This window comes from Carassius gibelio, chromosome B13 (assembly GCF_023724105.1).
Source record: "Carassius gibelio isolate Cgi1373 ecotype wild population from Czech Republic chromosome B13, carGib1.2-hapl.c, whole genome shotgun sequence".
NCBI lineage: Eukaryota > Metazoa > Chordata > Actinopteri > Cypriniformes > Cyprinidae > Carassius > Carassius gibelio.
The window spans coordinates 27,434,878-27,723,235 of NC_068408.1; the positions used below are offsets into that span (position 1 = coordinate 27,434,878).

General features: G+C 39.6%; 6 protein-coding genes and 2 long non-coding RNA genes across 10 annotated transcripts in view; 5 read left to right on the plus strand and 3 right to left on the minus strand.

The window, feature by feature from the left end:
• The first annotated feature begins 4,970 nt into the window (after nt 1–4,970).
• Nucleotides 4,971–26,683, plus strand: zmp:0000000760 (collagen alpha-1(XXII) chain). The gene is made up of 27 exons (XM_052571696.1): nt 4,971–5,108; nt 5,732–5,844; nt 6,482–6,605; nt 7,556–7,949; nt 10,398–10,475; nt 10,555–10,656; nt 10,736–10,789; nt 17,604–17,657; nt 17,735–17,788; nt 17,877–17,930; nt 18,401–18,454; nt 18,554–18,607; nt 18,703–18,756; nt 19,409–19,462; nt 19,556–19,600; nt 19,689–19,742; nt 19,821–19,874; nt 20,232–20,285; nt 20,430–20,501; nt 20,577–20,612; nt 22,086–22,130; nt 22,225–22,257; nt 22,554–22,700; nt 23,768–23,944; nt 24,733–24,823; nt 25,695–25,772; nt 25,853–26,683. The coding sequence occupies exons 2-27, from the start codon at nt 5,784–5,786 to the stop codon at nt 26,104–26,106; spliced, it is 2,331 nt and encodes a 776-aa protein (XP_052427656.1). The 5' UTR covers nt 4,971–5,108; nt 5,732–5,783; the 3' UTR covers nt 26,107–26,683.
• A 3,900-nt stretch (nt 26,684–30,583) lies between these two features.
• col21a1 (collagen, type XXI, alpha 1) lies at nt 30,584–137,693 on the plus strand. The gene is made up of 29 exons (XM_052571693.1): nt 30,584–30,759; nt 35,490–35,620; nt 35,885–36,445; nt 37,633–37,798; nt 37,887–38,115; nt 40,505–40,678; nt 46,963–47,040; nt 48,577–48,660; nt 49,689–49,751; nt 64,789–64,842; nt 64,930–64,983; nt 65,281–65,334; nt 77,447–77,500; nt 78,178–78,231; nt 78,323–78,376; nt 79,254–79,307; nt 106,122–106,166; nt 106,354–106,407; nt 108,185–108,238; nt 109,435–109,488; nt 109,701–109,772; nt 111,801–111,836; nt 112,857–112,901; nt 113,516–113,548; nt 113,630–113,776; nt 113,914–113,968; nt 122,813–123,013; nt 133,824–133,901; nt 136,779–137,693. Exons 2-29 carry the CDS (start codon nt 35,521–35,523, stop codon nt 136,964–136,966), a joined length of 2,895 nt encoding a protein of 964 aa, XP_052427653.1. The 5' UTR covers nt 30,584–30,759; nt 35,490–35,520; the 3' UTR covers nt 136,967–137,693.
• On the minus strand, nt 92,617–96,246 carry LOC127969705 (uncharacterized). The gene is made up of 3 exons (XR_008156335.1): nt 96,149–96,246; nt 95,960–96,070; nt 92,617–93,583 (listed from the first exon to the last, which is right to left on the minus strand). It is a non-coding gene; the product is annotated as an uncharacterized LOC127969705 (long non-coding RNA).
• Nucleotides 137,694–137,795: 102 nt separating the features above from the next.
• bmp5 (bone morphogenetic protein 5) lies at nt 137,796–152,947 on the plus strand. The gene is made up of 7 exons (XM_052571701.1): nt 137,796–140,020; nt 143,552–143,744; nt 148,291–148,439; nt 150,430–150,627; nt 151,360–151,436; nt 151,542–151,652; nt 151,787–152,947. The coding sequence occupies exons 1-7, from the start codon at nt 139,567–139,569 to the stop codon at nt 151,934–151,936; spliced, it is 1,332 nt and encodes a 443-aa protein (XP_052427661.1). The 5' UTR covers nt 137,796–139,566; the 3' UTR covers nt 151,937–152,947.
• A 30,727-nt stretch (nt 152,948–183,674) lies between these two features.
• Nucleotides 183,675–201,570, plus strand: hmgcll1 (3-hydroxymethyl-3-methylglutaryl-CoA lyase-like 1). Of its 3 annotated transcripts, XM_052571707.1 has the most exons (9): nt 183,680–183,906; nt 185,074–185,151; nt 185,662–185,769; nt 185,942–186,037; nt 186,339–186,487; nt 188,643–188,706; nt 189,014–189,202; nt 199,260–199,385; nt 200,401–201,570. In XM_052571707.1, exons 1-9 carry the CDS (start codon nt 183,811–183,813, stop codon nt 200,518–200,520), a joined length of 1,026 nt encoding a protein of 341 aa, XP_052427667.1. In that variant the 5' UTR covers nt 183,680–183,810; the 3' UTR covers nt 200,521–201,570. The 3 variants fall into 3 exon arrangements, with proteins under 3 accessions (XP_052427668.1, XP_052427667.1, XP_052427669.1); XM_052571708.1 differs by lacking the exons at nt 199,260–199,385; nt 200,401–201,570 and adding an exon at nt 190,975–191,427 and having other exon boundaries at nt 183,675–183,906; XM_052571709.1 differs by lacking the exons at nt 183,680–183,906; nt 185,074–185,151 and having other exon boundaries at nt 185,662–185,776.
• Nucleotides 201,571–203,552: 1,982 nt separating this feature from the next.
• gfral (GDNF family receptor alpha like) lies at nt 203,553–210,979 on the minus strand. The gene is made up of 8 exons (XM_052573110.1): nt 210,839–210,979; nt 210,017–210,154; nt 208,768–208,920; nt 207,577–207,633; nt 207,147–207,474; nt 204,401–204,648; nt 204,098–204,292; nt 203,553–203,611 (listed from the first exon to the last, which is right to left on the minus strand). The coding sequence occupies exons 1-8, from the start codon at nt 210,858–210,860 to the stop codon at nt 203,553–203,555; spliced, it is 1,200 nt and encodes a 399-aa protein (XP_052429070.1). The 5' UTR covers nt 210,861–210,979.
• A 2,087-nt stretch (nt 210,980–213,066) lies between these two features.
• Nucleotides 213,067–288,358, minus strand: part of hcrtr2 (hypocretin (orexin) receptor 2) — a 99,975-nt gene continuing 24,683 nt past the window's right edge. Inside the window, exons 4-7 of the mRNA XM_052571702.1 lie at nt 251,852–251,967; nt 251,365–251,585; nt 215,689–215,810; nt 213,067–214,708 (exon numbers count right to left, since the gene is read on the minus strand). Coding sequence (XP_052427662.1) covers nt 214,539–214,708; nt 215,689–215,810; nt 251,365–251,585; nt 251,852–251,967 — 629 coding nt within the window. The 3' untranslated portion in view covers nt 213,067–214,538. The remainder of the gene's footprint in view (nt 214,709–215,688; nt 215,811–251,364; nt 251,586–251,851; nt 251,968–288,358) is intronic.
• Nucleotides 244,931–249,113, plus strand: LOC127969702 (uncharacterized). The gene is made up of 4 exons (XR_008156332.1): nt 244,931–245,724; nt 247,088–247,122; nt 247,873–247,907; nt 248,329–249,113. It is a non-coding gene; the product is annotated as an uncharacterized LOC127969702 (long non-coding RNA).

A 288,358-nucleotide genomic window follows, 5' to 3' on the forward strand; every position in this document is an offset into this window, starting at 1 on the left:
GGATCAAATCTCTTCTATTATGAACTAATTTCATGATTGGCTGGTTTCTACACAATTTCCTAAAGCTGAAATGCAAGGTACGTTGATATAATAAGCACTTTTGAGGAGGAACAAACAGCGGATTTGGTAAAGTTGGCCAGGTTAGTGACATCAGTGCGACTCTGAACGCCTGTAGCTGTAGGCTGGTACTAATCCACTGCGTCCTCACTGACACCGATGTCAGGTGAAAATGAAGATTTTTTCATTCACTTTTACTTTCAACAACAAAACACCTGCATTGCATACGAGCACAGAGAAAATGGTGGACAACGTACAACTGGCTGAGGGAGGCAATATGTTAATATGGGACAGTCCGTCAGTGGTTGTAGAAACGTAATTTTCTGTAAAGTTGCTTTGTAGTGATTTGTATCGCTATACAAATAAAGTTGAATTGAAGGCACACAGTGGACAGGTAAAGCCAGGTGTTCACTAATCACTCAAAAAATTAACAAAGATTGCATGTCTGCAGTATGGTCATGTTGGATTAAGTACTCATATAACAAATAACTTTACCATCCAGACAGATCATAAACTTGCTGATGTGGAGCCCTTCTCAATGCATACTGCCGAGGGAGAAGATGACCTGGAGAGCTTTTGATGGTTCCTGACTCTCATTCCCATCATCTGTCACCAAATTTACAGATGTGTTAGCAAATGACAAAAAGGCCAGTAATGAATCAACACGTGTCAAGGCCTGTGTCCCATTTCAAATGATCCATGTTTAAAAGAAGATGCAGTGCTACAAATGGTGATTCATTATGTGGATACAGGCTGGCCTAATTATGTCACCGATTTTCCAGAAAGCATTAACGGCTGTTTCTCATCTACATTAAAGATGTTCCCACCACATCCGATGGTTTATGACTTTATGTTGATTACACAAGTCCTAAGGGATGAACTGATAGGATCCGTGATGATTGCTGACAGCCTGTGTAAGGCCATGTGAAGGAGGTCAAATCTGTAAAGACTGTCAAGTGATAAATCCATCACAAATATAAAACAATAAAAAAAATACTGACATAGCTTTACAGACTGTGCTCGAGAAGCAAAAAAAGTGGTATGAATTTTGTGGCCAACTTTTTCAAAAGGCAGACAGCTTTTGAGAAATGACAACAGTTGATGAAAAGTAAAAGAGAATTAAATAAAAATTAAATAAAATTATTCATATCACGTTGCTAAAAATAACAAACTTTGTGTATTTGGTGTAATGCAATGTGTTTATGTGGTTTAAAGTTAAAAAAACATTATTTTCCACATAATGCACATTATTGTTGCTCCTTCTGAAATGAATTGATTTTTACAAAAACTCATCATTCTGAAAAGTAAGGTGTGCCAATTGGCCAGCTATCCAGTGTGGTGTGATTGGCCAAATTCCTCAAGCGTGTGACAGAAATGTTATGCTTCTTATCATACTGGGATAAAAGAGGTGCTTCCAGAAGTCATAGATCCTCTTCTGACTATTATTATAACTAATTGACATTAGGATTTGTCCCCAAAACCTTCAAACTGGCTGTTATTAAGCCTCTCATCAAAAAACACAACTTGACCCCAAAGAACTAGTTAATTATAGACCAATCTCGAACGTCCATTTTCTGTCCTAGATAATAGAAAATGTTGTATCCTCACAATTATATTCCTTCTTAGTGAAAAATGGTATATGTGAGGATTTCCAGTCAGGATTTAGACCATATCACAGTAGGCTACTGAGACTGCTCTCCTTAGAGTTACAAATGACCTGCTCTTATCATCTGATTGTGGTTGTATGTCTCTATTAGTTTTATTGGATCTTAGTGCTGCGTTTGACACAATTGACCACAACATTCTTTTGCATAGACTAGAAAACTTTGTTGGCATTAATGGAAGTGCATTAACATGGTTTCAATCGTACTTATATGACCGCCATCAGTTCGTAGCAGTGAATGAAGATGTATCATATCGATCACAAGTGCAGTATGGAGTACCTCAAGGCTCAGTACTAGGGCCGTTACGCTTAACTTGTTGCCCTTGGGATATATCATCAGGAAACACAGTGTAGCTTTCACTGTTATGCTGATGATATTCAGCTTTATATTTCTTCGCAGCCCAGCTAAACGTACCAATTTGAAAAACTAGCAAAATGCATAGTTGATTTAAAAAAAATGGATGATGAATAATGTCTTACTACTAAATTCTGAAAAAAACAGAGGTGTTAATTATAGGACCTTAAAACTCTGCATGTAATAACCTAGAACACTGTAAGACTTGATGGCTGCTCTGTCAATTCTTCAGTTAGGAACCTATGTGTGCTATTTGATCGCAATCTTTCCTTAGAAAGCCACGTTTCTAGCAATTGTAAAAAAAAAATCTAAATCTAAATTATGACCTATGCTCTCAATGTCAAATGCAGAAATTTTAATCCATGTGTTTATGACCTGAATGGATGCAGTTTAAATCTAGATTAAAGACTCATCTCTTTAACCTGGCTTACACATAACACACTAATACGCTTCTAATATCCAAAGCCGTTAGGCTGCATTAATTAGGTAAACCGGAACTGGCAACACTTCCAATAACCCCCAATGTACTTGCTACATCTTTAAAAGAATGGCATCTACGCTAATATTAGTCTGTTTCTCTCTTATTCCGAGGTCACTTTAGCCACCAGATCCAGTTTGTATCCAGATCAGAGGGTCACTGCAGTCACCCAGATCCAGTATGTATCCAGACCAGATGGTGGATCAGTACCTAGGACCTCTACTGCCCTGAAAGACAGCGGAGACCAGGACAACTAGAGCCACAGATACAGATCCCCTGTAAAGACCTTGTCTCAGAGGACCACCAGGACAAGACCACGGGAACCAGTTGAGTCCTGTGCACAAACTGACTTTGCTGCAGCCTGGAATTGAATTACTGCTTTTGTCTGGTCAGAGGAGAACTGGCCCCCCAACTGAGCCTGGTTTCTCCCAAGGTTTTTTTTCTCCATTCTGTCCGCAAAGATACTATTTAAACTGAACTGAGCTGGATGATGACATCACTGAATTCAATGATGAACTGCCTTTAACTGTCATTTTGCAGTATTGACACACTGTTTTCCAAATGAATGTTGTTCAGTTGCTTTGACACAATCTGTTTTGTTTAAAGCACTATATAAATAAAGGTGACTTGACTTGACTTGACACAGAACACATATTTGTCACATTATCTAGAGGGACATCTTTTAGTGTTGGGCTCTAGCACAAGAGAGCAGCATGTTTAGAACCCATGTAAAATGAATGCAAGTTCAACTTTTAAAAAAACATGTCTCAAGACTTCATGGTGATTTTCCTCCATCCCACTGTATCTCATGTTTTTAAATGAAGAAGGTAGCCTACTCTTTGTGATTGGTTTTTGGTCCTTTGTATTAAACTATACATACATGCATGGGGCTGTTTTTTTCTCTAATTGTTTACGCAACTTCATTAATTATATATGGTTTATCAACATTATTTTAAACATTCACTTTTTTTCAAAAATAGTTATGCTTTTTTTACGCTTTGAAGAAACGTGCATTATATTTTGCGTGATGTGCTCTCTTATGGCCTCAGAAGAGAAGCCAAAAGCTTTTTTTCTGCCTAACTGAAATTATGCCTTTGAATAGAATAGAATTTGAATAGAATTCCAATTTTGATAATATTTAAGCATAAAATTCTAATTTAGCTTTTCAGTCATTTTGAGAGCCCTAGTGGCAAATTCTTTAAATATGTAAACATACTCACAGGCTTTGAGTCAGAAGCGCCAGAATGTCCTTGCAAAGTTGGAACTAAATAAATACAACTTATCCACTGATTTCTAGTTGTGTCCTGTTTTGGAAGGCCAAACTAAGTATTTTCGCTTTCACAACATGAGAAATAGAAAGTAGAGAGAATAGAACAGAGAGCAGAGAGAATAGAAAGTTACGCCTTCTTTCTTTGCGTGAACATTTGGGCAGCGTTATTCAAATCTTGAGCCATGCCATTTTAGGGCTGACTCTTAAATTTCAGAAAGAATATCTCTTTGGGTTTGAGACTTTAGTCTTGCAACTTTACAGATCTTCTTTATGCACCAACAGCTTGTAACACAGTAAATTTAAATCACACCATTTGACCCTTTTAAGATGGCAGTTAAATAAATAAATAAATAAATAATGCTGCGATTGTAGGCAAGGAGTGCTTGTTTTCTCAAAATATGTATCAGAAATTTCCCAGAGAAGTTGTTTAGTCATGACATTTTGAGTACTCTAGGTAAACTCTACACAATGTTTTCACTCCAGTAATTCTAAGGTACTTATACAGTAGCTACCTTTTTAAGGGCAGATAAGGTACAGAGGTGTCTCTTTACAAATGGACAAAAAAATGTTGATTTTATTTTATAAGCATTCCCACTAAAGCCTGGTTAATAGTTTAGAAGCAGGTCAGTTTGTGGCCTACAGAATGTTTGCAGAGCTCTGCTAGTGCCTATCCGTGACATACTACATCTGTCTTCTAGTGCTATCTAGACAGTGATCCACTGTCTGCTGCAGACTAAGAGATAGTTTGCCTTTTCTTGTTTTTAATGCCTTTCCTATCTGAAAATTCAGCACGCAGTATGGGTAGCATTTAGTGCTCAAATTAGTGCTTTTAGACCAAATTGGGGCTTTTTTTGGTGGTGGTGGAGGGTGTGGGGTCTACTGTCGTCTTTTTAAAAATCGAGTTGTCATTTTTATGGCAGCAGCCATAGTATATGCACAAATCTGCATTTAACATTTATGATACAGGTGCCTAAACATCACTGCCCACCTGAAATGAGCATAAACACACCAACATGGCTAAAATTGTGCCCCAAACAGCAACATCTGACTGCAGAATGATGGTGTGAAGAATGCGGAGGTCAGTGTTTGCATAGGATAATGTGCTAGAGGGATGAAGGCCTTTTGGGCCCGAGGGTGGAGTGGAGCTCATGGATCAGGTTTTCTTCTAAGCAGGTTTAGGCTGAAGTCATTGTTGGGACCAGATATGCTTCTTTAAAATAGTCTTTATGATCACTGCGGGAACAGCCAAGGAGCAACCTGCAGTGAACTTGCTTCGGAAGGATATGTAAGTAAATGACAAATGATTATAGAAGATATAAATGTAAAAGCAACTGCTGTTTAGTTCAATTAAAACGTGAACTTCTGAAGATTGCATATCACACTCAGCGTTAAACCATTTTTATTCAGCATTTGTCATGTATGTAAACTTTTCTTGGTTTGTATTGTAAAGTTGAACTCAAATGTACTGTACTGTTTTAATGCATTTTAATTAGTGCATATATCAGTATTTTTTTTCTTAATACTGATTGTCCTAGGTTTTCCACTGAAATATTCACTTTAAAAGAGTGCTTACAAAGAAATAATCATGTGTTTTATCAAAAATGCATTGAATTATGTACAAAAGAGAGTTTTGCCAAAAATGTTGCCAGTGTTATCTCCTAGCAGTAATCTCCTCATTTTAAATGCATTTGAAAAGTAAGTTAATATCACATTTATATTAATAGCAGAATTTTTCTAGTGCTAAATAATGTTGTTTTCCATGAACATTTTTCCATTGTTTGATGAAATTTGTATTTTCAGTGAGCATTTGTGTAATATTTCATTTTGTATTCCAATTATACAGGGTCTGCATTTCAGTGCTATAAATTTGTTTCTGCTATTATATGTGCAATCTTTCTCCCTCTGCAGGCACATTTAAATTCTAACCATCTTCATTTCAAAAGCTCCAGCTCTGAACAAAATGCTGGTCATCACAGTCCTGCTGGCTGTCTCTGGCCTTGTAAGATGTCAGGAATTAGCAAGTAAGAATCTGCAAAATCCAGTACCATGTCAGGATATGTGTTTCAACGTAAAATAATTTTACCACAAATTTGAAGAGAATCTCAGATTATTCTGAAAGCAACTACTGACAGCAAGGTATCAGGTGAGCTACAGTGAGAATAATTGCTCCACTTGTTGACCAGTAGAGGGAAGCACGGACCAGTTTAAGTCATTCCTGGCTGGTATATATCATCATCCGTGCAGTAGGGCTACTTGATGATGATTGAACTGTCTCTGTCACTCCTTTTTTTTTTTTTTTTTTTGTGGAAACTGATCTGTCAGCTTAATTCCAAATCCAGATTCCATTTAAATATCCCAAACTTTCCATTCTTTAGGATTCTTTTTTTCTCCCATATCACTAGAGAATAAATCATGACTTAGACTTCAGTCAGTTCATTGGAGTTTCTTTCTTTTTTTTCTTTTTCATTTAGACTGTCAATCACCATCAAAGTTTTGTAGCTTAAGTAAATCCATAAACTGTGTCAGACTATTGTAGATAATTGAAAAACTTGGCCTCAGTTGCATTTAATCTTTTAAAATTCATTTGGGAATATTACACAGTGAAATCGATCTTGAAATTCCCCTTTTTTTGAGTGTCCCATTTGCTTTTATTTTTAGCATATGACCTGTTGGAAGAGTTTGGCTTGTCCGAGTCTAGAGGGGTGAGAAGGGTCAACGGGTCTGAACCTGACGCGGTGGCGTACCGGGTTAACCCATCCCTCCACCTCAAGAAGAGCACAAGGTATTTATATCGTCCTTCTGACATAATACTTTTCCACTCTTTCTGCTTTTCCACTGAGTGTAATCATGCTCGTCTCCAAACAATATCTTTCATTTCCTGCTCCTGCTTCCCAGAATCTTCCACTACTATGATCTGATGTTTGATTCGAGTTTTATCAGATATATGCTCACGTTATACAGCATGCATACACAGAGTTGTCTGTTCCTAAACAGCACAGTCATTGTCCTGAAATGTTGGCATTATATTCTCAGATCTTTCTCAAGCGTCAGCAGCTGTTCCTGTGTGTCAGCTGTGGTTATGGCATGTGCTGGGTCTTTCCTTTCCTGTGTGTGGGCCAACAATACCTCCCACTAACATCCCCTACTTGACCAAATAATCATGAGAAGTACATGACTGTAAAACAACCACCATATGTCAATGCAAAATGTGATCAACAACATCAAAATAGAAAACGAGCGCGCAGTGGAACCACACTGTGCGTAAATGACCATTATTCTTGGAAACATTAACTGCTAATTTCAACAAACTGGTTCTCTTTAAAAACCAACAGGAGCAGAAAACTGAATTGGAATCAATTGGAGAACATTTGGTTTAGATTAATGCAAAACTTCACAAAAGGTCACTGCAAAAGACCATAGTTATCAAGCTATTAGCAAGTTTTTAATTATGGTGTTCCATATTTCAAAGTACTATGGTGACCACTAAATCTATTATTATTGTTGTGATACTGTTATATTTTCACAAATTTGAACTGGCTGAGTTCTAGGCCTACATTAGTTTCTGCATTGGTGGTGGGGAGTTTTAAGGGTCTCTTTCAGCAGAGGCAGGTCTTCATGAGCGACTTTGTGGTGTTCAGTGGTTGATTTTTCTTTGGCTTTGTATGCACTGAAATATTCATTTCTCCTTTCCCTGTGAACTGCGCATATGCACTTACCCATCTCTCCATCCAGCATCATCTACCCGGATGGTCTGCCGTCTGACTACTCTGTCATTGCCACCTTCAAAGTGCCCAAGGACACTGCTAAAACATCCTGGAATCTGTGGCAAGTCAGTGATCCTGAAGGCCGGGACCAGGTGGGCCTACGTTTTCAGGGCAACACCAAAACCCTGGACTTCTTCTACACCAGCCCACAAGGTACACAGATGCTGCGGACCTTTCAGAGGGTGGAAAAACTCTTTGACGGTGAGTGGCACAAGCTTGCATTGAGTGTAAAAGGAGAGCAGGTGAAGCTGCTGGTGGACTGTGAGGAGATCAGCGTGGAGCCTCTGGATGAGCCACGGCCCGTGATCCGGCAAGGTTTTACCTCCATCGTCAAGAGGGCTGTAGGGGACCGCTCGATTTCGGTGAGTACCAGCGACAGGCTTAAGTACTGTTTTACAAGGAATTATCTGGCTGAGTAGAAATGGTCACCATTAAAACAATGAATTATGTGGAATGCAAAAGGTGATATTTTGCAGAAAAAGGAAAAAACTAAATTTTTATTTAATCCATGATTAATTATTGATCTTATAATCTATTGCAACATGCTAAGTTTGAATATGTAGAGTAGAAAAAAGAGGGCTTTCAGAGAAAATGGAAGATCTTAGAGTTGCCATTATGGTCGACCTGCTTCTTCATTAAATTGAGACAATTTTATTAGGTAAACTTGAGTTTTTAAGTTTTAAAATGTTTTGAGACTAAGGCTGTCTTCCAGTTTACTTTATGCCCTTCACTAGCTAACTATCTTCTGTCTCATTTACTCGGATACATGTCATTGATTACAGGCAGAACCCTTGAAATGGGTTGAATTGGAACGTCCTAAACCCTTGTCCACTAACAATCTGCTATGGAGTTGGTATATTGTTTGCATTTTCTCCTTACAAATTGGCACAGGATTCTATAGGTATATAGGTATGCTTGGGCTGTTAAAAATGAAAAAAAAAAAAAAACAAACAAACAAACAAAAAAAATCATTTATACAGGTGCCGATTTCACTAATTACATTCAAAAAGTGAAACTTGTATATTATATTCATTCATTACACACAGACTAATATATTTTAAATGTTTATTTCTTTTAATTTTGATGTTTATAACTGACAACTAAGGAAAATCCCAAATTCAGTATCTCAGAAAATTTGAATATTGTGAAAAGGTTCAATATTGAAGACACCTGACGCCTAATCAGCTAATTAAATCAAAACACCTGCAAAGCGTTTAAATGATCTCTCAGTCTAGTTCCGTAGGCTACACAATCATCGGGAAGACTGCTGGATTGACAGTTGTCCAAAAGACGACCATTGACACCTTGCACAAGGAGGGCAAGACACAAAAGGTCATTGCAAAAAAGGCTGGCTGTGCACAGAACTCTGTGTCCAAGCACATTAATAAAGAGGTGAAGGGAAGGAAAAGATGTGGTAGAAAAAGTGTACAAGCAATAGGGACAACCGCACCCTGGAAAGGATTGTGAAACAAAACCCATTCACAAATGTGGGGGAGATTCACAAAGAGTGGACTGCAATTGGAGTCAGTGCTTCAAGAACCACTAAACACAGACGTATGCAAGACATTGGTTTCAGCTGTTGCATTCCTTGAGTCAAGCCACTCTTGAACAACAGACAGCGTCAGAATTGTCTCGCTTCAAAAAGGACTGGACTGCTGCTGAGTAGTTCAAAGTTATGTTCTCTGATAAAAGTAAATTTTGAATTTCCTTTGGATATTAGGGTCCCAGAGTCTGGAGGAAGAGAGAAGAGGCACACAATCCACGTTGCTTGAGGTCCAGTGTGAAGTTTCCACAGTCAGTGATGGTTTGCGGTGCCATGTCGTCTGCTGGTGTTGGTCCACTGTGTTTTCTGAGGTCAAAGGTCAACACAGCCGTATACCAGGAAGTTTTAGAGCACTTCATGCTTCCTAATGCTGACCAACTTTATGGAGAAGCAGATTTCATTTTCCAACAGGACTTGGGACATGCACACAGTGTGTTCAAATTTTCTGAGATACTGAATTTGGGATTTTCCTTAGTTGTCAGTTATAATAATCAAAATTAAAATAAATAAACATTTGAAATATATAGTCTGTGTGTAATGAATGAATATAATATACAAGTTTAACTTTTTGAATGGAATTAGTGAAATCAACTTTTTGATGATATTCTAATTTTATGACCAGCACCTGTATTTTATAGAGTTGTCTGGGGTGGGGATGAATTAAACGTGATATATGATGACGTCATAGATGTGTTGCATTGCGCTCTACAGAGTGGCCTGAAGTGTGCATATGAAGCATATGAATCAGACTTGCTCCCTCAGTCAAAATCGAGGGGTCGAGGGTATGTCAATGTAAATTTCCCCCATCCACTTGACAAAGTGGAATGCACTTTAAAATGGTGTGGGGGATTCCCCTGAGGGTAAGTGGTCAGGAAAGTTCATGAGTGCGTTTCTAAAAATGAACTGGAATGCAGCCCAGATTTGTAGTTTACAAACACATGCATTTAAGCATAACAGTAGTAAACTTTGAGTACACAACTAGTAAACATCTAAGTTCTTATTTGCTATTGCAGCAATACAAGTTCATTTATAATGTATGCTGTACTTACAGTTTATCCACACTGTGGAATTTTGAGTTTTTCTTTGAGTTTTCTTTATAGTAGTGTAAATTCAAGTCAACAGCAAAGCATTCTGAATTATATACTTATAATCAATTTATATTTGCTTGTTATTAGTGGAGAAGTATACTAATAACACTCGAAAAATATTTATTTTGTAAATGTATCCCAAGTGAAAGAACATTGATAAGCTATACGTGCTTGTGCAGGTGGATCTGCAAAAGATGGAGGTCTCCTGCGATGCGGATCAGGCATACTCTGAAGGCTGCTGTGAGCTCTCCAGTGTGGTGAGTCAGCTGTCCCGTGTGTGGGCTCTTGCCCTCTTCTGCATGAGCTTTCATCTGATCAGCTGATGTTCCTCAACAGTGCGGAGGATATGCTGAGATTGGCTTAACTGCTGGAAGAGGAAGAGCCACCTGTAAATGCGTACAGGGACAGCCGGGTGTCCAGGGACGCCCAGGACCCAAGGTGGCCAAAACCTCGGTTCTCTCTTCTTAAACAATCAACTCTGCTATACAATCTCTACAAGTGTGTCCTTCCTCCGTAGGGTCACAGAGGCCTGCCAGGTAATACGGGAGACCCAGGCAGAGAAGGAAACTGGGTAAGAGTTCTGTCTGAAATCTCTCACCGTAGTGTGGGACTCTGCTGTGTTTGAGTTGGGCAAACAACAAGCAGTAGTCGCTGGTCACTTGGGTTTAATGAGAGGGTATTAATTGACAAACATGCACTGTCAGGAGTGTAAGCAAGCAGAGAGGATTGAAAGAAGAGATGGAGGAGAGAGGGAATTCACCTGGAATAGATCCTGCCTGGGAAGTGAAGTTGTGGAAAATGGCAGTAGGAGCAGAACCAAAGTACAGCACGATGGAAACAAGAGTCAGGACTCGCTTTGAGAAAATGGCAAACACTGTGGCTTGTCTCATTCAGCAGAGCATCCTGTGCTAGATTTGTATTTACTGACAGCAGCAGTAATTACTTTATTATTTAGTCAGTGATCGGCTGTTGCCATTGTACGCTAGCTAAAGCCCATAATTTATGTACTTGTATGATAGGTATGTGGTGTTTGGAAAAATTAAGAATGTATAAAACCACTTGTGTGCACAGCGTTACACTTGCGGGCACTCTTGAAAGGACGAACCATGGAGGTCTGTAATACCTGCTGAAAGCTATGTTACAATAGGCATTCATCTCAATGGAACTTCTTTGCAGACCATGGTACTTACATTTACATTTATTCATTTAGCAGACACTTTTATGCAAATTGACTTACAAATGAGGACAGTGGAACAATCAAAAACAACAAAAAGAGCAATGATATATAAGTGCTATAAGAAGTCTCAGTTAGCTTAATACAGTACACGCTTTTACATGATATACTAAATAAAAAGGAAACAGAATAGAAAAAGAATAGAGCAAGTTGAAGTATATATATACACACACACACACACACACACACACACAAACACACACACACACACACCCGTAATTGCATGATACATGAAAAGAAAATAGAACACAAAAAGATTAGAAAGGTAGTTAGATTTTTTTTTTTTTTTAAGAATAGAATAATACTTCTTTGAAGTATTAGATTTGAAACCTACCGTCTTCGCTCATGGAACAATGAAGTTTTCCAGGCACTAATATGAGCTGTAAATTCCATGTAATTAATCACATTAACGTGACATCATGACAATGCCCATGAACCATTTCTTGCTTTTAAGAACCCTCCAAAAAAGGAGTTAGGCATGGGAAAGCATCTACTGTATTATTATTTCTTATGTAATATAATCAGACTACATTTAATGGCTGATGATAGAGAAAAATATTTTTAAGATCTGATGAAGGTTAACAGTGGCATGCTAACCAGCCAAACCTTAACACCTTATGATAAACACTTATCTGAGATGTCTACATTCTAAATGTCTTGCATAAACTTGAAAGCTTCAACTGTCTCTAGTTTTCTGGGAAGGTTTCTAAGCGCTTCTTGGCTTTGTTCAGACAGGCAACAAACAAGCATTTTTTTTGGCATACATTGCATGGCTCAAATCCCTTTAGCTGTTTTTAGCCTGAACCGCACAAAACCCCAATTTTACAAATCCAATCCACACCACATCCATGTGGTTTGAAATCATGTGACCAAATATTTTGGAACCACTCATAATTTCTGCCAGACTGTGAAAAGAAGAAACACAAGGGAGGAGTAGAAGGCACCCATTTACTTGTCAAAGTCAAATTTTAGCATAACAGATGTAATGGCCGTTACATTAAGTAAATGTATCCAGGTCTAAGAAATATTTATATCCATAATAGGTGTTTTATCAACATATAATGCCATGCAAAGGATTTAGCTTAATATTAGCCTGAATTGGTAAGCAAGCTAGGTTTTTCCAAAACGGCAGCTATGAAACAAAATTAACAAAAAATGAGCCAAATGATGTGGGGTAAATTGAGCCAGTATTTTACCTTACCCCACCATAAAGCTCTAAGTTAAAGGGGGGGTGAAATGCTATTTCATGCATACTGAGTGTTTTACACTGTTAAAGAGTTGGATTCCCATGCTAAACATGGACAAAGTTTCAAAAATTAAGTTGTACGTTTGAAGGAGTATTTTTGTTCCAAAAAAACCTCTTCCGGTTTGTCACAAGTTTCGGAAAGTTTTTTTCGAGTATGGCTCTGTGTGACGTTAGATGGAGCGGAATTTCCTTATATGGGTCCTAAGTGCGCACTCTTCTTCCGGAAGAGCGCGCGCTCCCATATAGCAGAGCAGAGAGAGGCTGAGCACAGCCTGATCAGAGCGAGAGCGTCACGAAAAGTCACAAAAGAAGTGTGTTTTTGGTTGCCAGGGCAAGACAACCCTGCACAGATTACCAAAAGAGAAACAGCATTAAGGGACCAGTGGATGGAGTTTATTTTTACAGAGCATCAACGGAGTTGTGCAAGTGTTTTTGTTTGTTCCCTGCATTTCGGATTGCACGTCGTTTATTTCTTAAGGATAATGCAGTCCCAACGGAAAAGGGTCACGATTGTGTGTTGGAACCGCAGGCGGTGAGTAAAACTGCTTAAAATATCTCTGTGTTGTTAACTTAGCTATCAGCGTGTAAGCACATCAAGTAAACAACATGCGATGTTGTCATCTAACTGCACTTTCCACATGTAACGTTACAGCTTAAAAAAAAAAAAAAAAAGACGACATAAAGTGGAACTTAGTCATTTTCCAAAACCGCTAAGCAAATATATACAGTTTCAGTACATACCACATAGCATACCGCCTTTGCTGATGCTGCTCTTGTTAAATTTGAGCCTCTGGATCTGTGTCACAGCTTCCACATGCTCTCAACTCAAAAGCCTACTGGCGCTCGTGATTCTTTAGCCAAACGTCTCGCCTCTAGGCGCTCGTGTTTTTCCGGGAAAAATCGGTACAGACTATCTTTCTCTTATAAATATAATAAAAATAAAGACTTTTTGGAGTTATGAAGGATGCAGTACTACTCTATAGGTACTCAAGATTAACAGGATATTGAGTGAAAACGAGCATTTCACCCCCCCTTTAAAGTTAAATCTCTGAAGTATAAACTGGTATTTTAATACAATATTACACAACTGATTAGTTTGTCATATATGTATATGTTATGTTGCTTGAGTTAGTTTTAAGAAAATAAATATGATTCTGAAATTACTTTAGATACTTTTATTATACTTCTGGATAATTTTCCCTTATCTCAAGGACCATATAAGTAAAAAATGGCTCATCTTACCCCACTTTCCCCTACTGTGTTTTTAAATGAAATTATAGAAAATAACTGTTGCTGTGCGGTAAAACTATTATCTTTTTTTACCACAACAAGGATAGCAATGTACAAAAAAAGTCCAATATTTACTAGTCATTTACTTTTACTTTTTTTTTTACTATTTTGAGAAATTATGTTATTCTTTCATTCGGAACAAATCCAGCATTTATGGGGGATTTAGGCTGTCACTCCTGAAACTTTGCTTTTTGTACAGGCTATAGGCTATATGGCTGTTAGCAGCATGAAAAACAAAACTTTTATTCATATTCCGAAAGGATTAGAACTTGCGCAAATAGCCATTCTTTTAAAATCACTAAAAATGTGTCACTTCAGTTAATCGCAACATCAGAAAGTTACTTTATAATAAATTAATATCTTATTTACATTGTGTTACAGTGAGAGGAGTCAACGTAAAGGGAAAAAATTGAGTTTAGAGGCGAGTGAACGCAATGTCCAATCACAGGTGTTTAAGAAATCAACACATATGTCTGTGATTGGCTACTTTGCTCATCACTACAAAAACACGTTGTAAAGAATATGGACTTTCTTAATTTATTGTTAGCACATTGTGGGTCAAATGCCAACTGTACCAACACAAAACTTATCTAATCACCATTGCTTAACTGGTTATGACGTGACATTCTGCCAAGTATGGTAACCCATACTCAGAATTTGTGCTCTGCATTTAACCCATCTGAAGTGCACAGACCCAGAGCAGTGGGCAGCCATTTATGCTGCGGCGCCCAGGGAGCAGTTGGGGGTTCAATGCTTTGCTCAAGGGCACCTAGGTCATGGTATTGAAGGTCGAGAGAGAACTGTACATGCACTCCCCCCACCCACAATTCCTGCCGGCCCGGGACTTGAACTCACAACCTTTCGATTGGGAGTCCGACTCTCTAACCATTAGGCCACGACTTCCTCACCTGAACTATAAGTAACACAGGAAGGAAGGCTAATTTCAATTTAAATAGATATTTCATCAAGGCAGGCTCTAATCTCATCACTCCTTTCTGGCCTGTAATGGTAGTTCTTGATAGATTTACACATTACCATCATAAAACTAATTATCTATGGAAAAAATTATAGTATTTTTGCTTCCGGAGCCCTACTATTGCACTCTGTCAGAAAAGTTCAGAGACACCATGCGTAACGTGACTAAATTATTTAAAATGCTTCCAGAATCGTTATATTTACCATACACCCATTTGCTTTCGAGTTGCAGTGGTATAAATAAATAAATGGAAAAATCAGTTGTGGCGTCAGTCTCCGATTCTTTGAGAAAAACTCAAAGGGAGCAAAGCTATTAGAGTCTAAACAGACTCTGCAAATATACAGGACAATGTCTGCCGATCAGCTTAATTAAAGGACATGGCACAGCGCATCAGGATCCAATCACTAGTATACATTTGCGTTTCGTGAGCGACCTTGGGCGGTAAACTTGATTCTTTCCCCCTGGAGTTATGACTAATTTACCTCTTTTATCTGAGTCCAGTTCTCTGTGGTGTGCTATAATAATATCTTTAAAAGTCAGCCCGACAGCATGCGTCAGAGCTCTTTTTAAAGTATTAACATTGAAGATGGTTCTGTAAATCGGTCATAAAAACTATCATGTCTTTCCAAAAACACACATGCTCTATCCTTCTTTTTTCCTACAATCTCCCAGCCAGATACATGGCCACACTTTTGATAATCCGGTACAGTCAGGCCGCTGCAAGAGTGGACCTGGCTGATGGAATATGCTGCGGAGTGGCAACATTGTGTTTACTGCCTTCTTGCTGGGGGCGACCAAGTGCGTTTCCAACGCAAACACACTCTACATCTGCTGCCGTGTGTGGTCTCTTCTGTTCCAGGAGGAGTTTGAAAAAGTCTTTACTGTGTTTTGTATACCCCTGTTCTCAGAGGTTACTCCACTAATTTCACAATCTGGCTGTAGCATAGAACTCAATGTACTGAGGGTACTACTTGCTTATTGTGTTAAGTGACTCAGCATTTGGTAATGGCCAATCATTTCATGACATGAGCAAAGCAATTGCAATTTGAGAAAGTTGAGTAAAGTTCAACATTATGCAAAAGAGCAGTGACAGAATGTGTGGACCAATGAGAAGTGTGTAAACAAGACAAGAGCAGCTGCAATGCGTAATTGGGAGTGGGTGGGGGGTTGTTAGGACGATCGCGTGCGGACCCCTGTATGCAACCATTGTGCTTTCACACTGCCAAGAACATTTGTTTACAATCGCAATAATCTTCTAATGCACTGATGTTGCATCTAACCATATAAGGCGTTAACAATATAACATGTTGTGCAGTACAGATAACTTTTTAACATAAACTGCTACTTTAAATAGTGTTTTGTCACTAGTGTGTTTTCAAAAACACAATAAACTTCTCATCTCATCTCGTCTGGTGACGTATCTCCTAACCATGCAGTGAAATATGTGCTGCATGTGCTTACATATCTAGTGTGAAATAGTGTCTCAGCTCCATTTAACACATTTCACTGTATTTAAAGGGATAGTTCACATAAAAAGTTAAATTATATCATTAATTACTCACACTCATGTCATTCCAATCATGTAAGATAAAATCCAAAGCTTTCTGAAGCAAGGGAACTACCACTTTCAAGGGTCAGATATGTAGTAAGGACATTATTAAATTAGTTGATGTGTTGGTGGCTTTAGCCAACATACAGCGCCGTCAAGCTATAGGTGTCCTTAGTTTATATCCCGACTTGAGAAATTGTCCTTATTTTAGTATTGTCTGCGCACAAAAAAAGTATTTTTGTAGCTTCATAAAATTACGATTGAGCCACTGATGTCCCATGGACTGTTTTAACAATGTCCTTAACTAAGTGTCTGGGTCTTGAACATGGTAGTTCCCTTGCTGTCTATGCAGAGTCAAAAAGCTCCACGATTTCATCAAAAATATCTTTGTCTTCCAAGGATGAACCAAGGTCTCATGGGTTTGGAACGACATGAGGATGAGTAATTAATGACACAATTTTCATTTTCGGGTGAACTACCCCTTTAAATTAATTCCAGAGAATTCCACATGAATTCACTCCAAATGATCAGTGAAAAAAAAAAAAAAAAAAAAAACCCGGGGACCTTGATAATGGCTTACAAATGAAGGAAAGGAACATTTATTACACAATCAGTCCAACTTTCACAATTGACCTCTATGATGCAAGAACAACTGTTCTAAGGCATTAAATCATGTTGTTAATCCATTGTTGCTTATATATATATAAAAAAAAAAAATTAGTAAGAAAACACTTATGAAGGGCTTATGAAGTTTAGACTTCCATTGCTTGCCCTTTAAATTGAGTTTTTTTTTTTTTTTTCATTATAACCCTGGAAGCTACTGGCAGTTGTTCAGTTGTGTGACTAAGGATCTTGTTTGGTCAAGTGCATTTTTATACCAACATGGAGGGAACCATTTCCAGCCGTTCTGTAGCTCCAGGCTGTCATATAGTGGAATACATGCTGCCTTTTTCCAGCACCGTAAACCAAGTTCTTTATGTCTTTGGCCAACATTATTTGCCAATTATGTCTACATCTGCTGTCATTGTTACATATTATTTACAATTACAAGAAAGCTTGCAAGCATTCATCTCAGAACTTCTTGTTGCAGGGGATACGTGGTAACACTGGAGATTATGGACATATAGGAGAACCTGGGCCTAAGGTGAGTGGGTTCGTGGTACAGTTCCTTGGTTGGCATTGTTGTACAGATCCACTAAATGGTTAACCCACATTCCACAGGGTGAAGAAGGCATCAAGGGAGAAAAGGGCATGAGAGGACCACATGGCCAGGAGGTAATACATCATCAAGTGCAGAGCCACATGTTGATGGCCTTGTAGCTTTGCAAAGTTTTGCAATAACAAATCTTCTTCTCTCACATAGGGTGACAGAGGACCCAAAGGCCTGAAAGGGTTAAAAGGAGCTTCAGGTCATAAGGTAAAATCAGCATTAGTGTAGTACTAAATCACCTTTGGACACCTTTTAACCACATTTTAAAAGTAATACACAACAAAATGATGTGCTGTATCATAGCTTGATAACATCAAGGTAACCAACGCATCTGGGGTCAGCTGGGGCCTAAAGGTTAGAAAGCCGGACTAGTTACCAGAAGGTTGCCGGTTCGATTCTCGGTGCTGGCAGGAGCTGTAGGTGGGACGGAGTGAATGAACAAGACTCTCCTCCACCCTCAATACCCATGGCTTAATTGAACCCCCAGTTGCTCCCAGGGCACTGGATATATAGCTGCTCTGGGTGTGTGTTCACTTCTCACTGCTGTGTGTGTGTGCTCTTGGATAGGTTAAATGCAGAGCACCAATTCTGAGTATCGGCTACCATACTTGGCAAATGTCATGACTTTCACTTTCATTGCACATTATATCAGTGTTATGTTATGCGTCTTATCGAAGGGAGTGCGAGGGTCACCTGGAGAGAGGGGTGAGACTGGCCAGCAGGGGGAAGTTGTAAGTTCTGTTGCAAAACACTTTCGATAAAATATATGTGAGATGGATTGTGTTATTGAGGATATGAATGACTCATTCGCTCCCCACCACATCTCCCAGGGTGCAGCAGGAGAACGGGGATACGAGGGGATTTTGGGCTATCAGGGAGTGAAGGTATGTTTTCTCCCTCACTCTGGTTTGTTATTGTCTCTACAACATTAATGCTGTTTAGTCGAAAATCTCACAATTCCCGTTCCTTCTTGGAACAGGGAAATGAAGGCTTAACAGGAGCTGAAGGATCTCGAGGACCAGGGGGTCGGCAGGTAAAAAAAAAAAAAAAAAGGCTGCAGACATTCAGCAATGTACTGCATGATATTTAATACCAATGGTGTGATCTTAAATTTTATGCATGGATCATTTATGCATGTGCAGGTTCTGTATTCATGGAGATCAACGTGAAAGTTATAAGGACTCTGTGGGTGAATCTTATAAAAAAAGAAAAAAAAATTGTGTTGTATTTTATCCTAAAAAAAATTAATAATTATATATATATATATATATATATATATATATATATATATATATATATATATATATATATATATATATATATATATATGAATAAATAAAGAGTAGTATTAGGATTGTTATTATTATTATTTTTAAAACATTACATGCTGGTAAAAGGAACAAAAAAGTTATGGGAAACACCACAAGTCTGAAACTCCTGATCCTTTGGGGTTTGAAGAGGAATGAAACTGTCTGCAGAAACACAATTTGAACATCAATAAAATTGTTTACAAATGCCAGTTTTGAAAATGTGGCGGTTTGAGAAAAATTAAGATCACATAAGGGTTCGGACCCAACTTGGCGGACATCTTGCCAAATACAATCCGTTGACACCACAAGCAGCAAAGCTAGCCTTTTTTTTTTTATTTGACTGGACGTTTATATTGTTTCTCTGCTCTGTGACAGGGGATTGTGGGAGATCCCGGTGAACGAGGAACACCTGGAGAAAAGGGAAAGCCAGTAAGTTGTTACAAAATCATGCTGCTTTAAACAGATGGATGATGGAAATGTATTGATGGCACATACAGTAGAAATCTTTTTAACTTTTCACAGGGAATTCAAGGCCCAAAAGGAAAAGTTGGTGGAATAGGGGAAAAGGTTGGTCACTTGTCAAGCAGTCATGATGACAGATACTTTGTTTGCCAATGAGTTGAAAGTCTAGTGTTGGTTCTTTTGAATATTTCAGGGTATAGTTGGTGATCCAGGTTTGCCAGGGCGAGATGGAGACCCTGGAATTGAGGTACAGATTGCTCTTTCAGCTGAACTTTGTTTCATGGCCACTAGCTTGCTTTTAATCTCATGGTATTACCACATGCAGGCTTATCAAGGACCACAAGGACCTGAGGGAAGACTTGGACAAGTTGGTGAAAGGGTAACCTAACTATTATTGACTGATATTCTTCCTCTGAAACACAAAGTTGTATCTATACACCACTATTTAGCTACTTAGTGTAAAGCAGCAGAGCTATTTTTTTTTAAAAGTCTGAATTTAACAAAAGACAGAGCAACACAAAACTCTCCAGTGAATCACTCCGCAGTTCTTCACTTACAGTACTATACTGGAATTTACTTTGTTTATTGTTTGTATATACATTTATGTTAAATACACAAAACATTCTAAACGGATCATTAAGGAAACAGATTCTTCTAAGGAAATCAGATGAAAAAAGTCCTTTATGACTCATATCTCTGTGTGTTCTTATGTAACATGCTTGAATATTTTACACAGGGTGAAAAAGGTGAACAAGGGCCTCCCGGGGAAATGGGCCCTCCTGGATTAACAGTAAGTGCACGTGTGAAGAAATGACCACTGCACTGAGCTATATGTGACTTTTGTGAATACCACCTTAATATTTTACTTTGGACTTTTATGACATAAAAATACACCCTGCCTTCCGGTAGATTTATAAAGTGCTGTCATCTCCAGGGACCGCAAGGTTACAAGGGCTCTGCTGCAAAGCCAGGAAGACCAGGATTTATTGGGCCCCCTGGAAGAACGGTGAGCTATATTCCAAATCTTTTGAAATAAAAGTTCATACTATCCAAAATGCTAAAACATGCCATGTCTTCATAGGGGCACATGGGAATACCCGGCAGACCAGGTCCCAAGGTAAGGATCTCCACTAAATTATGAAACCCAATTTTGTCTCATTAAAAGGGCATTTTTCAAGAGGCTGAAAACACAAATAAAATGGCTAGACACGGCTGGGGACAAGGTGTGATGTAAATCATCTCTTAGAAAAACCTTGTCTTGTAAATCTAACATATTTCTCCATCAGCTCATCAAAGTTCTGTCACGCAGAAACTTATAGAGGGGTCACTGCAGATGTATAAGATTGTGTTTCACCATTGGCTTAGTGTAGCCAGATATCCCAGGATCCACAGTCTGAAATAAATCTGAATCCCTTTGGCATCTATACATATGGAATCACTGCTATGAGCATTCACAGTGATCAGCAAACCCTCTGAGGTAATGGACAACCATTTAAACACTTTGAAATGTATACTAATACAGCGTGTCATCAGGTTTGTTTAAACCTTGACAAATAGCTGCAATATCATCTTGAGAAGGGGGAACTCACCCATTTACAATAAAGCAAATGGAGAAAAGCCAGGACCCACATGCCATCATCTGAAAGCACAGAACATGTTTTCACACTGGAGTCATGTCTGCCCTTCACTGGTTAGCACAGCAGTTTTTGGCTGCGTGTACAGTGATTTGGCTCTGAGTGCATTCACACTACAAAGTGTGTTAGACTGAAACTGCTGGCTGCTCTGATCCCATTCCAGCATTAGCCCTACACTGATATCTAAACTTCTGAGAAGATCTCCACACTTCATTTAAATGTGTCACTATAGACAAGACTTTCCAGTGACATATTTCAAAATAATCTAATATTCACAGGGACTAGTGTCAGATAGTGAAGGACAATGTGGTGTTAAAAGAAACACGTCTTTTCCCTCGGTGGTCATCTGTTATCTAAACATTGTATCAGCATCAAATGGATTTCGCCATAAGCACTGGTGGCACATTTACCAGAACATACTTTGTGAAATTTGAATAACTGGCCATCAAGGTAACAGCCTGATGTTGCATTAAAGTTATGTAATGTAATATACATGGTTAAAAAATGGAAAGCATACAAAAGTTAGAAAATGGAAAGTATCGGTTTTGTTCCTGCCACTATTAATTTTAGCAAAAGAAATGGGACCCTCGGTTTAAAATTCAAATGTTCACCCATCCAGAAAGAATTCTAAAAAAAATAGAGTCATTGGTAGCAGGAACATTGTAGCAAACACTTGGAACATCATGTTTGTCGTGTAGAGCATCTGTAGAGCTGTTGACTACACAGAATTAGATCTCAGGCTAATGTGTCAAATTCCAGGGCAATTTTCCGATTAGGACACATTACAGCAAATGGTTTTCTTCTGAGTTTTACAGCTCTCTTTTCACACAAACACAAAGTGATGAAAAGCCTCACCATTATATCAGGGTTTCCCCTCGCAACACCTTGACAACTCATTTTGAACTACAAATCACATTTATTGGATCAATTGCAAATCTAGCTTTTGCATCTTCCAGGGTGACACAGGCATTCCAGGGGTCCAGGCAAGCAAAGGGGAGAAGGTAGTTGTTGACTCAAATGCATTTCATTTTCCTGTTGACACATTTCCATTATCATATGGTTCTAGTTTCTCACAACGCCACATTGTTTCCACAGGGTGCAAAGGGAGTCAAAGGACCTAAAGGCAGGGTAAGACCATCTCAGAGATTGTTCACATTTCTGTTTAATCAACACCATGGAGACAACTTCTAAGCATTAGCAGTGATGGGTCTGGTCTGTCCACAACAGCAGCAGAAATCTAGTTGGATTACGTTTACAAAGCTGGTTTTGGAAAGACGCGACCGACTGCCACATCAGCGTATTTTTTTAGTTCTATGTCGTATTTCATTCCAGACGTTCTGTCGGGATATCATTCAGAAATATGTACACAGTATAAAAGTGAACCTGCTTGTTTATGAGTGTGTTTGTATTTGTTTGTTTTCCAGGCAGGAGACACCGGTGTGCCAGGGCAACAGGGACGTCGAGGAAAGCGAGGCCCTGTTGGAGATCTGGGTAGAAAAGGCCGTGTAGGCTCCAAGGGAGTGAGGGGAGACGGTGGTCCAGTGGGCTTTCAGGGCCCACCAGGCCCACCAGTAAGTCTGAAAATCCAACTCTCAACACATAACTAACCTTCATTTGGAGAAGAAAGGGACAGACCTTTTAATAAGAGAAATCATAAGACTTGACTTGCAATATATAGAAAATAATTTTTCATCCCTTTCAGTTCAAAGAGCCAGTCACCTTATTGCTTAAAAAAAATACTGCCTCGTCTTATTGCTCTACAATGTGTAAGGGCTGAAAAGACTGTAAAGGCCCGTTCACACCAAGGACGATAACTATAAAGATAATGATAAAGATATAGTTCTAAAAATATATATTAGATATTAAAGAATAGCAGAGTCCACACCACAACTATATCTATAACGATGAAGTCAAAGAGAAACCATATCATTGGAATCACTTAAAATCCTGCTGTAACAAGCTCAGAATAAACAGACGATAACGTTCGCTGGTGTGGACGCTAATATCGTTATCTTTATAGTTATCGTTCTTGGTGTGAACGGGCCTTAAGCCTGATTAAAAATGCAACTTTTGGTGATATATAGTATTGGTTACTAAAACATAAACTGGGCTGGGTATTGCCACCACATTGTGATGTCATATTACAAAACACTGCAATGCATTACAATATCAAAATGTATAATGTTTACAATATCAGAATCCGAATTATCAGAAATAAAATAGCAGAATTACCTAGCCTGAAATTCAGATCTTCCCTTATTACGTTAACCTAAATGAATGGTTTGTTAAGAGTTTTCATTTGCATTACCCCGTCCAACAAGCATCACCTTCAGACAAAGCTTTCAAAGCTTCTGCGAGATTCAGTCCTTGTGGCACTTGGCGTAGCATGCATGAAATATGTGGTAACCATTTTGGTGTCAAGATCGCTAGTAAACGCTTTCTCATTAGTGTGGCTTTCTCTGCAGCTCAGGGTAAGGTTTTCATTTAGTGTGGCTGTAAATCCATAATGAGGCTGGTGAAATATTGTTGGCCGTATTTGTTTCTCCTTCATTACACAGCCACCCATTTCCAGACTATCACGGGCGAGAAGTGCTCTGATCTGAGCTCCGTGTTTCAATGGTAATGATCTCTCTCTTAGGGCCCCACTCTTCCTGCTCAACATGTTATCGAGGTCTGCAAGAGGGTGGTTCTGGAGCAGATGTCCACATTCGCCAACTCTGTGAAAAGGACTTGTGCGGCTGTCTGTCCGCTCTATGGAGACGTGCCAATGGGCGCTCCAGGTCCCCCAGGACCAAAAGGACCATCTGGACCTCCAGTAAGTTACCCACCTCCAACAACCTTGGAACAGTCTTAATTTAGCTTGGCCTTAGAAATAAAAGGCATTTAGATATGGTTTGTTTTAGACATTAAAGTTTGCACATGTTAAACCTATCGTTGCCATAGTAAACTGAGGAAGAACATGGTCCATACATCAACTTTCTTCTAGGTCAAGTCTGATATGTACATAGTGTGAGGGCCTCAGGAGAGCAAGCAGCAGTGTTTGGCTGTATAGGTTGGAATTAAAACATTCAGAATTTCCAAATCCCCATGAAGACAAATAGGAAGTCACAGACGAGGCACTTGCTCTGTGTTGAATGGTTTTTGGAGAGAATCCCACCTTCACTGGAGTGGAAAGCCTCTCCATATTTCTCAAGCAGATCTTTTTTTCAGACTTCTCGAACATTTTAACTCAAGAGGCCCAAAGGTGGATAAGAGTTCACAGAGCCTCAAATTCAAAATGTAAAAGTTAAAATTGAGGGTTGTGAAAAAAACTGTACACAACATAAAGAGGCTTTTTGAGGATCAGCATAGCAAAAAAAAACAAAAAAACATCTGTATGACTTTCTTCCTTGGAATGCATAAGATGTTTTGCAGAATGTCTAAGCTACTATTTTCCATACATCAAAATACACATTTGTCAGTAGCTGTTAAGCAAATGTTTCACCAAAGTCTGCTCCAGGGGGACTATAACTGCTTCTTTGGTGGAAAAAAAATGTCTGCTAAATGACTGATTGCTAAAAATAACTAAATTTGCAACTATTTCTGCAAACACCATTATAATAGGGTGATCCTGGCAATGATGGTCTTAAAGGAGAAATTGGGCAGCAGGGATTCTATGGAGAACCCGGTGACCAAGGAAGACAGGGCTCACCAGGTAAACCAATTTCCCACTGTAGTCCAAACAGTAGCTAATTAGACATATACCAATACAAGGGTGGTCCACCATGTTGGAGCACAAAGTTCTCATCAAATAAATGCAGTTGCACTGATGTAGCTAGCGTAATAATTCACAAATAATCATATAGAGAAGCAATAATGTTATAAAAGGTTATCTGCCTGTATTGCTCTTGGCTATGTCCATGCACAGTGAATCAGCATAACAAATACTTCTCAGCTGGAAAACTGAGCAGCCCATTTGATGGATTCATCTTCACAAGGAACTGTTGTCATTTGGAATGGGATGTGTCAAGAAATAAAAACGAATCAGCACATGTGTCCTTAAGCAATGTTAGTCTGCAAGCGTCAGCAGAAGAAGAGAAATAGCTTTATTAAACACGAGCAGATGTGCGACTCCTCTGCCAAACTGCATTAATGAGGCAAATGAGTATACAGGTGCAACTGAGGAATAGATCAAGCAAAGTGTTTAAAGAAAACTTACCAACGACATTACCTTGTTGTGACAGAATATCTAAAGAACACTTCATCCAACTAGTGATGGGTCATTTATGTACGATTAATTTATTATGAATAACATAACAAATTAAAAGAAAGACATAAAGTAGTAATAAAGTAAAAATTAGCTTTGGCTGCATCATGAGTTCCTGATTCCTGATGATTGGAAATCTACTGTTGAAAATGTAACATGTAATGACACTCAAATGAATGAAATGACTAGTTAATTCTGATAATTGAGATCACACAAGACAGTCAGTAAAATGATCCCATCTTCCATCACTACCACCAACATCTATTTGCATTTGCACATTAAAATGGTTTTTAAATTTAGTGTAATGTGTTTGCCACAGGTGACAGGGGTGAACCAGGAGACAAGGGAGCTAAAGGCCATGGTCTTCCTGGCCACATTGGAGAGCAGGGACCAGAGGGTAACGTAACAACAAACCAGAATTAGCCTCTCTTATCATAGAAACATCACCTGACATTATTTTTCACATATCATAACTAGGTCAGCGTGGGCGACCTGGCCAAGCATTTGATGGGCAACCAGGTCGGATGGGTGAGAGAGGCCATGTTGGCCAGCCTGGATTGAGGGGTCATCCTGGACTACGAGGAGTTCCTGGGGTTTGTCTGACATCTGGTTGTGCCTTACTAAATGCTACTTCTAATGCACAACCACGACAAGCACCTCAGCAGGCAACTCTACAAACACCCCAACGTTCACCTCAACGGGCAACTCCGAGGTCTAGAGGACGCCAGTGAAAGCACCTGGGACGTCAGACAGTGACGTGTGTATAATATTATGGCAGAAGGATTAGAAACTGAAATTGTGACATGAATGATAATTAATGTAAATATTAAACTGAAATGTGTCCATCAAAAGTCTGAAAAACTGATTAAACATTGCAAAATGCTGACTTGCAACAAACTGCAAGAACTGGTTTAGAAATGAAGGTAATTTAAACATAGAAACAGAGTTGGCATATACTACAGTAGGAACAAATGTATATGTAGTTTCAAAAATTATCTATAAAAATGCAATAAATGCTGTTTATAATAAAAATGAAAAATGTATATCTAAGTGTAATTCTCTCTCTCTTTATCTTGCCTTGTGATTGCTGTGTAATGGGTTATGTGCATTTTGGTGATTTGATTATGGGAGATTTAGAGCTGAATCCATAAAGCTCAATCTGCCGTCTGTAGTTCTGGTGACGAGAGCATAAGGTTTATGTTTTTCTTACTCCAGAACATGTTCCTTTACTGGATTTGAAGTTCTTCAAAACTAAAGAGGTAATGAATTGAGAAATTTGCCATGACTCAGAAAAAACAAAAAAAAATAAACAAATATACATTTTCACAATAATACGGTTTTACTTTTTTCATCAAATAATTACAGCCTCGCTGAGCATAAGAGAGAAAATAATTATTCCAAAGTTTTGCCTGGTATTGTATTAACCTTAATGTAGTAATTAGGTAATATACAGTACCGCTACAAATGAACTGCCAAATATATCTAGGTTTATCTAAAATGTAAATGTTAGAATGAATGTACTCCCAGAATTTATTTGTGTTTTTAATGAGGTTTAGAAATTAAATAAGCCTCACCAATCTTAATGCATCCAAAATGTCTTTTCACAGCGAAAGCACTTCAATCACACCACAAAACGTGTGTTACACAGACTATTTATTGATGCACAGAGACCAGAGTATGTGAGTGACGCAGAGTAGAAACCAGGCACATCACTCTGGTACTGTTCCATCACGTGCAAAACACATGTTAACAGGCTAAGGTTTGTTTCAATAAACCACAAGACTTTTCTTTACGTAAAGCTTATATATATATATATAGGTTTTTATATATCTTGTGCCCAGACTGTCATTGTATTTAAATAAATAAATACATTAAAGATGTTACAGTGAAGTAATAAATAATATTCTTGGACAACACAGAACAGTTTTTTTTTTTTTTTTGATCAAGGAAATCCAAACGAAGTGGAGCTGCAGCTGAGTGATTACAGGACGCTTTGAGTGGGGCTTCATTCCCGCTTAAAGCCCCATTCATGTGAATCAGTCTTCTGCATCATAATAGTCTTTATTTCATCCCAAGGTACAAGACAAATTATAAATATTTAAATAGTACAAAACTCTTGTGCCCCAAAAGAACCCTTCCAGAAGAGTGACTGATTCGCAGTGGGACATACTGTAGGTTCTGAGTGGGAGAAACACTAAGACTTGATTGCACAAATAGTGCCAAGGACCACAAAACATTAAGAAGGACCCAGAAGAACTATCCTATAAGATCGAGGACTTGCCACTTTCTTTGTGCTTGGCATCATGACAAGGTGGCATCTATGTATAAATGTAGAGTGTATGACTCCCCAAGCTTCCGAATAATGACCCTTGACTGCTGTGAAAGTAACGTTTTTTTTATATCCTGTCTGGCACTAATATTTGTAATGACATAATTGTGAAGCAATAATACCCTGGAACCTACTTGAATGACAAATATTTTCCTAGAACAAAACTGGCTTTTCGCTTTGCACAACAGCCTTTTCTCAGACTACGTGACTCAGGCTTGTCTTCCAGTAGTGTTCCGTTGCTTTCTCTCTGTGCACGAGACCGGACACGCTCATACGGCTAGACGGTGTTCCCTCTCAAAACATTTCACCAATTCCTTCCATGGAAATTCTTATTGCTTCTGTCCCTCCGTCTCTCTGTCAGCATAATCCCTTGTTGCTGTTATACACACCACACTGATCTCCCAGGCACACCGCAGAAGTGATCATGTTAATTGCCGTTTATTGCATGGAATTATAAACCATTACAGTGCTACCAACATAGCCTGCCAAAACAAAGAGAGCTCATTTATTTAGCCAAAGTTCAAAGGGGTTCAACTAAAACAAAGACGTAAAAAAGGGGACTGTATTATGTATTTCTTTAGTGATATGAAATGTCTTTCTCGTATTATTAAGCAGAAATGACCTTAAATTACAAGGCCAGCAAACTTTGAATGGGTTCTCAAAATTTTTATAAATAGGCAATTCACGCAAACACTTGACTACTAATTTTTTTTTGTTCCACACAGTAAACTCTCTTTCTCTTTTCTCTTATTTATGAATGACGTGGTATACATTCTGTGTTTCTAGCATGCTTGCCAGTGTCTTCCACAAATTCCTCATTTGATAATAGTTGGCTAGAGCTTTCCAAACTGCATAACCACACTGCAATTCATCAGGCGTGCTATGACACCTCACTGCTGAGTTTTTTCCCACTCAGGAAACAAACATAGCTCTCGCTTCATGGTTGTGCTTTTGTTGCCGTTTTCCAAAGCCAACAGAATATGAAGTATTAGGAGTCCAGCTGTACCTTTCAATTACAAAAAGCCCTGTGGGAGGATACCCATTACTTACAGTGGGATTCTCCCAGTCTTCCAATTGTTAACGCATCAATTATGGGCATGGGATTCCCAGATGTAGCATTCGTCAAGCTAGGAGCTGGCTTGGCAGGTGATTATCAGCAGGTGGGCTTATTCTGCATTGTGTTTCCTACAGAACTGGCTGAAGTTGAGAACCTAGACCAAGCCCAGATCAAATTTTCTTCACTTGAGGGTTTGATTACTTTGAGGGTGTTGAATAAGGAGACGTGTTTAATTTGCTTCCTGTGAAGCTTAGGTGGGTTTGAAGAACTTGCTGACAGTGATTAGAATGAATCCAAGAAGATGTGGGCGTATACTTCTCAGAATTTCAGATGTTGGGAGCTCTGTAACTCTGTGGGTGTAAAGAACATAGATTTTTCATTCAAGAGCTACCTACCAAATTGCTAAAGAGCTACCAAAAAATTAATTCACCCAAAAGCAGTCATTGTTCTCTCACCCTCATGTTGTTCTGAACCTGTATGACTTATATCCTGCTGTGCAAATTGTTCAATCAATCAATCAATCAATTAATCAAATCAATCAATTAATCAATCAATTTTCTCGCACAAACTACTTTAAACTCCAAAAATGACAAAAAGGCCTATAAAAGTAGTTCAGCTTTGTGTGAGGAACCAAACCGAACACTCTAGAATCAGACTGGTGCAGATTTTGAGGCAACACAGTCTTGTTGCAGCAGTTCTTAAGATAACATCTCACTATAATTTATATTTATAAAAAATAAATTTGTCTGTGCTAGCAACATGATATGTCTCCAGAACACTTGGAATATAGCACACAAATCACATGTACTATTTATAACCCCCCACTCACAAATTACGTGATAATAACTATATGTTGTATATGCACAAAAACTCTACATTTTGTAGTGTTCAAGTTAATTTTTCCCCTAGATATTTAGAATGCTGGAACTAAAATTACTTGATTGGATAAGATTTGATTTACAGTCCTGCACTGTTCCAAAGAAAAAAAAAAGGGAATAACATGGTTGAAATTATCCAATTTAAGGGAGATTATTTCGAAGTTTATGCCAAGAAAGCATTGTGTTTGATATAGTAGAGAAAAACGCAAAGATGTTCTGGAAAATCACAATGTGCCAATGATAGAGAACAGCACATGGGTTACTTTTAGTGCCAACACCACAACATGCAAATGTTCAGCTTTCAAATTCATGAATAACTCAATAGTAGACACTTCTTGATTCCAATAACATATCTACTTAAAAAAAAAAAAAAAAGAAGACATTTTGGAGAGGATAATTGTCATGACTTCCATCAAACTTGGCATTAAACGTATTCAAAGTATTTCTGATGTCTAAATGCTCTTACAAAAGAAAAGATGTGGGTTCTAACATATAAGCTGTTTCATTATATTTTAAATAGACTAATGTTTTAGACAGACTGAAAGCTGCAAATTCTCCAAAACAGAACAGTTGTTTCAAGAAATGCAGTTTACAAGCAAAAGTCCTCAATGACTTAAGGACCACACATACTGAAAAAAAAGTGTCCAAGGAATGAATCGGAAAATGAATAAAATATTGTACGATGCAACAAACAGGCAACATCCTTTCGCCTCTCAAGTTAGACTCAAAGAATGTGAAAGCATGTTCTCTTATCTAATCTTCTGGCTCATTACTAAAAAAACCCTCACAATATTTATCCCCTCAGCTGTCATACACAATCCCAACATTGGAAGAATATCGGAATTACTGTAATTTTCCTTCTGCTTCCACAAAAAGGGGGCTGACTCCTTTTCTCTTCTATTTAGTGAAGTTTTCCTTATCTGCATCTTATTTCAACCTCTGTAACCAAGAGGGAGAGAGAGAGAGTGAGTTTGTTGGAAGGTGAATGGAGAGGGCAGGCTCACATCTGCAGCCTCCTCCAACCCTGCGCTTTGCACAGCCCTGACCATGAGACAGCAGACAGTGTGAGTGAGGGGCTATTTATTCAATAAGGGTCCAGCTCTGTGCACATCAAACTCTGGTAAATCTTTCTTTTTTTTCTCTTTTTAACCAGTGTGATGCATTGATTCTCTTGACTGTTGTGTTAGTTGCACTTTTTCTTTTGGCTGCAAGCAGCATGCAGAAGATACTGTTTCACATCTCATTATCTTATGGCTACCCCAACAGATGAGGTCATTGTAAAAAAAAAAAAAGAGAGAAAAAAAAGGAAAGAAAGAAATGCTTGTTTGAAATTCATCCAGGGCTTTTCGAAAATGGCATTTTTCATTTAATGGTGATTGTCTGTCGAGGGTTGGGTTGATGTGTTCCCTTTTGAGAACATGTAAAAAGATGCAAGAGAAACTACATGTGCATAGATCCTCACATGCTTTGTCCTTTTTTGTCTGCAAATCTCCGTTCTTGCAGACAACCTGCATGTTGAATTTATTAGCAATGGTTATCAGTTCCTGACATGTGCCACTGTCACGATTGAGGAATGAATGGAATTATTTAACAGGGCTTTGTCCAGCAGCCGGTCCAGGGGTAAATGTGCAAACAAGTTATTCAGTCTAAGGAACAACGTAGTCTTATTTAACTCCTAAGAGTTGTGTTCCCTTGTTTGGGTAACAGTGGAGATTAAAAAAGGCTGCACAGAAGAGCTGGAAGAGCATCAAAAGGGAGATTCTCCAACAAACCATTTGTGAGTAAGTCATGCATGTTGATCACGTACGTAACTTGGTGGAAACTCCCTTGTAACAGCTCTGTCCTTGGTAGACTGTTGCCTTTACGGTCTTGATTATGTGAAACAATTTCAGTGGTCTCTCTCTGATTTAATGTTTTGGCATTTCATTGGAGCCTGAGGAACTTGGCCCCCCATTTATTTTCCCCTCTTGTTGGCAAACTAATTGAACATGCCTTACAGCAGTTGTTGATTTTGGTATCGAAAAGCACTGCATTACAATAGCACATTTATAGCTGTGCAATGGAAAACAGGCAAAAAGGTTTTAGTAAGACAATGACTGCCAGTTAGAAAACATGGAGATAACTGATCCAAGACAAGCCATACACAATAAATCAAGAGTAACTACAGATGTGCAACAAAATAAGAGCTACAAGGAAAATACCTTTCCTGGGAAACCGACTAAATAAAGCATACATATTTGGCAGTCTTCTTAGGATACGTGGAGAGGTTAACACCTCATCTGGAGGACAGGGAGGAATCAGCTGTTCAACAAGGGTTTCCTGCCTCCCACATACAGTTGGACAAAACCCATCAACACTAAATAAATCTTAAACAAGTATCACTAAAAACCCGATAAATTACTTGCACTGAAATTCCACTGAGATTTAAATGTCATGTTTTGGAAGACACCTGCTTAGGATAAATTTGGCTAAATTGAAGGGGGCAATTCCTTTTCATAGAGGAGAATGTTTAAAGACGTCGCATTCCAGCTTCATTATGGTTCCAGAGTCTCCTGCATCTTGACCTGGGACTGGAACCATAAACTGTCTGGAGGTCCCCAATAACTTCCAAGGTCAATGAGAAGGTCATGGTGCAAAGACAAGCCATATGGCTAAAGGTACAGGCTGGCAGACACATATGTCTTTCCAGTTTTTGTGCAGGACTTGTAGTCATTAATTCCACGAAAGTAATGGTGCATTACCAAGATCGTTCTGCACTGTCCTTTTTTCTTTTCTTTTTTTTTGGTCTAGAGTTGCTTTGGCTTTGTCACATGAACATGAGCTTGATCGTTGCCCAGAACTACAATTTCACTGGCAGAACAATTTCCAGTTCCAAAGAATAGTGTGTGCGGGGGCGTGGGTTTGAGCTCTTAGCATGCAGACATGCTCATGAAAATATTGGAGCGTTCCATATACCTCCCCTTGTGATGGGCTTCGCAAAGGACTACATCTTATGTGTTATAGGGGTGATACATCATGATACACCTCCTGGTCAGATTGGAAAACCTTAGTCATATTACTAGCCAAAGTTGAAGGAAGTATAAAAGTTTTACTCGTGTTCCGTTCTTGCTCAGATCTCTCAGCTGGTGAGGATGGTAACTTGCATTGGGAATCTTTGTTTGACTGCAGCAATCAGTATGCCAAAAAACACCCCCACCCCTTCTAAAGGGAGCATATCTGGTCTTCATTTATTACAGTGTTTTTTATAATGTCTGCAGTTCTTTCTCTTTCTGGAAACAGCACACAGTTTCCAACAAGAGCCAGAGTTAGATGAAATACTATTTCAAAACATGACATGATTCTACTTGGTGAGATTGCTAATAAAACACAACTGGAATATATTGAGTTCAATGTAAGTAAAGCTCAATTAAGAGCACTTGTGGCATTATGTTGGTTACCATTTCAAAAGTATAGCAACAATATGCACATTAACATGATTTTTGTGTGAACAAAATCAGTTACTATCCGGTGTTCTGTGTAAAGTTACATGCATTTTTAAAACTTTGCTGCCAAGACAACAACCGCTTAAAATGATAAACTGACTATAGAAATTACAATAACCTTACATCTCAAGTATGTAAGTAAGTTTAGACAGAACAATGAATGAAAGTGCTTTAATAAAAGTATAAACTTCACATTGCTGCTTTTAAATGCTCCAAATCCATTGCAATTGCCTGTGAGCTCAGGATTTGCTTTAAGGAAGTAAGCACAGGATGTATTTTTTTTTTCTTTTCTTTTTTTCAGTAATCAAAATTATGCCACAAATGCTGCTTATTCAACTTTAATTGTATAGGATCCTGAATATTTAGTTAATAGGACAATTATGTCATTAACTGAATTTAGATGTCCAAAAGAGTATGAAAGAGTCACTCTTGGTGAGATATTGATTTACTTTATCAAATTATATATATATATATATATATATATATATATATATATATATATATAGGCTATATACATACACACACACATACACACACATTTTCTTATTTTTTTTAGTTTTAATTCTAAATGCATTTTAACAGGTTGAATCACGCAGAAAAAGACCTCTCTCTAAATGAGCGTGCGCACTAGTCTCTACTAGACTTCATGGCACTCTGTAGGAGTGTTTTTCCAGTGCAATGTTGCAAGTATTTAGCTTACCTCTACATGCTTGTGAAGGGTTGATGTTGAGATTTTAGCTGCTAGTTGGATCTCCCTAGGCAAGCACAGCTTACACTGCATAACAGAGCATAAATATGGCCAGGGGTTCACTTCATTTTCTTTTGAGTTCAACTTCAACAACATAATATGACGAGGTTTTGTTCTCAACATAATGCCTGTCTTGTCCATCTGCATCACTGATCTATATATATATATATAACTGGATCGCTCATCGCGTTCTAAACTGCCAACAGGCAGTGAAGCCACCGGAAGTGTTCGATCCGCCATCTTATTAATCCCTACCAGCAGAGAGCTCCATTGAGTTACATTCAAACCGCTGTCCTAAAATAACTCTATTTGAAGCAAATCAGTCAAACAGGATTCGTTTTTATGTTAAGTGTATGTAAATTCATCTTTACTTCAGATATTGTCTGGGGTGTTTACGGTCTTTTGGGGCAGGATAAGCGATATATTTAAATCATGTAGGTGCGTGTGTCTGCTGCGCTGATTAAACACAAAAATTTCTTTATGAACAAAATTATTCAGGAATTATTAAACGAACGTATTAGTATCAGAAATGGATTTTGATATATTACAATGAATAATGCAATTATGTTGTTAATATTGCTCTATAATGAAATATATATTTTTTTATTTACTATCTGGGAAATAAAGCTTTGTATTTATTTCTTAAATCTGTACTGTATATAGTCAGTTATTTCTCTGAATAAATTCAGATTTCACAACGAACACTTTGTAGTTTGATATATGTGTTGAGGTCGTGACCGTCTGATGTTTATAGTGTTCATGATGCTCACTACTGTAATGAACGTAGCTTTTTAATAAGTAGAGGAAATTCCCAACATTTAAAAAATAACCGTTTACATGCCTAGGGTGTTCGCATTGTAATAATGTACAGTGATACTTCATATTTATAAACACTGACTTGTTAGGTGATGTTTTCTCATTAAAATCATACAAATTCCTATTAATTCAATGGAACGTTTTCGCACACTAGGGATTACCAATATGGCAGTGCGGCGGCTTCACTTTAATGATATCATGAGCAATCCAGTTCTATATTATAGATCAGTGATCTGCATCCTTCTTGTGATTTTAGCACCGGTTTGCTCTCCTGCCCATTATTTACTGCAGTAGTTTTCAGGGAGCGATTTTTTATTTTTATTTTTACTCAGTTATTAATGTGTATTAAAATGTAGTGAATTACAATACTTCAAACAAATGATACTTAAGTAAAAGTAAAATAAAAAGTAGAAGTACACAACAAAGCTACTCAATTACAGTAATGCGAGTAAATTTAATTTGTTACTTTCCACCTCTGGTATTGCACAATATGTCTGTTTCTCATTCAAGTTATACAAAAAGGGTGCACACAACCTTCATTTCCATTCTTTGGTTTTCATATCCAAACCTAGAAATGCACAACCATCTTCGTTAGCATGGACCGAATTAACTGCATTGTATCCTGTGCGCATCAAATGCAATACAACTCCTGCTCAACTGTTATGGTTGAGATGTTTACATTGATTACAAAAAGCATGTCATTCATTTAACAAAACTATAAAAAAAACTTAACATCTGCAAAATCCAAAGGCATTCATGTGAAGACATCTATGAAATGCATGTCTTATCTTTATTTCTCTTCAGGTGCTAAACTGGAGCTTGGTACTTCAGGAACATGGGTTGCAAAATGAGATCCATGCATTTTGTGCTTTGGTGTCTTTACTTCATGCTCCTTCACTTGTTTTGCACAGCACAAGATGAGGACATGAGATTAAGTAAGCGTGCTTCTCTCATCTTCACTAGCGTATGATGCATGAAGACTATTCACACAGATAACATCACCTAATGATGCAGTGTTCATTGTGGCCTGTCTTAATACAGAGCAAATGCAACAATTTCTGGAACACAGGGCAGACTGTCAATAATTTGATTGAAGATAGAACTTTAGAGTCAAGTGTCTAAACTGTGCCTTGCAGTGTGAGAAGATCAAATGGTCAACTTATGAGGAACAAAATCTCATCTCCATTCCTCAATTTCAGGTTGTAGAACAGCGCCAAGTGATTTAGTATTCATACTCGATGGATCATGGAGTGTGGATGACATAAACTTTGAGATTGTCAAACGGTGGCTGGTAAATATCACCATGAGCTTCAACATCGGTCAGAAATTCACCCAGGTTGGGGTGGTGCAATATAGCGATGACCCCTTTTTGCATATACCCCTGGAAAAACATTTATCAAGTAGTGACCTAATCAAGGCAATGGAGTCCATAGAATACATGGGTGGGAATACAAACACAGGGAAGGCCATAAAGTTTGCTAACGACAAACTCTTCGCCTTGTCTGAGAGAGGTCCAAATGGCATTGCAAAAATCGCTGTGGTTCTGACAGACGGGAAGTCCCAAGATGAAGTGCTGGCAGCTGCAGAAGCTGCAAGGAAAAAGGGGATAATTCTCTTCGCAATTGGCGTTGGTTCTGAGACCGAGGAGGCAGAGCTCAGGGCCATTGCCAACAAACCATCCTCAACCTATGTTTTTTCTGTGAAAGACTATAAAGCTATCGCAAAGATCCGTGAAGTTATTAGGCAGAAGCTGTGTGAAGGTAAGCCTTCATGTATTGCTAAGCTTTCATATTTCAGGTGCTACAGTTTCAAATTCATTGGTGTAACATTTTTCACATGTGTCACAATGAAATTACAATGTTTTATGACCTTGAGCTTCCACAGGGGACCAGGATTTTTTTGCTTTACCATGCCATCCATGTACAAGTGGAGACAGGTTTATGGCATCTCCGTGTCTGAGTTGCATGCATAATTAGGTGTCTCTCACCTCAATGCACAGATCACAGTTTGATTCATACCCTACAACATCCAGGTGTTCTGAGTTCAACAACATGGCTGTAAATTGCCCAAAAGTGTGAAATCAGGATCATGCATTGCTGAGCATGTTTCAAAGATTGTGACATCAATTTCCAGCAAGCTTACAAACAAGCCAGTTCAATTATTTGAAAGTTCTGCAAAAGGCCAGTGATTCTGAGATGTTTATATATTGTGAATCCAATTTTGGCAGATGCAAATGTCAAGTTTGTATAGTTCCCACCAACCAAAATTACTGTGAGGTATAGATTGGATTTGCAGTTAAATCTGCTCAAAAGCAGAAATAGCACAACATTAAGTATAATAATGGTAAAAAAAAAAGTGATCAAATGCCAGATCTGATCTTGAAAAGTGGAGAAAGAATACTTCTCAAGGCGCTTTTCTGTTCTAACAATGGATTACTCAGCAACAACTCTACGCAGACTTGTTAAAAAGCAAAAATAAAAACTGGAGTCCAATACAGCCATTAGGTTGGAAAAACTGCCCTCCATAAAATTTGCTAAGACTCCTGAAGCTCATCATAGAAAGCTTTTCCATACACTGGAAAAGTTAATGATTAAGGCACTTTATGATAGAAAAGGTCATCTCTCGTCTGGTATTTTCAATGATGGGGACATTCTTTAGTTGGACTGCATATTTGCACAATGTCCAGTGTTTCATGCCAAGGTCTTCCTACGATTTTTTAGACTAGTTTCCAAGCCAAATAAAATAAACCACTACATTCCATAAATGTTTAACCCTTTGCAGACATTTTTTTTCAGCAAACATTGCAAACATTGCTGTGATTTTAATATTAAAGCTCATTAAAGGCAGGGAAATTATAGGGTAGTGCTTGCTTAGCTTAATTTAGATTCATGCATCATTTGTTGCAGTGTTGCAGTTTACATTGTCTTCTCAATTTAATGTACCATAGAGACTGTGTGTCCAGCAAAAATTCCAATCAATTCTCGAGATGAGAAAGGATTTGACATACTACTCCATTTCAACTTGGCTAAAAAAGCTAAAAAGACACAAGGATCTTTTGATGGCAGCAAAGCCTACCAGGTGACATCCCGAGTTGACCTGAGTGAGAGCACCAGGTATAATTACGTTTGGTTTCAAGCTCCTATGTCCTAGAAAGTATACTCTGTTCGAAGTGAAACAGTGTCTTCATCTTAATGTCCGTAGGATGTTATTTCCAGGCGGACTTCCACCATCCTATGTTTTTGTGGCCACGCTGAAGTACAAAGGCTCCGTGGTTATGGAAGAGTGGGATCTATGGAGGATACAGACCAAGGACGAAAAGCCTCAAATGGCTGTTACTCTAAATGGTCTGGACAGAACAGTGATGTTCACCACCACAAGCAGCACACCAAGCGGAACTCAAACTGTGGTCTTCACTAAACAACCTGCTAAGGTAAATACACAGCTTGACAGAAGAAGCCTGAAACAATTCATGAACTCAAAGGAACACTCCACTATTTTTGAAAATAGCCTCATTTGCCACCTCCCCTAGAGTTAAACAGTTGTGTTTTAATGTTTTCGAATCCATACAGCCGATCGCCGGGTCTGGCAGTAGCTTTAGCTTAGCACAGATCATCGAATCTGATTAGACCGTTAGCATCTCACTCAAAAATGACCAAAAAATAATTTTGATATTTTTCCTATTTAAAACTTGACTCTTCTGTAAGTACATCAAAATAAAATATCTTTGCACCTGCTGCACCCATGGTACGACAGCGAAGTTTGTTGATTAAAACGGCAGAATGAGAGTATTGTTCCTAACCATATCAGCCTAGAAAATCGCAACGTTTAATTTTCCGTCGGTCTCAGTACACAATGTAACTACAGAGTCGAGTTTTAAATAGAAAAATATATAAAAATAACTCTGGTAATTTTTCAGCGAGATGCTAACTGTCTAATCAGATTCAATGATCGATGCTAAGCTACAAATAAAGTGCTACCGCCAGACCCAGAGATCAACTGGATGGATAAAAAAAATTAAAATTCAACTGTTTAATTCTAGTGGAGTTGGAAATGAGCCTATTTTCAAAAATAGAGGAGTGTTTCTTTGATGGTACTGCTTCACTACCTTTAGCAAAAAGACCATGCTGCTTTAAGTTTGGTCTGCCAGCTATATCAGCACTAATCCAGTCTAGAAATTCACGTGTGCCTAAACTGGTTTCAGCAAGGATTCAAAACTTTATACAGAAAATCCTTTAACAGTGGACTCCAGGCCCATGGCAGCCAAGTATATTAGAGTATACACCAAGTATATACCAGGCTTACCAGTCACCATTTGGACAAAAAAATACTCTATGGAATTGTATACATTATAAACTTGATATTTTTTGTTTAAAACACATTCACACTTATATAAAGATCCTTCAGTAATTAAATAATGAAAACAGTTAAGTTGAACAACACAGAGCACTGGAAGAGTTTAATATTTTATGAAAAATGAAAAACATGAATTCACATAATTGAAAAAAATATATATAGAATACGTTTACTGAAATTAGGGCTGCACTCGACTAAAGATTTGTTCATTTGAAGCATTAATCGTTCATTTGAAGCATTAATCGACTAATCACACAATCATTAATAAACCATTTAAATCAAAATAATCCCTTAAATTGCCTACATACATTGCCTATTAAGCACTCTAGCACATGCATAAATCTTGCCAAGGCACACCGGCAGATATAAGTGATTTTGAATGTGTGTGGGAAAAACAGTAAGAAGTTGCTTTCACATTTTAATTATTATTTTTAATAAATTCCTTTTGGGTTTTGATTTTAAGAGATTAAGTTGGTGACACTGACTTGTCATGTCCGCAGTAGTGGACGCGCCTGTACGCATGTTACGGATTACATAATTTGAGAATATTTGTTTTCCATTTTAAGGTTGTTGGTTTTTTTTGTTTTGTTATTTTACTAGATATTTCACTCTCTATAGATATATATATATATTTTATGTCTGTAAGGCAACTATACACATAGTTTTGGATTTTCGCGCTCAAGTTCACAGAGACCAAGTCAGAAGAAAGTGCATCTTATTTGCTTTCATTATTTTACAAAAGTGCCATGTTTTTATTATGAGTGAACACAAATAAACGTAGAGTCTTCACAGATTTGAAAGATGTGTTACTCTTATCTGTATGAGCAAAAATTATGGAGTATAGCCTCCATCTGTGCTGCATTGAGCGCTGCTGTTCAGCTTCCACATTCCGCACAGACGGTTGAACAGGTTAATATTATACTGAGCGGATATGTAAAGTTGCTGCTAGGAACATATTTCAGATGATAAGTCATATTTGAGGTCGATGAATGATAGGAGAGCGTTTGGATATCCTGCCTGATCTGGTTAATGAGCCGTGACTTCACCAATGTAGAATGTTTTGTTTTATTTAGGCTAAGTGACCAATAAAATTTTGGACGACCAAGCCTCTTCTGGCCGACTAATCGTTAATTGACTATTTGGGTCATCTCTAACTGAAATGTTCTCATCTTCTTTATAAAGTTTCATTTATGGTATATGAACTTATGAACTTAGTAATGTAATAATATAGTAATGTGATAATGTGTTCCTGTTGCTCAGTGGTAGAGCACTGAGTTAGCAGTGCAAAAGGTTTTGGCTTCAAATTCCCAGGGACCACTGATACTGTTAAAAAAATAAAAAATAATAATGTATAGCCTGAATGCACTGTAATTTGCTTAAGTGTCTGCTAAATACATAAATTTAAAAACTATAAATGTTATAAAACACCATTGTCTATGCTACATTGTGCTTTATGTATTTTACAGAAACTATTTGATGAAAAATGGCATCAGCTGCGTCTTCTAGTGACAGAGGAAGATGTCACTCTATATGTTGATGATTTGGAAATTGAGACATTGGCACTGGAGCCTCCTGATGGTATTTTTATTAATGGAAAAACACAGGTTGGGAAGTACGTCAGCAAAGAAACAACTGTACCTGTAAGTATGCTAATGATTTCTTGAATCCCATTCTACAAACCATTCATTTCTTGTCATAAACACAAAAAAAATATATACTTTACTGTTGAAAATCTCAACTGTATCTCAATGAATTAACTAGGTGGTACTGTGGAAATGTGATGTTGAGATGATGTGTTACAGGCAGTGGTAACATTTAGATGTTCAAAATCATTATAAGGGAAGGCCAACATCAACCCTCTACACTGTGAGTACATCACTCGCGTATGTTCTGAAATACACTTCATACTAGGCAACTATATAAATGTCAGTTAGCCTACTGAATTGATACTGGTTGGATTTCACTAGCCAGTAATTGAGTTAGTGAATCCAAAATTCTCATCCGAAATTTTCACACGTTGAAAAGTAAATACGACCTCATGTCATGACCCCATTCTACACAGCCTCAGAAACATCCATCCATCCTGAAAAAAAACAGGTCCCAGAAGGAGGGAAGAAGTGCTTCCATTCATTGTTTTCTTGTTAGCAATGGTTACTTCCTAAGAAACATGTACAGCCATCATCGCTTTGTATCAAAATGCCTCACGTACAAGGAAATTGCTACAAAGAATATTGCACCTGAAACGACCATTTACCGGATCATCAAGAACTTCAAGGTCAGGGGTTCAACTGCAGACTGCATATCTTCAGGACATCCCAGAGTGTCCAGCAAGAGCCAGGACTGTCTCCTCCTGAGTCAGCAACAGAATTGTGTCTCCAGCAGTGCAGAGCTTTCTCAGGAATGGCAGCAGGTTGGTGTGAGACCATCTGGACGAACAGTGAGGCCAAGACCTTTTGGACAATTGTCTGGTGTCAATAAGGGCAGCATGAAGCCACATCTCTCCAAGAAAAATGTTAAGGACAGACTCAAATTCTGCAGGAAGTACAAGGATTGGACAGCAGAAGACTGGTGCCAAGTTATTTTCTCTGATGAAGCTCCCTTCGATTGTTTGGGACATCTGGAAAGTCGATTGTTCGGAGAAGAAAAGGTGAACGCTACCATGAGTCCTGTGTCATGCCAACATTGAAGCATCCTGAGACCATCCATGGGGGTTGCTTTTCAACCAATGAAGTGGGCTCTCTCATTATTCTGCCCAAAAACACTGCCATGAATAAAGAATTACATCAAAATGTCCTGCAAAAACGACTTTTTCCAATGGTTCATGCGTAATTTGGTGATGATCTGTGCATTTTCCCAGCATGATGGAGCACCATGTCACAAAGCAAGAGTGATCATTACATTGAAATTTTGGATCTCAATCACAAAGAGGACTTGTGGTCAGTCCTCTAAAGGATGAGTGGACAAGCAGAAGCCCACAAATTGTGATCAACTCCAATAACTAATAAGTCAAGGATGGATCATCATCGGTCAGGATTTGGCCCAGAAGCTAATATCCAGCATGCCAGAAAGAATTGCAGAGGTTATGAGGAACAGGGCTCAACACTGCGAATATTGATTCATAATATATTTTTTTGCCATTAAAAGCCTTTAAAACTTATGATATGCTTATCATTGTATTTCAGTATACCATTAGAAACGTGGAAAAATAATCTACAAATAGTAAAGCACTTATATCACTGCCAAAACTTTAGGCCATGACTGTACAGTAAAATGCTGGATCAAAAACAACCAAATCTGGGTCATTTTGGTAAGCCAGGACTGGGTAGTTTTGATACAGCTGGGTTGGGCTAAATGTGACCCAACATGCAGGGCTGTTAGATTTAACCCTAGAATGCCTGAACCAAAAACATTTACACAAATGCATGCAAAAGGACCATTATTGGAATTAACAGTTATTCAGCATTACGCTTTTTGGTGTCTGGTGGGTGTTTCTGGCGCAATATGGCTGCTATTGCCTCATCCAAGTGGATGCTGCACACCGGTGGTGGTTGAGGACGTCAACCACCCTCCACCCCCCCCCCATGTTAAATGCTTGCCCAGAAAAGCAATATATAAATGTAAGGAATTATTACTGTCTGTGTTGCTACTGTAGTCATTAAGGTTGGGTACCGAAACCTTGCAAATATGTACCAGACTGAATCATAACATATTTTGGTGCCACTTAAATGCCTGCATTGTCGATTTAAATATTTCCCTCCGGTGCTCCGAAAGGGACATATCATCACCACCTGTGATCACTATTCTGCATTAATGTGGTGTCAGAATAATGAGAAAACTATCTGAGGAGAGTGTGAATGCAGCAGTTATACTTGCTCTTTTGCCAGCAGGTAGCCTACATTAAATGTGCCTAAATGAATAACATGCAATGAGAAGCGTTTCTAAACATGTTGTCCAACAAAAGAGCAATACCCATATATTGTCACAGTCGTGTATTTATTGTCTTCATGTTTCATAATTCAAAGCATTCTCTATCTTAATCTTTATTATTATCATCATCATCATCATTATTATTATTAAGTTACTGGAGGATGCTCGACCAGGGTACACCAACTGGGGAACTCTACTGGGAGAAGAAAGGCGCTCGCATCCCTGTGTTAGGGGGTATGGCGCAGCAAACGTGACACCCAGCCAGCCCTTCCCGCCAATTACCTGTTACCCAACACACAGGAAGAAACTGGCTCTACACAAAGGTTGTAGAACCCCGCAAAGGTGTTAGGTGTCGCCCAGCCCGCAGCTCGACAAATTTCTGCCAGAGAGACACTGTGCGCCAGTGAATAGGAGGAGGCCAAACTCCGTGTGGAGTGCGCCCTCACCCCCAGGGGGCACAGCTCGCCCTTGGAAACGGTAGGCCAAGGCGATGACATCCACTTTCCAGTGGGCCAACCTCTTCTTGGAGACAGCCTTCCCCTTCTGCTGACCTCCAAAGCAGACAAGGAGCTGCTCAGAGCTTCTGAAGCTCTGGGTGCGGTCCACATATATTTGAAGCGCTCTTACGGGACACAGCAACGCCAAGGCTGGATCTGACTCCTCCAGGGACAGCGCTTGCAGGTTCACCACCTGGACTCAGAAGGGAATGGTGGGAACCTTGGGCATCTCCTCGCGCAAGACAGAGGCGTCCCAGACTGCCACCGAAGTCTCAAGCACGCCATTGAACTTGGGAGGTCGCCAAGCGAACTGAATTGCGTAACCGAGTCAGACAGTCCGAATGAGCCAGCGTGACCTCTTGACCGCTGGCGAAAGAGGGGATCGTGGGTGAGAATGAGGAGGCAGTGCGTTGCTCATTGTCAACCTGCAAGCCTTGCAACTCAGAGGAAAGGCGACGAGCAGGCTGATGCACTGCCCGCGATGGAATGGTGGCAACCGGAGGATAACGTCGGGGTGAGATGTGCTGTATTGCCTCAGTCTGCTGTTGTTCTGTCAGGAACTGCTGGGCACAGCCCCTGACAGCATTGTCACACAGGACAGCCTGGGAGATGGGAGCGTCGAGAAAGTGCACTGTCAACGTCTTTGTTACAGACCAGGCTGAACCAGAAACGGCACTACTGGACCACCAGAGTGGACATCGCCATCCCGAGGGACTGCATGGTGACTTCCGTCACCTGGAAGGGTGAGGTCAGTCACCCTGCCCAGCTCCTGCATCAACCTTGGGTTGGTTCTACCCTCGTGCATTTGTTAAAGCCTTGGCTTGGTGAGTTTGCAGCATAGCCATGGCTTGCAGGGTAGAGGCAGCTTGGCCCGCAGCACTGTAAGTCTTGGCAGCGCGAGTGGCCGACAGCTTACAGGCCTTGGGTAAGAGGCACAGAATATTCCTCCCAGTGGCGGCGTTTTGCGGACACAAGTGCACAGCAATCACACTCTCCTGCTGGGGAATGTCAACGCACCCCTAGCTACCCCGCTTTGAGGGTAGTGAGGATGGAGGAATGAAATGAGCTGCTTCAGGCCATAAAAAGGGTCCATCCACAACTACATCACTTCCCCATGCACATCCGGGAAGAAAGGAACCAGAGCAAAACGCAGTTGTGAACCGAGAACCAATCGAACAGCCATGAGCACTCAGGGATGGGCGGTGCATTCACCTCCATCCTGATGCTCAGAGCTGCCCGGGCAAGCACGGCTGTCAACTCTGGGTCCAATTCGGCAGTGGCGACAACGCCCGAGGGGGGCAGCCCCACCGAATCTTCATCCACAGAGGTCAATAGCCCATCCCCGATTCTGCAATCGACATCTGATCCCCAGTGGCAAACTGAATGACCCAAATCTCCCAGAGCACTAGCCGGCTGTCCTCTGCTCGTGGCAGAGAAACCGGAACGGGTAGTGACAGAGGGGTCTGCTCCTTTCCCTTTAAGAAAGGAGAGACGCAATCGCAGCGTTGCCATGGTCACACATGCAGTGCATGCATGAACCATCCACGAACGCACCTTTAGCGTGCTGAATGCCCAGACACAGAAGAAAACAGGAAGCGACCGCATCCAGAAGGACGTGGACGAAATGGCGTCTTTAAAAAGACGCAAATCGTCCGTGATTTGCTCTTTTAGGAAATCTGCTCTCTCAGTTGAAGCGCCCAGGGGAATCGCTGAAAGGGACACCACTGTTTGTGCCATACCGCCAACCAAAACTGCTTCCCAACACACAGCAGATGAATGGCTTTGTGGAGTATAACAGCTTTCATACAACCACTCGGCTCCGAAGCAAAAATCTAATGAGTGGATGCACCTGTCGCCATATTTAAACCCGTTGGCACGGGGAGTGGGCTGGATGATTAATCGGAAACAACCATTCACACATGTACTTTTAACTATGTGTTTCAAAAGTGTAGTTAGAAGCTGTCAACCCTCCCGTTTTTTTTTTTTTCCCGGGGTTCTCACGTATTTGAGCTTTTTTCCGGTTGTCTTCCCGTTTTAGTATTTTCCTGTAAAATATCTTGTTAGCCCTTCCATCGGACCTGTCAGTCTCTGTAACGTTACTTTTGTCCTGTTGCTACCCCCTTGCCCTTCCAGCGAAACAGATGTTTTCAATGCAACGTTTTGTTTACTTGAAAGCAACCTTAGCGTGGTGTTGTGCTTTTTAAGATAGCGTGGTTGTTGTGAGAGCACGATTTTACACTGATCTGTAAGCAAAGTCACGTTAGACCTAGCTTCATAACTCGCTTAACATTAGTTAATGCAGCAGTCTTGTAGTATGAATTTTTGATGTCAGCAGAGGTATAGCAACAGAAAGATGAATGTTTAAATTTTCCCATATTTTGGATGAATAACCTGGGAAATTTCCCTTATGTTCAATGTTGACTTAAGCTATATAAAGTAAATATTCAGATGTTATTGTCTCCCTGGTCGCGCCTCCAAGCAGGAAAGCGGTGGAAAGTTAATCCATTCTAATTTTTTCCCCATGGCAATTATGTGTTGTGCTATTACACCTCACAATACAGCAACGGTTTACCATGGTTGAAATACATTTTTAATTAATTAAATTAAGACACACGGCTGAGAGGGCGTACTAAACACTGAGCAGTAGTCCAAGTAGCAGTAAAGGAGGCCATCAACATGGCGGCCACGCCAAGTAATGACGTCACGACGTCACATTACATTCTGGGACGTGGTGGGCATGCTGATGAACAACTAAACAGAAGGAACATACAAATTAAACACTTTCAAACAGGGCCCACTGGGACAACCTGAACCAGGGCCCCGCAAACCCCAACTATGGCCCTGTTTACAGTACAAACCTTGTAAGTGAACTATGAGGGCAAAAAAAAAAAACAGAAACGAAATAATCATTCATTAATCATAATCAAGGTAAACTGTTCAATTAATCAAGGTTTTGACTTTAGGCCATAATCGTTCAGCCCTAGGCTCAGGCATGTTAAATCCACTAGCCAATTTTCATTGGCGTTTTCTCTTAAACTCAGAGATGATTGGCCTCCCAAGTGAGACCACATATGTTGTTAGACATCAACTCGTAGTGACCGACAGATAGGGAACCAACAATTCTCATGCCTAATAAAAATAAATAAAAAAAAATGAAGGAAAAAAGTAAACATATGATATTGGTTTTAATACTTCAGGTATACGAAGTTAACAAAATTATGACAAAGCATATTGTACAATTTTATGAAGGAATATTGGATGTTATTGGAATATGTGTATTTGTGATCTTTTGCCAAATAATAAACATAACATGGAACATTTTCAACATGTGCAACACAGCAGTGTTCCTGTGGAAAAGCAGACATGTCATGTTGACACCAAATGTGTTTTATATGCAACAGGGAGCACCTTTGCCCTTTTTCCCAGCCCCAGGCCTTGAGTTTTCTGAAACTACATCTCTCTCTATCTCTTTGTCTCTCTCTCTGTCTCTCCCTAAACAGTTTGAAATACAAAAACTCAGAATCTACTGTGACCCTGAGCAGAATAACAGAGAAACAGCCTGTGAAATACCTGGAGTTGTGAGTACCAGAATCTTGGATGTTTCTGTTTTGGCCCATTTAAATATATACCATCTATTATTTTCATATTGTATTAAAAGTGACTTGGTATGTGAAATATTGTATCTTATTACCAGACAATTCTGTCTTTAAAAACTGAGAAGTAAAACAGAAAAACACAGACGACTTTGTTCATTTATTTATTTTTGTAATTCCTTTAATTTCAGTCCAACATGTTTCAGAATGTTATCAATTTACTAATCTTATCTAATCTTTTCAATTTTACTTAAAAAAAATAGAATCTTCTCAGTTTCAAACAAAGCATAATATTCGCTCAGAACCGTTTATTAGAAAGTCAATCACATCTTTGTGAAACACTATCTTTGTCATTGTTCTCAGTTCACTAACTCAGTTTTCTTGACCTGGCATTATTTTCTGATCACTTTGAGACTCAGAGATGTAGGACATTTATAAACAATGTGGCAACACTTTATTTCACATAATTTTTTATTTTTCTGCTTGCGCATGTTGCAGTAAAGCCTTGCACCTCTAAGCTAAGTTATGGTTTTTGCCCTAGCCACTTTACGTATTTTCACTCTTTTATTTTTAGGATGGAGAGGTATGTACTTTTGAAGATGGCTTTGCTCGCTTTCAAACGTAACTGCTAATCTCATTTTGAATTGCAGAGGTAAGATTTGCCTCAAGTTTTTTTTTTTTTTTTTTTTTTTTTTGAGTGTCTAAGTATAGTCATAGCTGGTGCAGTGGACTGTCAGCAGCTTTGGGAATGAATGGCTGAATGATGCTGGTGTGAGCCTTCTCACTGAAGCATTCAGTCAAACTGCTACTTTAGCAATACCATGCTACTCTACTGTACTTTAAAGCACATCATAGTACTATCAATGTACTATGTCAACAAATCATGTTAGTGTCATGGTACTTTCTGATGTATCATATGGTGGCTTAAAGTTGGCATGAAACTTGAGATATTGCTCTTCCCTATTGTGACATATATTTCAGAGTGAACCAGCTTCTTAAACAAGAGAGAAAATAACATATTTTTTGTCCATCGGGTATTGATTGGATCACTGTTGTTTGCTAAGGTAAGTGGCAGACTGCTGGAGGGGAGGGATTACTGTCCCACCCTCACACCAGTGCACAAGTCATCAGTCAGAGAAGAGATGTTGTTACGAGGGGAAGAAGTTATTTTGATTCCAGATTATGCCAAATAAATCATTTATAATAAACATTGCAATGTACCATAAAAATAAAAACTGTTTATTTAGATTTCATGCTGACTTCAAGCTCTTTATGTCAATATCAGGTTTAACAGTTGTCTTGTGCTGTATTTCTGCTGCTGTCATTTGGCTATTTTAGAACTATTGGGCCGTACCGCTGAATGAATGAGTAATTCAACAAAAATGGCTGCCATGAAACGAGAAATTCTATGCTGTTTTGGGTTTGGCCACAAAAGTTTAGCTTATACCACAAAGAAGACATTATGTCTGAAGTTTTACAAAATGCACCATAGTAAAACAAGTTTTGTTGTTTTTTCTTTAGTGTGCTAATGGACCAGGCGACATTGATTCAACCCCAGAGCCATGCATCTGTCCACCTGGGCCACCTGGTGCCACAGGAATGAAGGTATAATAATCTTTCCCTTAATCCCTTTGGTTGGTTTATACAACAGCACAGTTTATATAATCTCTTCATTACATTAGAAGTCACTGCATAAAAGGCAAGTTTGAAGTTTATAAGGTCAAGCCTATGCATGAAAACACATGCTGCTTTTCAGCAGGTGATCACAGTAAAATGGCCCTGAATACCAAATAGATTGCAGAAAGATAACCTTTACTGCATCTGGTGATTAAAAGAGTTGCAGACAGAGAACAGAGCTATAGTATCATTTATACATTTTACTTATTCAGAATTATTTTTATTCCAGTCATTTATTTCTCAAACAAGAAGCAAAAAAGTTATTATATAATAATAAAAAAAAAAAAAACGTGTTTATAAATAAATGCATTAAAGAGGTCATAAAATTGCAGATTTATATATATATATATATATATATGTATATATATAAATATTTTTTTTTTTTTTGTAACAAAAATGTCCAATATTTGTAGAAAGTATAATTTTCCATTCTCATTTTGACCATTCATTGCTAATTCCCTGATCTTTAGGAAGGCTAAGCAAACGTTTTTGGAGATGCAGTTTCTTAGTTTGATGGTCTTGACTGTTTATCCAGCAGCAGTATTGCTCTTGTGATTAATGTATAGACATGAGTTGTTCAGAACACGATTACATACAGTGATGAAGCATATTTAAGAGCATGTAGAAGGGGTTACTGTGACATTACGATTCTCACGATTTCAAATCCTGGGGTTTGAAAGGGGTAGAAAATAATAATTTGTATGTTAAACTGTTAAGTTAGTTTTAAGTTCTATAACTTGCAGTATGTTTATATTGTAGTGTAACCTCTTATATGTGTTAATATCAAGAATATTTAGATTCTCTATTTCATGACCCCTGAAATGCTTGAAAATGTTGTTTTTCCAAAATAGCTTTAACTATTGGCAAAGATACAATTATATATATCTATTTGTAATGAATTATAATTTTGCAGTGATACACAGTACATTACAATAAACAATTTGTACATTCTCTAGGGAGAACAGGGGAGAACAGGAGATCGGGGTCAACCTGGCCCAACTGGTGCTGATGGTAAGCCTGTGAGTACTACACAGTTTAATATAACCTCAAATTAACTTGAACACATGTCGTGTTCAATGCAGTATCCAGGACTGCAACATGCATTAACTTCCCCACAAGTGTGTCAGAATAGAATGGTCCATAGAACTGTTTTAATTATTCTGGAATGTAAGAATGTTTAACATTTTGCACACTTTATTTTTGTTGGTGCTCTTCACCATGTGGTCAATAAACACAGAATGGTGTCTAGATGTTAGAAATCATTACTGAAGTATTCAGTTTTTTTCATTCTTTTTTTTAATTTACTTAGGGCTGTCAGTTTAACATGTTAACTGAAATAATTAAGAGACTAGGCTTGTTCTAGCAGAATGATCGGTGTATGACATCATATGACATGGATGAATGAAAAATCTCATTTGTTTACAGGAGCAAAGGAAGCAAAGTTTCTTTTACCAAAGGAAAACCAGTCTCCTCTTGGTTTATAGTGAAATCCTCCAAAATGTTTCTTTACAAATCCTAATATTCTGCTTCTAATTCATGAACAGAATTTTGTTTTCCTGTCTCTCCATTGTGCTTCCACATTCGTCACTAATAACCAACGCATGTGTGATGCGAACATCCTACATCAGGGTTCCTCAAATCTTGCCCTGGAAGGCCAATGCACTGCAGAGTTTATCTCCAACCCTGATCAAACTCACCTACCTGTGATTTTCTAATGATCCTAAAGACACTGATTAGCATATTCAGGTGTGTTTGATTAGGGTTAGAGTTAAACTCTGCATGAAAGTGGCTCTCGTGGGCTAGATTTGAGGATCCGCAGGAATGGATTCTGCCTACGACAGCTAGCGGAAGTGAAAGAAAGGTGTTTAAATCCTTTTAAATAAAAACAAAATCACATCGATTTGCTATAGGGGCCTTTATTAAATATTGTCACTTACTTAAAAAAAATAAATAAAATAAAATACATGTTTATGGCAGTGTAGGATTGTGCAGTAAATTAATGTAGAACCTATTTTAATTTACTGTTAAAATTAGATACTGTACAGTATATATAGTGGTTATTTTTTATTAAATTAAATAGTAATGCGTTAGTATAATTTTTATTATATTAATATAACGTAATGGACACCCTACATTATGAAAAAAAAATGAAATTCCTAATATTGATTCCAATAATTCTGTTTTATATAATTATTTTTTAGAGAGTGGACAATATTGGGAAGCTCACATTTGTCAAGCAGAGTATATGAGCGGAGTGGAGTGGCAACAATTTCCCCATGAGCATTTAATAATCACTCCGCTCCCACTTCACTCCATGCTCATTGATATCAGAAACGCTGCTCCGCAGCTAAAGTATTTCAGTATGTTTGAAATGTTCTTCTCATAATGTATGTTAAAATAATAATAATAATAATTAAATGGTTGGTTGTCAGCATTAAATGGCAGGCTATGAAACAAACCAGAGAAAGGCTCTATGTACAGGCGTCTGGGAGATGAGAGTACATGTCATTAAGCTAGGTCACTGCAAATGTCTTGCTGATGAACGCACGTCAGGTGTGCTCCTGTCACAACATCTTTAATGGGAGCTTTTGCAGTGCCTAATTCAACATACACAGACCAAAGAAATGTAACCAATCCATTGTAGGGTTCGAAGAAGTGAAGGCTACAAAGCCCCAACTCCATCTCGGCTGGGGGGCCAGACTTTATTGACAGACTTTACAGGACCACAATCTCCAGACATAGACAGAGATACCGTTTTTTATGCCACCAAGGTAAATAGAACGCCAACCTGCAGAGACGCCTGGAAAAAATGTGTTACATAACCAACTCTGATTGTCTGAATGAACCAGCGGCATGGTCTGGAAAACGTTAGACAGGCTCCATAGTTGGGTAAGGAGGAGGTCCGGACAATGACCTGGGAAGCTTTGCATCCTGATGAAGAAGTAGTGGCCCTGCACTTTTCATAGAAAATCTATGAAACAGAATACTCTCTACCCATCCCTCATCCAGGGGAATGAGCAGTGTTTTTACCAACTACTGGAAAAGAGCAACTCCCTTCCTCTCTGGGTTGTCCATCTCAGGATAGGTTTATTGGCAGGATGGGCTACAACACCTTCCTGCAGGTGGCTTTATGTTGGTTTTAGCCACACCAGGGTGGACTGGAGACCAGCCCTTATCAGTTTGGTGGCGGTGGTTACTTGCCGAGGTAGAATATGTTTGATGGCCTCTGTCTGTTTTCAGTTTGCAGAGAAATGCTGGACAAGTCCTCGATAGTGTTCATGGCTTGGGAAAGGCGGTTGTCAAGAAAGCACACTATGTCCTCATTGCACTGCAAGGTTCAGTCAGAGATGGTCTTCCTGGACCACCAGAGTGGACATCACCTGGCTGAGGTCCAACATTGTGACCGAAGTCACAGGGAGACAAAGTTGGTAATTGTACACAGTTCCAACATCAACACTAGCAATCTAAGCAGTAGAAGTGGACATCAGCTCACCAGCCTTGGGAGGAAGGCATGTATGGCTGGGAAGCAGCTTCAGGCAGTAAAAATTTCCCTTTTTTGACTTCATTACATCCCCATGTAGAGCTGAAAGATTCATATGTGATTATGAACACAATATTGCTTAGCTTGGAGATTAACTACTAATCACAAAAAAGACTTGACTGACGAGATGACATGACAATCGGACACAATTAATTGTGCATCCCTATCCCCATGCACTTACAGGAAGAAAGGCATCCAGCCCAAGTGCTTGGGACCAGGAATAAACTCCAGTCTGTTGCTCTTGGTGCCCTGGGTCTGGGAAACATATCCATCAGACTCTGACTAAGCAATTAGCCCAGAGAGGTGATGTTCATCTGAGCCTTAGTCCTCACCCTCCAATGCAGTGATTGAAATCTGATCCTCTTTGGGAGCATCAAATGAAACACTAGATTGGCCTGAGATGGACAAACAGCATTACTCGGGAGCTTGATGGCAAATGGCGCATGAGAGGAGTGGCAGGTCTGTGGGGACTGGCCCAGTGAAAAGCTTGCACTATAATGAACTGATCTCCTAGAGTGATAGTCATCGTGACACTGTGCAGTGCAGAGGAATTGGGCTGAGTAACAGCAGAGGGGACTGAAGCTTTTGTGAGGAAGGCAAAGTCATGATCGAAGCGTCGTCATGGTTATGCTCTCATAACGAGAGTTACATTTAACACAATGGAACACAGCCCAGACACACAAGCAGGGCCGTTTGAAGGAATTTGGGGGCCGCCAAGCAAAATGGACATAGAGCCCCCCCGACCCCTGCACGCACGCAAAGCCTACAGGAACCACAGCATAGCCATACAGTTTAAGTTCACCCACACTTTATATAAATAAAAAATGTTTACAGTGCAAATACTGCTTGAAAAAATAGTTCGGTGGGAATTCAATAGTGATTTGCAATAATATGACAGCACACACTTATCAGTTTAAATTCTGGGCTGTACAGGATATCAGCTATAATTATATATTGTTCTTTGAACAATGACAATAAAGTTGACAGATGAATTAAGTGCATTTAAGTGCCATTCAGTTGGGGTTTTAAATAAAGCAGTTTCTGAGATGCACATTAAACATTAAACATTAAACACAAAACATTAATTTAATTTATATTTAAATTATTGAAAATTAAGCAAACTTAACTTTTTGGTAAACCAAGGGGATTTACTATTAAAAATAAAACATGGAAGAAATTTTGTGTGATTAAACCTTAAAAAAAAAAAAAAAAAGTTTTTTAGCAGTAGGCTATGTTCTGCTGAACAATAGTAATACATCTCTGGCAAATACTTGTCTAAAACAGCACTTTTATTTTGACGGGTTGACGTACTATTTATTAAAATCAAACGGTCAAATGCTCATGAAGTGACTGTCAGAGCAGTTCTGGAGATGTTGTTCATGTGTTCACGTCTTTAGAGAGACAGCAGATGCTGAAATTACAGCGAGCGTCACGTGCGCTTCAGTGTAAAGGAAGTCGCGATTCTGCTCCATTCATTAACAGAGACGAGCAGAACATGCAGGATTCATTTTTAAATAGACTGTTCCGGCTTAATATTTACAGATATTAGTAGTGATTTGATGTAAGTGCAATGAACTATTTTTAATTAATTCATTCAAAATCGACACATGCCACGACGTTCTCTTTACATTTGCCCTCGCCCTCAAATCAAAACACTGCTGACTCCTTGCAGTACGCGATTTCTGTTCTGCGTCTTCCTTATCCCGTTAAAAAACATGCTACAGTAACCATATTCCTTCCTTTCGAAAAAAAAAAAAATTTGCACTAACTGTTCGTTACAAGCAGCATTTGTAGTCAGGCAGGTAGCTAACATAAACATATTTTTGCTAGCCTACCTGCTGCAAAATTACACCATTTGTACAAGACTGACAAGGTAGAGCTATTATATCCAGTGTAATTTATCACTGTTTTTTTTCTTATCCTCCTCTTCCTTTCTCTTCTGGCTTCCTGAAGCATAATTCCGCTTCATGACTGCCGAGGAGGTTTTGTATTTTGCCGGTTGCAGACAGGCCCGTCGCAAAAAGGCAGGCAAACCAAGCAATTGCTTGGGGCCCCGAGCTGACATGGGGCCCCAAGACAACGACTGGTTAAGAATAAAATGCAACGACACTGTGTGAGCGCCCCTTCGATCGTCAATGCAGTAACGTGTAATGTTATCGGGACCCCCCTCAAGGGGGCCCCTCTCAGTAGTCTCTGACAGCAGCCAGCCAACCAAGTCAAGTGATCTCTGCTTTTTTTTTTGTTTCGAACGGAAGGAATATGGTTACTGTAGGTAGTATGTTTTTTTTTTTTTTACGGGATAAGGAAAACGCAGATCAGAAATCGCAGACTGCAAGGAGTCAGCAGTGTTTTGATTTGAGGGCTCAGGCAAACATAAAGAGAACGTCGTGGCGTGTTTCGATTGCAAGAATCGCGGAATCCAGTCATAAAAACGGAATTTACAATTTAACGCAGAATGATACGTAATTTGCCAAATTTTGAATGAATGAATTAAAAATAGGTCCTTGGGCTTACATCAAACCACGATACGGACTAATATCTGTAAATATTAAGCAGGAACAGTCTGTTTAAATATGAATCCTGCATGTTCTGCGTGTCTCTGTTAATGAAAGGAGCAGAAGCGCGTTTTCCAAGATGCACTGAAGCACGCGTGACGCTCGCGGTGATTTCAGTCTCGCGTCTGATGTCTCACTAAATAAGGATGTGAACACATGAACAACATCTACAGAACTGCTCTTAACAAAAACTTTAGTTTGCTTCATTTTCAATAATTAAAAGATAAATTAATGTTTGGTGTTTAATGTGCATCTCAGAAAATGCTTTATTTAAAAACCCACCTGAATGGCACTTAAATGCACTTAATTCATCTGTCAACTTTATTGCAATTGTTCAAAGTACAAGTACAGACAGAGAAACAATTATTAATTTTTTTTTTTTTTTGATGTATGCATTGCATTCTATGCATTTAAAAAAAAAATCTAAAAAAGGAAACTTAGTTGTTCATTTAACGCACCCCTGAGCTGGTAATAGTGACCTCTTTCAATATGCTAACAGTGAAATGGTAAAACGTACTTCACAGGTAATTTCAGATTTTTGTTTCAATTATTTCCCAGCTACACCATCAACTTCATCCTCAACATCAACAGATGCATCACTTCTCAGTGCTGATGGGTGGGTGGGGGGGGGGGGGGGGGGGTTGTCGGGGGGCCTCTATGTCCATTTTGCATTTTGTAACATTATATCAAAAGGGTCTTTATTTAATTATTTATGTATTTATTGTTAAGAAAATATTGAGAGATTTAGTATATAAAGACAACAATTTAATCTTTAATCTTTTTGTTACGTATATAGTGAAAAAAAAAAAAAAAAAAAAAAAAATATATATATATATATATATATATATATATATATATATATATATATATATATATATTGTTTTTTTTTTTTTTTGGTTTTTTTTTTTTTTTTTGGTTTGTTTGTTTCCATGTTCCTTTTATTATTCATTGCTACTACAGGGGCTCAGTTACGCAAGTTTGAACAGTAAAAGCTATTAAAACATTGGAGGAGAACACAGTCATTATTTCGATAATAGTGCTATACATCTTGCCCAGGGGAGTGAAACTAGATAAAGCACGGAGGAGTTGTAAATGGGTTTGTGGGCGTTTGTAGGGTTGCGATTTTGTCTGCAGCAGCAGAAATGTTTTGTTTTTGTTTTTTTGACTGAGAAATTTGTTGAGCATGAATAATGAATAACCCACAAAAGAGCTCTGAAAGTTTGGTGAATGTGCAATAACGCGACACCTGGATACCATACTTGCAAGTCTTTGTGTCTTCATGAATGTGTGTCAACATTATGCACATATGACTGCTCGTCTATACTATAAGCAGCTGGTTTTTAGTAAAGCAAAGCATATTTCACTTCATTTCATTTTATTATATTGAGTGCATTCACATATAACAATTAATTTTCACACAGTCATTGTCAAATACAATGTTAAATTAAAAATGTCTGTGCAAACTACCTAATTCTAAATATGTTTAAGAAGAATGAAAATATGACTTTTGGTACCAACCACCAATTTTATTATCTTTATCAACAATGTTCATTCAAAGAACATGCTTTAACTGTACTCAGTCATGTGTTTTATCTATGATTAGTCATTTGTAAATAATGATAAATAAAATGTTATGTTACAAAAGTGATTTTCTGAACAATTAAAAATCCCCACATCAAAAACATGGCATCTTACGCTTCCTAAAATAAGTCAAAGTGATAATAAAATACTGTATATAGTATGTTTGTGGAAAAACCTTTTCACTTTCTTTTGTGCAAATGTCTAATGTCAAGTCACTGTAAGGCTAACTGTTTAAATAAATAAAATAATTATATTGAGGAGGATTTTATGAATATAGTGCACTTTGAGGCTTGGCAACTGTATACAGTGATCTCATTAAAAGCAGAGAAATGTGCAACATTCTCACGTCTACAATACTTTTGATTAAAAAAAAGAAACACTGGGGGTTATTTTATGTCTCAAAAACAAAGACGGAAGTGTCATCGTCCAGCTGGAGTCTTTCATGTAGGCACAAATCTTTCATGTAGGAGTGTTCAGATTGCAGACACTAATAATAAAGCACATAATCAGGACAAATCATCCAGACCTTTGTCTCTTGAACTTGCTGTTATTTCTTTAGTTTTATTTCCTGTCTTTGTGTGTAAAAACAACACCCTTTTTGAGACAAATTTTACAGCAATTATGTCCATATCTCATAAAATGTATCATCATTCAGTGCTAATGTACATATTATATATATATAAATTGTACAGACATTCCTATAGACTCCCATAGGAGCACTTTGGATTAGATAAGAGCTGCACGATAAATTGCAGGCGATTGTCATGCGCATCTTGTCATATCGTGCAGGCCTAGGATTAGAAAATGAGAAGCAGTTATTAGAAATTGGTCATTTTTACAACAACAGCAAAAGATCTAAATCTTTTCCTATAGGCACAGTTTTTCATATACATTTTTTGTGCATTACTTCCGCTGACATAGACAGAGCAGTATCCAGTTCTGTTATTCAGAAGTGCTACACAATGTGAATTACTGTATACAGCACAATCAGTATCATGCAATTCCAAACCTTTTTGTTAGGAACACAAATGTTTCTGTGGAACACAAATGATGATATTTTGAAGAATGATCGTAACCAAACATTTGCTGTTAGCAACTCAAGTCAAGTCAAGTCTGCTTTATTGTCAATTCTTCCACATGTACAGTACATACATACAGAGATTGTATCGAAATTGCTCTCAGACCCCCAGTGCATACAGAAAACACTAACAGTAGAACCTAAAAATCTAGATCAAATATAAAATATAAGATACAGCTATACAATAAGGGAATGTAAAAAAGACATAATAAAATAAAACTTAAAATAAAGTTAAATAAAGCAGTGCAAGGCACATGGCAGATAGAGTGTAAATCAGTGAAGTGAACAAACGGCAGATAAAAAGATTTTTAGTGCAAAAAAACATTTTATTTTATTTTAAATTTTGACTGATTAAAGTGACAAAGGACTCGAGCAGTCATTTTATTTAACTGACCTAGAGGTAGTAGAATGATGTCAGTTCCATGCTGAATGAGTGAGCAGACCAATGCTGCACAAAGTGACTGGTGCATGCCATCATATGTTAGTGGGAGGTGGAAGAACCTGGGTATGCGGGATCTGGGTGGGGGGTAGGGGGTTCAAAGTTCTGTGGTGCCTGGGGCAGAAGAGGGATGGGTGGGCAAGTTTGGGAGCGAGTTCAGCTTCCTGACAGCCTGATGGATGAAGATGTCCTTCAGTCTGCTGGTCCTGTCATCAGGATGCTCTCGATGGTGCCTCTGTAGAACGTGTACATGATGGGGGCAGGGGGTGGCGGGGCTCTGGCTCTCCTCAGTTTGCGGAGGAAGTAGAGAAGCTGTTGTGATTTCTTGGCCAGTGCTGTGGTTTTGCCGGTCCAGGAGAGGTCCTCTATGATGTGCACACCCAGAAACTTGGTGCTGCTCACTCTCTACACAGTCGCACTGTTGATGGTCAGAGGAATGTGCTAAGTCAACAACAATCTCCTTCGTCTTCTCCCCGTTCAGAGAGAGCTTGTTGTCACTGCACCACCCGGCCAGGCCGCTCACCTCGCTCCTAAAGTTTGTCTCATCTTTGTTGTTAATGAAACCCACCACAGTCATGTCTTCTGCAAATTTAATGAAGAGTTTGGAGCTGTGTGACAGTGTGCAGTCGTGGGTCAGCAGAGTGAAGAGAAGGGGGCTCAGCACATATCCTTGGGGAGCCCCAGTGCACAGTGTGATGGTGCTGGATATGTTGCTGCCGACCCATACTGCCTGACGTCTTCCAGTCAGAAAGTCCAACAGCCAGTTGCACAGCGAAGTGTTGAGCCCAAGCTGGATCAGTTTGTAAATGAGCTGTTGAGGGATGATTGTGTTGAATGCTGAACTGAAGTCTATGAACAGCATTCTAACGTATGAGTCCTTTTTGTCCAGAGTCAAGTCAAGTCAAGCCAAAGCAACTGAACAACATTCATTAGGAAAACAGTGTGTCAATAATGCAAAATGACAGTTAAAGGGAGTTCAAAATCATTGAATTCAGTGATGTCATCTCTGTTCAGTTTAAATAGTGTCTGTGCATTCCATTTGCAATCAAGTCAACGATATCTCTATAAATGAAGTGACACCAACTAAGCAAGCCAGAGGCGACCGCAACAAGGAAACAAAACTCCATTGGTGACAGAATGGAGAAAAAACCTTGGGAGAAACCAGGCTCAGTTGGGAGGCTAGTTCTCCTCTGACCAGACGAAACCAGCAGTTCAATTCCAGGCTGCAGCAAAGTCAGATTGTGTAGAAGAATCTGTTTTTTGTGGTCTTGTCCTTGGTGGTCGTCTGAGACAAGGTCTTTACAGGGGATCTGTATCTGGGGCTCTAGTTGTTCTGGTTTCCGCTGTCTTTCAGGGCTGTAGAGGTCTATTCTAGGTTCTGATCCGCCATCTGGATACATGCTGGATCTGGGTGACTGTTAGACCGATATGCAAACTGGAAGGGATCCAGGGAGGTGGGGAACATGACTAGCCATTCAAAGCACTTCATGAGGATGGGAGTAAGTGCAACAGGATGGTAGTCAATGAAGCAGGATGGAGATGGCTTCTTCAGGACTGGAATGATGGTAATAGTTTTGAAACATATGGGTCAACAGCCTGTCTAAGGGTGTACTCACACTAACCAGTTTGAACCGTGCCCGAGTGCATTTGACCACCAAAGCGTGGTTCGTTTGACTAGTGTGAGTACTCCGAACCGTGTCCAGGCGTGGCTCGATTAGCCGGCCCTGGCCCGCTTGGAAGAGGTGGGCCAGAGCACGGTTCAGTTGGACTCGGGTGCGGTTCGCATGCAGTGTGAGCTCTAACCATGCTGGAGCACTGAAAAGGACGCGTTGCGTCAGTTTTGCGACGCTCCAAAACCAACATGGCAGGGAAAGGGTCGCTTTGGTCTACGGCAGAGGTGCAAAACGCATAAAAACTCAAAACTGCAAAGTCCTTGCTGCACTTCAGCTGGTACCTTGCAAACATCCTCATACGAGCAGCATAATTACGTGAAAATTTTCGCGCCACTAAGGCGACACATCTGTTTAACAACAGGCTGTGAGAGGGCTGTGGACCAAACGACACAAAATTATCCACAAAGAAAACAGAGCGATGGACTCCATTGTGTTCAGAGAGCGCCGCTCTTCCTGTTTATCCCGAAACCGTCGCACCATAATGACGTAAGCGTGCTCCGGCACGAATGCTGAAACCCTATATGTGAGTGCAGGCCAGTGGGGGAGTCGGGAGGGGGGACAATCATACTCGGGCCCGGTTCATGGCAACCGTGCCTAGTGTGTGTACACCCTAAGTGAGATGTTGAAAATGTCTGTAAAGACATCAGTGAGTTCTGCCGCACAGTCTCTCCGTACACACCCAGGTACGGAGTCAGGACCCGGAGCTTTGATTGCATTGATCCTGCTGAAGGATCTCCTCATGCTGTCTGGGGTCAGCGTCATCACCTGATCGCCGGGTGGAGGTCCAGTACTCCTGGAGGTCAGTGGAGTTATTGTATGTGGCAGCCTGCTTAAACATATTCCAGTCAGTTGACACACTTTAATCTGTTTGTGAACTGGTTTGGTGACTTTAATGAGCGGTCTGTATGCAGGCATTAGCATGAAAGTGATGTGGTCTGAGGCACTGAGGTGAGGAAGGGACAGGGCTTTGTAAGCTCCTCTCTGTGTGGTGTAAACAAAGTAAAATGTTTTTTCCTCGTTTTGGAAAGTGTATGTGTTGGTGTTTTTTTGGTTGGTGTATTTTTGTATTTTGTATTTTTGGAAACACACTCTTTATTTTTGGAAACTGACTTCCACATTAGAGAAAATACTATTTAATGGCTACCAGCAACATCCTTCTTGCTTCATATCAATCAAATATTATGTTGTGTTCAACAGAAGAAAGAATCTCATATGGGTTTGCAACTACATGAGGGTGAGTAAATGCAGATAGAACTTACATTTTTGGACGATCAGTCTCTTTAAGAGCCATGGCTTTATTTTCCAAAGGCATCTATAGGGAACTATGATCGCAAGCTCCACCATTATAAGCATAGTTCAACAATTCTACATATGATTTCTGGTTAGTTTGATGTGAGCCTACATAAATCATGCTCCTGAGGAAAATAAGCAATATGTCTGTTATTCCACAAACACATATATATGTATATACACATGTGGTAAATACTAAACAAAATATCCATGCGCACAAGGAAAATCTAGGAGAATAGCAAAACAAAACATATCTTGACAAGAATGGAACAATACAGTAGAGCTGCAACTAACGATTATTTTTTTCGACTAATCTAACGATTATTTTTTCGATTAGTCGACTAATCTAACGATTATTTTTATTACAATAAATAATTAATCTAATGTTCTTTTTTTAATTAACCAATGAATCCTTTGGATAACTTTACAAAAACATATAAGTACAACTTCTAATATAATATTTCAACCTTTATTCATTTTCAACCAATGTGGTTGAAGTTTTTACAGTATAAAATAATAAAGAGGCAAATAAAATTATTTTACTATGGTAAATATGAGTTTATGATAGCGTTTATAATTAAACCACAGTAGCCATAAATTTACAGTTGTCTGAGACGTCATGAAATGTTCTTTAGCATCACAAACCATAAAATGTAGTCAGGGTTCTGCTATGGTTTAGCATGGTTTCCAGAGATCTGATACTGATTCGGGGTAGCTCGGTGGTTTGTGACTGTTGTCTCACGGCGCGCTGTCTTTTAAGGGGCCGTTCGCATATCACGGCTTTTGCGCACTCAAGTCCGTTATTTCCAATGTAGGCGCGCAATAAGCGCGGTCATAATGGAAGTGACGTGGTTGCGACGCGCACGCGGATGAGACGCACTCGTTTTTTCCAGGCGCGTCCGCACCGCATCAAGTTAAAACCATCTCAACTTTTCAGAATGCCTCAAGCGCAAGAATATCAGACCTGAACCAGGAGGTTGGTCACCAGATCACACGGTAACCAGTTAAACCGTAACACCGGAGAGCGCCAAGATGTTTTCCTCTGAGGTGCTCGTGCATCGCAGTTGTGCTGCCGTGGTACACCATATCGGTTTTGCAAAGGGAACAAAGGACATTTTATTTGTCCTCTTTTTAAAGTATTCCCATACTTTTGATAACAGTGGTCTGTTTTTGTGATAGAATGCAACTTTCTCCATTCCCAGTATGCCATTACGCGAGATGTAAACAAACAGTGTGGCGCGTCGACGCATTTCACGCATGTCGACGTATCTTTGTAGTCGACGTAATTGGTGACGTCGACGCATTGTTGCAGCACTACAATACAGCACCGAACGCGGGTCTAAATAAATGCAGGGTAAACAATAACTAAATTAAAAACAGATGAACAAAATGAGAAACCAATGAGAACAAACTTGGAAACCGAGGAAACAAAGGAAACAGGAAAATAACATGGATACCAAAAAATTCATACCAAAATAAGAGTCCTTGAACACAGAAACCTAGGCACAAATTGACAATGTTCAAATTTATGAATTTAGTAAACATACTTAATTTAGATGAAAAGTATGTGCTGTGATTAAGTGCTAAGTATGATGTAAGAGGGAACATGAGACTGAATCAAACATCTAAAAAATAAGCAAACAAAAGAGAGATACATTGTTGTTTGGGAAACATACCTCAGATCAATTATTAAGTCAAGATGACTCACTGAAACGTGTCAAACTTTGGTTCTTTTGAAACGTTATGTAACACCCTTCCCACAATAAACCTGTCTCATACAACGGTGGTGGAAGGGTATGTTAGTAGGGCTGGACGATTATGGCCTAAAATCAAAACCTCGATTAATTGAACATTTTGCCTCGATTACGATTATTGAACGATTATTTTGTTTTTGGTTTTGTTTTTTTGCCCTCATAGTTCACTGACAAGGTTTGTACTGTAAATATGATTGACTATCAGCAGTTATTTTATCTATGTTCATAACATTTCTTACTAGGGTTGGCTATCGTTTGAATTTTATAGATTCTTATCAATTCCTAGTTTCGATTCCAAAAAAAAAAAAAAAATTAAGTCAAACATTTAGATGTCAAACATTTTTACAAAGCATTCTGTTGCAGCTGAATAACATGAGCAAAAATCAGCAGCCTACAAAACACTACAAGAGGAATTTTGCCTGTGATTTAAAAAATACCATAGCAAAAACAACTAGATTTATATACATTTCAAATATTAAAGTGTTAAAGACAAGTAGTAAGATAGGTCAGTAATAAGAAAGGAACAAACAAATGAATTAGCAATATCATAAATAAATACAACTAAACTAAATTTCAGGTACAGAAACTGTCATTTAAACATTAAAAACACTGCAGAGTTTTCTTTTTATAAATAAAATAAAGATTATTATAAATAAAGTAAGATTTATTATAAATAAAGTAAAGTTATTAAATGTATTCAGTCAAGATCAGTGAATGATTTTCATTTGTTCTTTGATTAACATTAATGACAGGCAGCGCGTTTATTAGGCTGTTGTCTCTTTAAGCAAAAATACTGTACATGTGTGTTTTCTTTCTCATCTGTTTATGTTCACGTAAGACAAAAATGGCTGCATTTATGATGATATACTGATGTAGTTTTCTTTATCGTAGTTTCGACTCGGAACAACCATTTCTACAGTTAAAATACACAGAACAGTCCGAGAACGGACACAAACCGGGAACCTGCAGCGCGACCGCCGACCGCTGCTCTCTATGCACGCGCTTGTGCTTCATGTGCACTGCACACAAACATGCTATAATAAGTTTTGAAATTCTACGCTACTTTAGTGATAAATCACAGGACAACGGTGACAACTAGTTTCTGTGTTCCTCTGTGCGCGCGATCTTCATAGCTACTGTTTATATGAGTGTTCGTGCCACAATGCAGCTGCGCGAACATGGTAGCTCGATATAAGAATACACATCCGTTCATCTAATCGCTTGAACGTCCAAACCATAGAACAAATACAACTGACAAAGTTTAGTGAAGACGCAAGGCTCACCGCTCACACTGCTTTGCTTTTATACCACTGACTGAAGAGCAGAGTCATGTGGCTACACACGCGCTAGGATGCTTTTAAGGGGGAAGTGTTAACAGGATTAAAAAAAACGAAATAACTGAAATGGGAAAATTACGTCGGTCAGAGGTTATGAATTTCAGTTTTGATTATTTTTCGATTAATCTTCCAGCCCTAAATGTTAGTCTGAGTAATGTTTTCTGTGGGGTGGGGCTCTGAGTGAACGCACAAGTTACACCACCCAAAGGAAGGCCCTGCTGTATAATATACTTCTTTATATTTAAAAGGTTAGTTCACCCAAAAATGAAAATTCTGTCATGAATTATTCACCCTCATGTCATCCCAAACCCGTAGGACCGTCATTCATCTTTGGAACACAGATTAAAATATTTTTTATGGAATCTGAGAGCTCTCTGGCCCTCCATAGATAGCAATGATATTTCCACGATCAGCGTACAGAAATGTAGCAAAGACATAAGTTGTAATGTCTGTTTTGGGTTTTGTTTCATGTTCTTGTTTTCATGTCTTTTATTTTGTAATTTGTTACGGGTGATGGGGGGGGGGTTGTTTGTGGGGGGCAAATTTAGACGTCATTTTTTAATTTTATGTAACAAATACAAAATTGACGGGATTGACAAGTAATCTTAGGTTGTAAGCATTTAAATGATACATATACTTTATGTGTAGTTCACTCTTTCACAAATTATAATTTTTTACAGTAACTTTGATGATAAAATTTTGGTCCCATCGGTGGTTCAAATGGGGGGCAGTGCAGATCTTAAGAGGTTTTAATATTAATTTGCATGACTGTGGGTGAGACTAATATAAGACCCTTTCTTTTCTGAAGGGTTTCCCAGGTTCTAGAGGAAGTCCCGGCTTTCAAGGCTCTCCTGGAATTCAGGTATGAATGGCCGAGTCAGAAATGGACATGCCCTACAAAACCTCATGAGATACTTGATCATGCCACTTTTTTCCTCTATTTGAACAGGGGCCACGTGGAGCTGATGGGCATAAGGGGGAGAAGGGAAGTCACGGGGAAGCAGTAAGAAGCTATAATTGTATCCCTAAATAAACTAGTTTAATTATGGGAACATATTCAGTCACCATACTGTTTATTATGTTTCAGGATGCAGAATCAGTTTTACTCATTTATCTCACACATATTCTAAGGTTTTTAATTTTCTGGAGTCAATACTTGTGACTGGTTTTGTTTAGATTTTACTTAATTTTAATTCAGGTAGATATTATTTAAAATATTCTTAGATTATATATAACTTATTTCACTGAATTTACTGAAAAGAATTTTTTTCAGTGTGTGTGTGTGTGTGTTTTTCTTTAGGGTGGCAGCGGTATCCCAGGGATACCAGGGCAACCTGGCAAGCCAGGTGAAAAGGTCAGTTTTAAAAGAGTTAAAAGAAGTTTAATAAATACTGTATATGGAATAATTTATTTGGCCATTGTTGTTTTATTGTTGACAGTAAAATATCAGGTAGGAACATCTTATCGTATAAAACTTTTAATTCCAATTCAAAGATTATCAAATTAGCCAAAATATGTAATGATCAAATATGTATAAGGTGGAAATCTGTGGGTGCTTACTCCATGTGGACCTGGCCACAATCTTCAGAGATCGTAGTCCACTTTCATGTCTTACATTTTAATAACATGTTAACATATTATATTCAACTTTTGGATTTCAAATAATAGTTCAGCTACTAAACTAACAATCGATTATATTACATTACATTTATTCATACAAAAATATTAGAAAGGTAGTTATTTTTTTAAGGACAGAATTAGAATAGTGAGTGTTAAAGTTAGAGAGTCAAATAAAGATGGAAGAGATGGGTTTTAAGCCAATTCTTGAAGATGGCTAAGGACTCAGCTGCTCGGATTGAGTTGGGGAGGTCATTCCACCAGGAGGGAACATTTAATTGAAAAGTCTATAAAAGTGACTTTGTGCTTCTTTGAGATGGCCCAATCAAGAGATGTTCACTTGCAGAATGCAAGCTTCTAGAGGGCACGTAAGTTTGAAGTCACAAATTTAGGTAAATGCAAGCAGCTATTGAAAGCCATTGCCAATTGATAAACAGAGCTGTGACGTGTATTATATTTGGTCCTCAACAATTTTGATGATTGCTCACCACGTGGTTTTTTACTAAGGAGCATTTTCTGGTGTGCAGACTCATTGTTTACCTTTGCAACTACTCGTCTGCCCAGCACCCAGTTTTAAGGTTTTGGAGTACCTTTGAATTCTAGTGTATTATTTTTGGCTCATTAAAAATGTATCTTGCTGCCACGTTCTGGATTAATTGAAAGTTTTGATAGAACTGGCTGGAAGACCTGCCAAGAGGGCATTGCAATAGTCCAGCCTGGACAGAACAAGAGCTTGAACAAGTAGTTGTGCAGCATGTTCCGAAAGAAAGGGCCTGATCTTCTTGATGTTGAATAAAGCAAAATTGCAAGATCAGACAGTTTTAGCAATGTGGTCTGAGAAAGTCAGCTGATCATCAATCATAACTCCAAGGCTTCTAGCTGTTTTTGAAGGAGTCATGGTTGATGTGCCTAACTTGATGGTGAAATCATTATAAAACGATGGGTTTGCTGGAATCACAAGCAGTTCTGTCTTGGCAACGTTGAGTTGAAGGTGATGGTCCATCATCCAGCAAGAAATGTCTGTTTGACAAGCTGAGATGCGAATAGCTACCGTCAGAATGGAATGAGAGGTGGAGTTGAGTGTCATCAGCATAGCATTGGTATGAAAAGACATGTTTCTGAATGACAGAACCTAATGATGCCTTGTAGACAGAGAAGAGAAGTGGTCCAAGAACTGAGCCCTGAGGCACCCCAGTAGTTAGATGTTGTGACTTGGACACCTCACCTCTCCAAGATACTTTAAAGGACCTATCTGATAGGTAAGACTAAAACCATTGAAGTGTGGTTCCTGAGATGACTTTTAAAAGTAGGGTTGATAGGAGGATCTGGTGGTTAACCGTGTCAAAAGCAGCGGACAGATCAAGCAGGATAAGTACTGAAGATTTGGATTCCTCTTTTGCCAGTCTTATAGCTTCAACAACTGAGAGCAAGGCAGTCTCAGTTGAATGTCCACTTCTGAAGCCAGATTGGTTGCTGTCAAGGAGGCTGTTGTGTGTGATAAATGTAGAGACTTGAACACAGCTCGTTCAAGTGTTTTTGCAATGAAAGGAAGAAGGGAAACTGGTCTGTAGTTCTCTAAAAGAGATGGGTTGAGGGTGGGTTTCTTAAGTAGTGGAGTTATACGATGTCTAAATGATGAGCGTAAAACATCAGTGTGGAGGGATGTGTCGATGATGTGAGTGAGTGCAGGTACAACTGCAGGAGAAATGGCTTGAAGGAGATGAGATGGAATAGGATCAAGCAGGCAAGTAGTAGGGTGATTAGAAAGGATGAGTTTTGAGACTTCTGCCTGAGAGAGTGAAGAGAAGGATGTAAATGAGTGTATGTTTGTTGGTGATATGAGCTTGACGGATTGTGGTGTGGAAAAATGTGCACTGATGTGTTTAATTGTATTAATGAAAAATGTTGCCAAAGTTGTCAGCTATTAGATATGAAGCAGGAGGGGGAGCAGGACAAAGAAGTGAGGAAAATGTTTTAAAAAGCATGCGAGAGTTAGACAAATTGTTAATTTTGTTATGGTAGTATGTCATTTTAGCAGTGGAGACATTAGAAGATAGGAGTCACTGATACACATTAAGGTCAGTATTATTTTTGGATTTGGGCCACACCCTTTCAGCAGCTCTTAGCTTAGAACGGTGTTCACGTAGAACATCAGATAACCAAGGGGCAGAAGGGGTGTTAAGGGCTGGCCTGGAAGATAAGGGGCAAACAGTGTCTAAACAAGATGTAAGAGTTGAGCAGAGAGTATCAGTAGCACTGTTACCATCAAAAGATGCTAACAGTTTAGGGGAAGGAAGTGAAGATGAAACCATTGCAGAGAGCCGGGAGGATGAAAGATGACATGGAGGGGTAAGTGACGTGTCAGGGATCATGTTGAGGTTAAGAGTGAGGAGGAAGTGATCCAATGTGTGCAGTGGAGTAACCAGAACATGATCAGTGGAGTAGTGTTGCATATAAATAAGGTGCAGTTGGTTGCCTGATTTGTGAGTAGCAGTAGTTGACACTCGGTTGAGATCAAAAGAGGCAAGCAGAGTGTGGAAATCAGCATACAGAGGTTTAGCTAGGTGGATGTTGAAATCTCCAAGCATAACTAGGGGAGTACCATCCTCAGGAAAGGTTGAGAGCAACACATCTAATACCGCTGCCGCGGTATACTAATCTTTTTTTTATACCCGACAAAATGGAAATTTAATTCAGCTGAACGCATTTTACTGTTAAGCACAACAAAGGTCTAAGCAAGCGCACAACACTGACAACATAGGCGATTGAGTATGAGACCAAACACAGCACATCTCAGCAGAGTAAACAAACAAGTGTGTGCTGGAGTAGTTTCTTCTCCCTCCAGTAGGAGGCGTTGTATTTGTTAAGAGTGTTATGTTTAACCTTTACTAGCATGAGAGTTAGAAATGCAGCACATGTTGAAGTATGCTGACAGCAGAATCCACTTCTGATGTGATCTACATTCATCCTTCTTTGTTGTCTTACAGAAAGCATTGCTTGTGAGTATTTTATGTTTAATATGAGTCTTGAAGACAATATTTGTGAACATTTATGTAAAACAAGATTATATTTGATAGTTTTAGTTTTGCTGAATGTTAGCCAGACTTTGCATAAATACATGTGAACATACATTGGAATACAGTTTACATGCTGTTTATTCGTTTCCTTTGTAGTTTCACTCTGTCGGTAATTGAAGGATACGTCAATAAAAGGACATCACACCTGTCTATTGTCGAGGAGTTTATCTATCTGCATAGCTGTGTCTGAATCAAACAGCGAGGGCAGAATAGTGAAAAAGCACCTATCTACACAACAACAAGTGGATGTTACATCAGCTTCAGCATATTAAACAATGTCTGAAGAAGGGAGAAAAAGCGCAGCATCCATCTGCTCCAAGAAATTGCATCACTCCAAGAGCTCTAAAGGTTCAGTTAAATCATCTGCCAGTATAGCCGCTCTCAATGCTCGAGCTAAAGCTGAAGCAGCTCGTACAAGAGCAGAATTTGCAAAAATGGAAATTGAAATGAAAGTTAAGAAAGCGGAGCTTAAAGTAGAAGAGGTGCGCCTGGATGCCACACTACAAGCACTAAAACAGCAGTGTGATGCAGAAGCCGCACAAGCTGAAGCGTATGTCTTTGAGAAAGCGGCCACTGATCTCGAAGAAGAATCTGCATTGGGATCCGCGAAGGTAGATTCCAAAGAACGTACTCACGACTATGTAAAGCACCAAATAATCCTAAAGGCAGATTCAAGTCCACTTAGCAACATAGAGCACAATGATACTCTAGCAACAACTGTCCCATACGAGCCACCAAAACAAGAACCAGGCCAGTCTACGAACACAGAATATGTCCATCCACCCCCGGGTGCAAACAAATGTAAAGATGTTCCCCAGCTTTCCCAAAGCATTCCTGTGCGGAAACTTTAATTTGGAGCATTACCGACACATCAAAGTACGGGATATACTCCACAAGTTGGCAATATGACTGATATAGCCAGGTTCCTAGCACGACGTGATTTGCTCACTGGCGGCCTCAGAAAGTTCAGTGATAAGCCAGGTGACTACTGGGGATGGAAATCTTCATTTAACAATGTAATTGATGATTTGAACCTGTCTGCTAGCGAAGAATTTGACTTGTTGATCAAATGGCTAGGAGCAGAGTCCGTTCAATATGCAAAACGTCTGAGAGCAGTGTATATTAACAGACCCTCAGAAGGATTGGGCAAAGTATGGGAAAGACTGGACGAGTGCTACGGCTCCCCTGAAGCCCTGGAGAAGGCACTACTCGACAGACTTGAGCGTTTTCTGAGAATCTCGAACAAAGACCCATACCTCTTGAGAGAACTTCAGGATCTTCTCTTAGAGATAGAGGCTGCAAAGGACGAAGGCTATATCCCAGGCCTACTGTACCTTGACACCGCAAGGGGCATTCATCCTGTTGTGGAGAAGTTACCCTTTGGTTTGCAAGAAAAGTGGATGACGTATGGGTCTAAATACAAGGAGGAGCATTCTGTATCGTTTCCACCATTCTCAGCATTTGTCGCCTTCATTAGCAGGGAATCAAAAATGCGCAATGACCCAAGCTTTAAGCATTCAGTGCAACCCAGTCTTGTACCCAATAAAATGAGGTTTCAGGACAAGCAGAGTAAGACAGAAGCAATCTCATCCGGACCGAAGTGGTCAGTACCGAGCCAAATCCAACTGCAGGAACAAACATCCACGACCCAAATAAAGAATGCCCAATCCACAAGAAACCTCACGCACTTAAAAAATGCAGAGCTTTCAGAGAAATGCCTTTGGAGGAGCGTAAGGCCTATCTGAAGAGGAATCTGATATGTTTCAGATGTTGCGCATCCACTAATCATCAGGCAAAAATATGTAAAGCCGAGACCCTTTGTGCAGAATGTAACTCCAACTCACACATTACTGCTCTTCATCCTGGTCCTGCGCCTTGGGCAAACACCACAGAGCCTGCTTCCGACAACGGCGGGGAGTGCAATATAGTTTTACCTACGGCCACGTCTACATGTACGCAAGTCTGTGGGAGTGAAGTTGAAAGTCACTCATGTAGCAAGATCAGTCCTGTATTAATTTATCCACAGGGGTCCCCTGAGAAGAAACTCAAAACCTACGCTATTTTGGATGACCCAAGCAACAGGTCACTTGCCAGATCTTCAATCTTCGATACGTTTGGCATTACCAAAGGCTGCTTCCAGTACAAGCTGAGAACCTGTGCAGGCCTTGAGGAAGCTACAGGGAGGAGAGCATACAACTTCATCGTCGAATCTGTGGATAGCAAGTCACGCCTAAAGCTCCAAACACTTATCGAATGTAACATGCTGCCGGACAATCGCAATGAGATTCCTAGACCTGAAGCTGCTCGTAACCATTCTCACCTCCAAGACATTGCATCCGACATTCCAGATGTTGATCCTGACGCTAAGATCCTGCTTCTCATTGGTAGGGATGTTATTCAAGAACACAAGGTTCTTGACCAACGCAATGGACCTCCAGATGCACCCTTTGCTCAGAAGCTAGCTCTGGGATGGGTGATTATTGGAAACATTTGCTTGGGTGGAGCTCACAAACCCGTACAGGCCAGCGTTTTCAAGACAAACATTTTGGACAATGGCCGCCCGAGTCATTTCCTTCCATGCAAGAACTTCATCCAAGTAAAGGAACGCATCATCCCACAAAGCCACAACAAGGTCAGTCTCCCAAATCATACCAAGTACACGTCCATCGGAGAAACCGTGTTCCAACAAACAAGTTTGGATGAGAGACCTGGTTACTCTCAAGAAGAAGTGGCCTTCCTGCAGATAATGAATAAGGAAGTCTATCAGGACAATACAAATAGTTGGGTTGCTCCACTGCCCTTTCGCTCACCTAGGCCACGCCTTTCTAACAACAAGCAGCAAGCTGTCCAGCGCCTAGCTTCAGTTCGTCATATGCTGAACAAACGTCCTCACATGAAAAGTCACTTCCAGGAATTCATGCAAACCCTTTTTGATAACGGTCATGCGGAAATAGCGCCACCCCTTACTGGACAAGAAGAGTGTTGGTACCTTCCCTTCTTCGGCGTTTATCACCCCCGCAAGCCGGACCAAATAAGGGTTGTCTTCGACTCTAGCACGCGATTTGAAGGAGTGTCCCTCAATGACGTCCTTCTTACCGGTCCGAATCTCAACAACAGCCTCCTGGGAGTGCTCATGCGGCTCCGTGAAGAGAAGGTAGCTGTAACAGCTGATATTAAGCAAATGTTCCATTGCTTTGAGGTCAGGGAGGACCATCTGAACTTTTTGCGTTTTCTCTGGCACCAGAACAACGACATGGAACAACCAATCTTGGAGTACCGAATGACGGTACACGTCTTCGGCAACAGCCCATCGCCTGCAGTAGCGACCTATGGACTTAGGAGGGCATCAGAAGATCAAGAGAAAAGAGACAATACAACAAAACATCTTGTGGAACATGATTTTTATGTCGATGACGGGCTTGTCTCCCTGCCATCAAGTTCCGAGGCCATCTCTGTCATTCAAAAGGCTCAAGAAACCTTGGCCTCATCTAACTTGAGGCTGCATAAGATCGCCTCTAATGACATCACAGTAATGAAAGCATTCTCCAAGGAGGATCTTGCAAAGGGTCTGAAAGATCTCGACCTAGGAGCAGACAGTCCACCTATGCAAAGGAGTCTTGGAATAAGCTGGGACATTGCAACAGATGAGTTCACCTTCCAAGTGTCTACCGCTGAGAAGCCCTACACTCGTAGAGGGGTACTTTCCATCATTAACAGTTTGTATGACCCTCTAGGTTTCGCAGCTCCGGTCAGCATCAAAGGCAGGGCCCTTTTGAGAGAGCTTTCAATGGATGCAGGTGGATGGGATGACCCACTTCCAGAACGAATGCAAGAAGAATGGAGTACATGGAAGGAATCCCTGAAGCATCTTGAACAAGTGCGAATACCAAGAATGTACACATCCATATCCTTCTGTGGTGCAGCCAAAAGGGAGCTCTGTATATTCTGTGACGCGTCCACCAAAGCTATTGCTGCCGTAGCTTATGTAAAGATCACAGATACAGAAGGCAAGAGCGAGCTTGGATTTGTGTTTGGCAAAGCTAAACTTGCCCCACAACAAGACATAACTATCCCGATGCTGGAACTATGTGCAGCTGTTCTTGCCATCGAGATTGCAAACTTGATTGCAGAGGAGATTGATGTTCCATTCCATTGTACAAGGTTCTTCACAGACAGCAAGGTAGTACTTGGATACATACAAAATGAATCCAGGAGATTCTATGTCTACGTGTGTAACCGAGTTCAAAGGATTAGAAAATCATCCAGCCCAGAACAATGGAATTACGTGCAGACAGATTTAAACCCAGCCGATGTAGCTTCCAGGTCCATTCCAGCAAACACTTTGATGTCCAGCATGTGGCTCAAAGGACCAGATTTCCTGCTACGAGCGCACGCGAAAGAAACCAAGTGCTGTTTTGAGTTACTCAGTCCAGACTCTGACCCTGAGATTCGCCCTACGGTGATGGCCTTTGCAACTTGTCTCATAGACTCTTTCCTAGATCCAGGTCGCTTTGAGTCCTTCTCAACTTGGACATCACTGCTTAGAGCAATAGCAAGACTCGTTCATATAACCAGATGCTTCAAGGGAAATGCTTATGGAAGCAAGTGTCGAGGTTGGCAGACATGCAAAATGATGAAGTACATCCTTTCATCATCCCAGGAAAGCACTATGTGAGTACACTACTGGTACAGCACTATCACCAACAAGTACAGCATCAGGGACGCCATTTCACAGAGGGCGCGGTAAGAATGGCCGGATTATGGATTGTTGGCGGAAAACATCGCATCAGCTCCATCATCCACCACTGCATCAAATGTCGCAAACTGAGATGGAACACAGAAACCCAAAAGATGTCTGACCTACCAATTGATCGTGTAACTGTCTGCCCACCATTTACTTACATTGGCGTCGATGTATTCGGACCCTGGACTATCAGTTCTCATCAAACACGTGGAGGTCTTGCCAATAGTAAGCGCTGGGCTGTCATTTTTACCTGCTTGAGTACCAGGGCCATCCATATCGAGGTTATCGAGTCAATGGAGTCATCCAGTTTCATCAACGCCTTACGACGGTTCATTTCCATTCGTGGACCAGTAAAGCAACTCAGGTCTGATTGCGGAACCAACTTCCTGGGTGCATGCAAGGATCTTGGTATAACCTCAAACCAGTGTGATAACCCGGAGATACAAGATTTCTTGGACAAGAATGAATGCTCATGGGTCTTTAACCCACCTCATGCCCCTTACATGGGAGGAAGTTGGGAGCGAATGATTGGGATTGTGAAGCGTATTCTCGACTCAAAGTTGACTACCAACTCAGTTCAGTTGCTGACCCATGAAGTTCTTGTTACCCTTCTTGCAGAAGTAACAGCCATCGTAAACTCTCAACCTCTCATTCCTGTCTCATCTGATCCCGACTGTCCCTTCATTCTTACACCTGCTACACTTCTAACCCAGAAGACAGGATCTCCACCTATCCCTCCTGGAAGCTTTGGTGAGTCAGACTTGTACGGACGCCAGTGGAGATGGGTGCAGCATCTTTCTAATGTCTATTGGCACCGGTGGAGAACTCAATACTTGCCAACATTACAAGATCGAAGAAAATGGCAGACGAACAGGCCAAATCTACAAGTAGGAGATCTTGTACTTCTAAAAGACAACCAAGCCAAAAGATGTCAATGGCCCATGGGAGTTGTGGTCAATACCTTCCCTAGTCGAGATGGAAAAGTCAGGAAGGTAGAAATAAAAGTTGCTTCTGGGGGTACGTGCAAAACTTTCTTGAGACCAGTTACGGAGACTGTACTTCTGCTGCGCAACTCCAATGAATGTAGCCAGCGGTCCTAAGAATTAAGGGTGACATCCTATGGACGTCAGACGGGGAGTGTGCTGGAGTAGTTTCTTCTCCTTCCAGTAGGAGGCGTTGTATTTGTTAAGAGTGTTATGTTTAACCTTTACTAGCATGAGAGTTAGAAATGCAGCACATGTTGAAGTATGCTGACAGCAGAATCCACTTCTGATGTGATCTACATTCATCCTTCTTTGTTGTCTAACAGAAAGCATTGCTTGTGAGTATTTTATGTTTAATATGAGTCTTGAAGACAATATTTGTGAACATTTATGTTAAACAAGATTATATTTGATAGTTTTAGTTTTGCTGAATGTTAGCCAGACTTTGCATAGATACATGTGAACATACATTAGAATACAGTTTACATGCTGTTTATTCGTTTCCTTTGTAGTTTCACTCTGTCGGTAATTGAAGGATACGTCAATAAAAGGACATCACACCTGTCTATTGTCGAGGAGTTTATCTATCTGCATAGCTGTGTCTGAATCAAACAGCGAGGGCAGAATAAAGTGTTTCCTAGCAACGACAACTGCGCTAAACACTAATGAGACAAGAAATAAATACACTTACGATCTGCTTTTAACTCCCGCTGATTTAACTGCTTCCCACAAAGGGTATATCTTTACACTATCTTGGCTAATGGCATTGAACGCACTTTACTGTTTACCACAACAAAGGTCGAAGCAAGCGCAAAACACTGGCAATGTATGCGATAGAGTATGAGACCAAATGCAGCATGTCTCAACACATTTAGAATTAATTATAATTATAACTGATTAGAATTAATAAAAGCTTCTTAGTAAAGAATATACATTTTTATAGTACCCACAGTCAAGAAAACCATTGCATTACTATTTTTTTTTTTACAACTTGCACATGAAAATGCTTAATTTATCCATCACAAATCTGACACAGTTCTAAATAAAAATGATTAATTGATCCGTACCTTTTCATAGTGTGATGGATGAGTTTGCATGTTTGCAAAACGTACCAGGTTGCTAAGGCTATCAGTGCCAGCAATGCTCTCTGACAATCCTAGATCATTTGTCATCATTTAAGCCTAGAAACACGCTATTGTTTAAAGATTGTTCATCATTACGCAGGTTTCTTGTAAGCCAATATCATCAGTTCACGCCAAGTATAACAAAAGTAGGCAAGGCTTTTTGATGACAGAAGCTTTTCAAATCTTGATATGTAAATTAAGCACTACAATTTTCTGTGTAACAGTTGCTTTTTTTAATGGGAAACTGTAAAATACTTTCATATGTTTAAACAGTTTCAGTAACGTTTGCTTGCTTCTTTGAATTAAACCACCACACCATCATACCCACTCTATGCTTAAAGGGGGGGTGAAATGCTCGTTTTCACTCAATATCCTGTTCATCTTGAGTACCTATAGAGTAGTACTGCATCCTTCATAACTCCAAAAAGTATTTAGTTTTATTATATTCATAAGAGAAAGATAGTCTGTACCGATTTTTCCCGGAAAAACACGAGCGCCTGGAGGCGTGACGTGTGGGCGGAGCTAAAGAATCACGAGCGCGAGTAGGCTTTTGCGTTGAGAGCGTTTGGAAGCTGTGACAGCTGTGAAGGCTGAAACTGAACGAGAGCAGCAGCAGCAACGACTCGCTTCGAGCGGGGCTCGAACCCGGGTCTCCGATGGGAGGCGGAGATATTTTAAGCAGTTTTACTCACCGCCTGTGGTTCCAACACACAATCGTGACCCTTTTTCGTTGGGATTGCATCATCCTTAAGAAATAAACGATACGCAAATCCGTCGTCAAACTGGGCCTTGTTTGTAAAACAAGCATTTTAGAAATGCAGGGAACAAACACAAACACTTGCACAACTCCGTTGATGCTCTGAAAAATAAACTCCGTCCACTGGTCCCTTAATGCTGTTTTTTCTTTGGGTAATCTGTGCAGGGTTGTCTTGCCCTGGCAACCAAAAACACACTCCTTTTGTGACATTTTGCGATGCTCTCGCTCTGATCAGTGATTGTCTGTGCTCAGCCTCTCATTGCTCTGCTATATGGGAGCGAGCGCTCTTCCGGCAGACGTGCCCTCAGGACCCATATAAGGAAATTCCGCTCCATCTAACATCACACAGAGCCATACTCGAAAAAAACTTTCCAGAAACTTGTGACAAACCGGAAGGAGTATTTTTGGAACAGAAATACTCCTTCAAACATACAACTTAATTTTTTAAACTTTGTCCGTTTAGCATGGGAATCCAACTCTTTAACAGTGTAAAAAACTCAGTATGCATGAAATAGCATTTCACCCCCCCTTTAAAAAAACGCCCCCGAAAGACACCTCAGCCACTCCAGTGATGACAAACCCAATCACACACCAGAACCTTTTTTATTGGCTAAAACTGAAAGGGTTTTAGAGCGTTTGTTATTTTTCAGGCTGTTATTTTGGCAATGCATGATTGTGAGCTGCTTTGTGCGATCATCAGAGATTAACATAATGCTACTCCGCTCGACCTCTTCAAGTGCTGTGTGAGTTTGAGTCACTTAGTTTGCATTTGGCAATGCAACGTGAGCCAAACATCTCCCCAAATGTGCAATGAGAATCGTTTATAAACCTGTTGTCAGCAAAAAGAGGTTTTCCTGCAGATTCCAAAATAAGAAAAAAAAGTATTGTGCATTCTGTTGGTCAAAGTTAGTAGAGGGGAACTGGCTTAAATCAAAGCTCTAGCTATCAACACTTGCTAGCATGTCACTTGCTTGATAGTGACATTCCTATTTTTATGTTTGATTTGAAGGTTTCCAAATACTATTTGAAGCAACTGCTTAAGTTTGTATACCAGTTTGAATTGGAATCATTTAGTTAATTTTCATTACTGATATATTATAACATAAAATACAATGTATTTTCAATGAAGTTAATGTTAATCATTACTTTGTTTTCTCTTTCTAGGGGTCTGCTGGCAATCAAGGAATACAAGGACTACCAGGCAAAGATGGACAAATGGTATGGATAATTTCTTCTTATTTTTCTTAAAGGGATATTTTACCCCAAAAAATAATTATATCATTAATTACTCGGCCTCATGTCATTAATCTGTAAGACCTCCATTTATCTTCAGATCACAAATTGACAACTTTATTCAACAATTTGTCTCCTCCACGTCACCCTATAGTGCCTATACGTTAACAACATGTGCTGTTCTTTGTCAGCAGCACCTTACCGGGATACAGTATTTATGTTGTTTGTGCTTTGATCTGAACGTCAACCTATCCGCATACATATGTTGTATGTGATACTCTTTAACCGTAGCATAAATCATCCCCTTTCCTTGTCCAGCTTACTCTCTGTTCTCAAAGATCGTTGTTTTTGTTTGTTTGTTTTTATTCCTCTTGACATGAAAATTTTGTGCACTTGTAAAATTTACACATAGTAATTCGGAATAAAGTTTGTTTTTTTTTGGTGCATGATCTTGGTTATTGAATAAGTCTGCGGAAAAGTACTGATATAATGTTGGAATGATACACAATGTACTTTGTGCTTAGAGAGATGCTGGTATGGATAAATAAAACAATAACTTTCACAAATCAAATCTGTTAATGGCTTGAACAGCAATGCAACCTCATTTGTTTGTTATGTTCCAATACTCTACATTGCATTAACAGAAATACTGTCTATTTTAGGGAGAAAAAGGGAGTAGAGGCCCAGCTGGTCCACCTGGATATCCAGGAGAGCTTGTATATTTACCACTCAATCATTTCTCCACTAAAATTTAGTGAGTGGCCAGTCATTATGCTTTAATGCCTTTGTGTGTGTGTGTTTATCAAGGGAGCACCTGGCAGAGATGGGAAAGATGGAATTCCTGGAGGAATTGGTTTAAAGGTCTGTACTGATAGAATTCTTCTCACTGTAAAAGACTGCACATGTTTAATGGCTTCCTTGAACTGTGAATATGGACCACTGAGAATATTTGGCAAGCCCATTTTAAGGATGCTACACAGGATTCCAAGATGCTGTATTATTTGACAGAATTGCATGAAAAGATATGCTAGCACAGATTCTCCCTATGGAAAGTCATAAAAAGGTTTGCACCATCGTTTCCTCTTTCATGCTGATCTACGCGGTCTTTTTTTCCAGGCTTACAGATGGCTTTTATTAAACCAAGCTGTTCCTCAACATCTTGATGGTTGCCTATATGATAAATCCTGGATTATTTGATTGGTTTCAGATCTTTAAACATGCACTACTCCTTTAAAGTTCACCTTTATTTCTTAAAGCCAGAGAACAGCAATAAAGGGCAACTCACCACAGAGTCATTACGTTTAATAATCATTATGTTGACAAATTCACCATGCTTAAATAATTTTGCTTACACATGCTCTTGCCTACATGTAAAGGATAAAAATAAAACACGACACTGTTTAAGATTTGTTGCATCTTAATCATACCACTTGATTTGAAAGACATTAAGAATGTCTTGTATTGCTGTATGTCCTCCAAATCATGAGAAACCAAGAAACACATTGTTGCTGCCTTTATGTTATTGCCAGCAGATTCAGTGGCATTTCATCTTGTTTATTATAAAATAAAAAGATTAGGATTTGAAGTTAAATGTTCTCAGTAAAGTATGCATGCAAAATGTGCTCATTGTTATTTGCAAGGAAAATAAAAAGCATCAATTTTCAAACATTTCCATTCCTGTTAAGTTAAAGAGATGTGGCACACATTTATTCTGACTATATGATCTTTGTCTCTTCAGGGAGATCCAGGACCGCCTGGAATTCCTGGAGTGGATGGAAGAGAGGGACATCCTGTGAGTATATCTTAAAACAAATCTTTGCCAGGTGTTTTAGTGGGTGGACTGCATTGAAGTGCAGGCTGTTGAATAATACCAGACAGCATTTAAGCAGAGAAACTTATGAGGAATACTCCCTTTTGCTTCATCTAATACAACGGCTCAATGATGACATGATTTGAAGTCTTATTGGTGGTTAAGTCTTTGCATCTGGACTGGGGAGAAGAAAATTTCAGTGTAGTCTGAGAAAAAACTGTAAGTGACTCAGCAATGCAGTTCAGCAGACTGGCGCTAAACTCATCTTTAGAGAAATTGGTCTAAGAGCCACAGATTTTTATAGCTCTACTGAGAGAACACTTCTAGCTGATTTTGGGATAAACAGCAAACAGGCCAAATCAATATAATGCAATGTCACATATTTCAGATGATCTAGTTCGCTCTCAGCATTTGCAAACCCAGACTGGACATTTTACATTGATCATACAATAGTAACAGCAATATCTGTACAATCAAACATCTGCTTTAAATAGAATAATTATGCAGTATGTATCAGCAGTAGGTCATTTATTTCTGATACCATTTGCTGATGCTGCTTAGCTTTTTACACACAGTACAGTAGTGGCCTGAAGTAATGTAAATATATATATATATATATATATATATATATATATATATATATATATATATGATATGTTACATTGAAAAGACAAAACTTTAGTTGGTTAAGTCATTTCACTGACAAAATTAAGTGTCAAAAAAGGCAAACTACAGCTAGATTATCATGGAAATGTGTGGGGGATTTATCAGCTATTAGTATTTCCTTGGTTCTCCCTTGTTTTTTTTTTTTTTATTACAGCAGCCATTCTCTGGGAATTGCTCACAAAGCTTAGTGCATATGTTGTGCATAATGCTTGAAAAGCATTGAAAAGGGTTTCAATTGGATTTTGTAACTCTATCCCTGTGTACCTTCATTGCATGTGTGGTGTGTTTGAGATCGTTATTGTGATAGGATGTAGATGATTGTTCTACAAGCAGGTCTTCCATCCTTACCTTGCAGTGCGAGATAAAAAAAAAAAGAGATTCTTGACAAATACTGACAGCTGGCAGCACTCACCAGTCTCCTTTGGACCAGTGCTTCTGCACAGTACCTGTCTAATGGTGCTTTGCAATAATTCTGTGGACATCACGACCAGCAAACAAGCAATATACTAAAATTACCAGATTTAGCCATTTTGATAATATCATCTAGGACTGCACAATTATGACAAAATTAATTTTCATTCCCTTGAAAATGTAATTGCGATTATTAACTACAATTATCACAATTTACAATGAATGATGTTTATACCATTTTTTGATGTAACTGCATGCTGTATTTTTATATGAAAATAAACAAGCTGAAAGCACTCTAACTAAAGCCTTAATTGTCAAATAAACATCAGATCATTTTCTTTTTTCAATTATAAAAAAGTAGAAATATGAATGGTATTATAATGTTAGGTAACTCTAACAATACTGTTTCTTACTGCATACCTAATAAGGAGTTGTTGAAGAACTAACAGGTGATTATTCATTAACACTTAACTAACTACTGTTAATTACTAAGGAAGATATGTTAACTAATCAGTATGTAATATAATTTTATGGTAACAGTTAGTTAATCAATAACTGATGTATTTGTAACATGGAGTCAGAGACATTCGGATCCATATTGCTGTACTTTATTAACAGAATGGTCAAAAAGGCAATGATCAGAGGACAGCGTCAGGTATGTAAGGGGATATCCAAAATGAGAACCAGTAACAAGCAGAGGTCTGGGCAGGCAGCAGAGAATCACAGTCGGTATAAACAATCCAAGATCAGACACGGTAGGAACAAACACAGGGAAAATGCTCAGTAATGCCGGACAGAACTAAACAAGACTTGGCAATCATTGAGATTCCAAACACAGTATATATAGGGGAGTGGTAATGGGGAACACCTGGTGGTGATTAGTCCTAAGCACGGTATTCTGGGAAATGGAGTTGGAAATGGGAATGGAAACTAGAGTACTGAGTGGAGTTCCCTCTACCGGAGTTCATAGGCACTCCAGCTGATGATTGTGACAGTATTATGTCATACCTCCTGAAGAACTACTTTTAATTAGTTAAGGTTAAAGAAAATTAACTATGAAATAACTACTACTGAACAGTTATAAGCAAATATTCACTTTAGTTATCAGTCTGTGGCCCACAAATCAAGTGAGTATAAGCACAGATACCCCAATAAAATATTACCTAATATTCAAATTATAAGTAGGCCTATTCATTTTCAAAATTACTTGAATAAAAGGACAAGTACAAAGTACCACTACAGTAACAACTTTTTTTTTTTTTTTTTTACAGTCCACTGATTAGCCTTCAGGGGTTAAAGCAAAAAAAAAAGCTGACTGTGACAGCTTTAACATTTGAACGGATACTATGGCAAAGTTATTGCTTTCTTTATTCAAACTGATTTTCTTTTTCATAAATATTTGATTGACCTGAAGAGTGATCAGTTTCATACACTTGGAAAATTATGAGCTATATCATCGCTTATCGACACTAGGGGTGTGACAATACACTTAGCTAATAAAATGAGACAAAGTACAGTTACTTGGTTCACTAGAATGTGACAATAGTTTAATACAATGAGGCAATCATAACTGGCTCAAATAAAACATCAAAACCAAGACTGTTAACAACACTGTTAAAATACATAATGTAATACGCCTATATATAACTTACGTACATTAATGTATTAAAACAAATACCTGCAGAGGACGCCAACGGCCTGGTGACGTTTCACTTTACAGCTTGATTAAACCATGTTTAAATCCATTAAATTTTAATATTTGGCCACGTGCAGAAACATTTCTTTTGAAATCACGATGGACAATACAATGCCATATTTAGACATAGGTTGATATATCTTCTGTGTTGGCAAAGGTTTATAAATGATTTACGTTACAAATATAGTGATATAATACACACTTTTATTCCAGTTTACGTTAATTAAAATTCACAGCATATACAGAGGAAGAGTTTAGCCCCTTTCACACATTCAGTCTTTACTGGTAATTAATCGTAAAGTTACCATTCATCGATTTTGTGTGAACAGGACCTTTTCAGAAATCCCGGTATATATGTTTTGGAAATCATATCATTCTTATTGAGATTACATAATTACTCTGAGCTGTTCACAAAGCTCTGCTGCTTTATAATGAGCTTTTCTATGTAAATTCGTACTAGATGGGTATATTTGACCATTTCGCCTCACGGCTTTTTGTCACGCTTCTCCAGGGCTGTGATTCTGTAATTTAATACTATTATGCGCATCTTGTGTTTATAAAAGCAAAACATTCTAACTGGCTACTAATGTTATTTAATGTCATACCATTGGTAGGCAAATGCATGGACACAAAAGTGATATCAATCAACAATAATATTTTATTTAAAATTTTTTAAATGTAGGATTAAATGCTGTACAGAAATCCGACACCGTGCCTGAGAACTTTAAGCCCTGAGCCTATAATGGAAATTAAATATACATTTTGTTTGCTTCTAAATGTTTAACTTTTGATTATAAAATGTTTGTTAAATTAGTTTAAATGTGGGAAGTATACATGTTAAAATGGAATAAAATATGCTGTATTAAGAAATGTTGTGTCGTGTATTTTACAAAGTTTATGATTACTTTTAAAGGTTTTTTTTTTTGAGTGTAAGTTTGATTTGATGTTTTGATGGGTCAAAATGATGTAGCAATTATTGTTTACGAATAGCTTCACTTTAGAATACGGTTTCAGTTTCTAAATAATTCCTGCAGAATTATCAGATAATTTTTTATGAATTACTAATGGGTTCCCAATATTTTCACTTTAGAATAGGCCATCTCGGTTATGTATGGTAACCCTCATTCCCTGAAGGAGGGAACGGAGACGCCACATCGGTGACCGATGCAAAATGGGATATCGCTTCGATAGACCAATCTACTTTGAGTGTAAACTAAATGAGCCAATGCACTGGCATGCAATTATAGCATCTAGCTGCTGCTGATCACAGCATGAGTATAAGAAGGCAGCAGGTGCAATGCATACCAGGTTTTTGCTGAGGAGCCTAGCCGGAGACCCGGCAGATCAGCGGCGGTACAGCAACCATGGTGACTGGATATGGCGTCTCCATTCCCTCCTTCAGGTAATGAGGGTTACCATACGTAACCGAGACATTCCCTTTCAGTCGGTCACTCTCAACGCCACGTCGGTGACTGACACAAAATGGGATCTACCAAAGCGATATTGGGTGGTGGGTTTTCGAGTGCCCTGTGCGAGCCGCCTGCGCCCCTATTAGGTGTAGGCCAGGGCGTGGAACAAGTAGTTCCAGTCACCATTGCCAAAGCACTACATCGCTGGGTGAGATTGGATAACACTGGGAAAACATACCTGTTCCAGTTAGAATCCATTTAGGAGTATATGGAGAAATTTGAGGTGATTAAAACCCTCTTGGGAAGGCAGAAGTCTGCCGGAGAAACACAGACTCTAAGGATATACCATGGACTATACACATATTAGTACCACTTAGGTTTCAATATGGAACCCAGCCTTCCATGGTTCTCACGCATTCATCATGAAGGCCTGGCGCTGGACATTCTGCCGCGTCCAGCTGCCTAGGGTGATGAAGGATCTCAACAGGGTGTACAGTACTGACACTCTGGAGCAGTTTAATCAAGCTGACACTAACCGGGGCCTCTCAGTGCCACTACCCGTTTGAGGTGAGAACACAGGAGGATACCGGCTCGTCATGAAGGCTACAGAACCTAGCGAACGTGTTAGGGGTCACCTAGCACGCAGCTCTAGAAATATCTGTCAGCGAGGCACCACGAGCCAGCGCCCAGGAGGAAGCAACCCTTCTAGTTGTGAGCTGGCAACCTGAATGGGCAGGGCACAACCTGAGCCTGATAAGCCAGGGCTATGGCATCCACAATCCAGTGGGCCATCCTCTCCTTAGAGACAGCACTCCTCTTTCTGCCGGCCTCCGTAACAGACAAAGAGCTGGTCTGAGGTCCTGAAGCTTTGTGTCCAATCTACGTAGCACCTCAATGCTCTGACGGGACAGAGCAAAGTCTTGTAGACTGTGCTCTTGCCGAAGTGATAGTGTTCACTACCTCTTGGGGTAGGTCACTCACAGATCCAAGATCGGTCGTAGCCCCCCGCCTTTCTTGGAAACAATGAAGTAAGGGCTGTAAAACCCGGTCCTCATATCAGCTGGAGGGACCGGCTCTATCGCGTCCTTCGCCATGGCGTGTAAGGCGGAAGCAGCTTCCCTGCAAGCCGCATAGCCACTGACGGTCAGACCATACGAGTGCCTACAGGCCCGGGATGGAAGCACAGGGTCTCCACGCCAGGAGGAGGCGGACTTAGGATACAATTGCATCGCTGCCGCCCGCTCCACCAATGGGATTCCGGAATACCCCTTTGCAGCACCGCCATCGAGGGTGGTGAGGGAGGAGGAGACCACCAGCCGGTTTCCAGCCAAATCTTCATCCGGCAGCTCTCCCTCCGATGCTGAGATCGACATCCGGTTGGGGGGAGGCCCAATGGATACCGCTGGTACACTACTTGAAGAGGGCCCAGCGTGTTCCGTGGGTTGCTCTACTGGATTGGAGGTGTAAGTGGTCCCCAGAGGGTTGGTTCCCACCGGGGTTTTCCACCACTGTGACCCTCAAACCACCCTCGCTACTGCCCGAATTGGTTTTCATCTATCGGCCGCCAGAACGAGCCCCAGAACGCGGCAGCGGCAACGGGACTCCGACCCCCTGAATGTTCGTAGCTCCGAGATCATCGATCGTTTAGAGGAAATTTGCTCTTAGGAAATGCTCTTTTAGTGCTGAGGCTCACAAGGGAGATGGCCACTTGCAACACAACAGGGGGTAGCGCAGGCTGAAGTGTGCAATCCAATCGGCACTGGAACGACGACCACTGAAACGCCATCTCATCAACACAGGAAGCTTCCCAGAGCATGCTGAACTCGCTGTTCACTGTAGACACAGTTGAGGTAAGCAGAACGATACTGTCGCTAGGCTTCAAAGCGAAAAGCTGGTATGCATTGCACCTGTTGCCTTCGGCAGCTGGATGCAATAATTGCATGCCAATGTGCATCGGCTTGTTTAGTTTACACTCAAAGTAGATTGGTCTATCGAAGCGATATCCCATTTTGCATCGGTCACCGACGTGGTGTCCAGAGTGACTGATTTTTCATGTTCAAAATAGGTCCTGTTGAATTATTTGATAATTATTTATGAATTACTAATGGGTTCCCTATGTTTTCACTTTAGAATAGGCCTACTGTTTCAGGTTCTAAGTAATTCTAGTGGAATTATTTAATAATTCTTTATTAATAAGTAATGACTAAATATATTTTTAACAACACATATCCAATTGTATTTAATTGTACTGCCATAATCTCGGTCACCACACGTGATAAAAATCCTTACCTTAGTACTAAGAGCAATATAACAGTCCATTTGCCACGTTATGTTATTTTCTCACAGGTAACGTTATTGATAAAAAAAAAAAAATGCTACAGTGACCGAATGTACAGGCATGTGGTGTAATTCATATCTATTAAAATCATCTTTACTGTAACTATTACGTTACTTGTACAATAACAAAATAAATAATTGATTTGCTTACCTGTCTATCAATACACTCGCGAGAGCAGAGTCTCTGTCAAGTCCAAGATTTTCGCGCAGCTCTCTCCATGTCGTAAACGCCTGGCCGATATTAATCCTGGTTTTATTCCTCCGTTTGTCACACAGTCTGAGTGTATCCGAATATGGACGCTTACGTTTTACTGGCACGTCAATACTCGCCAAAGAGTAATCGTGATCCATAACAACGACAACCAAACCATACGCGCGGCTATAACATAACCACCACTTCTGCATTTGACATTTGACCGGTGTGGTGGAACATCACATGGTCTACACCGGAAACAAACATTTCTTTTCCGGGACGGCCAGTTATTTAAAATCGGAATTTCTCTGAAATAAAAAAAATCTTTGGAGACTTTTGAGATATTGTAAGTACACAACTGGAGGAAATATATCACACTGTGCAAGTTATTTTCAGAAATTTTATTACAAAATTCCTCCATATTGGAGCTTTAATTACTAACTGGTTACTTGTATTTTCACTTTCACTCAGTCCTTGCCTTACATACAGGAATTAAATTAATGTTATCTAAAGGCACTGGAGGGGTGACTGGTTACTTGTATTTTCACTTTCACTCAGTCCTTGCCTTACATACAGGAATTAAATTAATGTTATCTAAAGGCACTGGAGGGGTGGTGGGGTTCGTATCGGAAAATGATTTCTTACAAAACACACTCACAAACCAATTCACTACACAGACAAAACCTCTATAAAATGTACTGCATTTATTAATATTGCATTTTCATACTACTAACATTTATTTCTAAGGGTCACAATTCAATGTAATTGTGTATAGCTGTTCATTAGTAGTTACTTCATAGTTATTCTTCTTGAACCTTAACTAATAGATAATTAATCGTAGTTATTCAGGAGGTATGATAGAATATATTAGTTATTGATTATCTAACTGTTACATAACACAATCATAAAATTGTTTTACATACTGATTAGTTAACACATCTTCCTTAGTAGTTAACAGTAGTGAGTAAATTGTTAATGAAAAATTACCTGTTAGTTCTTCAATGATTCATTATTAGTTATGCAGTAAGAAACAGTATTTTAAAGTGTAACCACTGAATTTAAGCTTCAGAATAATGAGTACAAGCTTTGTATGTCAGCTTTTGCATTATAACAAATGAAAAAATGTAAATGTGGATCATTTATATATAGTTTAAGACTCCAATCATAACTGTTCAATTTGCTTACCAATTTAAATGCATATTTAATATCTGAATAAAGGGCTAAGATTTCAGTTTTCCTAAAAAACTGACCAGCCACTGACAGCCATTACTTTTGGCAACTACTGTACCTACAGAAGCTAGTGTGATTCTGTTCTGATTAAGTTAAAAAGGTAATCAAGTTGAATTAATTGAGTTTCACACAAACACACACACACACACACGTTTATATGTGTGTGTGTGTGTGTATGAAATATATATATATATATATATATATCATACACACACACACATATAAACACATATTAAACACCGATTGCACAGCATGTTAGCAGTTTATTTTTGAACCTCTTGCTCTATTCTTTTTCAAGGTCATTTTCAGTGAGGTGAGAATTTATGTCCTCATAGAAATGGAAGGCACTTTTTGCTTCAAGTTTCCATGTTCTTTTACTGTTCCCAGCAGTGCAAACTTAGACCAAACATCTGCTTCCGCTTATTGTGGAAAATGCACCACAATACACTAGACTAACTGAAACTTGTCATGGCACTTGTATACTGTTGTTGTTCTCTCCTTGATCTGATGCTATACTTAATTACTATTGTTAGTCTCTCTTTCTCTCTCTGTGTGTGTGTGTGTGTGTGTGTGTGTGTGTGTGTGTGTGTGTGTGTGTGTATATATATATATATATATATATATATATATATATATATATATATATATATATATATATATATATATATATATATATATATATATATTAGGGGTGTAACGGTTCACAAAACTCACGGTTCGGTTCGATACGATACACTGATGTCACGGTTCAGTTCGGTTCAGTTAGGTACGTTTTAGATACAGCAAAATGTAAAAACATCTCAGTAAAAACTTTTCAGAATGCCGCAAGCGCACCGCAGGTCATGTGACAAGAACTAACCAATCAGCTTCATCCTTTCCTGTAACAACGTTGCAAGCTCAGCCAAGATGAAGTAACAGCTGATCATAGTTGTATATGGATTGCAATTTTGAAATAAATTTAGTAGCAGAGCGCCTGCAAGTGATTTTTAGAGCTGCAAATCCATTTATCTCATGGAGAGAGCACGTCATTGTTGCTTAGCAAAGACTAACAGGTTTTTAGGCGGAATATGTGAACGGCCCCTAAGGCGCTCGCTCACTCAGTAAGCGCTGAAGGCTCGTTGCAAAATGTCTAATGCATTTAACAGACCAGAAATAGAAGATCCTCCAATAACCAACAGGTCTGGTGTTTGGGTGCACTTTGGATTCCCTGTAAACTATAATCATCTTTTCCCAGATGAACGCATATCATTATATTTCTCTTTTTTTTTTTTTTTTTTCAAATATAATTAATTAGTCCAACGAAACGTTCGGTATACATAATGCTTACCGCGTTCAATACGAATACGCGTATCGTTATACCCCTAATATATATATATATATATATATATATATATATATATATATATATATATTAGTGGTGGGCCGTTATCGGCGTTAATATACTGCGTTAACGTGAGACTCTTATCGGATATAAAAAAAATATCGCCATTAATCTATTCTCAAAGTTGGGTTGGGAGCTGGGTCTATACTAAGCAAGCTATGATGACTTTCACCTTGATATTTTATATAACCGTCTGGCTCAGGACAGCCTAAAAACATGCTCAGGACAGTTGACGGACCACTGCTGCACATCGTCACGAAAGCTAATGTTTTCCACGTGTTGTTAAGCCTTACCGCTTGTCGATTTAGATATTAAAGCATCCAAACACAAGACGCGTAAAAGCTGAACAGAGTAGCTGGTTACTCGCGCGCTGTGTTCAGTGCGCACGAGAGAGAGGGCCGTGTATCACGGACAGCGACACAGAACCGAGCTCTCTTCTGCAAAGTTCTCCTCGAAGTCCCTCCTGCACCTGAATGAACAAATACAAATCGCAGTTTGAACAAACAAAAAGATGTGAAAGAGCCCAATTCAGTACTCGCGGTGTTCTGGTGTTTAGGGTTCACGCAGAGAAAGGTGTCTCGAGACGCTAAAAATAAGCGTTTTGAACACTTGATCATCGAAATTGCTTATTTTTGCTCTTGTGTCGACAAATACATACGAAATATGTCAAAATATCCACCTTGGAAATTATGCTCCAAAAAACTGTCAGTTATTTCTTAAGTGAAAGTTAACAGTTGAGGGAAAAAATGGGGTGTGTATTATATTGGATGCGTTCATCGTCTCTTAAAGTGACCGCACCTAATTTAGCTACTGGTTGCTGTAATGTTAATTCAAGAAAATGAAAATGAAAATCACTCACTGCTCTTCACTGAATTACCTTGTAGTTTTAAGTCAAACCAAAAATTATTCAGACACCAGATATATATTTTTATATATATATATATATATATATATATATATAGTTACAAAATTGTAAAACTGTAATAATGTGAGAAATGTTGAAGGTGTCTGAATAAATATAGGTTTGATTGTATATTTAATTTTTACACTGAAGACTAGCCAGTGCTTTTTTACATTTCATTATTTAATTTCTGTACCTTGACACCTACAAACTTGAAAAAAAAAACTTAAACATTGTGTAAATAGCACAAATAAATAAAAATAAACAAACATACAAATTAAAAAAATTCAAACAGGGCCCACTGGTACAACCTTCACTGGGGCCCCGCTGACCCGAGCTACGGCCCTGCTCACGCCTATTTCACACATACTCCGTCTGCAGTGCGTATGCAGTCCATGTGTGTTATGTATTTGGTGTAGGACGGATTCAATGTGCTTTCATACAGGATGTGTTTGCAGTACGCTACTCGGTACGTAAAAGATCGCTGCACTGCTGCAGACGCAATGCTCCTGGAACATAACTGGAATCCGTTAACATGGGTGCTTAAAAAAATATGCAACGCATACGCACTGCAGGCGGAGTATGTGTGAAACAGGTGTAAGGTTGTTTGCACCTTGTGCAATGTGGAATTAGTTTACAGCTTTTTCAAGCAGTTTGTGATGCATTTTGGAAACAGGAGATGTACATTTCTAATGAACCATCTAACTTGATAAACCCCTTCTCAAAGACTTACTGTTTGTCAATTTTATTTGGGTAACACACATATTCTGAATGCCTTCGGCAAAATTCGAATGAGCCATTTAAATCTAAATTAATTTCAAGATCACAGTGAGATTAATCTAGATTTTAAAAATTAATCTATGCCCACCTCTAATATATATATATAGTACAGACCAAAAGTTTCGAAACATTACTATTTTTAATGTTTCTGAAAGAAGTTTCTTCTGCTCATCAAGCCTGCATTTATTTGATCTCAAATACAGAAAAAAAACAGTAATATTGTGAAATATTATTACAACTTAAAATAATAGTTTTCTATTTGAATATACTTATATATATATATATATATATATATATATATATATATATATATATATATTCCTGTGATGCAAAGCTGAATTTTCAGGATTACTCCAGCCTTCAGTGTCACATGTAACATCCAGTATATCACATGATCATTTAGAAATCATTCTAATAATAATAATTTAGAAAATTCTAATAATATATATTCTAATAATATATTTTCTTTACTATCACTTTTTATCAATTGAATACATCCTTGCTGAATAAAAGTATTGATTTTATTTTTTTTTTTAAAGAAAGAAAAAAAAATTACTGACCCCAAATTACTGACCAGTAGTGTATATGTCACAGTGTCTGGGTTGTTGTTCCCTGGGGTTCCACTAGATGTCCTCCTTGCTCACGGTGTCTGTCACCAGATCACTTCCTCCTCCCTTATTTGGTCACCTTCCTCCTTGTTGTGTAATTGATTGTCCCCCACCGTTCTCTTGTTCCCTCATTATCCTTCTGTCTATTTATACCCAGTCTGTCTTAGTCTGTGTTACGGAGTCCTTGTTTAATGTATGTTATTTCATGTCCGTCATCCTTGGCTTGTCTTGCCTTGCTTTGCCTTGCCCCGTGTTCGTGTCCTGTTTATGTTCCGATTTGGATTCTCTGGTTTTGACCCTGCCTGGACTGTTTACCCCTTTGGATTATCCCTAAATAAATGACTACCTGCAATTGGTTCTATCTCCATGCCTCATTGCATCACGTGCCGTGACAGAAGGACTCCGTCAACATGAGAACCGGCGGTATGCCGTTTTTCCGTTCCCCAGCCAAGATGGCAGAGAGGCGAGTCAAGTATCTGAGGTTGACCGCCCTCCGCCAAGAGGGCAATGAAGTGGGTGCCCTGGCTCAGGTGTTCTGGTCCCTGGCCGAGGGCATGGGCTATAAAGATGCGGCCCTTAAGGACTATTTTAATGATGGGCTGGATGATCCAGTTTCTCAGGATGAGATGGCGCAATTAGAGACACTGGAATTCTGGGAATTTTTGCACTACCTGCAGCATCGGTGTCGGTGGGATGCCCCAGTCACTCCTGTCTCTTCTGGCGGGGTGGTCGCCAGCCCAGCACCACTGCCCAGGATGGCTATCAGCCCAGCGCCACAGCCCAAGATGGCCGCCAGCCTAGCGCCACAACACAAGATGGCCGCCAGCCTAGCGCCACAGCACAAGATGGCCGCCTGTCCAGAGTCATGGCCCAAGATGGCCGCCAGCCCAGCGCCACAGCCCAAGATGGCCGCTAACCCAGCGCCACAGCCCAAGATGGCCGTCAGCCTAGCGCCACAGCCCAAGATGGCCGCGAGCCTAGCGCCACAGCACAAGATGACTGTCAGTCCAGCGCCACAGTACAAGATGGTGCCCGATGCAGAGGCGGTGCCCGATGCTGTTCCGGATGCCGAGGCAGTGCCCGATGCCGTGGCCGAGGTGGTGCCCGAGGTCGTTCCCGATGCAGTGACCGAAGCGGTGCCCGAGGCTGTTCCGGACGTCGAGGAGGTGCTCGAGGCTGTTCCAGAGGCCGAGGTGGTGCCCAATGCTGTTCCAGAGGCCGAGGCGGCGCCCGATGCTGTACCGGAGGCCGAGGCGGTGGCAAAGCAAGGCAAGACAAGGCAAGGATGACGGGCATGAAATAACATACATTAAACAAGGACTCCGTAACACAGACTAATGCTGTGTTCACACCAAACGCGAATACAGCGTCTGGCGCGAATGATTTCAATGCAAAGTCAATGCAAAGGCGTGTTTACGCTCGTCTGGAGGTCTCGCGGCACGAATGGGGCGTTAAGCGAACTAGACTTTGTATTCATCAAAATATCCTAAAAAAGTATCACATGTTCTGAAAAAATATTAAGCAGCACAACTGTTTCCAACGTTGATAATGAATCACCATATTAGAATGATTTCTAAAGGATCATGTGATAATGATCCTAAAAATTCAGCTTTGCATCAAAGAAATAAATTATAATTTAAAGTACAATAAATTTAAAAACAATTATTTTAAATTGTAATAATATAATCACAATATTACATTTTTTCAGTATTTTTGATCAAATAAATGCAGGCTTGATGAGCATAAGAAACTTATTTCAAAAACATTCAGAATAGTAATGTTTCCAAACATGTCCGAGCAATTGGTAAAACTTATTGTTGGTTCAAGATACCTTGTATTACCAACCTGAACCTTACTGGAAATTGTTACTGAACATTTAAATATTTACTTAAACTGGATGAATTTAATTTAATTCAGAGACAAATTATCAAACATACAATATCAACCACGCAAAGACAAAGAAAATGGAAACAATAAACAAATGATGGGCATGTGGTAGTGCTTAATATTAATATTAATGGCTAATTAGTGTAATAATAAAAACTACTCTGAATTCTGACAGATTGCTGGGTTCATACATATCAAACTGTTTCTCTGCTTTTGTTTGAACTGATTTTCAGAAATGTAAAGGTGGTCGGTGATAGGTAAGCATTTGTGTATTAGCACCACACATTGCTGAGAGAAACCACGTCACTTCTGCTTAGTAAAGGCTTAAAGGCTTTGTTTTACACGACAGACTAAAAAAATGAATAATTACAAACACATTCAGTCATTTTACAGGAATAAACAAGAATGTAAGAATCTCCTGTTTCCTGTTCCTTTCCTACAGTATGTGTGTGAGAGAAAGAAACAGAAAACATGCTCTCAGCTAAGCCATGGTGAGTCAAGCACATGAAGCGTGAGAGAACTCTGAAAATCCATTGATATCAGTGGGAATAGTGTGTTGTCAAGACGGAGAGGGAAAACACAAACAAATATTTACATTAAGAATGGATTTTTCCACGCCTCAGTTTTTCCTGTTTCAGTCAGTGTTCAAGTGCAGTGATTCCCAACCCTGTTCCTGAAGCCCCACAATATTGCACATTTTCCATGTGTCCTTTGTCTTAAGGCCAAGACATCTGTGATCATGGCTCCTAATCTGTGGTCCTGTGTGGTAAAGTGAGAGAGGTTCAAAGATAGCTCTCATCACGGTCTTGCGACCAAAGATAGCCTACGATAATTTTATGACAGTATTAGAAATTCAGCATGATCATTGCACAGTGTATTTGCTGCTACGATCCATGTTTACGGACCAGTCAATAAAAATACAACATGATATTAATAAAACTGCATACCTCATACTCTTATGCCTTCCTCTTTTGCCGCTTTTTTCAGAACTCTTAAAAACTACAACTGCTAAAACTGTAATTCAACTTGGTCTTTATGTTCATCACTAGTGCATGCTGATCACATTTTATAGCCTTGCTAAAAGGTTCTAGGATTGCTAAAATTGTGTGTAGAAGGTTTAATACACCCATTTCAGGTTTTTAAGTCTCTATTAATGATCTTCTGGCCTGAATCAAGTGTGTAGAAATCAGGTGTCCAGGAACATGGTTGGGAACCACTGGGAACCATTTGTGTTAAACTGATTCTTAGTCACTAACTCAATCACTGCCGACTGAACTCTAAAATTGCAGACAATGTTTAGTCTAGTCTATTTTTGACTACATTTAATGATTTACACAGATGTAGAGGATTGAGTGACGTTACAGCTTCATTTTTGAAATGGCTTCACTTTTTTGAGGCTTTTTTGCAATGACTTTTTACTATGTGGAGCTAGTGTGATTTTAGTGGTGGTATGAAGTCTGTTGCCTTCAAGTTCACAAAGGTGTCCTATATAGGGTAACCGGTGGTGGAAAGAGTACTGACAATTTGTACTTAAGTACAAGTACTGTTACATTGATGAAAACATGCTCAAGTAAAAGTACTGCTGTCAAAACAGTACTGAAGTAAAAAGTAAAAAGTGCTCCTCTCAAAAAATACTCAGAGTACAAGTTACTAGTTACTTTATAGCTGGCGATGATTAGTTACCAAAAAATAGTCATATCAAAGATCTATGTGCATGGATAATAGTAACTTTGAACAAAACCCACTTTTATCTTATTGACAAAGTATGTTAATTAGTGGTCATGATACAGGGATTTTTAACTTCAATATCTGGTAGGAGTCGTTAAAGGGGTCCTATTTTGCTCTTTTACAATGTCTTCAATTTGTTTTGGGGGTGTACTAGAACATGCTCTTGTGCTTGGTGCTTCGAAAAACTAATTATTTTTCACATAATTTACATTATTACAATACCTTTCTCCCCAGCTTGGCCAAATGTATCGATTAGTTCTGGGTTTGATGAAGACCTGCCTTCCGAAAAACAAAATGTGTTGTTATTGGTTAGCTGTCCCAGTGTGTTGTGATTGGTGAACAGCTCAGATGGTGTTTCAGTCCTGCCTGCCCCTTGCTAAAGCAGCAAGTTCCCTCTGACAATGCTGTAGTCCAAACAAGCTGTTAATTGTAGTTCTTGAAAAAAAAATTAAATATCTCCTTTTCGAGTGGACTTTTGAGATTTTTAATTTGTAGATCTTTGTTATTACCAAACACACACACTACACACTGACAAAATTCAAAAAGTGAAAAAGCATAATAGGACCCCATTAAGAATATCTGCTTGTTACATCTAGGACATCATCCTTCACCACTTCTAATGCTCTGCCAGACATCCCCCAAAAAACAACAAACTGATTCAGCTAAAATATTAGTGTCTGAGACACTGTGAGCACGGAGACTGTAGTGTGCACAGGGAATTACGCTTAGCTTAAATATGTAATATTAATGAAATAGTGTTAATAAATGGCTGCTGAGATATTATTCTCAAGAGGCTTGGACCCGGAAACAGCAGTCCTAACATCATGACTTAACAAGAGGATTCTCACAAGCCATCAAACTTGACTTCATCAGAGCAAGAATGCCATACAAGAGCCGGAAGCGACCGCAGACTATTTTGTTCCCAGTGTACTGACTTGCATGGTTCAACTATTTGCTACAAGACTAGTACTGTGCACTAAAAAAATGGAACATCAGATTGCTTTGGCCAGCAATGATTGCAAAATTTAGTGATACAGACAGTAGACAGGATATTTATATGTACAAATCAGATAAATACTCCATTCCAAAACATTTCCTTCATAAATTTACATAAATTAAAGTTCCATCTTTGACTGTTGAAAGATTTTTTGATGCATTTTACTTACAACCAATAACATTTCTAGAATTATATTCATCAGTCAGGTGTGGATATATTCTGAATGGTTGATAACTTTTTACAAAATTTTATCCAGGAGCAAAGAGAAATAATTTCTCTAAAAATAGAGATTGCGACTGCACACAGTCTGCGCGCAAGCAGTTCATTGTTATAAGTTAGCACTATTTGAGAACTCACATCCAGTTTTTTGCGATTACATGACAGCGTTGTAATATAATAATGCGGAATACCTGCAATCCCGCGCAGACATTCAGACTGTAATTGACAGGAGACGGATGATTGTCAAACTCTCTGTCGGAGAGGAGAGAGATACGCAGATTGTATCGGTGTATATTCAGATACTGTGGAAAATGAGTAATGGAACCATGTCAGATATTTCAGTATCGGTATCAAAATATAAATATTTATGATAACACTACCATGTAGTTTGTTTCTCCAAACTCTGAGTACATAAATACATGAAGAGTTCCCTCTCTGTCTGATCAGCTCTTCACCTGCTGCAGCGACGCTGTTCCCGGTTCAGATTTCAGCGCTTTTATTGGTCCGTTTATGATCGGGTATCTTTATTGGCTGCTGAAGTGCCTTCAAAAGTTTGAATATCAATTAAAATTGTGGGCGTACTCAGTAACGAACTATGTAGTAGACTATTTTGCTTAATTTGTACTTAAGTACAAGTAAAAGTACAGCTTTAAAAATATACTCAAAAAAGTAGGCCTACCCAAAAAAACTACTTAATTATAGTAACATGAGTAGTTGTAATCTTCCCACCACTGAGGGTAACCACAGGTTTAGTTTATGTGTTAACTATGCATGTTCTACTAACTTCTGAAGTTTCCAAATATTAAAACCTACTTTTGAAACTTTGAAAAGATTTAGAAAATGTTGTGGCATTTTCAAAGCAATGCAATGGCATTCATATATATTTAACAGTGTCTTAAAAAAATAAGTTTTTGAGTCACAGTACTGTATGTTATATTTTTCATCTGTGGGTAATGTTCGAGGACGTGCTCAAGAAGTGCCTGCCAATAACAATTTACAGCATCAACATTTGTGGTACTGACATCTAAACATTGTACTTGGCAGTAGTTGTCTAAAACAATTATGCATTGATACTTCTTTCACTTCAGTGAGATTATGCTCAGAGGGCATTGCCGGATCCTGGCAGAGGAAATCAAGGCAGCTGTTTCTTAGAGATATACAGCACCTATATAAAGAGAGGGATGTGCAAAATCAGAACAAACACTGGTTTTAAAAGTGTTGGGGAGAATCTAATATTCATCAAATCATCCAATTGGTCATTAGAACAGTAAATGTTTTAAATATTTGGGTATAGTTGACATGTAACACATTCATGAACTTTGATTTACTGTATGAACTTCAAGATTTCAGGTTAACATTTTTTAGGTTAATGTGTTTAACATTGTTAAAACAGAGATTAGCCAACCCTGCTCCAGGGGAATACCTTTCTGCAGTCATCAGCTCCAAAGTAACTGCCTTTTTTCTTTTTTAAGTAAACACCTTGTAACCTTGCTTGTTTGCTTGTGTTTGATTTGGCTTTGTGAAGAACTCTACAAGCATGATTGACTACCCATTTTGTGGTGAGGCAAAATTATTTTAAGCTTTCAATTGTTTAGTTGTTAAAACCTTTATATTTTAAAATAATGATAAAAGGATTAGCAAAACGTACTTTATTTATTGATTTTATTAATATTGACAAAAATGTATATCTCAATATTTTTTTTCACTATCTCTATATCGATATGCAGACAATAATTTTGCAATCCTTCAAAGAATGTGTGCAAATTTGCAAATAAGTTCCAGTTGGTCTTTTTGACTCTGACTGCATTTTACCTATTATTGTATGGAATTACTAGTACATAAAGATATGAGGCATTATTGATTTAAACATGAACCAAGTTACTGTACTAAATATTTATTTTAATACAAGAACAGTGCTTTTTCAGTACAATATATGTATGTAATGAATTAACTGTGCTTTGCAAACAGTACTCTATTAGTAATCGACTAACAACGTGACTACCTCTTTAAAAAAAAAATGCAAAATTTGCAAAATGTAAAGATTAGAACACAACACAATATAACATTTTTGCACATTATGTTAATATAAAAGATGAGGGGAAAAAAAGACAAAAGGAACAAAATAAATAACACAGACACTGCTCTGCAGTACGGCTCCGAGGTTTTGGTGGACCACAGATCGGAGGTTGTGACATAATAGGTGACCTTCTGCAATTTATGGGACAGCGTTTGTCGTTTTTTTTGTCATATGGTGTTTTCTTTGTGAATGTTTCTGCCAAGGTCTGTTGTGTCTGTTCTGTTTTTGTGCCATGTTTGTAGCAGCAGTGCTGTTTTGTTCAGCACGAAGCCTTTGATTCTCTTCAAACTGTGTTTTGTACGTTGTATGGAGATGATGGAAGAGGTTGGTTGTGGCGCTCTGCTATGCGGCAATCTGAATGCGACAAATTCTACAGATGGGCGACTTCTTTTTTGTCAAAACCAAACCATCTCCAGGCTGAAGAAGCTGACCCACATCTTGCGGTTAACTCTTCTGGCACTGGTTTTGAGGATGACTTTGTATTTTTGCTTTCTTCGATCATTTTTGTGTTGTCGCGCTCGAAGCTAGATAACAAGTGACTGATGAGTAAAACACTCACGGCACACTGTAATGATGTAAGATGTCAGGGGCACTGAGGCATTATGGGCAGTTCACCGTTCGGAGGCTATTCCGGTGGATCTCTTGGGAAAAATATATTCCATCTTTTGGACACATCATTATACAATGCAATGTTCTTATGATGCAATCACGAAGCTCGCCACTTGAGGATGCCACAGACATTCATGAAAAACTTTTTAACTTCAGACTTCAGTTTTCCGCTAACAACGCATATTTTGCCTTTTCTAAGCAGCTATTTTATTAATCGTACATCGGCTTTACTCTTTACGTTTTTGGATTGTTGCTTCAACTAAGAAAAGTCATAACACACAGGTAAGAACTCCGTGGTTGTTTTGCAAATTAGTAGCAGCTTACTCATGATGGAGGAACCGTAGACAGTAAAAGAAATGGACACAGCGACCCCATTGGAACTCAATTGAGACAAGTGAAGCCCTTTTTTAGCACTTCCGTTTCTGACGCGCAGACTCAAACTAAGCTTGACGACGTCAGCAACCTGTCTGACAGATGTAAATGTTCTAGTAGCTGTGCGTGCAAACTGCCATCGTTAATCGAGACGGCGAGCTTGAGCGGGGAGTTCTTTGTCGTGAGTGAAGAGTAAGTATTCTGATTAATTATTTTGTATAGTATTTTAAAATGTAATGCCAGTACGCCATATTAAGTTAATTGCCTGCGAGCTTCTCCTCCTGTCTGTACAGTAATGCGACAGAGAGTCGAGTGGTTATGACGCAATCGTTAGCCTATTTTTACAAAAACTGTTTCTACGGGGCCATAATGTAACATAGAAGGTGATGGAGCCCTTTATACATTGTCGTGTATCTTTAGAAATAAATAATGGACAAACGGAGTCTTTAAACACCTCAGATGTAAAGTTATTCGCTGTGAAAGTGACGCCAAAATGAATGGGAGTCAATGGGATGCTAACGCAAGTGAAGTTCTGCTACAAGATGGCGGCACCCGGCCGACTTCAACTTCCGGTCGACTTCCTTGCCACCTGGGAGGAACGATCATGATTTTGTGCAAAAAAAAAAAAATAATAATAAAAATTCCTAAAATACAGTCAAACAAACCCCTACATTACTAAAATCGCTACATATAATTGTTTAGAAGGTTATAGTGTTTGTTATTTGTTTTCTCTTTAACTTCCTTCATCTCTTTTCATGGTTGGGAGGTTCAATTGTACAAATTATGAAATATTCGATATCCCAATTTTGCATACCGTCCAGACAAAAATTAGGATATTATCTTCCAAACTATATAACGCCCACCCCTAGCCTTAACAATATATTGTTCAAGTCATTGCATTGCATATGGTTATTATGATATATGAGAACTATTTTTATTTGTGATTCATCGCAGTAAAACACACTACTTGCATCAAGTAACATAGTAAATATATAAAATAATTACATAAAAAATACATATATTTTCAAGCATTGTGTAATTTATTGTTTGCTGACAAAGTCTGCTTGAGTAATTTTTAAAAGGCTCATTGTTGGTTACTGTGTTTTCTGTTTCTTTTTGCATACAAAAATAGAAATCAGAGCTTAAACTCCTGGAAAAACTCTGAAATGAAGCAAATGTTTTTTGCAGATTACATGGGAGCACACATACATCATCAAGAGGAAGCATTGAAAGAGGAAATGTGTATGACCACAGAGATGCTTTAAAATGATAAAATAACAAATCTTGGCAGCTCTTGGCATGTTCTGCAGTTAACCTTAACTTTCCAAAGATCTAAAATGTTACGCTTTCTAAAAGCAGCAAACACAGCCATCAGTATGTGCAATGGTCTGCATTTCAGATTTTGAGATACAATTTAATATACTGCCTGTTGTGGATTTTATTTTATTATTATTACTATTATTTATTTTATTTTTTTATGGAGACCTAGCCACTAAAACATGATGTAAACATGTTTTTCATGGGAAATAGGCCAATTTTGCATGTTGCAAAATTGTATGGGAACAGGGCATGCTTGTATCTCAGGAATGTACTGAGATCACTCACCTGTCAATTGGGGGCTTGTCCGTGATAACAGAAAATTAGTTTGTTTAAACAATATTTTATTGGCTGTGCCACTTGCACTATAACATTTAAAGTGTAGTGTTATAGCATAAATCTGTTAAAATTACTTGCTCCTATGATACTAGGATGTACTAGGTGTGTTGCCTGAGCATTGCTATGTGGTCTATAAGGTGCGCAGGGTGGTTGTTTTCTAGGCAAAGAAAAAGTCCCCCCGCTTTCAACTCAGCTCCTAGTGACCTACTGCTCAGCACATTTTGTAAATGCATTTCTTATTAGGGGCCAAGCACCGAAGGGATAAAACAAAATGATTTTTTCTTCTGATTTGTTGGATAAAGGTGAATGCACCTCATAAATATAAATTTGGCAAACTCCTCCTAGACCAGGGTTGGGCAACTTCGGACCTAAAGGGCCACTGTCCTGCAGAGTTCAGCTCCAACCCTAATAAAACAGACCTAAACAAACTAATCAGTTTCTTCAAGATCACTAAAACAGACAGGTTTGTTTGATTAGGTTTGGAGCTAAAGTCTGTAGGACAGTAGCACTCCAGGAACAAAGTTGCCCAGGCTTGTCTTAGACCATTGTCCAATTTTCATAAGAATCAAACCATATCATCTTCAGACCAACTAAAACCAAAGGAATTCAAGTTGATCAGTTAAACCGAGGTCAGGTGATATATATATATATATACCAGATTTTTGGCCAAAACATTCAGAAGTTATTAGAAGAAAAAAAATAAAATAAAAAAAATTATATATATATATATATATATATATATATATATATATATATATATATATATATATATATATATATATATATATATATAAATATAGATATAGATATATAGATATATAGATAGATAGATAGATAGATAGATAGATATAGATATATAGATATAGATATAGATATATACTGTATATATAATATATATATTTCTAATAACTTCTGAATGTTTTGGCCAAAAATCTGGTCTCCTTACATTCTGTAACACACGGACTCGAGGACAGAAGGTAAGAGTTGGTTAAGTTTATTTTCAAACTGAGGTATATTGAATACTGGAGAGATAAAAGTGAGAGAGTTCAGAGGGACCGTTGAGCAAGGCTTGGATGGCAGGATGGGGTATTGGTTTTTACTGAGCAGCTGTTGACCAGGATGGAAGGAACGTTGCACACACCTCGGGGGTAAACTCAGGAGACGAGATCTGGGAAGAGGGATTGCTGGACACTCAGGAGGAATGATGGAGGAACACTGGAGAAACTAAGAAGTCTAGGAGAATGGATTGACGAGGTAAGTAGAGAGGTTTTCTTTTCACTTTCACTTTTTTTTCACTAGTAGAGAGTCAGTGCAGGTAGCTTAGAAACAGGAAGGGTTCCACTTTGCAGCTACGAGATCAGACAATGTTGGTGACTGAGGTGTGTGCTTTTATGTGGTGGTGAGCTGATGAGATGATCAGTGCCGATGATTAGTACTCAGGTGATGGGGTGCACTGTGATTGGCTGAGTGATGAGCCTGACAGACTTGTGACAGTACCCACTCCTCCAGGGCCCTCTCCTGAGGGCCTAACACCCCGACGACGTGGTGGTCTCCCTCTGCCCTGAGGAGCTGGATGATCTGGATGTGCCATATGGAATTCCTCTAGGAGTGTGGGATCAAGGCATCCACTTCCACCACGAAGGGGAGTTCTGGATCTGGATGAACTAGGAGGGGAGTGGTTGTGAAGGCTTGCTTCAGGATATGTGGCCATAGCCTTCCCAGTCGACTAGGTACTCCAGTATACCACCACGCTGCCGGGATTCCAGAATCTCCTTGACCTTGTAGATGGAGCTTTCCTCCAAGAGCAATGGGAGAGGGGGTCTCCTCTGTCCGGTCAGGCTCTGTGGAGACAGGAAGGTGGAAAGGTTTAAGCAGTCATACATGGAAGGTGGGATGAATTCTATATTGTGGAGGGAGTTGGAGCTTGTAGGTGATGGGATTGATCTGTTCCAGAATTGTGAAGGGGCTGACTAATCTGGGACTATGTTTCCAGCAGGGCAGGCGCAGTCGGATGTCCCGAGTGGACAGCCATACCTTCTGCCCATGATGGTAGGTATGAGTGGGTGCCTTATGAAGGTCGGCTGCCGGCTTCTGTCTGCGCACTGCCCATTGGAGATGGTGGTGAGCCTCGTCCCAGACTCTCTCAATCTCCCGAAACCAGTAATCTACAGCAGGAATGTCGGAGGGGTCCCCTGAACAGGGGAAGAGAGGGGGCTGGTAACCAAGTACGCATTGGAATGGTGTAAGACCTGTGGATGGTTGACAGAGGGAGTTCTGGGCGTACTTGGGCTAGCCCAGGAACTGGTTCCATGAGTCCTGGTGGCCATGGCGGAAGGTCCTGAGAAATCGGTGGGCATACCAACATCCCGGGGGTCTGTAAGAGATCGTGAAGTTGAACCAAGTGAAGAAGAGTGCCCATCTAGCTTGGCGGGGATTTAGGCATTTTGCTTCTCTAAGGTGTTGTAGATTCTTATGGTCTGTGAGAAAGGTGAAAGGATGAGCTGCGCTCTCTAGCCGGTGCCTCCACTCTTCCAATGCTAATTTGATGGCCAACAGTTCTCGGTTTCCAATGTCGCAGCTTCTTCTTCCTTGAGAAGAAGGCACATGGATTGAGTCGAGGAGCAGAGCCCTGCCGCCGGGAGAGGACTGCTCCCACTCCGGTGGTATAGGCATCCACTTCCACCACGAAGGGGAGTTCTGGATCTGGATTAACTAGGAGGGGACTGGTTGTGAAGGCTTGCATCAGGGTGGTGAAGGCTTCGGTGGTGACTGAAGCCCAGGACAGAGACTTGGGTTTATTGCATAGGAGATTGGTTATGGGACTAGTGATGGTTCTGTAGTTCTTAATGAATCTAAGGTAGAAATTGGCATAACCTAGGAAGTGCTGGAGTTCTTTGATTGTGGGTGGTTGTGGCCAGGAGGTGATTGCTTCTGTCTTGCCCCATCCATGTGGATTCCCATTTCACTGATTATATAGCCCAGGAAGTGCATGGAGGATTGATGAAAAGTGCATTTTTTTCCGGCCTTTAAGAAGAGTTGGAATTGTTGGAGTCTGGATAGCACAGTCCTTACATGCACACAATGTTGAGTAGGCCATACGGCATTACCATATGAGTTGGTTCTTTTCAAACTGTAATACACTGAATACTGGAACGATGCAAGTGAGAGAGTTCAGAGGGGCCGTTGAGCAAGGCTTGGATGGCAGGATGGGGTATTGTTTTTTACTGAGCAGCCGGTGGGGTGATGTCATGATGTCGTCTGCAAAGCTTTAACATACATCAAACTTCATGTGTCATTGTCACCTCACACTGACCACACCACATCAATTTGGTGACAACCTCCTGGACCATTAGTCCAATTTTCACCAAATTCGACCCAAATCATCTTCATACTATGTCAACAAAAAGTTATGGATTTTTGTTTACCGCATTAACATATTTGATGGCATTATGCCAAACTGTTTCTGAGGCTGGATCTCTGCAAAGCTTTAACATATTGACTCCAATCTTTTTGTGTGTCATTGTTACTTCACACTGTCCACACCACATCAATTTGGTAACAGTACCACCTATTGGTGAAAACTGATGATGTCTCTCTTGTCTGACACAGTCAGAGCCTAAAAAGTCAGGAAACAATTAATGAGGGTATGGGTGCAATTTTGAACACATCAAAGGTGTAAAAGCCCTCTGAAATGCATTTGAGTTGGACTGAAATCTGATTGCACAAACCACTTTGGCACATTGGAGATGCAACTTGAAGTGTAAATGCATATCCTTGTTGAAGAGACATACTATGTAAACATATACTAGCTTTCTGGCAGCTAGATACTATAGCGCAACTGCAACATGCATCGCCTTTTCATCATGTATTTGTGTAAACTGCCACAAATAAACCTCATCTTTCAATATTGCGTCTGATGTTGAACAATGAAATAAGTAAAAACACATGAAGTGGCAAGTGTGAATAGGTCCTTGAGTTCAGTGAGTTCTCTCCTAACAAGGTGATGATCTGAACAGATAAAAGAGACAAACAAAATATGCAGAGCTCTGTTGGATTTTATTTTCACCAATTTATTATCCATAGATAAAAAAAAATTCTAAAAACCATACCTTGACGATTCATGATATGAGGTGCCTTTAACGTTGGTAGCAAAATTGGTGAGTACTTTCATGCCAAAGTATAATACTCCTGGCCTAAGGTTTGTTAAATCAGTGTTTCCTAACCCTGTTCCTGGATGCTGTACACATTTTGGATGTCTCTCTAGTCTTAGTAATTTATGTGAGGTCTTGGAGTCTTTACTATAAGGCTAATGAGTTGAATCAAGTGTGTTTTATTTGGAAGAGTTCAAAAATGTGTACTGATGAAGTTCAGGAACAGGGTTGGGAAACTTGAAATTCTTAACCATATAAGTGCTTGCCTTAGCAAGGACCCCTAATAAAACAAAACAGATTATCAAGTCACTTTTATTTATATGACATTTTTAACAATACAGATTGTGTACTGCACAAAATCTGCACAATGAAAAATATTCAAAAACAGAGTTAATGGTTAGCATAATCTAACTGTTACCTTAGCAATTACCAACTCAAGAGATTATCACCCGGTTATTCAACAAATGCTACAATATTTTGCACATTCAATTATTAATTTATTCCCCCTCTGTTCATAAATGTTACCACTTTTTGGACATGAAAATAATCTTAAATCTTAAAATATTATTAGTATACAAAAAAAACATTAATATGGTAATTAGTCCCCACCTCCACTCAATCGCCCCAGCTCAGAACTGCTCCACTTTCGCTGAGTTAACTGAGTAAACTCTACACAATGGCACACAGTCTTGGATTCATGGTTGATGCTATGTTATTCCTTGCAGTTTTGACAATGAATCTGTGTATGAATGTATTGAAATTCTAAAATTTACTGAAAAGCTGTCTTAGTTCATCGCAATCTCACAAAGTTCTGTTATAATCAGTCAAGCTCTACACTGCACAAGGAATCTCTTATTCACATCACATATGTACTTTGTTTATTATAATGAGAGGATTCACAAGTGCGTAAAGCTCATAACCGATTATACTATTAAAAAAAACTGTTTGAGCAGTGAGTGGATTCTAACTTAAACACGTCTGATAGCTCATTGTATTTGTGAAATCAACGAAATATGTCTTTGATTAGCTGCATTTACTCAGCACTGCAAAGACACATTTTAAATAGAAACCTTTGACCAGTATAGTATATTAAAAACACCAGAGAGAATATGTATACATGTAAAAAAAAAAAATATATAATAATAATAATAGCCCTTTAATTATTTAAACAGGAAAGATAGTGTTACAGTACCTTGAGATTTAAATCTTTTTTCTGACCTGTTGTTATCTCCGGTGGAGTGGGTCCCTATATTACAGTAGTATCCGAACTTAACAACATACTGTTAAAACTATTATTGTCTCTGACTGACAAAGCTTTAAGATGCCAGGAGGGATGCATTTCATATGCGATTAATCCAGACTTCCCATGCATGTTAGCTTCATCAGAAGCCAAGAAAACCCACTAGTGTCCTTACAAAGCACTGTTTACCTCAGAGCCTAACAGTGTTCTTAAATGCACTCGTGTAATTGGACTCTTTTTCTTTTCAGGGCATACCTGGTATACCTGGAAATGATGGTCAGAGGGGAATGAAGGTGATGATTTTTATTTTTTTTATTTGCTTATTTTTTGTTTATGTTTCTTATTTGCTGTTGTTTAGAGGCTATGACTCATGTTTTATTTTCTTTCTTAGTGAGCTGCATGCATTTTATAGTTTATAAGTATCACTATCATAAATTTAGCTACCCTTAATATATTGAAAATGTACATGTTTTTTTAAAGGGTGAAGCTGGTTTGCCTGGACCAAAAGGAGCCAAAGGTACACCTGGAGACCTTGTAAGTAAATCCCCGCAAAAATTTAAGCACTTAAAAAAAATAATGAAACAAAAGTGAATAACTTTCCACGATGCATTTGATATGTTCAGTGATTTTGGCACAGTGGTGGCCTAATAGTTAGAAAATCTGACTTGTGACACATAGGTCTTGGGTTCAATACTCAGTACCAACAAGAAATGTAGGTGGGGGAGTGTGTGAATAGTGCTGTCTTCCACCCTAAATACCCATGAATGAGTGAACCCCCAATTGCTCAAAAATAAAAAATAAAATAATAAAAAGCATGTTTTTGCCTGTAAATTAGTAAATAAATGATTTATTAGACTATTTCATCATATATAGTTGCTGATGTCCATTATAGAATGCTTTTGCATGCTCAAAGCTAGCGTGCCTGCACCTACTGTAATATTTAATGTTCAAGGTACTGTGAAGATTATAGGTTCAATCCCTAGAGATGTAGTTGCATATAATGTTTACAGAGAAGGTGATCACATAATTCTAAGTGACAAGCTCAGTGAAAACCAGCCAAGATGGTAAATGAAACCATCAACAAACAATAAATCGTGTATAAGATTTCTAGTTCCTTAACTGTACTGTACCTTTGGTTGGTGCTGGTCTCTGTGTGTTAAGTTTTGGTAGTATATAGGACAGAAAGACCAAAATAGCAGTAATCACTTTTGGGCAATGTATTCTTCTGAGTCGTTACTAAGCTACACTGGTAAACAGTTGCAGCTATTACTCATAGTGAGACTCACACTGACGACACAAACATACTCCAGTGTGGAGCTCAGTTTGAAGCAGAGTCCTGTGAGTCGATGGGATTTGGAATAATTCAGACCAAGTTTGTGTGAGAAAACAATGTAAGTTCTGGACTGACCTGACTAAAGCTTTATTTAATGTATTGGAGATGGTAAAGTGTATGCAATTTAAGTGCTTAGTATGTGTTAGGGTTAGGATATATGGTTTTAGAAAACCATATATCAGAAGTTTAAACTAATATGGTTTAAAATGCACAATTTCAGCATGATAGACATGATAACCAAAACCAAACAGATGTTTTTTAGCAAAGTTGTGAAAGCAACTAAAGGCACCGAGGTTGCCAGGTTTTCACAAGAAAACCCACAAATCGTTACTCAAAATTAGCCCAAAACTAGCACAATCGCATTTCGAGGGGGTCCCCAGTTACAAATCACATTCTGACGGGGCAAAATACATGTTATTTTTTGGTGGGGTTCCCCTGCTTAAATTCGCATTCCAGGGGATAAATGTTGGAATTGATTCAATCCGCGGACATGAAAAACATCCCATGGCAAAAGTGTTAAAGTAGCCCAATTCTGCTGAAAACCAATTACTTGGCAACACTGAAAGGCACAGTCCATATTTTGGTAAAGGGAGGGGGGAGCAGCAGCGGATTGAGGATTTTCAAAATGATTTAATAAATTATCTGTGGGGAATTTTGAGCTGAAACTTCACAGACACATTCTGGGGACACCTGAGACTTATAATATTATAAATCTCCTTTAATGTCAACCAGAAACAGAATTCAAAAATTCAAAGAAGAATTCAAAACCCATTGTACTAATGTGCAGTTTTGTATTTACAAGTGAAATAAAATATTAAAATTTTGGATTTTTGGAACACATTTTGAATAAACATTACAAAGACTTTTTTTTTTTTTTTTTGCAAACATTTGCATGGATGAATCTCACACCAAAATTGGTAACTTGTATTGCATTTTAAAGCTCAGAACATCAGTTTGACAGTGTCTGTTTTTCTACAGGGCGAGATGGGATCGCCTGGGATACCTGGATCAAGTGGACAGCCTGGCCCTAAGGTCACAATTCATGTTTTTACCCTCTAAAATGCAGTATGTGTAATGTGTAATGTTGAATTCACATGGAAAACATTACAGCAGTTGATTACTGAGTTGGAGTCTCTATTACATTATTATTATAGTGATTTCAAAGCAATTGCAAGACAGATGGTGAAATCCTTTTGTTCTATCTGCACAGTTTTTCTCAATCTCCTTTCATCATCTGTGTGGACATGCATGTGGATTGCTACATGTGATGTGTAATTGTGCAGAACAAAAGCCATAGCTTATAATGGTTACAAGCCTTCAAACTTGTTCTGCTTCAAATTGTGTTTTTTAGATTGAGTCCAAGGAAGGAGACAACAGAGTATGTCCAGATTTCAAATCTCTAGACTTCAGAATGCTAGCCAACAACGCTATCCTTTATGACTCATTGACCACTTTATGAGACAAAATAGACATTTTTCATAAAACTATGACAGCAGAAGGCAGAAATATGTGCACTGTTACGTTGCGTACTAAATATTCTCAGTGACTTCCAAAGAGAGATTTAACTGTCAACCTTTATCTTTGTTTGGGGTCAAGTTTCTTCTGCTTAGTAAGGCTGCGTTTATTTCACAGTAGAATAATAATACGGAATATTATTACAAAAAGTTAAAGGCTCTTTTGTGAAAACCATGAGATTCTTTGTTCTCATGATTACCCTACAGAAAGTTGAAAGGAATAGCTTTTAAACTAGATCTAATTTTTTTAGTTCCGGATTTAAAAAAAAATAAAAATAAAAAATATACATACATATATATATATATATATATATACAAACAAAATAAGCAAGACCTTTGAAGTTGAAACTGATTAAATCTGCTTGAGGAACCTCTAAATATGCTCAAAAAAGCAAAAGAAAACTGTTTACAATTTGAATATTTGTTCAGTTTCCATGGACTCAGCATCAAAGAGTCACTTTGAATGTGTCTGTGGTCTCTTGTCAGTTAAATGGATTTGACTCATAAATTGACAGTGCAGTGATCAAAGAATTAACCTGGTTCACAGATTATATCGCCATCTGCAGTCGGAATTGCTAATCCCACAAATGCATGAACATAGAAAGGTCCTTGATTATGATTTGAATGTGTGATTTGAGACTTCCTATTTTAACACAAAATTTGCAAATTCTTACTTGCTAATTTGAATACTCAAACTCAAATTTTCATTATTAGGGCACTAAAGGGGACAGTGGAGAGCCCAGTCAACCAGGACCTCCAGGGTTAGAGGTAAAATCCTATGCAAATTAAACATCATCAGATGGTTGAAGGAAGAGAAACATGCACAATAGGCTGCAATAGTTATTATCTTTACAAATATATATATATATATATATATATATATATATATATATATATATATATATATATATATATATATATATATATATATATATATATATTATTTATTTATTTATTTATTTATTTATTTTTTGATCAAGGGTAAGCCTGGAGAACATGGGGCAGCTGGCCAACCTGGACATCCAGGAATGCCAGGATCACCGGGACTGAAGGTAAGTTATTAATCACAGCTCCGAAAGATTCATCATATGTGGCCCTGGACCACAAAACCAGACATAAGGGTCAACTGAGATTCATTCACTTCCACTGATGTATGGTTTGTTAGGATCGGACAAAATTTGCCCGAGATACAACTATTTAAAAATCTGTAATCTGAGGGTGCAAAAAAAAAAAAAAACAAACAAACAAAAAAAAAAACACGACATATTGCGAAAATCACCTTTAAAGTATTCCAAAATTAAGTCTTTAGAGACATATTATTAAACAGAAATGAACTTTTGATATATTTACAGTAGGACATTTACTAAACATTTATATGGAACATGATCTTTACTTAATATCCTAATGTTTTTTGGCATAAAAGAGAAATCGATAATTTTGACCGATAAAATGGTGGCTACAAATACAAATATTCTCTTAAAAATAAAGGTGCTTCACAATGCCATAGAAGAACCTTTTTTTCTAAATGGTTCCATAAAGAACCTTTAACATCTGAAGAACCTTCATGTTTCACAAAAGGTTCTCTGTGGCGAAAACATTTTCTTTAGATTATAAAGAGGTAAGAAAGAGATGGTTCTTTAAAGAACCTTTGACTGAATGGTTCTTTGTGGAACCAAAAGTAGTTCTTCTATGGCATTGCGGTGAAGAACCTTTTAAGCACATTTATTTTTAAGAGTGTACACCAGAGTGACTTACGATTGGTCACATTTTACATCTGGGGTTTGGATGTCTCGAACATTTACTAAACTTCCTGAAAATGATTTTGTTACTGTATCCATATTACATTTATTTCTTCTGATTTAACGAGAAAGAAAACTCTGACTTTGCATTTTTGGTCAGTTTTGGTGGTAAAAGCCCACGTTATGGTGAGCACATTTTCCAAGTGTAGCTCTAATAACTTTAGCAAGATAATGATCATTTCTGCCATGGCAAACAAAAAATAGCACTCATGAAAATATTGCTTGTGGTTTACAAGCATTGGCCGCTTTCAGTGAAACTAAATGAATTATTGACAGCTGTTTTTAAATTTAGAGATACATTTTAATTACTGTAGGTTTGCTCTCTGTGTTAGAAGTGGCCATTTTGTTATGAATCTATCATTCAAGATGACCGTATAGCGTTTTGAAAACATTCTGAAATATGGTTAAGCAGCAGAAACTGCCCAACACATGATACTGTACACGTGATAGACCTCATAGAAACTCATTTCATCTTTGAAGGTTTTCAAGTTTCAGTTTAATTCAGTGATTTATGACAAGTTAAGAGGCATGCACAAATCATATGTACAGGTTTAAACCACTAGTGGAAATGCAATACTTTCACATTTATTCATTTTGCAGACGCTTTTATCTATAGCGGTTACTTATGAAGAGTACAACAAGTGATCATCTTAAGGAGGCAATAACATGAGATGTTCAAGCAACACAAAGGTCAGAATAGTGCAAGCTAGAACATGAAGGGAAAGTGAATAACAGTGAAAGGACAGATTTTTCTTTCTTTCTTTCTTTCTTTTTTTTTTTAGCAGGATGCACTTAAGTGCTGACAGTAGAGATGAGTTTGCAGCTGTTTCTTGAATACTGAGATATTGAATATAAATTGAGATTGGCAGGGAAGACAGAAGATGTCTGTCTTTGCTAGGCTGAGCTCCTTTCACCCATGCCAAGAGACCGCTAGGCAGTTCCCATGGGATTTTCTAGTTCAAATGAGAATGAAAGCTGTATATTATTTATATTAATTTGTTTCAGTATTTTTGAGAAAAAAGTGGGTCAACACAATTGCTCAGTGGGTATTACTGGTGCCTTTCAGAAAGTAGGTCCTTGGCTGAGTCCTTGGCTTTAAGGTCCAGGTTTAATAGAAAGATTTGTGTATTTGGATTCTCTTCTAGCTATAAGAATTAGATAAAGATTTGATCTCAAAATAGATCAAATTTATGCAGAAAGGGTTCATAACATTTCTGTTGCTACTGTATTTTTATTAACTGTGATATTTTCCATTAAACCCTATTGTAAAATGTTTTACAGGGTCAAAGAGGAGAAGCTGGTGAAAGAGGAGTAGATGTAAGTAAACCATTTACTGTAATAATGAACTTGATGTTTATAAGTTACTGGACTGTTCAATTAAAACATTTTTAAAGTTTAAAGCTAGTTGCAGTTTACTTTCATAATGCTAGAGCTAAAGATTAGGATTTTGGTAGAAATGTATGGAGATAAGGAATTTGAGGTGAAAACACTGCCTTCCTTTTAAAATGGAATAAAAAGCCTAGAAAATCATCATACATTCTTTGTTATATGTAATCATAGTGGTCGTTTCAAATGTCTTTTGGCTTTTATTCCCGTGGAAAATGTGGCCATTTTGTGAGTTCTTCTTTTAACCATAAAAACACAGCTGAAATGCATAAATGTAAAATTGTCAGAATTAATTACTGCATGCTTAGAATGACATGTTATGTCTAAGATGTTGCTTCTGGGAGCCTTGCCTTCGTGTTGCTGTAGTAGAGGCCTATGATTTCCTCCATGTGGAAAATGCAATCCAGTCATAAAAATGTGGAATGTCACGGAATTTGGCAAAATTTGGAAGAATAAATCAAACGTATGGCTGTAGAATTATTTGAATGACAAGATGAACTAGTGTTTTATAGGGCTCTATTATGGTTAAAATTGTAATAAATTATCAAATTGATTGGCCATTCTGTTTGGTTATTAAAATGTATTTAACACATTAGAAACACAAATTTAAATGGCTAACATAAAATTTGGGAACGATTAAACAATCTGATAGGGCTATAATCATAATCTAATTATCTGATATCTGTGATAAGAAAGATTAACATTTAATTTAGCACTAGGTGTCAGTGAACAATTCCCTGTCAGTGTTATTGATTTTTATGCAAGCTAAAATAGACTAGTTGTGAAATTCATTTTGCAAGATTTCAGGTACCTACAAGTTCTAGAAGTAGCCCATCTTGCATGCAATATAAAGGATTTTATTGAACATGCTTATATGTTCTTGAACTTTAAATGTTGAACCTACATATTTATATGTATGTTTTACTAAAACATGTTTATGCAACTGAACAGGGGATGAAAGGTGTAAAGGGAGATTCTGGGCGACCTGGTGTTCATGTAAGTTTCATATATATGTGAAAAAAAAAGTTTAATCAGTTTTGCACATTAAAGAATTAGAAATCAAATAAATAAAAACGAATGCTTTAATAGGAAGACGTACTGTAGCATGAAATTCTGTATCTGAAATTACAGAATCAACCACAAGGTGGTGGAGTTCTTCTTGATAGTAACAGTGCTTTATAGCCATATTGTAAGTGCAAGGCAAGGCATTTTTATAACTGCATACAGCATGGTAGTTCAATTGAAGTATTAGCATAAAGCATTGTTTATTCAGTGGATCAATATTTTACTAAATATTTTACGCGGGTATATGGAACTGCAATGACAGCTAAAAATATATTATACACTTTATATACTAACAAAACTCCTAGTATCACTTCATTACAGTATATGTATGGACTGAACAATTAATAAACAATTATATTTAAAATATTTACTTATCTAGTGCATCTGCAGCATTGTTTGATCAATCAGTTTTCTGGCAGTTCTAAGAAAAATTAGCATTGCATATCATTTAGCAAAATCATATATTTGCCTTGTGAAAAGTTTAGTTGTGTTATTGTTATGAAGCTCTTTTGTGATGCAGTTCTGACTTCTCTCTTCATAAACAGGGTTTACCGGGGCCAGCTGGCCATAAAGGAGAGGTGGGCGAATCTCTGATCTGAATTCACATTTCCCATTAGCTGTACTTTGAGTGTGTTAAGTTATATTTGTGTGCATGTCAGAAAGGGACATCAGGAGAGTCTGGTCAGAGGGGTCAGATTGGCCATCAGGGGCTCCCTGGACAGACAGGACAGACAGGACCCTCGGGGCCTAGAGGACTGAGTGGAGAAATAGGCCCCCCGGGACCACCTGGACCAGAAGGACAACCTGTAAATATGAAGTTTCCAAATAACTATATTGTTTAGCACTGTGTTGTATTGTAGCCTTCTTCTGAAGGATAAAATGTTGCATATACAATTAAATAGACACTCTTGTTCCAATGATGACATGCATTTTTTTTTTACAGGGCAGAGAGCTGTCTGAGCAACATATTCAGCAGATTTGCAGAGATGTCCTTCGATGTGAGTACCCAATATGATCTCCCAGTAATGCTCTATTGCATTTTAATAAATTAAATGCATAAACAAGTGAATCTAAAACCAGCTCAAATCACACTTTTTTTAATAGCTTGTATATACACCCCCTCTTAATGTAAAGTTAAATTTAATAATTAACCCCCCCAAACACACACCAATATATGTCAAATAAGTAAGTTTTTCTTAAATTAAGGGTTGTAAGTAGAAGTAATATTCTATCATGCAGTGTGTCTTCCTTTACATTTAAGTATATAGCTCTGACCCTTAATGTCACTGGGTATAAAGGTTCATGACAAACTGTCACATCTATCCTTTCAAACACCTCAAGACAATCTGATTGCTGTTCAACTGATGATTTTACATCAGAAAAAGACTAACAAATGGGATCTCGCCTGAGAGCCCAATCACCTTCGAGTTGTTACAAAAAGAGCCAATGGTACACAGAGTCCCTTGGTCTGCGGAATTTGCATCGCGGGCTCCGCCCTGCAGAGCGGTTATATAAGGAGCAATGCAAGCAACTCGCACTCAAGTCTTCGCTGAGGAGCAGAGACCAGTGACCCGGCCGTTCAGCAGAACAGCGATGTGGCAAGGGTCCCATGGCACCCTGTCTTGAGGCCAGCACGAGTGCGGGCCTATAGCTAACACAGAATATACTGGGTAGCATATTCCAGCTGGACGTATGCTAGCAGGCTGCCTGGTCGTAAGAGGCATCATCAACCAAAGGTGGTGATACACATGAACTCTGAGGTACCCTTGCCACAGGGTGAAACTTTCAACGACAGAGCTGGCAAGGGGCTTGCCAAGGGAAAGACACATGCTACGAAGAGACTTACTGTGGACATACACACGTGGGATTGCCCAGAAAGGGGAATCACAACACATGGAGGCACCTAGTCGCACACAGGAATGACCAAATGTATACAAGTGCTGCTGGACATCAACAGTGCTGGAGGAAACCAGGGTTTTGAACAAAGGAACTCACCTGTCCGTGGGGTGGAATGGTGCACCAAGCGGATTGACACCAAGCAGGTCCTTACTGGCCCGAAGGGGCAAGTGCCCGGGAGGACACGGCCTCTACACAGAGATTATAAAATCTCACAAATGTGTTAGGTGTCGCCCAGCCCGCAGCTTCGCAGATGTTAGCGAGGCGCCATGTACCAGCGCCAGGAGGAAACTACACTCCTAGTTGAGTGAGCTCTCACCCCTAGGGGGCATTGCAGGTCTTGAGTCTGATAAGCCAGGACAATAGCTTCCACTATCCAGTAGGATAACCTCTGCTTGGAGACAGCCTCTACTGGCCTCTGTTATAAACAAAGAGCTGGTCTGAGGTCCTAAGGCACTGAGTTCTGTCTACGTAAGTGCGGCACGCACGTAATGGAAAGAGCAGCTCTAGGGCTGGGTATGCCTCCTCCAGGGGCAGCGCTTGAAAGTTCACAACCTGATCCCTAAAAGGAGTGGTGGGAACTTTGGGCACATACCCAGGCCGGGGTCTCAAGACAACGTGAGGGTTGGCCGGCCCAAATTCCAGGCATGCTTCACAAACCGAAAATGCCTGCAGGTCCCCGACCCTCTTCACTGAAGCCCAAGCCGTCAGGAGTGCAGTTTTGCATTTGCATATAGACCTTCAGGGTGGAAGGAGACAGCCTTCCTTCCAACCCCTGAAGAAAGGAAAGCACTGACCCAATCGGGCATTTCCAAGGGTCCTCACGACATGAACACCAAGTGACGAAGAGGTTCCACTTCAAAGCATAGGTGTGTCAGGTGGACACGGCTCTAGCTGAAGTGAAGGTAGCTACCACCTGAGGTGACAAGATACCTAAACCTTCCGTGACCCATCCAGAACCCACACATGTAGATTCCAAAGATCAGGACGCGGGTGCCAGAGAGTGCCCCATCTCTGAGAAAGAAGGTCTTTCCTCAGATGAATTGCCCAGGGAGGGGCTGTTGTGAGGAGTACAAGTCCGGGCAACCAGGTCCGGCTGGGCCAAAAAGGCGCAACCATTAGGACCTGCTCCTCGTCCTCCCTGATCTTGCACAACGTCTGTGCAAGCAGGCTCACTTGGGGGAACGCATACCCAGCGGCCAGTTGTGTGCCAGAGCGTCCGTGCCAAGCGTGCCCTTGGTCAGGCAGTAAAACAACTGGCAGTGGGAATTTTCTGGAAAGGCATGACAGCGGCCGCGGATGCCATATGCCCCAGGAGCCTCTTAAACTGTTTCAGTGGAACTGCTCTCTTGCCCTCCAATTGTCTCAGGCAATTCAGCAGTGACTGCACGTGCTCGTTTGTAAGCCAAGGAAACATGGTGGCCGAGTCTATTTCCATACCGAGAAAAGAGATCCTCTGCACAGAGGAGAGTTTGCTCTTTTCCCAGTTGACCTGAAGACCCAGCCGGGCTAGGTGTCTGAGCACCAGATCCCTGTGCTTGCACAACCTCACTCAAGAGTGAGCTAGAATCAGCCAGTCATCAAGTAATTGAGGATACGGATACCTCGTTCCCTGAGAGGAGCCAGGGCTCCCTCCGCAACTTTCGTAAAGACATGGGGAGACAGGGCCAACCCGAATGGGAGAACTTTGTACTGAAATGCCCCACGAAAGCAAACCGAAGAAATGGTATGTGTCGAGGGAGAATGGAGACATTAAAGTAATGCTGCAAACCAATCCAATGGACGAATGCATTCAAAAATGCACTTGAGTGTTTGCATCATGAACGGAAGTCTGTGAAGAGCTCGGTTCAAGGCACGCAAGTCTAGGATTGGCCATAACCCACCTGTTTTCTTGGGTACTATGAAGTAGGGGCTGTAAAAGCTGGACTTCATGTCGGCTGGAGGGACCGCCTCTATCGCATCTTTTGTCAGCAAGGTTGCGAACAGCCCGCGCATGACAGGAGCATCTTTGCCCACCATTGTCTAAGGAACACCCCAAAACCTGGGGGGAAGCCAGGCGAAATGAATCGCGTAGCCGAGCCTGTTCGTTCGGATGATACAGCGGGATGGCCTGGGGAGCTCTAGCCAGGTTCCCAGAAACAGATCCAGCAGGGTCAAGGGAACTACAGGGGTACCCACAGTGGGGCAGCGAGGTTGAGCAGACAGTCCCGGCATGGGAGGCGTAGCGTCCCTTAGCTGGGGTGGAGTGCGGGCACGCGTCTGACTCCAAGTAGCAAAGAGGGCATGAGAAGGCACTGTGATTTTCGAGCCAGCTTTGCATGGAAACTGGCAAGGGGAGAGGAGAATGAGAGCAGCAAGCAAGCACATCGCCAACTGTCGTTCGTGGCCTCTTGGGACCCAGAGATAGAGAAAACAGCTCTTTTAGTGAAGGTTTGAGTACCACTGGTCGTGGAGCCAGAGGCGGAACAGAAAGAAAATGAGAACAAAGGATTCTCCCTCGGCCCTCCTCCGGGGGAAGGAGTGGTCCTGCTAATACCTCCTGACGAGCTGATGTCTCCAACTCCAGGTTGACCATTTCAGGAACGCCACTTGTCCTGACGTTTGGCAGGTTTAGGAGCAGAGACGGGGTGTGCCCCCCTTCTGTGGCCATCTCCACGTTGCGGCCAGAGTGGAGGCAGCAACGGGCCGCTGGGACAGGATGTGTTTAATGGCCTCAGACTGCTTCTGGGTGGCAGAGAACTGCTGGGCAATACTCTCTACCACGTCGCCGAAGATGCCATCCTGAGAGACCGGCAAGTTGAGGAGCTGACCCGCAGCTCCGTAAGCCTTGGCCACAAGTGTGGATGAGAACTTACAGGCATTGGAGAGCAGCTTGGGACCGCCACGCCATGCGGAGGCGATCTGCACAGTTGCATCGCAACAGAACACTCCACTGGGGGAATCCCAGCATACCAGTTGGCCGCTCCGCCATCGAGGGCAGTGAAGGCGGAGGAAGTACCAGAATGGTTCAAGGCAGTTAAAGGTGCCTTCCATGAACTGATGGCTTCCTGGTGCACTTCCGGATCCCATTCGTCAGTCTCTTTCTGACGTAACATAGAACGTGACCAACTGAAAGGGAACAAGACTTCCCTGTAGTCTACAATTTGCAAATATGGGTTCTGGAAATGGCTTAATGTGTTTACTGTGTTTTGGCTACAGTACTTACTGGGGACAGTTGCATAAACTTAGCCTCTTTGTTAAGTCAGTGTCTTATGTACAAGTTTGACCTGCTAGCAGTGAAATCCAAAGTGTCATCAATCAAATTTTTGGATTCAACTTGGACTAATCTACATTTTATATATCAGAATAAAAAAAAATAAAAAATAAAAGAAAAATATGACCATAATTAGCTGACTAACTTTTAAGACTAGTCTTAACCTTTTATGCAACTGGCCCATGGGTTCTGGAAATGGCTTAATGTGTTTACAGTGTGGCTACAGTACTTTCAGTACTTATGTGGATAAACAACCATGCATTTCACTTCTGTGGGTTGTGTATTAATGTGAGATGAATAGCCATAAAAGTACTCCATTCTGGTATCAGTAGACTGCAAGCATTACATCCAGACTGGGCTTTTATTGTTGCTGGATACTTCAGTTATTACAACCTTTATACTTCCTAGAATCCTTCAGAAATTCTCATGCTTAACAAGAGGCCATACAATTTTGGAACCACATGTACTAATGTTGCTGATGCCTATATAGGGTCACCTCTCTTCCCACATTGGACTGTCTTTCTCTCTTTGTCCTGTCTTCCTCATCATAGACTGGTAGTCAATGAAAAGCATCAAGATCTGGTCAGAGGGTGCATATTATGTTCTTCAGCACCAATTCCAACACACAGACTTGAGAGTGTTTCCTGCACGTGCCATCACACTCAATCAAATAAAATGTCTTTATTGTTGCATACATGCACACTGGTGTACTTGCAGTGAAATTCTTAAGTTCAAGTATCTGTAACAAGGCAGTATAAACAACACAACATATATACAATTGACAATATACATAAAGGTATACAGGATTGCTAGAGATTCAGTTTTCAGGTCTGGAAATCAGGAAGCGTACAGCTCAGCTATGGCCAAACCCAGGAGTGCATCATCAAGGCTAAATGTGCATACAAACAGGGAATTGAAGAGCACTTCATCTCTGTTGACCCCCTATGTATGTGGAAAGGCATTTTTATTATTATCGATTTTGAGATGCCCAGTTCTTTACCACATTCAGCTCTGCCTCCCTTCCCAAAAAGTTTCACCACTTTAATGCTTGCTTTGACCAGGGTAACAAGGACACACTGTTCACCGTTGAAAGTAAAGTTGCTTTGCAGTAAATTTTCTATACAAATAAACTTGAATTGAATTGAATTTGAACATAACATCAAAACCGGATCCTCTACCTGGTGAACCTGGTGAACTACACCTCTCACGCTCAGTTTTTTAATACCTTAAGCACAATGGATTTAAGGAAAGCAGCTGGCCTCAAATTGAATAACTGGGTGTGTGCTCAGAGTTTGTGCAGGTCAGCTGGCTGAGTTCTTTCACAGATATTTTCAGTCTGGCTCACGAACTTGTCCTTGTTTTGCCATGAATGTCTTCCACCCAATTGCACTCAGCCCTATCATTGCTAAGTTATTTGAGAGTCTGGTCTTACCACATCTCAAAGCCATTCTTCCTACTGCCCTGGACACTTGCCAGTTTTCCCAATGCACAAATAGGTCAACAGAGTACACTATCTCCATGGCACTCAAGACTGCTCTGACACACCTGGAAAGTCCCATCTCTTATGTCACAATGTTGTTCAGCATTTAGTACTGTGATCTCCTCAATTCTGGTCTCCAAGCTTACCCAGTTATGGATTAGCACATCACTGATCAACTGGGCATTAGACTATTTGACTAACAGACCCCCTGTTAATCTGGATAACAGACTACAGCTGACAACTACCGTGTACACCAGGGATTCACAACTCTGGTCCTTCACTTTTCAGCAGAGTTTAGCCACAACCTTGATCAAACTCAAGTGGGTCTCAAGGGCTAGGGTTTAGAACCCCTGGTGTATGCTCTGCGATTGTGTGAGAAAACATAAGTCTCCCATACCAGGAGGTGACTAGAGCCAATGGTGCAGAGCACACTAAAAAAATTAAAGCCAACTGACACTCAGAAACCACCCCACATTGTCTGGCAGCTGACCGTCAGCTTGGTGTGTCCCAGGCTTAATACCATTAAGTTCTCAAGAATTGTTTCTTGAGAAGTTAGAATGGGATTATCAAAGGCACATCCTATCCCAACCATGATCTGTTCATTCTCCTTCAAACTTGCAAGTTTTATAGGAGGCTACAGTCCCACACCAGCTGGCTCAGTTAAGGGTTTCTCCACTGAGGTTGTGACCCTTTGACATTGTTACCACTTACCTTTTAATGTCTCTGCTTTATTTATTTATTTAGCATTAGCTGAACATCTTTCAATTGTCATAGTTTTTATTTATTTATTTTTTTGTTTCAATTATTTTTTTTTATTTGAATATTGTGCATTCATAAAATTGTACATAAATTGTTTATATTGTCCAGTTATCCAATTAATGGTCCATGTTGACTTTTAGTCCGATAATGATACACTAAGGTATGTAAAAATTTTAATTGTCCCAAATTACTCATGTTGAAGTGATTTGTTCAATAAACTCAATAAACCTGTTTATTGCCTTGATCTTCTGTAGAAAACCACAATATGTCTTATAAGTAAAAAGAAATAACTGAATATTAAATCTTAGAGGGGGTTACTCATTTATGCTGTGAGCTGAATGTAAGATAGGAAGAAAGAAAAGGTTTGAAATTAGCACATACCAACCCAGTAAATGCAGGTGAAAATCTATTGTGGCAAGTAACACAAACTCAGACACCAATGTGCCAAGTTGTGATTCATAAATTTTGAGACTTCAATATTATAAAAAAAAAAAGAAAGAAAGAAAAAAAAAAAAAAAAAACTGTGATTGATTGTAAGGCAAGGCAGGGTAAGGCAAGTTTATTTATATAGCACATTTCGTACAAAAATGGTAATTTAAAGTGCTTTACATAAAAGAAAGTAAAATAATAATGAAGAAAAATAATAACAAGAATAAAACAGGCGATTTGAAAACTTTTACAATTATTACAAAAGTTACTTATTTAAAATGAATTTAAAACAGTTAGAAAATGATTTTACATAAAATAAAATAAAAAACTGTGAAAATATAGTGCAATCAGTTTGAAAATTGCACAGTGCTCATTCAATAAATGCACAGCTAAACAGATGAGTTTTAGGTCTAGATTAAAATCTGACTAGTGTTTTAGCACATCTTATCTCTTCTGGAAGCTGATTTCAACTGCGGGCAGCATAGTAACTAAAGGAGGACCCCCCTTGTTTTGTGTGAACCCTTGGTATTTCTAACTGACTCGATCCTAATGATCTGAGTGGTCTTTAAGGCTTATATTCAGTGAGCATATCTGAAATATATTTCGGTCCTAGTTCATTTAGTGACTTGTATACGAGTAAAAGTACTTTAAAATCAATCCTAAATGTAACTGGAAGCCAGTGTGCTTCAGTGTGCAGATATGCTCAGATTTTCTGGTTCTAGTCAGAATCCTGGCAGCAGCGTTCTGGATGAGCTGCAGCTGTCTAATGGTCTTTTTGGGAAGGCCAGTGAGGAGCCCATTACAATAGTCCACCCTGCTGGTGATAAAGGCATGAACAAGTTTCTCCAAGTCTTGGCTGGAAACAAACATCTAATTCTTACAATGTTTTTTAAATGATAGTATGCTGATTTAGTTACTGCTCTGACATGACTACTGAAACTTAGGTTCTGTCTCCAGAATCACACCAAGATTCCTGACTTGATTTTTAGTTGTTTGACCCCTAGAGTCAAGGTATGCATTCACCTTGAACACTTCATCTTTGTTTCCAAATGCAATGACTTCAGTTTTTTCCTCGTTTAACTGAAGAAAGTTCTAGTACATCCAACTATTAATTTCATCAATGCATTGGCAGAGGGAGTCAATGGGGCTGTAGTCATTTGGAGAGAAGGCTAAGTAAATCTGGTTATCATCAGAATAGCTGTGATAGGCAATTTGGTTCTTTCTCAATATTTGACTTAGTGGGAGCATATACAGGCTAAACAAGAGCTGCAAGAATTGACCCTTGTGGGACTCCGAATGGACGTCCACTTAGACTTATGCTCTCCTATACTCACATAATAGCCTCTCCCTTCTAGGTATGACCTGAACCATTTGAGTACCATCCCAGAAAGCCCGACCCAGTTTTCCAGTCTCCCTAGTAGTATGTTATGATCGACAGTGTCAAACGCAGCTTTGTAGTAAAACTGAAAGCAGTTTTGTCTTTCAGAAGCAGATTTAAAAATAAATACAGTATATTTGAAAACAAACAAACTATATATATATATATATATATATATATATATATATATATATATATATATATATATATACATACATACATACATACATACATACATATATATATATATATATATATATATATATATATATATATATATATATATATATATATATATATATATATATATATATATATATATATATATATATATATATATATATATATTAAATCTGCTTCTGAAAGTCAAAACTGCTTTCAGTTTTACTACAATCAATCTTTTTTTTTTTTCTTTTCTTTTTTTTATAATATTGGAGTCTCCTGGTTCAAGGACAAAATTTACGATGGATTTATTAATAAATAATGAATACAGTATATTTGAAAACAAACAATATATATATTGGTGTATTGGTGAGTGGATTTTTTTTTCTTTTAAACACAGGATGCACACATTCAGTAGAAATAAAGGCTTCTGGGCCAGAGGCATGATAGTATCTTATTATGTTTTATTATGTTTTATGTTACAGCTGAGATTGCTGCTCTACTATTGAATAGTCAACACAGTCATCACAGAAGCTGTGAACACTGCTACACACGGGTGGGACCCCCAGGGCCTCCAGGACCACCAGGTCCACATGGCTCTCGAGGATTCCCAGGTTTATCTGGTTCTAATGGGCTGCAAGGTCAGCGGGGTTTACCTGGGCGGCCTGGTGTCCCTGGCATGAAAGGTACATGCATGCTAAACACATCATACCATGTCTATAGTGCTATATATTGTCTCACTTCACCGAAATGGGTTGGTATACGAATTGGTTTATCAGTATTATTCTTACAACATTATTAAGGCTACAACTGCATATACCAATGCATGTGAGTGGAGTGGAACAGTAAAATTACCTCTGAAACAAAGAGTGCCCTTCTGAAGATTCTGCTCCACTCACTCAGTCTGCTATTTCACCCAAAAATAAAGATGTGATGTTTATCTGCTTACCCCCTGGGCATCCAAGATGTATGTGACTTTCTTTTTTAAAACAAACCATTGTAGTCTGTTAGTCATATAATGCAAGTTGATGGGAATCACGCCTAAAACATACAATAAAACAAAAAACATACATGAACTAAACCAAATTAAACACTGCGGCTCGTGGCGAAACACTGTTGTGTAAAGACAAAAAACGATTGGTTTGTGCAAGAAACTGAACAGTATTTATATATATTTATATATATATATTTTTTTTAATCTCTAATGCACTGCAATGCCTGAACTGTCTGAACTAAATGAGCGCCTCCTCAAAACACAGCCTGTGCATGAGGCATCTTCGTCTTCTTGCTTTACGGTGGACCAATTAGGTGCCACCACTGAAAAAGCCCGGTCACCTTTATTTTTTAACTTAGTTCTTGGAACACTGAGGAGCACCTGATTGGATGACCTCAATGCTTTAACGGGGGCATGGACATATAAAAGCTCTGATAAATACGCAGGCGCCAACCCATTTAAAATCTTAAAAACAAACAATAAAATCTTGAAATCAATCCTGAAGCAGACAGGAAGCCAGTGTAGTGAAGCTAGGACAGGGGTAATGTGCTTTTTAGTCCCAGTCAAAAGCCGAGCTGCTGCATTTTGGACTAACTGTAAGCGTTGAAGAGATGACTTATCCAGACCAACATATAAAGAGTTAAAGTAGTCTAGTCTAGATGTTATAAAAGCATGAATTACACTTTCAAACTCCTTATGTGGCAGGTAGGGCTTGACTTTAGCTAACAGTCTTAGTTGAAAGAAACTGGCTTTTACAACAGAACTAATCTGTTTTTCAAATTTAAAAGCACTGTCAAAAATCACACAGAGTTTCTTGGTAAATGGACGAACATATAACCCTAAATTACCAAGTGCATCTACACAAGCACTTAAATTCCCAGGACGACCAAACACAACAATCTCAGTCTTATTTTCATTAAGACAAAGAAAGTTCTGATCCAACCATATTTTTTAATCTTTCAGGCAATTCATAGGTAAGTTGAACATCATTATCTTTCAAATTGACCATTGACACTCTATCTACGATCTCATTTAGGAGTGTCAATGGTCAATTTGAGAGGTTAAACATGTAACCATGATTCCCTGAGAAGGGGAACAAGACACTGCATCCTCTTGTGCACACTATGGGGAACAAACTTGACTTTGCCTGGCAATAGTCACCATGAGTGTAAAATAATGCTTGTAGAACACATCATCCACTTCTTTTCTGAAGAAAATATACACAGGAACACCTGAAGCAATGCAATGGGACTCATTACCCTTCTTAGGGAACTATAGTTACGTGCGTAACCTGAAACACTCCCTTTCAAATGGGAATTTGCACTGCATCTAGTGGATATTATGGGGAACAAAATACTCAGTCTGCCATGCCTAAATGACTGACATTGAAGTCCCAATCCTTATAAGGTATGCATCAGCAACTGTCATGACTTAACTTCCTACAGCCAAAACCCTAGCATACTCTTTCCGAGAAAATCCCAGCATGCACCCTTTCTCTCTTCTCTGCAGGGCCAGCCTGATCAGCCCATGGGCAGAACATATTTTAGGGAGTGCCTACTCAATGACCGGAGTTCTGTCAATGGAGGGCTCAACATAACAGCTCTTTAAAGTGAGAGGGAGGCCTAACTATGTTCAACACTATGAACAGCTTACAAGGAGGCTCACAGAAAGGTTAACAACTCAGAGGTGTTACTCAATAAGAGTTCTAGAGAGTGTAGGCTTGAAAAGGAAAACACTTTACTAGAAGTGGACTAGCAATGCTCTTTAAATTAACCTGTTAACCAGAGCCCCCATTATGGGACTCACAGCTGAAAGTGCCCTACCTAATTTAAAATTGCAACAGTTCCTTACTTATGTTTGATACAAACATAATTGTGGTGTCTTTGGAAAGAAGACCCATTGGGCTTTACTTTTTATCAACCAGAACTGATAATGCTCAAAAATATTAAAAGTATATATATATATATATATATATATATATATATATATATATATATATATATATATATATATATATATATATATATTAGTGGTGGGCATAGATACATTTTTTTAATCTAGATTAATCTCACTGTGATCTTGAAATTAATCTAGATTAATCGTAAAACATTTTAAGGCATAAAAACATGTGGAAAAGATAAGCTTTTGTGACGATGCACAGCAGTGGTGGGCCGTTATCTGAGCTCAAAGAATGGAGGCCTAGCCTAATGAATTTCAAGCAAGACACAGCCTAGCAACATCTTATGCCTTTCAAGGACGCCTAAAAGAGGGACTAATGACTTGGCACTAATAACTATGTGGAGCTCAGGGGAGTGAAAAGCTTAGCAGGATGGCTTTTTATAGTGAGAGGAGGCCTAACAAATGCTTATAACCCAGGAGTACTATGGAGGATCACAGAACCAGCGACTCATTACCACTGCCTAATCAAGCTCTAAGAAGGGACATTTCATTATGAAATCACTCTAAAGTAAGATCCTAACTACATTCAACACTCAGGACAGCTTCCAATGAGGCTCACAGAGAGCCTAAACACTAAGAATTGCTATTCAGAACATGAAGAATCCAAACGCAGTACATACCAGATTTGTCATAATAATGAGTCGTATACGCATCCACATATGTAAATCCTTGTTTAGTTAGAAAGGTAAGGTAAGGTGCACTGAATGACATCTCATAGAGCATGTTTAGTCCAACGAAGCAATAACATTGTAATATGGATGGTAATTCCTTTGTTATTATTTCAGTTTCTTCAGGGACAGTATTGTTTATGTCCATTATGGAATAACTCATGTTCAGAAAACTGCGTCTTGGTAGTAAAATACAGCATGGTTTTGTATCATACAATGTCACAAACAGAAGTAAGTAAGTAAAATGTATTTATATAGCACCTTTCACAAAGGATCAAACATGCATACAATAAATCTACCATAACACAACACACAGAAACACTCTTCACAAACATGAAATGACAAGTAAACCACTGCTGTTAAATAAATGCGAGTCCAAAAAGATATGTCTTCAGGTGTTTTTTTAAAAGAATTGACAGAACCCATAGTTCTCAGTGATAATGGAAGTGAGTTCCAAAGCCTTGGTGCCACAGAACAAAAAGCACGATCACCTTTACTCTTAAGACGAGTTCTAGGGACAATTAAAAGGTCCAGACCACAAGACCGTAAGAGCCGACCCGGTGAATGTTTATGTAAAAGATCCTGAATATGGAGAGGTGGCTGACCATGCAAGGCTCTATAAGTGATAACTTAAATTTTAAACTGCACTCTGAATTCAACTGGGAGCCTTGAGAACTGGTCTCATATGAGACCACTTACTGGTACCAGTCAACAGCCTTGCAGCTGCATTTTGTACAACTTGTAGTCGCTCCATAGAAGACTTATTCAAACAAGTATACAGAACATTGCAATAGTCCAAACATGATGAGATGAAGGCATGAACAAGCATCTCCATCTCTTTTCTTGAGACTGCCGATCTAATCTGAGCAATGTTCCTAAGATGGAAAAAACATGAGCGAACTACAGACCTTATATGACTGTTAAAACATATGGCTCTATCCAGAAAGATACCCAGATTTTTTATTTCACTACATTCTGAAGTGGCTGAAACCACCCAAACCTGCTTAATCCTAGGTATAATATTGTCAGGAGCAAAGATCATCATTTCAGTTTTATCCTTATTAAGTTGCAAAAAATTGTTCGACATCCATTTATTAATGGAGACTAAACATCCTGTGGAACTGACAGTTTATCTAGACTATCAGGTCTAAACGAGATAAATAACTGAATGTCATCTGCATATAAATTATAAGATATTATTTTAAAACTATTAATAATCTGTCCAAGAGGAAGCATATACAAGTTAAACAACAAAGGGCCCAGCACAGAACCTTGTGGCACACCACAGTACAAAAGTACAGAATCGGACATAAAGGATCCAACAGATACCGAAAAAGACCTATCGGACAGATAAGATGAAAACCAATCCAGAGCCGAACCCGAAATACCTACTAAACAGCGTGATCTATTAATCAGAGTGCAGTGATCCACCGTGTCAAATGCTGCGCTAAGATCTAACATAACCAACACGGAACATTCCCCCGCATCTGTGGCCATCAAAATGTCATTTGATACCCTGAGTAAGATGGTTTCAGTAGAATGAGTTTTGCTTGTGACGCTCGCATTGATGCACCTGTCATCTGATGGAGGCGTAACTTAGCGATTGGCTTTTGCACAAATTAATCTTTTTTTTTTTTTCATATATGTGACTGTGTTTTATGGTTAATGTGGCTGTATCTGCATTAATAAAGTGTGATTCTTTACTTCATGGCACATTTGTCAAGTCAAGTCACCTTTATTTATATAGTGCTTTAAACAAAAAGGATTGTGTCAAAGCAACTGAGCAACATTAATTAGGAAAACAGTGTGTCAATAATGCAAAATGACAGTTAAAGGCAATTTATCATTGAATTCTGTGATGTCATCAGCTCAGTTCAGTTTAAATAGTACCTGTGTAATCATTTGCAGTCAAGTCAACGTTATCGCTGTAAATAAAGTGTCCCCAACTAAGCAAGCCAGAGGCAACAGCGGCAAGGAACCAAAACTCCATCGGTGACAGAAGTGCAGAAGAATCATCTGTTTCCTGTGGTCTTTTCCTAGTGGTCATATGAGACAAGGTCTTTACAGGGGATCTGTCTCTGGGGCTCATTTAGTTGTCCTGGTCTCTGCTGTCTTTCAGGGCTGTAGAGGTCCTTTCTATGTGCTGATCCACACTGGATCTGGGTGACTGCAGTGACCCTCTGATCTGGATGTAGACTATACCTGGTGGCTACGGTGCCCCCTGAATAAGAGACTAAGTTTAGTGTAGATGCCATTCTTCTAACGATGTAGCAAGTACATCGGTTGTTAAGGGAAGGGTTCCCAGTTCCGGTTTACCTAATTAATGAAGCCTCAAAATCCAAATTGCCAGAGTTTTGAGAACGCAGCGGACGTGGAGGACTATAATGTATAATGTAACAAGAGCTCATTCAAATACTGAGGTGCTATATAAGTAATAAGCAAGATTTTAAAATCTATACTATGTTTGATAGGGAGCCAGTGCAGTGTTGACAGAACCGGGCTGATATGGTCATACTTCCTGGTTCTGTTAAGAACACTAGCTGCTGCATTTTGGACTGGAGTTTGTTTATTAAGCATGCAGAACCAATAAAGCATTACAATAATCTAACCTTGAGGTCATAAACGCATGATTAACATTTTTGCATTTGACATTGGGAGCATAGGTAGTAATTTAGATATATTTTTGAGATGGAAAAAGGGATAAAAACTCACCTGCCTATATCTGTCTAGTAATCCCGAAAACACTGATCGCCTTGTTCAGGTGTATTTAATTAGGGTTGGAGCTAAACTCTGCAGTATAGTGGCCCTCCAGGACCGGAGTTGCCTATCCCTGCTCTATAATGTGATATCTAGGTGAAAGAGTCTCTATGTGCTGAAAATTAACTGATTTCTGTGACGTGAGGTGGTCGGTTTAGCCAGTCTGTCTGCTTCCAGACCTGGGCCCCAGTTAGTAAAGTACAAACTCTAAGACTTTGTGCCATATTTCTAGAAAAAAGAGTGGCACCACCCCAGGAGGGATGAATACCATCTCTTTTCAACAGGTCAGGTCTGTCCCAAAAGCTTGTCTAATTGTCTATGAAACCTGTTATTCGGCGGGCACCACTCAGACATTCAGCCATTGAGTGATGACAATCTGCTATGCATCTCGTCACCACGGTAAGCAGGGAGGGGACCAGAGCATATTACAGTGTCTGACATCATGCTTGCAAGTTCTCACACTTCTTTAATGTTATTTTTAGTGATTTTCGACTAGCGAAGTCGAACATCATTAGCGTTTGTGTAACTAAACAATCATATTGGGTTTACGTATAGCATCAGACAACCCAAACACCAGACCTATTGGTTATTGGAGGATCTTCTATTTCTGGTCTGTTAAATGCATTGGCCATTTTGCAACGAGCCTTCAGCGCGTACTGAGTGAGCGAGCGCCTGACTGAGTAGCTTAACATAAACATATAACTAGAAGTTGGTGTTTTTTTCTTCTTCGGGAGTGTAAGGGGCGTTGCCTGTTACGTCGTTTGGGTTATTGGGCTACCTTGTTGAACGCATATCATTATATTTCTCTCTTCTTTTTTTTTTTTTTTTTTTTTTTTTTTAATATAATTAATTAGTCCAGCGAACCGTTCGGTATACATAATGCGTACCGCATACCGAACCGAAAGCCTCGTACCGAACGGTTCAATACGAATACGCGTATCATTACACCCCTAATATATATATATATATATATATATATATATATATATATATATATATATACACACACACACACACACACACACACATATATATATATATATAAATATATATATATATATATACAATAGAATAACCAATAACTAGAGTACTTTCATCAGGTTTCTCATTGGGTACATCACTGATTGGGAAGACCCTGTTTAATGTTTTGATCGGAACAGAAGAGCAGTGTTTTGACCCGCGACTATACCGCATCACAGTCACCCAGTTGCCCTGCTGCAGAGGCACTGTTACCAGAACCGAACAATATACAGGACTCCCTGAGCTACTCCAAAGCCGTATCTAGAGCCCTCACATTCTTAAGTTTGTATGCGTGTCTCTAATTCTAAAACCCTCTTTGTCAGCCTATCTATTACCCTGCATTTATCACATGTCCTCATCGCCGACAGAGAGAGATAAACTATAAATCACTGAAATAAATCACTTATATGATGTCTAAGATTCTGTCTATTGTTTTATAATTGAAAAACTATGCAGTGGTAGAACCCTTCAATAAAGTTGATAAATATTTTTTATATTTGTGTGGCAGGGGTGGACTAGACATAGTATGAGGAAAATGGTTGCAGGAATATCTCATTTTTCATGGTATCTTCTTCAGATTTGAAATAGAAACTCATGAGACGTAACTTTCAACCCATTGCTTTTTCTAGATTGCTCCAGGACTGATTTCATGTATTTTATTATATATATATAAAATCAGTGTGGTACAATTTTTTTCAAGGCACTTCAGTGTCTATTACTTTTAATCTTTTTGTGCATTAACAACTCTGGATGATGAAAAGTAAAGCCCAAAGGTCTTCTTTCCAAAGATTTTGTAATAAGTCAAGTCAAGTCACCTTCATGTATATAGCGCTTTAAACAAAATATATTGCGTCACAGCAACTGAACAACATTATTTAGGAAAACAGTGTGTCAATAATGCAAAATGAATGTTAAAGGCAGTTCATCATTGAATTCAGTGGTGTCATCTCTGTTCAGTTTAAATGGTGTCCGTGCATTTATTTGCAATCAAGTCAGCGATATCGCTGTAGATTAAGTGACCCCAACTAAGCAAGCCACAGGCAACAGCGGCAAGGAACCGAAATTCCATCGGTGACAGATGGAGTTTCGGTTCCTTGCCATAGTATCAGGAAAATGGTTGCAGGAATATCTCATTTTTCATGGTATCTTCTTCAGATTTGAAATAGAAACTCATGAGACATAACTTTCAACCCATTACTTTTCTTGATTGCTCCAGGACTGATTTAATGTATTTATGTATTTATGTATTTATGGGCGGCAGTGGCTCAGTGGTTCATGTAGGTTGTCTACAAACCAGAAGGTTGGTGGTTCAATCCCCGGCTCCACCTGACCAAGTGTCAAGGTGTCATTGAGCAAGACACCTAACCCCAGCAGCTCCCGACGAGCTGGATGGCGCCTTGACGTAGACACCGCAGTCGGTGTGTGAATGTGTGTGTGAATGGGTGAATGTGAGGCAAATTGTAAAGCGCTTTGGATGGCCATGTGGTCTGTTGAAAGCGCATATAAATGCAGTCCATTTACCATTTTACCATGTATATCAGTGTAGTACAATTTTTTCAAGGAACTTCAGTGTCTATAACTTTTAATCTTTTTGAGCATTAACAACTCTGGATGATGAAAATTAAAGCCCAAAGGTCTTCTTTCTAAAGATTATGTAACAAGTCAAGTCACTTTTATTTAAATAGCGCTTTAAACAAAATACATTGCATCAAACACACACAGTAACACACTGAAAGAAGGAACTGTTGCGATTTTAAGTTAGGTAGGCCACTTTCAGCTGTGAGTCCCATAATAGGGGCCTGGTTAACAGGTTAAAAGCCTCAGCTTTTTTCAGAAAACCTATAGTTCTTCTGCTCTGGCAGTGAGGGATCTGAATGCTCCTCACTGCTTATCAAACAGAGCTCATGGAAGAAATGGAGAGACAAATTGAAGCTGTCTGGGAATAGATCTTCGTTATTGCTGATCTCAACCTGAGAACCTGCAGCGGCACAATCCATATCTATAGCCGCAGCATGGGCTTGGTAGTGGTGGGAGAGCGAGATCTCTGGCTGGGACTTTCAGGACCATCTGACATAGAGAAATTTGGTTTTGATGCCCCCCTCAGAAGTGGTCAGCCAGCTTTCAGGAACCCCAGATCACTCCAGCCTCATCAGACTGAGGCCCAGCCTAAGCCAGCACAGCCAAGGGGAAAACCTTCCTTTGCAGCACTGACTGCTAGACACAAACTGGCGAACCCCCTTAGGGAGGTAAGAAATGCCATGCAACCTAACACGTCCTCAAGTTCTGGACGAGGGGACGAACAACAGCACTTGTGGAGTATCTGTTGTTATCCTCCCTCAGAAATAGTGGTTATTTTATCCCCTCCCACCAAAACAAGGTGGGAACTGTTCAATTAAATGTCCAAAAGTCCTCTTTTGATCAGTTTAGGTGTGGAGTTCGCACCAGTGCCCCCGGTGCCCCACAAATATGTTCTCCACCTAATGAGTTGCCGGAAAGGGCAGAGGGCAGTTCACAAGAAAATATCTGTGGTGAAAAAATAAAATTAAGAAATCCATGTGCACCCTTGAGTGCTGAAGACACAGCAAGGTTTGAACAAAAAAAAAAAAAAAAAACACACACAGAACCAAAATTACTCTATTCAGAGCTGCAATCTCTAGCTCCCAACGCTAGATGATATGACCATGCTATTACTGGACGTGAACTTGCATTTTCCCCATTCAAAACTATAGGAGTGACATGTCTTGTGTAATCTATAGTCTTTCACTGTCGTGATAGGTCTGTCAACTGACACACATGGTGTAATTGCTGCTTCCAGGATTTGTTATGCCTGAGGAAATTTCCATAGTGAGATACCTCACTTATGTTATCAGAGAACCGGGGTATGAAGTGGTGTTGGTGCCAAAACCAGGAGGGGGATCTAATCGACTGGGACTCTGAAATGGAGATCAAACTGCCCCCTCTCCTCTCTCCATCATCTTTGCTTGACCTGTTCAGCCCTCTTCGTACTTTGTTCCCTCGTCCAGCCCTGAGGGGGCTTCCGTCCTCCAGTGCCTGCTCCTCAAAAATGCAACAACCGGCCTCCCGACCCCCTCCAGCCTGCTCCACCGCTGTCATCTGGCAGCCCCTCTGTTCGCCCTCAGCACACCATAATTGTGGTGCTAGCCATTGTGGACTGCCATCCTCCAGTGTTGCCCTGGTCCGAGTTTCCCTCACCTCCGCCTCCAGCCTCTGAGGCCCAGACTCCTCCCCGGCCCACATACCCTGTGGCTCCACCTCAGCTCCGTTCTCACTTGCCTGGGTCCAGCTGGACTACTCCTGCTCCAATCTCCTCTTGTCTCCTCCCTGGCTCCTCCCTCCATCGTCTTCTCCTTGGACTTTCTCTGTTGGGCCCCTCCCGGATATCCATCCTCCTCCTGAGCCTCCTCCCTAGTTCCCACCCACTCCCCTCCCCATGTTGTTTCTACAGTGTGAGGACGCATCTTCCAGGAGGGGGGAATAATGTCATGCCCCTGGACTCATTATATTGTTTCCCCTTCACTTGTGTTCCGTGTCCCTGTTAATTAGTTATTATATGCACGTGTGATTCCTTAATTATGCTGTCTTTATAATCACTAGTCTTTTCAGTTTGTGTTTTTGGTTCTTGGATGTCTTCCTTGTGGTCTATTTTTCCCAATTGGATTATTTAAGACTCATTTCATGAATTCCTTGTCTCCTCGCTCCTGGCTCCTTGACTCCTCGTGTAGTGTGACAAGTTTATGCTAAACACATGAAAAGCATTGAGATAATGCAATATCAGTAAGCACTGACATTCAGATTCAGATGTGATTAAGTGGATCTTTAAGTTTGCCAAACACTGAAGGTGATTTGCTCTGACATTTTAATACATAATGTGTAAGAAAAACATGACAAGTTAGAATGAAATTTAAAACAAATTTCATAAACTAATCCCATATGAGTAAGAGCTGTCAAATTAGTTTTCCTACAGTAGCTTAAGTAAACTGAATGAATAGCTCACAAAGTGAAATTTGTATGAGTATAGATTTAATTGTACTTCATTTGTTTTGAACACGTGGATTTTTTTTTTCTGGCTATATTTAGGTGATCCAGGAGAAAAGGGTGATAAAGGAAATCAAGGACGCTCACAAATTGGAGACCCAGGTCTTCCAGGATCACCAGGTGAGCAAATGCAGCACCATTACTACCATATACATTGTGTATTTTTTTTTGTCCTGTGGTTTGTTTTCAATAAATATAGTTTTTCATGGAAATTTCCCACTCTGTCTGGCCATAGCTACCATAAAATAAGCGATAGCACTTCACTCTACTCTTGCTGTCAGGTCTAATATATTTGACTTGCCATCTCCCATTAGGTTTCTCTTTGCAAAGGAAGGTTACAGTCTTCAAAGTACATCAAGCGAATTTGATTAATACAAAGTTCTGTCATGAACTCGAGATGCCACAGGCAGATAGCTTCTAACTCAATCTGATATAATTACATCATTATTCACATGGTGCAGCTGACTGGTTTATTTTCACATCCACAGCCAATGAGGTCCCATAGGAAAGAAAATCAAAAGTGGGGTCTCTTTAACATTTCAAATATTTCTGAAATGAGGTTACTTTAAGATGAAATAGAAATTTTTGTTTGAGTCTCCTGCTTCTCAAACTTATCTCCTGAGACAAAAACTAAAAAAAAAAAAAAAATCTCTCAATGGTCTCCTGTAAAGCTTTAAAAGAGATCTCAACAACGTCACACGCCGATCTCTGACATTTCCCCTTAGCTAGAGACTCTGGCTCTCTCACATTTGTCTCATTTAAAGCTTTAAAAAAGATCTCAACAGCATTGCACACTGTGCTCAGATAATTCTCCTTAGCTGTAGACTCTGGATCTCTCACTTTTGTCTCTTTTAAAGCTTAGAAGATATCTCAACAACATCCCACACTTTGCTCAGATATTTCTCCTTAGCTAAAGATTCTTGTGTTCTCATATTTATCCCCTTTAAAGCTTTAGAAGAGATCTCAACTACATCACACACTGTGCTCAGATATTTTTTTTTTCTTAGCTAAAGACTCTTGTGGTCTCACATTTGTCTTCTCCAAAGTTTCAAAGATGATTTCAATAGCACCGCACACTGTGTTCAGATATTTCTCCTTAGCTAAAGACTCTTGTGGTCTCTTATTTGTCCGATTTAAAGCTTTAGAAGATATCTAAACAACATCACACACTGTGCTCAGATTTTTCTCCTTAGCTAGAGACTGGATATCTCACATTTGTCTCCTCAAAAGTTTAGGAGGTCTCAACAAAATCACACACTGTATTTTTCTCTTTAGCTTGTGATAATGATAATGTTACTTTTAGGACAATGTTTATGCACTTAGGCACATAATTTGTTGTTGGAAATAGTAATGTACCAGATGCCTTAATCAAAGGTCTCTTCTAAAGCATTAAAGAAGACCGTCGTGAGATTGGTGACTTGAGACTTGAGAAAAAGTTTCCATTCGATCTTAAGGTAACCTCATTTCTGTCTAGGAAAAATATTTTAAATGGATCTCTTTTCAGGGTGTTTTTTTTTTTTTTTGCTGTTGTTTTTTTTTGTCATTTATCTACACCATTTCAATAAAAGACAACACATGACAATGCTGTCATGTTTGAAGTTGTTTAATGTAGACAGTGTTTTATTGCACAGTGATTTAACAGAGGAAATCATAACCTATATTTACATAAAGTACATGCAAAAATTGGCTAAATTGTCAAACTGTGGCTTATACAATGCTGGACATTGAAATGACTTCAAACTTTAAATTAGTAACCCTTGATATTCTGAAATGTTTAATGCTATTTGAATTATAGTTTTAGTATTTACAATATTAGTCAAAGTTTAGCGTTTCTCCTAAAATAAAACTTAATACATCTTAAGACAAAGCTTATATCTAAATGAAAAATAAGATAATCACCCCTTAGTATCCTGAGCATAGAGTAACTTCTTTAAGAGCCATAGCCTTGTGGGCATCGCATTGATGTGAATGCACACCTGCATCTCAGACAACATGGGTTCGAATCCCAGCTAAAGGTACTTTCCTGCTCCTGTCCAATTTTTTCCTGTCTCTGCTCCTACTGTCATACCATTGCAATACAAAAGCAATCTCTGAGCAGTTAAGAATTTTTAAAAGATTACAGCAAGACAATAAAGAGATTTTCCATGTTTCTCACACATTTCTCACATTGTCTTTTTTTTATTCCATTCTTTCGGAAATTTCTCATGTCTCAGTTTTGTCTACTTTAATTTTTTCTTAAGGATTTTTTAGAGAAACATCTGAGACACTGCTGAGACTAAAATGAGAAATATATGAGAATCACAACTAAGTCTCCTGAGGTTAGAAAGAGCAACCACTGAGCAATAATATATTCCTATAATGGAGTCTTGATATAGACATTGCAGCAAGACAATAAAGATATATTCTATGTTTCTTCTAACACATTCTCTATTTTGAACCTTTTTTATCTCAGATATTTCTTGTCTCTCATTTGTGTCTACTTCAAATTTCTCCTGTAAGGAATTTTAGGAGAAACATATGAAATGCTGTTGATTCTAAAAGGAGAGATATATTAGATTCTCATCTAAGTTTCCTGAGCTTAGGAAATCAACCACTGAGCAATATTTCCCTATGGGGTTGCTGCTCGACATAATAAACCTTGATGAATGTCTTCTGTAGCAGTTGCAGTGGGCTTCAGAAACCCCGATCTTCCCCAGCTCCACCTGTACAGATCTACTATATGGGGGTTATTTCAAATGTTGTACAGTATGTGCAGCAGCATTATTTCCTGCATGCTCACAGCAGCATGTCTGTGGATATATTGGCAGCAGCAAGTCTCGGTTAGGTCTTGGCAGCAGCAGTGTAGCAGATCTATTCCACCAATACCAAACATCAACATTGACATGTATATTAACATGCTAAACTCTGAGAGAGATGTTAGGACAGACATGATGAGACATATTTCATAATTAATGAAGTCAAGTAATATATGCAATCAAATGTTTTCTAATGTTTTAGGTCCAATGGGTCCACCAGGGGTTGGAAAACCAGGTCACCCAGGAAAGCCAGGCCCACCTGGTCACAGTGGCGAGGAGGGGAAGAGGGGGCACCCCGGCGAGCCCGGTCAGCCAGGCGTGTGCCATCCTTCTATGTGCTACGGCGCAATGTTGCGGAGAGATCCTTTCAGTAAAGGGCCAAACTATTGACACAGATTTGGCTGAAATGCAGACAGTCTGGATGCGGTGCTGCTCAGTGAATCAAAGAAAACGATAACAGCAAATCTTTCCAATCTCAGGATGATCATATTTGTCAAGAGTGTCTCACACTCATGGACACATGAAGTACCTCTTAAAGTGTAAATAATATGATGTTGCCTACATTAACACCACCGATTGTCCAAGACTTAATGTCTTTCTGTGTCATAAGCTGAGATGTGCCGTGCTTTATTCACGCTGTTTGTCATGAGGCATGTGAAAAGCATCCTGCGTGAGGAGCTCTGCAACTCTAGCAGTGGAAATTCTACCAAGACATCGACTCCTCCTTCCTCACTCTCTTGCTCCCCCAAGTGGCATTCAATCATCACCAGCCAATCATCTCATTGTATTTATGAAGCTAGATTTACTGTCCATTTTGCATTTGTGTTTCTTTTTAGTCTGATGTTTCTTTTACTGCTTGCAAGCTTTTAATGGGAGGAGTGGGAGTTTGTCTGCAATGCATCATGCTTTCTTTCCTATATTGACGTCTGTCAGATATCTATAATAATTATTGTCCCTTTAGGTAGTGCTTACTAGGGTTCCCACATCTTTTGACCAATGAATTTCCATGATTTAAAAATTTTTTCAGGCATTTGTGATTGCAGAAACATAACAACAAAAAAAAAAGTAAAAAAGAAAAGACGTAAAAATAGAAATCCTAAAATTGTTAATTATACATGAATATATATATATATATATATATATATATATATATATATATATATATATATATATATATATATATATATATATATATATCCAGTATATAAATTTGTATGATTTTATTCATACCCATGCCTTATTAAATCACAGTTTATGATTCTCTGACATATTTCAGGTTTTCCATAGACGTGGGAACTCCTTATTACACATCAGATTTCAAATGTGAGTGTGATTCGATAATATCTATATTAAATGTAACAAAAAAAAAGGTAAATTAAACAAATTTATTATATGCATTTTAATCCACCTTTCTCTACAGCAAATTGTCATGAAGACACAATTCTGAAAGCATTTTTTAACCCTTGGTTGAAAAAGGTTGTCTAGTAGAGTGTAATAAAGCTCACATTCCCATACATGTATCATTTTTTTTTTTTTTTAATATATATATAAGAACTAATATCAGTTACAGCTTTTCCTGTGAGAGTGCTTTCTTATTTTTTGCAGTGATTTTCTTTCTTTTTTTACCTTCATGTTTGAATGACTTTTGATAACATTAATTAAAACCTTTTTTTATTATTTTTTTGTTGTTGTTGCTGTTTTTGCTTAATTACAAAAATATTTCTTATTATGTGGGAAATGTATACTAAAGTTCCCAGCATGTGATTTACAGCATTCTTACAATGAGGCACATCCTGTGATAAATCCTACATAGTTTAGGTAACAGGTGATCCAATCAAATTATTCCACTCGAGTATTACTGATTGAAAAGACTGTTGAAATGGTAACACAACAGTATGGTACCGCACAAATTAACCATTAAAGCTAAACGCTACTAAAAAAAAAAAAATACTGTTAAAAATGCTGCTCTCCTGCAATTGCACTGATTCTGAGTTCCATTCCTAGATGTCGCTGTTACTCTTTTCTTACATTTTGGATATTCCCTTGTAAGACTTGCCTTTTAGGTTTTCATTTGAGATAACCTAAAATTATTCACTTTCATGAATTTTAACACGACTAGATAGATAGATAGATAGATAGATAGATAGATAGATAGATAGATAGATATATCCTGTAGATGTCACAACGAGCCCAGCGTTTATCCAAATGAATTTTACAAAGTTAAGTTGGTAGAAGTCTCACAAATGAAGTTGTTTGCCATTGTAGAAGTTGAAACAGTAATAACCAGAAGTCCAGATGATGGCACTGCCATAGCAAACTTTTTACTTTGGAAAGTGCTCTCTCTCGTTGGTCGTGAACTCGAATATAAGCCAATAGAGCGAGCAACGTTGAAATTAATCTGACAGGTGTTTGCCCGCCTGGACTTCTCCTTTGACTAATCACGAAAGGTCTCATATATCAAGTGTCTCTCATTTCACGGTGAGCTTGCATTCATGCCCCAGGTCAACGATGTTTTATATACGACCGCTAGAGGTTGATGCAAACCCTCGAGAGTGTGGGACGGACTACGGCTTTCAACACTTTTTCAGGGATGTAGTCTTCTGTCGGTGCATGCACAACTTGAGCTAGTTCATGCACTGCCTCCTGAGGCTGCGCGCTTCTGTTTCCAGGCGCTCGAGTAAATGCGCAGGTGCTTTGTAAGTCGTTTCTCTCCATTTCTACATTGCGTGTTTGATGTTAAACAATTCAGTTCAGAATTCAATTCAAGTCAATGACAGTAGTGAAGATGTTGCACGGCGCAAGCAACAGCTGACCTGAGGCATCACCTTGAAGTCTGAGAAGAAATTCATTCTAGGTTTGAGAGGAAACACGGAATAAAAATCTTGATCAGTAACGAACTTGAACAAACTCTGCTATTAATGGTGCACCATGGTGAGCACCATCATCAACCCAGCAGTCGCTTGGTGAAAGCATCATCCTGAGAGATAAAGATGAGAGCGCCAACATTCGGACTTCTGTGGAGCTGTCTCGGCTTTCTTCACGGCGTTCAGTGCGGGTTAGGAGACAACCATGTGCATTCGAGCTTTATTTACAGGCGGTTGCGTAACCACGAGCGGCGAGAGATCCAGAGAGAGATCCTCTCCATCCTGGGCTTGCCTCACCGTCCCAGGCCCTTCTCCCCGGGTAAACAGTCGTCTTCTGCACCGCTCTACATGCTGGACCTGTACAACGCGATGACGACCGAGGAAGAGGACGCGACACTGGGGAAGATGCTCTCTGGGAAAGCGCGTAAAGGCGCGTCTGTGGTTCCACACGGATACTCGAGCGCGCCGCAGCAGCCGTACCGCGCGACACCCTTGACCAGTCAGAGCCCGCCTTTGGCCACCGCGCAAGACACCAACTTTCTCAATGACGCGGATATGGTGATGAGCTTCGTCAATCTGGGTACGTTTAGTTGGGTGGCAGGGTTTTCTATTAAAGTGTGTCAGTATTTAATCCTGCTGTTCTGTTCAAATTCACATGAATGTTGCATGTGTAAAATATTAATATTTGTAGTGTCATTTCACATTTGTCAAATCCAAACAGCACGAAAAGACTACTGGATACGAACCCGATTTATTTATCTCTATACATTGATTTACTTTTTAGAATAGTGGCATTGCTTTTATTTGGTGTCATACTGTATTAAAATAAATACAAATAAGGCTACATCTCTGCGGAGTTTATGTCAGTCAGAAAATGTTATTTGTTCATGTTTTATATCAGGGGTCAGAGAGATTTTATTATTGTTTTATTTTATTTTATTTGTTCCTGTGGGAGAATGAGAACTTTAGTTTTTATTTCTTTTTTACAAAGTGATGCAAATTAAGAAATGCCAATTTGATGCTTAACACGGCTATGTTTTGAGCTAAAGGGCCTCGGACATCAGAACACGTTAAATTAACTTAAAATATGTGCTCGTTTCCAGAGAGAACGCAATCACAGCCTAGCTCCTGATTTTAAATGGTAATTATTTATAATTGCCAGCTACCTTTTCGTTTGTCACAATATTACAGATTTATTGCTTCACCAAGTTTATAAAATGTTAAATTATAGCATACTGAATTTAGTAGACGCACGGGAGTCTAGAAGGGCTGAGCTGAGTAAACAAGCTTCTTACATGGTTTGTTTAACAAAAACAGTAGATTTAGATGATGTCCATTTTTTTCTGGTTATTGAAGTGAAAACATTTCATTCGAAAATAACAAAAATGCTGTTTTCACTGAATTTAAGTACATTGCTTAACTATGCTGTGGAAATGCCATCGATATATCCTGTTTCACTTGATGTCGTAAACTTAAGTTATCATAGTTTTCTATTAAACTATTTTTGCAAGTTTGTCTGATAATAATTACTGTCATTTAACAGCTGTATACTATTGCTAGTTCCTTGCAAACGTGTGTGCCTTTTTAAGGAATTAATATGTATGCCATAGATCATTCATTTATTTCATTCATTTATTTTCTAATATAGTGCCTTTTGTTTTGCCTTTTGTAGTATTAAAATAGCAGGTGTTTTTTTCTTCTTCTTTTTTTCTTCTTCACATTACAGGAATATAGTCCTCCATTTACACTGTCCTTGAAAACTCTATAAACTGTTTATATATAGGACTGTTTAGTTACTGGAAACTCTGAGGCAATTGCAGGTTAGAGGGAAAATAAAAATGTGGCTATAAAGAGTTTCATTATATCAGAATATATTTCTTAGAAAGCATACATGCACATACCGTAGCGAAGTGAGTAGAAAAAGTGAAGCAAATCATGAAGGACGTGGACATGCAGGGTTTGTTAATATCCTGCCGTTAGTAATAAATGCTTTTTGCCATTATTTGAAGAATGCTGTGATAAGACGATAAGTGTACACTGAACTGTATACAACTTCAGTGGCTGTGACCTCTCACCTCACAGTTCATGTAAACTTATCAAGTGACTGTCTGACCTGAGGATAATTTGCTTTAATTACTTCCTGTAGTTAAGCAGAGGAAAGAGCTTGAAGAAAGTCTGCTTCTGGTCTAGATCTGGGAATCTGGTGCCAGTAGCTAGTGCCTTTTTTCTTTCTTTGCTAATCTAATTTATCCGTTAGAAGCTGGTTTAGCCGTATTTTTGCTTGTTTTTCCATTAAATGACATGCTTTTAAAGATTGCTGTTTTGTTTATGGAGAGGCTAAAAATCCTACACCCATATGAATCACAAAAATCTTGTATGGATTTGCCTGAAAAATACAAAAAGGAGTTTAGTATAAACACAGTTTGGGCCTCAGATATGGCATGGCTGAGTAAATAAAAGTGTGTGTTAAGGTAGAGTCCCCCATCATCACCTTAAACTGCGCTCCATGTGTTTTCACTCAGGAGAATGAGGGCATGTACAGCGTCTGCTTTCAAAGCGCTGCAGCTCTTTCAATGTACAATGAGACTAAAGTGCTAAAAGGATCCTGGATACGTTGCAGCCTTGCATGTCGTAAAAACCCATCGATGCTGTATTTCATTGGTTTAAGAAAGCAGCTTGTCTACGGTAGAACGATCAAAACATACACTCATAGTACAGAAAAAAAAACAACAACAGTAAAGTATGAGTAGTGCAAATGTAGATTGTGCTTAAGCCTCCATTTGCCATGTAGGCAAAATCTACTTTAACTTCTCCATTGATCTCTTGAAATGAATGCACTGAATTAATTCAATAATATCTCTGTATTGGCCGGAAAGCACTAGATCCCCATCCTCTGTTCTTAATTAGCAGCCAGGATGCTGAAGTTGAGTCTGGCCAGCTGGTGTAACTGTGGCCTGCCCTCTGACCTCTCCGTGTTAAGTAACTACAGACTTTCACTGTAGATAACCTATCAGAGAAGCCGAGCTGCGCTCTTTCACCGGCACCACAGAGCAAATGCACTTCAGCTCCGCTGCTTCATGAGCAGTGCTGTTTGTCTGTATTTCACTCTATGCATGTTTTAGGACAGAAATGAGAATTGCAGACTACATGGAAAAAGCACAAAAAGAAGCTCATTTTTTATATTGTTCTTCAACCCTTTTGCTGATTTGCATTTTGTAGTTCAGTAATACCAACAGTGAGTGTTTAGTTTGACAAACCCAGCAGTTTGATGTCTACCAACTAGTTGACATGTCCATTAATGGTAAAAGTACAGTATTTTGTCAGCGTCTTCTGATATGCCATTGCTTTTTCCCCTCTCAAACATCTATTCTAATTAAAATGGTTTTTATGTAGGAATGTTCTGTAATAATGACAGAGTCAAACCTGCTTATCTGTTTCTTTATTGCCTTACAAAAGCATAACCATAGTTTCTCAGCGGTACTGAATGTTCAGAGGCCTTTTCAAGGGTTAAAACACTGAATGCAATGCTTCATCATTATCTGGCCAAGCAGTTTCTAGATATATAGAGAAAGCCTTATCTACTAGGCTCCTCCGATATATCAAAAATGTTTGCTCGTCAAGGTCTCTACGATTTAGGACACTTTTAGGAGGTAGCACTAAATTTCAGACAGTGATATTAACGTCTCACCCACATGGTATTTGCAGCAGATTAGAAATGAGAATCTTGGGAGGTCAGATTATTGGAGTAGAAACCTTTTGATACATTGTTCACTCGAAATGTGTGTCTCATCTGTGTTTCTCTGCTAACGCAGTGTGTTATTAGCGAAGGCCTGTTTTTCTTACCTGACAACCCATTCATCATGAACAGAGCATACAGGGAAGGGCTTAGGTACCTGTGCTTAGAAGGCTGCTTTAATGGACTGGATACTGCTTTTGTTGGTAGTCCTAATGTTTGGATTAGGTGTGGTATGTTAACGACTTTGATGAATGACTTTTTAAAGAAAGCAGCTCCTGACACTTTACATGTTTGCGATTGTCTTCCTCCATCCTACAGTGTGAAACAAACGAGTCCCGTGCAGCTTGTCATTGTGCGCTTTGTGTTTCCGTGCAGTCGAGCGGGATAAGGATTTCTCCCATCACAGACGACACTACAGGGAGTTTCGTTTCGACCTGACTCAGATTCCAGAAGATGAGGCAGTGACCGCCGCCGAGTTCAGGATTTATAAGGATCAAAGTCACGTCAGATATGAGAACATCACACTCAAGGTCACCATATACCAAGTCATCAAAGAATATCCAAACAGGTGAGATCTTTCCCCATTTCACATTCCTTTAATGACTTTTTACAGAATGCAATGAAATAAAAGAACACAAACAGCACCTGCGATTAAAATGCCCTTCCTAGCAGTCATAATTAGTTCTCAGTAAATTCCTCACAACATCTTATTCAAAATGCCTGGATGAGTTGGAGCAGATGGAGCAACCGAAAAGCAGCCAATAAGTGTCTAATGCATGCAGTATGAACTTCTTCAAATCCATTTAAAAAGCATCACAGAATTAACTTCAAGAAGCTGGTTGAGAGAGAACGAAGAACCTCAAATACTTAGATCCTTTCTCTGTAACAGCATCATTCCCATTCTTGTGTTATTTCATATTTTCAATTGATGGTAGTAATAAAGAATGAGTAAATATGCCTTTTGACCTGTGGTGTAGTTTCCAAAAAAAAAAAAAGATAAAATAAAATAAATAAATAAAAAGATCATGTTTCTTGCTAAAAAGAACATGCCAAAAATACAAAAACTCCATCAGGTCTGGCACACTCTAAAGAAATAGAGGGGCACCATACTGTTTGAAAAAAGTTATGCTCACCATTATTTGGTCAAAATACAATAAAATCAGTAATACTGTGAAATATTGTATTCTGTTTAAATATACTGTACTATGTAATTTATTGCGGTGATCAAAGCTGAATTTCCAGCAGCCATTACTCCAGTCTTTAGTGTTACATATTCTTTCAGAAATCATTCTATAAAGTGTTGATTTTTATGCTTATATTTTTTTCTGAAACATACTTTTTTTGTACAGCAAGACTACAGCATTTTTTTTTAAACAGAAACCTTGTGTAGCATTATACATTTCACAATTGAAAATTTTGTTTTTATCAATTTAATCTGTTCTTGCTGAATAAGAGTAATAATAATTTCTTTAGAAAACACATTTTTGAACAGCAGCGTTCAAATGTTATACCTGGTCTGAATCAAAATTGTCCGAGCTACTTTAGTTTACACAATCACAAAGCAGGACTTGATGGAGAAACATTATCAGAGAATGCATTTGTTTGCAGCTGCATCAATTAAAATATCAATTCTGTGAAACTCAGATGATTTGAAAACATTTGTATGTCTTCAAATGTAATACAGTAGCAGTACTCTTTATTTGTCCCTTTGCAGGACCGTTTCTGCAGCATCAACATCAATAACACCATAAACAATATCAACATATGAAATATCACAACATACTCAAATCACAAACCAGGGCATTTACATTACACTATTCCCTCAAAATGTATAAATGAACAATAAATTACACATACTTAAAACACTACACACACTAATACTATTGTGTTGAAACAGCTCTTTTACAGCTGAACAAAGCATCAGCAGCAGTTTTTGCCCCAGAGTAACACACTGAGTTTAAATTTAAACCTGACTTCCAATTAAACCCGTAGGACAGTCTCTTAAAGCTCTGCCTGGTCTGTGAAACACTTTAGGCAGGCAATCAAGCGGAAAATAAAAGGACATCCTGTTTACACGAGTGAGACTGGAGTCTGTCTGGAGGTTTCCCTTGTGACGATTAAACTGAATGCGTTAGGATGTTTTAAGACTGTCATTTGTCACCATTGAAAGACTGACAGTGGTACACAACATCTCGGATTATTCATCTGACTGATTCAGAAAATATTTTTATATTAATGTTACATATTTTGGAACTTGCTGTGTAACATGATTCAGCAACACGTGTTTCAAGTTTTACTTTTACAACGACTGTGAGCAAACATATTTACTACATGATCTATTAATATGTAACTAATATCATTGCTTTTGCTGGTATCTTTATCATTCTGAGTATTCCACAAAGAAGATTTACTTTATGGAAGGTTGAGGAGGAGCTAGTCCATTTGATCCTGTCAATCGTTATGCAAGAGTATATAAACAGCTGCGTACCTCACTACCATGATGACTCTTCCAGCATCCCTCCGTCACCCCATCTCCTGCCTTAAATCTATCTATTCATTACTACGATTTGTTATTATGTAATCCTCAGACTTGAGCACTCTATTTTGCACAGCAAGCTAAATCTGTTCACCTTCAGCGCATTCAAGTATTATGAACTTTAGAAATGTCCAGGAAAAACGAACAAAACTCTTAGAAATAACATTTCATATGTTTTCAGATACATTTTTAAGTTATCTCCAGCTATACACCTCTACAAAATAATTTTGTTTCAAGTCAGTATGGGAGATTATTACAGTACTCATGTCAGTGTAGCTCAGTAAGGTTTGAGTTAGAATGGTAATACAAGTCCTTCTCAACGTCTTAAGTACGGGAGGTCCAACCTGTGCCCTTAATTCACAAAGAAAGATTGCATAGTCATTGTGGAATGATGTATGGAAACATTTTTCTTAAGAGAACTACCCGAGCTTGGCGTTTCTTTTTTTTTTTTTTTTTTGCATATAGCCATCTGGGCTCAACTAAAAGACCATGACATCAGTCCACTCTGTTCTGTAAGATTCAGACCACCTCTTGTCCGCTAGGAAAAATTTAGCATAACCAGAGCTCACCCGATAAAGCGAAGCAAACCTGTTCTTCCTCAGTCTCACCAGATATATTTGCTGGTAATGGCCATGGATAAAGCTTTCCATTAACAGCTCATTTGCAACTTCCAGCACTTAGGAAAGTCTTGAAAGTCCATCAGTTATCACTCTTTGCGTATCTCGACTGCTTGTCAGAGCGCTTGCAGCCCAGACAGGGCCATCTGGCCTTAATAGAGGGCCTCTGCATCAAGGGACTTCCAAAGCTTCCTAAAAGTGAGTCTGTGCCCACCTGCCTCTTCACGGTTCTAATGGTCTTCTTATCTAGATTGAGAGCCGTGACTTATCTTGAGTCATACATGGGCACACCATAGACAGGGCCTTTTCTCACCATGAACGAATGCAGCTGTAACATTTAAGCAGAGATACGGCTCTCCTGGGGCAATGAAACAAGGGTTTATAATGGTATTTTGCTATCAGAGACCCTGGTACCCTGTTTATGAGGCGTCCGTGTCCCACAACTTCACACATTCACTCCTGTCTCCATACAGTGATTTTCCTGTGATTAGTGGAATTTAGTGTTTCATAGCTTAGCACTCATTTCTTATAGCCTGCCAATGCATGCCCACTGTGAGTGTTAAAGACATGGAGGTAAACAAAACATTACACCTTTACAAAACAGTATTGTGTATTTTGATACCATACTAGTTAGGATTGAGAAACACTACTTATTGAAAACTAGTAAAATTTATAGTTCAGTTTCTGTTCAGCAAAGAAAATCTGCATTTAATGAAAGCAAACGACATGGTAAATAAACTATGCATGTTACTAGTGCATTGTTCTCTGGCTGTTCACAGTTTGATGCAGTCCAACTCGCAAGTGACTCTAATGAGCCGAATTGTTTTAATGAACTGACTCATAAATCAGTCTGAAACTCATAAGTTCACTATTTGTGTGAATCAGTCTGATGACTCACTCGCTGGCTGAATCGAGCTTGACTTTTTCACTAAACTGCAAGTCAGTGTCCAAATGGAAATGAACCAAGAACTTTTAATGTGTTATGTTGAACTGAAGGCTCAAGTGTAATTGCAACTGGTTGTTCACATGGCAAAGTGCAATTGAAGATAAACATTCAGAAGAACGTTTTTCACAGATAGTCCTCTAATAAAAAAAAAAGAAAATAAAAAAGAAGAAGAAAAATAGTCCTCTAATAAAAAAAAAAAAAAAATTACAAAAAAGAAGAAAAAAATACCATTGTTTTTGTTTAGAATATTTGGTCTAGGACAAATTATTCATGGGTTGGGTTTGCACTTTTTGAAGTGCTCAATAGTGGAATCAGAATATTTAACAGATGGCAACACCACAGTACTGTGGAACTGAATGATTTACCATTAGCCATGGCATTCACATGCAACTCCAAGGTACTTCAAAGAATTCCATGATACTTGCTGAGTTCTGAGAACTTGTATTAGGGTCTGTTTTCATCTCTCTCTGTCTTTTGAAGTCAGTGTATATGATGCACAGATCACCTACTTTTATGACAGTTGTATTGGCTTGGTCACGCCAAAGTTGAAAAGAAAATGAGTTTGTATTGAGTTGTAACAGGGACACAGAATGCGGTGGTGTGCTGCGCTCACCCACAATGCGGCATGCTGGGACGTGCCACTGTCTCTGATCATTTTTCCTGTCTGTGGGATCAGGGCCGCTGTCTCACTGTGTGGCCCATGTGCTGTTTTGAAACCTCAGTTAAGTAGATGAACAGAAATGGCTTGTTGACAAAATTGTGGTCGAGATGAAAAGGAAGGGCTGAGAGAAAATTTGGTTGCACTCGTTTCAATATTTGTTTTTCTATCTTATAATCAACATTGCTAATTAAGATGCAGAATGACTGCAATTAGCAATATCCAACTCATTCGTCTTGGATTTTAAACATGTCATTACAGTTTAACATTCATCTATCTGTGGCGGACAGTGAAATATTATATTCAAAAATATAATGTAAATCTCATTGTCAAAGTGCATTCTTATTGTCTCATTAGGGATGCCGAAACATTTCTCCTGGACTCCAAAAAGATCCGTGCTACTGATGGGGGGTGGCTGGTGTTTGACATCACGGCCACCAGTAATCACTGGGTCCTGAACCCGCAGCAGAACATGGGCCTACAGCTCTGCGTAGAGACCACTGACGGTAAGACAGGCTCATCTGTGCTTTAAATAAGCACAATCACACAGTTTACACTGTGTCAGAGAATGCATTCAGAGGAACGCAATGGATAGATTTTTTTTTTTTTAATCTTGATTACTTACTGTATTGTGACTACTTTTCAGATTACTCTGAATCTAACTTGTTTTAAACTTACCATGACATTTTCTTATACTGGTTTGCAGATTTATATGCATGACATTTACCTGGCCATTCTATATTGTGGATATAGTCAAACCTAATTTATACAATACACGTTAGAATGTTTAGAAACGAACATATAAAGGAGAAGAAAAGAGGAATTATGGCGAAATAAATTATGAATAACTTACTGCCATTGTGTGAATAATATGTAATCATGTAATCCATAAAAGGTAACTGTAATCTGGTTATGAGCATAATAAAATGCAATATACAAATTATGAGTACTTTATTTTTGGAATTTGATTATGTAATCCAGATTACATATAATCAGTTATGACCCAGCTCTGTGAAGGATAATGGCACTGCACACATTATTATCTACTTTTGCTAGGGAAATGACTGATTGAGGAATGCTCATGAAATTTCCATTGGTCAATGATCAATTTTCCAAACATTTTTTTTTTTTTTTACAATTTTCCAAGTTGTGCACTAGTTATAGAGTAAAATTGTATAGCAAGTGTTTGCTTGTATGCTTGTGCAGTTCAAACTTTGTAAAGATGAGTCATAACAAATTGGAGTATTAGTATTAGTAACCAGGGGTACATTCCCCAAAAGCATTGTAAACCAACTATGGTCATGAGTTCCATCAGTACCAGCATACAGTAGTTCAATAATTTGGTGTTTCCCAAAATCATAGTTCCATTGGAAAATAGTATCACAGAAAAAAAAAACTGTTTAGAAATATAGCTTTCAATCTGTCATTAATAAGACATGGATTGTAGCTCATGGTCTTTAGTTTACATGCATGACAATCTATGCAGTATATTTCCTTATTTTTTTCCTTCAACAAATTTAATTCTGTGTCTTCAGTATGTCAAAAAATATAACATACTGTTTTTTAAGAGCATGCATGTGTTGTAGGGGACTGTGTGATGTAAGAGGCAACCTGCAATTGAAACACACATCTGGAAATACAGCAATAAAACAGCAGATAACAAAAAGCCCTTAGAATAACTTGGCATTAATTAAATCTCAAACCAATGAATTAACATAAGTTATTACTCCACCTGTGTGGCATCGTTTAAAACAATTCTATATTGTTGAACCAACGTGGTTTGAATGTCAGCTGTATGACAAATTTACTCCTGATTCAGGACGACCTAACTGATTTTTTCAGTGAAGCATTGTAATAATGCATTGTTTATGTAGAGAGTTACACCATTGTACGGGAAACTCTAGTTTAAATATGCGGAACTGCAAATGTGGGATGTGTTTTGTATTTAGTGGAGCTTTACAATAAATGTCTGCCAGACTACCATTGCTCTATGTAAATAATTTGATGGGTAATTTATTGAATGATAAACATCTGGTCACTTTAAAGACAGCGCTACATTTTAGTGTTCTTTCCCGTATGCGCTTTATTGTTTTGATTATTGCTGCATACTCATTTTACTGGAAATAAAGAACATGAAATGCAGCTGGTGTTATTTCCATTGACATATTCATTATATTATCTTAAAAACAGACTCGTTTAGCAGCGTGAGACTTCACAAAAGTATCATCTTTGAGTCACGACTACGCCCAGTGTTTCCTCTTTCTTAAATGGGAACCTGATGCCATGAAGTTGTCTGCATTTTAGGATATGTTTTCAGCCATCTCCCTCTCATTTTGACATGTACACAATCACTACAGTATCTGTGTGGAACATGGAAACCTGTCATAAATAGTTGTGATGATTTTGCTACCCAGGAAGAGGTTTTCATGCCTTGATCCCGGCTGTTTGTCTAACGTTGATCTCTTAATCGGATGCATACATCTGTTTGATTTTCAGGTAGAAGCATCAACATGAAATCTGCTGGCATCATCGGAAGGACCGGACCTCAGTCCAAACAACCATTCCTGGTTGCTTTTTTTAAAGCCAGTGAGGTTCTGCTCCGTTCTGTAAGAGCCACAGGAAGCAAGAGGAAGAGCCACAACAGAAACAAAAGCAAAACACAACAGAAATCTTCGCCAGCTCTCAAAAGTGGAGGTAAAATTATCCAGAGGTGCTGTAAGCGATGCTTTTCCTTTTTCTAGCTTCCACTAGACACAGAACAGCTACAGTTCACTTTCTTCATGCACATACGTTACAAAAAATAAATAAAAAAATACAGCAGTTTCTTGATCTCACAACCTCTCGTCTGATCACTGGATCAAACTTATTGAACTATTCACTAGATTTACGAAATGTGTCAGGTTAGTGGCATCAAATCTACTAAAGACACTCAAGGCACATTGTAAGAAGGTGTTTATGGAGAATGTTGTGCCATTATATGATTTAATTATGTGTTTCAGATAAACCATTGCAGGTGAAAACAAAATGAACTGTGGCTCGCATTACTTGTCAGTCAAAATGGTGTAAAAGGCATGCCTAGAGTCATGTCACTATTTCATTGATACCTGTCATATTTTCTGTAGACTATTTTGTATTAATCACTTACAACATCGCTCATTTGCATTTAATAAGCAGCAGCTGTTTTATTGCACAGTTCTAGATGACTCACATGAGAAATACCTGCTGAGCTAACCTGATGTTTTCTGAAAGTAGGCGTCTTTTCTGCCATCAAATTACTGAGTATTTACTGCATTCAGAGTCTGTATACAAAGACGTCCTGCCAGCTGCAAACATAGAGCACACTGAGCCCACACACACTCCTAGACTAAACAACACGACTACTTCAGTGTTTGAAGGCTCAACGTCCGTTTTCTTGCTGTTATCTAGATCAGAACACCAGTGAACAGAGACAAGCCTGCAAGAAGCATGAACTTTATGTGAGCTTCCGCGACTTAGGATGGCAGGTAAACACATGTGGCGGCTCGCAAGACATCAATCAATTACAAGACTGCACAGCGTGATTGCTTCATTCAGCCAGAGAATTCATCTCTATCTCTCTGTCATTTTAGGACTGGATTATTGCTCCAGAGGGCTATGCAGCCTTTTATTGTGATGGAGAATGTTCATTTCCACTCAATGCACACATGAATGCGACAAACCATGCGATTGTGCAGACCTTGGTAAGCCTCTTTTGCTTCATCATAGAGTATTTAAATAAAAAAAAGCATCGTAGCAGCTCCAAAAAATTAGACCTTAAATGAAAAAAAATCCAGTCCCACATTTAATACATTCTTTTTTTTTTTTCTCGCCATAGGTCCATCTAATGTTTCCTGATAATGTGCCAAAGCCTTGCTGTGCACCGACCAAACTAAATGCCATATCGGTGCTGTATTTTGATGACAGCTCAAATGTAATTCTGAAGAAGTACAGGAATATGGTGGTGAGGTCCTGTGGATGTCATTAAGGGCATTGAGGAGCTTCTATGTCATATTGCTGGAATAACATATCAAAATAAATAGTTTTTGACATTTGATGTACAGTATTATGTATATATTAGCTCATGGTTCCTCTTATTTATTTGGCTTTGTTTTGTAATACCGTTTTTTAATACGAGAGATGTAGATAAGTTACCACTCTTTACCACAGATCCATAGCTGATTGCTTTTTTTCTGAGAATATGTTAATGAGTTAGGCCAGTTAGAGAGAGTTTTACAGGATCAGGTATAATTTCCTTTCTTTAGATTACATGTCAAGTTCATGAGCAACCACTCCAAAACAGAACTGCTGCTATTTAACAAAAGAAATGTCAATGCCTTAAACTCTAAATCACCTAATTACATTTTTTTTAATAGTGGGGAAAACAGCCATATTGGATTTTGCAAGCAATTAAACAAACACGTGTTTCTTTGTTAACTAAAATCATCGTATAATGTTGTTGTAAAAGCACTGATTTTTTTTCCAGGACTATACAATATGCATTTCCTCAAATAGCCAAAAGTATTGCAACCCATAAATACTGTTGCATTTTAGTTTGCTTAAGATATCAGTGGGTGGATATGCAATATATATATATATATATATATATATATATATATATATATATATATATATATATATATATATATATATATATATATATATATATATATATATATATATATATATATATATATATATATAATAGCAAATATTTCTCTTATTATATATCTTCTTCCTTGCTTGTTGAATTGTCTAGTCAAAGGATCAATTGTCAGTCATATCCCTCTGTGACACTACAATAAACTATGCTATGCCTGAAATGAAACCACAACCTACAGTGGAGAATACACAAACAGAGGTAAAAATGCAGTTATTTGGACCCGTACTCATACACATGAACATGCATTAGTGCTCTGAGTAATATATTTTTTGGAAAGTATTGCATTTATTATTTTAGAACAGTGTTTGTATGTCATTAAATCTATTTTCAAACTAATTTTCTGTGTCTGTCTCTACCAGTTGACTCAACACCATGAATTTGCTAGAAAATTAAATACTGACAAAAATTTGCAGGCAAATGTTGACCTCATCTGATCAAAATATGATTTTTTTTTATTTTTTATTGAGAGACTGAAACAGTCAGAATTGAAACCTGTGGCCAGGGCACCCAGATGTTATGTGGTCACGATCTAAAAAGAGTGTTGACGTCCAATGAATAGTGGAGGCCACCTGCTAACTTAACTTCTAGCAGCGCGGATGATTTGCATTCCTGTGGCCTGCTGCCCTGCATGATTACTCCTGCTGCTCCACAATCCTATCTACTGTTTAATATCATGGATTCCTTCCAATTCCACTAAATGTCTTCCTTTTTGCAACACCAGGCCCGGTGTGAATGCTGCTATTTTAATGAAATCTGTGCCAGTGAGCAGACTCTCTTAGTATAGTAGCCACACAAAAGGGGAAAGGGATCATTCACCATCGTGAGTACAGATGAATATACAGTATGTACAGTCCCGTTCCCTGCGGAAAGCATACATATGCGCACAATCGATCAAAGTGAGGCCCTTCGGGTCTATGGATGCGCATTTGACACACAACCTCAATGATAGCGTTTAGACGGTTAATATGTGTATTAACCTTATTGTCATAACTGGATTAGGCAAATGCATGTTTCTAGTATATTAAGACAGCTGAAATAAATATTATGAGAATTGTAATTTTGAATTTCGTATGTCAAAATGAAAGTAATTATCAGCGCTACAACTTGAGGTATGTGCAGTTGTTAAGAAATCAAGCTATCCAGATCATTTTTGGAGCAAAAAAAAGAGACAGATTCTATTACATTTACTTTTATTCCAGATTAAAGGCTTAACCAGACCACAGAGTTTAATTGGAAAATGATGTGCGTGTAAACATGCTTGTTGAAATTGTTAACATAATTTTGTATTTATGTTTTTTGAGTCTTAAAACAAGGGGACACCCACCGCACCACAAGTCTGTGCTTCATTCGTTTAGATTCTAGCTCAAATTGCTGCTTTGTTTCTGCTCTTTGACTTCATTGTAGTAATGAGCTTCATATGCTTGTTGTTTTGTGCAGTCAAAGGGGCAATTGTCAATCATATCCCTGTGTTACACTGCAATAAACCTTGGTATGCCTGAAATGAAACCAGAACCTACAGAGGACAACACACAAACATTAAATGCAGTTATTTTGTCTCTTACACATACACATGCACATGCAGTGAAAGGAGATGCATATTAAAATGATTAGGAGTGTGTTTTATCTAGTTAAGTAAATATTTAGGACACTACACCCCAAGAGAACACAATCTGAACACGTGCACAGCTGTGTTTAAATAAATGGAAAACACATGATTTTTAACCTGTGTGACATTAGTTAAAATATGTACTGTATAATACCTAAACGTAAGGAAAAGTTTGTTTTTATTTATCTCTGTGATTCCACACAGTGAAAAATTACTACTTTTTTTCTGTTTGGGGATCATTCATGACAACAAACAAATTAATGACACAAATAGATAAAATGTCAGTCTCTCTCATAAAGTATCAAGGATGTCATATTTCTTTGTGAAATTCTTCTCCCATTGCTTTAGCCTATCGTAAGCTAGAACATTTTTCTTTTCTCTGGCCTCATAGTTTATTTTGAAAGTGTCCTCTTGCAGTCGGGCCACAACGCTGCTGAAACTTGATCTAATCAAAATGTTTTCCAGTTTACTTTCTTCATCTTTCCACATACCCTTTTTCCAATTTGGGTTCAGTGGGTGGGCTGTAGACCCTTATTACTGCTCAATCAGACGTCCCTGAGCAAGTCAACCATCTGGGTCACATTTTTTACACGCCAGTTACCAGGACAAGGTCATGGCTCAGAATACAGAGGATGTGTTCTGAGTCAAATGTTATTTGTGTGTGTGTGCGTGCGTGCTTGTTTTGGTGTAAAAGAGGTGAAAGAAGTCTATGTTTGACCCCAGAAATCACATTCAATCTGTGTAAAAAGGAACACCTGTACACTACTGCGTTCCCAGGCACTGCCAAAGTGTTCAGGACTGGACAAGGATTCAAAATGCATTTCTATTTATTATACAGAATATGTATATGCATATCTGTATGGCAGGCAAATAAGGCTTAGTTAACTGAAGAAGTATGTTTGAGGAATTCTTTATATAAAATGGATTTTTAAAACAGTTTTATGTTTAAACTTGTATAAACTTGTATTACTTGCATAAGTAATATTATTATTTCATTCATCACATTTTTTTATTTATCTGCCATGTAGCTATTTGTTTAAATACCGGAGTAACCCAGTGGAAATGGGGTAAAATAAATGAGACATGATAATTTGTTTCAATTTGTTTATTTTCATATTGGACATTTTTCCAGTTCTGTTAAATAGATGTTCATTGTTATTGTTACTTGACATATAAAATGTTTGCTTTATTTTATAAAGTAAAAGTTAAATAGTCTCACCGGGTGTATAGTGGAGGTGCCGAAGAAGAAAGAGATGACGCTGGTGTGGGCAGTAGGCAGAGAGCGCAAGGAATAGAGACAGTAATATATGAATAACATATTTCTGTGGTGACACCTGATACTGTAGATTAGGGTGACTAATCCTTACAAGCTATATGATTATATCTCAGAACTGACTAGTGCTTTTACTAAAGGCTCAGTTCGGTTGATATACGGACAGTTTGGACTTTGGAGTCTAACGCAAGCCTCCAGCCGATAACACAAGTGCTGCACGGGACGAGAGTCTGTACACATTTGTTGACTAAACAGGCTGGAAGCACAGTCTGGGCTGTACTTCTGTATAGAGTGCTGCACAGAGACTGCGAGAGCACTGCACAATCTACTCTGATGGTGCTATTGCATAATACATGCAACTCATTCCTTTTATTTATTTTATTTTGCTCCTAGGAGTGAAGTAGCCACAAGATTAGGCTACTACGAACCCAAATCTGCATCGAATCCAAGCCTACTATGAATCCAAGCCTGCATCGAGAACTGTATTTAATTAGATTTCTGCCTGCTGTTAGTTTATTTAGGATCAGAAAAAAGTTAAACTGTCAATTGTTTTTTGATTATTTTTCAGTTCATATCTTTGTGTTTTATATTCAGTAAAGGGTACATAACATACTCAGTTTCACCTAATCTCATGTCCTTCATATATCTAAGACGTCTTTAGTTTTATCATATTTATAAAAGAAAATACAGCTTTCCGATATTCTCCGGAAAAAGCTGAGCTCCTGTAGGCGTTCCATCACTGAAAATACGAAAACACGTAACGCTGAGTTCTTTGGGAAGCTGAACAGGGTAAACTTTCCCTCCCATCCAAAAACACACTTATATAGAGACATTCTCAAACAAATCCTATGCAGCGCTGCTGACGATTTCCTGATGAAGCACATTGATGTGCTCGGTCTCGCTCTCCCCTGTTCAATGTGTGCCGATAGAAATGCTCATATAAGGAGCTCCACCATCGTCTACATCATTAGATCTGCGATTGAAAAAAAAAAAAAAACAGCAAGAACTTGTACCAACCTGGAAGTAAGATTTTCAGCACAGAAATTCTCTGTCATCTGTCCAAATATATATATATTTTTTTTTACATTGGCCATGTTTAGCATGAGAATCCATCTCTTTAACACAGTGAACAACTGTGAATACACAAAACACCATTGTAGCCCCCCTTTAATTGTTGTTACTTATTATGTTATTATATTTCCCTTTACTACTGCATGTTTATTTGAGAACACCAGCAACCAGATTAATCTTTTGCCCTTATTAGAATAATGGACATTTGAGTGAATATTAGAAAATAAAAAAATGTCTCAGTGTGAGCTTAAAAAGGCAGCAGGTGCAATGCATACCAGGTTTTCACCGAGAAGCCAAGCCAGTGAACCGGCTATTCAACGGTGGTACAGCAGCCATGGCGACAGAATGTGACTTCCCCGTTCCCTCCTTCAAGGAACGAAGGTTACATACTTAACCGTGACGTTCCCTTCCAGTCGGTCACTCTCGACTTCTTGTCGATTGGGATCCTCTACCAATGTGCCATGGATGCTTCCCTTTCCAGTGCCCTGTGCGAGCTGCCTGAGTCCCTTTTTGGCCGTTGCTTGCAACAAGAAGACCACTCACCATTGCCAATGCACTACCCACTCAGTGAGATTGGATAACATTGGTAAAATGTACCCATTCCACTTGGAACAGGAATGCTGCAGAAGCACCCATTCTTCCCGAAGGAGGTATCGGAAGCAAATACGCATATGAACATCAATTTAGGTGCATATGAAACATTTATGGTGATTGTAGCCTTCTTGGAAATGTCGGAAGTCTGCTGGAGAAACACAGGCTCTGAGGCTATACTGTGGACTTTTCACATATGGAACACAACCTTCTACCAGTTCTCAAGGATTCAATGAGGTAAGGCCTGGCGCTGGATTTTCTGCCGCATCTGGCTGCTGATGGGATGGAGGAGCCTGACAGGGTCTACAGCACAGACCCTCTGGAGTTGTTTTCGCAAGCCAACGCTAACCGGGGCCTCTCATTTCCACTACACGTTCAAGGTGAGAACACACAAGGATACCGGCTCCACACAAAGGCTATAGAATCTAGCGAATGTATTAGGGGTCGCCACCCTGCAGCTCTACAAATATATGCTCACAACCTGAATGGACAGAGGGCTATCATCTGCTTGGAGACGCCTTCACCTTCTGCCAACCTCCAAAGCAGACAACGAGCTTGTCTGAGGTCCTAAAGCTTTGTGTCTGGTCAACGTAGAATCTCAATGCCCGAACGGGACAGAGCAAAGCTAGGGCTGGGTCATGCTTCCTCCGGGGGCAGTGCTTGTAGGCTCACCACCTGATCCCTGAAGGGAGTAGTGGGATCCTTGGGCACGTAGCCGGCCCGGGGCCTCAGAATTACCTGGGAATCAGCCAGCCCAAACTTAAGGCACAAATCATTGACAGAAAATGTGTGCAGGTCCACTACTCTCTTGATGGAGGCCAGTGCAAGCAGGAACAAAGTTTTCAATGAAAGAAACTTTAGCTTTACTGAGTGCAAAGGCTGAAATGGGCCCTGCTCTAGTGTTTTAAGCACTAGAGACAGGTCCCAAGAGGGTATGGAGGGGGGCCGGGGAGGATTTAACATTCTGGCCCCCCTAAGAAACCTGTTGACCAGGTTATGCTTACCTAACGACTTCCCTTCTACAGGGTCATGGTTAGCAGCAATCGCAGTGACATAGACTTTAAAGGTGGAGGGAAACAGCCTTCGCTCGAGCCCTTGCTGCAAAAAGGAAAGCACAACCCTGAACAGACATCAGGGGAATTATTGACGAGAAGAACACCACTCGATGAACAAGTTGCACTTCAAGGCGTAGTAGACCATTCTCTTCCCGAAGTGATGGTTTAATTGCATCCTTTGCCAGTAGGACTGTGATCTCTGCACGCAAGACAGGAGTATCGGCTGCCTTCACTGTAGTGAAGAGGATGCCGCTGAACTTGGGGGAAAAATGTATTGCATAGCCGAGGCTGATGGGCGACAAAGGCCAGAGAGACGGGCTGGGCAGTGCTAGCCAGGCACCCTGAAACGGTGCAAGTGGGACCAACAGAGCCGTACCCACAGTGGGGTAGCAAGGTGGAATGCAGAGACCCTACTCGGGTGGCTTGTGAGCAGAGTGTGCCGTGCATCGCTTACCTGGTTTCACCAGTTGGCAGAGGGTGAATGAGTATCTTAAACTCCCTGACCTCCTGGGACCCAGAGATAGAGAAAACTGCTCTTTTGTCGAGAATTTGTTTACAGTTGACTGTGAGAATGACAGATGGTACAAAAGAATGAAACAAAACAAAAGACTTACCTCCCAGCCCTCCTCCGGAAGACTAGATCCTTCCATCTCTAGGCCACCTGTCTCAGGGCCACTTTTTTCCTCTTGCTGCCAGGTTTGCTATGGGCCTAGAAAGGGCGGCCAGCTTGCCTACGTCGGCTTCACGATGCTGCTTGGCTGGATACTGCTGGAGGCAACGGAACTCCACCCCCTGGAGGTAGCGAAGCCTGGTCCGTAGCTCCGAGATATTCATCCTCCTGCAATGGGAACATGAATCATCCACGAATGTCACCTCAGTGTGCTTAATACCCAGAAATGTTAGGCAGCAATTGTGACTATCACCCGGCGCCAGGTAAAGACCATATCCAGAAATGCACGGGTGAAAAGGCATCTTTAAAAAGACGGTCTGTAATCTTTACAAAGACACACGCATTAAGCTTATTTAGAGTAAATTGCTATTTAGGGAAATGCTCTTTTAGTGCTGAGGCCCACAGGGGACAACCTTGACTTGACTCAGAACAACCACGCTGTACCGCCAACACCAGAAGCTTCCAAGAGCGTGTTGAACTCGTAGTCACTTGAAGACACTGGATGGAGCAGAACAATGTTATGGCTCGTCTCCGAAGTAAAAAGCTGGTATGCATTGCACCTGCTGCCTTCTTTTACTCACGCTGTGATCAGCTGCAGCTGGATGCAATAACTTGCATTGGTTCATTTAGTTTACACTCAAAGTAGACTGGTCCCTCGAAGTTAGATCCCAATTCGTCGGTCACCGATGTGACGTCGAGAGTGACCGACTGAAAGGGAATTCAGGTTAGCCTTCCCCCATAAGAGGTCTAACGGGGGCATCGCAAGAAAGCGGAGAACATTCATTAATTATTCAGAATGCCAAACATTTCCAAATCAGTGGACTTAATCAAACTTAAATGTCTTTAAAAAGATTACAACAAGCATAAAACATAGTAGATCTACTGTATTCTCCTTTAGGAAATGCAAATCTAACTTTATCCTTAAAATAAAAGATCCCATGTGTCTGTGACCATTTAGCATTGCATCTTGAGAGTAAAGCCAAGGTACCACAGACAAGAGTTCTTTCAAAAGGGCAGGCAGACAAAAATATTACCTCACGTCCCTTGAGGAAGGGTTCACGTTTTCCGCATTGTTTACTTTCCAGCTCATGCGCGTGTTTTCACTGCATATTGGAGTTGAGAAGGGACTTTCAATGGAATACTCTGTGCCACACTCTGAAACTTTTAGTCTTAGTTTCACGAAAACTCCATCAATAAATTTGGTGATTCACACTCAGCAAAGTGCGGATGAAGTTGAGCTGCACTCTACATTTCATTCAAAGAGGGCCGTATATTATTTTGAAGTCAATGCTGGCTGGCTGATTAATATTTGGTCTAAATAGTTTAGCATGATCAGGAAAGAACCTTTTCTTTAGAGAATTACTTTCTCCACACCTTAGCCGTCAGCAGCTGGTTTTTCATTTTTCACTTTGCTCCTGTAAATGGAGTGCTGAAATATATCTGAAACCTTTTTGAACTCATTGGATTTGTACTTTGTGTGGAGCAAGCCAAGATCCCTCCATGGTGCAATTAAAAATTCCACCCAAAACATCTAGAAGCACATTAAAACATCTGTCCACATGTATCAATGTCAAAATGTATTTATACTCAGTTTTCTAGCGAAGTAATCCAAAAATGTAAAATCAAACTATGCGGTCTGTGCTGGGACTATGTCACGGTTAATATGTGTCATACTGGACACAGAGGTTAAGTTTTTATTATGTTCTTCAAAAGCTGGACACCCACAATACTTGATAGGTAATATCCTGTTCAAAAAAGAGCATTTGGAAAGTTTCCATATGGATGAAGAAGTTAAAATGTTTAGCTGGTTGTTTTACTAAAATACAAAGGTCAACACAAGACAATATCACAAATTGTGTTTCAACATTTGAAATGAACCAAATCAGTTTGATTAACAGAAGCAAAAACATGCTTTTTTTCTGTGCATATATCTTTAAATGCAAATGAGCTGCTGCTCCCCGTCCCCTTTTACAGAAAAGGGCTGTGACTTTGCAGCTCGTCTCACATATTCTGCCAAAAATAAAAATGTATTTGATTTTGATTATCCTGCGGCATTCAAAAACAATATAAAAGTGAATTTTACATTTTAGGTCCCCTTTAAGTGATTTGTGTTTTTCTGTTTTTATCTTCAGAACAGAATATTCCATCTAGGCCAATAAGAATTGTCATGATTCAAATACCTTCATGCTCAGAACAGAGTGTCTATGAGAAAACATGGCAGATTTCAAATTCCATTCAGGGAGACCTGTGCCAGCCAATCAACTGCCATCAATAATACTGCAAATACTAACAAATCTCTCAAGCGATTTTTGACCTCCCCAGTGAGGCCCACCCTCATGTACAATGAAGGTGTTTTTTTTTTTTTTTTTTTTAAGGCCACTGAAATCATTCTAAACATAGCTGTCAGAAACACTCTTCGTTTCTTTAGGTGGAAACCTGTGATGGTCTGTCTCAGTAACACGTTTGTTATTATCCACAAGCTCTTCTTATACAGGCTGCAGTGTACGTTTCCCACAAGTGTACACACTGAACTTTTGATGTTGCAATCAAAGCTTGAATCTTTTCTAGCAGCTTCTATGGGACAATTGAAATCGTATGGACGATAATTTATCGAATCTGGCTTGAGTTTTGTGCAGTTCTCTATGTTTTCAGGATTTATCTGATGGCTTAAAACCTCTTTGATGCTTCATCTAAACCTGTTCTCCGTAAAGAATATATCTCACATCTGTTTCCATCCTAAAGATGAATAAGGGAAGAACTAAACTCTTTCATTGACATAATGGTACAGATTACACCAGCACTGCAAATAAAACATCCATAGAAGGCTTTGTCGCATCTGCGATTTATCTTTTCAATTCATCCACGGCGTGGAGCTCCATTTCTTCCCTCATTAAAGTTATCCGACCGATTTGGAAGCCAGTTTTAGTCATGGGTGAAGTTTGTTACGGTGTTGTGTGCTAGATTTCACTGGAACTAATGCCCTGGGAGATAATGAAAGATTTTAGTCCCTGTAAACCACAGGATCCAGCATCCAAAACCTGTCTTGAAGTGGAACAGCACAGCCTATTGAGTGACTGAGCGTATGACTCACAGTAGTGTCATCAGTTACATTGAGGAATGGACTGTGAATAAAAGACAGACCAGGAAAACAAACCATTGCTTAAATTCTCATGGCACGATAAAAAAAAAAAAAAAAAAAAAAAAAAAAAATATATATATATATATATATATATATATATATATATATATATATATATATATATATATATATATATATATATTATGGGCGGGCTCTCAATGGCAACATTGCTCCTTGACAAAGGGACAATGTGAAAATAGTCCTGTTATAAAGTTCAGTGGTTCTTTATTTGATAACTATGATATATATATATATATATATATATATATATATATATATATATATATATATATATATATATATAAGACATTTTGAGAGCAGACAGGAAAGCATTGGTTGGAGACATGGGACTGGCAGAGGCCTTTGAGAAGGGAAACAAACTCAGGTAACCACAGAGCTATTGACGCCAACAGAAAACTCAGTTTTGACTAGGGGTCCAATAAAATACAACTTTAACATTGTGCAAAAGTACATAAATCCCAACCTTTAAATCATCTTAAAACCACCAAAAGCGCTTGAATGCTGCCAGATAGAGAACGTTGTGGATTGGCTACTGTGGCTTAAATGGCCTGATGATGTTTGATCTTTTCTCCCCTTTAAATCTTTACATATTTACTTTGTATCTAAATTCAGTGTCTACGGTCAGCCCGCTGATCTACTGGCCTGCGGGGGAAATGCGCCGGTGCTCCCTATGGATAGTGCGTCAGTGATTACATTACAAGAGACAGCAAAGCATAAATATTTTACCAATTCAAGTTCACAGAGTCAAAGGTTAATTCACGAGAGGCCCAGAGCTAACCCAGCAGGATTTGTTTGTGCAAAATGCAGCCCATCGTCTACTGGCCTGCTCCTAAATCATCTACAACTGTAAGAGGAAAAAGGTTAAAGAGGGGAACATCTGGTATGGCCAAAATAACCCATGCTTTCAGGTAATGGCTAATGAAATTGTGCTTTATTTAACATTTCATCCTGCTGTCATGCTCAGTGGCTAAATGTTTACGAGAGTATGTATGGAATGATAAAAGAAGTTCAGAAAAGCCCCCACACTCGCTCACCTGTGCTGTGTTACTTTACATTATCCAGGATGCCCTGAAGGTGTAGCTCACCTCTTTGAAGTAAACCCCGACAGCTGGTATTTGTCAAGATGAATGTCCACTTTTTGTCCTTTTAGTTAGAGAGCATTCAAGGAAAGGAAATGCTAAATGGTTCGGTAGGGACACAGATCTAATGCGGCTAACTCCAGCTGGGGGCAATTCTGAATCATACACACCCCAGCGCTGAATGTTCCCGGCAGCTCCTAACTCGCTGTCTGGGATGGATTACATACTCTCATGGATATACAGAAAAGTCTGTACAGATTTGTACGTGGACTATATATGTAAATGCAATTAGGAAGATTAATGGGTTGTCTCTACATTGAAATATTGCTGACATATCAGATAATATAAAAAATTGTGATTTCCAGGCCTGGAAAACCACAAGGAAATTAATCAAACCCTATATGTGAATTGTGTTGTTTGAATCAAGTCAAGTCAAGTCACCTTTATTTATATAGCGCTTTAAACAAAATACATTGCGTCAAAGCAACTGAACAACATTCATTAGGAAAACAGTGTGTCAATAATGCAAAATGACAGTTAAAGGCAGTTCATCGTTGAATTCAGTGATGTCATCTATGTTCAGTTTAAATAGTGTCTGTGCATTTATTTGCAATCAAGTCAACGATAATGATGTAGATGAAGTGAAATAAGCAAGCCAGAGGCAACAGCAGCAAGGAACCGAAACTCCATCTGTGAAAGAATGAAGAAAACTTTGGGAGAAACCAGGCTCAGTTGGGGGGCCAGTTCTCCTCTGACCAGACGAAACAAGCAGTTCAATTCCAGGCTGCAGCAAAGTCAGATTGTGCAGAAGAATCATCTGTTTCCTGTGGTTTGTCCTGGTGATCATCTGAGACAAGGTCTTTAGGCAAGGCAAGGCAAGTTTATTTATATAGCACATTTCGTAAACAATGGTTATTCAAAGTGCTTTACATAAAAGAAAGGAAAATAATAATTAAGAAAAATAATAACAAGAATAAAACAAGCCATTTTAAAACTTTTAAAATTATTAAAATAAAATAAAAAACAGTGAAAATATAGTGCACTCAGTTCGGACATTGCACAGTGCTCATTCAATAAATGCACAGCTAAACAGATGAGTTTCAAGTCTAGATTTTAATGTGACTATTGTTTTAGCACATCTGATCTCTTCTGGAAGCTGATACCAACTGCGGGCAGCATAGTAACTAAAGGCGGACTACCCTTGTTTTGTGTGAACCCTTGGTATTTCTAACTGACTCAATCCTAATGATCTGAGTCGTCTGTTAGGCTTATATTCAGTGATAGTATGCTGATTTAGTTACTGCTTTGACATGACTACTGAAACTAAGGTCTATCTCCAGAATCACACCAAAATTCATGACTTGATTTTTAGTTGTTTGACCCCTAGAGTCAAGGTATGCATTCACCTTGAACACTTCATCTTTGTTTCCAAATGCAATGACTTCAGTTTTTTCCTCGTTTAACTGAAGAAAGTTCTGGCACATCCAACTATTAATTTCACCAATGCATTGGCAGAGAGAGTCAATGGGGCTGTAGTCATTTGGAGATAAGGCTAGGTAAATCTGGGTATCATCAGCATAGCTGTGATAGGCAATTTGATTCTTTCTCATTATTTGACCTAGTGGGAGCATATACAGGCTAAACAAGAGTGGTGCAAGAATTGACCCTTGTGGTACGCCGCGTGTCATGGACGTCCATTTAGACTTATGCTCTCCTATACTCACATAATAGCCTCTCCCTTCTAAGTATGACCTGAACCATTTGACTACCATCCCAGAAAGCCCGACCCTGTTTTCCAGTCTCTCTAGTATGTTATGATCGACAGTGTCAAACGCAGAACTGAGATCTAGCAATACCTGTCACGTCCCCGGGCTGATCTGTCTGTTTTTCTGCATAGTGTGTGGTTGTTTACACTTACCCTGTGCTTCTGTGTCACCTTGGTGCCCGTCTCCACCCTCTTGTTTCATTATTATCTTGTTATTGGTCACCATCACCTGCTCTGCATCATGATAATCACTCCTTCTCTATTTAGTCTCATCATATGTGCTGTCTGTTGTCAGATCGTCGAGTTGTTCTCGTCCATGTCTCAGCGTTGTCCACAGCTCTTTTTAGCCTGCACAGAGATCGTGCCCGTTTTGTTTTCGTCCACTAGTTTTGTTTTTTCCCACTTCCTCCTGCTTTCAGGCAGCGCTACTCTCCAGCCTTCCGCGCTAGTGATCACTGATCGCTGTCACTCCTCTTCTCCACCAGTTCCCCGCCTCAACAGCGCCCCCGCCTCCCTGTCAGTTTATCCGGGCATTGCATCGGAGGATTTCCAAGTGGAATTCATCCAGGAGGCTCTTTTGGATCTGCTCCAGACTGCCATGTTCCTGGATAGCTTTTGTTTATTAATTTTTATTTTTTATTTTTTCTGTCCTTTTGAAATTAAGCCCATCTAATAAACTGACCTTTTGAGCACCTGCAACTGAGTCCCAGTTTCGCCTTGACAGAACGATCTGACCACCATGGACTCAGCAGGTGCAGATCCCCTCAGATCAGCCGTCACCCAGCAGGGCATTCTCTTGGGCCAACATGCCTACCAGCTAACATCCACATCCCGGGAGATTGAGTTCCTTAATGCCAAGTTGTCGGAGCTGACTCCCCAGCCCCAGTAACTTCGGAGACAGACATCTGCCAGATTGGAGGACCCCACTAGCCTTTCCTCTACCCGTCATGATCCTGAGCCTCCTGCAGAGCCTTCCTGTCTCAGTGCTCCCTAGTCTTCACCCTCCAGCCCCGCTGGTATGCCCAGGAAGAGACTAAGGTGGCTTATGTTCTAACCCTCCTCACAGGCAGGGCCCGTGACTGGGGAACTTCAGTATGGGAGGCCCGGGCTCCCTTTTGGGACTCTTTTGAGTCTTTATCGACAGGAGATGGTCAAATGATTCAATCGTTCTGCTCGGGGTGATGAGGCAGCAGCCCAGCTGGCACGGCTACGGCAAGGAGGCCATTCAGTGACTGAGTTTGCCATTGAATTCAAGACCTTAGCAGCGGCCTGTGACTGGAATGAGGGGGCTTGCAGAGCTGTGTTCCGTGCTGGACTAGACGAGGAGATCCAGGACAAGATCGCCACCCAAGAGCTCCCACGCAGTTTTGATGATCTGGTCGACCTGGACCTCCATGTTGAGAGCCGCCTTCGCCTTCTTCAGCAACAATTGACTGCTCGCACTTTTTGGAGGGTGGGTGAAATGACCAGCGAATCCACCCCGGTCCTGCCTCTGCCATCTCCTGCTGACCCTGAACCCATGCAGGTGGAACGTCTGCATCTTACTCCTCAGCAGAAGCAAGAGAGACTCTTATGTCTCTACTGTGGGAGAGCCGGACACTTCGTCGGAAAATGCCCGCTAAAAGCCAAGGCCCATCAGTAGCCAGGGGGATTCTGGTGGGCACATCTCCTCTTAATTTCCCCCACTCTTCCCGCACACTACTTCCCGTGGGTGTCCAGTTCGGAGGTTCTAGTCACTCCTGTTCGGCCCTGGTGGATTCTGGGGGAAGGGAGGGAATCAAAGCTGATCCTGCTAAGGTAAGTGCCGTAGCCGAGTGGCCACCTCCAGACTCACGAAAGGCACTGCAGTGGTTTCTGGGATTTGCCAACTTCTTCAGGCGCTTCATCAGAAACTTTAGTCAGGTTGCTGCACCCTTGACAGCTCTTACCTCCACTAAGGTACCGTTTAGGTGGAATTTGAAGGCTCAGGAGGCCTTTAATGACCTAAAGTCACGATTAATTTCTGCTCCTGTTCTTTTGTTTCCAGACCCTGAACATCAGTTTATTGTGGACGTGGATGCTTTTGAGATTGGAGTAGGTGCGGTCCTTTCTCAGAGATGCCCCAGAGATGGGAAGGTACATCCCTGTGACTACTACTCTCACCGCCTGAGCCCAGCAGAACGGAATTATGACGTAGGGAACCGGGAGCTGTTGGCGGTCAGACTGGCCCTGGGTGAGTGGCGTCACTGGTTGGAGGGGTCAGCACAGCCTTTCTTGGTTTGGACGGACCATAAGAACTTGAAATACGTCCGTTCGGCCAAGAGGGTGAGTTCACGCCAGGCTCGATGGGCACTCTTCTTTGGCCATATCAACTTCTCTCACTCGTATCGCCCAGGCTCCAAAAATATAAAACCTGATGCCCTCTCCCATCTTTACACTCAATGGCTGGATGTCTAAGTGGTGCCCACAGCATAACATAGGTTTCATAGACAATGGGACGAGCTTTTGGGGCAGACCTGACCTGTTTAAAAGAGATGGTCTTCATCCCTCCTGGGGTGGAGCTGCTCTTCTCTCTAGAAATATGGCAAATAGTCTTAGAGTTCATACTTGACTAACTGGGGCCCAGGTCAGGAAGCAGACAGACTGGCTAAACCGACCGTCTGCTAGCTGCCTCCTGTCACAGAGGTCAGCTAATTCTCAGCACATAGAGACTCTTTCACCTAGATATCACACTATAGAGACCGTGTCTGTTCCCCGAACTAGAAAATACAAAAAACGTCCAAACCAAGTTAAGGTTAATAATTTAATTTAGGTTCAACAAATAAAAAACAAATGCAATATGGATAAACAAATGATAAAGCTTGGCTTATTGAATATCAGATCCCTTTCTACGAAAACACTTTTTGTAAATAATATGATAATTGATCATAATATAGATGTGCTCTGTTTGACTGAAACCTGGCTAAAACCTGATGATTACATTATTTTAAATGAGTCCACTCCCCAAGATTACTGTTATAAACACGAGCCACGTCTAAAAGGCAAAAGTGGAGGTGTTGCTTCAATTTATAACACCGTTTTCAGGATTTCTCAGAGGGCAGGCTTCAAGTATAACTCATTTGAAGTAATGGTGCTACATATAATATTATCCAGAGAAACAAATGTTAATGATAAATCCCCTGTTATGTTTGTACTGGCTACTGTATACAGGCCACCAGGCCACCAGGTCACCATACAGACTTTATTAAAGAGTTTGGTGATTTTACATTCGAGTTAGTTCTGGCTGCAGATAAAGTTTTAATAGTTGGTGATTTTAATATCCATGTCGATAATGAAAAAGATGCATTGGGATCAGCATTTATAGACATTCTGAACTCTATTGGTGTTAGACAACATGTTTCAGGACCTACTTTTTGTCGAAATCATACTCTAGATTTTATACTGTCACATGAAATTGATGTTGATAGTGTTGAAATTATTCAGCCAAGTGATGATATCTCAGATCATTATTTAGTTCTGTGCAAACTTCGTATAGCCAAAATTGTAAATTCTACTTCTTGTTACAAGTATCGAAGAACCATCACTTCTACCACAAAAGACTGCTTTTTAAGTTATTTTCCTGATGTATCCAAATTCCTTAGCATATCCAAAACCTCAGAACAACTTGATGATGTAACAGAAACTATGGACTCTCTCTTTTCTAGCACTTTAAATACAGTTGCTCCTTTACGCTTAAGGAAGGTTAAGGAAAACAGTTTGACACCATGGTATAATGAGCATACTCGCACCCTAAAGAGAGCAGCCCGAAAAATGGAGCGCAGCTGGAGGAAAACAAAACTAGAGGTATTTCGTATTGCTTGGCAGGAAAGTAACATATCCTACAGAAAAGCATTAAAAACTGCTAGATATGATTACTTTTCTTCTCTTTTAGAAGAAAACAAACATAACACCAGGTATTTATTCAATACAGTGGCTAAATTAATGAAAAATAAAGCCTCAACAAGTGTTGACATTTCCCAACACCACAGCAGTAATGACTTTATGAACTACTTTACTTCTAAAATCGATACTATTAGAGATAAAATTGCAACCATTCAGCTGTCAGCTACAGTAGGGGAGAGTGGGGTGATTTGTGCCAGGGGGGAAGTGGTTCCACCCCTTGTTTCTGGAAAACCATTGAAGAAATTGGTCATGTGACCACATAATTTTAAAAAGCCATACATTTTACTCATCCTCCAAAGAATTGATTGTAGCGTCTGAACAATTCTAGAAAAGTTTGAAAACATTTCACACATGTTTTAGTGCTTTACCAGGCTACACAATGAGTCTATACAGTTAGCATGATGTTAGCTCTTAACTGGTGGATCATGCTAGTTTTTCTAATTTTTGGGTATGGGGTGATTTGTGCCAAAGGGCCTGAGTTAAGTTGTGCCAGTGGCACTACTCACCTCCACTTATGATTATTTTCAACACATTATTAATTTGTAATTGTACATTACACTATTGCATTTTAGCACTTTTAGACAATTTTCGACAAAAACCCGTTATGCCATGCACTTATAAACGGAAGACCGACAAAAAAGTTATATCTTACTTCTGATTGGTTGATTGGAATGACCTTGAAAAGTTATATCTCACTTCTGATTGCTTGATTGGAATGTTGTTCCTGGATCAACAAGGATCCACACACACACATTTAAAGAAAATAGTGAAGGGGTTATCCCTGAAGGTGATGTGCTCAAGAAACTATCCACACCCCAGTTTCTATTCCCCTGAAGCATTGACAAGTGGCATTGACAACAAAATATGTCTTATTCCAACAGTTTAATAGGATGACAATATATGAATAAACCTTTTTTGTCTTGCTTTCATATAGCATTACAGTTCATAACATTCAAATGTTCTGTTTTGCTTCAGAAATCACTGGCACTATTTACCCCAACGTATTCTCCCAAAAGGCACAACTTACCCCACACCAGGGGCAAGTTGTGCCACAAGACCACTTTTTTCCCAAAAGCTATATTTCTGAAACAATTTATTTCAGATCCAAAGTTATTGTTCTCAGGGATGCACCACATCCTGAAATATATGTACATTCTAAAGTGAAAGAGATTACTGTCATGGCCTCACTTTAAAGTCACTTTGAGTAAAAACTGGCACAACTCACCCCACTTTCCCCTATCACATCAGACAGTGCACTATAGACCCCCTGAGGAACAGTTCCACTCATTCTCTACTATAGGAGAGGAAGAATTGTATAAACTTGTTAAATCATCTAAACCAACAACATGTAAGTTAGACCCTATACCAGGGGTATTGAATTAAAATTCTAAGAGGTCCAGTTAGAAAAAAAATCAGCAACCAAAGGTCCGCAACATCACAATGACTAACTTGTGTTATCATTAAGTGCCACAGCCTAGTAGTTGTATGAAAATATGTAAGTAGCCTAGTCAAGAGACGACTGTCAAATAAAATGAAAGTACAAATTTAATAATATTTCAACAATATTTATTGTCAGTTTATATATTGAGCTGTAGGGAAAAAATAAGTACTCTAATAATAAATGATTAATTTAAATACAATAAAGGCTGCATTTAAAAATAAAAAATAAATAAAACACAACAGAGAGCTTTTGAAAAATGTGCATCTCAAAATAAAGTGCTTAATTTTAGAAAAAATAAAAATAAAAAATATAGCTTGAGTTTATATTTTACTTTTTAGTTAACTTCCTTTCACATCTTAAGTTTAAACACATTTTAAAATAAACAATCTCAACACATTAACAATTGAACAGCTTTAACACCTCCTTTTCTCTTTCTTTCCCTTCTATATCCCACTTCCACACTTTCTCTTGCTTAGTGAGAAAAGTGAGCCCTTGGTTGTCCTGCCAGGATTTTAAATCTGGAATGGAATGGCATCAGGGCCATTCTCAAACACATGTGCAGGTGCTCATTGGTGAGCCTGGATCGGTATTTGTTTTTAATAATGTTCATTGTGGAGAAAGCTGCCTCACAGTTGTATGTGGAGCCAAACATGGTTAAGATGTACAAGGGTACTTTCCTCAGACCTGGGAAAGTGGTCTCTGGGACCATTTGAAGCCAGAAAGTGGTAGGATCAGTTTTTCCTAAATGCTCTTTCAAGGCCACATCTGCTTGTAGATCGATCAGTTGGATCTGGAGAGGCCCAGCATTTTCCCACTTGAAGAGCAGTGTGACTTCCTTTGAGAACTCCCTGACATCTGTGATAAGGAATGGGTTCTGAATGAAGAGGGTGAGCTGCTGTCCAAGGCTGAAGCTGTCAAAACGCATGCTGAAGTTTACAATCAGCTTGTCAAGAAAGTCAACAAAAGAAGACACATCTCTCTCACCCTGAACCTGTTCCTTCATAGTTGGAAAGTGTGCACAGTCTGCCATCAGGTCTTCCCTAAACAACACAAGTTTCCTCTGAAAGGAGCGGACAGCTGTCATCAGATCACAAACTGAATTGTCCTTGCCCTGTAGCTTTAAATTCAGTTCATTCAGGTGTGAAGTGATGTTAACCAAAAAAGCCACAATATCCATCTTCTTGTCATCCTCCAAAAAGAGAGAAAATGTTGTTGCCTTCTGGTTCTTCAGCTGTGCCAAGAAATCTGCGATTTCCCCTCGGATGGACCAAAAGCGCTCCAACACCCTACCTTTGCTGAGCCGTCTTACATTGTTGTGTAGCAGAAGGTCATCAGCATTTGCATCAACTTCTCTGAGAAATTCCCGGAGCATGCGATGCTGATGGGAAGAGGAAGCTCTGAGAAAGTTTATCATTCTCATCATTGTGTTCATCACCTCAGCATACTCGTCTGACAGGGTGGAGCACAGGACTGACTGGTGAACTATGCAATGGTAAGAGATGAGTTGAGGATTGTCATCTTTCATTCTTGCTACAGCTCCTCTTTCTCTCCCTACCATGGCAGGGGCTCCATCTGTGGTTATTGAAACCATTTGCTTCAGCTCTATTGCCCTCTTCTTTAACATCTCCTTTATGGCCAGGTAGATGTCCTCTCCTCTCGTACTGGTCTGAAGGGGTGTGACACCTAGCAGGTCTTCACAGAACTCTTCCTTGTCCTTGTTGGAGAACCTCACAAAAACTAACAGCTGAGCGTTGTCAGACACATCAGTGGATTCATCTACAGCTAAGCCTATGCATGGTGCCTTGTGAATCGCTTCATCCAGCTGACCTAGCATCTGTTAATATTTGTTTTCTTTGTTGCTGATGATGCTGACATAGGTATTTGCTTGATTTTTACACACATGTCGTCTTTTTGTTTCCCCTCAAATAAGGTTTCAGATACCGCACTCATGCACTCCTTGACAACCCCTCCATCAGTAAATGGTTTTTTATGTTTGCCCAAAATCCAAGCAACTTTAAGGGAACATTCGTTAGCACGTTGTTGGGCAGTGAATGAATGTATTAGGATTCTGCTGGATCGATCATATTGGGCTTTTAGATCGTTTATTTTCTGTGCCCTCAGTGCGGATTTAAGTGGGTATGTTTGGTCAAAAGATTTGTGCTTTGTCTCATAGTGGCGCTTCACATTGCTGCTTTTAATAATCGTGACAGTCTCTGAACATATGAGACATACTGCCCGTGGGAAGAATGAACATGTAAGAATCCGTCCATTCTTGATTAAAAGCTCTGTTTTCGCTGTCCACTTTTCTTTTTTTAGAGCACGCCATGTGAAACGTTGTCTTCGTCTCGTCTCGTCTCGTCGTCTCTCCCTGTGTGTGTGTGTGTGTGTGTGTGTGTATGTCTCTCTCGCTGTCTGACTCGAGTAGTATCACATGACATGACATGATTTACAACTCATGCTATTGGTCTGTGAGTTTCCTGGGCCGCGCTAAACCAGTACCATAGATGCTAGAAAAGCTGCGCGGGTTAAAATAGAAACGCTCCAACAAAAGTCAATAATTCTAAATAATTTATGGGTTATTGGTCCGGGTCCGGATAGAACGGCGGCTGGGTCCGGATCCGGACCGCGGTCCGCCTATTAATTACCTCTGCCCTATACCATCTAAGCTCCTAAAAGAGGTGCTTCCAGAAGTCATAGGTCCTCTTTTGACTATTATTAATTCCTCATTGTCATTAGGATATGTCCCCAAAACTTTCAAACTGGCTGTTATTAAGCCTCTCATAAAAAAAACACAACTTGACCCCAAAGAACTAGTTAATTATAGACCAATCTCAAATCTCCCTTTTCTGTCCAAGATACTAGAAAAGGTGGTATCCTCACAATTATATTCCTTCTTAGAGAAAAATGGTATATGTGAGGAGTTCCAGTCAGGATTTAGACCGTATCATAGTACTGAGACTGCTCTCCTTAGAGTTACAAATGATCTGCTCTTATCATCTGATCATGGGTGTATCTCTCTATTAGTTTGATTGGATCTTAGTGCTGCGTTTGACACAATTGACCACAGCATCAATTCGTAGCAGTGAATAAAGAGGTATCATATCGATCACAAGTGCAGTATGGAGTACCTCAAGGCTCAGTACTAGGGCCGCTACTCTTCACGCTTTATTGCCCCAGCAATCTTTCCTTAGAAAGCCATGTTTCTAGCATTTGTAAAACTGCATTTTTCCATCTCAAAAATATATCTAAATTACGGCTTATGATCTCAATGTCAAATGCAGAAATGTTAATCCGTGCATTTATGACTTCAAGGTTAGACTATTGTAATGCTTTACTGGGTGGTTGCTCTGCACGCTTAGTAAACAAACTACAGCTAGTCCAAAATGCAGCAGCAAGAGTTCTTACTAGAACCAGGAAGTATGACCATATTAGCCCGGTCCTGTCCACCCTGCACTGGTTCCCTATCAAACATTGTATAGATTTTAAAATATTGCTTATTACTTATAAAGCCCTGAATGGTTTAGCACCTCAGTATTTGAATGAGCTCCTTTTACATTATACTCCTCTACGTCCGCTACGTTCTCAAAACTCAGGCAATTTGATAATACCTAGAGTATCAAAATCAACTGCGGGCGGCAGATCCTTTTCCTATTTGGCACCTAAACTCTGGAATAACCTACCTAACATTGTTCGGGAGGCAGACACACTCTTGCAGTTTAAATCTAGATTAAAGACCCATCTCTTTAACCTGGCATACACATAACATACTAATATGCTTTTAATTTCCAAATCCGTTAAAGGATTTTTAGGCTGCATTAATTAGGTAAACCGGAACCGGAAACACTTCACATAACACCGTACTTTCTACATCATTAGAAGAATGGCATCTACGCTAATATTTGTCTGTTTCTCTCTTGTTCCGAGGTCACCGTGGCCACGAGATCCAGTCTGTGTCCAGATCAGAGGGTCACTGCAGTCACCCGGATCCAGGACGTATCCAGACCAGATGGTGGATCAGCACCTAGAAAGGACCTCTACTGCCCTGAAAGACAGCGGAGACCAGGACAACTAGAGCCCCAGATACAGATCCCCTTTAAAGACCTTGTCTCAGAGGAGCACCAGGACAAGACCACAGGAAACAGATGATTCTTCTGCACAATCTGACTTTGCTGCAGCCTGGAATTGAACTACTGGTTTTCGTCTGGTCAGAGGAGAACTGGCCCCCCAACTGAGCCTGGTTTCTCCCAAGGTTTTTTTCTCCATTCTGTCACCGATGGAGTTTCGGTTCCTTGCCGCTGTCGCCTCTGGCTTGCTTAGTTGGGGTCACTTCATCTACAGCGATATCATTGACTTGATTGCAAATAAAAACAGACACTATTTCAACTGAACAGAGATGACATAACTGAATTCAATGATGAACTGCCTTTAACTATCATTTTGCATTATTGAAACACTGTTTTCCAAATGAATGTTGTTCAGTGCTTTGACGCAATGTATTTTGTTTAAAGCACTATATAAATAAAGGTGATTGATTGATTGATTGATGACATAACTGAATTCAATGATGAACTGCCTTTAAATATCATTTTGCATTATTGACACACTGTTTTCCAAATGAATGTTGTTCAGTTGCTTTGACGCAATGTATTTTGTTTAAAGCACTATATAAATAAAGGTGATTGATTGATTTACAGGGATACTAAAAGAACCGGTGTATCAACTGAAACAATTATCCCTAAAGAAATTGTGGTAGGGTCCCTCTCCTGGGACATGGAGAGGAGAGTGCTGTAAGCCATACGAGAGAGAGAGGTGCCAAGGGAGTGCCCAGAGGGTAGACTTTTCATGCCGGCTGGGCTGCGCCCTGAAGTCCTCCAGTGGGGGCATTCATCCAAGTTAGTCTGTCATCCCGGGGTTCGGAGATCTCTGGCTGCCATCCGCCAGCGATTTTGGTGGCCATCCATGGCCCAGGACGTCAGGCAGTTTGTGTTTGCCTGCCCAATTTGCGCCCAGAACAAGAGTTCTAATCAGCCTCCTGTTGGTCTGCTACACCCCTTACCCATCCCCTCCCGCCCCTGGTCACACATAGCCCTTGACTTTGTCACTGGTCTTCCACCATCGAGGGGTAACACCGTAGTATTGACGGTGGTTGATCGCTTCTCTAAAGCAGCCCATTTCATCCCCCTTCCCAATCTGCCTTCAGCTAAGGAGACAGCTCAAGTGGTGGTTGACCACATCTTCCGGATTCATGGCCTTCCGGCGGAGGTGGTTTCTGATAGGGGGCCACAGTTTGTCTCCCGGTTCTGGAAGGAGTTCTGTCGACAGATCGGGGCCTCTACGAGTCTGTCGTCAGGTTTTCACCCTCAGACCAATGGGCAGTCCGAGCGGGCTTACCAGGTTCTGGAACAAGCTCTCCACTGCCTGACGTCCCATAATCCGAGTTCTTGGAGCCAACAGTTATCCTGGATTGAATATGCCCATAACTCCTTGCGAGTGGTGGCCACAGGTATGTCTCCACTCCAGTGCTCCATTGGTTTTCAACCTCCTATGTTCCCCTCACAGGAGCCCGATGCTGCTGTTCCATCTGCCTTAGCCTTCGTCTGCAGGTGTCGCCGCACCTGGACGAGGGCTGAGGAAACCTTGGCTCGGGTTTCCAGACGAACCAAAGCAGTGGCTGACCGTCACCGTATTCCTGCTCCCCGCTATGTAATGTGGTCAGAGAGTATGGCTGTCAACCAAGGACCTTCCTCTCTGGGTGGCTTCTCGCAAGTTAGCCCCCAGGTTCATGGGGCCATATCAGATCACCATGGTATTGAGTCCGGTGGCAGTAAAGCTCAAGTTACCTCCCATACTTGGTCGGGTACACCCAGTCTTTCATGTTTCTCGGGTCAAGCCTGTGTTTCATTCTCGCCTTAACCCATCTGCTACTAACCCTCCCCCTCCCCGTCTAGTGGATGGTTCCCCAGCCTTCACTGTCAGGAGGTTGCTGGATGTCAGGCGTCGAGGTCGGGGATTTCAGTATCTGGTGGACTGGGAGGGATATGGTCCGGATGAGAGGAGTTGGGTCCCGGCTCGGGATATTCTGGATCGGTCGCTGATCGAGGACTTCAACCGGCAGCGTGGTGGTTCCTTCCCTGGAGCGCCAGGGGGCGTTCTGTAATGTCACATCCCCAGGCTGATCTGTCTGTTTTTCCCCATAGTGTGTGGTTGTTTACACTTACCATGTGCTTCTGTGTCACCGTGGTACCCGTCTCTGCCCTCTTGTTTCATTATTATCTTGTTATTGGTCACCATCACCAGATTGAAAATTGTCCAGGTATCCATTTGAGTTTAAGTATGTTATCGGCTGATTAAAAACTACCTTTTCTATAATTTTGCATATAAAAGGAAGATTAGATATTGTTCTAAAATTCCTCAAAATGGTGTTGTCAAGATTGCTCTTTTTCAGGAGGGGCTTAACAGCTGCAGTTTTTAAGGAGTTTGGAAAAGTCTTTAAAAGAATTGAGGCGATCACCACTTCTAAAAGATCTGACTTGGGGGGTTTGTCAGTCTCTCAACAGGGGCAAAAAGAGTATGAGTGTTATTTAAGTTACTGTTTATAAGGTTTGAGAATAAATTTTGTCTAGCTGTGGCTAGTTCCACATTAAAAGCATGAAGGCTGTCTTTATAGATACTATAGTGAATTTCAAGTCTTGTCTTCCGCCACATCCGGTCTGCTTTTCTGCATTGTCTTTTCATATTGTGAACTGCTGTTGATCTTCTCCAAACTGATTTCTGTCTGTTTTCTTACTGACTATTATTGGAGCAACATCATCAATAACATTCTTAACTTTTGAGTTAAAGGAATTAAGGAGAGTATCAACAGAGTCTGCAGAAATGCTTGGTGTTAAAGATATAGCCTCCATAAATAGTACACTTGTGTTCTCATTAATGCATCTCCTTCTTACAGAGACCGATCTAGATTCAGTTGTAGCAGAGATCAAAATATCAAAGAAAATAGAGAAGTTATCAGATAGTGCTATGTCCTTAATAACAATGGATGAAATGTTTAGACCCCTACTGATGATTAAGTCTAGAGTGTGTGTAAGGGAAACAGGTCAATTTAGCTCAAAGGGAATCATTTAAGATTTTAAAGGGAATTTGAACAGAATCACTGTTTCACGGCTGCTCACGGAGACGCGCCTGCGGTTCAGTGAACGAGCCGTTTAACATCAAATCTGCGCTGGATACTAATATCCAAACTATAGTGAAAACACTATCAATTAGCACAGTAACAAGATCGACAGTTTAAGACATTAACTTGTAAGCACAAAACACAAGATACTTCTCTTTTCAATATGAATAAGGCTTTATTAGATAAATCTAAGACATATAAACTAATCTAACACATAAACGCACGCACACACACATTCACACAAGTTGCAGGAAGGTCGAAAGTTAGGGAAAGATGAGTTTAAGAGAATGGAAATATGGAATCCCAAGTTAACAGCAATACGTTAAATTGCATAAACATGAACAACCATCAATCACGTAATTAGCGCTCGCATTGAGTTCCTCAATGAGGTTAAAATTATATTAGATACACCAGTAAAGGTCACAGTCTGGAGGTAAAGTTACTTGCATCTCCTGTGAAGAAGGAGCCTCGGTGAAAGGGCTATCCCGAGGTCGTTGATTGGCTGGAAGTTCAGTCTCTGAAGTGACGTCTTGGGAAGCCCGTGGTTGTTGGGCGTTGGCTGAAAGTGCAGAGTCGTGTTCGCTGGTTGAAGTTGAATGGACGTTACAAAACTTAACTCAGAACACGAAACTCTCAAACGGAAAAGAAAAGAAATAAAGTTTGACGAGACTAGGTTGTGTTCCTTCTCATAGTAGCAGCAGGCAGGCACGCTGGAACCGCGCTCAAAGAACAATGATGACTACCGCATGGCTAGATGCTACAAGCTAAAGCTAGGTAGCAAAGCTACAAGCTAAAAGCTAAGAGCAGGCATGACTGATAGCACGAGCAATGCTAGAACTAAAAGCCGACATGGCTAATAGCAGCAGCTAGACTAGAACTAAAAGCCGACTAAAATACAAGGCATGACTGATGTCCAAGCAATGCTAGAACTAAAAGCCGACATGGCTAATAGCAGCAGCTAGACTAGAACTAAAAGCAAGATTTAATCGTGTCCAAAGTTTTTAAACTTCCTTGTTGGCCACCCCTCAAATGTTGCCTTGACCAATCAGATATGGTCCTGGGGTCTGGGGTATCATAAATCACTGTTTATCTTACCAAGCATGTGGTTCTTGCCTCACAGGGTCTAATTTTGGACATGATTCCTATAACATGATTATGATATATTTTACAAATAAATGATTGTCAGGACAATATCAAGCAAGAAAATGCGATTATTTGAATACTAGACATGACTAGGTATCCTATAGTTATCAAAAGACATACACAATAAGTGATTATACATGATAGTCAAATGTGTGGGTTACACGTAAATGAATATGGAGTTAAGCAATGGAATGATTCATTCATAAGTCTTTTTTGAGTTCATTCTGGTCCATATATAATGTATAAAAAGCAGTTTCTTTGCCATTCTCTGGCAAAGGGACTTTTCTGTGAAGACAAAGGTTTAAAGCCCTTCCCCCTTAGGAATTTCAGTCTGGTTTCACTGGCTGGGGGGGGGGGGGGGGGAGTCAATGCAAGTATTTAACTTGATCTCCTGGGTTTACATGTGATGTCCAGCGTTGCATTCCAATCACGAACAATAAATTTGACAATCTCTTCTTCGAATTAAAATTGTCAATAATTGTTATATTGGTGTTAATGTTGAAAGCTGTTGTGTGAACAAGTTGGCTGGTTGGTTATCTTGCTTGGTTTTTGTGGCACTAGAACTGATTTATGACTTCCTGAGGAATTCGGCTCTCGTTTCAATGCACACAGCTCTGATAGACTCTTTGATTTGTCTGATTCGACTCATTTCTGCTACATGTCAGCAGGTCCATGCACATGCTAAGTCAAGTCAAAAGTGTTTAGAACCATTATCATTTATTTTGTAGTTTTGTTTTCTGCATTATTTATGTGAATATTAAAATCCCCTGCAATAGCAAAACAGTCAAACTCTGAGGAAATCATTGATAACATTTCTGTGACCTCTTCAACAAAGTCTAGAGAGTATTTTGGAGGCCTGCAAATAATAATAAACAGAATGCGTGAAGCACCTTTCAGTACAATCCCTAGATATTCAAAAGACAAATACTGAGCAAATGACACTTGCTTGTACTGATAGACATCTTTAAATAGAGCAGCTACACCCCCACCTCTCCTAACAATCTTGCAGACACTCATGTAAGTGAAGTTAGGAGGGGCTGCTTCATTTAGGACTGTTGCATTGCAGCTGTCTTCAAGCCATGTTTCGTTTAGAAACATAAAATCCAGATTGTTTGTGGTTATAAAGTAATTGATTAGAAATTATTTATTTTTTAGTGAGCGAATGTTTAAAGATGCTAACTTGGTGGCTGTGCTTTGTGTCTTTACATCAATCTTAGTTTGATGCATAACAAGCCGCAGATTAGATGAGTTTGCCCTACGGCTTGAGATGGCCTTAGACTATCTATCACGTGATTAAACTGAAATAGAGAAATCTACAGGCACACTGGGTTCCCGTTTGTTCTGTAGGCATTTGTGAATGTTGCTGTTATTATAGCGGGGACATGACACATATTACTGAGAGCTGCTATCAGTTGTTTTTGGTTCACCTTCAGCAGAAAGAGGGTTTGGGCCCTGGCGTTGTGGCAGTGGTCAAAGAGATCTCACAGGAGCAGGGACCACAGGCTCTGGTGGTTGTGGGGCCCGCCGTTTTTTTTTTTTTTTTTTTTGATATCTGCAAGCTTGCAGCAAATGAGTGAGAGAGTTAAGTCCCAGCATACACCAATTTATCCATTTTCTGTGAAAAGCACAGAAGTGGAGTTGCTGGAGAAAGGGATAATCTGGTGTCTGGTGAGATTTGCTGTGTCTCTGGTGTTTCCGGTGGCTGTGATATGTTCTCCTGGCCTCCCTGGCTGTTTTCCAGAAATTCATCCCTGGGTGCTAAATCTTGTAGCTGTTTTGATACATCACAGTCTGCCTGTGAGGAACTCTGTGGGCAGGGCTCAACCGGGATAGTGTCTATCAGCAGTGCTTGTTTTGGTTGCATGGTGTTATCAGTGTCCTTGTGGGATATGTCAACCACATGATGACTCGGACCTGGTGTGTGTGTGCTGAATGGGTTGACACACTCTGCTGAAGGATGACGTAGGGAAAAGTAGATATTGTCTACCACCAAGTTTGTTTGAGTGGAGGCCATCCGGTTTAAAAAATTCTCTATTGCCCCAGAAAAGACTGAAGTTATCAATGAAATTCACTCCTTTTATATTACAAGATCTTTGTAGCCATTTGTTCAGCCCAAGCAACCGTGAAAAAAGCATATTAGTATATTTTGTGTAAGCCAGGTTAAAAGAGATGGGTCTTTAATCTAGATTTAAACTTTAAGAGTGTGTCAGCCTCCCGAACAATGTTAGGTAGGTTATTCCAGAGTTTATGCGCCAAATAGGAAAAGGATCTGCCTTCCGCAGTTGATTTTGATATTTTAGGTATTATCAAATTGCCTTTTCAAGTTTTGAGAATGTAGCGGACGTGTAAGATTATAATGTAAAAGGAGCTCATTCAAATACTGAGGTGCTAAACCATTCAGGGCTTTATAAGTAATAAACAATAATTTAAAATCTATACGATGTTTGATAGGGAGCCAGTGCAGTGTTGACAGGACCGGGCTAATATGGTCCTACTTCCTGGTTCTAGTAAGAACTCTTGCTGCTGCATTTTGGACTAGCTAGAGTTTGTTTACTAAGCGTGCAGAACAACCACCCAATACAGCATTACAATAATCTAACCTTGAAGCCATAAATGCAGTAACATTTCTGCATTTTACATTGAGAGCATAGGTCCTAATTTAGATATATTTTTGAGATGGAAAAAAGCAGTTTTACAAATGCTAGAAACGTGGCTTTCTAAGGAAAGATTGCGATCAAATAGCACACCTAGGTTCCTAACTGATGACGAAGAATTGACAGAGCAGCCATCGAGTCTTAGACAGTTTTCTAGGTTATTACATGCAGAGTTTTTAGGTCCTATAATTAACACCTCTGTTTTTTTTTCAGAATTTACCAGTAATAAATTAATTGTCATCCAGTTTTTTATATAGACTATGCATTTCATTAGTTTTTTAAATTGGTGTGTTTCACCGGGCCGCGAAGAAATATAGAGCTGAGTATCATCAGCATAATAGTGAAAGCTAGTACAATGTTTCCTGATGATATCTCCCAAGGGTAACATATAAAGCGTGAAGAGTATCGGCCCTAGTACTGAGCCTTGAGGTACTCCATACTGCACTTGTGATAGATATGATACCTCTTCATTCATTGCTACGAATTGATGGCGGTCATATAAGTACGATTTAAACTATGCTAATGCACTTCCTTCAATGCCAACAAAGCACTACTTGGAATTGTTAAAACATTTCCTGAGCACTTCCCTTTTCTGCAACTGGTGACAAAGTTTACACATCAGCCCACCGTTCCCTTTTGAAAAAGAAGTTAAGAAAAAAAAAAAAAAAAACTTATTTAGAAATAATATAATACTAAATATAATACATTATTACAAAGCACTTCTTACAAAGTGTTTGGTGCTCTGGGTGTGTGTTCACAGTGTGTGTATGCGTGTGTGTGTGTGTGTGTGTGTGTTCTCTGCTGTGTGTGTGCACTTTGGATGGGTTAAATGCAGAGCACGAATTCTGAGTATGGGTCACTGTATGTCACTTTCACTTCACTTCACTTTCTCTACATCCCTCATCTTGCGTTTTGTTAATAGCGAGAACTGAACCTTAAAATAAGTGTGGCCCACTTTTAAAATTTGAAGTGCACATTTAATACAAGCTTATGGATTGCTTATTAATACAATAATCACCAGCTAGATGTTGCTTATTATTGCTCTTGTTGAGAATAAAACATTACCCTGCAAACCATGGTCAATCTGTTCTTTAAACTTAACTTTGAACAATGACTTATTATAGTGAAAATATTATTTTATTTTATTTTCACAGTGCATTTTGTTGGAACCCCGAGCATGCCGTCAAGTAATTCACCATTTCTTTATTTTTATGTATTTATTTATTTCATTTATTTTCTTGGTAACACTTTCTATGAAGCCCCTATTTATAATACATTATGAGGGTATACATAAGGCATTAAAATGAATGCATAATGCATTATAAAAACCTTATAATATGTTGTATCTTTTATCTTTTTATAATATGTTGTATCCACTTTTACAATTAAGTTGTTTGATATGATCAGTTGATTATTTTGATGGTACCCTCTAGACAGCTGTTGATAAGTAACTCTGGAACTACATGTCAACTAGCAGTCATTAGAGTATTAGTATGTCTGCTACTGTAAATATATGCTAACGCTTTATTTTGATGGTCAACCAACAGATAAACTATAAGTGTCTATACAAGTACATCAACTTAATCTACCATACTAGATTCAACCATTCTTGAGCATACTAATACTCTAATGAGAGTTAGTTGGCATGTAGTTGCAAAGTTGCTTATAGTCAACTGATTAAGGGGACCATCAAAATAAGATTCAACCATATAAAACACTGCATAGTTTTCAGTTGGAGTATTAAGCTCACAATTAACATTAGCTCCACAGGAAATATTTAAATAACACAAGCTGTAGTAAGATACTGTGCAAATCTTAAATGAATAATATCAAGATATGACATAGTCCATTTATACTGTAAATGAAGTAGATTTAATATAGTTCATTGTTGTACTTCATAGAAAGTGTTACAATTTTTTTAATACTTCAAATCACCTTATGATTTATCATCTCATGCCATGTGAGAAATGCTGATACCTTATAAATTCAGCCCCTAATACCACCCCCACCCCCTGCCCCCCATGAGAGAGAGGTCAGACCCTCTCACGGCACACCAGCATCTTATTGAGGAAGAGCTTCCTTAAACCTCTCTATTGTAAGCACCTGGGCCAGGAAGAATGGCTCTTTCACAAGCAAATTGCGGCCCGGCTTTACAGAGAGATTTTATAACAGAGCACAGTTGACATTGGCAAGAGTGGCACGGCTGGCCATTGAAAAGCATGAGCTGCCTCAGTCACAGGAGATCAATCACGGCAGCGTATTTCCCCAAAGCTGTAGATTTCCGCTGGGGAGGGGAGCCAAGGGCTGTAAAATAAGCAGCTTGTGGTTAGTCTCATTGTAGAGCCGAGAATCCCAGCGGGTCCCGTACTTCACATGGAGCTGTCAGTCTAAAGCTAACAAAACATGTCTAATGTCTTCAGCCTGCGCCCCCCCCCCCACCCCCCTCACAGGCAGGGATGCTGCTGCCATGGTAACAGCTGAGTCATCCCGCACCCTTCGAAGCGATGCTCTCCTTTCTCTGCTCGGAAGCGCAGATGCACTCTGATCACCACAGGTGCCATCTGGGAACAGCACCGGGCTGGCAGATCGTGCTAGCTGGATGGGTAACGTTTCTACTGCGGTCAAGCACTGCCTGAACTATGAGACTTTCTTGCGGGATTATCCATGGTTTCCACGGCTCCTGTGGGAAGAGAAGGTGGGGGTCTGTTTTTGCATGTGCAAGATTTATACATGGCTCTAGGAAATACAGCAACACAAGAGAAAAGCATTTGTGTAGAGGAATAGCTCACCTTGTAATGAAAGTTTTAATAAATGACCCTCATGTTACCCTCAACCAGTTATTTCTTTTATTCTATGAGACACAGATTTGATGGCATTATATGCAATATATGTGACTGAAAAAAACAACAACAACGTGATTTACTCTCCACCTCCACCATAGCTCGCAAATTTTGTTTTACATTTGAATTTATTTTTTGTTGAATGTTTGTTCTTTTTCTTGGTTCTGTGTGTTACTTGCTTTTTAGCCAAAGTGAACAATACAGGCTTAAACTGGAAAAACTGTTTGTTGATTAGACCAATATAGAAATGCACTTTTAATACAGTAAACAACATTTGTTGTTTCACTTCTCATCTTTGGCTTAACCTCTTGAAAATTCCACTCAAAGATATGGGCCAGACATTTTAAAAAATACAGAGACATCAGAAGTGTTTTGGTCTGATTTATTTCACTGATAAGAAAATAATGCTTTAATGGATATTTCAAGTGGGGCCTGTATTTCTGGTTTAAGCAGTGATTTAGAAGAGCCAGTTTGATTTATGAGTGAATTTAATAGGCTGTCTTAAACTGCAGGTCTGGGGTGATAACGGGACAAACCACATCGGTTCTCCTCCACCTACATAGCTTACAGTCAGAAATTTCTTAAAAAGAAGTTTGTTATCATTCCTTTCACAAATCCATTTCCTCCCTCAATGACAGCACAATTAAATCAAACTTAGCTCTAAAGAAACTAGTCTGAGCAGTTCCTCACAGCGAGGGTTTCCGTATCAAGATGCTGGGGTTTTATAGCCATCCAAATCTTATATAAACACAGCATTGGCCCTTGGTAATACAACTCCCAAATTCAGTGCTTTAGCTTTGGTTTTACCATTGGAAGAGAGGAAATGCTTGTTTCCAAAGCACATTATGTCATAAATTGGCTGGCAAGGATCTAAAGACTAGAGTCAAAACATGAAGTTGTACGCACCATTTGACAGGAAGCACCGGACAGAGGATGTGTCTTAATCCACCTTTCAGATTTTCCGTACAGCTCTGTGAAATTGTTATATGGCCCTTCCTTCCTCATTGTTTTTCGATTTACAGTGCTCTGAACTGCCTAAGCTTCCACGTTGTGTCAAAATTGTTGAGGTCGGACCAAGAGATGGACTGCAGAATGAAAAGGTAAAGATTTCACAATTCTAAAGCTTGAAGTATTGTGGCTTGAAGTGGTTAAGCATGCTTATGAATAGCACTCTGCTTTTAGATTTAAGGAGAAAAATCACAATCATAACAAACTCAAAGACATTAAGGTATGGTTTAGTGTAGTTTTTTTTTTTCAAATGCAATAGAGTGTTAAACTTTTAGCATCACTCAACAGTCATTTCTTTTGCAATCGGCTGTGATGTGTAGTCAACACCAACTGAGAACATTCAGCATCTGTTACATATAAAACTGAACAATGTTTTAGCGCCACTCACTGAGACATGTATTTTGCAAAAAAGTCGCCACAGGCATATTTTTCCAACCAGCCTTTTAGCAAATACTGTCCTTTTGTATATATTCAAATGAAAACTATTCATTTGGTGATGGTAAATAAATTATTCATCTCAATAGCACAGACTCACAGAATGTACACGCTCTCTGGATGTGTTCATAGAAACCTAAGGCTTTTGCGTCATTGTGTTTCTGCAGGAAATAGTGCCGACAGAGGTCAAAATCCAGCTGATAGACATGCTGTCTCAGACCGGATTGCCCGTCATCGAAGCCACTAGCTTTGTGTCTTCAAAGTGGGTAGCACAGGTAAAAGGTGCGATTGTTATCCTCGAGAGCATGTTGGCTGATATCCTGTGGCTTTTCTGTCAACACAAAACCACTGCGTTTGGTATTCACATCCAAAAACTGCATTTGCGCAAAACCCATTGGGATAAAGCTTGAGTATGAACACTTGTTGGTTTGTTTTCTGGTTTTTCAGATGGCAGACCACACTGCAGTGTTGAGAGGGATTAAAAGGTCTCCTGACATTAGATACCCTGTTCTGACTCCCAATATTCAGGGCTTCCAGGCAGCTGTAAGTAAATATTTGCATCATTTACATTTATTTACAAGTGACATTTGCAATTTACCTTCAACGCCAGGTCAATTATGTTTTTCTTGCATAATAAACCACTTTATTTATGCATGCGCTCTGCCTACGCATTCACTGCCCCCTTGCTTTACATAAGAGCGCAACCTTTTACATCTTGTACCATTTATTTGTAAATGTTTAGCCCATTTCTGCTAATTGCTTTCCCTGCTAATCATGCGAGTTGTGCTCACAAGCCAACATCTACTGTATAAGCACAGACTTGATTAAATGTTTCCGGTTAAAGGTTGCAGCAGGAGCTACTGAAGTGGCAGTGTTTGGTTCCGCTTCAGAGACCTTCAGCAGGAAGAACATCAACTGCTCAATAGAGGAGAGTTTGCAGAGGTTTGAGCAGGTCCTCTCTGCAGCTAAACGCGAAGGCATACCAGTGCGCGGGTGTGTTCCAGCTTTCTTCTATGTATTTTCTTTGAGATTTAGGCCAGTGCTCATTTTGTGCACAAGTATTGAAAGGAAATCAAGTCAGCATCAGGTAATGATGCTGAGTCAGTTTGTTTAAACATAGGGGTGATGAGATGCGTAGTGGATAAAGGACCGGTAGCTGTATGGTTCATTACAGCCTTGCTTTGGATGAACCATAAGAGGCCTAATAAAGAATTGGCTAATTTGGGGGCAATATCTGTGCCAAAATGTGTCAGTCAGAGCATTATAATTGGTAGCTGAAAGCATAATCAAAGTGTCAAGAATGTATTAAATTAAAGTGCAAGGGACGTGTCACACTGCATGGTAGACTTTCCATTTTTGCAGAAATAAAGTTCTCTCCAGATTTCTGCGCAGAAGCTGCCATCTTTGTACCACAGTCCCCTGTGCTGAGTCACTGCTTAACTAGGACAGGAGCAAACATTTATGTTTATACAAGCAAACTCTGGGATCCATCTTTGCTGTGACATTGAGCAGGAAGAATATCAACTTGGAAATGATTGCAGCCTGACGGGAAGCTATGGCTATTTGCCATAGACCCAGTATTCATATCAAGTAATAGGCCAGTGTTCATTATGTGCACTTTCATACTTCAACACTAGTTTTGAGCGAGAATCTAACCAGCAATCTGTCAATGATACAGAAACCTGCTGATTGTGCTGCACACTATAGTTACTCAAAGAGATGTATGGTTTGTTAGTTTGTAAGGATAAGACAATATCTGGCCGAGATACAACAATAAGAACATCTAGAATCTGAGAATGCAAAAAAATCGAAATATTGAGAAAATGGCCTTCATAGTTGTCCAAATGATGTTCTTAGCAATGCATATCAAAACTAAGGTTTTGATACATTTATTGTAGGGAAATTACAAAATGTCTTCATGGAACATAATCTTCACTTAATATCCTAAAATTTCCGGCATAAAAGAAAAAGCAATAACTTTGACCCATACAAATATACCTGTGCTACTTATGACTGCTTTTGTCCAGGATCACATATTATTTTCAAAACTGGCAGAGCTTTTAGCTGAATTCTGCAAGTGTGGAATTAGTGTGTCCATAGTTAATCAAAGGGGCATATTGGATCAAGGTCTGAAGTAGATAGGTTTGACCCTTGCTGATGTTTTTAAATGTTCTGCAGTGCTGATTGTTATGAATTCTCTGCAGAATGAGCAAAATTCGTATTGGTAGCAGAATGCTTATTAGAATAGGCTGAAAAAAATAATAATTAAGAAACAAAAATCAAGGTTTAACTCTGAGCTGGCAACATAATAATACATATGAGATTGACATTTGATCCAGATGAGCTTGGACTTCAAGACTATAGTTTTCAGAAGCTATTCGTTATATACTGTAAACAAGCTCCAAGACTGATCTTTGGTTTAACCGAAAGGTCAGTGGTTTCTTTTATTGTACTAACACTTTTTTGGACTGTTATCCTTTGAGGTTTTGAGATAGGGCACCAGAGCAGCATGAAATAATTCCAGAATTAATGAGTAAATAAGTCAAGTTCCAGATGTGCATGCATTGTGGTGCTTTGTATCAGTTACAAGTACAAGTCCAGATGTGTCCAGAGTTTTTAGGCTTTGTTCTTTACAGAATAAGAAACAAAAAACGATGGAGAGCAGTCACTTCACTCTGACGAACTCATTTTGGCAAATGTGATTCAAGAAGAGACTCCACGGAAATTCTGGTAGCATACAGCGGTATCGTCTGACCACCACAAGCCCAAGAGAAACATTTTCAACGTTTCACTTGTTTGTTCACTGTTTCTAGCAGAACATGTTTCCTTCACATATGGAAAGCACATATAGCTCGCTAGCACCGTTTCTCATTCCCACTGTCAACACTATTGGTACTATTTGTCACAACCGTTTGACACCGACCATATGTTTCGCCGGCTGCTGAACATTTTGTTTCATTCTGTGATGGATGTAATCCGTTGTAAGAGTGGTTCTGGACTGTTCTGCTTGTGGTTGCAGTAAAACGTGCAGTAGCACTTGGCGTTATTTCACCTATGTTGCATGACTGTTGGTATTATAAGCTCAAAGCTATATATCCTCCAGCATGGGCTGAACTTTATGTCTCATAGCTCTTTCACTTCATTTCAGGTATGTTTCCTGTGCTCTTGGCTGTCCATATGAGGGACAAGTAAAACCATCACAAGTCACAAAGGTATTGTAATATAGTTGTTCATTCCGAATAGCATTGTTCAGTGTATAACAGCCCAAAGAAAGATTAAATGGGCCTTCCAGTATGTGATAAATCTCAGAGTGTTGAGCGCTCTGCATATTTTTTCTTCCCACAATTTTCGTAGTCCCACAAGGCCCTTATTACGATGTTTGCTGAAAAACCCGCATGACGCTGTAACACGCCAGTGCTTTGCTAACGCTCAGAATAAGCTCTCTGTGTGCACTCCTTCATCTTGTTTATATTTCCAGGGGGGATAGCGTTTTCATGGCTTTCCTCTGTTCCGGCCCAGGTGGCAAAGCGGTTGTTTGAGCTGGGCTGTTATGAGGTATCCCTGGGGGACACCATTGGCGTAGGCACCGCGGGCTCCATGGCCGAGATGCTGAGCGATGTGTTGACTGAGGTGCCCGTCAACGCACTGGCGGTGCACTGCCACGAAACTTACGGTCAGGCTCTGCCCAACATACTCATTGCTTTGCAGGTGAGCAACATTACGGTGGTCACAATCAACAGGTACATGCATGAGGGTTTGGGAGAAGGGGAGAATGTTTGAGAACTTATGTTATAAATCATGCATAAAAATGACATGGCACATGCATAATACTGAGCTAATAACAACAGTTTCCAAAGTGAGTCATCCAAAACTTCAGACATGCACTTTGGATGAATTTAATCCTCTTTAATGGCTACATCTGCAATGTCCTGGAATGTTACAGAAAGCACTATAATCATTCTAGTAACTTGAATATGTTCCCACTTCATAAAAAGTAAAAGATCTTTAAAAACATGCAAAATATACAAAAACGTATCTGTACTAAACCAGTGTTTTAGAATTAATGATAAAAGTTCTAAAATGTACCTGACCTAAATATTTACCAAAACATTGATGCTACATAACAATAAACAGTGCAATAAGAGCAAGCACCAGAAGAACAATTACAGAAGAACAATAAAAAATGTAAGTGAACATTTTTTGTTAATCATGCATCACATTATTAGTAATATGCCAGAGACAATAGTAAAATCGCACAATTTGTATTCTTCTACTGTCAGTTTTCTTTTTCAGGTCAACTATTGTCATGGTGAAGAGACGCTTGAAGAAAATATACAATTAATCATATCAAGTCACATTCATTGTATACTACTTTATAAAGATTGTTTCAAAGCAGCTTTACAATATTAAACAGGAAAGGAACAGAATCAGTGATGCAGAATTCATAAAAGAGGAAAATACAATATTCTGTCTAAAACCTCTAAAACTATTTTGCAAAAATGAGTGTGTAAACTCTATGAATGAAATGAGCACAACATGACTGCAAATCAAATAGTCACGTCTCTCAGAAATGAGGGCTTACCAAGAGAAATATTAACAAAATACTGAATCATACACATTTCATACTATTTGATATGTCTGTTTTAATGTTTAACCCCTTAACTGTCACTCACATTTTTGAACAGACTTTATAGTGCACAATCCAAACTTGCATTTTTATAATTTCATGATATTGATGTACCATTTCATGGTAATGCTATGTCTGATTTTAAAATGGGTTTTAAATGATGAATTTTGAGATTTTAAGTTTTCAGTTGATATATAATTTCTTATCATTTCTAAAATGTGTGAAGAAGTTTTTTTTTTAATAAAGGTCAGAACTCCATTTATAATGTAAACTTTTGAAGGTGCACTCTTGTCATAAATTAATCTATTACTTTTGCTACATAATAGGAACGTCTTAGACCTTTCCAACGATATATAGTTTGTCAAGATAATATTAGATTTAATTGTAATATAGTAAAGTAAATGTAGGCGTCCCGTATACGGGACGGGGTGACAGTTAATTAAAACCTGAACAATATGCAACACAATACGTTTCTCTTATCCTCTGGAATCATCTTGAGATCACCACCTCACGTCACATAAACACACAGGCCTCCAGGGAAGGCAACGAAAACTACTGAAACACCCTCCAAAACCCCCTGGAATATCAGCAATTTAACTTTTTTTTTTTTTTTGTACTTTCACCTAAAAAGTACAGAACAACAGATACCACCCAAAATACGCTTACACAAAACTGTCAGGCGTATTTGAATTTGACGACAAAACACTTTTATGAAACAATGCCTGACTGTGGTTTAATTTTCACGAACCCTAAACCACAGAGCACGTCGGCAATTCAGGAATAACACTGGCATGGCTTTATCATCTCTCCAGGGCCCTTTGTGAGCTCTTTCTCAGGTTGTCTTCTCTCGCAGAACGCCGCTGCTCTTTGGGGGCTGGGCGGGTCCGCAGATGTGAAGGGCTGGACACAAAGGCTTACCTATTAGATGTCTGTTTCATATGACAGTGGCTTGGTTCTTGACAAAGCAGACGAGATGGAGGCTGGAGCGGGGCCCTCGGGGGCTCCAACTCATCTGTCGCTAGGGCCGTTGAACTCTGTGACAATGCTGCGCTTAAAGGGCAAGGGGGAAATTATCCTTTCATCACTCGCTACTAAACAGAGGGAGACTGGGGAAAAGGAAAACCCTGCGCTCTAGTATATTCCATTCTCGGCTCCCAGCCCTTTTTAGCCCTGTCTGTCTGTTTATCCTTCTCTTTCCAGCTGTAACAGTGTAACTCTAACTGCGGTCGGTGCGCCACAGAAATGGCCATGAATTTCTCAGATTTTTTTCCCCCTGTGAATTGTGTGACATGACAGGGGGTCCTTTTTCAAAAGACAGAAAATGAACAAAGCTACCTCGCTAAATGAAAAGCAAAGCAAAGTTCACATACCTGAAGTACGACGAAACCAACACTTTATAAACTTCAGCATATTCAACTCTATGTGTGAGTTTGTTTATTTGTAACTCTTTTTTTTTCAGGCACACTTTATTTTAGGGTCCAATTCTCACTATTAACTAACCATTAACTATGACTTTTGCCTCAATTAACTCCTTATTTGCTGCTTATTAATAGTTTATAAGGTAGTTGTTAAGTTTAAGGTATTGGGTATGATTATGAATGTTATGCATTATATGTACTTTATAAGCACTAATAAACAGCCAATATGTTAATAATAGACATGCTGATAAGCAACTAGTTATTAGTGTGAATTGGACCCTATACTAAAGTGTTACCGAAGAATGAGGAGAATTAATTAACTAATTATACAAACAAATATAAATGGGCAATATCTTTATTAAAATATTGATATATAATGATATACTATAGAGGACAAAGGTAGCGTTGAAGTAGAATTAATTAATATACACTAAATACAATTTAAAAACTGGGAGTAAAACGTGTATTTCTGCACCACTGGTAGAATTGCAATATATTTAAATGTCTTATTATTTATCATTGCCATATTTATTTAGTGTTGCCATTGGCCAGACAAACTGATATATTTGTCATAACTCATATCATTTATTGCAGAGACCCTGACCCATACAATTGCTGCAATATCAGGGTCTCTGCATGTTGAGAAGTATCTTAACATTAATAATAATAATAATGTTTGTAGAAGTAGCTTGTATATCATTGTGATAACATATATTATTGTACAAATTAAGGGTAGTCAACAACTAGAAAGAATACCCAAGAACTGCAAGATAATTTTGTTTATGACTAGACATAATCTTTTTCTGGGAATCTGCAACCTTTCTTTACTGGTCTTTATGGCCTTATTTGCCAAACCTTTATGTTTTTTTTTTATGTTTTTTTATTTTTTTGAAAATAATTACAATTGTGTAGGCCACAGCAACCATTTGTATCATCAAAATGTTAAAAAAATTTTACAACAAAAGAGAGGAGACAGAAACAGCTTCAGATTCCAGACGGTGAATCAGCATTGGACTGATATATCACAGACACCCTAGAGCACCGAAAATAATAACTGTCCGTCATTTGTCCTCCTCCACTGACCCTCTAGCAAAACTTGGTGGAAATGAAAGATTTTATCATAGCTTTTCATTAGGGTTCGCCAGTCGTCTCTGCCACCAGCTGAGCCAGAAATGAATTCGGCTAACCCTGTCAGTTCAGAGTCACCTCAGCTTTTGTTCAGGATAAACACATTATAGGCTCTTTGTGTGGCTTTTCTCAGGGACTTGTTGAGGGGGGAAAATGAACTCCCTCAGATAGTACAGCTCAAATAGGTTTGGTCTGGTTATATGTTGGGTTTCAAGAAAAACCTTGATATGAACTGCGAAGTCCTCGTGTTGTGGATAGATCTCTGTGAGCCCAGACTGCTCGGGATAGGCAGATTTGTGCCGTTCTCGCTCCTGTCTGACAGCTTCACTGATGCTGAAAGCCAGGAACTACTGTTCCTTCCTGACACAGTGTGCCATGATATATAAATTCCTATCGTAAATCAAGTCCAAACCTTGGGAATCTGAAATTTATGAAGAAAGAGGTGGTCCTAAAGTGAAATGAATCATTAGGCACTGGAACATACCATCCGTGAAAATGATTAGAGTTCAGTCATTATCGTATTTTCTGAGATTTGATGTTAACGATGCACAGTTGTTTTGCTTGTTGATATGCCACTCATCTTGGCCTTGTTTCAAGCATCTTGGAAATGTTGCCACAGTTCTTCTGTTGCTTCTGTCTCTGAATTGATGATGGTGAAATCTGATCTCTGTGTGGGCCGGACCTGCTGTTCCAGGACTCCATGTTCCGGGTGTGTGCTCACAGTGTGTGTGTGTGTGTTCACTGCTCTGTGTGTGTGCATTTCGGATGGGTTAAATGCAGAGCACAAATTCTGAGTATGGATCACCATACTTGGCTGAATGTCACTTCACTTTCACTTTCAAACTAAAATCTCCCTGAATTATTGCAATATTTACAAAAGTTTGTAAATCCCAAGCTGATAATCCTTCTAGCACACTAAAGCACAATACGTAAGTAATCATCGTATTTGTGTGTTTTTGTTCTGAGATTTTGTCCTGATAAAAAGACCCCTGTGTTTCCTCTTTTTCATCTTGGACAAAAACATTTCGCATCAAATAATTTTTTTATATCAAAAAATGTCTCAGTTGTCTATTTCATGAGGAACATCAGAGACAAAGTTGATATTTTAATGAAAAAATAACAACAGGGAACTCAATGCGATTTCCCTCTAGTTCGACTTGATGTATAATGAAATTCAGTGCTGTTCACTGTTTACATGGGTTTTATGTGGCTCAGTGTGATTAGGAGATCTTTGTAATAGACTTTGATGAGTGATTAGCACGGCTCCCATTACTGCCAAAACATGCATGAAAACACGGGGGAGGTTTGACGAACTCTTCGCAAGCTTTGACTCCTGGGGAGACATACATATATCTGAACTGGTAGGGTGCCTGTTCTCTCAGGAAGTGGCTGACCCGAGCGTGAAGCAGTGACCTGTGTTTATGCAGTCATGATCTGAAGAAGTGTGGAAGGTCAGCACAAAGACTTCTCAGTGGTCCTGTGGTTGTGGCTGGGAAACAAACGTATCGTAAAAATACTTACCCCCCTCCTTTGCTCGCAATATGAAAGAGATCATGACACTTAATCACTGACGGATGCTTCAGCCCTCTTCCAAGTTAGAATGATTTATCCGATGTCCTCCAAAAATATCTGAACAAGGGATCTTCTGTTGTCATGTTGTAGACTGGAGTAAATGAAGCATAGTGCCACAGATTGGAAAACTCACCAGTTCTTCATACAGTAATTCAGGGAACAACATCTAGTAGTAAGGTCAAAAATTAACACTCGCAGAATGCATGAACTGTAAAAAAAATATATAGTTACTCAACAACTGGCTTCTTGCAGTTTGTGACCCTGGGCTATAAAACCAGTCAAGTCACTGGGGTATATTTGCAGCAATAGCCAAAAATACATTGTAGGGTCAAAATTATTTAATTTTCTTTTATGACAAAAAAATATTAGAATGTTAAAGATCATGTTCCAGGAAGGTATTTTGTATATTTCTTACTGTGAATGTATGGAAATTAGATTTTTTATTAGAAATATGCATTGCTAAATCCGAACTTCATTTGGATTTTCAAAAAGTTTAAAATATTGTCCATCCTTACAAATCAATGCTTATTTATTCAGCTTTCAGGTGATGTTTAAATTTCAATGTAAAAAAAAAAAAAAAAAAAATTACGCTTATGACTGGTTTTGTGGTCCAGGGTCACATTTAAAAAATAATTAAAGTAGAAAGATACTTGAAAATTTTAATAAATGCAGCTGCTAATTTAACTCCTTGATGAAGAAGAAGAAGAAGAAGAAGAAGAAGAAGAAGAAGAAGAAGAAGAAGAAGAAGAAGAAGAGGAAGAAGAAGAAGTAGTAGAAGAAGAAGAAAAAAGATCATCTGTTGCAACTTTTGCTCTAACTTTAACATTGTTGAAAAAATGTATATTAGAAAATTCCATCAGTACTATGAATCCAAAAGGGATTTTTTAAAATGTAAAACAACAACAAAAAAAATAATTCACATTTAAAAATAAGTATTTGGAAGTATTTGAGGATTTTGAAGAAATTAGAAAACTAATTCACAATGTAAACAAACTCTCCTTAATGCTTGGAGAGTTTGTTCCCCATAGAGAGAGGTCGGTGAAGAGGTCGTTTGCTAGAATTTGAAGTGTTGGTTCTTTCCCCCGAGGCCTGAGGGCAGGTCAGCTCTCCCTTGTACAAGGTCATGTCAGGCCAAACATGCGCTGGGCAGTTAGGGACCACATTTCTATGGACAATTCAAAACAAAATAAGGAAAATGTTAGGTTTAGGAAACCTTTGCAACATTATTACAGCAATAATAATAATAATAATAATAATAATAATAATAATAATAATAAATATTTTCTTTTTTTTCTGTAAAGCTGCTTTGAAGCAATTTGCATAGTGAAAAGCCCTACAATATATAAAGAAAAATAACTTAACTACACTCTGAATACAGACAGCTTCAGAAAGTAGAGTTTTAAAGACATAGTATGTTATTTGAATTTGTCTCCTGAATGTATATGCATGTTCAAACCCCACGGACTGAACGCGGCTCACCTACATTATGTGCATACATGCAAGTTTACCCTCATGCGCTAGCATGTCAAACAAAGGAACTATGGTCATGCACACCAATGCCAGGACATCCGTTTGCTAGAGGTGTTTACATGAGTCACATATATATTTAGGTGGTACTCTCTTTATCTTGGCATTGAGACCGTGATCCCGAACCATAGAGGGCATTCATGCTGTAGGGCCCTATGAAATATAATTTCCATCTTTACTTTAAAATAAGTCATTTATTTTCTATTTTGTCTTTCAACATATCACTCAGAAATCTGTTACCAAGGAAAAGCTGCGTTTTGCTTTTGTAGAGACAGCTTTATGTATTTATTGCGTGGAAGCTCTGTTCCCAAATCGGAAAGCTGTCAAAAAGCTGGGTTACCCACAAACGTAATCTCTTGTGGAAATGTCAAAGTTAACTCCGTTTCACAGAAAACAGACCGTTCTGCATTGTGCCTTCAGACGTCAGCTGAGGCAGTCATTGTTCATGTCAAAGTCTAGCTTCCTCCAGAATTCCTCATGTCTTTAGCTGACGAGGAGCTTTCCGCCCACGCCTGCAACTACGCCACAGCCGTAGGCAGGTCTTTGCAGGGCTCCAACACAAAGGCTCTCGGCCCACAACGTGATCTGTGATTTTAACACCACATCTGGTTTTCAAGCCAAGCTAAACTAATTGAGCGGCTTCAATTTGGAGTTCCTGAACACTGTTTGCTGAACATCATGTCCTTGCACAGTATTCAGAGTCAGCGAATCTGGAGCGAGTCCCTGTACACTTCGGCTTCAGGCCCTCTGCCTTCTCACAGCGGGTGGACGCAGAAAGAGCTGGCGACGTAACAAATTACCACTCTGTGTTTATGCAACAAAGCGTCTGCCCTGCAGAATATCTTGCCCTGATGCAAAAAATCAAAAGCCCATGTCTGGAAATCTGAAGTACAGTGCAAAGCGGCATGGGTCCCTATCCTCTCGCCAACAAAAACAACAATTACAAGCGACTCAGACGGCCCAGCTATGAAATAGGGCCTTGTTCCTGAGAAAAGCTAGCAATTAGGGAGCATTGTTCAGCAAAGGAAAGCAGCTTTTATTATTTTTTTCGTTAGTTTGCCATGCCCCAAAGGTCTGCATGTCCAGAATGCAACTTCTTATTGATATTCACTGATGCTATATCGAGGTCAAAAGCAGGATAGCTGCGTTAATTTCACCTCTCTGTTGGATTCCATCCCCATTTCCCCCCTTCTGACATCTGGCTTTGCCTGGGAAGCTGGAAAACGTCTTTAATATTCTCATGACAGTCAAGACGACATATGGAAAACATTGTAATACCTTAATCTGCAATGCTTCTAAAGGGAGAGACAGAGAGCGAGCGAGAGAGAGAGAGGCCGGCAGATAGATGCTTGGCTTTCTAATTTGTAGCTTTCAGAAGTACTTCTGCGTAGCTAGACGGCATACGAGACCAGAGACTCATCAATATACATCATTCGCTTATTTTACACACTTGCCAATAGCTAGTAAGTTATAACTCCAGCAGGGAATATGCTGTATACTGATTTAAAGTGGTAATTCAGCTCGAAATTTAAATTCTGTCATTTAAGCACTCAAGATGTTTCAAACCCATTTGTTTTTTCTTACTTCTAACAAAAAGGGTGAATATTTGAAGAATGCCCTAGCCATGTCCTAGAATATCCATATGACTTCTGCAGTACAGTATATTCTAAATCCTCTGAAGCCATACGGTAGCTTTTCTTTGGGGGGTGGTTATTTATTTTTGTTAATTTCTCTTTGACAGCATTGTTATTTAGTATCTAAAAGTAAATTGTGAGATAAAACCACATTTACTGAAGTCATTTAGCTATTTTATCGTGATTTTGTTTGACGGTACTCATACCCGAGCGCTCCACATTAAAAGTGCAATGCTGTACCAGGTGAGCTAACGAGCAATTTTACTATATCACAAAAGCCAGATATATGGAGCTGGTCATCTGATGCATGTGTCAGAAAATATTAGTTAACAAATCATGCACTATGGTGAAAGTGTATCATAGCATTGTGCAAAAAAAAAAAAAAAACAGTAACAAAACAACTGATGATCACTATATTAATTAATAACCATAATTTGTTTAAAAAGTAACAAACGTTATTAGTGTATTTTTACCACATTGGTCGAGGCATGTTTTTGCAAAGAGTCAGTGTTGTTATTTCCACATTCACTTTATTCCAAATAATTGACAAATTTTACCATTGCAATGTGTCCGTTATTGTTGGAATATCACAACACTTTTTTTCTTGACTAGAAAAGTGACTTCAGGCTTCTGTCATTTCAGACTTGTTAGATCACAGCAACATTTAAAAGTTGTTAGTTTTTCATTGCCTTAGTCCTATAATGTAACAAAACACTGTGCTCAAATACACTACTACTACTACTACTACTACTAATAATAATAATAATAAATAAAAATAAAAACATCAACACTATAAGAGTAAATAGACAGTGGAGTCCGTGTCACAGTTCAAAGTGAACCCCAATGAGATCTGACTTTCCACTTCCCCGAATGCGATTCCACTTATAGGTCCTGAGTTTGGTTCATTCAAGGAGAACTTCTCTATGTATTATAACTCATCTTTCATGAACTCAGGGAATCATATCAGCAGCTTGACAGAGTTTGTTTAAGTCCATTCGAGTTCGGTAACAGGCCTACGTCTAATCCTTTGCTAAGCAACATCTTCTGGGTGTTTGGTTAAGCGCTCCAACAAAAGCGCAGACGTGCAAGACTGGCCCAAAACGCATCATTAATTCTCATATGGAGGCCAGACACTTGTGGTCCACTGTAAAAAAAGGCCCTTTTTCCACACCCTGTTGAAAATCTACAATTACTCTGATTATGAACATTGTGCAATCCAACCTGCCGCTGTGTGAGTTCAGAGAGACAGTAGGCGCATTTACAGGTGATTATTATTTCATATGTGTGAGCTGTATTTATTCAGGACCACTGAAGACTGAGGCATTGTACTCAAGGTTAAACCATAGTGCCTCTGTGTGATTAACATTGAATTATTGTGTCGCCTTGGGTTCAAATGGTTCTCCTGTTTGCCAAAACCAAATATCTTTCACATTAGGAAATCTTGATTTGGAAAAGGGAGTGCTGTCCCACTAGAGGTCATTTACGATTGTTATTTCCCATTTTGTGTTATCCCTTGCTCACATTAAACCTTGAAAGAGCAAATTTAATACACTAAAATAAATCTCCTGATTTACCCTCATGTTTTCCTTAATATGTGATTAATACCCAGAGCAGAATTGCTGTAGCATCATATCCGGCTTTAAATAATGCCTGGTTAAATGGGACTTCCAAGAAAAATGAAGTCTAACAGAAGGTACAGATGCTCCATAGCGTACCAGATGTTCCGTCTGTGCCAGTCTCCCGGAAAAAGAGTAACATGTGAATACCTTGAGATAATGGACGCCATTGTTCTGAGTGTTTAACACCCCCTAGGTGTCGTAGGTTGGTTCTAACCGACCTTTTTCATTTGTTTTTGGCAGATGGGGGTTTCTGTGGTCGACTCTTCGGTTGCAGGTCTCGGAGGATGCCCGTATGCCAAGGGAGCGTCTGGCAATGTTTCTACTGAGGATGTTTTATATATGCTACATGGTCTTGGAATTGAAACCGTAAGTCTCAGTTTTCCAGATTAATCACCAAGAATCTTACATTAATAAGCATTGACACTTATGGGCACTTAAGTTACTCCAAAAATGTCTGAATGTCATTAGATGCAGAAAATCAAAGCAAATAGTGTCTGCAGTTACTTGCTGCACAAAGTTTTCTCAGAACTTTTTTTTTTTTAAATGTCACACAGTTAAAAAATGTTCTGGTAATTTTATTTCAGGACATTAACCATTAATTTGATTAATGTTTCCATGCATTTTAAAACACAATGCAGTGCAAAAATGTAAATACAGACAAAATACCTTTAAAAAAATAAATGCGAAAAAATCTCATATTAATGCAGTACATTGTTCCCTATTTTCACAGATCTGTTTTAGAGTGCAGATCCAATCACATGAGAATTCAGCATGCTAATAACATTTCTACAATCTGAATAATACATTCCGTTTTAATTTTTGGACATTTCAATTCTGGCCATCTCTTTGTGTAACATTTTAGAAAAAAACTGTTTAAAAACTAAATGCCACTTGTTATTTTGTTTCATAATTCGACATGCACACATTTTTATGTTTGACTTTTGCATCCAAATACTTTCTGAGGCCACTGTATATGTTTATATACACACTTTGACTACACTTCCAGTTTTTCCATTACTCAGTTTTTCCCAGTGTCTCAAGAACAATTGAATAAAATGTGGAAAACAGTTTTGTCATAGTATATACAGTATACAACATTTACATAGCTGTGTGAGAGGGTGTCTGAAGGGTATTATTTGGGTAAAAATGTGGATACCAGTCCTGATATACCTGATATTCTGGTGGCAGCATGTTTACAGTAATTATGTTCTACAATTTCTCACACTTTTTTTTTTTTGTTTGTTTAATCCACACCCTTTAACTGCCTCCTCTTTTTAATCCTCACAGATAACATCATAGGCTTCCAGTTTCTTTTGCTACTGCGCCCCCTGGTGTCTGTGGTGATTGGTAACTGTTGGTGGTGTTTGTGTTTGTGATGCAGGGGGTGGACCTGTTGAAAGTGATGGAAGCGGGAGAATTCATCTGCCAAGCCTTAAATCGAACAACTAACTCCAAGGTCAGCCAAGCTACCAAAAACATCCAGCCTTTTCATTCTAAGTGAAAATAAGTAGCTACAATGTGGTCCAAAAGCCTATATCCCGATGTATGCACTGTAAACCTGCTTTCATACTTCTGGCCTCTGCTAAATGCTTTTACTTTGATTGACATTTAAAGAGCTGCTGATGCAGTATTTAAGTTAATAATGTCTACAACATACTGTATCGTGCCTATAACAGAAAACATGGACATTTTATGCCAAAGAAATGAGCCCATGCCTTTTGTAGTTTCTGTCAAACAGAAAACACTAAAAATAGATAGCCAAGAAAATATGACTTGACATGAGGCTGATGACCCCAATCTGTGAGAGTCATTTTTTGTAATTTTATTTTTCTCCTCATGCATTCATATCCTGCTTAAAATAGTTACAAACAGACTGCAGAGATTACCGTGGCAGACTTCACAGCAGGTTCAGAGCACTACAGAGAAAGCTTATTATCTTTCGTATCATAAACTGTCATTTCAATAGTATTAACAATAAATCTACAAAACTCAAGTATTCAGTACAAATGTTTGATAAAATGAATAACTGAAATAAAGAATCCTTTCGCCAAGTAACGTAGCCTGTTTGAATGCATGCTGCTCTAAGTTACATTAATATATTCAGTGCATATATGTATACACTTTATTTTAATGTCAATTGACTATTAACAGGAACTTTTGCCTCAATAAAGTCTTAAATTGCTGCTTATTGATAACAATAACAAACAGCCAGTATGTGTATGCTATATTGAGAATTGGTCCTTGAAATAAGGTTCTAAAACAGTTTTATAAAAAATATATATTTGTAGTGGTCAAATAATTTTAGCATTAACAATGTTGGATGTATAATCTAAGAAAATGATCCTTGTTGCTGTACCTTATTGTCTTTGCACTAAATCGCTTATTTCTGTCTCTGTACTAGCATCACATATCTTTACCAATACCTTTTACTGCTTTTCAACCTGCCTTCATATAGTTGTCTATATACTGGACATGTTTGGATGCTATCATTTCTGGTTAATAAAGGTTTTACGGTTGTATGTAGTAAGATCAATAAAAAACACTTTTTGGATATTTGTGATTTTTTTTTTTAAAGCATTCATGCTTCCAGCTACGTTTGGCACGAATAGCTCCAGTGTTCGTCTTTATATTTATTTTGATCTAGTTTGAATACAGGTGGGATGTGAACACATTTCCCTTTATCTCTCATGGTCTGGTCTTATTTACCCTCCTCTCCTTGCCTTGTTTATCAAGTGCTCTAATTATTTTGGATGAGTGTAAAAGCAGCACTCTGTTTGCTTGTATTACCTGTATTTGTGAAGGTAATAGATATTCAGACCTTTTCACTCTCAGGTGTATATAAGCAAAAGAAAACAGTTGGACGCAGATGTTTATTACAGCACACTGCCATGACTTGATCCCCAGGTGATTTAACAAGTGAAGGCAAGGCCAAACCTATTATAGAAAACGCAGTATTACATTGACATAGCAAAATGATGTGTAAATTTCATTTCTTTTCTGCTTTATTCCATTGTTCTCCTTGTCTTTTTGTGTTTTACACCTGTCCTCTTTTTCTATCTCAATTTCTTCCCCTCTGTGGCTGTGTATTTCAAGCATTTACAAAGCCAAGGCTACAGTACATTCACAAGTTTGTGTGCCCATATAATCTTAGCATCAGTGGTAAACCGATTTGGCTTGACGTCTGCAATGGAGACCTCAGAGAGATCTATTCCATTCAAGCAAGTAAGTACAAAAAAACAAAAACAAAAACAATGACACTCAGTTTCTGTATTCTGTGTTATACCACATTATTCTCTTAAAAGGTATAACCATGAATAGATACTGTAAGATTACCTTTAAAGATGCATTATAACTATATGAAAAATAGTTATTTAATTTATTTAATAAATATTTAATTCATTAGAAAATGTATAATAATGCAGTGTATATATAGGGCTTGATTTAAACGTTAGGTTAGAATATCCTAATGAAATATATACAGTTAGTTGTTGTAATAAAATAATAATATGAAAACTTCAGTTTGTGAAAAAGAGTGATGTAAACATGAAAATGTTCGTTTTTTCAACACTTTTAAACCCTGTGTGATAAAAGTTTACCACCAGGGGTAAGGTAACTTCTCTGGTGAAATGTCTGGTTAATGTCTGTGGTGAAGTTCCTAATGATGATTTAGTGTGGTCCTGACACTGTGGTTCGGGAAACACGTCATTAGACATAAAAACATCTGGATTGAGGTGTTGAGCGTCAGTGGGGATGGGGACTGATGAACCATGATGAATATCAGATGTGCTGAAGACAAGAGCATGTCCTCTTATCAGAGGCTTTCCTCGTGCTGACTGTTCATCTTCCATGACGTATTAAAGATAAATGAGAGAACTGGTATCAGACAGGCTGAATGTTGCTCGATAACAGTTTATTTTTAGTTTATGCCCTGAAACAGAAGCAGATTAGCACATTACATGAGAGTAATCTATTAAAAGCTTTTATTTTGTTAATTTTTTTTCCCATTTACACTGAGGCCTGAAACTCCATCTTTACAACAATGGCTGCCTATATGTCATATGATCGATTAAATTACTTAAATGAATTCTTCATATTTTGACACCTACCAAGTAATAAAGTGTATGACAATAATACCAAATGACAGCAATTATGAAATAATAATGATAATGATAATAAAACATTTTTTCATCCAGTATAAATAATATATCAGAGCAAAAACAATCCCTTCTTGCAAACCTTCACTGTGGCTTGATAAAAAGCAAAGGAATATTTATTATATATATTTAAAATATTAAATATGTTATAAGGATATTTAAAATTCACAGTGAAAGATATACCTACAATGTGCAAAGTATAATGAATATCACTGCCATTTAACCCCTCCTCAAGTACGTCCCATTTAGGAATGGAGACATAAATGACATACCCGAAAGATCAAGTATAAGTGTGATGTTTGAAAGTGAAACAATAATAGTCTGAGGATATCTGCGATCATTGTGTTTTTAACAGGTTAAATAATAACAGACGACAACATCAGGGACTTTGACTGATGGGCCTCAAAAGTTGGTTTACCCGCAGCTTGGTGTATTCTCCTAAAAGAAACGGCATTCAGTCATTATCAAAACATTTGTCATACTTTATTTTAAGGTCATACAAACCATTAACTACGACTTTTGTCTCAATAAACTCCTAAAGTGCTGTCTATTGATAGTTAGTAAGGTAGTTGTTACGTTTAGGTACCGTATTTGGTAGGATGATAGATTTAGCAAATGGTCATGCAGAATATGTGCTTTGTAAGCACTAATAAACAGCCACATACAGGTATGTTAATAATAGGCAAGCAACGAATTAATCATGAGAATTGGTCCCTATACTAAAGTGTCGTCACATAATTTGGTATGCATTACAATAATGACAACTTACCAAAGTCTGTGCAAAACTAGACTGATCACAAACAATACCACCAGCATTAATGCAGAGATGTATATCAGTATGTAAAACAGCTGATCTGGTGTAAACAAAGACAATACGTTAGTAATACATCAGCAATAATGTAATGAAAATGTGCATCAACTCACCACTTAACCACTGCTGCTTAACGCTCGATTCATTGGTTGGTCGTTGCCCATTGCTTGAATCATCAAATTGTCCATGTTGGACAATTTCACTACTTAACCACTGCTGTTCAGTGCTTGTTTTACTGTTTGGTTGTTTCCCAGTGTTGAATTCATGGCATTCTTCATGTCGGACATTTTCTTTGGTCCCTGCGAGCGCTATGATTTGAAAGGAAATCAGAATACATCAATCAGAATGAGACTATGCCAGCAGTACTTGCAAATGCATAGTAGATAAATTAGCCAACAACCTCAGAAAGTACTTACTGAAAAGGGACTTGTCCTGGAAAATTAGTTTTAGCTCATTGCATTTATATTGATTATGATGATGTAAACCATCACATGTGCATGGATGATGAAGAACAGAGCCCATTGTTTCCACAAATGCCACCCTGCATTGGAGGTCATGCCCAAGAAAGGAGTCGGGGTCCAGACGACTTAGCCATTCACTGGTCGTTTCATGTGCAGATTCCATTCCCCCAAAACATTTGGAGAGGTAACTGCTAAACTTCTGCCTGTGGATGGTAAAAAAAAAAAAAAAAAAAAATATATATATATATATATATTATTTTTTAAACGTTTTATTTATTTTTTATCAGCAGCTGTCTATATACATCCTGTGTGCCAGTATTCCCACAATGCCTCTTAACCTGTTCACTACTTAACTACTAACTTAACTACTAACATGTTACCTACTTAACTAAATATTTTCCAGTCAACTGGGAACACCATGATGGTCAAACAGCTTCATCATCTGGGGAACATCACATCCATACACTCTCACACACTCTCAACCTTTGAGTATTTTGCTAATTTGGCTTTTTTGCTTTAGTAATTTATCTGATTTGTGGCATATCTGTGTGCATTTTTATAAACTCATTCATACATTCTGAACAGTTGACTACTTTTTTGGTAGACTACTTAGTTCAATTTACTAGTGTAGTGCTTATCACAATAGTTACTGTTCTAACGCAGCAGTGAAAGTCAGATACATAGTGACATATTAATATATTCATAATACAGTCATATGAATTCCTTATTCTGTATTAATGCCTTATTTTGTTTTATTTGATCCCTAAACTTACCTAAACAATTACCTTACTGACTATTAATTAACAGCAAATTAAGAATTGATTAAGACATATGTTGTAGTTAATAGTTGAAAATAGGGCTGGTGAAATGCTCATTTTCACTCAATCTCCTGTTAATCTTGAGTACCTATAGAGTAGTACTGCATCCTTCATATCTCCAAAAAGTTTTTAGTTTTATTACATTTATAAGAGAAAAATAGTCTGTGCCGATTTTATTTGGAAAAACACGAGCTACTGGAGGCGTGACATGTGGGCGGAGCTAAAGAATCACGAGCGCGAGTAGGCTTTTGTATTGAGAGCGTTTGGAAGTTGTGACATTACCCTGAAAAAAAAAAAAAAAAACATCATCCAAAACAAACCATGGCTAACAGTCAGTTTCAGCCGTTTATTTATGACCCAGAATCAGATCCCGAGGCTGAAACTGAACGAGAGCAGCAGCAGCAACGACTACAGTGGCTCAACAATGATTTTATGTTATGGACATTTTAAGACTCATAATAAAATATGTTCGCAATGGATACAGGCCTATTTATGAAGTTGACTTTATGTGGTATCAGAACTAATATGGTGGTAATTAGCCTAGGCTACAGTATTTCAAAATGTAATTAAAGCGAATTGGCAATCACTTTTGATAATGAAAATCTGGCAAACAATTTGGATCTAGATGGCTAAGATCCATAAATGGGTAAGCATGGTGGTGTCCAGTAAGTGACCAACTATGGCAGCGATCCAACGTGTCCTTAATTGAATCAAAGACGGAGCCGAACGCGGAGCCGTTTAGTCCATGTCAATTTTTTAATTAGGCAAAACTTAAACCCTTTTGACATTTTGCCTGACGTGGCTATATTAAAAAAAATTCGCCTCCCAAGACAACTAATTACGGACCTGCTGGACCTTCTCTGACCTGCGCTTGCCAGGCTAACGCGGCGGAATTCTGCTTTAAGCCCTGAAGTTCAGCTGCTTGCAGCGCTATGTTTTTTTTTTTTTTTTGCTACAGAGATCTTCATCGAGGTCGTGGGAGAGGGCTACGGCCTAATCAAGACCTCTGTGTGGAGGTGCGTCCACACTGTCACCAACGCCCTTCTGCACCATGCCGGGGATTATATCCTGGTGGATGGCACACTCATCCCTATCGCCAATTCATCAGTGATTGATCAGGCGTACATATTGTGAAAGGGATACGCGGCCATAAACTTGCAGGTTATAGTGGACCATAGGGGTGTGGTCTCTGACCTGGTGGCAAAGTCCAGCAAAACTTCAAGGGCCTCTGACGTGAAGCTTGATGCCCTTTTTTACGTTGCTTCCCCACCATATTCTGTGTCTAACTCTCTCTCTCTCTCTCTCTCTCTCTCTCTCTGTGTGTTCATTGTAGATAGGTTGCTTTTTATTGAAAACATTAACCAATGGCAATCAATACCGCATTAAACAAAAGTAAATGCAGTTGCATGCCAATCAATTCTGATTCTAAAGGACCTAACCATTAATATAAAAGTGTATTACATAATTTTTAGAAGTCGTCAAACCCATGTCAAGAAGCGCAGAAGTGGCACAACGGGATAAGGAGGTTGGATGATTAGTGAGGGATACCTGTTCGTCTAACCATCACAACATATTTTGTGAACATATTACTGACCATTTGATAATTGAATTTATAGTCTATATTTTACTGATAACTTAAACTGTTAAAATAAATGTTCCTGTAATAATTTGGTGAATGTTTCATTTGCATAGAACATGTTGTCGATGCCAACTGATTCAGCACCTTCACTCGGGACAGTGCTCTTGTAACGTCGGACGTAAGAGTGAGCGTTATCGGGGAACCTGGCCCTGGTCTATAACTGATTGAAAGAAATTACGATCTATAAACATTTTCTGTTGTAAAACATTTTGTCAATGCTTTGCCTTCAGTTTTGAGGGCTAACCTGCACAATTTATCTTCAGAGCAGCTGTCCAGTGCCTCCAGGCAGGTCCAGGGTGTCTGCGACTGGTCACTCGCACAGGATCCAGAGTGTAGAGAGGCTTTCATCTGTTTGCATTCTTGGTCTCCTCTATCACAGTCACAGAACACCAGTTTTTCAGCCACATTGTGAGGAAGAGCCAAGTAGAACTGCCTCAATGCATCTCTGCACTGACTTGGGTTGCATTGGTAGGCATTGCATTCCTGGACAAATGGCACCATTAGGCTGTTACAGGATTTCTCCCCAAGACAAGCCACGATTTCTTCAAGACAGGATTGGTTGGTGTGGTCTACTGGTTGAGGGAATGAGAGTGTGCAATGAGGGAAAAACAGCATGCATGCAGTTATGAATTTCCAAAAGGCTTTGGTGCAAAATGTACATAACAAGGACTTACCATGTTCTTTGTGATCACTGGCTTGCCGTTCTGCCTTAAGTTGCTTGTTTTTTGGAGCTGAAAAACAATAAAGTGATAGTTATAATATTACATATAATATATAATATTTACATTGCCTTGTGTCTTTGCAAACGTGTATTTAAATCCTAATTTACTGATAATCTTTCCTTTCGTCAAAACTAAAAACTCAGGTGGGGGCAAAAATCTGGATTGTCTCAAAGTCTTGAAAAACATGCAGTCTTGCCCATGACATGCAATCAGTTACTACAGACACAAAATCACATTAGTAAACACAAGAACCCCCCCCCCCCCCCCCAAAAAAAAAGAAAAAAATAGTATACTTAAAGTGGAAGACTATGTATTCGAAATTGCATAGCATAACTGCTCAATGTGGACAAAAAGGCATTAAGGAATTATACAAATCAACAAGGAACCAAGGTCCTGTTATCTGCTCAAAATTTTTATGTTAAACTTTGAAACATAAATAACAAATATTTTTTATGAAATCTGCAAGGTTTCTGTCACCCAAATGGCATCCTAAAATGACTATGAATCCAAATAAATCGGCCGGTTTAATCCAAGTATTATGAAGAGATATGATCACTTTATGTGATGAAAAGACTCAACATAGGCTTTCAATTCAATTTCAGGAAAGATCGACAGACACATAGATAAAGCACATCACATCTGGTAAACATGGAAGTTCAAAAACGGTTGTGTGATGCAAAAGAACCAAAGAGGTTTATTCAAGCGTATAGTGCACAAACATCCATGTCTGCCATATGTGATGCCCTGTATGTATGTGTATTAATATGTGAATAAAAGTCTAAATTAAATCTGCCAATCATGTAAAGTGATTTTTTTTTTCTTTTTTTGGATCCTCTGTGTTTTGGTCAAATGCCCTTTCAGTGGAGAGACAGAAACTTCTTTGGTTTCAGTAAAAGGTTCAGTCGAAGATTATCTGAAGTCTTATAGGTTTGGAACATCATTAGAGTGAGTAAATTATGTCAGGATTTTCCTTTTTTGGGGTGGGGGGGAGGGCTAACTATCCCTTTTATTTTTATTTACAAACAAACTGAGGGCCGAATTAAAAGTTGTAACTGACAGCATGCCATAGATGTAGAACCTAACTTTTTTTTTTTCTTCATATTTGCATTATTGATACTGCAGTAATAAATGTGTGTGGCATACCCCAGTGATGCTGGCACTGAGAGTACAGCTGCTGAAGACTGCTGCATGGATCCGGTCCAGAACACACACACTGTCCCAATGCAGGTGAGCGGCTGAACATCGTCTGAAGAGTGGCATTACAGACCTTTGCATCAGTCATGTGGCATCCTCCATCTTTTCTCAGAGATGAAAAGAGACAGCAGCAAAGCAGCTTTTACTAGAGGCACTTTCAACGTCATCACTTTGATATGAGCTTACCATCGGCCTTTAATGAGTGAGCTCTATTCATCTGCATGTCATTGTGTGCATGAATTTTTAATAGCTGAGGTTAATGGCTATTGTATGTGATTGTTTTTAAAGCATTTAATCCTTTAATTGGTCCTTAAATTGATCCATAAGGTGCCTAGAATTGTCCTTGAGTTTTAAAGTGTACTAAGGTTTTTCAAAACGTTATTATGGTCACTTGTTAAAATATATCAACATGACAGCCAATATCATATGTGAATATGGACTGATGATCCCATATATTGTTTTCTTGTTTGCTTCCCTGAGGCCAAAGTGTGCTTCTATCTCTCTTTCTCTCTCTCTCCCTCTATCTTTCTTGCAGTCAGGCACTACCAACAAACAACTTCAATGTCCCCTCAAGCAAGACCTTTCTTCTTCCCTGAATGGCCATACGGCCTCAGTTTGAGTCGTGCTGTTTGCTCAAGGCTATTGCACTTAAATACAATTACTGTCAACACAGTGATGAGACATTTCACAAGGCAGTGGAGACAGGTATTGCTGACAGCGTTTTCTTTGTTAAACATCTTTGTCAAAATGAACAGTATAATAACCGGACTCAGCTGAAATGGCAGCATGGTGGATTTAAAGTGGGAAAAGTCATGCACAGTTGAGCTGTTTTATGTGTGTTTGTCTGTGTATATAGAAATAATTTGCTATAAATTATTCATTATTCTTATATTACATGCCACGTGGCACCCAAAACCTTTAAACCAGTTTGCAAACCACCCTCACTCACACTCTTTTGTGACAAATTGAAAAGTTGTCTTCACCTTGAAAGGTTTAAATTTTTAATGCCTTGACAGAGTCAACTCATCTGGATCAAGAGGGCAAACGTTCACTTTTACAGTTTTTTTTGTGAGAGCAGTTATTAACCCAACACGACCAGGCAGCCTTGGTCCTGATCCCGTTAAGCAAAAAATAATCAGTTGCATTATTGATGGCATCCGGTTTGCTTCAAAGAAGATTAAATATAAGAATTCTGTACCTTTAAAATTGCAGATATTTCGGAGAACAGCCTGTTCGCTTCTGCAGAAGTGTGGAGAAACACAAGCATCCATGTGCGAAATGCACTCTGTAGTTCTTGATGCGTCAACGTAAACTAGCTGGTACAGCAAATGAAATGCTGGAAGGGAAAGTAACATTCATAATGGGCTCATCCTGACATCGGCTTAATGCAATAAGAAATGACATTCTACCTGTTCAGCATGGATGCACATAATATTTAATACATAGTTTCACACATTTCAAAGACACTAGGGTCCAAAATTGTTAGTTTCTAATTTAATCTACATTTTCCCCATTACAAGTTATAAGAATAAGTGTGAAAACTTTGAATTTTCAGAAAGTCCTGTACTGTACGTGATGTTTCCCATTTTTGCTTTATTGACAGCAGCATTTAAGTAGGTAGGATAAAACCTCATGATCCAAATCAAGCATTGTGATTATAAGACTGTTTTAAAGAGCATCTTTAGCTTTGGTGGAAGAAAGGGAATCTGACCTTTGTACAAAGGAATTACAGTCATACAGTCATTTTACATCATAGTCTCAACATATAATTCCTCAGATTCAAAAACTTTCAGAAGTACATTGTATTGCACGTTATTGCAGTTACACCTTAATAAGAACAGATCAATTTGATTTCATTTTTTTTTAGACCACTTCACTCCAAGAACAGTAGAAACACTTGACAAATGTTCAGGCACAAATGAAAAATCTATTTCATAACTCCATGAGAAGAACCTCCAGGATCAATAAAGCATTGAACTGCTAAAAGCTGACTAATCCTTCAAATAGATCCTCTACTCACCAATGAGAAATGCTGCTCTCATGGCCTTCAAGTGGTATGACGGTGTTGGTGGAGTATCAGTGTTAAGCACCTGTGTGAGTGAACAGCTCCGCTTCAGCGCGCTCTATTCACCCCAGCGTGACGTCACGGTGCTGATCAATTATCCCTCTCAGGTGCGTCACTCCACTGTCAATGTCACTCACCTGCACGGCTCTCTCCTGCACCATATAATTGGGGCCAGTTATTGGGTCAGTTGATATGCCAGCCATCTGTAGCTGTGTCGTTGATGTAGGTTAATATTAAAGAAATGTGGAATTGTTTTATGATATATAAAATAAATCATTAACTATTGCTGTAGTTAAAAATAAACCGATATCACTAACCTTAGTTACAAGCATAATGCAGGTCAAAAGTCCTGACTGTTGGCCTGCCTAGTAAGATATTTAAAATACATTTAGACTAAGTACAGTTCAAAATATATATTTAGTGACATATTGCTTGAGACTTAACTGATGTAGGCTATAAATGATAATCATACTTTACATGGAGTACTACTTGTGCACAATGCACATTATTACTAAGGCTAAAATGTATTTTAATTAGGGCTGGTAAGCGATTAAAATGTTGAATCGATTAATTACATGATGTGGTGATTAATTAATCTAATGACCCTTTGTGCTTTTACTTTGATGTCGGTCTGTGCAGCGCCACTTCAAAGCCAACGCGACTGTGGCCAATGGCAAATACTTCACCAAATTCGTTCAAAACGTGGATTAAGAAATTAAATGCCGCTGTGGGTTGCTCGGAGATGAACAGTTCTGCTTTGTCTTTAAATTTTGGTTGGCAAAATTAATCAAAACAGATAAAATAACACAATATTAACTTCTTATTGAACTGATGTAGGCTATAAGATGAGTATCCTTTTTGCACTCCTGTGATATTGCACTTAGCCTACAGCTCGTGTGATATGTCTATGAGATGTAAATGAGAGACAAAATTTCAAACAGGGGCATTTTGCCCCATATCTTGAATTTTAGGGATATTCTCCATCATGCAGCAAGTTGTTGCCCTGCCTCATATTATTCATCAGTCGACTGTATGAAATGGCAGATGATCTACATAGGTCTGGGGCGTGACAAGTCTGTTAAATGCGTTAATAATTTGAACGCGTTATTTTTCTCCATAACTTAATCTAATTAACGAGTTAAATTACCCACCCTAGTTTTAATGCTAATATTGATTAGGATTGTATGATCTTTGAATAATATCAGCCTTAAAATGCAATACATTTTAAGGGTACCTTGCAATGGTTAGCACAATTAAATATACTTCAGAATATTTTTATTTAGACCTTATTCCACACAATTAAAGTGCATTAAGCAAAAAATCACAAAATGATCAAAATCAGTCGTTCCAATTTAGTAATACTAAATTTGCATTAAGTGCATTTCTTAGCACAAAATAAATCTATTTCAGCATTTATTTTCTCACTTGACTAGGGTATGTAGTTTAAAATAGTGTTGGATAATAGCTGCACTGCAAATAGCAAAGCTATGAAAAGCAGGATAATGTTGAAACTTACTACAGCGTTTAATTTTTCCTGATATTTCTGCTTCTTATCTCAGCAGTTTACAACCAGAAATAAGAATCAAAAAGTAGATTTGTGTTGAAATTCAGAACAACACCACTCTTGCTCTTGTGATATTGTTTAATTTCAATCTTAACATAACCCATTTATTTTTGCATTTTCAGATTTAAGACATTTGTTTAATAAACTAACTTAGACTGTACTTTATGTAAAAAATAAAATAAAAATAAAATAAAAAAATCTTCTTTTATTAACTACTTTCACAGTTTTACACATTCATTTAGCGGACACTTATTCAAAGTGACTTATTAATAAGAAAAGTTATTTGGTATGCAATAATAATATGTCTGCTGAATAGCTTTTTAGCGCAGATGACAGGACCTTGGTCCTTGTATGATTTATTAATTTTTTTGATAGAAGTTAGCAGCTGCCAAAAAAAAGTGCTTCTGAAAATAAAGTATATAGTGAAAAAAATATATAATAATAAGTTACAAAGTAGATTTATATCACTCAATTATTTATAAAAATGGCATGAAAATACATGAAAATCCTGAAAAGAACAACTCAGAACATTGTATATTTCCACGCTGGTTTAAAATATTTTATGCATATTAGTGCTGGCAAAACATTCAATTACTTGTGTTGATATTGTTTATTTATATTTAGATTGCACCTACATAGACAAAAGTAATTCACTTTCTTTTCTGTGTTAAAACTGTTTAAAAGTCAGCATGTATGAAAATAATTTACATATTTGCAAACTAAAGCAATTTTTTTTTAAGGGAAATTGGAATCCATATACACAAACATAATTTCAAACACATCGACACATTCAGTGTATTTATGTATAAATGTCATAAGTAGCAGCACACGTTTTGAATAAATTACACAAGACCTCAAAGCAAGCACCTGAGAGATAACAAAATCCTAAGTCGTTCAATGCCCTGCTGTTCACCTGTCTGTGCTTGTGATGTGTACCACACTTGAACAAAGATTCATTATTGTGCCATTGTTCTGTTTTATGGCTCTGTAATCATCTGACGGATAATAGTCACGACAGCAAGCGCTCCAGGCTTCCTGACTCAACAAGCAAACACTCAGAGCAAATAATTACTGCTGGACTGTGCAAAATGTCAAAACAACTCCATTAGAAATAAATGCAAACACCGCACAACACAGATGCTTTACACTGGAAATAAAACAGACATTTATCTGCAAGCATATATAGAAATTTACACTAAGTGAACAATCAAAATTCTATCCTGAAGTTTTTTTTGTTTGTTTGTTTATTTTTTATTTATTTTTTTATGTTCTTGAGATCTTGAGACCTGACTGAGACTAAACTAGAGTGAACTGTACCTGAAAAGATGTATTCTTATAGTAGAGAAACATTCCAAATTGTTTAAACATGGAACTACACACACACACACACACAGTATCCTTTTTGTTTATAAGTACTTGAAACTGTTGATGCATGCCTTGTGTAAAGTGTAGCCTGTTCTCTGAAGTCTTCAACACTAGGGGCTTAATAATAATAATAATAAAATACTGTTTGATTTTTAAGCAGGCTTCTTAAATGCATCAGTTGCTGGCCCATCAAACAAAGATTACCATCCAAAATTCAGATGACTGGTGAGCCAGTATTACTGAGATCAGCTTGTTAGGATGGACAAACAAACAAAGCAATGTTTCAGCGGTGCTGCAGTCTTTAAACTTCTCAGATAACTCACAGATTACTTACTTATAGTTGTCTCTACATAAAATGTGAAAGGAGAAAGTGTTGAATCCTGAGTTGAATAATGCAGCATTACATCAACAATATGTTTCAGACCCAATATCATATGTGTTATCAGTTATCATCTCTGTGGATTAAGCAGTACATCACCTATACATCTTGGCTCAGAAGGGGAAAAAAATAAATAAATAAAAATCTACTGAAGGTTCATGTGCTCTTGCATTAGACACAATGTAGTTTTCCAAAAGTGTGGATAATTCACAGATGCTAATAGGTTTGTTCAGTCCTTCCATCTGTAAGTCTGGCATATGGCATGTCTGTGTTTTTCTAGTCAGCGGTGGTGACTTGTGAAGTGGCAGTCCGCAGGATTAAACCAGCAAACCCTCCTCATGATGGAGCTACACAGCCTGGTCAGATATCCTGGAGATGTTGTCAAAGTTGTTTACTTGGGTAGACAGGGACTTGCGGCTATCTGTGCTGGTTCTCGCTCTGACTCTCTCCTGGTGTGTCTCATCTGTTCCGGAACAATGACAGATGAACGCTGCTTTGAACTCCTCTCGAAATTTACCTGCATGGAAATATATTTAGGATTTGATTTAAAATGTCAAATTAACCTTAAGCCTTTCAGAATCCATTTAAATCCATTTCTTCACAGATAAGTGAGCGCAGGCTGTGGATTAAACTGTGTCAAATGGCATTCCCAAATGAACATCAGTTAGAACACCCACACTTGTGTACACAGTGTAAACTAATGCTACTTAATTAACATTATTTTTTTTACATTCACAACTGTGATCACTGACAGGTTCATGTGGCCTGTGGGCATGCCTATATAAGCCAGAACAAAAAAAACAGAACGATAAAGGAAGGAAATAGCAACCTGGAAATGCCTCTAGTCATGTCAGTACATCATCTAATTTTTATTTATTTATTTATTTTTATTTTATGCACTGAACACTGTACTTTTAGGAGTAGAACAGTTTATCATTGGGGCAATATGACAAAAATTATTAATTTGATTAGAAAAAAAGCAAAACAAAAACATCAGCAACTCTTTTCAGACCTTTCAAATTCAAACCTACTTGGTGGGATTCATTCATCTTCAGTAGGCACACTAAATCTGTTTTAAATGATGTCTAAAGCGTCCTTGACCAGGTAATGAAATACTCAGTATTATCAAACCTGTGCACAAAGAGAATACTGCAGTGCTAATGAAGAAATAATTAGCGTGCTGGTTTGGAATGAAAAGGTGTAGGATGTAACTGGAGGGAAAAGGCATTTCAAAGCTTTGAAGTTCTCTGTGTGTTTGCAGGCTGGGTAAGGAATGAAAGATGCGATGCCTTAGTGTGACCAGCAGATGGAGGAAATGACATATAGCGCAGTTGTTCTCAACTCTGGTCATCCATATGTATTTCTTATTTGACACACCCAGATCAATTCACACATTTCTCTGCTAACATGATGATGATTTCCCTCTGGTGTGTGAAGAAGAAAGAATTGGAATTGTGGTGGAACCTATGATGTTGCGGAAAGGTGTCAAATACTCACCACTGAGGAAATTGTAGATAATTGGATTAGCGGCACTGTTGGCGTATATAAGCCAGTGTGAGAAGGTGAACCAGGCATAGACACTCTCTCTGTTGTCCGTGTTCTTAAAAGCGCCAAATACTCTACAGACGGGTGGACAAAAACATAAAAAACACCATCAAAACAAGGCAGTGCAAATAGAGCATTTATTATAGATCTAAGGCTTTCAAATGCATTTGTCCCCTCCTCTGAAGACCTAAAAAGGAGCAGATTTTTATAGGCATGTTATTACAGCCTTCAGTTCATTCAAATACATACCTTCTGCAAACCATCTTAAAGAAGTGTGTCTGGGTATTTCAAAAGCTTTACTAGACCAGAATTCATTGTAGATATAGATACTTGGTTTGAACAGAATTCAGAGTACAAAGGGCTGCACAATTAACAGATGTTATCTGAGCAGCCTTAGAGAACATTTTGCCTCACATCACTCAGAACAATGTATTAAATCACTATAAGAACTACCACTTTTACACTAGTTTTTACATTTCTGTCAACTTTCATTCCATTACATTTCCATTAATAATTGCTCATGTGTAAACAAGTGTTAAACTTGTATTATTTCATTTTCCATTCAAGTCAAGGCTGGGTTGTACGATGAAGTGCAATCTGACATTACAGAGTTTATCACGAAAAACTGTACGCTATGATTTTGTCTATTCAAATGCATTTATAATCAACAAAATTCAAGGCATTCGAAATTGTAAACTGTAAAAAATGTATTTTATGTACATAATTCATATATATTCATGTACATATATATAATTTAATATAATTAATATACTGTATATCACACAGAGAGTGCTGTTTTTTTCTCCAAATGTCAGCAAGATAACAAATGCAATATTGATTTTATACAACTTTAAAGTTAGCATTAAGTGTTTTTTGCATCTCTGAACAACACAAGGGATGGTTGAGATAATTTTTTTAATTTTTAATTTTATTTTTATTCCTGAATGAATCAGCCATTTGAATGAATCGATTGAATCTCAATGACTCACTCATTAACAGTTACTTACTGATAAAACAGTATCTAAAACCTGATGATTACATTATTTTAAATGAGACTACCCCCAAGATTACTTTTATAAACATGAGCCGCATTCAAAAGATAAAGGGGGAGGTGTTGCTACATTTTATAAAATATTTATCATATATCATATATTATATATATATATATATATATATATATATATATATATATATATATATATATATATATATATATATATATATCATTTATATATATATATATATATATATATATATATATATATATATATATATATATATATATATATATATATATATATATATATATATCAAATGGCCAAAAAGGCACCATATATAATTTATTAAATAATTTGCTGATTTTATATCCGAGTTAGAGCTGGCTACAGTTTTAAAGTTAAATAAAGTTTTAATTCTTGGTGATTTTAATACCCATGTTGTGAATGAAAAAGATGCATTGGGATCAGCATTCATAGAAATTTTGAACTCTGTTGAGGTTAGGCAACACGTCTCGGGTGCTACTCATTGTCAAAATCATACTCTAGATTTAATACTGCCACATGGAATTGTTGATGGTTGATGGTGTTGAAATTATGCAGCCAATCGATGACATCACAGATCATTATCTAGTCTTCATTTAGCTAAAACTGTAAAGTAAATATTTCCTGATTTATCTCAATTCTTTGTTATATCCAAAACCTCAGAACAGCTTAATGATGTAACAGTAACTATGGACTCTCTATTTTTCTAGCATTTTAGATATGGTTGCTCCTTTATCCCTTAAGGAAGATTAAGGAAAACAGTCTGACACCGTGGTATAAAGTACACTATCCTACAGAAACACATAAAAAACTGCTAGATCTGATTATTTTTCATCTCGTTTAGAAGAAAACAAACATAACCCCAGGTATTTATTCAATACAGTGGCTAAATTAACAAAAAATAAAGCAACAACAGGTGTTGACATTTCCCGACAGCACAGCAGTAATGACTTTATGAACTACTTTACTTATAAGACCGATACTATTAGAGATAAAATTGTAACCATGCAGCCGTCAGCTACAGTATCGCATCAGACTATGCACTATAGATCCCCTGAGGAACAGTTCCACTCATGCTCTACTTTAGGAGAGGAAGAATTGTATAAACTTTGTAAATCATCTAAACCAACAACATGTATATTAGACCCTATTACATCTAAGCTCCTAAAAGAGGTGCTTCCAGAAGTCATAGATCATCTTCTGACTATTATGAATTAATTATTGTCATTAGGATATGTCCCCAAAATGTCCCCCGAATAACTAGTTAATTACAAACAGATCTTAAATCTTCCTTTTTTGTCCAAAATACTAGAAAGGGTAGTATCCTCACAATTATATTCCTTCTTAGAGAAAAATGGTATCTGTTTCCTGAGGATTTCCAGTCAGGATTTAAACTATATCATAGTACTGAGACTGCTCTCCTTAGAGTTACAAATTATCTGCTCTTATCATATAATCATGGTTGTATCTCTCTTTTAGTGCTACTGGATCTGCATTCATAAATGCTGCATTCAACACTAATGACCACAACATTCTCTTGAATAGACTAGAAAACTTTGCTGGCATTAATGGAAATGCATTAGCAAGGGTCAAATCATACTTATCTGACCGCCATCATTTCATTGCAGTGAATGAAGAGGTATCATATTGATCACAAGCACAGTATGGGGTACCTCAAGGCTCAGTACTAGGACAGTTACTTTTCACACTTTACATGTTAACCTTGGGAGATATCATCAGGAAGCACAGTGTTAGCTTTCACTGTTATGCTGATAACACTTAGCTCTATATTTCCTCGAGGCCCCGAAAACCATACCAATCTGAAAAATTAACAGAATGCATAGTCAATATAAAAACCTTGATAAGGAGTAATTCTTACTGCTAAATTCTGAAAAAAAAACAGAGGTGTTAATCATAGGACCTAAAAACTCTACAAGTAATAAATTAGAATGCAGGATGGCTGCTCTGTCAATTCTTTGTAATCAGTTAGGAACCTAGGTGTGTTATTTGATAGCAATCTTTCCTTTGAAAGCCACATTTCTAGCATTTGTAAAACAGCATTTTTCCATCTCAAAAATATATCTAAATTATGACCTATGCTCTCAATGTAAAAAAATAGAGAAACCACCACTGTTCAAATCCATCTGACTTTCCTGCAACCTGGAATTTAACTGCTAGTTTTGTCTGGTCAGAGGAGAACTGGCCCTCGACTGAGCCTGGTTTCTCCCAACGTTTTTTTCTCTATTCGGTCAAAGATGGAGTTTTGGTTCCCTTTCAGTCAAGTTGCGCAATTGACTCAAATTCAAGCTTTCACTTTGGAGCCGAGCACATCTCCTGCTGGTTTCACCGGAGTGTGTACAAAGCAAGTCACCTGGTGTTGGTGTGATGGCCTGATTCAGCGGTTTGTCAAGAGTTTCCTGCCTTCTGCTCCCATGTTCCCCTGACACTTCACCACTACTGAAAGAGCTTCAAAAATAGTTTGGTTTGTGTTTGCGTCTTTTTAAAGATGTCATTCCGCCCGTGTGTTTCTGGATGTGGTCGATATATAGCTCCTGTGACGGCCACAATTGCTGTGTCATGTGTCTGGGCTTTCAGCATGCTGAGACTGCGTTCATGGATGACTCATGTTCTCATTGCAGGGACATGACCATTTCGGAGTTAAGATCGAGACTTGATTACCTTAAAAGGTATAGAGTCCCCTCTGCCGCACCCCGTTCTAGCTCCTCTACTCTTAAGAGGGCTATTTGCTGGACCTTCTCAGACTCCTGACATCTCATTCGGGGCTCGAGCCTCGGGAGATGAAGATTCAGCTGCGTTGCCTCCCTCTGGAGTGCCTGCGTTGCCCGAGTCTGATCCTGAGCTGACGGCCGTGCTTTCCTGGACATCTGAGAACATCGGGCTTGAGTGGAATTCTCCACACTGTCCCGAGCACTCGAGGGTGGACTATTTGTTCCTGGGGGCTGCTCGTACTGATGGCCAGCCCCAACACCCCCCCCCCCCAATGACCAGTTCTTGGAATGCACATTTGTCCACCCAAAACCATTCTGGTGCTTCCTCCACCTTTACTGGTCACAATGGCAGAACAGCAAAGGGGTATGCTGGGATTCCCCCAGTGGAGCATTCTGTTGGGATGCAATTTTGTCCACAGAGCACCTCCACATGGCCTGGTGGTCCCAAGGTCTATAAGTTTCTCATCCATGCTTGTGGCCAAGTCTTACAGATCTGCAGGTCAGGCCGCTTTTGCCCTTCACACCATCTGGTCTACCAGGCCAAGGTGCTCAAAGAGGTCCACGGGGCAGTGCTGACCCAGAGGTTTTGCAGGGGGCGCGCATTGCTACCAACCTTCGTGCAACGAAGGTTACTGTGCACACCTTGGGTTAGGTCATGTCTACTTTGGTGGTCCAGGAGCACCACCTATGACTAAACCAGGCAGACATGAGGGAGTCTGATCAGACTCAGCTCCTTAACTCCGCGGTCTTCTAGGCTGGCCTCTTCTGTGACCAGCTGGAGAATTTTACCCAGAAGTTCTCTGCAACCAAGAAGCATATCCTGACCTGGTGGCCCGCTGCTGCCTCCACACTGCTGCCGGCACAGCCACCTCAGCTTGTTCGTTGCTGAGGGCACCTCCCAGTGGTGTCCTCTACTCCCGCTCGGCCACAGCAGCAGCCTTCACCCTGGCCGCAGAGAGGAGATGACCGCAGAAGGTTGGTGCAGCCTGTCTCTTCCCCTAAACCTGCCAAGCATCAGGCCAAGTGGTGTCCCTGAGATGGGCGACCTGGATTTGGGGATGTCAGCTCATCAGGAGATGGTAGCAGGACCACTCCTTCCCCCAGAGGAGAGCAAGGGGGGAATCCTTTTTTTTTCTCATTTTCTTTTTGCCCAAACGTTAATTGAAAGAGCTGTTTCCTCTACCTCTGGGTCCCAAGAGACCACCAGACGATGTGCTTCCTCACCGCTTTAATTCCCCTCTTCTCTTGCCATTTCTCGAGAATGCATTGCCTTCTTATTCCCTCTTTGCCACTCGGAATCAGATGAGTGCTCACACTCAGTCCCCACTAAGGGAGCCTATGCCTCCCATGCCGGGGCTGTCTATTCTGCCTCGTTGCCCCACTGTGGGTATGCCTGTAGTTCTCTTGACTCTGCTGGATCGGTTTCTGGGAGCCTGGCTAGAGCTCTCGGCCTGTACCTCTGGCTCATCCTACGTGATTCAGTTCGCAGTTTCAGGGTGCTCGGGCGACAATAGTGAGCAAGGATGCTCCTGTCATGTGTGCAGAGGATGCAACCCTGCTGGCAAAGGGTGATAGAGCCAATTCATCCAGCCGAGATGAAGTTCCGCTTTTACAGCCCCTACTTCATAGTACCCAAGAAAACAGGTAGGTTATGGCCAATCCTGGACTTGCATGCCTTGAACCAAGCTCTTCAAAGTTTTCCGTTCAAGATGCTAAAGTCCAAGCACATTTTCAAATGCATTCGTCCGTTGGATTGGTTTTCATCAATCAACCTGAAGGATGCCTACTTTCATGTCTCCATTCTTCCTCGACACAGACCTTTTCTTTGGTTTGCTTTCGAGGGGCAGGCATATCAGTACAAGGTTTTCCCATTCGAGTTGGCCCTGTCTCCCCGCGTCTTTACAAAAGTCGCAGAGGGTGCCCTGGCTCCTCTTAGGGAACAAGGTGTCATTATCCTCAACTACCTCGATGACTGGCTGATTCTAGTTCACTCCTGAGCCTTCACAAGCACAGGTATCCTGTGGTCAGACATCTTGCCCGTCTGGATCTTCGGGTCAATTGGGAAAAGAGCAAACTCTGCCCTGTGAAGAGGATCTCTTTTCTTAGTATGGAAATAGACTCGTTCACCATGTTCGCGCAGCTTACGAACGAGAACATGCAGTCACTGCTGAATTGGTCATTCAAGGGTCAAATATTTTAGGGTCATTCAAAAGAGCAGTTCCACTGAAACTGTTTCAGAGGCTCCTGGGGCATATGGCATCCACAGTGGCAGTCATACAGCTCGGGTTGCTTTATATGAGACTGTTCAGCACTGGCTTCACGACCGAGTCTTGAGATAGGCATGGCAACAGGGCACGCTCCGAGTGACCATCACCATGCCTCGGAACCTTCACCCCATGGTTGGACTTCTCATTTCTTTGGGCTGACGTTCCCCTAGAACCAGTGTCCAGACATGTTGTTGTGTCAACAGATCTCTCTGCCACGGGCTGGGGTGCCATGTGTAACGGGCATGCTGCATCAGGTTCCTGGACATGACCCAGACTTCAGTGGCATGTCAATTGCCTCGAGTTGCTAGCAGTAAGACTTGCTCTGCACCGCTTCAGGGCCCTGCTGAAGCACAAGCACATTCTGGTCCGTATAGACAACACTGTGACCTCTTGGGGCATCGCAGTTGTTCTGTCGGCAATGCAGAGGGCTCCCTTCTAGCCCTTGCTCTCAGTAGAGCTAAAGTTTTATCATTGAAAACTGTGCTCCTGATGGCTTTGGCTTTGGTTAAGAGGGTCAGGGACCCGCAGGCATTTTCAGTTGACGAAGCGTGGCTGGAATTCGGGCCGGCCATCTCTCACATTATCTGGAGACCCCGGCCTGTATACATGCCCAAAGTTCAGACAACTCCCTTTAGAGATCATGTGGTGAATTTTCAAGCACTGCCTCTGGAGGAGGCAGACCCAGCCCTGGCGCTACTCGGTCCAGTACATGCGCTCCGCACTTACTCTTTATTTGTTACGGAGGCCAGCAGATAGGGAAAGGTTGTCTCCAATCAGAGGTTATCCCACTGGATAGTGGATGCTATTTTCCTGGCTTATCAGGCTCAAGACCTGCCATGCCCCCTAGGGGTGAGAGCTCACTCAACTAGGAGTGTAGCCTCCTCCTGGGTGCTGGCACATGGCGCCTCACTAACAGACATCTGTAGAGCTGCGGGTTGGGCAACACCTAACACATTTGCAAGATTTTATAATCTTAGTGTAGAGCCTGTGTCCTTTGGACTGGATGCCCTGGGTTCCTCTAGCACTGTTGATGTCCAACACTTGCGTGCATGCACCTTCAGTCAGCCCTGTGTTGGACTAGGTGTCTCCAAGCGTTGTGATTCCCCTTTTTCTGGGCAATCCCATGTTTGTATTTCCACAGTAAGTCTCTTGGTAGCCTGGAATTGAACTGCTGGTTTCGTCTGGTCAGTGGAGATGAAATAAATGCACAGACACTATTTAAACTGAACAGAGATGACATCACTGAATTCAATGATGAACTACCTTTAACTGTCACTTTGAATTATTGACACACTGTTTTCCTAATGAATGTTGTTCAGTTGCTTTGACGCAATTTATTTTGTTTAAAGCGCTATATAAATAAAGGTGACTTGACTCCTGTAAAAGGCAGCTTTAAATCTTTTAAGAAATAATGAAAATAAAACAAATTGCTTTTCTCTTTAACAAATCACAAATTCTCTTAACATTGAACTCATATAAACAAAGACATAATCTCTTCATTAGTGGTGGGTGATACTGCAAAATTTGGTATCGATCCATTACCAAAATACATATAGGGTCAGTATTGCCGATATCGATACCAATATTATACTTTTTACTTAAAAAGGGGAGAGCAGTAGGTCTATGTCATTATTTCTGAGGTGAACGAATGATAAATTATTTAGGCAATACTTAATATTAATGTATTGAAGTCCACAACATTATTAGTTATTAGGCACTGTAGAATGAATTCTTTACAGCCTTTAAAAAAAAAAAAAAAAAAAAAAAAAAAAAAGAGTAATAATTTCTCCTTTTTTTCTAGTTTTAAAAGCAAATGAAATAAAGTGCACACAATTATGGTAACACTTTATAAAACTGCATGCGATTTATCATTAGTTAAGCATTAGGAAACAGTTAATTCATCATTTATAAAGCATTAATAGACATTTATAAGCAGTTTATAAATACAGATATAAATGCTTTATACCTGATTTAAAAGCATATCTATAATGTATTTAATAATTGTTTTTTCATACTTTATTAATGATCAATTTATAATTTCTAAATTAAGTATAGCATTATTTACACAACAGTTATTAAGGAGTTGTCAGTGGTTCAAAAGATCACTTAGAAATTGTAAGTAAATGATTAATAAACTATTTAAATGTGCATTCATACATCTTTTTATTCAGACATATAGTAATAGTTACTTATAGCGTTAATAAATGGTTTATTAACATGTATTTCTACTGTAATTCAGGGTTAATTCAGGTAGTTCTAAAACATATGTAGTTGTTAGTTAACTATTTTTGTGAGCTCATCTAAAGTGAGGACTATTTATGCCTTGTAAAGCTTTTACAAATGAGATTTAAAGGCTGTTAATATTTCTATGTTCTGTATCACTGTGTTGTGTTTGTTTCTGTTTTTTTTGTTTAGAAGATAACTGAGCCTTTAAATATCCTTTATAAATGCTTTACAAGGCATAAATAGTCCTCACTTTAGATGAGCTCACATAAATAGTTAACTGACCACTACTAAATGCTTTATAACTACCTGAATTTACTACATTTCTTGTGATCTTATGAATCACTGGCAACTCCTAAATAACTGGTTTGTAAATAATGCTATACTTCGAGAAATTATAAATTGATCATGAATAAAGTATGAAATTACACATTATAGATATGCTTTTAAATCAAGAATAAAGCATATATCTGTATTTATGAACTGATTATTACTGTCTATTAATGCTTTATAAATTATGAATTATCTGTTTACTAATGCTTAATTAATGATTAATAGTGTGCAGTTATTATAAAGTGTTACCACAATTATTACTGAAGAACAAACAAAGAACAAATATGCCTGTGCAATTACATTCCCTGAGCCCCCCTTCTGGACTTCAGTGTGCTATCAGCTTCGCTCACTCTGTTCGCTGATCCTCGGCACATTGTGTTAGTGAGTCACGTGACGACACAACAATGAATCACAGCAGAGCAGCAGGAGGGGGAGGAGTAGCAAAGTGGGCCAGGTTGTGAAAGCACTGCAGCGTTTGCTCAGGATTGTAGAGGTAGAAGACACGAGCAAAGTGTAATGAACGTAGATGAGAGATATTTAAATTAAAATATCGATTAAGTTACAATTGTATCAATCCAATACTAATACCAGTGTTGGCATTGATTTAGATCTATCAGCCCACCCCTACTCTTCATAGATTATTGAAGTCAAATGTTTTCCATTCATCCAAGACCATTGACATAAATAACCTAACTGAATATCACAAAAACACCAAATAAGTGCTCCTTGGCTGATCTCACCATAGACCTCAAGATGTCCAGTCAAACCTTCTCTGTGCTTTTCTTCCAAACACAATGAACAACATCAATATGATGACGAAAGTTACAGTATTTGCAGCCTCCAGTACCATACAGTATGTCAATCACTTGTTGTTTGACATTCTATATCTTTTTTTGGTATCTTTCAGCTTCATTCATTCTTTCTTCTAACTCTGAAATTCTCCTCTGATGTTCTTCTGAATTATCTCCACCGATATTTGCACCAAGTTATTCTGTACATCTGCGAGCTTTGGCTCAGATTTACTTTTCTTTGGACTGGCGTGCATGGCTCTGAATCCGGGACCGGAATTAATGTTAGCTCGGGACTACTGCATCGAGCATAGGAATGCGTCTCCATGACTTCCTTTTTCTTTTTTTTCGGCATTCTGCATGGTCAGCAGAATGATCTCTTCCTAAATCAAATTTTCCTTTGTCTGTTTTGGCCCTTGTCTGTTTTCTGCCATTAGATCATATAGCTGAAGGGGAAGAGATCTTTGAACTATATAGCTTTCAGATGTCAGTATAAACTTTGATTATTTCTAAAGGTTAAAGGTTACTAAATTAGCCATTTGTTGCTCCATTGTTCAATGCCTTACTCAATACATCTTTCAAAAGTCTATAAAGTTGCTCAGTGGGTGTGAAAAATGAATACCAAATCAAAAAACTCTCTGCATCTGACACCATCTTGGCTCGCCCCCTGTGACGAGCCATTCTCATGACACTGGAGCCACATTTAGCCGTGGTACTTGCTAACTAACACATTATTAGAAAAGGCAATTTGCAAAGATTCATAAAAACACTACACAAAAAAAAAAAACCTTTTCTTACTTTTTCTGTAGATGAAGCTGGATCACTACATAGTTCCTCTTCAGGAACTCGAGCTGCGTCGAGAACAAATGGGGAATGCGTCCAGCAAGAAGTCTCTGAATAACGTGTATAATCAGTCCAATGGAAGTGCTCTGTGTGTCAAAGTCAAAGTCACCTTTATATATATAGCGCTTTAAACAAAATACATTGCGTCAAAGCAACCGAACAACATTCATTAGGAAAACAATGTGTCAATAATGCAAAATGATAGTTAAAGGCAGTTCATCATTGAATTCAGTGATGTCATCTGTGTTCAGTTAAATAGTGTCTGTGCATTTATTTGCAATCAAGTCAACAATATCGCTGTAGATGAAGTGACCCCAACTAAGCAAGCCAGAGGCGACAGCGGCAAGGAACCGAAACTCCATCGGTGACAGAATGGAGAAAAAACCTTGGGAGAAACCAGGCTCAGTTTGGGGGGCCAGTTCTCCTCTGACCAGACAAAACCAATAGTTCAATTCCAGGCTGCAGCAAAGTCAGATTGTGCAGAATAATCATCTGTTTCCTGTGGTCTTGTCCTGGTGCTCCTCTGAGACAAGGTCTTTACAGGGGATTTGTATATGGGGCTTTAGTTGTCCAGGTCTCCGCTGTCTTTGACACAATGTATTTTGGTTTAAAGCGCTATGTAAATAAAGGTGACTTGACTTGACTTGACATACTTAACCTTAGACGATTTTTGAAATTATAGGGTGGTTGTGTACGCACACTGTCATGACACATTCAGATCAAACTAAAGTTAAAGGGTTAGTTCACCTGTTCCTCATGTACATAATATGTACTTATTATAGTAATTACAATAACTATGTAATAACTAGGTACTAACCCTAAACCTACCCCTAAACCTAACCCTAACCCATGCAGTTATCTTGTGTTACCAGAACTTTCTTAGATAAATACACTGTAAGGACACTATAAGTACATGTTAGTACACGTACTGTAAAATAAAGTGCAACCAAAATTATGCCTGTAATGACTCCCCCTAAAGTTATTTTAGATTTAGTCCAAGAGCTTTCTGTCTCTCCATTGAAACTGTGTGTATGTTATACTGTCCATGTCCAGAAAGGTAATAAAAACATCATCAAAGTAGTCCATGTGACATCAGAGGGTCAGTTAGAATTTGTTGAAGCATTGAAAATACATTTTGGTACAAAAAAAAAATAAAATTATTCAGCATTGTCTTCTCTTCCTGGTCAATTGTGAGCGCATTCACTGCAGTGACGCTGCTGACATATGACACTGCTGACATGTTATCTTTGTTATTGGGCGCACCAGAAAACACGTAAGCAGCATCGTACACTAAGTAGACATCGAAAACATCGGGTACCACGGCGGCGGGGGTGGTATAAAGTGCATTTGCAGATTTTGACCGCTGAGTATCGATTTAACCACAAGTTATCAAACAAGCGCATCAAAGCACATTTTCGCAAATAGAGGTCAGTTTTTTCTCACTGATGTGTTACATTTGACTGCTTCAGTCAAGGAAAATGAAAGAAAAACACTATAGTTTAAATATTTAATATATTTAGTATTCACAGATGAAAGTTTGGTATTTATGAAGTTACGTGCATTTCTTAGAACGAGAAAGAGATAGAGTCTGTGCTTATATTTTCTAAGCTACATGGTATTAAACCATATTTTAGATTGGACACATTTAAAAGGTGTGCAGTATTATTTATATTATATTAATTATAAGTTGTATTATTCAAAAGAAATTGTGGTTTACTTTGCATCCGAGCATTAAAAGTGGTAGCCTGTTTTAGGGGGGTAGGCTACACGGATTAATATGCAAAATTTCAATATTTTAATATATGCCAACATATATTATGCCTATATTTTAATTTATATTTTAAATATAAATATATTTTTTCCTTTAATAAAACAACATGCATTTTTGTTATTCGTTACCTGTCCTTTATTTTGACATAACCTATTGGGAAAAAGACATTTGTCTGTAAACTGATTAAGACATTGTTGCATGTTTAAATGTGAAGCACTGTATAATTTCATTCCCATTATTTAGGCCTAATTTGCCTAAAACAAGAAACGAGTAAAATTAAACTGGCACGATTAAATATTTGAAACTCTAAAGTTCTCTCATTATAATCAACAACATTCACAGGATGTAAAAAAAAAAGCTTTAGTAATTGACAACTAAAGTAATTTTAAAGGGAACCTTCTTTACTTGCTTTTAAAGTAGGGTAATATCATATGGCCTAAAAAAAAAAAAAAAAATCACATTTTTTTTTTACTTTAGAAAAAAAAATCTGATTTAAGATTTAAACCGATTTTTAAATCAACATTCAAATGACGAAGAAATTTTACAACAGTTTTAATATAGTTCTTTATCAGTGTCATGGATGGAGGACCTGTTAATATTTTTTCTAGTTTATATTTCCATCTCGTCATGCTGCTGGTTTAGATATTTATTTATTTTTTCTTATAGAACTTATTTGTAAATAGAGCAGTCACTGTCTGTGTCTACACCGGACGCCAGATTTGTCATCTGAGCCCCACAGCGAAAAGTGTGTCTAAACTTGATGACATCACACTATAATGTCAAATCATCTGAACGCAGTGTCAGAACATTTCATCATAAACAGAACGAGCATCAGTTCACTGATGGGGATCGTGTCCAGTGTATCCATCACTGTGTTCTATTGTCTTTTGCTGGATCGTTCCACTCGTGTCCGGTGTAGACCTGGCATGCGTTTTTGTTGTTTTATTTTACAGCCCTGCTTGTTTTAATGTTTTTATTAAATATCTGTATTGACTGCATGGTCATATTATCGAATTATTTACTGCCATGCAACCTACAAAAGTAACGCTTGGTGAGTCGATGAACGAGCATTGCATCAGGTTGATTTTTGGCGGATGTGCTGTGCTTGTGTTCGCGCGGTCGTTTTCGTCAGGTGAAACATCTCTCTCACTCGCAGCAGAATCTATGAGCAGCAACAACTTCCCCTCCACGCGCACTGATGCCAGAAACACGCTCCGCCTTCACTCCGTGAATAAAGTATTTCAGTATGTTTGAAATGTTATGTTCATAACATAGCATATAAAATAATAATAATTTTAAAAAAAATAACAGAAGAGTTTCAAAGTGGCTTAAGCTATGTGTAAACTTTTTCCCTATACCACATGCCAAACTAATAACATTGTAAGCATTACATCTTTAATTGCTGCTTTCTGCTGTGAAAATTTTGTTTGTGATGAAAATAACATCTTTGTCAGTTATTTTATCTAAACAGATCGATTAACTTCTTCAAGATTTCAAAATCAGATAGCATGCTGATATTGTAGCACTGTAAGATTACATTTGTCTGAATGCATTATTGCGAAAGCGATTGAGTGTGAATCTGTTTAAATCATGCTTTAACCCGAAAATAATCAGTAAAAGAAACAGACAAACTCTTAACATCCCGCTTGACTCTTGCAGTCAACCTTCTGAAAAAGCTAAATATGTTGGCTGTTGGCATGAATTTTACTCGTGATAAGAAGCTCATATTCAAGTGTTTGTGCAAAAATTATTAATGTGCATTAATCACAGGGAGGCGCTGTCTCATCACTTGAATTTTTCATGATAACGGATGTATAATTTTTAAATTAATATAATATCGTGCAGTCTCACATAGGTACATTAAAAATATATCTACAGAAAGCTTGAAATGTTTTTAAACGAAAAGGTATAGTGTAATGTGTGAATGTTGCATTTCTCTCATCGGAGAGAGCCAGCACTGTGAATATAACCAAAACAAAAGTCCTATATTAACCGGTTCAGCAAGTGAAAGCCTCATAAGACATTGTCCATATGAAAGAGCAATTCACACCTTTATCTCGAACCCCACAAGCCATGAATAGCTATCCAAAACCCAACCCCCTCCAGCTGAACAGAATAGGGCTTGGGCGTCGTGACGTCATTACTTGGCGTGGCCGCCACGTTGAATGCTTCCTTTACTGCCACTCGGACTACTGCGCAGTGTTTAGACATACTCCCTCTCATCCGTGTGTCTTAATTTGATGAATTAAAAATCTATTTTGATCATTTTCAACCGTTGCTGTATTGTGGGGTGTAATAGCGCAACACATAATAGCCATGGGGAAAATAAAATGAGAATGGATTAACTTTACACCACTTTCCTGCTTGGAGGCGCGACTACGGAGACCATAACATCTGAATATTAATTTATATAGCTTGAGTCAACATTGAAAATAAGGGAAATTTCTCGAGTTACTCATCCAAAATACGGAAAATTTCAACATTCATCTTTTTGTTGCTATCCCTCTGCTGACAGCAAAAATTTGTACTATAAAACTGCTGCATTAACTAACGTTAAGCGATTTGTGAAGCTAGGTCTCACGTGACTTTAGTTACAGATTGGCGTGAAATCGTGCTCTCACAACAACAACGCTATCTTAAAAAGCCCAACATCATGCTAAGGTTGCTTTCAAGTAATCAAAACGATGCTTGAAAACAGCTGTTTTGCTGGAAGGACAAGGAGTAGCAACAGGACAACAACACAGAGACTTGACAGGTCTGATGGAGGGGCTAACGGGATATTTTACAGGAAAATACTAAAACGGGAAGACAGCGGGAAAACAGCTCAAATATGTGAGAAGCCCGGAAAAACGTGAGGGTGGACAGCTACTAACTACACTTTTGAAACACATTGTTAAAAGTCCATGTGTGAATGGTTGTTAGCACTAACGGTTACTAAACTAGCAGCTAGGTAACGTTAGAGCGCAGCTTACCGGATTACTGTATACTGTTTTGCCGCTGTTCCGTTTCTATGATTTGCAGCTCCTGAACCCATCCATTTGTGAACTGTACATGAGACTTGACTTGTAGCTTCGGAACTATTCTGAAGTGTAGGCGCTCACAAAACAAACAAGGTAGCCGAAGATATCTGTAATGCAAACGTGCGGCAAAAAGTCTCCGTCCGTACTCCACTATTTGTTGGGAATTTCATATGGATCCAAACCGTTAATAGAGCCGATTTTGTCCACATACCGGTCCCTGGCATCCCTATTTAGCGTATCCTTATAAATCCCACAACCTTTTCGCGATTTTGACATCTTTTTTTCTTTCTACCAACTCTGCTCTTCTCGTTCAACTGGCTGTATGTTTACATTCGCGAAGCTGGCAACATGGCCGCCACGTCCCAGAATGCAACTTGGCGTCCAAGCCCTATTCGGTCTGTGTTTTGGCTCTGAGGAACGGTGTGTTACTGGGCTGAAACATGCCTGCACTCAACAGCACTACTCTTTATATTCATAATTTTCTCGCAGCCCATATTATTATTTTCACAAGACCATAATGATAATAACAAATCATCAATTAATAATTAATCATTATTTTATGAAAATCATTGTTATTTGTGATCATGTTTGCGGGAGGCTTTAAGACCAAGCGGAGTCCTCAGTTTTCGCCTCACAGCGCGCGGGTCTCCGAGGCTTCACTGTCTGCGGTTTGACTTTACTGAATCAGATTGAGGTGAACTTATTGATCATGAGCCCAACATTTAGCAAGGCAGGAAAATTCTAATGGAAGGAAGACGTATATCATTGAGCTAATGCTGTTAAAGAGAGAGAGAGAGAAGTCTAGGACTATTCTTAAACTTGGAGCTCATTATATTGAAGTACAAATCCAAACTCCAGAAATGTTATTTTTACATTTATCTGCCGATTTAATCCAAAGCGACTTACAATTGCTATATATGTTAGAGGTTGCACACCTCTGGAGCAAGTAGGGGTTAAGTGTCTTGCTCAGGGACACATTGGTGTCTCACAGTGGATTTTAACCCAGGTCTTTCACACCAATGGCATGTGTCTTATCCACTGCGCCAACACCACCCCTATGTTATGCATTTTATGAATAATGAAATGTTATGAAAATTATGTATTTTATTTATTCACATGCTGTATGGTTGAAATAATATTTGAATTCACAACTTTAAGTTCCGTTGTTCAAAAAAAATGCTTTATTGGCTAATGTTTCATAAACCTTCAGTTGTTTTGCTCTAAAATCCATGCCATTATTAATTTCACAGTATTTTTACAACACTATAGGCCTTATATTTATTTACTGTTTAATAAAAATAGCATGCATATGATCCGTTGTGTTAAGGTCTTCTTTTAATTTTTGTTTAGTACACTGTAGTCTAAGACTATCCTACATTTTAAAAATTAACAAATTGTAAAAAAAAAATATATGTTTTTTTTTTAAATGTTACAATGTTATATCATAATGTTATTGTTGTTTTACTTCCTTCTTTTATCTCATTTTACAATTACATTCATTTCGCAATCCATCCCTTTGCGCCACCTGGCGGTAGTTTCGCGTATGATTTTAACACGCGACTGAATTACAGTTACCACCGCGGCAAGCCCCAGATAGGCTGGCCACCTACTGTACGTCAACAGTCACAGTAGTCACACTCACAACAGACCCGGAAGAGAAGACAATGCTGAATAAAGTCATAATTTTTGTTTTTTTTTGGACCAAAATGTTATTTCTATGCTTCAACAAATTCTGACTGACTCTCCGATGTCACATGGACTACTTTGATGATGTTTTTATTAACTTCTGGACATGGCCAGTATATCATACATGCATTTTCAATGGAGGGACAAAAAGCTCTCTGAATAAATTTCAAATATCTTAAACTGTGTTCCGAAGATGAATGGAGGTCTTACGGGTTTGGAACGACATGAGGGTCATTAATGACAAAATTGTAAGTTTTGGGTGAACTAATCATTTAATTTTGTATCTGATTATGTGCAATTCTTATGCAGTTTTTATACTGATTCGACACTGGATGGATATCCTGCCAGGGATTTCTGTGCCCAAAACACCAGAGTTGGCAGGTGGAGCAGAAAAATCCCCCAAAAGCTTCAGGGAGGATATAAGACATGATGTTCTAGTCTCTCCATCTCTCATCGGAGATGGCATGGCCATGACACCCTACAGCCATGACTGTCAGGCTTGTTTGTTTTGGGCCATCCTCTTGGTAATGATGTTTCCTAAATCAGGCTGATTGCTTGGATGGTTGTGTGTGATTCCTTTCTGGAGACAAAGAAGCAATGACAGATGGCCATGACACCCTACAGCCATGAAATGTAAGGCTTGTTTGTTTTTGGACATCCTCATGGTAATGCTGGTTCTTAAATCGGACTGATGCTTGTGTGTGACTCCTTTCTGAAGACAAAGAAGCTGGGGATTAAGTAGATATTCCACGAAGAGGAATGCCACTGGTTACTTACAGCTATTAACCAGCAGTGATGTGCACAGTGATATTCTGGGTTTCTAACCAAATGGAGCATGTGCAGTACACAAGCTTCCATCTGTGAGGCAGCTGTGGTATAATGGTTAGCGCATCGGACTTGTAATCCGAAGGTTGCAGGTATGAGTCTCAGTGCTGGCAGGGGTTGTAGGTGGGGGGAGTGAATGAACAGTGCTCTTTCACCTTCGATATCCATGGCTGAAGTGCTCTTGAGCAAGGCACTCAACCCCCAAATGCTCCCTGGGCACTGTAGCAAATAATGGTGTGTGTTCCCTACTCACTGCTGTGTGTGTGCACTTGGATGGGTTAAATGCAGAGCAGCAATTCTGAGTATGGTTTACCATACTTGGAAAATTTCACTTTTCATTGCAATGAGTTTGGTTTGTAGTCCAACCTGGAGTCCGCTGACTCTTAAAGGGGCACTCCACCCCAAATTTAAAATTGTGTCATTAAATCACTTACTCCCAGAAATAACGATTTTATTCAACAATTCTTTGTCAACAGTCTCCTCTGTGTGCCTCCATATCACCATATACTGCGTATGCTCAGAGGTACAGAGAGGAGACTGTCGACAAAGGAAATGTTGAATAAAGTCATTATTTTTGTTTTCTTCACTTACAAAAAATATTCTTGTCACTTCATGATATTACAGTTGAACCACTGATGGCAGATGGACTATTCCGAATACATTTTTCATACTTTTCTGGTCCTTGACAGTGTTATTTACTTGGCAGTCTATGGGGCAGTCTCAAGCCTCCCAGTTTTCATCCAAAATATCTTAAATTGTGCTCAGAAGATGAACGAAGCTTTTACAGGCTTGGAACGATTTGAGGGTAAGTAATTCATGATAACATTTCAGTTTTGGGGTGAAGTGACCCTTAATGTCAAGCTAAGTTAATCTTCTTTCCTTTCTGATTTGTTTGTCAGACAAAATGGCATATACAGCATTATGATTGGTCAGATCGCTTGTCAATCAAATTCCCTTCATAGGGTCAATTGTAGAACCATGTGCAACTCAGCATGTTAGTAAGGTAAGGTAAGGTAAGGTAATGTGTTCATTTTGAGTTACACTCTAAAGGGAACTTATTGAGGACTTCTGGTTTTGCCATGTAGTGGAGAGACATGTAGTGTAGGAGCTCCAACTTAAAATTCACAATTATTTTTCATAACACTATTTTGGGGGCTGGTTCGTTTTCTTTACGCTACTTTTGTTCTTGGTTTCTTGTTCCTAATGAGTAAGGGTACACGAGCTGGCGGTAAAAACAACCATCATAGCAAAGTGCCTCATCCTGGGCAAGAAAGCGACAAGATATCGGACGACGCTACAAACCCGCTAACAACTGACATGCTGGTGAGCGAACTTGACAAACTGAGGAGAAACATGACTGGCGAACTCACCGCGCTTCTGAATTCGTCGCTTGAGTCTATTCACTCGTCCATTGCTTCTATTGGGTCTACCTTGGCGACTCAGGCGACTACCATCACTGATATGGAAACTAGTTTATCCGATCACAGCGACAGGATTACTCATTTCGAGCAGGAGGTCTCTACACTTCAGTCGAAGTTGGTGTTGGCAACGGAGGAGAACGTCGCCTTAAGATCTAACGTGGAAGATCTCGTCTTGCGGTCCAAACGGCAGAATATTCGGGTGGTTGGTCTTCCAGAGGATATCGAGGGAAAGGATGTCAGGCAGTTTATGACAGATTTATTCACCGAGGTTGTCGGTGATGCCCTTCCAGCCCCTCCAGAGCTTGAAAGAGCCCATCGCAGCCTGACACCCAAACCCTGCCAAGGTCAAAATTCCTGTCCGATTATAGTGAGGTTTCAATGTTACATTGAGAAGGAGGCCCTGCTCAAATGGGCGAAATCCTCCAAAGAAATTACATTTAAGGGTCACAGGATCAAATTCTATGAGGACTTCTGTGCTTCAGTGGCTAATAGGAGAGCTTCCTTCAATAATGTCAAGGGCCTGTTGTACAAAGGCGGTGTTCGTTTTGGCATGCTTTACCCAGCCAGACTTCGCATGTCATACAAGGGCTCAGAGTACTACTTCGACTCTCCTGACGCAGCAGAAAAATTCTACCATCAAAAATTTACTGAGTAACTTTATGGGCGGTATTTAAGATAAGGAGTATATATATATATACCCGTGAATAAACGCTTTATGCTCTGAACACTTAATTTACAGATGTTCAACATTTAATTTTATTATTGTTATTTTTATATTATATTTTTATTTTTATTTTTATTTTGTATGTATGTATGTGTATGTATGTATGTATGTATGTGTGTATATATATATATATATATATATATATATATATATATATATATATATGTGTGTGTGTGTGTGTGTGTGTGTGTGTGCGTGTGTATGTGTATGTATGTGAGTATGTACTGTATATATGTACATCTTTTTTTTTCTTTTTTTTGTGTAGTTTAAAAACTATATTCTATTATTTTTTTTATTATTTTTTTGTTTTTTGTGCTTGTAAATCATAGTCTTTTATTATTCACTCAGACTATTTTAGTGTTCAGGTTTTTGCTCGACTCACCTCTTTCTTACCATTCTTATAGTAAATTGCTTCAACTTGTATTTTCGTTGTGCACATTTGCTGATCTGCATCCCATCTATTCTTTATCGGGAGAGCTTTGGCGAAGTTTGTCGGAGTCAATTCCACTACTTAATCGGTTGCGATAATGTTTTTTCTGGCGACTCGCCATGTCTAAGTGGATGAGTATCAGAAGGGTTTTTCTTTTGTTGATTTTGAATATATTTGTGTTTTTGTTCTCTATGTTCTGGGAATGTTCTGGTGTTGTGTTTGATGGAGGATTATTTTGTCTTATTTGGCTTTTAATTTTGTTTTTCACACATGTTAACAGTCTTGATGCTAAAATAGCATTGTTTTTTTATTTCCCCCCCAATTTAGTTCATTATGTTCTCCTTTGCAGTTCTATGAATAAGCCCCCTGTTGACTCAAAGGGTGAAGGGGTTGGGCACAATAGTAGATTCATTACTTGGAATGTACGTGGGTTAGGCAGCCAAATTAAATGTTCCAGAGTTTTTTCACATCTAAAAACACTGTCCTCTGATATTATATTTCTCCAGGAGACGCATTTGCGTACAGGTGATCACATCAGATTGTGTAAACAATGGATTGGTCAAGTGTATCACTCTAGTTTTAATAGCAAATCCAGAGGTACGGCAATTTTGATACATAAAAGAGTTATGTTTCTAGCAAAGCAAGTAATCTCAGATCCTGAAGGAGGCTTTGTAATTGTCAGTGGTGTTCTTTTCCATACCGCTGTAGTTTTAGTAAATGATTATGCCCCCAATTGGGACAACCCTGCTTTTATGCGCTCGCTTTTCTCAAAAATCCAAAATCTTGATACCCATCACCTTATTTTTGGAGGGGACCTTAATTGTGTTATCGATAATAATTTGGATAAATCTGTGTCTGAACATCATCTTCCACTTTGTCCAGGCCTTTAATTTCACTTACAAACCAAGTAGGCTGTGTAGACCCCTGCCGCTTTTTACATCCTTCTGATAAAGTATTTTTGTTTTTCTCTAGTGTACACCAGGTTTACTCACGGATCGATTACTTCTTTCTTGAAAAAGCTCTACTTTCTTCAGTTATTTCTTCAGATTACTCAGCCATCGTTATTTCCAATAATGCCCCACATATGTTACATATTTCCTTTTTACCTGCTGTTAAGAGCCGACTTCTTGCCAGAACTGATTACTGTGAATTTTTATCCAAAAATATTGACTTTTTCATTGAGACTAACAAAACTGAATCAGTCTCTGCTTCTCTTTTATGGGAGACATTTAAAGCATTTATTTGTGGCAGAAAGAAAGTAGCACAGGCAAGTGACTGCCTGCTAAGCATTTCTGCTTGTTGCACCTCCGACGGTGCCATTGCGGGTAGCTGCAGGGTCATCAGCCGGGAGCCACCCTTCATTGATGTTTCGCTCCATTAATCCCGGAACATCTCATGGTGGTGGAGCAACGACAGGGATGTCTCCCTGCCGCCCCCTGCAGCTAGCCCTTGGAACCATGCTTTCCCCACGCCTGGTCCTTCCTTCTTAACCAAAGCCAAAAGCTTCCCTGCTCTGCCTCCTTGGTCAGGTCTTTCAGAGCCTTTCTTAGTTTAGGGCCGGTAACTCCCATTCTTTTCAGGAAGCGCTGGGTAGATGCTCCCACGAAACCCCTGCAGCCGACTTCCACCGGATAGCTGACAGCTGACCACCCTCCCTCTCTGCATTCAGCTATGAGGTCGAGGTACCGATCTTTTTTCCTCTTTTTCTTTTTCTTACTGCCCGGGCTGTGCCAGACCAGAGAATGATGTCAGGACGAAGGTTGGTTGTGGTGATCTCAGTTGGAAACCTGAGCTGCCGGTCGAGGTCCACTCTCAGATTCCACTCGCAACTGCCTGCCAAGACTGATCTCTGTGGCTGCGTCATTTTAGGGGCCCCTCCTCCCTCTCTGACGAAGTGGATCATCCGTCTTGATGTTGGTGGTAGGTGCTCCCTGGCTAATTCCACCCTGCGTACCTCCAGGATCTCCGCTGGCTTCCGCAGGACTTGGTCATGGCACCACCTATACCTACCCTGGGTCAATGCTGTTTTACAGCTTGACAGGATTTGCTGGAGGCTCGGGTTTGGGGTATTGCAAAGTTTGCAGCTCTCCTCTGAGCCATACCACAGATAGAGGTTGTTGGGGCTTGGGAGGGTGTCGTAGGTGGACCCTATGAAGAAACTCAGCCTTGCTTGGGTGTTCTTCCACATGTCGGCCCAACCTATGGTCCTACTTATTACTTCTTCCCAGGTCGTCCAGCGTCCTTGCTGGCGTTGGCTTAGAGCTTTGATCTGACAACTCTCCTCCTCTATCCTGACCACCTCAGAAATCACTAGGTCTTTCTTCTCCTTCCTTGAGGCTTTGGACCACATCTTCGGAGTAGTCCCCCAACCAAGGCCAGTTCTCCCTGATTGTGTCCTGCCAACAATTTCTTGGTGTTTCAGCCTGCTGATTGCCTGGTCGACTGCTAATTCTGCCCTCCACTTGCGACCTGTTCGTACTGAGGCTTTGGTGTTCTGCACAGATGGGTCAGATGAGTCCCTTAGCTCTAAGACAAGCCTCTACTTCTCCTGTCTGTAGCCCAATAGAATCAACCTCAGTGGCAGTTGGAGTGCATTCCTCCCAAATAGGCCAACACTGGAGAGGCTTTGGGGTAAGCCCAGCCACTTCCTGATGTAATTGTTGGCTTTTGAGTCCATCTTCTTCACAGTGCAGGTAGTTATCTCGCACATCTTGAGAGGCCACATTAGCCGCCTATATAAGGTGAATTGGTAGCACCAGATCTTAAATTTGCCCGGAAGATGGCTCTTGTCAATCCGCATCAGACCTTCTGTGAGTTGTAACATTACTGTATTAGCCATGTGCTTGTCTGAAAACTCTGCTGTATAAAGTTTCCCAAGACTCCGGATGGGTTGTTCTGCTAGTATTGGGATCTTCTCACTATTCACTGTGACAGAGATGTGATCATTTCTGACTCCTTTGCGTATGGAGAGACTCCGGGACTTAGCAGGTTTTATCCTCATCCTGGCCCAACTAAGGAGTTCTTCAAACCTCCTCATTACCCGGTTGATACAGGCTGCTGTTTGAAGGAGGATGGTTACATCATCCATGTAACTCTGCAGAGCTGGCAGTCGTTAACCCGATGGTCCTTTCATCCCTCGAACCATCTGTCTCCCACCGATGAGAATGATTTCAAAGGCTGTTGTGAAGAGGATGTGAGAGACTGAGTAACCCATTGCGATGCCTTTCTCTAGGTGGTGCCATCCTGACGTTGCCTCCTGTGTTGATAACAAAACGTGAAGCTGCTGAAGTAATTGGAGATGGTGTTCCAAATGCTGGGTGGTATGTGGAAGAATTTCAGGGCAAAGGTGATTAACTGATGGGGAAAGGAACCATTTGCATTCTCCAGATCCAACTAAACTACGTGCAAATCTTGATTTTCCCGCTTGGCTGTCTGAATCTGCTCCCAGATCATAGTTGAATGTTCTACGCAACCGGGGAACCCTGGGACGCCTGCCTTTTGGCAACTGGTATCAATGTAGCAGTTGCTCAGGAGGTAATTGGTTAAGCACTTGGCCACCACAGAAAAAAATATTTTCCCCTCCACGTTTAGCAGTGCAATGCCTCTAAACTGATTGATGTTGCAGGAATTTTGTTCTTTTGGAATGAAGGTTGTCACTGCACGGCTCCATTCTGAGGGGATGTTCTGGGCCTTCCATGCTACTCTCATCAGGTTCCAGAGTAGCTTCAGCACCATGGGGCAGCTCTTATAAACCCTGTAGGGCACGCCATTGAGACCTGGTGCAGAGGCAGACCTTGCCCTGTCTACCACTAGCTTAATTTCAGCCCATTTGGGTGGTGTCATGTCAAATTCAATCTGGTCCCAGAGCACTTTCAGACCCTCCTTTTTTGTTCTCATCTGCTTTCTGCCAGGACTTCCTAAGCAGCCTCCTCTCCTTCACAAGCTTGTGAATCTCTCGCTCACGCCTTCCCACCTCCCTAGGGATGTTCTTCCTCTGGGTTAACTCCCCAAACCTCTCTTTGCCCTCCCCATAAACAATACTGCCAAAGAGGTTAAGCTTGGTGATTGTGCTGCCTCATAGCGAATTCTCAAGTATGATGTGCAGATCTTGGTCAAAGCTTTCCCAGGCAGTTTTTCTATGGATTTTGGCCATTTGACTTTGGTTGGCCTCTCCCCTGCCTGTCTTGTGGGGTTGCTACTGGGTATCTCTGCATGACGCTCCCACTCTGGGCCTTGGGCCTGCTGCTGGTGTGGCTGCTCCACCTCCCTGTGACTATCCGCAACAGTGAAATCAGTAACGCTGTGGTGCTCAACCCGGCTCTGACTTCTCCTGGTCTGACCTGCTTGCGCAGTGCAAGTTTGCCTTTGGTCCATCCCTCCGAATAACTTATTTTAGTGCTCACTTAGCTAAGGTTAGAAAATCTCATCAGCAAGAGCTTATCCGTTCAATCCTAGAGGTGGATAGCCAGTATTCCAACGATCCCAAACCCAATCTTAAGTTTAAACGTTTGAAGTTGCAAACTGAGTTTGATTTGCTTTCAACAAATAAAGCAGAATATTTACTTAAAAGAACTTAAGCCACTTATTATGAACATGGGGACAGAGCAGGCTGTCTTCTTGCTTCCCAGCTTAAACATCAGTCTGTATCCCGCTTTATTACACAGATTTATGATAAACATAGTGTAACAAGGCTCCAGGGCCTGATGGCTTCCCCTTAGATTTTTATAAGAAATTTTCAGTGCAGTTAGCCCCCTTATTGTTTGATATGTACAAGGAGTCGTTTGAGTACGGTTTTCTCCCTGCCTGTGACGGTTGGGTTTGGGAAAAACACAAGGAGAGGGTAGGATCCAAATGCAAGTATATTTATTGTAACAAAAGGTTAAATACAAAATAAACAGTTATGAGAGACAAACAAAAACCAAAACAAAAGAGGAAACCGGATGAAATGGGAACTCGGAGGAAGCGAGAAGGTAAGGGGAAGTCTCGGGAGACGAGAACAATTCACACATAGGGTAAGGACTCCATACAGACAACAGAGAAGGACAGCTATATATAGGGAGACTAATGACAAAGGATTGTCAGCACCTGTGCGATTTAATTGGAGTGCAATTACTGTGAAGACAAGACCAGACTAGCGGAATTAAAGTGCCTATGGTGAAGTGCCTAAGGAGAAGTGAGCTCACTAGGGAACACCCAGAAAAACAGAGACTGACAGCGTGACATTACCCCCTCCCCTACGGAGCAGCTCCCAGATGCTCCACCTGAAACCCAGGAAAACCCAACAGAAAAAAGAGGTAGGAGGGAGGTGAAGCGGCGGCGGACTAGGGGGAGTGACGGAAGGTCAGAATACAGGGACAGGAGAACCAGAAGCATGGACAGACAGAGACAAACAACCAGGTAGAATGGAAAGACAAAAGACAGGACAACCAGGTAAAATGGAAAAAACAGAGACGGAACAACCAGATGGAATGGAAAGGCAGAGGCAGGAAAGTGTAACACAAAACAAGGAGTCCAGGAGGCTGGTGGACCGGCGGAGGATGAAGGGGAGGGACGGAGGGCCAGGTCCAAAGAAGGAGATAAGAATAACAAATGAAAACAAAAACATGGGTACATGCAGGACATTAGGTGATGCCCACCCGGGCGGAACAGAGGGCCATAACACCCATGTGGTCAAGGCGGAAACCTCCCCAGGGCGGAGCGGAAGACCACCACGTCCTCGTAGTCAAGGCCAGAGTCCCCCAGGGTGGAGCGGAAGACCACCATGTCCTCGCAGTCGAGGTCGGAGTCCCCCAGGGTGGAGCGGAAGACCACCACGTCTTTGTGGTCGGCCCAATAGGAGGACGAAGATCACCAGTGACCAGCCTTGTCTCTGGAGGGTTCACGGGAACCTGACTTGACTCTGGATGGTCAACAAAACTAGCCCTGACTCTGGAAAGTCGACGGTGACTAACCCTGACTCTGGAGGGTCCATGAACACCTGACTCGACTTTGGAGGGTCAACCGGAAACTGATTCAACTCAGGAAAGTCAACGGGCACCTGACTTGACTCGGGAAGATCAATAGGAATCTGACTTGTTTCATGATGAACAACTGAAACATGGCTCGACTCTGGATGGTCAGCAGGAACTAGCACTGACTCTGGAGGGTCAACGGTAACTAACCCTGACATTGGAAGGTCGATGGTGACTAACCCTGACTCTGGAGGGTCCATGAACACCTGACTCGACTCCGAAGGGTCAACAGGAAACTGACCCAACTCTGAACAGTCAATGGGCACCTGACTAGACTTTGGACTGCCTGTGGAAACGTGAGACGACTCTGCTTCGGCCACCGCCTCTGGAACGGCCTCGGGCACCGACTCGGCCTCCGGAACAGCAGTGGGCACCGCCTCAGCCTCCGGAACAGCAGCGGGCACCGCCTCGGCCTCCGGAACGGCCTCGGGCACCGCCTCAGGAACAGCATCGGGCACCGCCTTGGCCTCCGGAACAGCATCGGGCACCGCCTCGGCCTCCGGAACAGCATATGGCACCGCCTTGGCCTCGGGAACGGCCTCTGGCACCGCCTCAGGAACAGCAGCGGGCACCGCCTCAGGAACAGCAGCGGGCACCACCTCGGCCTCCGGAACAGCAGCGGGCACCGCCTTGGGAACGGCCTCGGGCACCGCCTCAGGAACGGCCTTGGGCACCGCCTCAGGAACGGAACGGCCTCGGGCACCGCCTCAGGAACGGAACGGCCTCGGGCACCGCCTCGGCCTCGGGAACGGCCTCTGGCACCGCCTCAGGAACAGCAGCGGGCACCGCCTTGGCCTCCGGAACAGCAGCGGGCACCGCCTCGGCCTCCGGAACAGCAGCGGGCACCGCCTCGGGAACGGCCTCGGGCACCGCCTCAGGAACAGCCTCGGGCACCTCCTCGGCCTCCGGAACGGCCTCCGGAACGGCCTCGGGCACCGCCTCAGGAACAGCATCGGGCCTCGGGCACCGCCTCAGGAACAGCATCGGGCCTCGGGCACCGCCTCCGGAACAGCATCGGGCACCGCCTCGGCCTCCGGAACAGCATAGGGCACCGCCTCGGCCTCGGGAACGGCCTCTGGCACCGCCTCAGGAACAGCAGCGGGCACCGCCTCGGGAACGGAACGGCCTCGGGCACCGCCTCGGCCTCGGGAACGGCCTCTGGCACCGCCTCAGGAACAGCAGCGGGCACCGGCTCAGGAACAGCAGCGGGCACCGCCTCGGCCTCCGGAACAGCAGCGGGCACCGCCTCGGCCTCCGGAACAGCATCGAGCACCACCTCGGGAACGGCCTCGGGCACCGCCTTAGCCTATGGAACGGCCTCCTGGACGTCAGCTGCCCGGTCGGGAACGTCCTCCTGGACGGCAGCAGACCGTTCCGGAACGTTCTCCAGGTCTTGAGGAATGGTAGACGGCTGTCTCCTCCTTCTCCGGCCTCTATGATGGAGAGTCGGTGGCACCTTGACTGGCGACTCAGGCGTTGAGTCGGCCATCTTGTGCTATGGTGCTGGGCTGGTGGCCATCTTGTGCTGTGGCTCTAAGCTGACGACCATCTTGTGCTGTGGTGCTATGCTGGCGGCCATCTTGGGCTGTGGAGCTAGACTGGCGGCCATCTTGGGCTGTGGCGCTGGGCTGGCGGCCATCTTGGGCTGTGGCGCTGGGCTGGCGGCCATCTTGTGCTGTGGCGCTGGGCTGGCGGCCATCTTGTGCTGTGGCGCTGGGCTGGCGGCCATCTTGTGCTGTGGCGCTGGGCTGGCGGCCATCTTGTGCTGTGGTGCTGGGTTGGCGGCCATGCCACGCAGCGGCGCTGGGTTGGTGGCCATTTTGTGCCGCTGCACAGGACTGGCTGCCTTCTGGTACCACGGTGCTGGCTCGGCTGACCTGCGTCTCCCTTCTCCTCTCGGGACATCCTGGGGAAATGGCAGCCCCCAACCGAATCCCGGTTCGACGGGAGCCCACAGTGGCGATCGCTGCCGGACCTCCTCTCGACCGCTTGCTCCGGAGCGACCTCCCCTGGTCCCCCGGAACACCACTAGGCGAGAGACCTCAAAACCATTTTTCTCCCGCTTGCTGGCTGGGGAGGAAATGGTAGTAAACAAGAGGAAACCAGATGAAACGGGAACTCAGAGGAAGCGAGAAGGTAAGGGGAAGTCTCGGGAGACGAGAACAATTCACACATAGGGTAAGGACTCCATACAGACAACAGAGAAGGACAGCTATATATAGGGAGACTAATGACAAAGGATTGTCAGCACCTGTGCGATTTAATTGGAGTGCAATTACTGTGAAGACAAGAATAGACTAGCAGAATTAAAGTGCCTATGGTGAAGTGCCTAAGGAGAAGTGAGCTCACTAGGGAACACCCAGAAAAACAGAGACTGACAGCGTGACACTGCCTCATTGAATCAAGAAACTATCTCCCTTCTATTAAAAAAAATAAAATAAAGACCCAACTTTATGCAGTAGCTATAGACCTATCAGTTTATTGAATGCCGACGTAAAAATTATAGCAAAGGTGCTGGCAAAGCGCATAGATCCGTGTCTTCCTGATATTATATCTGAGGATCAGACGGGGTTTATTAGGGGACGTCAGATGTCATCTAATATCCGGCGTTTGCTAAACATTCTTTTTAGTCCATCTTTTTCTACTGAGTCTGAAATTATAATTTCCCTTGATGCTGAAAAAGCATTTGATCGTGTCAAATGGAATTATTTGTTCACTGTATTAAAAAAAAAAATTTGGCTTTGGGAATAATATAATTTCATGGATCCGCCTCTTATACACTGCTCCCTCTGCAAGTGTTAAAACTAATGCTGATAGTTCATCATTCTTTCCCCTCTTCCACGGGACACGGCAGGGTTGCCCTCTCTCTCCTCTGCTCTTTGCCTTAGCCATTGAACCTCTTTCCATCGCCTTAAAAACATCTCTGTCTATATATGGGATTCATAGGGGTGGCACGGAACATCGGGTTTCTCTATATGCTGATGACTTGCTGTTGTATGTTCAAGACCCAGTTGGCTGTGTGAACGAGATTATGCACTTCCCAGCCGGCACATGACCGACCTTCAACGTTGAAATATGGTTGAAATAAGGTCAGTTGTGGTTTCAACGTTGAAACAACGTTGATTCAACGTTTAAAGCTGAATGGTTGAAAAACATCCAGCACATGACCAACTTTCAATGTTGAAATATGGTTGAAATAAGGTCAGTTGTGGTTTCAACGTTGAAACAACGTTGATTCAACGTTTAAAGATGAACTGTTGAAAAACTTCCAGCACATGACCAACTTTCAACATTGAAATATGGTTGAAATAAGGTCAGTTGTTTTAATGAAACAACGTTAAAAATGTTTAATGCTAAATGGTAGAAAAAGGTTAACAAGCTTTTAAATTATTTATATTAAATTATTTAAATTAATTATTATTTTAATAGCATTTAAAAATATTTTAGTCATGATACCTATTCTAAAATCTAAAGGTATATGTTAAATATTATCATCATTAACAACAATAAAACTATACATTTCGCTGCTTTATCACACTGAAACAACTCCCATTGGTAGTTTTATTTTATTACTTCTATCATGATTGGTTAATCTGGCTGTCATTCAGGAAACTGGACAATGAATCGGTTCACGCTTTTCTACATTTAAAAATATGACCGTTGTTGTCGTCTTTCTGTGAGTGAGGCGGCTAACTGTGAGCTGCTGCTCGTTATAACTGACTGCTCGGTCGGTCCCGAATCATTTCATATTTGCCTGTACATTTTTTATTTATTTTGAGCGAATTTGAGTCGTGACCTGTCAATGGAGTACAAAAACTGTGAACACAAGAAAGGTCAGGTGTTCTGCGAGGTCCTGAAAACATCCTGTCAAAATGAGGTAATAGGCACATTATGCTGACCATAAAATAAAGTTCCAACATTTTAATGTTCTTGGAATTTTCCAAATAAATGTGAATAGAATATTGTGTTTAAATGAAAATTAGGTTGCAGGAACGTTATGCTGACCATACTGTAAAATAATGTTCTAGCAACGTTAAGCAAACTAGACATTTTAACGTTATTGGAATGTTCAAAACAAATGTTCATAGAACGTTATATTTTTTATGAAATGTAAGTTTCAAGAACGTTGTAGGAACGTTATACTAACCATAAAAAACGTTCTGGGAACATTAAGCAAACTGGACATTTCAACGTTTTTGGAACATTCTAAATAAACGTTCATAAAACGTTATATTTTTTATGAAATGTAAGTTTCAAGAACGTTGTAGGAACGTTATACTAACCATAAAAAAACGTTCTGGGAACATTAAGCAAACTGGACATTTCAACGTTTTTGGAACATTCTAAATAAACGTTCATAGAACGTTATATTTTTTATGAAATGTAAGTTTCAAGAACGTTGTAGGAACGTTATTCTAACCATAAAAAAACGTTCTGGGAACATTAAGCAAACTGGACATTTCAACGTTTTTGGAACATTCTAAATAAACATTCATAAAACCTTATATTTTTTATGAAATGTAAGTTTCAAGAACGTTGTAGGAACGTTATACTAACCATAAAAAAACATTCTGGGAACATTAAGCAAACTGGACATTTCAACGTTTTTGGAACATTCTAAATAAACGTTCATAGAACGTTATATTTTTTATGAAATGTAAGTTTCAAGAACGTTGTAGGAACGTTATACTAACCATAAAAAACGTTCTGGGAACATTAAGCAAACTGGACATTTCAACGTTTTTGGAACATTCTAAATAAACGTTCATAGAACGTTATATTTTTTATGAAATGTAAGTTTCAAGAACGTTGTAGGAACGTTATACTAACCATAAAAAAACGTTCTGGGAACATTAAGCAAACTGGACATTTCAACGTTTTTGGAACATTCTAAATAAACGTTCATAGAACGTTATATTTTTTATGAAATGTAAGTTTCAAGAACGTTGTAGGAACGTTATACTAACCATAAAAAAACGTTCTGGGAACATTAAACAAACTGGACATTTCAACGTTATTTGCAACATTCAAAATAACGTTTCCACAACCAAAAGGGAACGTTAGGAAAACGTTCTCACAACATAAATTTGTTAGCTGGGAAGAAAATCGCTAACTTTATCTTTATTATCTTTTGAAAATAGTAAAGTATTACCAGAGTTTACAAATGGGTAGTTAAAAGGACATGTAACCTGCAGATAAATAAATACCCGTGTGTCTATTTTTGCATTGCTTTATCACAGCTGATCAAGTTAGATGCTCACCTAATGTGTTACTGGTGAGTTATGTGTTAATGTCTGTCTTTTAGAGATTTTCCCATATTTTCCTGATATGAATCCCATGCATTAGGTGTGTTATATATGTTTGTATTCTTATAATAGTTTCAAAGTGTTTTCTGCAACATATAAGTGCAAATGTCGTTATTTAAATAATATAATTTTAATGAATTAATGTAAATGAAAAAAAAAAAAAAAAAAGGATTGTTTAAAGCCATGGTTCTCAAAGTGTCAGGCCCCCTCTAGTTGTTATGCAGGTGAATCACTAAATTAAACTAATTAATGTTAATACATTTTAACTTAATCTTTGAGTAAGTTTTTTTTTTTTTTGCACATTTAAGTATGTTACAGTTAAAGTACAGTACAGTTTTGTAACTTTTGTTACATAATTACATTTAAAATTAAATTTTAATTTAAACTTTTTTTTTTCATTTACCTGTGTATGTAAGCACAGTTGTAGTGTTAATGTTCAAACTGTATTTACCATGGTAAAGTGTCTGACAATTAATTTTCTTATTAGAATAAAACTGCCTCATTTTTTTAACTGTAGAGCTGTAGCTGAATAGTTTGGCCTACTACGCTGCTGAAATGTAATGTTGGTCATTATGGTGCAACTTAATATTTAATAACAAATATTTTCTGAAGTGGTACTTATAAAAAGTTTGAGAATCAATGGTTTAAAGAAATGGTATAATATGAAATCCTGCTTTTTAAGAACTTTTCAGTAAACCATTTCTTCTTTCCCCTTGTAGAGTCATCAAGGATCCAGCTTGTTCTTGAAACATTGGTAAGAAATTGTTCATCTGCTTCATTGCACTGTCACTTCTGCTAGAGATGCTTTGACCTTTTGTGATAGGTTTTGGTTGTGCTTAGTTTAATAAAAATGTACTGAATTTGATTTGACTTGTTTTACTACACTGTAATGTTAGTGTTCTGATTAAAACAGTGTAACTGGGGGCTCTGAAAACACTGCTTGTGAATAATTTGTTAATATTGTACATTTTCATCTGAATACATTAAATAAGTGTTTAATGAATAGTGTTGTCCACTTTGGTTCCAACCTCACTGTTACTGAACTGTAAAGTGAAAATATTGTGTGATTTATTTTGCATTCAGTTTTCAGTTAAATATATTTCACAATATCAAAGTTATTGTCAAACATTGTGAACATACCTAAACAAACTGGTTAAATCTTATGTTCTCTCCAGAAGTTTGCCCTCTGCAAGTGAACGACGCCTTGTGGTGCCATCCCAAAGAGGTTCATAATCACTCTCAAGGACCTTTTCCTGGACTGTGCCCAGCTGGTGGAATGACCTCCCAATCTCAATCCGAACTGCTGAGTCTTTAATCATTTTCAAGAAACATCTTAAGACTCATCTTTTTCACCAGAACTTAACCAACTAATGCTAGCACTTTTCCTTCTTTTCTTGTCTTTCATATAAAAAAAAAAAAAAAAAAACCTGGCTATGCGTTCTGTGCTAGACTAACTGAGACTTGTCATGGCACTTGTATACTGTTGTTGTTCGCTTGTACACCTGACTGCTTCTGTTCTTCTCATTTGTAAGTCGCTTTGGATAAAAGCGTCTGTTAAATGATTAAATGTAAATGGTTATACAGGACGGTACAGAAAGTGCACAAGTGGGAGAGAGTGGAGGGGACGGCGTCAGAAAGGACCGAGCGCTGGGACACTTTCAAGGATCACCCGAAGCACAACCACACTGTATACACTAAGGCTGCTGGTTCTAACATTTTAGAGTGCCCTGCAGTAGAAATCTCATTCTGCATTCCCCACGGTAAAGAAGACACAGTCCGGGGGGGTTCCCATTAGAAATCAACTGGTGGAAGGTTCCCTTCTCGAACTGTTCAACACATTTTCACTGCACAAATGTACACAACTCTTGTAATGAGACACATTACTAAAACATGTTTTTGACAGAAACTGTAGGTTTCCACCAAAATAAAAGATCCACTGGTTTCAGTCATAAAGGTACAAGGGTTTGTCTTGTAAGTGCTGCAAAAAAATATGCATTTATGTGCCAAATTATTTCACAAAAACCTTTAAATATTATTGTATTTGGATTGTTCTACTACCTGTTTTTAGCATTACCTCCATGCATACTCTGCATAATAAAGTGTGGGATTATTTTCATCTGTTTTATACAGTATGTTTCCAAAATTAAACTGCTGTTTGACAATTTTGAGCATGTGGTAGTTTATTGAAGTTGTTTGTAAAGCCATTGCTGCCAGTCATTAGATTTTTAGCCTTGCATGTACATTGTTGATCTAAATGCCAACTAGGATCTAGGTGTATTTACCCACGGTGCAAGGTACGACGGGGAAACAACGTCGTGTTATCAACGCTGATTAACTTTTCAAAATCAACACCTCATTCAGCTTTCATCCCAGGGCTGCAGCACGACCCTAATTCACCCATAATGCAGGTAAGACGGTGAAACAGCGTCGCGATTTCAATGGTGAATCCACGTCGTGATTTCAACGTTGATCCAATTTGCAAAATCGAAAGGTTATTCAACGTTGATTCAACGTCGGGATTTCAACAGTGAATCAGCGTTGTGATTTCAACCATACATCAACGTCACGATTTCAACGGTGAATCAACGTCGTGATTTCAACGTTGATCCAATTTGCAAAATCGAAAGGTTTTTCAACGTTGATTCAACCATGGTACCTGACGTTGTTTCAACGTTGAATCAACGTTGAAATGCCGGCTGGGTTGCTTGACACCTTTGGCTCTTTTTCAGGCTACTAATTAAACCTTACAAAAAGTGAATGTTTCCCCTTAAATTATATGGCTAAGAAAATTTCTACAAAATTTTTTAGAAAAAAATATCGAAACCCTATAGGGGAGAAATGAAAGGGTAGGGCACCCTTTCATTTCTCCCCTATAGGGTTTCGATATTTAGGCGTAAATATTTCATACCCTTTCAGTTCTCGGTTTAATAATAACTTCACAAATTTGGTTGATCAAATTTAGCTTGATTTAAAACGATGGGACAGCCTGCCCTTTCTCTAGTCGGAAGAGTGGAGACCATTAAAATGAATGTTTTGCCACGACTTTTATTTCTCTTTCAGTCTCTCCCTCTTTTTCTACCTAAATCTTTTTTTAAATGCTTAGATAAAATTCTCTCTTCATTCATTTGGGCAGGTAAGAATCCTAAGGTTAATAGATCTATCCTTCAACGAAACTAATGTTACGGAGGTCTAGCCCTGCCTAATTTAATTTTTTATTACTGGTCCGCTAATATCTGAACCAGATGCTCCTTCTCTCCTGCTGATCACACTCATACGTTCTTTGGCTGCCCAAACTTGACCTCATTTTGGGCCTCTTTTTTTGACTTCATGTCTAGGGCTCTGCATGTTTCTTTATCTCCATGTCCCATAGTTGCCATCTTCGGCGTTTCTCACTTGTCTTCTATCACAAGGCAGAAAGCAGAGGTTATTGCCTTTGCCTCTGATAGCTAGAAGGTGAATCTTGTTGCATTGGAAGTGTCCAACCCCTCCTTCAAATACCTCTTGGCTAAAGGATCTGATGTCATTCCTTTCACTTTAAAAAATGAAATATTTTACTCAGGGCTCAACTGATACATTTTATAAAATTTGGAACCCTATTCTAAATCTTTATGAAGCTATGTCCTCTCTAGATTCTGACAAATTTTATAAATCATGGGTATGTAAACATTGAACCGATTTTTGATCTAGTATATGTGTGCACTGTTTTGGATGCATATCTGTTTGTATATGTGTGTATTTCTTTATCTTTTTTTATTATGTGCATCTTTAGGATAACTGTATACAAAGACATTTTCTAATCCTCCTGGGGGTTGTGAGGGGTGGCTACATTGTAATATGTAAAAAGGAAAAAGTGCAGACATTGTTTTCTCTTTTATGACTGTTTGTTTTTTATTTTGTCTGTATAATAAAAAAAAAAACGTGGGAACTTCAAGGGAACTTTCAAGGGAACTTATGTGGATTACAGTTGAGAATATACACAAAACAATCCTAATGAATTGGCATTAGAATGGCATCATAATCCAAAACATGAATGGTCTTAAAAATAGGCTTTGTTGTCTTTATGTAGAATTTCCACCTTTTCTTTACTTTTATTACCCAGCCATGTTTCGGACAGACATTTTGAGGTTTAAACATTTGGACAAAGGAGGTGTAAGCAAAATTGGTACATTATAAACACATGCACTACTTCAGCCAAGTATCATAGTGCTTACCTCTTCATGATGTTGAGAACACTTATGGGCAGATAACAGAGTGCAAACACAAACAGCACCACCATCAGCATGCGTGCTGTCTTCCGTCGAGCTTTAACCTGTTTGATCTCCGCTGAGACGGTGCTGCTTTTCACCTTCACTGATTCTCCCGAGCCTACAGCATGGGCGGAACACTGCAGCGGCTTCCATTTCCTTTGAAGCACTGATGATGTTCCTGGAATCTGTTCAGGGATAAAGCACTGTGTGTTATGGTGCAATTATTCTGAGCCATTAATCTATGTCTATATAGTCACATTTTCAGCTATGTATAAAAAAATAAAAATAAAGACTTTGTGCAGCTGGTAACAAAATCTACCAAATCCATAACATATTCAAGTTAAAATCCACCTCAGATACAATGCTGGATTAGCATGCACATATATTTTCATTCATGAATGCAGTTAAAATGCTGTTAACATTAAGTGTTAAGTCAAAAACACTGACATACCTGTTGACACCAGAGTTTGTGACAGATCTGAATGTATGCCAGGACCATCAAACACAAAGGAGCAAAATAAGTGACAATAAAGAAGCAGGTGTGGTACACTTTAGGGTAGATTTCATCTGCAGAAAAAAAAGAATCAAACAACAACAACATTGTAAAAACAATGTATAATAATGTAAAAAATGTAAAATATAAATATGCTGCACTGACCATTCAGCAACCATTATTTCAACTATTATCTAATCACTCAGTGGAGACTTAGACTTTCTTGAACATTCAAACTGAATGTAACAGTCTTTGGGTCTCATTTATAAACATTGCGTATGATCTAGCCTGAATAAGATAGCAGTGCTGTTGTTAGCTGCAGGCTCATCCACTTGAGGTGCTGCTGTGGTGGTGCTGTTGTTAGGTGCGGGATCGTCCGCCTGAGGCAACATCCCTGCAACATCTTTTCATCCCAACATCCTTTTTTTCCACCCTAACTTCAGCTGTTTACAGGATTATGGCCTTGTGTTTCTAATTATCTTTAACAAATCTGACATCCACCATATCATAATGTTGTTACTTCTGCTCAAATAGCATTATTAAACCGCAGCTAACACCACCACCAGCACTGCGGTACCTCAGGTGGATAACCAACACAGCTAACAACAGCACCACCACTACAGTGCCTCAGCGTTCTAGCCATCAGTTAACAACAGCACCACCACGGCAGTGCCTCAGGTGAAAGATTATACAGCTTCAACAGCACCGCCAGTAGTGCCTCAGGTGAAATGATCATTCAGCTACAACAGCACCGCCAGGAGTACCTCAGGTGAAATGATCATTCAGCTACAACAGCACCGCCACCACCAGCGCCTCAGGTGAAACGATCATACAGCTACAACAGCACTGCCAACAGCGTCTCAGGTGAAACGATCATTCAGCTACAACAGCACCGCCAGTAGTGCCTCAGGTGAAATGATCATACAGCTACAACAGCACCGCCAGCAGCGCCTCGGGTGAAATGATCATTCAGCTACAACAGCACCGCCACCAGCGCCTCAGGTGAAACGATCATACAGCTACAACAGCACTGCCAACATCTCTGCTATCTTATTCAGGCTAGATCAGTCAGAGTGAACGCGCAGTCCTAAGTGAATGTCTAAGACTGCTGACTGTTTCAATAGCAACTGGGAAGCTTCTAAGGGCAGCTGCAGTGGCACGTTGACTTACTGTTTGGCTCTTTCAAGTCAAGTCAAGTCAAGTCACCTTTATTTATATAGCGCTTTAAACAAAATACATTGCGTCAAAGCAACTGAACAACATTCATTAGGAAAACAGTGTGTCAATAATGCAAAATGATAGTTAAAGGCAGTTCATCATTGAATTCAGTGATGTAACTCTGTTCAGTTAAATAGTGTCTGTGCATTTATTTTCCAGTTCTCCTCTGACCAGACGAAACCAGTAGTTTAATTCCAGGCTGCAGCAAAGTCAGATTGTGCAGAAGAATCATCTGTTTCCTGTGGTCTTGTCCTGGTGGTCCTCTGAGACAAGGACTTTACAGGGGATCTGTATCTGGGGCTCTAGTTGTCCTGGTCTCCGCTGTCTTTCAGGGCAGTAGAGGTCCTTTCTAGGTGCTGATCCACCATCTGGTCTGGATACGTACTGGATCCGGGTGACTGCAGTGACCCTCTGATCTGGATACAGACTGGATCTGGTGGCTACGGTGACCTCGGAATAAGAGAGAAACAGACAAATATTAGCATAGATGCCATTCTTCTAATGATGTAGCAAGTATATAGGGTGTTACCTAATTAATGCAGCCTAAAAATACTTTAACGGATTTGGATATTAAAAGCATATTAGTATGTTATGTGTAAACCAGGTTAAAGAAGTGGGTCTTTAATCTAGATTTAAACAGCAAGAGTGTGTCTGCCTCCCGTACAATGTTAGGTACATTATTCCAGAGTTTAGGCGCCAAATAGGAAAAGGATCTGCTGGCCGCAGTTGATTTTGACATTCTAGGTATTATCAAATTGCCTGAGTTTTGAGAACGTAGCGGATGTAGAGGATTATAATGTAAAAGGAGCTCATTCAAATACTGAGGTGCTAAACCTTTCAAGGCTTTATAAGTAATAAGCAATATTTTAAAATCTATACGACGTTTGATAGGGAACCAGTGCAGTGTTGACAGGACCGGGCGAATATGGTTCTAGTAAGAACTCTTGCTGCTGCATTTTGGACTAGCTGTAGTTTGTTTACTAAGTGTGCAGAACAACCACTCAATAAAGCATTACAATAATCTAACCTTGAGGTCATAAATGCATGGATTAGCATTTCTGTATTTGACATTGAGAGCATAGGTCGTAATTTAGATATATTTTTGAGATGGAAAAATGCAGCTTTACAAATGCTAGAAACGTGGCTTTCTAAGGAAAGATTACGATCAAATAGCACACCTAGGTTCCTAACTGATGACGAAGAATTGACAGAGCAGCCATCAAGTCTTAGACAGTGTACTAGGTTATTACATGCAGAGTTTTTAGGTCCTATAATTAACACCTCTGTTTTTTTTTTCAGAATGTAGCAGTAAGAAATTACTCATCATCCAGTTGTTTAAACCGACTATGCATTCCATTAGTTTGTCAAATTGGTGTGTTTCACCAGGCCACAAAGAAATATTGAGCTGAGTATCATTAGCATAAAATTGAAAGCTAACACCATGTTTCCTGATGATATCTCCCAAGGGTAACATATAAAGCGTGAAGAGTAGCGGCCCTAGTACTGAGCCTTGACGTACTCCATACTGCACTTGTGATCGATAGGATACATCTTCATTCACTACTACGAACTGATGGCGGTCATATAAGTACGATTTAAACCATGCTAATGCACTTCCATTAATGCCAACAAAGTGTTCAAGTCTATGCAAAAAAAATGTTGTGGTCAATTGTGTCAAATGCAGCACTAAGATCCAATAAAACTAATAGAGAGATACACCAACGATCAGATGATAAAAGCAGATAATTTGTAACTCTAAGTAAAGCAGTCTCAGTACTATGATACGGAAATCCACCTTTTCTAGTATCTTGGACAGAAAAGGGAGATTCGAGATTGTTCTATAATTAACTAGTTCTCTGGGGTCAAGTTGTGGTTTTTTGATACAGAGGCTTAATAACAGCTAGTTTGAAGGTTTTGGGTACATATCCTAAGGACAATGAGGAATTAATAATAGTCAGAAGAGGATCTATGACTTCTGAAAGCACCTCTTTTAGGAGCTTAGATGGTATAGGGTCTAACATACATGTTGTTGGTTTAGATGATTTAACAAGTTTATACAATTCTTCCTCTCCTATAGTATAGACTGAGTGTAACTGTTCCTCAGGGGGTCTATAGTGCACTGTAGCTGATGGCTGAATGGTTGCAATTTTATCTCTAATAGTATCAATTTTAGAAGTAAAGTAATTCATAAAGTCATTACTACTGTGGTGTTGGGAAATGTCAACACTTGTTGAGCCTTTATTTTTCATTAATTTAGCCACTGTATTGAATAAATACCTGGGGTTATGCTTGTTTTCTTCTAATAGAGAAGAAAAGTAATAGAATCTAGCAGTTTATAATGCTTTTCTGTAGGATAGGTTACTTTCCTGCCAAGCAATATGAAATACCTCTAGTTTTGTTTTCCTCCAGCTGCGCTCCATTTTTTTGGGCTGCTCTCTTTAGGGTTTGAGTATGCTCATTATACCATGGTGTCAAACTGCTTTCCTTAACCTTCCTTAGGCGTAAAGGAGCAACTGTATTTAAAGTGCTAGAAAAGAGAGAGTCCATAGTTTCTGTTACATCATCAAGTTGTTCTGAGGTTTTGGATATGCTAAGGAATTTGGATAAATCAGGAAGATAACTTAAAAAGCAGGCTTTTGTGGTAGAAGTGATGGTTCTACCATACTTGTAACAAGAAGTAGAATTTACAATTTTGGCTATATGAAGTTTACACAAAACTAAATAATGATCTGAGATATCATCACTTGGCTGCATAATTTCCACACTATCAACATCAATTCCATGTGACCAGAGATGTATAAAGTACTAGAGACCAATACTTGAGTAAAAGTACAAGTGCTCTATCAAAAAAGTGACTTGAGTAGAAGTTGAAGTGCTCTTTAAGCACCACACTTAAGTAGAAGTACTAAAGTATTCAACATTTTTTGTACTTAAGTATTGCAAGTAGTCTATTTTAAAATGTACTACTCAAGTACTGAAAGTAAAAGTAGAAGTATTGTGTTATGTAGCTATTAAAGAAAGTAGTCAAAAGTCTGAACATATTGTTTTTACTATTTCAAATGATTAACCTAAAGGACAATCACAATTCCTTTGACTGTAACTTCTTGTAAACAAAAAACGGTTACTAGGGTTAGTTAGCCCAATTTGCAAAATGATGTCATTAATAACTTACCCTCATGTTGTTTCAAACCCGTAAGAAATTAGAGGGTCATTTAGAATTTTTTGAAGCATCGAAAATACATTTTGGTCCAAAAATAGCAAAAACTACGACTTTATTCAGCATTGTCTTCTCTTCCGTGTCTGTTGTAAGACAGTTAAAAACAAAGCAGTTTGTGATATCTGGTTCGCGAATGAATCATTCGATGTAACCGGGTCTTTTTGAAACAGTCCACCAAATCGAATTGAATCTTTTTAAACAGTTCGCGTCTCCAATACGCATTAATCCACAGATGAATTAAGCTGTTAACTTGTTTAATGTGTCTGACACTCCCTCTCATTGACTCAAACAGTACACTGACTGAACTACTGTGAAGAGAGAACTGAAGATGAACACAGAGCCGAGCCAGATAATGACTCGTTCACGAGTCAAGAACCGTTTCTGTCAGACGCGTCTGATTCGTGAACCGATGAGCTGATGATACTGCGCATGTGTGATTTAGCGTGAAGCAAACCTACACTGTAATGTGCTCTGGTCCCCTCCCTGCTTACCGTGGTGACGAGATGCATAGCAGATTGTCATCACTCAATGGCTGAATGTCTAAGTGGTGCCCCCAGAATAACATAGGTTTCATAGACAATTGGACGAGCTTTTGGGGCAGACCTGACCTGTTTAAAAGAGATGGTCTTCATCCCTCCTGGGGTGGTGCTGCTCTTCTGTCTAGAAATATGGCACATAGTCTTAGTGTTTATACTTGACTAACTGGGGCCCAGGTCAGGAAGCAGACAGACTGGCTAAACCGACCGTCTGCTAGCTGCCTCCCGTCACAGAGGTCAGTTAATTCTCAGCACATAGAGACTCTTTCACCTAGATATCACACTATAGAGACTGTGTCTGTTCCACGAACTAGAAAATACAAAAAACGTCCAAACCAAGTTAAGGTTAACAATTTAATTGAGGTTCAACAAATAAAAAACAAATGCAATATGGATAAACAAATGATAAAGATTGGCTTATTGAATATCAGATCCATTTCTACGAAAACACTTTTTGTAAATAATATGATAACTGATCATAATATAGATGTGCTCTGTTTGACAGAAACTTGGCTAAAACCTGATGATTACATTATTTTAAATGAGTCCACCCCCCAAGATTATTGTTATAAACACGAGCCGCGTCTAAAAGGCAAAGGGGGAGGAGTTGCTTCAATTTATAACAACGTTTTCAGGATTTCTCAGAGGGCAGGCTTCAAGTATAACTCGTTTGAAGTAATGGTGCTTCATATAACATTATCCAGAGAAACCAATGTTAATGATAAATCCCCTGTTATGTTTGGACTGGCTACTGTATACAGGCCACCAGGGCACCATACAGTGATTTTACATCCAAGTTAGTTCTGGCTGCAGATAAAGTCTTAATAGTTGGTGATTTTAATATCCATGTCGATAATGAAAAAGATGCATTGGGATCAGCATTTATAGACATTCTGAACTCTATTTGTGTTAGACAACATGTTTCAGGACCTACTCATTGTCGAAATCATACTCTAGATTTAATACTGTCACATGGAATTGATGTTGATAGTGTTGAAATTATTCAGCCAAGTGATGAAATCTCAGATCATTATTTAGTTCTGTGTAAACTTCATATAGCCAAAATTGTAAATTCTACTTCTTGTTACAAGTATCGAAGAACCATCACTTCTACCAAAAAAGACTGCTTTTTAAGTTATCTTCCTGATGTATCCGAATTCCTTAGCATATCCAAAACCTCAGAACAACTTGATGATGTAACAGAAACTATGGACTCTCTCTTTTCTAGCACTTTAAATACAGTTGCTCCTTTACGCTTAAGGAAGGTTAAGGAAAACAGTTTGACACTATGGTATAATGAGCATACTCGCACCCTAAAGAGAGCAGCCTGAAAAATGGAGCGCAGCTGGAGGAAAACAAAACTAGAGGTATTTCGTATTGCTTGGCGGGAAAGTAGCATATCCTATAGAAAAGCATTAAAAACTGCTAGATCTGATTACTTTTCTTCTCTTTTAGAAGAAAACAAACATAACCCCAGGTATTTATTCAATACAGTGGCTAAATTAACGAAAAATAAAGCCTCAACAAGTGTTGACATTTCCCAACACCACAACAGTAATGACTTCATGAACTACTTTACTTCTAAAATCGATACTATTAGAGATAAAATTCATTTTACAAATGAATTTTTTTAAATTACATTCAGCCGTCAGCTACCGTATCATATCAGACAGTGCATTATAGACCCCCTGAGGAACAGTTCCACTCATTCTGTACTATAGGAGAGGAAGAATTGTATAAACTTGTTAAATCATCTAAACCAACAACATGTATGTTAGACCCTATACCATCTAAGCTCCTAAAAGAGGTGCTTCCAGAAGTCATAGGTCCTCTTCTGACTATTATTAATTCCTCATTGTCATTAGGATATGTCCCCAAAACCTTCAAACTGGCTGTTATTAAGCCTCTCATAAAAAAGCCACAACTTGACCCCAGAGAACTTGTTAATTATAGACCAATCTCGAATCTCCCTTTTCTGTCCAAGATACTAGAAAAGGTGGTATCCTCACAATTATATTCCTTCTTAGAGAATAATGGTATATGTGAGGATTTCCAGTCAGGATTTAGACCGTATCATAGTACTGAGACTGCTCTCCTTAGAGTTACAAATGATCTGATTTTATCATCTGATCGTGGGTGTATCTCTCTATTAGTTTTATTGGATCTTAGTGCTGCGTTTGACACAATTGACCACAACATTCTTTTGCATAGACTTGAACACTTTGTTGGCATCAGTGGAAGTGCATTAGCATGGTTTAAATCGTACTTATATGACCGCCATCAGTTCGTAGCAGTGAATGAAGATGTATCATATCGATCACAAGTGCAGTATGGAGTACCTCAAGGCTCAGTACTAGGGCCGCTACTCTTCACGCTTTATATGTTACCCTTGGGAGATATCATCAGGAAACATGGTGTTAGTTTTCACTGTTATGCTGATGATACGCAGCTCTATATTTCCTCGCAGCCTGGTGACACACACCAATTTGAAAAACTAATGGAATGCATAGTCGATATAAAAAATTGGATGACGAGTAATTTCTTACTGCTAAATTCAGAAAAAACAGAGGTGTTAATCATAGGGCCTAAAAACTCTGCTTATAATAAACTAGAACACTGTCTAAGACTTGATGGTTGCTCTGTCAATTCTTCGTCATCAGTTAGGAACCTAGGTGTGCTACTTGATGGCAATCTTTCCTTAGAAAGCCACGTTTCTAGCATTTGTAAAACTGCATTTTTCCATCTCAAAAATATATCTAAATTACGGCCTATGCTCTCAATGTCAAATGCAGAAATGTTAATCCATGCATTTATGACTTCAAGGTTAGATTATTGTAATGCTTTATTGGGTGGTTGTTCTGCACGCTTGGTAAACAAACTACAGCTAGTCCAAAATGCAGCAGCAAGAGTTCTTACTAGAACCAGGAAGTATGACCATATTAGCCCGGTCCTGTCCACACTGCACTGGCTCCCTATCAAACATCGTATAGATTTTAAAATATTGCTTATTACTTATAAAACCCTGAATGGTTTAGCACCTCAGTATTTGAATGAGCTCCTTTTACATTATACTCCTCTACGTCCGCTACGTTCTCAAAACTCAGGCAATTTGATAATACCTAGAATATCAAAATCAACTGCGGGCGGCAGATCCTTTTCCTATTTGGCGCCTAAACTCTGGAATAACCTACCTAACATTGTTCGGGAGGCAGACACACTCTTGCAGTTTAAATCTAGATTAAAGACCCATCTCTTTAACCTGGCATACACATAACATACTAATATGCTTTTAATATCCAAATCCGTTAAAGGATTTTTAGGCTGCATTAATTAGGTAAACCGGAACCGGAAACACTTCACATAACACCGTACTTTCTACATCATTAGAAGAATGGCATCTACGCTAATATTTGTCTGTTTCTCTCTTGTTCCGAGGTCACCGTGGCCACGAGATCCAGTCTGTGTCCATATCAGAGGGTCACTGCAGTCACCCGGATCCAGTACGTATCCAGACCAGATGGTGGATCAGCACCTAGAAAGGACCTCTACTGCCCTGAAAGACAGCAGAGACCAGGACAACTAGAGCCCCAGATACAGATCCCCTGTAAAGTCCTTGTCTCAGAGGAGCACCAGGACAAGACCACAGGAAACGGATGATTCTTCTGCCTTTGAATCTGACTTTGCTGCAGCCTGGAATTGAACTACTGGTTTTCGTCTGGTCAGAGGAGAACTGACCCCCCAACTGAGCCTGGTTTCTCCCAAGGTTTTTTTCTCCATTCTGTCACCGATGGAGTTTCGGTTCCTTGCCGCTGTCGCCTCTGGCTTGCTTAGTTGGGGTCACTTCATCTACAGCGATATCATTGACTTGATTGCAAATAAAAACAGACACTATTTCAACTGAACAGAGATGACATAACTGAATTCAATGATGAACTGCCTTTAACTATCATTTTGCATTATTGAGACACTGTTTTCCAAATGAATGTTGTTTCAGTGCTTTGACGCAATGTATTTTGTTTAAAGCACTATATAAATAAAGGTGATTGATTGATTAGCAAGCCATGGTGCTGGCCGACCAAAGCCGATACCACTAAATGCCAAGCCTTGCCTATCCATCATGAATCCGGTGAGGCTTCTGGGATGGTGCCATTAATTCATTATGTCTCATTTGTTTGCAGAAGCAGCCTAGGATGTTGGTCTCTCTCCCGAAGCTACAAAGGATTCTTACTAGCAACCACAGTCTCCTTACATTCTTCACCTCCTCGAAGACTTCATAATGAGGATATCCAAACTAATCTACATCTCTCATCCGGCTGCATCCAACTGTATATGGATGCAACACCCTAAATAGACTTAATATGGTGGCTGCCGGGTCGATTCTGAACAGTCTCCAGAATTCAGTTCCTACAATCCACAGTCAAGAGCAGTCGCCACAGCATTATGAAATGTTTTCCATAGTCATAAAAGCCATCCTTGGGGGTTTGAATAGTCAGAATCTGCTCATCCGCTCAGACGATGCAGTAGAAATTGAAACCATAATCAAGGGGTGATTATGTTTGGCATTATACAATTCATGCGTAGGCCCACTTAATCTACTCCACAACATTTCCTCCTCCGAGCAACTCCTTTACCATGACTCCTTAATCTCGTAAACCAACTCTTTGTCTCCTTTCCCATTTCAGAAGTTAGACTTGGCTCCAGAATTAAAATGTGTCTCTCGTCATTCATACCACAGACCAAACACCAAATAGGCTTATTTGGTTAACCATTTAACACCTGAACTAATCAGCCTCTGCATCCTCTCTGTATGGGCAGGCATTCCGAGCTCACACTAAATTCAGCTCTTCCCAACTTTGGGGGTCCTCATTGTCTGGCCTAAATATATGCTAGAGATGGTACCCCCACCCTGAGTCTCTCTGAGCCCTGAATTAAAGATGCCCTGATCAGCCTGACCATCATCCCATTCCCTCGACCCCTTCATCCTCTTTCTACTCTTCCCCAGTTTCATAGCTTGTTTGTGCCATGGTCCTAGCTTGTGAATTGGTTTTTATGTATATGAATAACGTTAATGCAAGAAAAAGTACTGTATATGCTCTAGACCAAAGGCTTTCAAGCTTAAAGGTTACTCCACCCCAAACGTCCGTTCATCTTCGGAATACAAATTAAGATATTTTTGATGCATTCTGAGAGCTCTCTGACCCTCTATATACAGCAATGTACATCCTGGAACAATACAAGCCAACGTCGCCGAACTATTGGTGACATAAACATGCCATGGGGTCAGCTCATGTCTGCAGCATCTGAGTCCGAAGTTGCCCTTACATACCAAGCTGATGCTCGGCACCCAATGGCCAAGTAGCCAATAAGAATGATCAGATGGCCCAACTGACTAATGAGCTCTGACACCAATTCAACATGTTGAATCAGCCGAAAAAAAGCCGACGAGGACAAACTTCAGCTGACGATGCAGAACAACCCATATAGCAAATTGACTTGGCCCATATGTGGCCTCAATCTGGCACTGCTGGCCTCCTGTCGGCAATGTCATGTAATCTTTCAGCAAGAGCTCGGCCATGTGTGGCAATGATGGCATGGCATAGATCACGGCAAACAATTTGATGGCCGATTGTTAGTGGGAGGAGTGTGGCCCAGATCAGCCTAGTGATGCAGTATGTGGCCTAAATCAGGCTATGATCTGGCAGCATATTATGTGACCCATGATAAACAAGATAACTAAAGAAAGGGAGATAGGCAGAGAGAGAGAGAGAGAGAGAGAGAGAGAGAGAGAGATAATTTAACCATTACCATGTGATATTTATTTGGTTTACCATGAGACACATAATTTTTATTAGTATGCTGTCATGCACAAGCATTAAATAAAATGATCATGATAGTATTTTATTTTTATTGTTCTGAGGAACAGATCCAAATTCAAACCGCATTCATCAGCGATATGTATCTCCTTCCTCTGTAACTATAGTAACAATTTTTTAAAAATTGCCGTTAAGAAGTTTTACAAGTTTAACAGCGGCGTTATCGAATGCTCATTGGCTCTCGGTGGTTTCGTCATAGATTGTGACATGCCGTGTTTTGAATAAGAAACAGAGTGGATCGGGATAATATTTTTAGTGTTGAACAACTTAAATTATGCCTTGCTCCTCACATTACTATTATATTCTGCCAGAGAGGATTGCAACTGAAATGCATCTTCATTTTGGATTACTGTGGTACTGCTCTTTGACACATCTGCAGTATTCTTATAATTAAGTTACATATTGAGCATCGTGTTAGTTCAGTCAGGCCACGTTAGTCACGCTTGCATCAGCCGACAGTCAGCTGTTCCTAACGTGTATCAATACAGTCTTGACACCTATCACATGCGGTCTATTTAAATTCAGTTAATTGCAAACGCATCGCTGCTTGCAATTAACTGATCGCATTGCTGCTTGCAAAACTGTTGCAGTTTGTTTCAGAACATCTGAAATCCGCATCTAAGATAAGTGAATGCTCTTTTAATCCATATCGCTGTGTATGTTGCCCGATGGTTAACATGATTTTGCATCAGTTGCAGGAATGAATATTATGCATATTTGCAGCAGCATTTATACACCTGGAGCAATAAGCAGCTAGAGTGTGCAATCGCTTTGAGGAAACGCTGAAAAGGCCATGAGAACAGGGTTAAATGAGACAAGCATTCTTGTGTAAGCGTTTCAATGGGGGTTTTCTGTATTTAGCGGCGAAATCTCGATTTACTGGTGTTTATTTCTAAAGTTGATGTCACTTTGGCGTTTCAGATGCAGCAGCTTCAAAAGCACGCAGACAGCACACATATGTTGGCCCGATCCACAAAATTCCATCGACAAGATATCACTCAGGGAGCGTTTGCTAAGGGAAGATGTCGCCACGACGTCAGCCTCTAATCGGAAATGCTCTCTGAACGATTCTGGGGCGATGCATCCTGACCGCTCTGCGTGGACGCAGTTCACTGGCATTTTGCTCATCGTTACGGACCACCTGCGGCAACTGCCACTGGTTTATAATAAAATAATACACACCACTCTCAAGAACAGATGCAAATTTATACATTAACAAATACATTAATACATTTACCAGATGCTTTGATCAAAAGTGGATAATTTGGGATTATTTGTAGTCTTTTGAAAATTAACCATGATTTTACTACAGCTTTTGCAGTAAAACCATAGTAAAAACAAAATCAACCATAGTTTTACTGCAATCACCATGGTTTAACTATGACTGTTGCAGTAAAACCATAGTAACTACAAAAATAACCATTACTACAGAACTTGCATGGTTAAATGCTGTATGAGTATAGCACTTTTTTTTACAATACTTATTTCAAAGAAGGTTTGCAGAAAATGCTTGTTTAAGAAGCCAGAGGTGACAGACTCACTGGGGAAGACCATCTACTAGTTCATAATAAAAAGTAAGGTGTTCAGTGCTGTCAGCATCACAGGCTAACTTTATGCCAAAAACTTTTTAAAAAGAGTTACATAAACACAAAATAAAACCAGGCAAACAACAATTAAGCAATTAAAACATTTTAAATTGCATGATAAAAATTCAAAAATATTTTCTGATAAAATCCTACTAAACAAGTCTCTAGTCATTAACATTACTTTCAACATTTTTAAAGGGTAAGTTAAAAAATTTTCAATCCATTTTGTATTGTTTTATTGGTAACATTTGTAAAAGAACAATGGGTCTCATTCACTAAATATGCGTAGGCACAGATTTTTGCGTGAAATGTGCGTACGGACGTTTTCACGAATAAATCATGATTCATCAAAAACTTTCGTACTAAAATTTATTCTAAATGTACGAAAAGATTCAAGAACAACTTATACCACACGTACGCAATAATCATGTACAAACGGGGGCCTTATAAGCATGTGTTAAGAACCCTATATGATTAGATGTTATTGATAAATTATAATTACAGTTCCAATTATATATATATATATATATATATATATATATATATATATATATATATATATATATATATATATATATATATATATATATATAATATTAGAGGTCCAAACAATAATCACCTGATCTGAACTTAGCTATCGGCGCGTGAGCACATCAAGTAAACAACATACGATGTTGTCATCAAACTGCACTTTCCACATGTACAGCTTAAAAAAAAAAAAAAAAAAAAAGACGACATAAAGTGGAACTTAGTCATTTTCCAAAACCGCTACGCAAATATATACAGTTTCAGTACATACCACATAGCATACCGCCTTTGCTGATGCTGCTCTTGGTAAATTTCAGCTTCTGGATCTGTGTCACAGCTTCCAAACGCTCTCAACGCGAAAGCCTACTGGCGCTCGTGATTCTTAAGCTCCGCCCACACGTCATGCCTCTAGGCGCTCGTGTTTTTCCGGGAAAAATCGGTACAGACCATCTTTCTCTTATAAATATAATAAAAATAAAGACTTTTTGGAGTTATGAAGGGTGCAGTACTACTCTATAGGTACTCAAGATTAACAGGATATTGAGTGAAACGAGCATTTCACCCCCCCTTTAATGTGTCTCATCTTGTGTTTAGAGGCATGGCACACTTGTGTACTGCTTGAAGACATTGCGGCGCATGCTCTTAGGAGAGAGCGCGTCTTTAGAGAGCGCACAGATATGTTCGTTGAGAGTGACGAATGGCTGTTCAGTCGCTTTAGGTTGCCCAGAGAAGTCCTCATTGATTTATGCAACTCACTGGAACCACACCTAAGCCACATCACCAACCACTCTCACCACCTTATCTCCAAGCCTGTGTTATAACCCATGCTTCCTTTTTACCTGTGCCCGTTATGCCAGTGGATACACTTTTAAATAACAAATAATTTTTCCTGGCTTCCACCTCCGACAGCAAAACCTCACGTTCATTATCGTTAAAGTTATTTTTCTTTGTCTTTTGTTTCGGTGCCATAATGGTCTTTCTTTGTACAAGTGCCTCGTTGTGGAAAGCCCTTATATGGAGCTGGTTTGGGCGTGAATTATGCTAATTACTGACCTCGTGCACGGGGGCGCTCATTTAGAAGACTCCAAATTCACTAACAGAAGAACAAGTTTAAGAACAAGCTCATGTGCGTTCGCACGTGTTGTGAATTAGGCGGAAAGTTCTCGTGAGAAGTTCAAATGTGCGTATAAATAAGAAAATTGTACACAAAAATTTGTGAATGAGACCCAATGTTTATTCTTTCTCCAAGATACCATTTATTTGCCAGCAAAACAGCATGTTTTCATTTAGATGCTGCTTTGTGTCATTTTGTCAAACTCATCATTTCAGTTTGCATCATTCTGCAGAGTGCTGCTTACAAATAAAATGGGGACATGTAGGTACACATAACTCAGAGAGAGTAAATATTGTTCAATTACAGATATAAGAGATGTTGCAATAAAGCAGGTTGAAAATCATAAAATTTACTCTTATAGGCAAAATAAGGATAATATTTGTGTTGCGTGTTCAAAGTTTTGTGTGTTCATGTATAGTTGTCGTCGTCTGTAGTCTTTTCAATGGAGGGACTGAGAGCTCTCGGACTAAATCTTAAATATCTTAAACTGTGTTCCGAAGATAAACAGAGGTCTCACGGGTTTGGAATGACATGAGGGTGAGTTATTAATTACATAATTTTGATTTTTGGGTGAACTATCCCTGTGGGGTGAAGGCCTCAGCCTGATGACTCTCTACAATGAGTGGAGACCTGACTACACTCATTACTAAAGACAGTTATTGAGGCTCAAAAAAGAAGAGGAGCCTACCTACCAATAGTACGGTCCAAGCAAAGCTATGGAGAGTGGAGGCTTAAGCAGAATGACTTTACATGAGAGGAAACATACACACACAATCCTAGTTTGAGCTCTTAAGAGTGGAGGTCTCAACATAACTACTCTCTAAAACGAGAGGAGATCCGACTACTAAACGCTACACACAATAGAGCCTACATACTAATAGTTCTGTCTAAGCAGAGCTATAGGAAGCACTGAGAGAATGAGGAGGCTCAGATGAAGCTCAAACAAGAGCCTAGAAAAAAAAGTGTACCTTTTTTTAAAATACCAATTCCAAAGCCTCATTATACACCGTTCCTATTCAGTAAAAACTAGGACAAAAAGGAATTCTGGAAGAAAGGGCATTCCTCAACAGATTCCTTCCATGCCCCGCCTACAATCCCTGTGATCGGCCTGGTTAACTGCATCGGCAGCCACAAGACCCGAAACACGGGTGAGAGGCATTCAATTCTCAAAGAGAATAATGCATTCTCAATGCAATCACATACCGCAGCGTGGCTATCTCTCATTCGAGAGCTGTACACACTCTGTTCAAACACTTAATTCCTTCAAGAATCAGGCAAAACAGAAAAACGCAGTGAATGCATCGCATTAAGCTTGTTCCACTCCCTCAACAGGCGAACGCGCTCGTGCAAACTCAATCAATGTTAGATCAAAAAAAAAAAAAAATTTAAATCAATGTCCAGAAACATGGCAAGGAGTTCTTTATAATAATACATGTGAATATTCAGAATTTGTGCTCGCACAGCATTGAACACACACACACACACACACCATGACCACACACCCAGAGCAGTGGGCAGCCATTTATGCAGTGGCACCCAGGGAGCAGTTGGGGGTTCGGTGCCTTGCTTATGGACACCTCAGTCGTGGTACTGAGGGTGAAGAGAGTGCTGTACATTCACTCCCCTCACCTACAATTCCTGCCGGCCCAACCTTGGGATTACGAGTCGGACTCTCTAACCATTAGGCCATGACTCTCTAATCATTAGGCCATATGCTGTTCTGTGTCAGCCGCACCACATGGATACATTTTCTATGTTTATTTACACTTTGATTGGGACAAAAACAACATATCTTTTTAGTCCCCTGCTGATTTTGTAAGTTTGGCCACATACAAAGAATGTGATGGCTCGTAAAAGAGGAGGAAGCAAATGCAGGCAATCAGAAGAAGTTTATTGATAACTGAGTCCAGAATGTAGGCAATGGTGAAAGAAGGTCTACGGTGGCGTGAGAAGTGCTGGATGGTGAAGTCGGTGGTGAATGTGAAGACAGTCAATGGATGAAACCAGGAACACTCACACGAAGACGACAACACGAACACAATCCAGAACACGAACACGGGAGACGGTAATCCAACTTGGGAAGCTGTGACATGAATGAGGATCTGACAACAGACAGAGAGATGGGTGAGTATTTGTAGCTGAGTGGAGATGAGGATCAGCTGGAGCGAGACAATCAACACACAGGTGACAACAATCAACCAAACGAGCACATGGAGACTACGAGAGTACAAATACAAACGCAAAACATGACACGGAGAAAACAATGGATTTCCTACCATGACAGTACCCCCTCCCCAGCCTGCTTTACCTGTAGATTGTAATCATCAATAAGGCGGTGATCCAGTATGTCCCGAGCAGGAACCCACCTTCTCTCCTCCGGACCGTAACCTTCCCAATCCACCAAATACTGAAATCCGCGTCCCCTCCGTCTAGAGTCCAGAATACGATTGACCAAATATGTGGTTTCCCCATTAACGATACGAGGCGGGGGGGGGGTTGACCGGGGCAGGCGGGTTAAGACGGGAAAAAAATCACCGGTTTAATTTTGGACACATGGAACACGGGATGAACCCTCCTGTACGCCGGAGGAAGGCTAAGACGCACTGTTACCGGATTAATGATTTTGGTAACAGAAAACGGGCCAATAAATTTGGGAGCAAGCTTATTCGAAATGGAACGCATAGGAATATTCTGGGTTGAAAGCCACACTCTTTGACCGACGACGTAACGGGGAGGCTTCGACCGGTGGCGATCGGCCTTAGCCTTGGTGCGCGACCTAGCCTGGAGCAGAGCTCTGCGAGCTCTGGTCCAGGTGCGGTGACACCTCTGGACTAGTGCGTGTGCGGAGGGGACCGAAACTTCGGATTCCGTACTGACAAAATTAGGTGGTTGGTACCCTAAACTACACTTAAATGGAGACATGCCCGTAGATGACACTGGCAAAGAATTGTGTGCGTACTCCACAATAGAGAGTTGCTGACACCAGGACGAAGGATTATTGGAAGCCAAACATCGCAAAACCCTTTCGACATCCTGATTGGCTCGCTCGGTTTGACCATTGCTCTGGGGATGGAACCTGGAAGAAATACTAACAGTCGCTCCTAACAATTTACAGAATTCTCGCCAAAATTTGGACACAAATTGGGGACCCCTGTCAGAAACCACGTCTGTCGGAAGGCCATGTATACGGAAGACGTGGTCAATGACAGCTACCGCTGTTTCCTTGGCTGATGGTAATTTGGGCAAGGGAATAAAATGAGTCGCCTTCGAGAACCGGTCCACTACGGTTAAAATCACCATATTGCCCTTAGAGGGCGGGAGGGCGGTAATGAAATCTAGCGAAATGTGGGACCAGGGTCTCGAAGGGACAGACAGCGGTAAGAGTAACCCATCTGAACAAGCCAAGACAAAGTCGTGGACGTCACGAGCCATACCAGGCCACCAAAATCGTTGCTTGACTAGAAACCTAGTTCTACTAACCCCTGGGTGACAAGCAACACTGGAACAATGACCCCACTGGAGAACGTCTGACCGTAACCCCTCCGGCACAAACAATCGGTTCGGTGGGCAACAAGCCGGGGGCGTTACCCCTTCTAAGGCAGTCAACACCTTCGATTCGACCTCCCATCTGAGCGCGGAGATAATGATGGTCCCCGGTAAAATGGGCTCGGGAGTAGCAGTATGATCGGAACGCTCAAAAAGATGGGATAAAGCATCGGGTTTGATGTTTTTGGAACCCGGCCGGTAAGAAAGTGTAAAATCGAAACGACCGAAAAACAATGCCCACCGAGCCTGCCTGGAGTTAAGTCTTTTGGCGGTTCTAATGTATTCGAGATTCTTATGGTCCGTCCATACAATGAAAGGTACACCCGACCCTTCAAGCCAGTGACGCCATTCTTCCAGTGCAAGTTTGACTGCCAACAACTCTCGATTGCCAATGTCATAATTAACTTCCGCAGGAGATAAACGGTGAGAATAATACGCGCAAGGACGCCTCTTTCCGTCTGAGGATGCGCGCTGGGACAACACTGCTCCTACCCCCACCTCTGACGCGTCGACCTCCACTATAAATTGATGTGAGCGATCAGGGGTGACGAGAATGGGAGCTGAAACAAAGCAGCTTTCCAGTTTGGCAAACGCCTGAACGTCAAACTAGGGGAGGTCAAGGCGGTCAGAGGAGCGGCTAGTTGGCTGAAATTGCGAATGAAACGCCGGTAAAAATTGACGAACCCCAGAAATCTCTGCAGGGCCTTGCGAGACTCTGGGGATGGCCAATTTACCACAGCCTTAACCTTCTCAGGATCCATGCGAACACCCTCAGTCGAAATGATGTGTCCTAGAAAAGAAACAGACTGCGCATGAAAAACGCATTTCTCCGCCTTGACAAACAATCCATTCTCTAGCAACCGCAGAAGCACTCGTCGTACGTGTTGCACGTGTTCCTGGAGAGATGAAGAAAAAATCAATATGTCATCCAGGTAAACATATATGAACAGATCGACCATGTCTCGCAACACGTCATTAACGAGTGCTTGGAAGACTGCCGGCGAGTTCGTTAGCCCGAAAGGCATCACGCAGTACTCAAAATGGCCTCTAGGGGTGTTAAAGGCAGTCTTCCACTCATCCCCCTCCCTGATGCGGACCAAATGATAAGCATTACGTAAGTCCAATTTAGTGAAAACGGACGCTCCCCGCAACCTCTCAAAAGCTGAAGACATAAGCGGCAAAGGATAGGTATTCTTTACCGTTATGTTGTTCAGCCCTCGGTAGTCAATGCAAGGTCGCAAGGATCCGTCCTTCTTTCCCACAAAAAAGAACCCCGCCCCCGCTGGAGAAGAAGGGCGGATGAACCCCGTTGCTAGAGAACTGGATATATATTTCTCCATGGCCGCCGTCTCTGGAATATACAAAGAATATAACTTGCCCTTAGGCGGAGAAGTACCTGGCAATAACTCTATCGCACAGTCATAGGGACGATGAGGAGGAAGAGAATCAGCACGAGACTTACTGAACACCTCCTTCAGGTCGTGGTACTCCGCGGGCATGTTAGCCAAATCCACTGCTTCCCCCTGAAACACAGACTCAGAAACATTAACACCAGCAGACAAAAGACAAGACAAATGACACTCCTCGCTCCAGCTAACCACAGATCCGAGGCGCCAATCGATCCTGGGGTTGTGTTTCTGGAGCCAGGTGTGACCGAGAACAATGGGAGATTGAGGTGAGTCCATGATGAAAAATGAAATCTCCTCCGTATGGTTGCCGGATGTGATGAGAGAAACAGTTAAAGTGGTCTGTGTGATGACTGGCAGTCTGTGTCCGTTGAGTGCAAAAGGTGCAATGGGGTGTTTGAGGGAGGTGAGAGGAATGTTGAGCTTCCTAGCAAACTTAAAGTCCATGAAACTACCCTCGGCCCCAGAATCCAACAAAGCGTGATGATCGAGTGCGTGGGTGGACCACCGTAGACTCACCGGAAGGAGTGTCGATGTAAATGAGGTCTTCCTGGCAGAGATCCCACCCGATAGTAGCCTCCGTTTTACTATCGGGCTTGGTCTTTTACCGGACAGCGCTGGATGTGATGTTCTTGGCTGCCGCAGTATAAACACAGTCCCAGTGTGAGACGGCGCCTCTTCGTTCCACTTACACTCCGCCGCCAGGGTGCGGAACTCAATAGAATAGTCGGATACGGACCTGTCTTCCTGACGTAGGTCCGTGAGAAGTCTAGCCGCCTCCCTCCCGGCGACGGAGCGGTCGAAAACCCGTCTCATCTCCTCCAAAAGGGCGTGGAACGAGGCACAGCAGCTGTCTTGGTTCTCCCACACCGCCGTCCCCCAGAGGGCAGCCCTCCCCGTCAGTAGTGACAAGACGAATGCCACCTTCATTTCCTCGGTGTTAAACGTGCAGGGCTGCAGGGCGAAGTGCAGAGAACAATGAGACAGAAATGATCGACAAAACTTTGGCTCACCCGCATATTTCTCAGGGATGGGGAGGCGTGGTTCGGACTGGGAAATCCCCCCGGAGACGATCGGCGGTGTGGGTGGCGTGGGAGGCGCAGCGGGTGGCGGTTGTTGTTGTTGTTGAGCCTGGAGAGCGAGCTCGGACACCTTCGTCACCATTGCTTGGAAAGCTCGACCCATCTCATCTATCGCCTTGTCTTGGCGATCCATACGACCAACGGCTCTCTGCAGAAACTCCTCCAGATGAGATGGGGAGCGATCGCCTGCTGCTTCCATGATGTTCAGATTCTACTGTGATGGCTCGTAAAAGAGGAGAAAGCAAATGCAGGCAATCAGAAGAAGTTTATTGATAACTGAGTCCAGAATGTAGGCAATGGTGAAAGAAGGTCTACGGTGGCGTGAGAAGTGCTGGATGGTGAAGTCGGTGGTGAATGTGAAGACGGTCAATGGATGAAACCAGGAACAGACTGGAACACTCACACGAACACGGGAGACGGTAATCCAACTTGGGAAGCTGTGACATGAATGAGGATCTGACAACAGACAGAGAGATGGGTGAGTATTTGTAGCTGAGTGGAGATGAGGATCAGCTGGAGCGAGACAATCAACACACAGGTGACAACAATCAACCAAACGAGCACATGGAGACTACGAGAGTACAAATACAAACGCAAAACATGACACGGAGAAAACAATGGATTTCCTACCGTGACAAAGAAATGAATGGTCTATAATTTTTATGGTACGTTTATTTTAATGGATAGAGACCAACAAACAATCAAGAAATTGTTTCTCCTACCAACCAGCAGGAATCCTACTCCCACAGTCCCCATCAACGTTTAATAGTAAAGACTTCATGAATTTCTTCACTGATAAAATAGATAACATCAGAAATACAATAATAAATGTAGATTCTACAGCGTCTAATACTTCTATTTTATCCATCGCACCCAAAGATAAACTGCAGTGCTTTACACCTATAGGACAGGAAGAGCTAAATAAACTTATCACTGCATCTAAACCAACAACTTGTTTATTAGATCCTGTACCCAATAAATTACTGAAAGAGTTGGTACCTGTAGCCGAAAAACCGCTTCTCAATATTATTAACTCTTTAGGTCACATCCCAAAACCATTCAAGCTGGTGGTTATTAAGCCTCTTATGAAACCACAACTAGATCCTAGTGAACTGTCAAATTATAGGCCTATTTCAAAACTTCCATTTGTGTCTAATATTTTAGAAAAAGTTGTGTCTGCTCAATTGTGCCCCTTCCTGCAAAAAAAAAAAAAAAAATATATATATATATATATATATATATATATATCTTGTGTTGAGACGTGCTGCGTTTGGTCTTGTACTCTATCGCATGCGTTGTCAGTGTTGTACGCTTGCTCAGACCTTTGTTGTGATAAACAGTAAAGTACGTTCAGCTGAATTCAATTTCCGTTTTGTCGGGTTTAAAAAAAAGATTAGTATACCGCGGCAGCGGTCGCGGCAGCCCTCCAGTTAAGCCCTCCTCGTGTGAAGACCGAAGAGTGTAAAGACCATCGACTCTACCGTGCGACTCCACCGGGCAGGGACACCGGCAGGGGATATAAGTATTTTTTTGATTACTCTTTTTCCTTTTCCTTGTTTCATTTCTGTTTCAGTTGTTTTTTGTTTATAACCAAATCTTACTGTGTGTTTCCAGATCCCTACTATCATTACCACTCGTAAACCATGCAACACACAATGTAGTCAGCGCAATCTTAACAACCTGCATACTTTGCCTATGTCTGCTAATACACTACTTTATTTTCCTATTGGTCTCTGGAATTACTGGGGTGCCTCAGGGCTCAGTTCTTGGACCACTTCTCTTCTCTGTCTACATGGCATCATTAGGTTCTGTCATTCAAAAACATGGCTTTTCATACCACTGCTATGCTGATGACACTTAACTCTACCTCTCATTCCATCCTGATGATCCAACGGTAGGTATTCGCATCTCAGCTTGTCTAACTGACATTTCTTCCTGGATGATGGACCATCACCTTCAACTCAACCGTGCCAAGACAGAACTGCTTGTGATTCCAGCAAACCCATCTTTCCATCACAATTTCACCATCAAGTTAGGCACATCAACCATAACTCCTTCAAAAACAGCTAGAAGCCTTGGAGTTATGATTGATGATCAGCTGACTTTCTCAGACCACATTGCTAAAACTGTCCGATCCTGCAGATTTGCTTTATTCAACATCAAAAAGATCAAGCCCTTTCTTTCGGAACATGCTGCACAACTCCTTCCAGCCAATTCTATCAAACCTTTACAATTAATTCAGAACGCGGCAGCAAGATTAATTTTTAATGAGCCAAAAAGAATACACGTCACACCTCTGTTTATCAATTTGCACTGGCTTCCAATAGCTGCTCGCTTAAATTTCAAGGCATTGATGTTTGCCTACAAAACTACCACTGGATCTGCACCTATTTACCTAAATTCGTTACTTCAGACTTATGTGCCCTCTAGAAGCTTGCGTTCTGCAAGTGAACGTCGCTTAATTGTGCCATCCCAAAGAAGCACAAAGTCACTTTTACGGACTTTTAAATTAAATGTTCCCTTCTGGTGGAATGAACTCCCCAACTCAATCCGAGCAGCTGAGTCCTTAGCCATCTTCAAGAATAGGCTTAAAACACATCTCTTCCATCTTTATTTGATCCTCTAACTTTAACACTCAATATTCTAATTCTATTCTTTAAAAAAATCTAACTACCTTTCTAATCTTTTTGTATTCTATTTTCTTTTCATTTATTATGCAATTGTATATGTATGTGTGTGTGTGTGTGTGTGTATGTGTAAAGACCTCTAACTAGCTTGCTCTATTCTTTTATTTTTTTTTATTCTATCTGTTTTCTTTTTATTTATTATATTAGTTTCAAACCCATCCTACGTGTACTGTGTTAACCTAACTGAGACTTGTTATAGCACTTATATATCATTGCTCTTTTTTTGTTTTTGATTGCTTCTACTGTCTTCATCTGTAAGTCGCTTTGGATAAAAGCGTATGCTAAATGAATACATATAAATGTAAATGTAAATGTAAATATCTGTATGAAGAATTTCAGTCAGGTTTCAGGTCCCACCATAACACAGAAACTGTACTTGTTAAAATTACAAATGACTTGCTTCAGATCAAGGCTGCATCTCATTGTTAGTTTTAATTGATCTTAGTGCTGCGTTCAACACCATAGATTATGACAAACTCATAGATCAATTACAAAACTATACAGGTATTCAAGGGCAGGCTCTAAGATGGTTTAGATCCTACCTGTCTAATCGCTACCATTTTTGTTTATTTTAATGGGGAGTCATCTCATTTATCACCAATAATTTTATCCTATTAAATTCGGATAAGACAGTACAGAGAATCTAGTAGACAACAATTTGCAACTAGACGGATGTACTGTTACTTCCTCTACAGTCAAAAATCTGGGTGTTATATTAGATAGAAGCTTGTATTTTGAAAACTATATTTTCCAAGTTATAAAAACTGCATTCTTCCATCTTAGAAACACTGCCAAGCTACGAAACATGTTACCTGTTTCTGATGCAGAAAAGCTAGTTCATGCATTCATGACCTCTAGATTGGACTATTGTAATGCACTGCTAGGTGGTTGTCCTGCATCTTCAATAAACAAGCTACAGGTAGTCTAAAATGCAGTGGCCAGAGTCCTTACCAGGTCAAGAAAATATGACCATATTACCCCAATTTTACAGTCTCTGCACTGGCTACCTATTAAGTTCTGTATGAGTTAAAAATTATTATTACTTACCTATGAGGCCCTAAATGGTTTGGCTCCTGCGTACCTAACTAGCCTTCTACCACGTTACAACCCATTACGCACCCTAAGGTCACAAAACTCTGGACTTTTGGAGGTTCCTAGGATAGCAAAGTCCACTAAAGAAGGTAGAGCTTTTTCGCATTTGGCTCCCAAACTCTGGAATAGCCTTCCTGATAATGTTTGGGGTTCAGACACACTCTCTCTGTTTAAATCTAGATTACATCTCTTTTGCCAAGCATTCGAATAATGCATCTCATAAATTGTGACTGCAGTTGTATCTGATCAAATGTGCATTCTTATTGTTTAGCTTTGGTTAAACTTATTAATTTTACTTGGTTGGAACAGCAGCTACGCTAATTATGTCTCTTATTTGTTTTTCTATTTTGCCACAGGATTTACACAAGCTCCAGTCTGGATCCAAAACACCTAAGAAGAGATGATGCCAACCCCCGAGAGGACCTCAGATGATGCCAACCCTGAAACAACATACAGAACTAACAAATATTGCTACAAGTGTGATTGCATCATATAATAATTGCTGTTAATAGTGTTCATCATCTGGTTGACTATGTCTTGTATTATTTTTTTTCTGAAAATTCCTGTCATATGCACATAAACTGAGAGTCACCACTTATAAGCTACTACTAAATATTGTAGAAACATAATTTTCTGTAAAGTTGCTTTGCAATGATTTGTATCGTAGAAAGCGCTATACAAATAAACTTGAATTGAATTGAAATGAAATGAATTGAATGTGGAACACAGATTAATCGTGTCACTTTAAGAAGTTACTCCTCATCTCATTAGGTGTATAAGACACCGGTCCACACAGTCTGTATCTTCCATTCTAACCTCCCCCACCACCATGGGCAAGATCAAAGAGCTGTCAAAGTATGATTTTAGATCTGCACAAGGCTGGAATGGGCTACAAGACCATCATCAAGAAGCTTGGTGAGAAGGTGACACCTGTTGGTAAGAATATTCAGAAATGGAGGTACATAAATAACCATAAATGGGCCTCGGTCTGGAGCTCCGTGCAAGATCTTATTAATAATAATAATAATTATAATAATACGTTTTATTTATATAGCTCCTTTCCAGAGCTGAAGGACACTTTACAATAAACAAACAACAAAAAAGGCAATTAACAAAGAGAGCAGACAGAACAACAGTAGGCAATTGATAGTGCCTCATGAAGTAAGGATGATCATGAGAAATGTGAGGGATAAGCCCAAAACTATAAGGGAGGAACTTTTTAATGATCTTACTGTAAGTTAGTTGGGACCACACAGTCACCAGGCAAAACATTAAAAACGCACTACGCCATAAATGGACTGAAACCTACAGCGACCGCAAGGTCCTTCTGCTGAAGAAGGCACATGTAAATGTCCATTTAATGTTTGCATAAATAAAGGAGCCGCTACTTCAAAACCATATTTAAAATAGCCATTCAGATGTGTGTTTTAGCTATGGTGTTCATCACAGAGCCAAATACTTAAATATAACACTTAATAGGCTATTTATTTCCCTTTTTTAATCTGGACTACAACATGCCCTAGAAATTACTTGAAAGTGTTGTGATTCTTTATTGTTCATTCACTCTTTACATTAGGGCTTCATTAGCTAACATAAACTGGCAATGAAAAGTTCTTCTAAACCAATTTAATTTTAGGTATTCCAATATTTAATAACACATTGTTAAAATTGAAAGTTGCAACTGTGTTATTTAATGAGCTAACAGGGACTAAGACTTATTTGTTATTTTTGAACAAAGATTAATAACTTCTATAGCAAATGTAGCTATTGCTCTTTGTGAATAAAATATTAGCCACTTTTAAATCTAGACTCAAAACTCTTCTGTTTAGATTTGCATTTATTGAATGAGCACTATGTGATGTCTGAACTGATTACACTATATTGTATGTATTGTACAGTATTTTATGTGAAATCATTTTCTATTTTTAAACTGTCTCAAATTCATTTTAAGTAATTTTTTTTAGCATTTTCAAAGTTCTCAAGTTACTTGTTTTATTTTTGTGATCATTTTTCTTCATGATTTATTTTTTTTTTTTTTTTTTTTTTTTTACTTTCTTTTATGTGAAGCACTTTGAATTACCATTGTGTACGAAATGTGCAATATAAATAAACTTGTCATGCCTTGCCTTGCCTTGAATGCATTAACTAAGGTTAACTAATGAGATCTTGTTGTAAAGTGATACCTATTGGCCTTTATAGTTCTTTGGCACTTTATGTTATAAGAAAAAAGTTATTCAACCTGTTATACTGTGTAATGACCCTTTTTTTATATAAATTTCAATACCGTGATAATACTGTATACCGTGATAAAAGCATTATTAATTAAATTGCAACAGTAAAATTTGATACCGGCATATCCCTATTGAACAGGTGTACCCAATAAAGTGGTCAGTGAGTGTATAAAGGCCCAGGTTTTTAATATTTACAACAAGAACCTTTAGCAAATTTCCTTGAATGCATTGAGATCGAAATCTGCTCTGAGCTCATTTGTTAAAAAACACCTGTAGCTAAATCCTATAGCTTGTGATTTATAATGGCAGCAGGACATAACAAAGGGCCAAAATTGCACCAGATGTCAAACTGTCAGCTTCACAACAGATTTGATTCGTTACAGCCTACAGAGAACAGTTCCAAAATAGTGACAGAGCATAGAAATCTTTGGAGATTCAGAGAACTGAGAAGACTCTCTTAAGAGATTTTGTAATGTAAGCAGCTCACCAGAGAATGGAAATGTCAACTTCTGAGATCCACTTTTGATTTCACTTTAATCTTATATTTATAGTGCTAAGGTATATACAAATGGGGTGACATTAAATTTGGCATCTTTGATCTGGCAAAAATGCTTAGTTCAAAATGGTTTATGCAAAGATTTTAGCTAATAATCTAATTAATATGAAAATGTTTTGTTTAAATATTATGAACTTTAATATGATGTTGCTAAAAAGAAAATTATTTTGTGTATTTGGTGCAATTAAGGTAAAAAAAAACAACAATATTATTTGCCACAAAATGTACATTATTGTTTCTCTCCCATGCAGCACCTTTATGAAATGCATTAATTTTTACAAAGCGCATCGTTCTGAAAAATGAGGTTTACACTGATTGACAGTGCATTATGATTGACCGAATACCTCAAGTGTGTGACGGAAATGTTACACCCCTTTCCATACCGGATGCCATTCCCGGGAGTGCCGTGACAAAAGGAGGCATTTGTTGCATCCAGTGGAGACATAATTATGGATTATAATGACTTACCGACTGTCTTAATACCTATACTTTCTTTTTACACGTAAAAGTTGCATCGCACAACATAAACATAAAACCATGTCTGCATTTGTGATCGGAGAAATGACAAACAAGCGCTACTCTACACTGCTCAAAACCCACATTTGAATCATCAGTGGCAAATTCTTTAAATATGAAAACGTACTTACAGACTGTGAGTCAGAATAGCCGTCATTGTATTCAACTCTCCAAGGATCAGGAAATAAGGTCAAAGTATTTTTGCTTTTGCAACGAAACAAACAAGTCTCCACGACATGGCAGTGGCAGCAACAGTAAAATTATGCCTTCTTTCTTTGCATGAACATTTGGGAGGTGTTAAGCAAATCTTCCCACACAGTTATGCAGACATTTCGGGGGATGTTTAAACAAGGAATTTTAGGAGGGCGTGGAGGAGTCTTTACTTTTATAAAGAAAATCTCTCTGGGTTTGAGACTTTAGTCTTTGCAACTTTAGGGACCTTATCTCTTCACAAACAGCTTATAACACTACAAAGAGAAAGGACAACTTGAAATTGTATCATAAGATTCCTTTAAGATAAAGTTAAAAATAAAAGTATGGAAGGATTTTCTGGACTATTTTCAAATGGAATTGCAAATTGTATTTTCATTTGCCTTTTTTAAAATGTGGAAGCATAAATTGTGACATAATCAAAATGCAACTGAACAATTTTCACTTTCGCGAACGCACAGTGAGTGCCAAATTTCAAATGAAAAAGCAAAGTACATTTGCAAATGCATTTCTCATGTCTTACAAGCTATGAGCCTGTCATATTAAATAGCAACATTGATTAACACATTTACATTTTCACTCTATCTGCACTGCGCATGTAAACTACCAGAACTCAAATGGAATTGTAATTACTTTTGTATTTGAATTTCCGACATCTACACAGAAACCTGTCAATCAAGTGACAAGGGTGGGGCCATTTTATTGGGCGTGTTTGCATTGGGAAGTGACGTCACTCACAGTCGATGGTAATAATCAATTATTAATAGACGATTTTGCGTAATGTTTTGAAAAATGGAAGTAATCTGAGAAAATGGTGGAGAAAATTTTTACACTCACGCAGCAAGTTGACGACAGTTCATACGGTACAGATTTCCTTTTACTTAGAAGTCATTTGGTTTTGGACAGGTTAAATGAGTTTGTGGTCTTGACGAACAGCATCATCAATAATAGCCGCGTTTCCACCGCAGGAACTTTACCCAGGAACTAGGGACTTTGGCCTGGTACTTGGTGTGTTTCCACCGCAGGAACCAGGAACTAAATAAAGTTCCGGGTAAAAAAAATGCCCCCCAGAAAGTCCCTGCTGGCGAGGTGGCACTTTTTCAAAGTTCCTGAACTTTCGGGGGCGGGACTTTGGCGCTAAACATTCTGATTGGTTGAGTTCACGCAGCATTGGTTGAGTTCAACCACCATTTATTCGAATCAACATTTTCAAAATATTACTGTTATTGTGTCATGAAATGTAATTTTAAAAGTATTTCAGGCGAGAATGTAGTTGTTTAAAATTCAAATCTGTGGTTTATTTATACAGACAGCGCCTATTTAAAAATGTGTTTCGCCGATCTCAGAGACGGTGAGCTCCACTCGATCAGCGGGAGCTCAGTCCTCATGTATCCGCAGAGAGCAGCCTCATCTCGGATAGATCTTCTGATATGTGCCGCTGGCTCTGATGTCTCTTCAGTGGTTAAACATAAAATATAATTCAGCTGCGGGGTAAATCTAACAGGTTTTCTTTGGTCTGTATTCAATTTATCTATATGTTAAAATGAAAATAAAAAAGGCAAGTCTATATAATATTTCGTTTCATTGCAATGGCTGTATATAACATTACACATATCCCTGAACTAAGTACATTTCTGCAGCTGTTATTATGTTGAAATGAAAACGAAAGGAGGCAGTGGTATTTTATATCCTATTTAGTTTTATTGTAAATATACTGAGGGGGAAATAACAGTAGCCAAAGGGATCTGAGTTCACGCAGCATTCGTTGAGTTCAAACACCATTTATTTGGATCATTTTCAAATATTACTGTTATTGTGTCATGAAATGTAATTTTAAAAGTATTTCAGGCGAGAATGTAGTTGTTTAAAACTCAAATCTATGGTTTATTTATAAAGACAGCGCCTATTTAAAAATGTATTTCGCCGATCTCGTAGACGGTGAGCTCCACTCGATCAGCGGAAGCTCAGTCCTCATGTATCCGCAGAGAGCAGCCTCATCTCGGACAGATCTTCTGATATGTGCCGCTGGCTCTGATGTCTCTTTAGTGGTTAAACATAACATAATTCAGCTGCGGGGTATATCTAACAGGTTTTCTTTGGTCTGTATTCAATTTATCTATATGTTAAAATGAAAATAAAATATTATAATATAATATTATAAATATAATATTTCGTTTCATTGTAATGGCTGCATATACACATATCCCTGAACTAAGTACATTTCTGCAGCTGTTATTATGCTTAAATGAAAACCAAAAGAGGCAGTGGTATTTTATATCCTATTTTGTTTTATTGTAAATATACAGAGAGGAAAATTACAGGATTCGCGTCGTCGCTGACATCACACTCCCCAGTCGAATGCAGAAGTCAGAACTAACTACCAATGATGCACGTCCAGAATCAGCGTACCTTTTTTTTTTTTTTTTTTTTTTTTTTTTTTTAAATCAGCGGTACTTTGTATTGAGAAACGCGCAGACCTACGTCACCAGTCTATTTGCCTAATCTACCCGGTACTTTACACCGTGGTGGAAACGCAGAAGGCAAAAGGTCTGGGGGGAAAAAGTTCCTGGGAAAAAAAGTTCCTGGTACAAATGTTCCGGGTAATTTCGGTGGAAACGCGGCAAATGATGTCTTCACTCAAAATAGGGCTTTATATATCTGCAAAATAAAACAATGTTTTTCAAACAAAAAAAATGTTTTGCAAAAAAAAAAAAAATGTTTTGCAAAAAAAAAAAAATGTTTTGCAAATAAAAAAAAAATGTTTTGCAAATAAAAATACAGTATTGAGAAAAAAAACGCTTTTTTGCAAGTAAACAAAATAATTTCAAAAGAAAAGTTTACTACTGAGAGAAAAAAATAAAGTTTAGCAAAGTAAAACTTCAGCAGCATTGACTTTGCAACACATTTCCCTTTGCGCCGCTCCTTTAAATCCACGTTTCAGTAATCCGTGTCTCTGCGGCGCAAGCTTTCCTTTGCGCTTCATTTTTCTTTAAGCCTCGCTTTGTGTCCCTGATTTGATGTGGGGGAGGGGTCAAGAGGTTGAAGTGTGTACAAGGGACGAAGGTGCGTCCTTCTCGTTACGTCATCAGCGCGAGCCCCAGACCGAGTGGATCGATCGAAATGGCGGAGCAGAGACATGCGGGTGATGGTACAATTGTTCCGGGTAATTTCGGTGGGAACGCAGCATTAGATTGGGGATGACATCATTACTGCTGATGCTGTTCATCAAGGCCACAAACTCATTTAACCGGTCAAAAACCAACTGGCTTCAAAATACACATATAGCCAGGGGTGAGTGGGCTAAACATTACATAAATATATTAAAGGATTTACAAATGGAAACTGTCTTATGGGGCGGTCACACTGCACTTTTCTCTCCACTGACTTCCATTCATACACATGCGAATGCGTCAGACCGGAAATGCAAGCTCATGTGAAAAAATTAGCATTTTGCTGCGTTCCAAAGTTCCAACGCTTTTTTGCACCTGCGAATTTGCATCATGTGAAGATGTGGGACCAGTAGAAGACCGATACATCACTGCGTGACCTCTCTGTACAGAAATTCAAAAATGAAGGAAGTGCTACATAACTTTAGCTTTAACTTTTATATAATGCATATTTAAAAGATTATAAATGGTGCATGGTTTGCAGTGTCAGTGGAAACAGCCACAGATGGTACATTTGAATGAGGAGGTTTTATAATTTTTTATAGCTTAGGGTGTATATATTTATATAGAGAGAGAGACACAGTACAAAATAATAAGACACTTTCGACGCCGTCGCAAAAGACACAGTACAAGCATATATTAATCCATGTTGTTATAATTGAGGAGAGACCGTTAATCTTACTCCCGCCCATATTAACAGCGGCGTCCGAAATAATTTAGCACTCTAGTCTGACCACCCCTTTAATTGCTTTCTTATTATGTGAATAAAAAATCGTCTTCAAATAAATTCACATTTCTTTTATAAAAACCAAAAATAAAGGATTGGTTTTACTGTCCTTACACTTGTGGATATGAAATTTCACAAAAATTTAAATTACATTTATAGTGTACTTTAATATTCTTTGTAATGAACCAGAACTCGATATAGGATCCATAATGCAGGCTTTATTATAAAGGCTTGTAGTCGTACAGGCAGTGGTTAGGCAATATCAACAGCGTGGGCAGAGCAGAGAATCAGTAATCCAGTAACAAGCAAGGGGTCGGTAGGCAGGCAGCAGAGGTACGTAGAGATAACAGGCAGAATCGGTAACAAGAAATCAAACACGGGTAATAATGCTCAGAAATGACAGACACAGTGTCTGAACTGTGATGGAAGTCCAGCTTAAATACCCTGTCTGATGACGATCACCTGTGCAGGTGATCAGAGTCCAAGGACGGGGCTTGTGGGAAATGTAGTGTTGACAGTATAAGTGAATGAATGGATGCGTGTGTGTCAGTATTCAGGTGAGGGTGCCCTCCGCTGGCCAGCAGGTGATCAGAGTCCAAGGACGGGGCTTGTGGGAAATGTAGTGTTGACAGTATAAGTGAATGAATGGATGCGTGTGTGTCAGTATTCAGGTGAGGGTGCCCCCCCCCTCGAGCGAAGAATGCTGGCACGAGGAGGCACACGACGTCGGGGTCTAACACGGGGCTGAGGGGTCGGTTTACCAGGATGTAGATGGTGAAACTCAATGACAATGTTGGGATCTAGGATATCCTCCGAGTTCACCCACGAGCGTTCTTCTGGACCGTACCCCTCCCAGTCGACCAGATAGTGTAGGATTCTACCCTGACGACTGGAATCGAGCAATTCCTGGACCTGGTACGCCTCCTCGCCCTCTATGATGATGGGTTGAGGGGCCTGTGCACGGGACCTCCCCTCTCCCTCGTCTCTGGTACCAGCAGCGGGCTTGAGCAGGGATACATGAAAGGTAGGAGAGATACGGTATGTGTCAGGCAGTGCTAAGCGGAATGAAACTGGAGTTATTTGTCTGGTGATTTGGAATGGACCCACGTACCTTGGACTCAACTTGCGGCATGGGGGCCGGAGACGGAGATCCCTTGTGGAAAGCTATACCCACTGGCCTGGCTGATAATTGTGACCTGGGCGCCTTCTGTGGTCCGCCTGCTCCTTCTGCCTCCTTACGGCGTGTTGCAGGTGAACATGAGCCTGATTCCATACCTCTTCACTGCAGGTCATCCAATCGTTTACCGCCAGTACATCGGTTGGATCTCCTGACCATGGAAACACCGGTGGTTGGAATCCCAGCACACATTTAAAGGGGGTTAGACCCGTAGATGGTTTAATGAGGGAGTTTTGTGCGTATTCTGCCCAAAGTAGATATTGTGCCCAGTCGTCCTGATTCTGGTTACAATAGGCTCTGAGGAAGCAGTTTAACTCTTGGTTGAGCCTTTCCACCTGTCCATTTGCTTGAGGGTGATACCCAGAGGTAAGGCTAACATTAATGTTTAGGGCTTTGAAGAAGGCTGACGGTCCTCGATCTGACACAATATCCTCGGGCAGACCGTATAGTCTGAATACCCAGTTGCACAATTGTTCTGCAGTCTGAAGAGCGGTAGGCAGTTTGGGTAAAGGGATAAATCTGCAAGCCTTGGAGAACCGGTCTATGATGGTGAGTATGGTGGTGTGACCCTGTGAACTGGGAAGATCCGTAACAAAGTCGATGGCAATGTGTGACCAGGGTCGTTGAGGAATGGGTAATGGTTGTAGTAGGCCAGCGGGAGATTGTTTGGATGCCTTGTTGGTGTTACAATTATTGCATTGTTTGATGTAATTTGTTGTGTCCTTGTGAAGTGTTTCCCACCAGAAGCGGTTCTCCAACTGGTCGATGGTGGCAGTGATACCTGGGTGACCGGATGATGGATGACAGTGGACCTGATTGATAACCTGGTTACGAAGATCCTCAGGAACGAAGGTTTTGTCGGCTGGACAGGCTACTGGGTTTTCATTTTGCTCCCTGTGTTGTTGGAGTAGAGTCATGATATCCCATTGAATGGGAGCAACCACCACCTGGAATGGTAGGATGAGTTCTGTGACAGATGAAACATTCCACTCCTCGAAAGCCGCCTTCATGGCCAGAAGTTCTCGATCCCCTACACTGTAGTTGCGTTCTGCCGAATTGAGTTTTCTGGAATAGAAGGCACAGGGATGAAGTTTAGTGGCAGGATCTGGGCTTTGTGACAAATGGCACCAATGCCTGTGTTGGATGCGTCTACCTCGACTATGAAGGGCAATGTGGGGTCTGGGTGACAGAGGATGGGCGCGTTACTAAACCGTTCTTTCAGGGTTAGGAATGCATTGTGAGTGGACTCTGACCGTTGTAGTCGATGAGTCCCCTTCTTGACTAGTGAAGTAAGCGGAGCAACCAAAGTACTGAAGTTTCTAATGAACCTTCTATAGAAGTTTGCGAATCCCAGAAATCATTAGAGTTCCTTAAGGGTTGTGGGTTCAGGCCAGTTGAGCATGGCGTTAACCTTCTTCTCGTCCATGGCTACCCCTTCGGGACTGATTATGTATCCTAGGAAGGTGGTGGATGTTGTGTGGAACTCGCACTTTTCAGCCTTGGCGTATAGCTGGTATTGGATGAGGCATTGGAGAACTGCTCGAACGTGTTGTACATGTTCAGGAAGGGTGTTAGAGTAAATCAGGATGTCATCGATGTACACAATCAAAGATATGTTCAACATGTCTCTGAAAACCTTGCTAATGAATGATTGAAACACAGATGGACTGTTGGCTAGTCCGAACGGCATCACAAGATACTCATTGTTTCCAGTGGTTGTGCAGAAGGCGGTCCTCCATTCGTCTCCCTCCCGGATGTGGATGAGGTTGTAGGCGCACCTCAGGTCCAGTTTGGTGTAGTATTGAGCGGTACAAAGTTGTTCGAGGGCTGAAGGAACCAACGGGAGTTGATATCTGAATTTTACTGTCATTTAATTTAGTCCAGGATAATCGATGCAGGGATGGAGACCTCCATCCTTTTTCTTTACGAAGAAGAACCCGGATGAAGCAGGGGATGTGGACGGTCTGATGAACCCCTTTCTGAAGCTCCTCCTTGATGTAATCCTTCATAGCGTCGGACTCAGGTTGAGACAATGGGAAGATGCGACCCTTTGGAGAGAATGCCCTGGTAGAAGATCAATTGCACAGTCATACTTGCGTTGAGGTGGTAAGGTGTTGGCCTGTTTCTTACTGAAGGCCTCCGGAAGGTCTGTGTATTCCCCTGGCAGATCGGGAATGCATTCTTGAGCGGAGGTAAGGGACACGGACCAGACAGGGATAGGTTTGACAAAGGAAAGACAGTTCTGTTGACAGAAATTGCTCCATTTCACCACTTGACCCTCTCTCCATGAGATTTGGGGGTTATGTAGACATAGCCAAGGTAATCCAAGAATCACTGGTGTGTGAGATGTGGGGAGGACGTAGAATTGGATCCTCTCCTTGTGCAACAAACCAGCTGCCATTACAACCTTGTGGGTGAGATGAGTGATGGACCCAGAGCCGAGTGGTCGACCATCTATTGTTTCCACTGAGAGAGAGATAGAGCATGGGATAAGTTGAACATTATACCTCTTAGCGAATTCTTCAGAGATAAAGTTACCAGCAGCCCCGGAATCAAGTAAGGCAGAGGTGACAACTTGTCTGTCATTAATCCAAAACTCAACAGGAATGTTTACACTGAGTATCTCACATGGTAGTGAGGGGAGTACTCACCTAGTGCTGAGAGAAGGTTGACGTACGAGTAGGACAGTTATGGCGTTGATGGCCGGGTAGTCCACAATACATGCACAATCTATTGGAAATGTGTCTCCTCCGTAGATAGGTGGTAAATGTTAACCTGCGTGGTTTCAGTAGCTTCCTGAGCAGGCAAGTACACTGGGTGCACAGTGTGATGGGAATTGGATCGCCGGGCACGTTGCAGGTTGTCAATGGATACGGTCAGCTCAATGAAGTGGTTGAGGCCCTCGTCTCGACAGACTAGTCCCGTTTGGAGCTCATAATTTAGTCCTTTGCGGTAGAGTACCTTTAATGTGTCGCTCACCCAGTTAGTTTGTGCCGCCAGAGTGCAAAATCTTAGAGCATAATCCGCCGCCGTCATCCTGCCTTGTGACAACTCCAGTAAGCAATCTCCATCTCCCTTTCCCTCCTTAGGATGATCGAATATGGCCCGGAATTGCTGCAGGAAATCCTGAAAGGAGGTAAATGTGGATCCATCGGACCCCCACTGCCGTAATCCATTCGAGTGCTTTCTCGGTCAACAGAGAACAAACAAAGGCGATTCTCCCAGTATCCATAGTGTACAGTGAGGGTTGTTGTTCCACAAACAGAGAGCATTGCAATAGAAATCCCTTACACTTGTTGGCGTCACCGTTGTATTTATCTGGGAAAGCATGACGGGGGTTGGCCTGAGATGGCGTTCCTGTCGCGTGGGCAATGTCGGATGCCTCCGGCGTTGGTGGGATCGCGGGAGCAGTGTGGAGATTCTGAACGGCCTTGACGAGCTCCTCCGTGATCGTGGTTAGACGATTCAGCTGGAACTGATTGGCCGCGATCTGACTGGCTTGGGCCGCCATGGCGGTATGAAGACCTTCAGAAGCCACTGGATCTCATTGTGGCGAAGTCTTCTGTAATGAACCAGAACTCGATATAGGATCCATAATGCAGGCTTTATTATAAAGGCTCGTAGTCGTACAGGCAGTGGTCAGAACCAGCAATATCAACAGCGTGGGCAGAGCAGAGAATCAGTAATCCAGTAACAAGCAAGGGGTCGGTAGGCAGGCAGCAGAGGTACGTAGAGATAACAGGCAGAATCGGTAACAAGAAATCAAACAAGTATTTTATATAGGGGAAGTTCGAGAGAACCTTAACTCTTTTATTACAATCCCATTGAAATATTCCTATTTAGTATAGCGTTGTCAAATAATTAATCATGATTAATAGCATCAAAAAAAAAAAACGGGAACACTTCACATAACAACCGATGTACTTGCTACATCATTAGAAGAATGGCATCTACGCTAATATTAGTCTGTTTCTCTCTTATTCCGAGGTCACCATA

Excerpts from the sequence above, each read along its gene's own strand:
- zmp:0000000760 (XM_052571696.1), top strand. The coding sequence starts at position 5,784 with ATGCTGGTCATCACAGTCCTGCTGGCTGTCTCTGGCCTTGTAAGATGT. Across the intron at positions 7,950-10,397 it reads TAGGGGACCGCTCGATTTCG|GTGGATCTGCAAAAGATGGA; the intron begins GTGAGTACCAGC and ends GTGCTTGTGCAG. Across the intron at positions 20,502-20,576 it reads TTGGGCCCCCTGGAAGAACG|GGGCACATGGGAATACCCGG; the intron begins GTGAGCTATATT and ends ATGTCTTCATAG.
- bmp5 (XM_052571701.1), top strand. The coding sequence starts at position 139,567 with ATGAGAGCGCCAACATTCGGACTTCTGTGGAGCTGTCTCGGCTTTCTT. Across the intron at positions 140,021-143,551 it reads GATGAGCTTCGTCAATCTGG|TCGAGCGGGATAAGGATTTC; the intron begins GTACGTTTAGTT and ends GTTTCCGTGCAG. Across the intron at positions 150,628-151,359 it reads GCCAGCTCTCAAAAGTGGAG|ATCAGAACACCAGTGAACAG; the intron begins GTAAAATTATCC and ends GCTGTTATCTAG.
- gfral (XM_052573110.1), bottom strand. The coding sequence starts at position 210,860 with ATGAGAGCAGCATTTCTCATTG. Across the intron at positions 207,634-208,767 it reads TCAGTGCCAGCATCACTGGG|CTCCAAAAAACAAGCAACTT; the intron begins GTATGCCACACA and ends ATTGTTTTTCAG. Across the intron at positions 207,475-207,576 it reads CAGTGATCACAAAGAACATG|TAGACCACACCAACCAATCC; the intron begins GTAAGTCCTTGT and ends TCCCTCAACCAG.
- hmgcll1 (XM_052571707.1), top strand. The coding sequence starts at position 183,811 with ATGGGTAACGTTTCTACTGCGGTCAAGCACTGCCTGAACTATGAGACT. Across the intron at positions 185,152-185,661 it reads ATGGACTGCAGAATGAAAAG|GAAATAGTGCCGACAGAGGT; the intron begins GTAAAGATTTCA and ends GTGTTTCTGCAG. Across the intron at positions 189,203-199,259 it reads ACATACTCATTGCTTTGCAG|ATGGGGGTTTCTGTGGTCGA; the intron begins GTGAGCAACATT and ends TGTTTTTGGCAG.
- col21a1 (XM_052571693.1), top strand. The coding sequence starts at position 35,521 with ATGGGTTGCAAAATGAGATCCATGCATTTTGTGCTTTGGTGTCTTTAC. Across the intron at positions 38,116-40,504 it reads TCACTAAACAACCTGCTAAG|AAACTATTTGATGAAAAATG; the intron begins GTAAATACACAG and ends TGTATTTTACAG. Across the intron at positions 113,969-122,812 it reads TTGCAGAGATGTCCTTCGAT|CTGAGATTGCTGCTCTACTA; the intron begins GTGAGTACCCAA and ends TTTATGTTACAG.